This window comes from Macaca mulatta, chromosome 11, assembly GCF_049350105.2.
Source record: "Macaca mulatta isolate MMU2019108-1 chromosome 11, T2T-MMU8v2.0, whole genome shotgun sequence".
Classification (NCBI taxonomy): domain Eukaryota; kingdom Metazoa; phylum Chordata; class Mammalia; order Primates; family Cercopithecidae; genus Macaca; species Macaca mulatta.
In genome coordinates this window covers 24,177,929-24,462,518 of record NC_133416.1, presented here as the reverse complement: position 1 = coordinate 24,462,518, position 284,590 = coordinate 24,177,929, and the positions used below count along the sequence as shown (strand labels likewise).

Sequence of the window (284,590 nt, the reverse complement as noted above, 5' to 3'; positions counted from 1 at the left end):
GGTCTAGGATATAAATATAGCTTGGAAGTCATCAGCATATAGGTACTATTCGCAGCCATAGGACTAGATGAGAGTGAGAGGTGGTGGTAGACAGAAAAGAGAAGAAATTAGATGAGATCAGCTAAGATTGAAAAGTTAACAGAAGAGAAAACAAGTCCGAAGACTGCGCCCTGGGGCTTTCCAACACTTAGAGGTTAAGGAAATGAGAAGACACGGCAAAAGAGACTGAGACAGAATGCAAAACAGAAGCCGATAGGGTACCCTGAAACCTATGGGAATAAAAGTGTTGGAAAGAGGGAAAAGTGATCAATGATCTCAAATGCTGTGATTGTCACTGTGAAAGTCATCAATACCAAAATGAAGTTGCTTATGTTTAACTCTAAGACAATAGAGCCAGGAGGCCATGAGGGAGGGGAGCTCTATGCTTCCACCAAAAAAAATATCACAGGAAATGTTTTCAAAGTGCAGCTTGCTATATGAGTCATACAATGAGAGCTAGCAGCCACACAAGGACACAAGGCTAGCCACGCAAGGACAGCTAGCTGCTTGCACAAGAACACTTGCCTGTCTCCACTAAATAAACGGATGTCAATTTCTGCCATAAGACTCTGTAACCAATGTTTTCGGTTTCAGAACAACTTGTATGTATCTTTCTCTCTCTCTCTCTCTCTCTCTCTCTCTCTCTCTCTCTCTCTCTCGGAGACAGAGTCTTGCTCTGTCACCCAGGCTGGAGTGCAGTGGCACGATCTCGGCTCACTGCAACTTCTGCCTCACAAGTTCAAGCAATTCTCCTGCCTCAGCCTCTCAAATAGCTGGGACTACAGGTGCCCACCATCGCACCTGGCTAATTTTTGTATTTTTAGTAGAGACGGGGTTTCACCATGTTGGCCAGGCTGGTCTCGAACTCCTGACATCATGATCTGCCCGCCTTGGCCTCCCAAAGTACTGGGAGTACAGGTCTGAGTCACTGTGCCTGGCCTTCTTTCTCTTTTCTGTCTTTAGAACCTTACCCTTACCACAACCTTGGATGTGCCTCTGATCCACCATAAATTGCATATCCTGACTTGTAATTCTCTCCTAATCCCAAATAAGCTCTCTCTTTTGGCACCTGTTTAATCCTTCAACGACTATCCCTTTTTCTCTTTTTTCTTTACACCAAAAAACTCTTTAGTTGTCTATAATCATGATCTCCGCATTCTCTCCTCGCATTCCCTCCTCTCATTCCTTCCTTAATCCACTCTAATCATGTTTTTTTGCCACCGCAAAACCAGTGGACTTACTTTTCTTAAGATCAACAGTGAGTCCACATTCCTAAACACAACAACATGTGACAATTCTCTCTCTTACATGATGTCAACCTAAAAAGGAACAGTATATTGTCATGTGTTGTTGTATTTAGGAATGTGGACTCATTACTGATCTTAAGTAAGTCCACTGGTTTTGTGGTGGCCAAAAACCTGATTAGAATGGATTAAGGAGGGAATAAGAGGAGGGAATGAGAAGAGAGAATGTGCAGATTATGAGTATAGACAACTAAAGAGTTTTGTTTAAAAGAGGGAAGGGATAGTAGTTGAAGGATTAAATGGGTGTCAAAAGAGTTGTTTTTTTTTTAAGAGGTGGGAAATAATACTATCTTTGTGTGTTGATAAAAGTAATCCAGTAGAGAGAGGAAAATTAATGATAACAGAGAAGAGAGGGAAGAACTGCCTAAGCAATTTCCTTAATTAGACCATAGGGAAAGTGATCTAATCCTAGGTGGAAGGACTGGCTTTGGCTAGTAACAGAAAAGAGGAACTTCTAGGGCATGAAGCTATGGAACCAAGCCCTCAAACTGATTTAAGACCACCAAAACCAGAAAAGGTTCTGCCTAGCAGTCCTGGAAAAAGAATGCTTCCAGAACAATACCCTGCAATATGAGGAATGAAAAATGCTCACTACTTTGATAATGTTGATGGAGAATGGTCATTTTCTAGAGATACCTAAACATATTCAGTTTACCTCTATGGAGAACTTATATGGCATTCAGACTATTCAGTGTTTACATGCATTATCTCATTTTATCCCTGCAACAACTCTTAACCACTTAATATCATCCCCAATTACAGTTAAAAAACAGAGCCTCATTTCGAGATGTTTAACTCCTATTCAAATCCCCACAGCTGGCAAGTGGTCAAGATAACACTTTTTTTTTTTTGAGACAGAATTTCTCTCTTGTTGCCCAGGCTGAAGGCTGAAGTGCAATGACGTGGTCTCTGCTCACGGCAACCTCCACCTCCTGGGTTCAAGCGATTCTCCTGCCTCAGTCTCCCAAGTAGTTGGCATTACAGGCACTTGCCATCATACTTGGTTAAGTTTTGTATTTTTAGTAGAGATAGGGTTTCATTTGAACATAGTCTTAAGCTCTAGAAGCAGTATTATAAGCCCTTATGCTATGAAAACCGCTTGAATGATTTAGTAAAGTTGAATTTGATGGGGAGAGAAAAAATAGAGGCATGTAGCTTCTACCCAGACTCAGAACAGATATGATCTACTGAGAGATATCCTTATAGCATGTTCTCTTCTTTTAGATAGATGGGGCCCTTGGGCAAGATAGTAGATGAGATTTTAGGAGTGAGGCCAAGAATAGATTGGTACTGATAATATCAAATGTCCTCCCAGGTTACTTCCTAAAAGGGAGCTGATGGAGAATTCCACTGTTCACCACACACTCGCTATAGAGGCATTAAGGCTGGAGTAGGGTAGGAAGGAATTGTTCCAGTTGGAACCACCAAGGATGTAAAGACAAAAGTGTAACCCCTCATCGAAGGGTGAAGAGGGTGGGTCACTTACCAGATCTTTGACCCCAGATGTCTTGAGCAGAAGACAGCTACTATCTCCAAGTCACACAGAAACATATCAACAGGGGCCAGCCCCACTGCTGAAGGAGCCCATGTTGGGGAAAAGGAGGCTCTAGACAAAGGTGAGTTATCTGTAGGGAATGTCACAAAGTTGCCCCAAGTCCCTGCCCCCTTGTGCTGCTGCTTCTCACCGTGGGAATGGGACTGGATAGCATTGCTCCTTCCAACAAGTAGGAATCCGTGACCCTGGGAAGAAACCAGAAATACTAGATTGTCCTAGTTAACACATTGTCCATTTCTCCAACTGCCACGATGTGACGTGTGCATGCATTGCGCTCAATGGCCTGTGTGTTCAGATCTTTTCTTGACCACATATGAGTGGACTGACCTTGGGAAAATTACTTATCCTCTATGAGTCTAAATTTTCTCATCTGTCTCATAGATATGATAATAATAATGACCACATCATAAGGTTGTTTTGAAGACTAAGTGACAATGCATAAAAAGGATTTAGCACAGTGAATAGCATATAATAAGAGTCCAACAAATGGAATTATTAAAATATTTGTATGTCAACAAAGTTTAGTTTATAAGCAGATGCAAAATAATATATTTCATAAGAAGATAACTGAAGTGCTTTATTTTCTTAAAGCATAATACCGAGAGAGGCTCTGCATAAAAGAGGTGGAGGGCATGGCCTGGATGAGCTAGAATTAGGGCATTTTAAGATGTTTGCTGTGTTCCTGCTGTGCTTTGCTGTAAACACCTTCTGTGCCTTCCTGTTTCACTAGAGTCAGCTATCCAAATAACCTCTGTCTGGATTAAGTTCAGGGTTAAGGAAGTGCAGTCCTCAGGGCTATGTCCAGCATGTGGGAGAGCATGCTAAAGGGGCATAGAAAGCACAGGATACCAGATGTGAGTGAGATTATGAATACTGCAAAAGCAAGAAGTCAGAACTACTGATGAGCAGAAGGGCAAGCCTCCCAAGTGCTCTGAGAAACACAGAGAGATAATGGCTATCCAATTATATGTAATGCAAGAGTTGGAGGAAATTTTCTTTAAATCTTGTAGTAAAATTGTACTTCAGTTGTAACCACACCAGGCTCAAGGACTCTGATGACTTACACACAACTGATACTTAGGTTACAATTATTACTAGTTTGATTCCAAACTTAATAATGTTGGCAAATGATTGCCAAAAATGATGATGGGTCTTGAATTACTCAATTATCTTTGTTTTCATGAAGGCTGAAGGACAGTGCGGTAGGCTGAATATTGGCTCCCCAAAAGTCTCCAAACTTGAATCCCTAGAACCTGCAACTGTGTTACCTTACATGGTAAAAGGGGCTTTGCAGAGGCATTTAAGTTAGGGATCTTGAGATGACAAGAGGACCCTGGGTTATCCAGGTGGGGACAATGTACTCAGTGTAATCACAAAGGCCCTTAAAGAGGGAGGCAGTAGGGTCAGAATCAGAGACCTTGTAAAAATGGAAGCAGGGGTCATGGAGGAGAGAAGATGCTGGCTTTGAAGACAGAGAAAGCGGCCATGAGCCAAAGGATGCAGGTAGCCTCTAAAACCTGGAAAAGGGAAGGAAATAACTCCCCCCGGAACCTCCAGAAGGAACTCAGGACTGTGGATGCCTTGATTTGAGCCCAGGGGACTGGTTTGAGCTTATTGCACATCGTTATGGTTTGCCAGAGCAATAACCTGAGACTGACAGTCAGCGGGTACTATTTTTGCTTGTTTGTTTTACAGGGTTAGATTAATGCACACGCTCCTTTTTTTCACTTTTACTTACAAGTGTTTGGTCACTTGCACGTTGACCAGGACCTTCTTATCTATGAAGTCATATCATTCTATGTTACCTAGTAGGCTTAAAATGTAGGAGGGAAAAACACTGAAATTAATCTTGTTTCAAAGATTTAATTTCTTTCTCCTTTTCAGAAGGATGGAAGGATATAATACAAAAGAATTTAACTGTTCATATATTCATCCTTCTCTTCATCGAACAAACATTTATTGAAGGCCTATTCTGAGTAGAACACATTCAGTAAGTATTGTGATAGGTTATATAAATTTTTTTGAAAACCCACAGCTCTAACTGTAAAGAACCTTAAGATTTCATGGAAGAAAACAGATATGTAAATTATTAAATATGACATATGGGAAATAAAATATATAATATAAGCTGTCTTCAATCTTCATGCATTCAACTGTCAGACATTCTTTATTTTTATACTTGATACATTGCCACTTCCTTTCACTAACATTTATAATATTATTACACTAGGAAAATGTGTTTGAGCTTCCAAACAACTGACAAAAAATAAAATCTTGTAACACAGCCATTATAAATTCAGCAGTCATATCCCTAGACATAAGAGAAATGACAAGTATACATAAAATTGATCTGAAATCATTAGAAAGTCCAGGAAATGGGAAAAATAGAGAATTTTACTTTGTTCTCTAAATGACCAAAAATGAAATGGAAACAAGTAAAAATATTGTAGTAGAATAATATTTTGAAATACTAATAATATTTGAAAAATACTAATGTATTCTCCCGATTACCTGGTTGTCCTTTTCACTGTTTGGGCAGCAGGTTTTGTTTTGTTTCCTGAGTTAAGGTGATGAGATTTGAGACAACAGTCTTGTTTATTACATTCTATTATCACTGGTCTATGAGACCTAATTCTATTTTTCCCTCTAATTTTATTTTTTTCCCTTTCATTCTTACTCCCTACTAACTTTCTCTTCCTGTTCACAGACGTTTACCCTGTTATGGTTCATATATGTCTTTGGTTATGCATGTATATGTGGATGTAGCTTTGGTTTGTGTACTTTAAAAGTACTATGTACTAAAAGAAAACTCCTTCTTTCTTCACTTAAGTGTGTCCAGAATATATACCAGCCTACTGGTATAAGGAGGGGAGCAAAAATATCAGATAACCTTGAAGATGCCAAAAGCAGAAGAGACCAATGCCCTGTTCCTAAGCAGAGACTGGGGAAATGGTAAGACTTCAGAGTTAGGGTTGATTGCTTCCCTGAAAAGATTCATATCCACTTTTATTTCAGGAAATTTTTTTAGTACACAGTTGACCCCTGAACAACATTGGGGTTAGGAGTGCTAACCCCTTGTGCAGTCAAAAATCTGCGTATAACTTTTGGCTTCCCAAAAACTTAACTACTTAACAGCCTACTGTTGGCTGGAAGACTTACTGATAACGTAAACCATCTATTAATACTTATTTTGTATGTTCCATGTGTTTATAGTGTATTCTTACAATAAAGTAAGCTAGAGAAAAGACAATGTTGTTAAGAAAATGGTAAGAGAAAAATGTATTTACCTTTTATTAAGGGAAAGTGGATCATTGTAAAGGTCTTTATCCTCGTCGTCTTCACATTGAGTAGACGGAGGAAGAGGAGAAAGAAGAGCAGTTGATCTTCTGTTTCAGGGATGGCAGAGGTGGAAGAAAGGTTGCATATAAGTGGACTTCGCAGTTCAAACATGTGTTGTTCAGGGGTCATCTGTCACTTCAAATGCATCTTCTGTCCTATTATTGAAGTTTTATTTAACATGGGAATTTTGGTGATGTGTGTTATCTGTCTTTGCCTTTTGTCAATTTCTATTACTTTTTCTTTGATCATTTGTAACTCTTCATTTTCATTTAATTTTGTGGGCTCACTTTATTTTTATCTTTGTTGCCACTTGCGGTACTTTCACAAGTACCTGTTTCCCCCTGTGTCTCTTCCACCTCATATTGGTTCAGTAATGATTCTATGTATTCCCCTCATTTCTGATTTTTCCCAGCTTTTATTTCATCTCATTCTATTTTCTCACTAAATCTTTGCTGAGTTGGTGAATCTTTGCTGCTGCTGCTGCTGCTGCTTCTTTTTTTTTTTTCACAGAGGCAATTGCTACATTAAGATTTTCTCATTTATATCAAACATCCGGTGAGAATTTTTATTTACTCCTTTGCAAAATTATTCCGCTGAGTGTCCCTAATTTGTCAGTTGATTTTCCTGTTTCTTTTTCTCCTCTCACACCATCTTATTTTCTTTCTCCTTCTAGTATCTTTATGTGGGTTCTGAACAGACTTCCTCCTTATTATTTATCACTGAAACAAGTACATCACTCCAGATATCTACAGGAATTAGGGGCCATGAGGGAGGACCAAGGTCTTGTGTCAGAATAGCTGGATAGGCAAGCTAAGTTTTGTTTGCTTCTTTAGCAAGGCAAAGTCTCTCCTCTACTGCCACAGAGAAGGCCTGCTTCAACCAAAACGGCCCCTGTGTGTGGTTCCTCATGTGGCCTAGCCTGCGCCATTTGAAAACAAACCAACTTCTTATATTTAGTGCATGCTTCTTCTTCCTACCATTGTGGACCAGGAACATAGATTTTTGCCCTTTAGGGTGTCACCCTATTTCATGAAATGTCCTTTTGTTCTGGCTCCTTCCAAGGTAAACAGCAGCAGCATGTTATTTTCCTCTGCTTCCTTTGTAAGAATTCACTGCTTTCACCTATATTATGGTAAAGTTTTAACTGACTTCTCATCTTGCCAAAAATAGCTTTACTCTTTTATTCCTCTTTTTCCTCATTGCTTTCGGATGAGTTCTAGGAAAAGTCGGAAATGGCAACTCTACACTACTATTTTGAAACAAATATCTCCTTCTCGAATTTGGACATTTCTTGCACTTGCTTTTCTTCCCCCTCTTCTTTCACTTTATACTCTTCTTTGTGGTTTCATCTTTGCTCACAGTTTCATCTAAATGAAATAACTATTGAATCACCATCTTTTTCTTGCTTTTCTCCTATTGGTTAGTCTCTTTTTGGCCTATTGTCAGTTTCACAGGGATATTCCCAAGAGACTTCCATTATTGTCATTCTCTATATCAATGGCATCACAGGTTCTCCTAGCTAACCTGGCTGAAACGACTGGAATCCTATTTGATGCCATGTTTCTGTTCATTCTGTTTTCAAAATATCTCTTGTCTCATTGTCTCCTTTTTATTTCTGCTAATAAGACCCTAGTCTGGACCCCACATCTGAACACCACCTAATATTCTTGGTTGTCTTATCTAATTAGCCTGCTTATTGTACCACAGTTAACTTCCTTAAATATATCTGATCTGGCTGGCGTGGTGGCTCACGCCTGTGATCCCAGCACTTTGGGAGGCCAAGACAGGCAGATCACACGGTCAAGAGCTTAAGACCAGCCTGGCCAATGTAGTGAAACCCCATCTCTACCAAAAATACAAAAAATTAGCTGGGCATGGTGGCAGGTGCCTGTAATCCCAGCTACTTGGGAGGCTGAGGCAGGAGAATCACTTGAACCTGGGAGGTGGAGGTTGCGGTAAGCCGAGATCGTGCCATTGCAATCCAGCCCAGATGACAGAAAAAATATATATATCTATCTAAAATCTATCTATCTATCTATCTATCTATCTATCTATCTATCTATCTATCTGATCATGTTACTCTTTCCTGTGAAATCTTTGTGGTTCTCCAACACAGAATAATCTCTTTAACCTTCCATAAACTGACATCCAAAGTCTCTACTAACATAAAATTATTGGTTGTTTTCTACTCTTCATTCATCGATTGCTATAACTTTTTTTATTTTTCATTCTTTTCCTGAGAGGACTATTTATTTATCCCCATTTGCTGATGTCATGATTAACTTCCAAGGATCTTCTTTTTAAAAACAATTACTTTTATTTTTTTGATAAATTATAATTGCATATAAATATGGGCTACACAAGGATGTTTTGACATGTGTATACAATATAGAATGATTGAATCGAGCTAATTCAAAGTTCTGCTTAAAGAGGACATTTCAAAATATCCATTTGCAAGTCACTCCTTTCCTTACACTCTCCTTCCTTCCTTCCTTCCTTGCCTCCTTCCTTCCTTCCTTCCTTCCTTCCTTCCTTCCTTCCTTCCTTCCTTCCTCTCTCTCTCTTTCTCTTTTTTTTTTTTTTTTTTTTGTGACAGGGTCTCACTCTGTTGCCCAGGCTGAAGTGCAGTGGTGTGATCTTGGCTCAGTGCAACCTTTGCATCTCAGGCTCAAGCGATTCTGTCACCTCAGCCTCTGGAGTTACTGGGACTACAGGCGTGCACCACCACGCCTGGCTAATTTTTGGTAGTTTTAGTAGAGATGGGGGTCTCACCATGTTGCTCAGGCTGGTCTCAAACTTCTGAGTTCAAGTGATCTGCCTGCCTCAGCCTCTCAAAAGGCTGGGATTATAGGTGTGAGCCACTGCACCTGGCCTTCTTCTTTTTTCCTTTTCTCAACTTATGTGTTATACCCAACAATGCATGCCATGTATGTGTCTGCCTTCCTCATTACTTTTGGATTTCCTGAAGCACAGGAGCCATGCCTTTTTCAGCTTATATTAACCATACTACATAACACAGGTTCTTGCAGAGTGGATACGATTCTTTGACTTGAATTTAAATAAGTTGTGCTAATATATTTCTAGTGTATCCTACTGATTGTATTTGACTTTGAATATGTATATATATTTTTTGAATATATATCCAAATATATATTCAAAATATTCAAGTATTTTATATATATAGTGTGAATATATATCTCAAATCATATAAAATTGTTTCATATATATATATAACTGGCCAATTTTATATATACATATAAAACCAAATAATTTTTTTATTGCTATTTTATAGTAGCTCTAATAAAATGAAATAAATATAAAGTATTTTTTAGAGCCGCTATAATAAAATGTAATAAATCAAGAAAACAGAAATTTATTTTTTATAGTTCTGGAGGCTGGAGATTCGAGATCAAGGAGTCAGTGGATTGGTGTCCGGTGAGGACCATCTGGTTCATAGAAGAAGTCTTGCTGCACCCTCATATGGTGGAAGGGACTGGCTATAAGTGCACTAATCCCATTAGTGAAGACAGAAGCCTCACAACCTAATCATCTCTGAAAGGCTCCACCTTCTAATACCATCACCTTGGTGATTAGAATTCCAATATATAGATTTAAAAGATATCTTTAAAGAAATGTATTCTGAACCAAATATGGCCACCGAGTGGCTTGTGATATAGCCCTCAGGAGATCCTGAGAACATGTGCCCACGATGGTCAGGCTACAGCTTGGTTGTATACAATTTAGGGAAACATAAGACATCAATCAATACATGTAAGATGTACATTGGTTTGATCTGAAAAGGTGGGACAACTCGAAGTGGGAGTTTCCAGGTGGATTCACAGGGCAATTGGTTGAGAGAGTTTATCTAAAGACCTGGAATCAATAGTATTGAGTGTCTACATTAAGATAAGGACTTGTAGAGACCAAGAGGTTTTTTATGCAAATGAAGACTCCAGGTAGCAGGCTTCAGAGAGAATAGATTGTGTCTCTTATCAGAATTAAAAGGGAGCCAGACTCTTAGTTAATTTTCTTCTGGATCAGGGAAAAAGACCTCAAAAATGAATGGGATTCTCTTCAGACTGTAGATTTTCCCCGCAAGAGACAGCTTGGCAGGAATTCAATATATGGATTTTGAGGGGACATAAACATTTAATTAAGCCGTAGCAATATTTAATTTATAGTAATTGTGGTATTTGAAAGCAACAAATCTGTATGTATTGTTTTATTTTTTATTTTTTGAGACAGGGTCTCACTCTGTCACCCAGGCTGGAGTGCAATAGCATGATCTCAGCTCACTGCAGCTTCAACCTCCCGGGTTAGGGTAATCCTCCCACCTCAGTCTCCTGAGTGGCTGGGACTACAGGCACGCACCACCACACCCTGCTAATTTTTTTGTATTTTTGAAACAGAAGAGTTCCTCCATTCTCCTCTCAGGGCATGTGACAGGGGTGTGGCTCACCTGCTTGGTTGCTCCAAATCTCAGACCCGTAGAGGGTAAGGAGAGCATGCAGACAGGAAGGTGCAGAGGCCAGGGCAAGCAATTTTTGGGCTTTGGCCCCATGGCAGTGTCTAGGGGTGGGTGTGTGCAATTCCCAAAGCCCAAGTGGGCATGGGCATGGCTTTTTCAGATTTCCTGCCTGCAGACAGCCTGTGTGTTAATCAGCTCAATGGACCTTCTGCCTTATCACAAGGACAGAGGGCCGGTGTGACAGACTTCTGTATCCTGAGCTCTTGCCCAGTGTCCCAAAAGAATTGAATCACACATGGGCTTGAAGGATAAGTGCAAGGCTTTGTTGAGTAGTGGAGGTGGCTCTCAATGAGAAGGATGGGAAGCCAGAAGCAGGGATCCAGTGGGAAGGTGGTCTTTCCTTGGAGTCGGGCTGCCCAGTGGCCAAACTCTTCTCTGAACGCCCCCGGCGAACTCCCCTCAGCATCCAGATGTCCCTCCTCTTCTCTCTTTCTTGTCATGTCATTCTGCCATGTCTGGTCTGCTGGCCTGCTGGTATCCACATTCAGCTGCTTGCATGTGTGCCCACTAAGGTCCTGGGTTTATATGGGCACAGGTTGGGCCAGAATGGTCTTGGAAAATGCAACATTTAGGCATGAGAACAGGAGTGCCTGTTCTCACTTAGGTCTGTGATCACAGGCCCAATGGTGGACCGCTTGCCAGAGACCCCACCCTCTTAACCCAGCACTTCCCTGACCCCCTTCTTGTATCATTTTTTTGTAGAGATGGGGTTTCACCATGTTATCCAGGCTGGTCTTGAACTCTTGGAGTCAAATAATCTGCCTGCCTTGGCCTCCAAGTATTGGAATTACAGGCGTGAGCCACCATGCCTGGCTTTAATCTGTATTTATTTAAATATTTTTATAATTTTGATTTTACTAATAAAATATTTTTAAGTATTTCATTGAATTTCATTTCATAATATGTAATAACATAACCAAGTAACTTAGCTTCATTTTAAAATGCTTTTTTTCTTCTCTCTGGCCTTGACATGTACTTTGAAGCCCTTTATTTCCCTCCCTTCGCTGGGTACTTTTTGCACTGGGCTAGTTTATCTAATTATGTACTTGCTTAGAAATTACAGGGGCTAATCTTGAAATAAACCCAGCATGGAGATCCGGCTGTGGAATCCTCCCCATCTAGAGATTACCTCAGGCTGGTTCATCTACAACACAGCCATTGTCAAGATGATACAAGTCTGTACCAGACTGACAATAACTCAAGATAGCCATTGGAACAAGACATGCAGACCCTGTCCCCTATGCTGCTACTCTTGTATGTTTATCACACCAAGTTTCCCTTCTTTTTTTTTTTTGAGACGGAGTCTCGCTCTGTCGCCCAGGCTGGAGCGCAGTGGCACCATCTCGGCTCACTGTAAGCTCCGCCTCCCGGGTTCACGCCATTCTCCTGCCTCAGCCTCCCGAGTAGCTGGGATTACAGGCGCCCGCCACCTCTCCCAGCTAGCTTTTTGTATTTTTTAGTAGAGACGGGGTTTCACCGTGTTAGCCAGGATGGTCTCGATTTCCTGACCTCGTGATCCGCCCTCCTCGGCCTCCCAAAGTGCTGGGATTATAGGCTTGAGCCACCGCGCCCGGCCCAAGTTTCCCTTCTTAATTCCTTTACCCAGACCTAAATTTGATGTATATGTTAATTTGCTTTATTGCAGTAATCATTTCACAGTGTATACATATATCAAAGCATAATTTTGTACACTTTGAATATATATGATTTTCATTTGTTAATTACACCTTGATAAAACTAGTTAAAAAAAGAGAACTTAAAACACAGTCAAATGTCATATTTTAGCTTCATCACCTCAATACCAGTTCAATACTTCGTCCTGGTTCTTAACTTACCCAGCTTTGATAACTTGGCCAAGTCTCTTTCTCTTTTTGAAAAAAAATTCGATAGCTTTAGGGGTACAGTGGTTTTTGGATACATGGATGAATTATATAGTGGTAAAGTATGTGATTTTAGTGCACTAGTTACCTGAGTAGTGTACCTCGATATATGCTTTTTTTCCCACTCACCCACTTCCTCTTCTCCCCTTTTCTGAGTCTCCAGTGTCCATTATACCACTCTGTATGCCTCTGTGTTCCCACTTATAAGTGAGAACATAATGCGATTTGGTTTTTCATTCCTGAGTTACTTCAGTTAGAATAATGGCCTCCAGCTCCATCCAAGTTGCTGCAAACGACCTATTTCATTCTTTTCATGGCTGACTAGTATTCCATGGTGTATATATACCACATTTTATTTATCCACTCACTGGCTGATGGGCACTTAGCTTGGTTCCACATCTTTGCTATTGTGGATTGTGCTGTGGTGAATATGTGCATAGGTGTCTTTTTGATGTAATGACTTCTTTTCCCTTTCCTTTGATGCTGCTGGATCAAATGGTAGATCTGTTTTTAATTCTTTGAGAAATCTCCATACTGTTTTTCGTTACAGAGTTTGTACTAATCTACATTCCTACCAGCAGTGTATGTGTTCCTTGTTGTTGTTGTTGTCTCCACATCCATGCCAACATCTATTGTTTTTTGACTTTTTAATAATAGCCATTCTGGCTGGAGTAAGGTGGCATCTCATTGTGCTTTTAAGTTGCATTTCCCTGATAATTAGTGATGCTGAACTTTTTAAATATGTTTCTTGGCCATTTGTATATCTCCTTTTGAGAAAGATCTATTCATATCATTTGCCTGCTTTTTGATGGGATATTTTTTTCTTGCTAATTTGTTCGAGTTCCTTGTAGATTCTAAATATTAGTTCTTTGTCAGATGTACAGTTTGCAAATATTTTCTCCCATTCTCTGGGTTGTCTGTATACTTCGATGATTATTTCTTTTGCTGTGCAGAAGCATTTTCATTTAATCAGATCACATTTATTTATTTTTATTACATTTACCTTTGGGGTCTTAGTCATAAATTCTTGCTCTAGGCCAATGTCCAGAAGAGTTTTTTTTATTTTCTTCTAGAATTTTTATGGCATCAGGTCTTAGATTTAAATCTTTTATCAATCTTGAGTTAACGTTTGTATATGGTGATAGATAGGAATCTAGTTTCATTCTTCCACGTGTGGCTATCCAGTTTTCCCAACACCATTTATTGAATAGGGTGTCCTTTCCCCAATTTACGTTTCTGTATGCTTTGTCAAAGATCTGTTGGTTATAAGTTCTTGGCTCTCTTTCTGCATTGTCTTTTTCTGTTCCATTGGTCTGTGTATTTACATTTATACCAGTAGCATGTTGATTTGGGTTACTATAGCCTTAGAGTATAATTTGTAGTTGGGTAATGTGATGCCTCCAGGTTTGTTCTTTTTGCTTAGGATTGTTTTGGCTATTTGGGCTCTCTTTTTGGGTTCCATATGGACTTTTGGATTTTTTTTTTTCTAATTCCATGAAAAATGATTTCGGTAGTTTGATAGGAATTGCTTTGAATCCATAGGTTGCTTTGGTCAGCATGGTCATTTTTGCAATATTGATCCTTCTAATCCATGAGCATGGTATGTATTTCCATTTGTTTGTGTCATCTGTGATTTCTTTTGGCAGTGTTTTGTAGTTCTGCTTGTAAAGATCTTTTACCTCCTTGGCTTAGTATATTCCTAGGGATTCTGCTTTATTTTATTTTTGCAGTTATTGTAAAAGGAGCTGAGTTTTTTATTTGATTCTCAGCTTGGTCATTATTGATGTATTACAGTGCTACTAATTTGTGTACATTGATTTTGTAATTTGGGACTTGACTGAATCCCTTTATCAAATCTAGGAGTCTTTTGGAAGAGTCTTTAGGATTTTGTAGGTATATGATCATATCATCAGCAAACATAGATAATTTGACTTCTTCTTTTCCAGTTTAGATTCCATTTATTTCTTTCTCTTGCCTGATTCCCTGGCTAAGACTTCCAGTAATATGTTGAAAATAAGTGGTAAAAGTGGGCATCCTTGTCTTGTTCCAGTTTTTAGGGGGAATGTTTTCAACCTTTCCCTACTCAGTATGATGTTGGCTGTGGGTCTGTCATACATGGCTTTTACTATTTTGAGTTATTTCCTCTTATTGCTAGTTTGTTGAGGTTTTTTAATCATAGAAGGATGCTAGATTTTATTGAATATTTTTTCTACATCTATTGAGATGATTATATGGTTTTTGTTTTTACTTCTGTTTATGTGATGAATCATATTTATTGAGCTGAATATGTTGAACTCTCCCTGCATTCCTGGAATGAAATCCACTTGATCATGTTGTATTATCTTTTTGATGTGCTGTTGGATTCAGCTTGCTAGTATTTTATTGAAGATTTTTTTCATCCATGTTCATCGGGGATATTAGTGTGTTCTGTAGCTTTCTTTCTTTCTTCTTCTTCTTTTTTTTTTTTTTTTTGTTATGTCCTTTCCTGGCTTTGGTATCAGAGTAAAACTTCATAGAATGAGTTAGAGAGGATTCTCTTTTTCTCAGTCTTTTGGAATAGTTTCAGTAAGACCAGTACCAATTTTTCTTCAATGTCTGGTAGAGTTTGGCTGTGAATCTTAACTCAAAGTTCACAGCCCAAAGTCTTATCTTAGACAAGGCAAGTCCCTTCCACCTATGAGCCTGTAAAATCAAAAGCAAGTTAGTTACTTCCTAGGTACAATGGAGGTACAGGTATTGCATAAATATGGCTGTTTCAAATGGGAGAAATTGGCCAAAACAAAGGGATGACAGGCCCCATGTAAGTCTGGAATCCAGCAGGGCAGTCAAATCTTAATGCTCCAAAATGATCTCCTTTGACTCCATGTCTTGCATTCAGGTTACACTGATGCAAAAGATGGGTCATGGTCTTGGGCAGCTCCTCCTGTGGCTTTGCAGAATGCAACCTCCCTCCTGGCTGCTTTCATGGGCTGGCGTTGAGTGTCTGCTGCTTTTCCAGGTGTACGGTGCAAGCTGTTGGAGGATCTACCATACTGGGATCTGGAGGACAGTGGCCCTCTTTTCACAGCTCTATTACACAGTGCCCCAGTGGGGACTCTGTGTGGAGGTGCCCACCCCACATTTCTCTTCTGCCCTGCCCTATCAGAGGTTCTCCACAAGCGCCCCGCCCCACAGCAAACTTCTGCCTGGACATCCAGGCATTTCCATACATCCTCTGAAATCTAGGCAGAGCTTCCTAAACCCCAATTCTTGACTTCTGTGCACTTACAGGCTCAACACCACACGGAAGCTGCCAAGGTTTGGGGTTTGCACCCTCTGAAGCCATGGCCCAAGCTGTACCTTAATCTCTTTTAGCCATGGCTAGAATGGCTAGGACCCAGGGCACTAAGTCTCTAGGCTGCACACAGCAAGAGGGCCAACAAAACCATTTCTTTCCTTCTAGGCCTCCAGGCCTGTGATGGGAGGGGCAGCTGCAAAGATCTGTGACATGCCCTGGAGACATTTTCCCCACTTTCTTGGTGATTAACACTTGGTTCCTCATTACTTGCGCAGATTTCTGTAGCTGCAACATTAAGTGCAGAATCTGCTTAATGAGCCCATATCAATAACTTGATCTGGTCCAACTTCATGTTGTATTCAGGCCTTTAGTGGATTGGATGATACTTCCCTACATTGCTAAGGGTGATGTTTACTCAGTTTGCTGATTCAGATTATCCCAGAAGTATCCTCACAGACACACAGATAATATTTTACCAGCTGTTTGAGCACCCCTTGGCCACACCATGTTGACAAATAAAATAACAATCATGCTACTATTTTGCCTTAATTTACTACCTACATGCTTAACTACTGTTTTCAGTTATTTGTAATAATCTTTTAATGAAGATTAAAAATCCTAACAAAAACTATTGCTTGAGTAGATGTTTGTCTCCACTATAGAGGTGAATCAAGGGAGTACCTATAGGAAGCACTTGTTCTGGTGTCATATTTTATATGTCTGGTACCTTAGTTACCATGATTCTAATTCTAAATCTCTTTTGAACATTTTGGGTTCTAGCACTAAGCATCTTTATGGTCATTCTAATAGCCTGGACTGTTTCTCTGACTACCTACATTGTAACGTGCCACTTTCTTTTGGGTTTTTAGTACATTTAATTCATAGGCATTTTATTTTCAGAAAATGTGGAAAGAAGCCTTCGCCAGAGATGACTACAAAATGTCATTTTTGCATTATGCTCAATTCCTGAATGATATGACAGATTTTGTAATACTGTTCACTTTGCTAAGTAAACAAAATTGTGTAAATACTACTTTTACCTTTGTTGCCTCCTTTTGATTTGATCTTTCAATCACAAATACTCTTTTGTAGGCCTCACACAGTGCTGGGGGGTTATATCCTATGAGGTTTCAAATGAACAAATAATTTTTATCATAACTTTTACTTTCATATAAAAGGTTATGAATCGAAGATGAAAGATAGCTCAATAACCTGGAAAATGATTTTATTTTTTTTAAATGAGATCAGTTTGGAAGTGCTGAAGAAGTAACCTTTCAAATTTAAAGTGATCCCCTAGGAAATGCAATAGAATAGCATGTAGACTGAAACATTTCACTAAATAAAATACAAATATATACTTTTATAAATATATGTGACCATGTGTATATATATATATGTGTGTGTGAGTGTATACAGGTTTGAAATGAGCACATTTACATTGCAAACTGTGTGATGACAATAGGTGGTAAACAAGTAAGTTTGATTTGAGTAACGTGCTTACAGACAGATGAATTATACTTTTTCAAGATTTAATCAAATCAAGATTTATTAAGCTCATGTCATGTAGAAGACACTAGCATGAATAAGAGACAGTTTCTGTCCCTAGGGAATTATTGAAGGGCATTATACAAACAGATTTAACAGAAGATAAGTGGAGAAACATAAGTACCAAAAAGTGAATAGTAGAGTTTGGCTGTTTAAAGGGAGAAACAAATTACATTGATTTCGGAGAAATTACAGCAAGTTTGGAGGATCAGAAAAGACTTCAAGGATTATATGTCCTTTTGAAATGAGCCCTACAAAGGTATGGGAATTTTAACAGATATTGATGGGATGGGACAGGAAAATTTATGCTATTAGATACTACAGGTGTTTTTATTTCTCTCTCATCACTACCTTTTTCTCTCTCTGGCCCTCTTCCTCCAAAGCCTCTTTTTCTTGGCCTACTAAGTGAATTTGAGGACACAAGTGAATTTGAGAGTTCATTTTTATTTTTAACACAATAGAGTATTACTATGGGCCGAAGAATAATGGGTAAAAATAAAATGAAAACCTACTGAGATCCTATGCATATATACTTTTTGACTTTGTTTTCTCCTTGCCATTTCTATTCCTATGATTCACACTTCATTTCATGGCACCAAAGTTTGCTCACCACTGCACACCCACAGCCTACAAGTGGCAGGAATTCAATAAATATTTGCTAAATGACTAAACAAATGCAAGTATAGAGGCGAGGAGGGAACAGAGGAAAGCCTAAAGGCTTTTTGTTTGTTCGTTTTGAGACAAGAGTCTCTCTCTATTGCCCAGGCTGGAGTGCTGTAGCATGATTTCGGCTTACTGTCACCTCCGTCTCCCGGGTTCAAGTGATTTTCCTGCCTCAGCTTCTGGAGTAGCTGGGATTACAGATATGCACCACCATGCCTAGCTAATTTTTCTATTTTCAGTAGAGACGGGGTTTCACTATGTTGGCCAGACTGGTTTTGAACTTCTGACCTCGAGCGATCTGTTTGCCTCAGCCTCCCAAAGTGCTAGGAGCCACCGCGCTCAGCTGCAAAAGATATTTGCACTTACAATTCCTTCATTTTATTTTAATAACCTCACATCTTTAACGTTTACCAGTTTTTCTGTAAACTTATTGTAGAATAATTAGAATGTTGACAGGTAAAATGACACTTAACTTTGTTGTAGATGCAGAGCACTTAAAGCCCAGAAAAAATAAAAGAGCCAAACAATGATCTTGCATTATGAAAACACAAGATTTGTATCCTAGTAGAGTTTTAAAATTAAAGTCATCTTATCAAACAAAATATCTTTGTGTAATTTTAAAGGGAATTTTAAAAAGGGAGCATAAGGTGAGAAAATGTTGAATATAAAATTTTGTTAAAGCTTGTGAATATCTGAAATTAAGTGATAATATTTGAATTCACATCAGGTTATTGTCTATCAAAGATGTGACAAGTCTGTGCAACATACAGACATTAGTTAATAGAAATTTAGTCCTTACTCTCCTCAATGTGCCAAAGTCCACAGGCCCCCACAGAACTCTCCCTATTCAACAGTTTCCTGTTAAAAATGGCTGTTGGTGTTTCATACCCTAACTTCATGGAACATATTTATTCCTTACTGCAACTTTTTTCGCTGGTTTATATATTTTCTATTTACATTGCTAAAACCCAATACAGATTTTAATTTCTTTCACAGTATTTAATTGAATTGCTTCTCCTATTTAATTGTGCTTTATAATTATGTAGTTGAATCTACTAAGCAAGGTATATTTAAGGAAACTTTGTTTCCATTTTTTTTCTCTGCTGGAGTTTCTTCCTCCTTTTATAGGATACTACTTAACACACATGTAACTATATATACTTATTTATTTATATAACTATATATAGATAATTGACCCTTGCACAACGTGGGGGTTAGGAATGCAGGTTCCCCATGCAGTCAGAAATCCATGCATAATTTTTGTCTCCTTCAAAACTTAACTACTAATAGTCTACTGTTGACCAGAAGCCTTACCAAGAACATAGATGGTTGATTAACACATATTTTGTATATTCTATATATTCTCTCTCTCTCTCTCTCTCTCTGTGTGTGTGTGTGTGTGTGTGTGTGTGTGTGTATATATATATATATATATATACTTTTTTTTTTTTTTTTTTTGAGACGGAGTCTCCCTCTGTAGCCCAGGTTGGAGTGCAGTGGCGCGATCTTGGCTCACTGCAAGCTCCGCCTCCCGGGTTCCCGCCATTCTCCTGCCTCAGCCTCCCGAGTAGCTGGGACTACAGGCGCCCGCCACCTCGCCCGGCTAATTTTTTGTATTTTTAGTAGAGACGGGGTTTCACCGTGTTAGCCAGGATGGTCTCGATATTCAGACCTCGTGATCCGCCCTCCTCGGCCTCCCAAAGTACTGGGATTACAGGCATGAGTCACCGCGCCCGGCCTATATATTGTATTCTTATAAAAAAGTATCAAGAGAAAACGAAATGTGAAAGAAAATCATAAGGAAGAGAAAATACATTTACTGTTTATTAAGTGAAAGTGGATCAGCATAAAGGTCTTCATCCTCATTGTCTTCATGTTGAGTAGACTGAGGAAGAACAGGAAGAGAAAGGGCTGGTTTTGCTGTCTCAGAAATGGCAGAGGAGGAGAAAATCTGTGCATTAAGCGGACTCCCACCGTTCAAACACATGCTGCTCAAAGGTCAGTGTATATTATAATATTTTCCTCTTTTTCTTAAATAAATGATAGATTATGGCCAATGTTTTCTACCTTACATTTTTAAGCTTAATGATAGACCCTACAGGTAACTCTATAGTATTATAGTAGATATAAATATTTAACAGAATGATTAGGGGAAAAGCCTAAAGTAACACCACAAATAAAATTGCAATCATTTGTAGACTTTTGGAATATATATCAATGGTCAACAAATGTTACCACATACTACGAAAGAGCTGCTTACTAAAAACTATCGTAATTGGTAATCAAAAAGTAATGTTTTAAGCATTTACATCTTAACATAATTTGGTGTGTGTGTGTGTGTGTGTGTATGCTTTAGTGGGCTTTCGTATATTTTATAAAACTGGTAGGAGTTGCAGGTTGATAAGTAGTGTTTGTTAACTTTTTCCTCATTGAGATAATGTGATATGTTCTCTAAGTTAGTGTTATCACACAGAATGTCTGATTTCCAAAAAGAGATTACTGATAATAAGAGTATTATGTGTTTTATTTCTTTATCTTAATTCACCTGTATGGATGATTGATGTTATGATTTTACTACCAGACAGTAGGTGGCACTATAAGTATGCATTTATTAGAGACCAAATTAATTTATAATAAACTCCAACATGTAATTTGTATTTGATACTTGAAGTTGTTGCACTTAACGTTGTTCGAAAAATGGACCATTGTCTCATGTCTAGAAATACATTTCTGATATATTTAGAATGTATATCCAAAATTCCTTTGAAATACTATCATCTATAGCTATTAAGGGTGTGTGCGTGTCTGTATGTGAGAGAGAGAATAGAAAAATATTATGTTACTGATACTGCAATACCAAATTATTGTTTAATTTAGTATAGTGAATAATTTTAATGAGTCAATCATTTCAGTGTTACATTATCCAAAATAAAGACTGAGTATATTCCTTAGGCACTGACACATGAGCTACCTTTCCCCCAGTTTTTAAATACTGATTTTTAAAAAGGAAATCAGGCCAGGCATGGTAGCACATGACCATAATCTCTGCAGTTTGGGAGGCCAAGGCAGGAGGATAGCTTGAGGTCAGAAGTCCGAGACCAGCCTGGGAAACATAATAGGATCCACTCTCTACCAAAAAAAAATAAATAAATAGATAATTAGCCAGGTGTGGTGACATGTGTCTGTAGTCCCAGCTACTCAGGAGGTGGAAGTGGGAGGATCACTTAAGCCTCGGAGCTCAATTGCTAGCCATGATGATGCCACTTATTCCAGCCTGGGTGACAGGGTGAGACGGTCTTTTTAAAAAAAAAAAAAGTAGACTTAATGTCAAAATTAGAATTTTGTTGGTCTTCTTAGATTTTTTTTTTTACTTTGAATTTTTAATGTGCTTTTAAAAAATGTTACCACTGACCTCCATGCTGCTAAATCCAATTTTCAATTCTCAGGCCTTATGATGTTTGAAATATCAACAGTATTTCACACACAGCAGATTACTCTTTTTTTTCTTTTTTTTTTTGAGACAGTCTCTCTTTATTTTCCAGACTGGAATGCAGTGGCGTGATCTCGGCTCACTGCAACCTCCGCCCCCAGGCTCAAGTGATCCTTCCACCTCTTCCTCTCTAGTAGCTGGGAGTACAGGTGGCTGCCACCACACTTCACTAATTTTTTGTGTTTTTAGTAAAGACAGGGTTTCACCATGTTGGCCAGGCTGGTCTTGAACTTCTGACCTCAAGTGATCCACCTGCCTCGGCCTCCCAAAGTGCTGGGATTACAGGTGTGAGCCATTGCTCCCAGCCCTACTCTTTTCTCCTGAAAACATCTTTTTTTCCTCCCTAAGCTTTTAGGACACCACACCTTTCTAGTATTCATTCTGTATCACTGACTGGTCCTTCTCTGTTTTCTTTGCTTTTTCAACTTGCCCTGAATCTTCTAATGTTGAATGCCCTAGAGATCGGTTCTTGGTCAATTTTTTTCTTACCCACACTCATTACCTCACTGATATCATCCAGATTTATAGTTTTAAATATAAGTAAAATTTTCATATTTTAAGTGGAGTTCAAAAGCTTCGGTTGTATGAAAGGAGCTATTACAGTATTTTAAGGGGAACCTGATTGCAAATCAAGTTACATTTAAGTTCCACAAAGTCATGAGATGTGTTATGGTAATCTCTGTGTACCACCATTCCTATGGTGAAAATTCCCACATGTATATCTCTAGCCTAGACCTCCTCTCTGAATTCCAGACATAATTCAACTACCTACTTGGCAATTCTACTTGGATATCTAATTAAAATCTCAAATTAAATGTGCCCAATTTTTTTTCCCACCACCAAACCTCCTCCACCTCAGTCTTACTCAGCTCAGGTAATGTTAACTACATATATTTTCCATTGCTCAGGCCAAAACCATTGAAAGCAGTCTTGACTCTTTTATTTTCAATCTGCCAGGAAGTCCTGTTGGCTGTACCTTCAACATATACGCAGAATCTGACCACTTCTCACTACCTCCACTGTTACCACCATCCAATCAATTATCACGTTTCACTTGAGTTATTGCATTAGCCTTCCAATTAACCTCTCAACCTCCATCCTGACTGCCTTACAATCCACTTTCAACACAGCAGCCAGAGTTCCTCTCAAAATGGAAGTCAGTTTATTTCACCCTTGTTCAAAATTCTGTAGTGACTCCTCTTTTCATGCAGAATAAAAATCAAAGTCCTTAAAATATACTTTAAGGTCTAACATAACATAGCCTTATTACCTCTTTAAGCTCATCTCTTACTACTCCCCTTCTCTCACTCCATTTCATCCACTTCAACCATACTGGCCTCTCTTACTATTCCTCAAACACAGCAGGTGCACTCCTATCTCAGGGTCTTTGTACAAGGTGTCTCCTTTACCTGAAAAGCTTCCCTTTTATTCTTTTTTATTTGTTTATTTTTTAATAGAGTCTCACTTTGTTGCCTAGGCTGGAGTGCAGTGGTGCAATCTCAGGCACTGCAACCTCTGTCTCCCGGGTTCAAGTGATCTTCCTGCCTCAGCCTCCCTAGTAGCTGGGATTACAGGCACGTGCCACCACGCCTGGCTAATTTTTGTATTTTTACAGAGACGGCATTTTACCACGTTGGCCAGGCTAATCTTGAACTCCTGACCTCAGGTGATCTGCCCACCTCCGCATCTGAAAGTGCTGGGATTACAGGCATGAGCCACCGTGCCTGGCCATACTTTTATTCTTTCTGTGGCTTGCTCTCTCTCTCCTCCTTGTTCTCTTCTCCTCTCACATTGAGGGGTATAGTGAAGTTACTATTTACAGTTTCAAACTTTATCGCTGGCCCCAGCATCACATCTTTCTTACCCTACTCTCTATTTTCTCCAAATAATATGTCATCTTTGGTATAATGTATATATTGTTTTTATATAGTATATAAAAATATAAACATATTTTAGAAATAATATACATTTATAGCTAATATAAATACATTTATAACTAATATAGAAATTATATAATGGTTTATTATATTTATTATTTTCTACACTAAAATATAAGCTTCATATGAACAGAATTTGTCTTTTTGAATCACTCCTCTATTAGTGATTAGAACAATGCCTAATTTTAGGTAGTTAATAAATATTGTAGGCAATCAATAAATATTAAATATGAATAAATGAATGAATGAATGGTGGGAAGATAGTACACCACAAACTTTTCAGTATTCAGGGTCTCTAAAGATTGCTTAGCTTGTTAACTTAGAAATGATCACTCAGATTTTTAAGGATGATTCACTGATATAGTAGGTTTTTTTCCTTTAAAGCTGATTGAACCAATGGTAGATTCAACTAGAATGAAATTTCAAAGTATTATACAGCTGGCCTAGTTAAAAATATAATTCACACAATTTAAGGTATAATAAGAAGGTATCTAAGATTTGAGAAATATTTAATATATTGAATATCTAGATTGCCCAGTAAGAAAGGAAATTGACATTGATCGGGCTATTAACATACATATGGCACTACAAGTCTTTCACATACATATTATCATTTACTCCTTGCAACTCTGGGATGTAGGTATTGCCCTAATTTTGCTGACTTGGAGGTTTTGGCTTGGGAACATATAATTACTTGACCACCATCACATACTACTTGGGAGCACAGTTGGGGTTCAAATCCAGTTTTGATTCCTAAGCTCATGGTCATTAATGACATGATTCTGCCTCACTATTCTTTAAGAGGAAATATATTTAAATCTTTAACAGAATGTATTTGTTGTGCCAAGACCAAGTACAGGTAAATAAAAAATCAGATAGACAAATCAGTGATTTGCTAACGTTTATGGTCCAGAGATACCTCAACTTCTAGACCCACTTCCAATTTCAACCTTGGTCCAGGGTCAATTTTATTTTATTTTATTTTGATTTAGATAAGAAATAGATTAAAAAGAAACCCTCATGTTAGGTCCCTTCATACTCTATATCTGGATAACTGAAGGTAGTGTTTTTCAAGTCCTATTGTACATTCAACTCTTTGGTTCCATCATAAATGACAAAACAAGGTAATCTATATAATAAAATCCACCTGATGGGTACATACTCAATTTGATTATTCTGATCACTCTGGCAGCCAAGCTAGATTTTGAGTTGATCCCCAAAAAATAACCCTGTCTATCTCCTCTCCTAAACTTGGATGGAAAAAAAAATAGAACAAAATTCTTCTGTCTGAAGTAGATTCTGCTTCCGGTCCCAGCCTCCAGATGATAATGACTCAAAGGGCAAAACATAAGCAAAGTGCATGCAAGGGTCATCTGTTGTTTTGAAATGAAATGAAATCGCCTAACTCACACATCGGCTTCCCACCCCTGCTTTCTGGAGACAGCTAATGATCAAACAGAGCCCAGATTCTCCCCATACCCGTTTTGTGGCACTACCGCCAGGGAAAGTGCTCCCTTGGCACTTAAGCTACAACTCAGACTCCCAGAAAGTTCTTTCCTCTCTCATGCCCCGGTGTTAGTCGAGTGACTTTTGAGGCTTGAGGATGTTCTGCATGACTTTTATTTTGAGATCACATGTCTTGACACAGCTGGTGAGTGTTAATGACCAGGCCCACAGCGCTCAGGTCTGCACGTCCACTCTCCCCATTTCCCAACAAGGGAAACATCCTGGGTTGTGGTTCTCACAACACAAAGGAGACACTAAAGCCTTAGAATAATCCTCAGTGGGAGAGGAGCTATTTTTCAATTTGGCTCAGGACCAAGTGCCAAAAAAACGTAAAACCATTGATTACATATTACTCCTTTTGGCCAAAGAGCAGAAATTATACAAACATGCAGGAACAATTTACTATATTTCTTTCCCACATTCTTTCTTTTCCCCAGATATATTGTTTAAATGTGAACAGTTCTGCAAAAGATCCCATGGGAATAACACTTCCCACATGAACGGCTTCCTTGCTTATGAGAGTCAATTCAGTTCTCTCGTGGCCTGAAGGGCCAATTTAAGGTTATGTAAAGTAGCTGAGTAGCTGAGATAATATAACACAAGAAGTCCTCCTATGCCATTCTGTGGGGGAAAGGAAGAGGGAGAATCGTAAACCTCCAACATCTATGAGTTAATAAAAGACCATTCTCTGTAACTTTGGGCTTAGTGTTACCTTCACACTGTTCTTGCTCATGCCAACACAAAGCCCTGGTGATACAGCAGAAAAGACAAGGAGGACTGAGATATGATGTGGTGCAGCTCAGATCAACAACCACGTATCATGATCAATATGCTAGGAATTAAGCTCAAGGTTCAAAGGCGAGTTACATTCAATCTTTGCCATGAGCATCTAGCAGAAAGAAAGGGCTATAATTTGAACCTGGTACCTCACAAACCAAAAGCAAGAATCACACTTACAAGTGGATATTATCAATCGCTTTACAATTTCTTTCAACATAGTGATACTACTCTTGTTGGCCACCACCAATCACAGGGATAAAATGAATTAGCAGTTTCAGCCGGGTATTAATGAAGCATCCAAAGCAATTGAAACAGAGTAGCAGTTTACCCAACAGCAGGAAATCATTTTGTTATGTAGTTCTGTTATACTCCTATGAAACTCAAATTATGTTCCCTGCCAAACAGAACAAAATGTGGAGTATGGATAAAGTTGGAAGGGTTCAGGGAGCTTTTCTGTTTCTTTGTTAAATGTTGTTTTAGTTGTTATATTATCAAAGTCCAGTAGGGCTCCCCAGCCCTTGTATTTCTAAGACTGAGGAAGATCTGATTCTTATGCTATGAGGAATTACTTTATTTCACATAAAACCTTGATTAGCTGTCTTTTGAGCAGACTTCAAGCTATAGCAAAGCCTATTGAACGATTTATTGAATGTTACTATATGCCAGGTTCTAAATTAAATGCTTTCTATAGCCCATCTCTTTTACTCTTTGTAACAATTCTGAGAAAGTTAATATTGTTTCTGTTGTTCTGGGGGAAGAAATTGCTAGAGGTTACCTAACTGGCTGAAGATTACTCATCAATAAACCTGTGATGGAGTGGTGGAGCCAGAATTCAGAGCAAAAGTGTCATAAATTTTGAGACAGGGTCTCTCTCTGTTGCCCAGGCTGGAGGGCAGTGGTGTGATCTCAGCTCACTGCAACTTTGGCCCCTCGGGTTCAGGTGATTCTCCTGCTTCAGCCTCCTGAGTAGCTGAGATTAGAGGCATGAACTCCTGACCTCAAGCAATCCACCCACCTTGGCCTCCCAAAGTGCTGTGATTACAGGCGTGAGCCACTGTGCCTGAACAAATTTTGCAAAGCTTTAATTCTACTTGAAAGAACAAGATTTTGACAATGTCACTTCAAATATTTTTCTCAAACAAATGATTTGGGGAAAAAGGCTGGATAGTTAAGAACAATCTCTGTGTGTGTGTGGTTTTTTTAATCTTTCTTTTCCTGGAAATTAACCAATACATTCTCGTTGACATGATTTCTGTCAAGATATTTAAAAGTATCACAAATATAGAACATGTATGCTCAGCGGAACAGACAGGGAAAAGAGAGATACTTAAGTAGTGCTGTTTGAATGGAAAATAAGAAACTAGGCATTCATATAGAGTTAGGTTATATGATTCAATTAGCCTCAAAGCACAAAACATGCCTTTTCTCTTGTTATGCCTTAATAACCTTCTTTATTCTTTTTCTAGTTCATAATTTGCTTTTGCCTTGTAAAGAAATTATTTTTGTAGAAATGCAGGTAAGAATTATTTGTGCAGTAATAATATTCTACAGAACAAAATTTATAACACACATGTACACATATATACACACACACACATATATATCATTTGAAAAGCATATAATATCAAACAAATCAGCTTTGTACATGACCTGAATTATCACCATTTTTTCTTTTTTTTGTTTTGTTTTGTGGGTGGGTGTTTTTTTTTTTTTTTTTTTTTTTGAGACAAGGTCTTGCCCTGTCACCCAGGCTAGAGTGCAGTGATGTGATCATAGCTCACTGAAACACCCACCTTCTGGGCTCACGTGATCTTCCCACCTCAGCCTCCCGAGGAGCTGGGATTACAGACATGCCACCATGCTTGACTAATTTTTGTGTTTTTTGTAGAGATGGGGTTTTACCATGTTACCCAGGCTGGTCTTGAACTTTTGGGCTCAAGCAATCTACCGACTTCAGCCTCCCAAAGTGCTGGGATTACAGGTGTGAGCCACCACACCCAGCTTTTTGTTCTGTTTTTAACACCTGCTAATATTGGAATGGGAATGGCTGCAAGCAAGCTCAGTCTCAAAGTTTGTTTTGGGAGGCCTATTTAGTTGTGCATCACTTGGTTTATCATCTCATTTCATAGCTTTTGTAACATTAAAAAACATAAAAACTAAACTTCATTTTGAGGTTCCATAGCTATGAACACCTGTATCATTTCAAGGTATAGGGAAAGTATATGTTTATTTTATTTCATTTTATTTTATTTTGAGACAGGGTCTCACTTCTGTCACCCAGGCTGGAGTGCAGTGGTGTGATCACAGCTCACTGCAACCTTATGCTCCTGGGCTTAAGTGATCCTACCACCTCAACCTCCCTAGTAGCTGGGATTATGGACATTCAACAAAATGCCCGGCTAATTTTTGTATTTTTTATAGAGATGGGGTTTCACCACGTTGCCTAGGCTGGCCTCGAACTCCTGGGCTCAAGCGATCTACCCGCCTTGGCCTTCTGAAGTGCTAGAATTATAGGCATAAGCCACAGAGCTCAACCTGTTTATTGTCATTTTAATGACAATGGTATCATTGACCTTGTAATGTAGTTAGGTGTTTTATCTCTAAGGAGACGCTCCTGTGATATTTAAATTGAGATTAGAAGAAAAGTCCTCAACAAAATACTAGCAAATCAAATTCAGCGGCACAATGAAAAAGATAATACAACATGATCAAGTGGGATTTATTCCAGGAATGCTAGGATGTACCACATATGTAAATAAATAAACATGATATATCACATTCAGAGAATAAAGGACAAAAACTATATGATCATCTCAATAGACACATAAAAGACATTTGATAAAATTCAACAACCCTTCATAAAACCTCTCAACAAACTCATAATAGAAGAAACGTACCTCAACAGAGTAAAGGCCATCTATGACCAACCCACAGCTAAAGCTAAAATCATATCAAATGGAGAAAAGCTGAAAGTCTTTCCGCCAAGAACTGGCACAAGACAAGGATGCCCACTTTCACTACTACTATTCAACACAATACTGGAAGTTTTAGCCAGAGCAATCAGGTAAGACAAAACAAAAGACATCTGTATTGGTCTGTTTTCATACTTCTGATAAAGATATACCCGAGATTCGGGTGGGGACACAACCAAACCATGTCAACATCCAAACTGGAAGAGGAACTAAAATTGTCCCTCTGTGTAGATGGCATGATCTTATATTTAGGAAAACCAAAAGACTACTCCAAAAAACTCTTAGAACTGATTAAAAAATTCTGCAAAGGTACACAATACAAAATCAACAGACACAAATCAGTAATATTTCTTCACACCAATGATGAACTATCTGAAAAAGAAATCAGGAAGACAATTCCATTTACAATAGCAAAAAATGTAAAATACCTATGAATAAATTTAACCAAGAAGGTGAAAGACCTTTACAAAAACAAAAAACAAAAAACACCAAAAAACAAAACCACAAAATGCTGATGAAATAAACTGAAGAAGACACACACACACACACACACACACACACACACACCCCACACACAAAACATGAAAAGAAGGCTGGGCATGGTGGTTCATGCCTGTAATCTCAGCACTTTGGGAGGCCGAGTCAGGCAGATCACTTGAGGTCAGGAATTCAAGACTAGCCTGGCCAATGTGATGAAACCCTGTCTCTACTGAAATTACAAAAATTAACTGGGCGTGCTGGCATGTGCCTACAATCCCAGCTACTCAGGAGGCTGAGGCAGGAGAATCACTTGAAGCTGGGAGGCAGAGGTTGCTGTGACCCAAGATTGTACCACTGTGCCGCTGCACTCCAGCCTGGGAAACAAAGCGAGACTCTGTCTCAAAAAAAAAAAAAAAAAAAAAAAAAAGGAAAGACATCCCATGCTCGTAGATTAGAATAATTAATATTATTAAAATGACTATACTACCCAAAGCAATCTACAGATTCAATGCAATCTCTATCAAAATATCAACGCCATTTCTCACAGAAATAGTAAATATCCAAAATTTGTATCAAACCATAAAAGAGCTTGAATAGCCAAAGTAATTCTGAGCAAAAAGAATAAAGCTAGAGGCATCATACTACCAGAATTCAAAATATATTACAGGGCTATGATAACCAAAACATCATGGTATTGATATTAAAATACACACATAGGCCAGGCATGGTGGCTCACACCTGTAATCCCAGCACTTTGAGAGGCCGAGGTGGGCAGATCACGAGGTCAGGAGATCGAGACCATCCTGGCAACATGGCGAAATCCTGTCTCTACTAAAAATAGAAAAAAATTAGCTGGGTATGATGGTGTGTGCCTGTAATCACAGCTACTCTGGAGGCTGAGGCACGAGAATCACTTGAACCCAGGAGGCGAAGGTTGCAGTGAGCCAAGATCGTGCCACTGCACTCCTGCCTGGCCACAGAGTGAGACTCCATCTCAAAAAAAATAGACACATAGACCAATGGAATATAATAGAAAACCCAGACATAAATCCACGTATTTTAACAACCAACTAATTTCTGACAAAGGCACCAAGAATATACACTGTGGAGAAGACATCGTCTTCAATAAATGGTGCTGGAAAAACTAAATATCTATATGCAGAACAATGAAACTAGATCTCTCTCTCACCATATACAAAAATCAACTCAAAATGGATTAAAGGTTTAAATGTAAGACCAGAAACTATAAAAGAAAGTTATACTAGAAGAAAACATAAAGGAAATACTTCAGAACATTGGTCTAGACAAAAATTTTATGGCTGAGATCTCAAAAACACAGGCATCAGAAACAAAAAGCGACAGATGAGACTATACTAATTTTAAAAGGTTTTACACAGCAAAGGAAACAGTCAACAGAATGATGAGACAATCTGTAGAATGGGAGAAAATACTTGTAAACTATTCATCTGACAATGGACTAATGTTCAGAATATACAAGGAACTCAAACATCATAATGGTCAGAAAACAAATAACCCTTTTAAAACTGGGCAAAGGATAGCCTTGGACAACTAGTGAGACCTCGTCTTTGCAAACAAAAAATAAAAAGATTAACCTGGTGTGGCGGTACATGCCTGCAGTCCCTGCTACCTGGGAGACTGAGGTGGCTGGATTGCTTGATCCTGGGAGATGGAGGCTGAAGTGAGCCCTGGTTGTGCCACTGCACTCCAGCCTGGGGGACAAAATGAGATCCTGTCTTGAAAAAAGAAAAGTGGGCAAAGAAAATAAATGCACATTTCTCAAAAGAAGACATGCAAATGGCCCACAGACATATGAAAAAAATGCTCAGCATCACTAATCATCAGGGAAATGCAAATCAAAACCACAATGAGATGTCATTTTACCCCATTTAGAACGGCTATTAAAGAGATAAAAAAAAAAACAGATGTTGGCAAGGATGCAGAGAAAAGGGAACTCTTATACACTGTTGTTGGGAATGTAAATTAACACAACTAGTATGGAAAATGGTGTGGAAATTTCTGAAGAAACTAAAACTAGAACTACCATATGATCCCACAATCCCACTACTGGATATTTATACAAAGGAAAGGATATCAATGTATCAAAGGGATACCTGCATCCTTATGTTTATTGCAGCACTATTTACAATAGCAAAGATACAGAATCAATCCAAGTATCCACCAATATATGAATGAATAAGGAAAATGTGGTGTGTATGCACAATGGAATATTATTCAACTATAAGAACAATAAACTATGTCATTTGCAAAAATATGGATGGAACTGCAGGTCATTATGTTAAGTAAAATAAACTAGGGACTGAAAGACAAATGCAAAAAGTTGATTTCATGAGGTAGAGGATAGAAAGATAGATACCGGAGGCAGGGAGGATGTGAGGGTGGGAGGGGCAAATTAAAAAAAAAGTTAAATATACATTATGTTATTGTTAACTATAGTTCCCCTACTCTACTGTTGGACATTAGAACTTATTCCTTCTATCCAGCTGTATGTTAATGGGTACAAATATGAAGTTGGATAGAAGGAATAGGTTCTAATGTCCAACAGTAGAGTAGGGGAACTATAGTTAACAATAACATAATGTATATTTAAAAATAACTAAAAGAGAAGATTTAAAGTGTTCCCAACACATAGAAAGGATAAATACTCAACACCATGGATACCCTAAATACTGTGACTTGATCATTACACACTTTATGCATGTAACAAAATATCAACTGTACCCCATAAATATGTACAAATATTATATATCAATAAAAAAGACATTAAAAAAATTAGGTGAGAAGATTCTTTGCTTTGGTAGTGCAGCAGCCACAGGCTATGACCCCAGTCATATGGCCATGTAAAAGGAACTTGTTGACAGTGGGGGAAATAAACCCAACACACAGAAAGATGAAAAGATGTGTGTGTGTGTGTGTGTGTGTGTGTGTGTGTGTGTGTGTGTGTAAGAGAGGGAGTATTAATATGCCCTTAATTCTTGGTTCTATTCCCTAAGGGATCTGAGGCTGCTCTGATGCCTATAACAAAATACCATAAACTGGATAGCTTATAAAAAGCAGAAATTTATTTCTCAAAGTTCTGGAAGCTGGGAAGTCCACCATCAAGGTGCCGGCAGATTTGACATGGTGAGAGCCTGCTTTCTGATTCATTAATGGTGCCTTCTTGCTGTGTCCTTACATGGCAAAAGGGGTGATGAAGCTCTCTGAGGCCTCTTTTATAAGGACAGTAGTCTAGTCCTGTTCATGAGGGCTCTGCCCTTATGATCTAATCATCTCCCAAAGGTACCATGTTCTAATACCACCACTTTGGGAGTTAGGATTTCAATGTATGAGTTTTGAGGGACATAAACATTAGTCTAGTGTAGAGTCCTTTTACATACAGGGATCTTTTCATCTCAAAGGCTGAAGGACAGTCTGAAACCCACATTCTCTAACCAAGAAGAAAAGACTACACACAGGATATTGCCCCTATCCTACGAAATAGTTTTCAGGTGCATCTTAAATGGCTGAGGAGAGGCCATGATCATAGTGTTAACTAAGAGGTAAATGCTATATATTCTAGTTTGTCCAGAAAGTCTTGGATTATACCAGCTGTCCTAATCTCCTCTCTGGCTTAGCATTTGTCGCAGTTTTTATTTTCCAATTAAGCATTGTTATTAATAGTTACAATAAAATAATCCAGCATGGATCTGATAGAGCACCACTTTTCATTTCTTTTTTTTCTTTCTTTTGAGACGGAGTCTCGCTCTGTCGCCCAGGCTGGAGTGCAGTGGCCAGATCTCAGCTCACTGTAAGCTCTGCCTCCCGGGTTCCCGCCATTCTCCTGCCTCAGCCTCCCAAGTAGCTGGGACTACAGGCGCCCGCCACCTCGCCCGGCTAGTTTTTTTGTATTTTTTAGTAGAGATGGGGTTTCACCGTGTTCGCCAGGATGGTCTCGATCTCCTGACCTCGTGATCTGCCCGTCTTGGCCTCCCAAAGTTCTGGGATTACAGGCGTGAGCCACCGCGCCCGGCCAACCACTTTTCATTTCTATTTTCTGCACTAGTCCTAGGTAGTGTGTGAGAAGTATAAGCAGTGAAGATTCTACTTCACATGCGATTAAGTGTGAAAGACAGCAAGCAACACGCTATCTCTCTTTTGAAACCCTTCCCACATGCAGTGTAACTAACACTTCTCTTTAAATGGTAGTATACAGAATGTCTAAAAGTGCATATAAAGACAAAAAATCCTGCAAGTCTTCAGTGGCGGTAGAGAAGTGTTCACACTCACTGCCCTTGTCACCACTAAAGGACCCACCAGTCTATGCCACAGTCTACAAGAGGCAGGAAGCTGCCACACCATCAGTTGCTAGGGTTAGGGTGAATTGTAGGAAATCATAGCTTAGGTCTATATGAAATAGGTGCAGGAAATTGTAATTGGGCAGTCTTCACTTCCGTCATATATAATGCACTGTTTCTTATAGTTTTTTTTTTTTTTTGGTCATTTATTGAATGGTAGAAATTTGCAACTATTTATATATTATTGTTTGGTAGTGTTTTTATATTTTGTCATAATATTTAGGCAATAGTGAACTCCAAAAGACAAAAGTGCCTATCTTTTGAAAAATTAAATACTTAATTTCTAATTATTAAGGAAGTTCACAAAGAACATGTAATTTTGAAAAAAATGTGAGTTGACATTTACCATACTGACTACCTGAAACCCGAAAGACACAATCTATGAAAGGAGAATCAGCATCTACCTCAAAATTGAGTCATTACTTTAAGAGTAATGTGCCTGAAAGCAACCATTTTATAAATTCAGCTGTAATATGTGTATTTCATATCATTTATGCAGATGAAATAACTTCTCGTTTTATCATGTTTTGGCTTGCAAGTTTTGCTGTGCATATTTGAAAAGGGAAAAGATAGTAGGTGCTAAAATATACATACATATATTTTTAAGCGAATAATTTGTTGACAAATAAGAACGAAGTAGAATGGAACATTGCATATGAGATAATTACAGGTATCTTTGGAGAAACTAAACCTTAAATACCTTCTATATATGAAAGGTTTAATAAATAAATAGATACTGAAAATGCAAAGCTAATTCCGTATATTTCCTTCTATCAATCCTATCCTCTTATTGACTTGAATTTTTTTTAAATACTGAAAGATCTTCAGAATTTTTAAAAGAGATTATACAAGCTTTTTAGTATGCCAATAATTTTCTAATTTAATTTTATGGGTTGAATTCTTTATATATATAGATATTTTTCCTGGCATTAAGCAAGAAATCTAGATAGAATTTATCTTTTAAAGAAGTGAAGGATTGTACAAAGGCTTACTTTTTAATCCTAGTTTCAAAATGTCTATGTCTCTGTGTATGCATACACTCAGGTACCACCTAACAATTTTTCACTCAATGATGGACCACATATAAGATGATGATCCCATAAGAGTATAATGGAGCTGAGCATTTTCTATCACCTTGTGATTGTAGCTGTCCTAACATTGCAGTACAATGCATTACTCACATGTTTGTGGTAGTGCTGGTATAAACAAATCTACTGTGCTGTTAATAGTATAAAAGTATAGTACATATAATTATGTATAATACATAATACTTGATAATGATCATAAACAACTATGTTACTGGTTTATATAAATACTGTACTTTTTATCATTATTTTAGAGTGTACTCTTTCTACTTGTTAAAAAGGAAAGTTAGCTGTAGACAGTCTCAAGGAGGCTCTTCAGGAGGTATTCCAGAAGAAGGCACTGTTATCACAGAAGGTGACAGCTCCGCGCGTGTTATTGACTCTGAAGACCTTCCAGTTGGATAAAATGTGGAAGTGCAAAACAGTGATATTGATGATCCTGACCCTGTGTAGGCCTAGACTAATGTGCATTTTTGTGTCTCAGTTTTTAACAAAAAAGTTTTAAAAGTAAAAAAAGAAACAAAAGTATTTTTAATAAAAAAAGCTTATAGAAAGAGGATATAAAGGAAGAAAATATTTTTGTACAGCTGTACAATGTGTTTGTGTTTTAAGTGTTATTGCAAAAGAATTTTAAAAGGTAAAAAATTTAAAACTTTATAAAATAAAAATTTAGAGTAAGCTGAGGTTAATTTATTATTGAAGAAAGAGGTTTTTTAAAAATTTAGTGTAGTCTAAGTGTACAGTGTTTATGATGTCTACAGCGGTGTACAGTAATGTCCTCGGCCTTCACATGCATTCAGCACTCACAGACTCACCCAAAGTAACTTCCAGTCCTCCAAAGTCCATTCATGGTAAGTGCTCTCTACAGGTGTAACATTTTTACCTTTTATATCATGTTTCTATGATATAAAAGATCACAGATGATTGTACCTTTTCTATGTTTAAATATGTTTAGATACACAAAACTTAATATTGCCTACAATATTTGATAGAACAACATGCTGTATGGGTTAGTAACCTAGGAGCAATACACTATACCACATAACCTAGGCTTGTAGTAGGCTGTATCATTTATGTTTGTGTAAGTGCCCTTGATAATGTTCACACAATGGTGAAATTGCCTAATGAAGCATTTCTCAGAATGTATCCCTCTTGTTATGTGATGCATGGCTCTCTCTCTCTCTCTCTCTCTCTGTGTGTGTGTGTGTGTGTGTGTGTGTATGTTTAAAATCAGACTTTTAAATTATGAATCACATTCGAATTCTTTGGAAATCCAAATGAAGCAAGCTAATTTTAAAAATAAACAAATATGTCCGGAAATTTTTTCATGAATTTAACCAAAAGAAATGGCTAAGGCTGATAATTACATGTAGTTTGTTCATTGCCTAAACTCAAATAATAATTACTCATATTTTAATTTTTCCTTGCTTATATAGTGTGGATTTGACTGAAGTGTTCCAAAGTACGTTGCTGAAGAAGAGCAGGACAAACATCTAGCATACAAACTTGCTCTTATTTTTCCTCTTTTATGTAAGAATCAGTGATTAACAAGACATGGACTTAGTCATCTCAATTTGTCATCTTATTCAAGAAGATAATCAGTCCAGACAGATTATCAATGGGTCCTGGTTCTTTCTACATCCCCTAGTTAAATCGCCCCACAAAGTTCAGATTTCTTGCATGCTATGTGTTAAGCAGGAACATTTGCAAGTTAAGATAGCATAGTGATGTAGTGGCCTAAAATCTCCCCAGTACCTGATGAAAATAGGCAATAATGATAACCACGTTAAATAAAGCTAAGAATTCACCAGAAGAAACCAATTAAGGAATAGAGAATGACATCAGGACACACATTTCAAATTCTTTATTTTTTAATAACAGAAACCGAAGTTGCTGATGCGGCAACATTTTTTTCCCCAGCACCCTCATGCAAGAGCAGTACTGAGGACACAAGAGGAACTGGTAAGATCCTAAGAAGTATCACCAGCATCTTTCACTTTGAAGAGAAGCTGGCTAATGCAGTCAGAAGGCAAGAGGACAGTGCAGGGAAAGAATCCATGAATACGTCAAGCTAAAGCAAGAATAGAAGCCCCTGCATCCCATCTGAAGTTCATAGTAGAGACCCCACGTAATTGAGCAGAGATGGAGCAAATGAGTTGTAGTTCACAGCAGTCACACACTGATTGGAAATAAGGGCCTCTGATATAGCATAATTGACATCTCAGAAGACAAAACAGAATCTAGGTCCTGAGCAGGTATTTCATTCAGCCCCATCTGGGTTCTCCCCCTTCTTTCTTCCACATCTTCAGACTAGAGCAAGTGCAGAGACCACCTGGTACTTCAGTTGTGATACAAGGAGGTGGGGTGGGGGTGAGCGGGGAGAAATAGTGTGGGATAACTGGGAGGAATAATTTTACTATTTCTCCCCAGAAAAATTTCAAAACTAATCATGTAGGAGAAACCTTCGAGATTGGTTTACAAATCTGTTTCACATGAACTAATAACCAAAAAAAGAACTGTGACATTAGTCCTCTAGTGTGTCAATACAGCATGGAGATATTTTCCTAACCCCAAAGAGTGTTAACACTCTTTCCCACAGTCACTTTGACTTTCCTAACATCTCATTCTAATCAAATTATCATTAACATCTGTTTTAAGCAATAAAACATTCCCACGGTAGCAAAAAGTATAATGAGTTTTTCATATGGAGAATGTAATGGAAAAAATGAATTGAGGAAAACAATCTGACAATTTGAAAATTCTTGCATTTAGACAACAACAACAAAAAATACTTCTATCAATGAACATAAACCCTATTTTGTAAAGTGGAATGTAAAAGGAAGAACCAACCAGTAGCAACACTTCAGTTATTTTGAGACAAGTCTCAATTAATGCTTCTGTCTTATTGCCCTTTCCAGAAACTTTCTCAAAATGGGGGGTGCTTTTTAGACTTAGTCTTTATTGTCATTAGTGGGTTTTTATTGCCAGAAGTCATGTGGTAAGATAAAAAAAATTACTTAGTAGAGGATAAACGTAGGTGTCAAAAACTATTGGACAATAACCAGTATCTCCCTCCTGTCTTTTGTCTTTGCTGTTATAGCCACTCAAGGGCTAACACTGTGTGTACCTCCCATCACCACTTGTGTAAAATTTTACCCATTCCCATCACCACAAGAAGAACTGAAAGAGGACAATAACCAAAAGACTGTCAGTATGTTCTTTTTAGATCAGGTGTTTGATGACTTTCTACAGATAAGAGCTCTCCTCAGGCCAACTCAAACATATGTTACTTTTGGCTCCGTTAGAAACCATCCTGTAATCTTGTACCCAAAATAATTATGCCCCCAAAAAAGACAAACGAAGAACTGGTTTGGCAAAAGCCTTTTAAAAAGCAAAAGCATTCTCTTTAAATGCTCTGAGATGTTCACTAACACCATAGAAACATTTTTTGTGGAATCAAGATTTAAAAATTAAAATGTCAGAGGTGGAAAAATATCTCAAAGATATCTTGCATATCTCTAGTCTACTGATGTGAAATATAATTTCTCTTAGTTACATTCTTTAATTTATTTGCTTAGCTGATGTTTATAAATCTATTAATTTCTGTTAAGCACTGGGTATGGAGCTCTGAACAAAATATATGGTCTCTGACCTCAAGGAGCTTCAAATCTACTGACAGAGAATAAAACATTGTTATGCAACTAACTCTGTAATCTGAATTTTGTAATATTCAGTTATTCCAGTTGCATAGAATTTACTATTTTTATAGGTAGCCATACCATTTATACAGTTCTATGAGAACTAACACTTCTAAGTCTATTTTCACCTCATGTACTATAGGCCATCACTTTTCCTGTGCTTCTGGGAACCGTCTTAACATCATGTTTACACCATCTCCTTAGGCCTTTGCCAGAATTTGAAAGCATGTATCTCAGGAGAAGCTCTCTCTTATTCAAATTTATGTTCCACCCCTCTTGATCTAGCACTCCCAGAATCCAGTGCCATGTGAATTTTCCCAGCTTCTGCCAGTACATGTTGGCTAGGTCCTACAGCTTCTTTGGGGTAGACTCCCTTTTCTTCCTTATTGGGATGTTCCAGCATGTTCTAGCTGGGCCATTATTGTCCCAGTGGCAAGGAGGGGAAGTTGGGGAGATCCTGGTTGTAGCTTCTACTGTGCTGCAGGAGATGACCTGTCTGCATTATCTTCAAGTAAAGGGGGGAGTTCTGACTTTTAATAGAAAGGAGCAGACCACTTCTGAGACTCTCAAAGAAGGGGCATCTGGGGATTCAAGGATTTTGGATGTCACGATTCCGTGAGTCAGGATCCCATTCTTTCCTATACAAGGCCTGATCGTTGGCTCAGCAGGCATAGCAGCAGAACTTGAAGTTCCACTAGTCTTATTATGTGCTGGGCTTGGTCTTCAGCTTTTATTGCCCACTAACTGTAGAAGATCAAAATATCTTTTGCATGGTACAAAGGAGGCACCCTGGCTAACAAACTTAACTTTTAATTGCCAATTAATCAGCCTCATCATTTAATTTTTTCCTAAAATGCCCATAGAATATAGCATCCAATTTTTCTGTCCTTATAGCTATTACTTACCCGGTATTTTTCAAATGCCACAAACATCACACATGCTAGTGTACTTTCTTTCACCAAAATATCACTGCAGTTCACCATTGATGAGTTTTAGCAGTAGCATGGAGACTTTATGCCAGGGACTATCTGTATCACTTCTCAGCCTTCTGGCTAAGATCAAGTGCAGGAACCATCTGTGTTTCAACTATTACCAGTGCCGAAATCCTCATTACCAGCTGAGTGGTGGGTAATTCAACTTCAAAAGTCCATTTTAATGTCTGCTTTCTTGACTCCACTTCTGGTACTATTAGTACTGGTACTAATCAGCTTTGATTATCTCATTCGATTTTTTAAAATTATTTACTCTGTAGAGAGAGACTTGATTTAAGAGCCAGACTGTCTAAAGAGAAAGGGCATTCCTAAACTCTAGTACTATTGAATGGTTAGTTCCCTATGAAGCAGACTCAGAGACTGCAGAGCAGGAAGTTCATTTGGAAATGCTCTTGAAATCAATATGTACGGAATTGAAAAGCAAGACAGGACACAAGATTGGCCAGAGGAATAAATTGGGCTGCAACATAGTCTCAACAGGGGCCTCATCTGACTCCTTGGGGGGTTCTGAAACTGAGACGGATAGCCCTTTAGAGTTGTCTCAACTTAGGGCAAAGGGGCAGACATTTATGTCCCTGAATCAATCAGTGAATATAGACCACGCTTGGAAGAAATCATGACCATCGGGGAGCTGGGACTCTTCAGCAGAGGCGCTCACCAAAGAGAAGTGATAGCTGGGCTATCTGCTGGGAATCCTTCCGGCAGTTAGGAAAATAAAATTTTTATTCATGAAGGGTACATTGGTGGTACTGTGTCCACTACTGACAGCATGAGGAAACTTCTTGAAATATCCCATTTCATCCAGGAATGTGGGTATCTTAATCATTTGAGCTGCTGTAACAAAATACTGTAAACTAGGTAACTTATAAAAACCAGAAATGTATTTCTCACAGTTCGGGAGATTGGGAATTCCAAGATCAAGTTACAGGTAGATTCAGTGTCTGGTGGGGGTCTGCTTTCTGGTTTATGGATGGCACCTTCTTGCCGAGTTCTTACATGGTAGAAGGGTTGAGTAGCTCTCTGTGTTCTATTTTATAAGGGCACTACTCCCATTCATGAGGGCTCCATCCTTATATCCTAATCACTCCAAAAGGCCCTACCTTCTCACACCATCACATTGTGGGGTTAGGATTACAGACATTCAGACCATAGCAGTGGGCAAGGCATGTGGGGTGGCTGGGGCTATCTCCAGTACTCTCTGCTTACACATGCTTTAATATCATTCTCCTTTGCAGTAAATGCCTCATGATGGTAAAAGGGTAAAAAGGGTATCTATTTCTATGAAATGATCTCCTGTTGGAGCACCAAAGAGGATCTGCTTTGGCTCCCTTATTGACATATTGACATACTTACTTTTCTTTTTTTTCTATCTCAGGAACACTTTAAAACATTTCAATCTTGAGAAAAGGAGTAGGAGCCATTGAGTCTAACATCTTCCTCCCCTCCACCCCGCCTGCATCTCACCTTCCTTTCAAGTTGATAGCATTACTTATGCCACGATCTCTGAGCACTCTTCACTCTGAGTTGCAGAATAGCTCCACTGTCAAAGTCCACAAGATTTGCCCTGTAATTTGTAAATGGCATTTTGGAGTTTAGGAATGCTCTTTCTCTTTAGACAGTCTGGCTCTTAAATCAAGTCTCTCTCTACAGAGTAAATAATTTTTAAAAATCTAATGAGATAATCAAAGCTGATTAGGAAGTTCATGGTTCCCTGATGCCCTAAAACCCATTGTTTTAAAGAATGAAGAATCACAAAGAATCACAGTGTAAATGAAATGAGCGTACTTGTGCTTAAAGTTTTCCAAATATTATACCTGATATAACAGTAGTTTTCCTAACTGTAGATATATTGGTATAATAGACTTAAAATTTTTAAATTATTTGCACCCACCCCCCATCTTTGCATTTACTGTTATCCTCCAAGTGCTAAAAACAGCTTTCTATATGCACCACCCTCAAGGGTTGAGTAGATAGGACAGTGTACAGCAAATAAGCTAATTAAAATTCTAAATGAGACTTGTAAATCTATAGCAGAAACAAATAATCTTGAAAACATAGCTTTCATTTGTGAGAGCAAGGCTCTATTGAGAGAAAAAAGGTAAGTGAATTCTGACATGACTGAGCCATTATGACTCGAAGAAGATTATTGTATATACAACATGACACCAAAGAATAAGTTATATTATGCACGGGAAAAGAAAGAGATATGAGTTTGACCAAATGAAAGAAGAAAATAGAGGTGATGTATTGAGAGGTTACAACAAGCTGGTTTCTAAGAAACATCTTTTCCTACCCACTCCTGGAATGAGATAATTGAAATCCCAGATATATTTGAAAGTATTAAAGAGCAAATGTTAACCATTTTCTGGACTCTGGAAAGTGGCCTAGGAGACCCCAAACTTCACAGAGAAGTTCCATGTCAAACACTGTGCCTTACAGGTAGATCAACAGTGATTGAGTGAGTTGACTAGACTGAGGGGCCTGAGGGTGGACTTACGGAGTCATAGTCAGCTTGAGAGACAGACATTATCAATTCTATCCATTACTCCTTTCTTCTTTCTTCACAGGCATTGAAAGAAACATTTTCCCCTACTCTTGCAATTAAGTGGACCATAAGATATGGTCAATAAATTTGATCAATAAATTGATCAATTTGATCAATAAAATGAGATTGGAAGTATCTTAGTCAGTTTGGCTACTATAATAGAATACTGTATATTGGTGGCTTGAACAACAAGCATTTATTTCACACAGTTCTCAGGCTGGAAGGTCCAAGATCAAGGTGCAAGCATATTTGGTGTCTGGTGAGGGCCTTCTTTCTGGTTTGCAGATGGCCATCATTTTGCTGTATCCTCACATGGCAGAGGCAGAGAGGAAGTTGGCTCTGGTCTCTTCTTATAAAGACACCAATCCCATCATGAGGACCCCACCCTCATGACCTCATCTAGATTTAATTAGCCTCCATAGTCCTCACTTCGAAATATTATCACTTTAGCGGGGAGGGTTCCAACATATGAATGTTGGGGGACACAAACATTCAATCCCTGGCAGGAAGTGATGCTGTATCAATTAGGGAGCTGACAGCAAAAAACCCAAGGTGATTCTCCAGTCTCTCTTCCCCTACCATAGTGACAGAGAAGACCACATGGTCTAGATAAAATGGCTACAAGTTGGTTGGTAGAATCTTCCTCAGCGTGGCCTCTGAGTGGCTGTGTAGTCACTCAGAGATCCCACTATAGCAGAGCACATGCTGAGGAAGGTTCTACAAACCAACTGAGTGACTATGCAGAGTGACTAGGCCTCTGAGTGACTATACAGAGGCCTCCAGAAACCTCGACAGACATGCAGTGTGAGTTAGAAATAAACTTTTGTGTGTTCAATCACTGAGATTTGGGGATAGTTTCCCCTCCCCTCCCCTCCCCTCCCCTCCCCTCCCCTTCCCTTCTCCATTCCTTTCCCTTCCCTTCCCTTCCCTTCTCTTCTCCCTGCAGTATAACCTCTCCTATCCTAACCATGGGCAAGGATAGGATCTCCAGCCTTACAAACGGCAGAAGATTGGAGGCCCTAAAGAGACCTGAGGTTGGAATAAGTAGGATTTGGAGTGTATGAACTTCATGACCAAGGACCACAGAGAAAGCATAGACTCAGCAATAATACCGGCCTCATGATGGCAATAAAAAGTCTAGCTGTGATCAGCAACACCATAGCTAAGGCAGAGACCCTCTTCTGATTGCAGCATAATATGTAAGTTCTCTGGAAATTTAAGTTTACTTTAAGAAAAGGGAGGAAAAGTAAAGATACAAAGGAAAATCTTGAGTGATTGAATTTAAGTTCTAAGTTGATTGCTTTAAAATCAGAAATGATGGTATGCTGTGTCATCGTCATGTTCTGCTACAGAGACTGTTGTTTGCCCCTATATCTTTTTCTCTCCTATGCCTTGATCTTATTCAGCACCGTCAATGGAATGGAAGTGGAAGTGTGTAACTTCTGAGAAATTTTCATAAAAGACAGCTGGAGGGTGCCCTTTGGCCTCTCTGCTACTTCCTCCTTCCTGCTGCTTAAGATGCAGATGCAATGCATTTGTAAGCACTATGGATGGGAGAGCTCAGAGATCTCTGTGGGTCCCTGTGACTCCAGGAAGCTACTGTATCAGGCCTCAGCTGCATTCTCTAGTCTTCATTAAACTTGAGAGCATAAACCTGTGCATTTAAGCTTCTATAGTAGGGTCTCTGTTCTATGAAGCTGAACCAAATCCTAACTGATACCCTTTCCTTCTCTTAGTTTTACGGCAAGCAATTTCAAGAATCAGAGGCCACAGGAAAGTAGCAGCAGAATTCTAGATAGAAACCACATTCTGAAGAAGGATCTGAAAGATAACAGTGGGAAAGATTATTTGTCCTGTGCATTAGAAAAGGCAAATATTCTAAGACAAACATTCACTGTAGTTTATTACTATATTCTTATAAATAGGAAAAGTATCCCTTCCAAACCAGTTGCTTGCATCCTGAGAAATGTAAAGCTCCTTATGCCAGCATAAAATGGTGCATTCATAAACCAAAATTATCCAGCATCAACTAATATGATAGTTGGACTTGCAATTCAGGAAACACATTTGATGAAGTGTTAACTGTCTAAACAACAGTGAGGCACAGAGAAGTATGGGATTCCTAAACGTGCTTCAGCAGTATTTTTGAAATTTTGCATTATTTAACACTGGAAATAATCTTATCTAATTCTTCTATATAGATTACTAGCCTGGTAGGTAGGAATCTTTATTACACTAGAATCTTGTCTTATCTTTTTACGTACTCTTGTGGTTAAAGTGATAATAAAACTTCCTAACTCTAAACGAATTGCTCATGCAATTGGTTTAATGCAATTGGTTTAATGCAAGTTAACAGCTTCTGGGAGACTGTGACTTTCCCTCAAAGGAGTCTTTGTGAAATTTACAAGAAAGTTAAGAATCAGCTACTTGCTTCCATAATTTAGAGAGACATTGAGAGTCTCTTTAAACCTTATTTAAACATGCAGTGAATAATCAGAATAGAAATGACCAGAGGCATTTTGTTTCCTCCATCATGTAAGAGACTGAAATGCGTCTTTCCATCTTTTTTTTCTTCGCCCCCAGTTCACACACATTTATGTGATGGGTCAAAATATTTTAACATATGTGCAAATACGTGTGTGTGTTCTTAACCTTTTTTTTTTTTTTAAACTTTTACTGACCTCCAAGATTTTCTAACTCTGTCTACCAATCTGCCAAGTCTTCTTTCCTTCACCCTCTGTGAATAGTTCTGCTTTCTGCCACCTGGGTTCTTCTGAGATTTGCAGAATAAGGAAAAAAGTGATAGGCACAGGACAAATCATATGAAAGACTGTGGAATGGAGGAAAGAAAGATGGAAAACAAGAGGGGGCCATGTATAAAATTCACAGTGTTTGTGAAATAAAAGTAAAGACATAGAGTTATTCTGAAATTACTTTTTGGTAGCTGGATAGTGTAACTATGAGCAATCAGCCTTAGAGTTTAATAAGGTCATAGACATAAACCCTCATAACTCTTTCGAGAGTTCCCTCTAAATAAAAGCCATACTTCTCAACTATTGATAACCCATGGATTAACACAAAAATTTTATGACCACCCACTTTCAGGGATTCTGACATGGCTCTTGAGGGCATAGTTGAAAGTCACTGGGGAATCTATGTCTTCTCACCAGCCAAGGCAATTTTGTCAAATTTACTTTCTGTAGATTGTATTATAAAAATCAACAGAATGCCTCTTAGATGTATATAGGTATCTTATAACATATTGAATAGTATATGACCTGTCATGCAAAATGTGGATGCCTTCCTGCCCCTGTTACTTTAAATGGAGAATCCTGCTCCAAATCTGAAGTGAGTATTGTAGAGAGGATCCGAGCCAACAACCTGGAAGTCAGAGTAAAGTGAGTAAAGTATGCTCAGCTGTAAAATGGAGCTGCTTGGATTTGGGAGCATTAAGCAGGAGAGGTGAAAAGTAAAGACAATACTGGAAGTAAATGGCTGACCACTGAGAGAAGAGTTCAAGAGAACTCCAGGTAGGTCTCATTGAGTAAAGGAAGTTTTGCCAGCAGCTATCCCCAACACCAAAGGACTGTGGGATTCACAGAAGTTTAGTAGCTCTAGCTTGTGGTATGCAGAAGAATTCCTTAAAAGTTTGTGTGCATAACTTCCAAATGTCAGAATTCCTACTAAGTTAGAAACTGCTAAGTGGCTTCTTTCTACGTATATTTGAATCACATACCTTATTCTTAAGACATTCTGAAGAATTAATTATTTCATTTTTATTTTTCTTTTGAGATGGAGTCTCACTCTGTCACCCAGGCCGGAGAACAGTGGCACGATCTCAGCTCACTGCAACCTTCGCCTCCCAGGTTCAAGCAGTTCTCCTGCCTCAGCCTCCTGAGTAGCTGGTATTACAGGTGCATGCCACCATGCGCAGCTAAGTTTTGTATTTTTAGTTGAGACGGGGTTTCACCATGTTGGTCAGGCTGGTTTTGAGCTCCTGACCTTGTGATCCGCCTGCCTCAGCCTCCCAAAGTGCTGGGATTACACATGTGAGCTATCGTGACCAGCATTATTTCGTTTTTCAAAGCTAACTAAATAATGCTGTTCTATGATAAGATCTTTCTAAAACTTTAGGTGTCGCTATAAAAGGCACATCTTGAATTTAAAAATTTAAGATAGAGATAGAGTCTTAATTTTTTTTCCATCCTATGTATTCTTTCAGCAGTTTGGTTCAAAGCACATTTGTTAGGAGTCAATGCTGCACTTGCTGCTGGAGATATGAATAGTACCCTAGCCCTGGCATGTAGAAATACTTTTAATGTATAAATTATATATATTTATATTTCCCCCCCCCCACAGTTAACTGTTCTGTTAGTTAAATTAGGAAAATTTTTACATCATCTCACGAATATTCAGTCTCTCAACTCAGCACTAGAGGGAGCAACACTGCAGAAGAAAAGCTACGAAAATGTGAGTTTCTCCATTATTATAGCAATATTGAAAATCACAAAATTTCAGAAAAAATAAATGGCTGAAAGGTGGTGGAATGTCTAACAGTGTGTGGAGGTGAGTGGCTAACCCGTCAGTAAAGCACCTTCTAAGTGAAGTTAGGGAAAGTTGGAGATACAGCTTTGGAGAACTGAAGTCTTTCTGAGGGATTTTTTTCCAAGAATAGGGCTTGAAATCTACATTAAACAGTATCTGGGAGACTAGGAGATATCACTCTCAAAGATTTTACTGCCAATATTTATTGACAAGTGTCACCAATCAGCAAGGATAAGACAAGAATAAGTGGGTAGAAACATTTTTGGTCACAAGCAATACAATTTTGACCTGCTCAATGACCAGACCCTTGAAAACACAGTACTTTTAGAATGAATAACTATATAATGCAGAGGACATGCTTGTTATTTTCCGATAAGAACTTTTTGAAAATTTCAAAAAATTTTGAATGGAAGACAAAGAAGTACGCAAAAATTTCAGTACTGAGGACAGAATGATAACTACCATGTACTAAGTGCCTGTCCTTGGCTTTAAATATATTGTTATGTACACTTCACTATGACCCTAATGAGGTAGGTAGTTCCATATTTCTCTTATCAGAAAACAGGCTTAATATAAACCAAGTGTTATAGTAATAATTACTGGATCATCACACTGTAGTATATTTGTGTAATATATAATACTTACCGAAAATGAGTAACATTAGCATTCATATTGGTAGTCAGGAATATGATTAGGATTTATACAAAACACGGCTAAATTTATTCTTTGATATAATATAAAGACCTAAGCATGTGTACTATCTAAGAAAAATTTTTAGCTTTTGGCTTTTGACATTTAGTAGAAATATTAATCATTCAGAAGTAAACTATATATCTTATTACCAAAATAAAAGGCTTAGGTCATATTGTTCTTGAATTTTAAAAGTGATGGTTTAAATATTAACATATTTCAGCTAATACATAGAAGTGCTTATTATCAGAAGTCACTTAAACCCTATAAAGTCCCTGTAATTCCTTGTACCGATTCAAGTGGTGTCGATATCACTTACTTTGCAAGCTTTTATGTCATGAGTGTGTTGATGTGGACAATGGGATGTGATGTACCAGCTTAGATTCTTTCCAACTCCCTGGTGTTACTGCTTTTGTGTAAGACTTGCTAAACTAATAGCTGAGAACAAAATGCACTGGGAGTTCACCTTTTAATATGAACAATGTCTGCTGTTCCCCACTCCTGTAGTATGAAATATCCACCACTGAGTTCATAAAATGGTGGATTCTCACAGCACCCTGAAGGGTAAAAATTGTTAGTTTCTTTTTTTTTTTTGAGACGGAGTCTTGCGATCACTTTCTTGAGAACACGATTTCTAAAGCATTTAACTTCTCCCCCCACCCCTAGATTGAAGGAGGCACTAGATTTATATATTCTAAAATATAGGGGGTTCTAAAAATTGGAGAACGCCACTGACTTTTCATCTGGAGATACGTGAAGGCAGAAACCCCACTGCCGAAGAGATCCTCTGAGGCCAGAAGCCAGCAGAGTATGAGAGTATCACAGTGTTCCTATGAAGATGAGAGCTGAGGGCCACTGTATCCCAGTTCCCAGAGCTCATGGAGGCTAGTTCTCAAGATTCCACATGAGAGAGCCAAGAGTTGAACAGAGGGACAGGAGCCACTCAGATTTCTCAGGAGAATGTACACAAAGGAAGGTGTGTTCACCACTGATGAGGGGTCAGGGGGAGATGAACGTTGGCTAGGAAAATTCCATATGTCACCTACATGGAGACCCCACATCCCTAGAGACAACTGACAGACTGAATCTCATGGAGAACACGGACTCCCATCCCTTTGAAAGCACCTAAGACTTTTGTCTTTCACCAGGACCTTCCATTCCAGGGGTCAGACCAGGGATGGCATCAGCAGCAGAAGCTTGTGAGGAGGAACAGGATTGGAGGTAGGCAGAGAAAATCAGTGAGGCGGAGAAGGACAGCATGGGAAGATGACCCAAATCTGCAGAGTACATGTTCCCATAAGGTTAGGTGACAAAACTCAGTGGGTGGGATGGAATTCATCAGGAAGGATGGAAGCAGTGAGGAACAAGGTTTAAGAGCACAGGCTGCAGAGCTGAACTACCACATTTTGAATCCTGGTTACTGCATGTCCTAGCTATGGGACTTAGAGCAACTCATTGTCCCTGCACCGAGTTTTTGAGAGAATTAAATGGGTTAGAACAGTGTCTTGACTATAAGAGCCACTCAATCCATGTGAGATCTGATGTCGATGGTGATGATGGCACAAGTGGGTTCACTGAAAGTAAACTTGACACCAGTTATGGGAAAATACATTCTAAATTTGTACATAACTAAGTTCCAGTGCTTGATCTACACATATTTCAGTGTTCCAATAAAGCATCATGTAAAGTTGATTATTAATGACATTTCCTTGATCAGCTCTATAGTGTTTGCAATTATATATTTTATGTTAACTAAAACTGAGCTCATAAAAATAATTACAACCAAAGAGTTGTTGCTTTCAAACCAAATAGAAACATTCTTTACTTTTAAAATTAAATCCCTAAAGGAGATTTAAATTTCCCAACTTGTATTGAAACTAATAGCCCTCACGAGCACTGTTATTCGTAAGATGAAATGTCCACTCTTTTTGCATAGCAATCAGACTGTTTGCATCTGGTCCCTGCCTGCATCTAGCCTCTCATTCTAATGCCACAATATCCGTTCTCTTGATTTACCCAGGATCTTTGTTCTGCTTGGTGACACACACACACACACACACACACACACACACACACACACACACATGCCTTTGCTTCAGGCAAATGTTTTCTTGAAATATAATTGAGGAGACACCTTCCACGAATCCCCTATTCATGCATTCATTCTTTCACCTAATAGCTCTTGAAAACATAATTGTTTTAGGTATCATTCCATGCCCTCAGAGTAAAGTGACAAACAAGATAGACAAGGTCTCTTCTCTCAAAGATGTGGCACACTAGTGTGAAAAAACATAATAAATAGGAAAACAGGAAAATAAGTAACATTGACATTCATATTGGTGATCAGGGAAGACCTTACTGAGTGAAAAAAGTTGCCAGCTACTAGAACATACATTCCATAATTACAGGTATTTTGTTTATTCTGTTCACTGCTGTATCCCTACTGTCAGGAAACGTCACTGATTTTTAGTAAACACTGTTTTGATGCAAATGTGAATGCAACAAAGAGGTTTGGGATGAATACAAAAACAGAGCAGAGTGCTCCAGGCAGAGAAAAGAACAAGTACAAAGGTCTTATGTAGGTGGAAGGAGGTTGGCATGTCTGAGGGAAAGAAAGAGAAGAGGAGGATAGAGGAAGAGTAGAAGAAAGTGGGTTTAGACAGGGAGGTGGGACTTGGCATGAAGGACTCTAGGAAGCCACTGCACACAGGAGGAAACTTGCACATACTTTCCTCATAAGTTATCATGTTGTGCTATAATTTCTTGATCTATCCTATTGAGTGTGGTTTTTTTTCACTTTGTTATTATTATTTGCTCTTATTTTTTTTTGTAAGCTGCTTTCGTTGGGTTTACGTTTTTTTCACTCCTGATTTTGATGCTTAGATAACCCATTTTTAATATTTCCTCATCTCTAATATATGAACATATACTATAAAATTTGTCTAAGGATTGCTTTAACTTTATTCTGTGTTTTGATGTGTGTGTTTTTGTAAAACATAAAGTATGTTTTCATCATAATTAAGATTTCTTCTTTGAAGTCGGGCACGGTGACTCACACCTGTAATCTCAGCACTTTGAGAGGTCAAGGTTGGAGGATCACTTGAGTCCAAGAGTTTGAGACCAGCCTGAGCAACATAGAAACACCATGTCTCTACAAAACAACCGAAAAATTAGTCAGGTGTGGTGGTACGCCTGTAGTCCTAGCTACCTGGGAGACTGAAGCAGGAGGATCACTTAAGCCTAGGAGTTCAAAGTGGCAGTGAAATATGATCACACCACTGCACTCCAGGCTGGGTGACAGAGTGAGATCCAGACTCTAGGAAAAAAAAAAAAAGATTTCTTTGACAATTAGAGTTTTAAAAGTGTATTTTTAAATCTCCAAGTATATGGACTCTTAATTATCTTGTTTTAATTTTTAATTTTGTTATGGTAAGAAAATGTGGTTCTGCAAGATATATAAATTCTGTGGCATTTGTTAAGATTTGCTTTGTAGCCTGATATGAAGTCAATTTTCATACAGTCATGCATTACTTAATAATGGAGATACGTTCTGAGGAATTCATCCTCTGGCGATTTTCTAATTGTGTGAACATCATAGAGTGTCCTTCCACAAACCTAGGTAGTATAGCCTCCTACACGCCTGAGCTATACAGTATAGTCTATTGTTCCTCGGCTACAAATCTGTGCAGCATATTATTATACTGAATACTATAGGTAATTGTAACACAATGGTAAGTACTAATGTACGTAAACATATCTAAAATAGAAAAAGTACAGTAAAAATACAGTATAAAAGATAAAAAATGATAGACCTGTATAGGGCACTCACCATGCAGGGAGCTTGCAGGACTGGAGTTGCTGTGGATGAGTCAGTGAGTGAGTGATGAGTGAATGTGAAAGCCTAGGACATTATTGTATACTACTATAGACTTTAGCCTAGGACATTATTGTATACTACTATAGACTTTAGCCTAGGACATTATTGTATACTACTATAGATTTTAGCCTAGGACATTATTGTATACTACTATGGACTTTATAAACACTGTACATTTAGGCTGCACTACATTTATTTTTAAAATTGTTTCTTCAATAGTAAATTAATCTTAGCTGACTTTTTTACTTCATAAACTTTTCAATCTTTTTTTTAACTTTTTGACTCTTGCAATAATACTTAAAACACATTGTATAGCTATACAAAACTATTTTTTTATATCTTTAAAAGCTTTTCCTATTTTAAAATTTTTTATTTTTACTTTTAAAATTTTTTGCTACAAACTAAGACAAAAACACACACATTAGCCTAGGCCTATACAGCGTCAGGAGCATCAGTATCGCTGTCTTTCACCTCCACATTGCACTCCACTGGAAGACCCACTGAAAGGTCTTTAGGAGCAATAACATGCATGTCATCTTCTATGATAACAATGCCTGCTTCTGGAATAAGGAAGTTCTGAAGGAATTGCCTAAGGATATTTTATAGTTAGCTTTTTTTCTTTTAATAAGAAGAAGTACACTTTGAAGTAACTATAAAAAGTATAGTAAATATATAAACCAGCAATAGTCATTTATTATCACTATTAACTATTATGTACTGTACATAATTGCATGTGCTGTACTTTCATAGGACTGGCAGTGCAGTAGGTTTACACCAGTATCACCACAAACAGGTGAGTAATGCCCTGTGTTATGATGTTACAATGGCCACAATGTCACAAGGTGTCACTAGGTGATAGTAATTTTTCAGCTGTATTATAGTCTTATGAAACCACCTTCAAATATGCAATCTGTCATTGACCAAAATGTTGTTAGGTGGAGTATGCCTGTATATAATCTTTGTGTCCTTCCAATAATGTTTCTTTATGTGCAATATAGAAATCGAGAATGTGAACTGTTATTCAAATCACCTCTTGACTCATTTTTTATCTGTTCTATCAATTACTGAAGGAAGTGTTCTAGAGTTTACAATCAAGATTGTAGACTTGTCACTTTCTCCTGGTAATTATGCTAGTTTTTGCTTTTCATATTATTGTAATTTATATATTGTCAGGTGCATCTACAGATTTAGAATTAACATATTTTTCTAACGAATTGCTCCTTTTATCATGGTGTGACAACACTGTTTACAAATAACAATGCTTCCTCCCATCCAATTGTCTATTTTGTCGCTGCCACTATCACCTGATTAGCTGGCCAACACATATCATTCTGTTTTTCTACTTCCTGTATTTTGTGTTCTTTCTTCTCTCTTCCTATTGGATAAATGATGTTTTTTTCAAAATATCCTTTTATTTTAATTGTATGATGAGAATGTCACAGACGTCCAAACCAGAGTGACTCCATCTTGAATAAAGGTTGGAGAAAGCAAGACCTGCTGGGTTACATTCCCAGAAAGTTAGGCAGTCTTGAACACAAGATGCTTCTGGTTGAGGAAACGAGTTAATGGAAAAAGGCATTCTCAGTTTAAAATAAGTTTTGCTCAGCCGGGTGCGGCAGCTCACACCTGTAATCCCAGCACTTCGGGAGGCCGAGGCCAGTACATGACTAGGTCAGGAGATCAAGACCATCCTGGCTAACACGGTGAAACCCCGTCACTACTAAAAATACAAAAAATTAGCCAGGCATGGTTGTGTGCACCTGTAGTCCCAGCTACTCGGGAGACTGAGGCAGGAGAATGGCATGAACCCAGGAGGTTCATGCCTTTCAGTGAGCCGAGATCACACCACTGCACTCTAGCCTGGGCGGCAGAGCGAGACTCCATCTCAAAATAATAATAATAATAAGTTTTGCTCTAAAGATAATAGTAAACTCATAAATTCTTTCTAAAGATAATAGTAAACTCATAAATTCTTTCTGAAATTAATAATTACAAAAGAGAAAAAACAATACTAATAGTCTCTCACAAGCTAATTACAAGCCTGTATAATAAAGTACACAGTTCTTATCTTTAATATCTAATGTAAGCAAGCACTACATTTGAGGTAGGGGTATTCCTCTTGCTTTCTGAGGACACTCTACTCTGTATTGGAGTAATTTCTGATAAGCTGTTTTAACTTTATTGTACACTGTGACTCACCCTGATTTCTTTCCTGCATAAAATCCAAGAACTTGCTCTTGGGATCTAGGACAAGGTCTCCTTTCCAGTAGTAAGAATACCTTAAGTCGTTATGCTTCAAGTAGATAAATCTGTAATGTTCATACATTATGTGCAGTGAATAAAGATAAGTGGTATCTTTACTCTCCTCTCAGACAATATCTAATTGGTAGAATGCATTAACTCTGATCTCTGCATTCTCCTCACATGTCCTTGCTTCTAAAATTCAACTTGCTTTTAAGCACCAATGTTCCCAAATAAACCATTTTTGTTATGGGGATTGGTATTTTTTTTAGAGTTGACGCTAATTTAGTTGAGCCCACATATTACCCATTGTTGGTTTCTTCTACCTTGTTTCTTGCCTCTCACATCTTCCTTCTGAGGTCAATTTCTTTCTTCCATGAAAATGTATTATATTATGAAATCTCACAGTTATCATCTAAAAATGTCTTTATTTTATCCTCCTTCCTGAATAATATTTTAGTTAATTTACTTTATGTTGACAGTTATTTTTGCCTTCGAAGACATTATCTTGCCATCTTCTGGTCTCTGCTATTACTACTGATAATATATTCCTGGTAGTTTAATTCTTGTTTCTTTACAGGTTATCTGTCTTTTCTCTCTGGTTGCTTTCAAGATGTTTTCTCTACTTTTGTGTTGTACAATCTTTCTTTCATGTGGATTTAATTTTTATTTACTCTACTTAGGAATTGTATGTTTGCTTGTATTTCATAATTTCTATAAACTCCTTATACATATTGCCTCAGAGAGTCCCTTTCCATTTCTTTCTTCTCTCTTCTTAGGAACCACTGTTAGATCTGTGTCAAACCTTATGATTATATCCCTGTATATATAAAACTCTCTGTCAAAGTTTCCATTTTTGGTTCTCTCCATCTGTATCCTGGATAATTTATGTATTTTGTCAAGTTATTTTTCTAGTACATGAAGTTCTTGGTTGCATTAATACATCTTATTGTTTCTGCAGACTGTCTTAGATGAATTTTTTTCCCTTGTACACATTGCAATTATTTTCTTGAGTTTATCTTTAGAGGTGCTTGTTTATTTTCCTGTGGGAATCCCACAGCAATGTGTTGGGTCCTGGTCCTTCAAAGCAGACATGTGAGATGAGGATTCAGAGATAGTTTTTATTAGGGAGGTTCTCTCTCTCTCTCTCTTTTTTTTTTTTTTATTATACTTCAAGTTCTAGGGTACATGTGCACAACGTGCAGGTTTGTTACATAAGTATACATGTGCCATGTTGGTGTTAACTCATCATTTACATTAGGTATAACTCGTCGTTTACATTAGGTATATCTCTTAATGCTATCCCTCCCCCCTCCCTCCACCCCACGACAGGCCCTGGTGTGTGATGTTCCCCTTCCTGTGTCCAAGTGATCTCATTGTTCAGTTCCCACCTATGAGTGAGAACATGCAGTGTTTTGTTTTTGTCCTTGCGATAGTTTGCTGAGAATGATGGTTTCCAGCTTCATCCATGACCCTACAAAGGACATGAACTCATCCTTTTTTATGGCTGCATAGTATTCCATGGTGTATAAGTGCTATGTTTTCTTAATCCAGTCTATCATTGATGGACATTTGGGTTAGTTCCAAGTCTTTGCTATTGTGAATAATGCCACAATAAACATATGTGTGCATGTGTCTTTGTAGTAGGATGATTTATATTCCTTTGGCTATATATCCAGTAATGGAATTGCTGGGTCAAATGGTATTTCTAGTTCTAGATCCTTGAGGAATGGCCACACGGTCTTCCACAATGCTTGAACTAGTTTACAGTCTCACCAACAATGTAAAAGCGTTCCTATTTCTTCACATCCTCTCCAGCACCTGTTGTTTCCTGACTTTTTAATGATCGCCATTCTAATTGGTGTGAGATAGTATCGCATTGTGGTTTTGATTTGCATTTCTCTGATGGCCAGTGATGATGAGCATTTTTTCATGTGTCTGCTGGCTGTCAGATGAGTAGATTGCAAAAAAATTCTCCCATTCTGTAGGATGCCTGTTCACTCTGATGGTAGTTTATTTTGCTGTGCAGAAACTCCTTAGTTTAATTAGATTGGTGTTTTAGACATGAAGTCCTTGCCCATGCCTATATCCTGAATGGTAATGCCTAGGTTTCCTTCTAGGGTTTTTATGGTTTTAGGTCTAACATTTAAGTCTCTAATCCATCTTGAATTAATTTTTGTATAAGGTGTAAGGAAGGGATCCAGTTTCAGCTTTCTACATATGGCTAGCCAGTTTTCCCAGAACCATTTATTAAATAGGGAATCCTTTGCCCATTGCTTGTTTTGTCAGGTTTGTCAAAGATCAGATGGTTGTAGATGTGTGGTATTATTTCTGAGGGCTCTGTTCTGTTCCATTGGTCTATATCTCTGTTTTGGTACCAGTACCATGCTGTTTTGGTTACTGTAGCCTTGTAGTATAGTTTGAAGTCAGGTAGTGTGATGCCTCCAGCTTTGTTCTTTGGGCTTAGGATTGTCTTGGCAATGTGGGCTCTTCTTTGGTTCCATATGAACTCTAAAGTAGCTTTTTCCCATTCTGTGAAGAAAGTCATTGGTAGCTTGATGGAGATGGCATTGAATCTACAAATTGCCTTGGGCAGTGTGGCCATTTTCATGATATTGATTCTTCCTATCCATGAGCATGGAATGTTCTTCCATTTGTTTGTGTCTTCTTTTATTTCGTTGAGCAGTGGTTTGTAGTTCTCCTTGAAGAGGTCCTTCACATCCCTGTAAGTTGGATTCCTAGGTATTTTATTCTCTTTGTAGCAATTGTGAATGGGAGTTGCCTCATGATTTGGCTCTCTGTTTGTCTGTTATTGGTGTATAAGAATGCTTGTGATTTTTGCACATTGATTTCATATCCTGAGACTTTGCTGAAGTTGCTTATCAGCTTAAGGAGATTTTGGGCTGAGATGATGGGGTTTTCTAAATATGCAATCATGTCATCTCCAGAGAGGGACAATTTGACTTCCTCTTTTCCTAATTGAATACCCCTTATTTCTTTGTCCTGCCTGATTGCCCTGGCCAGAACTTCCAACACTGTGTTGAATAGGAGTGGTGAAAGAGGGCATCCTTGTCTTGTGCTGGTTTTCAAAGGGAATGCTTCCAGTTTTTTGCCCATTCAATGATATTGGCTGTGGGTTTGTCATAAATAACTCTTATTATTTTGAGATACATCCCATTAATACCTAATTTGTTGAGAGTTTTTAGCATGAAGGGCTGTTGAATTTTGTCAAAGGCCTTTTCTGCATCTATTGAGATAAACATGTGGTTTTTGTCTTTGGTTCTGTTTATATGCTGGATTACGTTTATTGATTTGTGTATGTTGAACCAGCCTTGCATCCCAGGGATGAAGCCCACTTGATCATGTGGATACATATGCTTTTTGATGTGCTGCTGGATTCAATTTACCAGTATTTTATTGAGGATTTTTTCATCGATGTTCAACAGGGATATTGGTCTAAAATTCTCTTTTTTTGTTGTGTCTCAGCCAGGCTTTGGTACCAGGATGATGCTGGCCTCATAAAATTAGTTAGGGAGGATTCCCTCTTTTTCTATTGATTGGAATAGTTTCAGAAGGAATGGTACCAGCTCCTCCTTGTACCTCTAGTAGAATTCGTCTGTCAATCCATCTGGTCCTGGACTTTTTTTGGTTGGTAGGCTATTAATTATTGCCTCAATTTCAGAGCCTGCTGTTGGTCTATTCAGGGATTCAACTTCTTCCTGGTTTAGTCTTGGGAGAATGTATGTGCCCAGGAATTTATCCATTCCTTCTAGGTTTTCTAGTTTATTTGAATAGAGGTGTTAATAGTATTCTCTGATAGTAATTTGTATTTCTGTGGAATCAGTGGTGATATCCCCTTTATCATTTTTTATTGCATCTATTTGATTCTTCTGTCTTTCTTCTTTGTTAGTCTTGCTAGTGGTCTATCAATTTTGTTGATCTTTTCAAAAAACCAGCTCCTGGATTCATTGATTTTTTGAAGGGATTTTGTGTCTCCACCTCCTTCAGTTCTGCTCTGATCTTTGTCATTTCTTGCCTTCTGCTAGCTTTTGAATGCGTTTGCTCTTGCTTCTCTATTTCTTTTAATTGTGATGTTAGGGTGTCAATTTTAGATATTTCCTCCTTTCTCTTGTGAGCATTTAGTGCTATAAATTTCCCTCTACACACTGCTTTAAGTGTGTCCCAGAGATTCTGGTATGCTGTGTCTTTGTTCTCATTGCTTTCAAAGAACATGTTTATTTCTGCCTTCATTTTGTTTTGTACCCAGTAGTCATTCAGGAGCAGGTTGTTCAGTTTCCATGTAGTTGAGCAGTTTTGAGTGAGTTTCTTAATCTTGAGTTCTAGTTTGATCGCACTGTGGTCTGAGAGACAGTTTGTTGTGATTTCTTTTCTTTTACATTTGCTGAGGAGTGCTTTACTTCCAACTATGTGGTCAATTTTGGAATAAGTGCATTGTGGTACTGAGAAGAATGTATATTCTGTTGATTTGGGGTGGAGAGTTCTGTAGATGTCTATTAGGTTCACTTGGGGCAGAGCTGAGTTCACGTCCTGGATATCCTTGTTAACTTTCTGTCTCATTGATCTGTCTAATGTTGACAGTGGGGTGTGAAAGTCTCCCATTATTATTGTGTGGGAGTCTAAGTCTCTTTTTAGGTCTCTAAGGACTTGCTTTATGAATCTGGGTGCTCCTGTATTGGGTGCATATATATTTAGGATAGTTAGTTCTTCCTTTTGAATTGCTCCCTTTACCACTATGTAATGGTCTTCTTTGTCTCTTTTGATCATTGTAGGTTTAAAGTCTATTTTATCAGAGACTAGGACTGCAACCTCTCCCTTTTTTTGTTTTCCATTTGCTTGGTAGATCTTCCTCCATCCCTTTATTTTGAGCCTATGTGTGTCTCTGCATGTGAGATGGGTCTCCTGAATACAGCACACTAATGGGTCTTGACTCTTTATCCAATTTGCCAGTCTGTGTCTTTTAATTGAAGCATTTAGCCCATTTACATTTAAAGTTAATATTGTTATGTGTGAATTTGATCCTGTCATTATGATGTTAGCTGGTTATTTTGCTCATTAGTCGATGCAGTGTCTTCCTAGCATCGATGGTCTTTACAATTTAGCATGTTTTTGCAATGGCTGGTACTGACTGTTCCTTTCCATGTTTAGTGCTTCCTTCAGGAGCTCTTGTAGGGCAGGCCTGGTGGTGAAACAATCTCTCAGCATTTGCTTGTCTGTAAAGGATTTTGTTTCTCTTAAGGAGGTTCTCTAGAGGAAATTGGCAAGAGAGTGGGGGAAGACTGAAGAGAGAAGTAGAGGAAGCCAAGCAAGGATATGAGCTCAGACAAAATCCCACAGAAAGTGATCTCAGGCTTAACCTGCTGGGGACTCTGGTAAGTCATGCCTTAGAGTTATGAAAACAGAGGCAAGGGAGCTGCTGAAAAACTTAGGGTGGGGGATGTGTCATGGAGGGCAGTCATCTGCAAAAGGAGACTCAGTAGATGCTGGCTGTTGGATGGTAAAGCACACCATAAAGGGAGTCCCCTGGCCCCCGCAAAAATAGTAAAAATGGGCCCAGGGGATCTGGTTGAAGCATTGGACATTGACATTATCCACGACAATGACTCCCAAGGGCAATTTTGCATTCACTTCTGCCAGGCACTGAAGAACGTAACTGGCTGAGGATCAACATTGATGTTTGTTTCTCAGCTTGGGGATTCTCGGATACCATGTGGGTTTCTATTCTTAACCTGTGAAAAGTGCGGGCCAAAGAAGCTGATTTCTTATTTACGATTTGTTTTCACCAAAGTAGAAGCCAAGGCAAGCTTGAAGGTTAGGTCCCTGGGCTGCTATGCCATTTTTTTCCTTCCTAGTTTCTCTTTATATTGAGGATAAAGCTCTTCTGGGAAAGGTCATTAAGCAAAGTTTCAGTTCTAAACCCTAATCCCCTGTCCTATGCAAGGGTTAGAATCCAACCCAGGTATTAGCTAATTTAATTATCTCTCCTCCTCCCTCTGTATCACCCCCTAAGGCTATCATAGTATAAACTCTATACTTAGAACCCTTTGATCCTGATATCTAGCTATTTCTTTTTCTTTTGAGCGAGCTCAGCTATGCATCGACCTCTTCTGTACATCCAGATTTTCTAGGAGTTCATAGTGTGAACGATTTTTCACATAAACTTTTCTTCTACATTGTGGAAATCCAGAGTCCTAATACACTTTTGCCTATTCACTTCATTATGAGAATATAAGCACCTTGAAGGTAGGTACTATGTGTTTTGCTCTCCATAACTTGGACCATGTAAATTGTAAACCTTTGATAAAGATTTGTCAAACAAATGACTGAGTGTCTAAGAAAATATCTTCCTTGAAGAAACAAACATTATTTTGTTAATAGTCCATATGTGAGACAACAAAAATTTAAATATATACACGTGAAAGAATAGTGCCAGGTACATATTTATAATAGTGGCATAATTTCTTGTACAGAATAAGAGCATTATTAAATCATTATTATTTCTCAGTCACTAGTTAAAAAATGAATTGAAAGTAAAAGTGTCTTGATACTTTACACATTTATTGCTATATGTGTTCACTTTCTCATAAACTCCTTAGTCATCAATGTTATTTTAAACAATCTCATGGAGTGCTTGTATTTTTCAGAACCTACATTGTTGTAGTAATAGCCCCATTTCAGAAATCTTGGTCTAAAACCTGAAATACCTTTTATTCCTTTTCTCTGATATCTCACGTTCCAATGAGACAAGAGATTCTGATGTAGAAAGGATGAAAAAAAAGATCTCATTGTTTTGATGTTAATGGCAGGTAGATACTTTTTGGTTACAGAGTGTATCACTGACTATAGCAAAATCAATGGAGCTTTAATGACATCAACTGTCATTTTCCAAATCATGTTCTCTACACTTATTGTCATTACTTTGGTCCATGAAAATGAAGCAACAGTCTCATAGCTGTGAGATGTCTCTACCTCGAGTAGATCTCTATTCCAGCATCCAATCTGCAGGTCGCAGTCAACTTAATCTATCTAAAAAACAGTTTTAATTATGTATTTTTCCTGTTTAGAAATCTTCAATTTTTTTTCGTATTTCCTCATGAAATAATGAATTCTTTAATCTGTCAACCAAAATTTTCCTTGATTGCAATCTAACCTATTTCTTTTCTATCTTTTTTTCTTTTTTTCTCTTCAGGTCCTCCCTGAGCTCTGGTAAAACTGAATCTATTACTATTTTGATTCTACTACAGATTATTTACCTTTGCTTATGTTAGTTTTTTTTGTCTTGAATGCTCTTAACCAAATGTTTCAGTTATGCTCAGTTTTGTAGTGGTGGGAGCTGAATAAATATGTGTGGTATCAATAGTTTCTTGAATTAAGTGCAAACCCTGAACTGCATATGATCCCTAGCTCAATTTGCCTAGCATTTAAATAATGAAATCATTGAAGCTCCTATGATTTTGCTATATTCAGTGATAGTCACTTTAACCAAAGAGTGTGAAATGTCTTTAACTCCAAAAAAAGAGCTCCTTTTTTTTATGCTTTCTACATTAGAAAAAGCTCGGGAAACTACGAATTATGACTGTACGCATTTGCACACTATTGTCCTTACAAACTTTGGACTATATCTGTGAAAGGGCTCTTCTTACTGTTATTTTGGTTTTCTGCTTACTTAGTCCTTCAACTTTGGATCTTTTATCTTGTCTCTCTTTCAAATGAGTTTGTGTGTGTGTGTGTGTGTGTGTTCAAATTCAAACTGGAAGTAAGATTCTTATCCTTCTAGTCTTGGTTTGGACCCTAGCAGTCTTGAGTGAACCGTAATGGCCCCGATTGTTGAGATCAGTGATGGGGGAACGCTGGAAAGAGAGGGTGTAGAGAACACTGTGAGATTAAAGAGTTCTGAGAATGGAAGTGGAGAAAAGTTGATATCCTCAAGAAAGATAAACCGGAAGAACATATCACCACTATAGCCAGAGGATGTGGTGGACATATTTGTATGCTCTATGGCCTACAAATGTATTTTATTTCGATAGCATGAGAGGAATTGGCAAGGGAAGTCTCTCTTTTATACTCTTTTTTCCTGGGAAATAATATACGATTTCTAGAATAACTGAACAACTGAAACTCAGCTTTCCTTGGTTTTCATTTTATTCCAAAGAAATTGGAAATTACTGTTTGCAGAATGAATGACAGAAAAGAAGAATAATGTCTTGAATTCTGATTTTTTTTTTTCTGTACTGCTATCTTAAAAGTACTGACACAATTTTGCCTCTTCTAATGGTAAGTGAAAACTAACATTGTCCTACCTGGTAACAGCCCATACAAAGCCATGTGAGAAGAAATTAGGCTTCCTGCAAGAAAAACTTAACAAATCATTCAAATGCAAACTGCAGGACCAATACTGACCTCTTCAAACTATAGTTCCAAAATGCAAAGCATGATTTTGACTTTCTTAAACATAACTTGCTGGACTGAAAATATTCTAGTGTTGCATGTTGATTCTGCCCAGTTGGGAAACCGACTTATAGCAAGAATGGCCATGTGGGGCCCAATGTCCTGCCAGGAAGTGTTCTTCAATGCTTTATAAAGATAGGAAAAGGATTTGTTGACAATAACTATTTACACTGTCAGTGATAATTGTAGGCAGTGTCTTATAGAGATAGTTATGATTATGCTATATAAAAAGTATTAGCTATTCAGTTAATTTCTGATATTAATTTCCCATTCCTTAGAAATCAGAGAAAACTCTTAGGCAAATGTAGCAGGTATCTCAGCTTGCCCTTATGTGAAGCCATGACCGTGCTAGGATATAAGAAAATCTGCATAAATCTAAAATACCAGAAGTCCAATACAAAGAGTCTGTTTTTCTACTAAGAAAGAACTCATTCTATAAAAAAAGGAGAAAGCGGAAATACAGAAACTTGGAGAAGTCCAATACATTATTGTCACTGGATGATCAATTAGACCAGCCATTCTCAATCTGAGAGCAAGAAAGCTGCAACAAAAAAGTAAGTAAAATCTCAAAACGCTGTTGTTCTATAACCTTCATTAGACATTGAGTCCTCTTAGAAGTGATGATATTGACACAGGGACAGAGTGTTAGCAGTGTTGATGAGTTGCGTTATTGATATGGGTAATGATAAAATGCTGGTTTCAGTGCCTTCTATTCTCTGGATATAAAACATCAGAACCCCTGAATAGAAGTCAGAATCCTCAGTCTTGGGCTATGTAGCAGTCTCAGTGTCTGGGAAGTGAAACTGCCAATGGTTTGGCATAGCTACCACTCTTAACTTAGAAGCAATTAGGCACATTATCCAGTGGTCTAGATTAGGAGATAGGAAAACTGGTAGATTCCCCAATAGTAGTCAACAGCATGTTATTAGAACTCTTGTGAGACACCCACTGGATATTCATAAATTTATTTGGGAAGAACTTCTGGGGGTTATATTGTTTGAGGAGTAAGTAGGATTACAGATCTTTTTTCTTAAATAGTTGTTTTTATAACTTTGTTCTTAAATTTGAAGTACTGTGCCTCAGGGAATGAGGGTTACATATTTAGAATCGGAAGAATGATTTCTCTTTTTTCTTTTCTTGAGTCATCCAAGCTCTGTGTGTCTGTGGCAGACGCTAAGATGTACTGCTCAGATCTCCCTTCAAGAGGGCTTTCTACCCGGCTGTGACTAATACAGTAGCTGACAGTCTCCCACAATTGGCTCTCTTAGGATCTGCCTTAGCTATTAAATAGAGGTCAAGTTCTTTGCAGTATGCCCCTGCAGCCAACAACTGAGCAAAGTAGTGTTACAAGGTGGTATGAACAAGGGCTTAACTTTGGACACACCACTCTGGAGCTCCCTGCTGGGTTGGCAGAAACCTCGTCATGTTCGTGTCATGGTTTGAAAGACCCTTCACTTTCTTTTTAAGATATTACTCCTCCAATAAACTGTTTGCACTCTTAACTCATGTTGGCATTTGCTTCCTAGAGAGTCTAACAACGAAGACGACTGAAAAAACATGTAATGGAATGTGAACATAAAAGTCTTTCTTGAGACCTTAAGACAGTAGGGCTTGGAGATACCAGACACCTACTAGGCAGCCCTTTCCCTACTTCTGGGTGGGTGGGAGACTTTGGAGCAGTCACACATACAGTGGAACAGCAAAAAGGATGGCTCTGTCACCCAGGCTGGAGTGCAGTGACACGTTCTCAGCTCGCCGCAACCTCTGTTTCCTGGGTTTCAGTGATTCTCCTGCCTCAGCCTCCTGAGTAGCTGGGAATACAGGCACCCACCACCACGCCCGGCTAATTTTTGTATTTTTAGTAGAGACGTGGTTTCACCATGTTGGCCAGGCTGGTCTTGAACTTCTGATCCACCAGCCTCAGCCTCCCAGAGTGTTGAGATTACAGGCGTGAGCCACTGTGCCCCGCCAATTCTCTGTGGTTCTAGGCTCTGTCTTTTGGGGTATTGATTCTGCACTCTATGACAAATACAAAAAAAAGAAAAAAAAGGAAAGAAAGAAATGCATAAGGACCCATTTCAAATGCTGGTACCACTTTGAGCATGGTCTTTCCCTTTACTTCAACTCAGAATTAAAACTTTTGATTTTAAGAATTATCTAACTGGTTTTAGCCACATTATTTTTGCAAGTCCAAAAATAAAATGCATTTAAATGAGTTCAAATGCATTAAACTTATTTAAATGCATTAAATATGTATTAAACTAAGAAGCCTTATTAGTTTAAAACAGCCTTAGTTTAAGAAGCCTTATTAGTTTAAACTAAGAAGCCATATTAGTTTAATATATATTTAAAGAAGCCTTATTAGTTTAATACATATTTAAAGTTAATCATTCTGCAGTGTTCTGAGAGAATCTTAAGAGTCTGGTTATAGACCACTAGTAGAAAATATAGACTGTTTTCAGATAACTTCTACAGTGAAAACTACTTCTGAGTCTGGAATATAAATCAAAAGTCTTAATTCTGAGTTGAAGTAAAGGGAAAGACCATGCTGAAAGTAGTATCAGCCTTGAAGTGGGTCCTTATGCATTTCATCACCTGCAATCAGCAATACTTAACACTGGAAGGGAGTTGCAAAACAATAAAAAGAGACTAACACAGCTGGAAAAAAGTTTTGTATATTTTCCCATCCTTTGATTAGGTTTTGTTGTGATTGTTTTTGTTTCTTAATGAGGACAGGCATCAGATCCTCACCTTTGTAATTAATATGTCAATTTTCAGACATGGGTTTTGTCCGTTGTACTATTTACTGTTTTCCTAAATGGAGTAAGAGAGATCTTACTCCACTTAACTTCTTCTTTGTCTTTTAAAATAATGACTTGAAATATTTTCCCTGGTGTTTTTCCAGGGAAACAAAAAATTGAGGGAGAGATGAAAAGAGAAAAAAAAAATTGTGGAAAATGTTTTAAGTGAACTTAATGGTTTTTGTTTTTTTTTTTAAAGCTTTTTACTTTCCGTGCCAAGTTTAAGCCCATGACATCTTGACTAGAGACTAAGTATAAGAAAACTTCAAACAAATGGAACCTGGTTAAAATATGGTCACGTATACCTATATGATGTTTTGAGAAGGGATCTTTTCAGTGCAACAAGTAGGTATGATAAATAGGCACACAATAATACTAATGTCTTACAATTTGATGGTGTTTTACAGTTTGCCGAGGGTTTCCACTTTAACTTATTTTAATCTTTTGTAAAAGTACCCAAAAGGCTGAACTGTTGCTTTCAGGGTTTTCAGAGGCTCCAGAAAATGAAGAAGACTGAAAAAAACATGTAATGGAATGTGAAAACAAAAGTCTTTCTTGAGACCTTAAGACAGTAGAGCTCAGGGATACCAGACACTTACCTGGCAGACCCTCTCCTCACTTCTGGGTGGGTGGAAGACTTCAGAGCAGTCACATACACAGTGGAACAAGCACAAAGGACGGGAGTGAAGTTACAGCACTTCCCAAACTTCACCTCCTGATCTAGCCTCTCGCCCTTTACATTTATCAGGCATGATGCAATATTGTCCGCTTTGTCTCAAACCGCAGGAGACATGTGTTAAGCTCACAAACTGATCCCCTTAAGTCCTCTCTCTCACAACATGAGGTTAGGAGGAAACTTCCCTGACTCTTCCTTTTTGGGACAGCTCTATTTAAAGACTGTTCTTCAAAAGTCCCATTCAAAAATCATCTTCTGCATGCTAATCCTTGATTCTTTCTTTGCCCTTGTGGGCAAGGACATTTTAAGAATTATCTAACCGGTTTTAGCCACATTATTTTTGCAAGTCCTGCAGGGTATTCTACCTCAGTTTGATATATGGTATCTGTCAGTCTCAGCCAAAACTTCTATTTTGATAGCTTATTTCAAATAAATGTTTGAAAACCTAGTGGCACCCATGCACTGCTTACACAGAGAAGTAAATGCCATAAGATCTGGTTCTTTATCAAAATCGATGGTCCCCACTTCAAAATTCATCCTTGATATTAAATACATGGCTTCACATCTCAGAAGATCATCACCCAACATTTTTGAGCATCGACTTTGTATAAGCCAATATAAAATTCTACATTCACTTCTGATCTTCTAGATGCTAAACCCAGACAAAACAAAAATATTTAAAATAATTTCAAATGTTTGAAAAAAATTGAAAAGTCACATGTAACAGTCATTTAAAAATGGGATAAAATTTATAGCAACACGTGAGGTCTTTTAATACTTTTTTAAAGACAAAGGCCTTTAGCTGTTCCTTTGTCTTTTGGGCATACAGCTAGATTTTATTTTTCCAGCCCCATTTGAAGATATGTATGACTGTGTACCTAGTTCTAACCAACAGAATATGTGTCCCTTCTGAGACAAGGTATTTAGGGAGACTGTGCCTTTTTCACACTCTCTTTTCCCAATTATTCTCTGAATGCCTTACTACCATGCCCCAGACATTCTGATTTAATTCATATGGGTGTAATCTTGATATGAAAAAACTTAAAACCTCTCAAGTAATTGTAATTGCAAAGCTTGCGAATGACTGTCTTAGGGGATACCAGAGCCACCAGCTGGGGGAGTCACATGGAGGAAAGCCACATCAAGTAACATGGAGGAAACCCAGCTGTTCATCAGGAACATAAACCTTGGTCTACAATATAAAGAAGACTTTTGAGGTCTCTGAGAGAGTATTGTACTGATTAATATACTTAATAAATCAGCAAAAGGCTCAAGAGGAAAATCATAATGCTAAAGATTACAGGTAGGTAAATGATATGCAGTTGCTTGTATTGCTTTTGCTTCTGAAAACCTTTATATTAACATATAATATGAGAAATAAAGACATTTCTACCATTTAATTAGTAAGTCTATTCGCAGTAATGTGTCAACAAATAATTCAACACAAAGAAGTAGATGAATATAAGATATCTCTATATAATCTTATGCAAAATAGGGGGAAAAACTAAACAATTTAAATGGTCACCTGTTGGCTGTCTTCCTATTGATCTTAGAATAAAATCCAAGATCTTTATTAAGGCCCTCACTGTTCTGTCTCATATCACCTCACTTTTCCTTGCACTAACTATATTTCAACTACAGGCCTTCTATTGGTGCCTCAAAGGTACCTCCTTCCTCTGCGGGGTCTTTGCATATGTTCTTTTGGTTTAGAACATGAGTATCTTCCCAAAACCTTCTTAGCCTTCACCTGGCTTACTCCTTCTCATCTTCCAAGTTGCAGCTTCAATGTCATTTCTATAGGGAAACTTCACTGACTAGACCTAGTCTTGCAATAATACAATCTCATCCCATTCTGTACTTTCCTTTTTTAGTACTTACCATGATTTTAATTTTAAAAGTCTTTGGTATTATTTATTTAATAGTTTTCTCCCTTGTTAGACTTAAGGCTCTAGAAAGAAAAGAGGTATGTATAAGTTGCTTCATGCTATTTTCTTCTACCACATATGAGTCACATGGTGGGCACTCAGTAAATATTTGTGAAAAGAATACATTAACCCAAGTCTTCAGACTCTTTGTTTCAAGAAACAAATGATTTCTGAGGTTTGTGGCTGATAGAACCAAGAATATAAACCTGTTGATTTTCACTACTTTATTTTCATCAAGATCGAATGAACTATACTTTCTGTGGCTTAAGACCGATGTCTGTTTCCCCAAATGAATCATTACAGAAGGAAATGCACTGTTTAAATGGTTTACGTTTGCAATAGAATAAAAAATTGTTATTACGTGACCAAACTACTGTAATCTCTAGTGCTTATCTAAGCGTATTAAATGCCCTCAGGATCTGGTTCCCAGATTGGTCTCTGTGATCTGCTATTCCAGGAACAACATCATGTTTTTCTTTTGTTTTTCTGACTTTAACCTTATGTCCTTTTATAGCATTTCCTAAGGAAGTTCATCTGTATTCACATCCTCAATAGAAATTTTGAATATTAAGTATTAAAGGCATGTATATGAGTTGGTACTTCCAAAATTATAACATACATAATAATAGAGATATACATCTTAATTATGCTTTTTGTTTTGTACAAGTGAGTATCTTTGATTCCCACAAACTGTCATCTTTGGGGTAAACTGCTCTCTAGTTTCTATTGCCTGACTCATGTTAATTACAGCATGATTTAGAACAAAGTTCGTTGCTTCAAAAACAATTTGTCTGTCTCAGAATCCTGTTGGGCTCACATCTGCAAGTGTCCTCGCTGATATCTCTCCAGAAACACAGCTCATTACTCTTAACCTGGATAGTTCTCTTCACTTGAATCTCTGCTCTCTTTCTAAAGAGTTATGGAAGGAACACTACCAAGTTTTCCATGAAAGTTGCTATGGGGCAGTGGGAGCTGAGGTGTAGGCTTGCTTGATTTGAGCCTGCTGGCTTTTTCTCCTTTGTCCTCTGGGTAATCTATGCTTTGCACTTGGGAGAAGAGAAGGAAGGAGTAGCAGCCACTAAGACTGCTGCCTCTAGGCTGTCTTTATTTGGTGAGGATTCTGCTGCTGTAACTGGAGCCTATGCTAAGTGGGGGAAACACTGCAAAAGCCATATCAAATGTGGTGCTACTACAGCAGTTACAGGAAGAAAGGGTTTTAGCACTAGTTTAATACCTAGTATGTGTGGCAGACACTGCTAGATCCAGAGTTAGGTGACACAGACAATGAGATATCTAGGAAGAGTGTTGAAACAGGATGGAATTCTTCAGAAAGGAAAAGTAGAAAAGGATTACTTAGGCAGTTGGATGAGACAAAGTAAGGACATTGAAGTGGTTAGAGCGGGGCTGTGCCGGGGCTGTAAGTGGTAGAGTTTGGTTAGAATATAAGGAATCAGTGAAGATGGGCAAGCTTTGTGAAGACTAATGACAGAGTGACAACATCAGTGAGTCATGGGAGGTTTCTGCGTGTGGTAAAGCTGTCATTGGAGATGTATTCTGGGAAGATTAACATGATATGTATGTGTAAAATGCTTCGGGTGGGAGAGGTCAATTAGAAGATTGATGCAATAATTAATGATTGATATAATAACTAATAACTAATGATACACTAACAAATGATACAATAACATTACTAATACAGTAACTAATCTAAAGGAGAAAAGAGACAGAAAGGAAAAGAAGACATGGAGCCAGTCATTGCTGAGTGTATCATAAATGATTGAATATTTGTATAAGAAGGGAAGGGGACAGAGGAAGAGACAGTGAGTGATGAATTCAAGACTAACTCCAAGCAAGGCTTTAAGTCGGAGGTACCAGTGCAATACATAGGAAAGTTGGAGGTGGAGTTAGTTTAGGAGCAGAGAAAGAGAAGAAATGCACTATGAGTAGTTTAAATTTCTATTATGCGTCCAAGGCGCTCTAATATTATGAATTTTATTTAAGAAAAAAGTTTAGATTTTACTGAAGTCCTAATGATATGTAGAAATTTTTCTTGACCAATATCAATATTCTAGGTTTTTCCTACTGCCCTTCAAAATAATGTCTAACCCTCACTGTATTTGTGAAGCAGACATATTCTAATTATCTGTCTATTTATCTTCACTCCATAATGTTCTCTATGCTCCTTGCTCCTGGAAGGCAGCAGGAAAAATTCTGACCATATCTCCAGTGCCAAGAGGAATGTAATTATTTCTCTTCTCATTAGTTTCTTCACCACTGTCACAAGGATTATTTAAAAACTTAGCTTATAGAGTAGAAGTGAGGTTGGATAAGATGGTTTGCCTACCTAGTGCTAGGCCCATGGTAATTGCTCAAATTACCTGTCATTATTGTTACTTTTCATGAATAAAGTAGTAACTCCTTGTGACTTCCAAGTAAAATCATAAAGATAGGATGGTTTTTTACTCTTCTTTTCTGGCTCCTTCTCCAGCCAAGTTATCCATATAATTGTGTCATTTCCCAGCTCTGTCAATTTTTCCCTAAGCGATGAGGATGATTGCTTCCGCTTTCTTCTTCACAGAGTCTGGACAAAGAAAGAGCTGAAACAATCTGCTGAAGGAGGAGAGGCACTGACTACTTGTGTGATAGAAAGTTTGATTTTGACTGTTTAAATGGCGATGTCACCAGTGCACAGCTCACTCAGTAAGGAAACAAAGATCAAGTGTAAATTATATTTTCCTTGGTCCAAGAACTGTGTTTGGCATAATGATTCTCCACTATTGCCTGTATTTAAAAGTATTTCTGGGAGTTATTGTGGTAAAGAATCAGTTACGAGACCATTATACCACCATGTTTCTAAACTGTGATATGTGCCTTTGATATTTGATGCAACAGAGTAATCATGAAGTATACTCCTGGTGCACTGATTTTACTTGAAAATATAAGAAGATATACCTCTTTCCATTAAAGTCAACTTGGATGTATAATTTAGTAATTAAATAAATATTTATTGCATTCAGGCAGAATGTCAGATGTTACAAAATTCTGGTTTAGAAAATGAACATGGCTCTTTATTGGTGGTAGTGGTGGGGTTATAGGATAAAGGGCAAAATTTGTATCTACTTTTAAGTTGAAACAGGATGATAAGAAACATTGATCTTGAGATGGGTTTCTTTGGATTAAACCATCAGGTTCATGAAGATATACATTTGTTCTCAAATATTGAGGGTAGCTCTATGGAGCAGCTTTGGAGAAACATATGTAAAGCTGGAGAAGCATGAGAGAAATATGCTTTGAAGTTTTGTTGAGCAGATATAGCGTTTTTGAGGTTCCTACTCTGCCTGTGAGCTGCCCTGGCTGTTAGAGGTTGGCTGTCTTTAACAAATAGGTAGTATCTTCACTGAAACTAGTGATTAGCTCCTGGCCCAAAGAATACTCTTTGCCTGTGACCTTTGAACACTGGCAGAGCATGAATAACTTTCTCCCTCTTTTTTTCTTCACATCTGGTAATCTCTCTTTTTTTTTTTCCTTTTTACTTGACATGTAATGATTATAGGTATTTCTGGGATACTGAATGATACTTTGATACATGTATATAAGGTATAATGATCAAATTGGGGGTAATTAGCATATCTATCACCTCAAATGTTTATCATTTCTTGGTATAGGGAACTTTCAAAATCTATCTTATTGAAAATATAAAAGAAAATTAACTATGTCAAACGACATTCATTCTACAGTGCTATCAAACACTAGAACTTATTCCTCCTTTATAGCTGTAACTTTGTATCTTCTAACCAATCTTTCCTTATTTCTCCCCCAAACTACCCTTCCCAACCTCTGGTAACCATAATTCTTCCTCCATTTCTATAATTGTAACTTGTTTTTAGCTCTTACATATGAGTGAGAACAGTATTTATCTTTCTATGCCTGACTTGTTTCATTTCACGTAAGGTCCTCCAGGTCCAACCATGTTGCTGCAAATGAACATATTCATTCTTTTTATGGCCGAATAGTATTCCATTTTCTTCCTGAACCAAATGTTCTTTATTTATTCATCTGTTGATGGGCATTCAGGTTGCTTCCATATCATGGCTATTGTGAATAGTATTATAACAATAAACATGGGAGTGCAGATATCTCTTCAATATACTAATTTTCTTTCTTTTGCTTAAATACCCAGTAGTGGGATTGCTAAGCCATAACTAAACTAGTGCTAGTTTTAGTTTTTTTGCAAAACTTCCATAATTTTTTTATTATTATACTTTAAGTTCTAGGGTACATGTGCACAATGTGCAGGTTTGTTACATAGGTATACATGTACCATGTTGCTTTGCTGCACCCATCAACACGTCATTTTCATTAAGTATTTCTCCCAACGCTATCCCTCCCTGAGACCCCCACCCCCTAACAGGTGCCAGTGTATGATATTCTCCTCCCTGTGTCCATGTGTTCTCATTGTTCAACTCCCACTTGTGAGTGAGAACATGCAATGTTTAATTTTCTGTCCTTGTGATAGTTTGGTAAGAATGATGGTTTCCAGCTTCAACCATGTCCCTGCAAAGGACATGAACTCATCCTTTTTTATGGCTGCATAGTATTCCATGGTGTATATGTGCCACATTTTCTTTAACCAGTCTATTATTGATGGACATTTGGGTTGGATCCAAATCTTTGCTATTGTGAATAGTGGTACAACAAACATATGTGTGCATGTGTCTTTATAGCAGCGTGATTTATAATCCTTTGGGTATATACCCAGTAATGGGATTGTTGGGTCAAATGGTATTTCTAGTTATACATCCTTGAGGAATCACCACACTGTCTTCCACAATGGTTGAACTAATTTACACTCCCACCAACAGTGTAAAAGTGTTCCTATTTCTGCACATCCTCTCCAGCATCTGTTGTTTCCTGACTTTTTAATGATCATCATTCTAACTGGTGTGAGATGGTATCTCATTGTGGTTTTGATTTGCATTTCTCTGATGATCAGTGATGATGAGCATTTTTTCATATGTCTATTGGCCACATAAATGTCTTATTTTGAGAAGTATCTGTTCATATCATAGTTGTTTGTTTTTTTCTCATAAATTTGTTTAAGTTCTTTATAGATTCTGGCTATTAGTCCTTTGTCAGTTGGATAGATTGCAAAATTTTTCTCCCATTCTGTAGGTTGCCTGCTCACTCTGATGATAGTTTCTTTTGCTGTGCAGAAGCTCTTTAGTTTAATTAGGTACCATTTGTCGATTTTGGCTTTTGTCACCATTGCTTTTGGTGTTTTAGTCATGAAGTCTTTGCTCACGCCTGTGTCCTAAATGGCATTGCCTAGGTTTTCTTCTATGGTTTTTAAGGTTTTAGGTCTTGCATTTAAGTCTTTCATCAATCTTGAGTTAATTTTTGTGTAAGGTGTAAGGAAGGGATCCAGTTTCAGCTTTCTACAAATGGCTAGCCCATTTTCCCAGCAGCACCATTTATTAAATAGGGAATCCTTTCTGCATTGCTTGTTTTTGTCAGGTTTGTCAAAGATCAGATGGTTGTAGATGTGTGGTGTTATTTCTGAGGCCTCTGTTCTGTTTCATTGGTCTACATATCTGTTTTGGTACCAGTGCCACGCTGTTTTCATTACTGTAGCCTTGTAGTACAGTCTGAAGTCAGGTAGTCTGATAACTACAGCTTTGTTCTTTTGCTTGGGGTTGTCTTGGCAATGCAGGCTCTTTTTTCATTCCACATGAAATTTAAAGTAGTTTTTTCCAATTATGTGAAGAAAGTCAGTGGTAGCTTGAAGGGGACAGCATTGATTCTATAAATTACTTTAGGCAGTATGGCCATTTCCTCGATATTGATTCTTGGTGAAAGAGAGCATCCTTGTCTTGTGCCGGTTTTCAAAGGGAATACTTCTAGTTTTTGCCCATTCAGTATGATATTGGCTGTGGGTTTGTCATAAATAGCTTTTATTATTTGGAGATACATTCTATCATGACCTCATATCCATGAGCATGGAATGTTCATCCATTTGTTTGTGTCCTTTTATTTCGTTGAGCATTGGTTCGTAGTTCTCCTCGAAGAGGTCCTTCACATCCCTTGTAAGTTGGATTCCTAGGCATTTTATTCTCTTTGTAGTAATTGTGAATGAGAGTTTACCCATGATTTGGCTGTCTGTCTGATCTTGGTGTATAGGAATCCTTGTGATTTTTGCACATTGATTTTGTATCCTGAGACTTTGCTGAAGTTGCTTATCAGCTTAAGGAGATTTTGGGCTGAGATGATGGGGTTTTCTATACAATCATGTCACCTGCAAAAAGGGACAGTTTTGACTTCCTCTTTTCCTAATTGAATACCCCTTATTTCTTTGTCCTGCCTGATTGCCCTGGCCAGAACTTCCAACACTATGTTGAATAGGAGCGGTGAAAGAGGGCATCCTTGTCTTGTGCTGGTTTTCAAAGGGAATGCTTCCAGTTTTTGACCATTCAGTATGATATTGGCTTTTGTCTCCTTTACAAAACTTCTTGAACCACTACTGTACTGTACGTTCATTAGAAGTTCTTGCACCAAATGCGTTGTTAATGTTGTGAGTTGTCTCTGCTGCTTTACAGCCCATTTTGAACTCGAATAAGAAAATTGCTCAAATTTGCTTTTTGCCAAACATCATTTCCATAGTCTAAACATAAAATAAACAGTAAGTAATAAATCATGAGAAAAAAAGATGTATAACATAACCACATTTATTTATGAATGTATTCCAATATCAGATGGCAAATTCCAACAATGCAAAAACTGCAATTACTTTTGTACCAACCTAATAGATAGAGAGAGGGAAAAAACACTAGGACAAAGATGCTGGGCAGATAGTATTTACCAAAATGCCTATAGGACATCCATTTAGAGAAGTCAACCTTGAGAGAAGAAAAACTAAGGGAAATATTATTTGTTGAATATCTTTTGTATGGCAAACATTTTATGTGGTACAGAGTTCAATAAGTCATCTCAACAATCCTCTTAGGCGAAACAACATTATCATACCCATTTTCAGCTGGAGAAATTGAGTCTTTGAGAGCAGGGAGTGACAAAATTTTCAGGAAAGTCTATATTTTTTACCATATATATTAGCTAAAGCCATGAGGGTGAATAAGTTCTCTTCTAGCAAGTATATAAGGTGGTTTTCTTTTAAAAGAGAGGCACAGTGGCTCACACCTGTAATCCCAAAACTTTGGGGGACCGAGGTGGGTGGATCATTTGAGGTCAGGAGTTCGAGATCAGCCTGGCCAACATGGTGAAACTGCGTCTCTACTAAAAATACAAAAGTTAGCTAGGTGTGGTGGCATGCACCTGTAATCGCAGCTATTTGGGAGGTTGAGGCAGGAGAATTGCTTGAGCCTGGGAGGCAGAGATTGCAGTGAGCTGAGATCATGCCTCTGCACTCCAGTCTGAGTGACAGAGTGAGACCCTGTCTCAAAAAAAAGAAAAAAAGAGTGTAGAATGGAACCAACATTTAGGAATAAGTACTGAAAGATGAGTTATTGAAAGAAATTGAAAAGAGGCAAACTATGACAAGAGAAGAAAAATTGATGTGTTCAAACTAAAGGAAGCAAAGCTTTTAAAAAGGAAGAGTTAACCAAGAGTATCAAAGTGATAGAGAGAAGCCAGGCCAAAAGAGGCTGCAGCATTTGGCAATTAAGGAACTATTTAGTACAGTTATGCTTCCATAATAATCTAGTTCCCTGTCCTGCTGTGACTGTGACAATTTAGGCACTCACCATCTCTCACCTGGACTACTGTACATGCTTTCTGTTTTGTATCCTTGTCTCAATTCTTATCTCCACCAATTCATCTTCCACATTGAATGAAAAGTTATCTTTTAAAAGCAGGGAACTGATCATAGCAGCTCACACTTGCTTAGAAAACCTGAGAAGAAATTCCACATTGTTTAGCTTGAAATATATGCCCATCACAATCTTCTAGCAATCTTTCTATTAATAGCTCACTCTAGCAATCTTTCTATTAATAGCTCACTCTATCTTTGTGTATGCCACATTAAACTACTCAAAGTTCTCTAAGCATGCAAGATTCTTTCAGCTTCTGTGCTTTGGCACATGCTCTTCTTCCTGCTAGAGAGACTTGTTGAGCCTCCTTCCCCAACACTGGCTGGTGATGAAAAGATTCTATATCTTGATTATGGTGGTAGTTACATGACAGTATACATTTGCCAAAACTTAAAAAACTGCTACCCTAAAAATATTATATTTTATTGCATACAAATTTTACCTAAATAAACCTTAGCTAAATAAATGTTTTAAAATGATATATGGATAATCTCCAAATACATGGCAATTAAAACAAACATTTCTAAATAACCAATAAGCCAAAGAAAAAATTTCAAATAAAAGTGGTAAATATAAAGTCAATGAAACAAAAAGTATTTTTAAAGCTAAATAAAATGGTTAAATCTTTAGCTAAACTGATCAATAAAAAACATTGAAACTATAACTTAGCAATATTAGGAATGAAAGAAGGGATATCAATAAAAATTCTGTATACATCAAAAGGATACTAAAGAAATAGTATGAATAACTTTATGCCATGGCATTCAATAAATTAGAATAAATGTACAAATTCCTTAAAAGTCACAGGTTATCTAAACTGACAGAAGAAGAAATAGAAAATCTGACTACCGTCATGTCTAGTAAAGAAGTTAATAGGCATTTTACAAGGAAAATTTCAGGTTCACATGATCTCAACTTTTAATTCTACCAAAAATTTAAGGAAGAAATAATAATTAAACAAAATTATTTCAGAAAACAGATGAGGAGGGAATACCTCCAGATTTATTTTATGAGACTAGCAGAATCCTAATATCAAAATTGAATGAAGGCATTGCTGATAAAACAAACAAAAAACAACCCCTAAACCACAAAAAAGAAAGAAAAGAAAAGGAAAGGAAAGGAATGGAAAAATGATCTTAATGAAGATAGATGAAGAAATTATAAATAAGATATAAGTAAATTGAATTCAGGAATATATAGATGGTATCATGACCAGGGAAAACTTATCCCTGGAATTCAAGGTTGGTTTAATACTCAACAATCAAACAATTCATTTTGGCCTATTAGAATAAAGGAGAAAGAGCTTATGATCATCACAATATATGCAGAAAATTTTTTGATAAAATTTTGATAAAATTCAACAACAATTCATAATAAACTCAGCAAACTATGAATAACAGGAAATGTCCCTGATATGACAAAAGTAATCTATAAAAATCCTAACCATAATATCATATTTAATAGTGAAAGACTGAATCCTTTTACCTCTCATACTGAGAGCAAGTCAATGATGTCCACTCTCATTATTCGTATTCAACATCATACTGGAGGTGATACTTAGTGTAATAAGACAAGAAACAAATACTAATGGAAAAGAAGTAAAGCTGTCTTTATTTGTAGATGATACCATCCTGAACACAGAAAATCTTAAGGAATCTACAACAGTACTAGAATTTATAAGTTAAGTTAGCAATGTGGCAGTATACAAAGATATTTCCTTACTAATAATGAACAATTAGAAAATTATATTTAAAAATACCAATTACAGTACCATCAAAATCACAAAATATTTTGAGATAGATTTAGTGACTATGGTATATATGGGATATATACACTGAACACAGTTCAAAACATAGCTGAGAGATAAAGAAAGACCTAGCTATATAGAGTGACATGTTGTATTCATGGATTGGAAGACTCATGTTTGTTAAGATGTAAATCTCCCTAAATTGATCTACAGATTTAACACAATCATAATCAAAATATTAGTGGAATTTTGTAGAAACTGACAAGCCAATTAATTTCAAAATTTATATGGAAATGAAAGGTGCATTGAATAACTCAAGTAATCTTGAAAATGAAGAATAAATTTGGAGAACTTATTCTACATTATTTCAAAATTTACTAAAAATCTACAGTATAAAGCAGAATGGTATAGGCAAAAGAATAGCCATGGATAAATGGTATAGAACAGAAAGTTCAAGAGGAGATTTACATGTATGGTCAAGTTATTTTCAACAAAGATGCCAAGGTAATTCAGTGAGGGAACAGATTGCTTTTTTAAAAATGAATTTTGTCCACACATAAAAAAATGAGAAAATGAGCCTCAATGCCTACCTTGTACCTTACACAGAAGTAAACCAAAACTAGAACACAGAACCAACACAAAAGCTGTGACCATATAGTTCCTAAAAACAAATTTAGGAGAATATATTTATGATTTTAGGTTAGACAAAAATTTCTTAGGCAGGAAAGTCAATGCGTTAAGCTATTAAATAAACTAATAAACATTGCTAATTTGAATTGATCAAAATTAAAATATTCCTTAAAAACACCATTAAGGAAATGAAAGAGCAAGCCACCAATGGACAACAAGTGTTCTCAATACATATAGCTGACAAATAACATATGCATAATACATTTTTTAAAAAGCAATAGAAAGAATGAATAAGACCTAGTATTTGATAGCACAATGGGATGACTTTGGTCAGTAATAGTTTAATTGTGTATTTACAAGTGACTAAGAGTATAGTTGTTTTGTTTGTAACACAAAGGATCAATGCTTAAGGGGATGGATTTTCCATGATGTGATTATTATGCATTGTATGCTCATATAAAAACATCTCATGTACCCCATAAAGATATAAACCTACTATGTACTCACAAATACTAAAAATTAAAATTAAATATATAGATATATTTTAAAAGTTACAATTCAATAATAAAATGATAACCCAGTTTAAACAAGATGAGCAAAAGTGTGAACAGATGCTTTACAGAAGAAGTACATTAGTTTTCTATTGCTATGTAACATACTGCCACAAACTTAAGTGACTTCAACAATGCCCGTTTATTGTCTCATAGTCCTCTTGGTCCAGGTGGGCTTGATGGCGTGTTTTGCTTAGAGTCTCTCCAGCAAAAATCAAGGTGTTGACCAGGCTGGGATCTTATTAGGAGGGTCCAATTTTTATTTGGAGAATTCACTTTTAGGTTCATTCAGGTTGTTGGAAGAATTTCACTTATCATGGCTGTAAGGAATGAAGTCCTCATTTCGTTGCTACTTGTTGACTGGGGACTATGTGCAGGTCTTGAGGCCACCCTTAGATCCTTGACCCATGGCCCTCTTCATCTAAGGAACAGAGAACCTCCCTCACATCAAATACTTCTAATTCTTCAGCTCTGTCTGAATTTCTCTTCTACCACCAGCCTGAGAAAACTCTGATTTTAAAAGGGTTTATGTGATTAAATTAGGCCTGGATAATCTGCCTACTTTTTTCTTTTTTCAGCTTTATCAAAGTATAACTGACAAATAAAATTTTATATATTTAAACTGTACAACATGGTGATTCAATATACATTGCAAAATGATTATCACAATTAATGCATGGATCACTTCACATAATTGCTTTTTTAAAATGTGAGAACACTTAAAGTCTATACTTTCAGCAAATTTCAAGTATACAGTGCAGTATTATTAGCTCTAGTTATATTGTACATTAGATACTCAGAATATTAGATACTCAGAACATACTCATCTTATAACTGCACGTTTGTACCATCTGGCCAACTTCTCCCCACCTCCCCTACTCCCTAGCCCTTGGCAACCACCATTCTACTTCCACTTTCTATGAGTTTGAACTTTTCTTGTTCTTTTTAGATTCCACACAAAAGTTTCTTTCTCTGACTGGATTATTTTACTTAGCATCATGCCATCCAGATCTACCATGTTGTTGTCATGAATGGCAACATTTTCTTCTTTTTTTATGTCTGAATAATATTTCATTCTATATGTATATGAAATGTATGTACATACATATATAATGTATATAATATATGTTTATGTTTTATTTATCCATTTATTTATCAATAGACAGATTGTTTCCATAGCTTGATCACTGTGAATAATATCATAAAGAACATGGGAGTACAGATATGTTCTCCTTGAGTGTTCCCTTTTCCCTACATCCTTATCAATACTGATCTTATCATTTTGATAATAGCCACTCTAACGGATGTGAGGTGATATTTCATGGAGGTTTTCATTTGCATTTTCTGATGATTAGTAATGTTCACCACATTTTCATGTAGCTATTGGCCATGTGTATGCCTTCTTTGGCAAAATGTCTATTCTAGTCCTTGGATTGTGTGGGTTTTTTTAATGATATTGAGCTGTATGAGTTCCTTATATACTTTAAATATTAACCCCTTATCATATATATGGTTTGCAAATATTTTCTCCTATTCTGTAGTTTGCCTTTTCATTTTGTTGTTTCCTTTTTTCTGTGCAGAATCTTTTTAGTTTCATGTGGTCCCATTTGTTTATTTTTGGTTTAGTTGCCTGTGCTTTTGATGCTAAATCTAAGGAACCATCGCCGAGATCAATGTCAAGAAGATTTTCCCTTATAGTTTCTTTGAAGATTTTTATAGGTTCAGATATGACATTTAGTTATAAATTTGTGTTTATTTTTATGTATGATGTATGATAGGAGTCCAATGTCATTCTTTTTGTTTGTGAATATCCAGTTTCTCAATACCATTTGTTGAAATGACTATTCTTTCCTCATTATATGATACTGACACCTTTGTTGAAGATCAGTTGACTATATATGTGTGGGTTTGTTTCTGGGTTCTCTCTTCTGTTTCACTGGTCTTTGTGTCTGTCTTTATGCCAGTGCCTTACTGTTTTGATTACTGTAGCTTTGCAATATATTTTGAAATCAAGACTTGTGATGTCTCCAGCTTTGTTCTTGTTTCTCAATATTGCATTGGCTATTTAGGGTCTTATTGTGATTCCCCATGAATTTTAGGATTTTTTTCCATTTCTGTGAAAAAATGCCATTGGAATTTTAATCAGGATTACATTGAATCTGTAGTTTGCTTTGGGTAGTATGTACATTTTAACAGTATTTATTCCTCCAATCCATGAACACAGGATGACTTTTTGTTTATATGTATCTTCAATTCTTCTTGCTTTTAAAAATTGATATATAATAATTGTCATATTTTTGGGGTACATGTGACATTTTGATACATGCACACAATATGTAGTATTCAAATGTGATTAGGATAATCTATCACCTAAAATATTTGCCATTTCTCTGTGTTGGGAATATTTAAAATCTCATCTTTTAATTATTTTGAAATACACAATAAATTATAGTTAATTATAGTCACTCTACTGTGCTATTGAACACTAGAACTCATTCTATCTAACTGTATTTTTGTGGTCATTAACCAACCTCTCTTAATTCTCCCCTGGCAACTCCCACCTGCTTCCCAGCCTCTGGCTACCATTATTTTATTTTCTGTCTACATGAGATCAACTTTTTTAGTTTCCATATATGAATGAGAACATACTATATTTCTCTTTCTGTGCCTGGCTTATTGTAGCTAACATATTAATCTCCATTTCCATCTATGTTGCTGCAAATGTATGTTTTCAGTTTCTTTCATCAATGTCTTACAGTTTTCATTTCAAATCTTTTGGTTCTTAGTTAAATTTATTCCTGAGTATTTTATTGTTTTTTTATGTTACCGAAATTGGGTTGCTTTCATCATTCCTCTTTTAGGTTGTTGTTAGGGCATTGGCCACGACTGATTTTTGTATGTTGATTTTATATCCTGCAACTTTATGAACTTGTTTATTTGTTTTAACAGTTTTTTTGGTGCAACTTTTAGAGTTTTCCACATAAAAGTTCATGTCATCTGTAAATTATACTGCTTCATTTCCAATTTGAATGTTTTTAAATTTTCTTTTTCTTGCCTAATTATTCTGGCTAAGACTTTTAGTAGTATGCTGAATAGAGTGATGAGAGTGGTCACCCTTGTCTTCTTCCTGACTTTAAAGGAAGTGCTTTCCAGCTTTTCATGATGAATACGATGTTAGCCATGGACTGGCCACATATGACATTTATTATGTTGAGGGATATTCCTTTTAAATATCAAATTTATTGAGAATTTTTATTACAAAATATGTTGAATATTTTGAAAACATTTTGTATCTATTGAAATGATCATATGATTTTTGCCCTTCATTCTGTTAATATGGTTTATCACATTTATTGATTTGCATATGTTGAATCATCCCTGGGATAAATCACACTTGATCATGGTGTATGATCCTTTTAATGTGCTGTTGGATTTGGTTTGCTACTATTTTGTTGAGAATTTTACATCTATGTTCAGCAGGAATATTGGCTGGTATTTTTTACTTGTAGTTGTCTTGTCTGGCTTTAGTATCACGGAAATTCTAGCCTCATAGAATAAGTTTGGAAGTGTTCCATTCTCTTCAATTTTTTGGAAGCATTTGAGAATAATTAGTATTAATTTTTCTTTAAATGTTTGGCAGAATTCCTTTGTGAAGCCATCTGGTACTGACTTTCCGTTGTTGGGAGATTTTTGATTACTGATTCAATCTCCTGACTAATTTTAGGCCTCCTCAGATTTTCTATTTCTTCATGATTCAATTTTGGTAGGTTTTGTGTTTCTAGGAATTTATCCTTCTTTTGGGGGTTATCTAATTTATTGACATGTAATTTTTCATAGTAATCTGTTATGATCCTTTGTATTTCTTTCACATCAGTTATAATGTCTTCTCTTTCATTTTTGAGTCTTCTCTCTTTTTTCTTAGTATAGCTAAGGATTTTACATTTTGTTTATCTTTTCAAAAAATCAGCTCTTCATTTTATTGGTCTTTTGTTTTTCTTGTCTCTATTTTATGTATTTCAACTCTGAGCATTGTTATTTTCTCCCTTCTGCTAATTGTGGGCTTAGTTTTTCCTTTTTCTAGTTCATTGAGGTGTAACATTAGGGCTTTTTTATTTGAGATCTTTCACTTTTCTTAATGTAGGTATTTATTGTTATCAAATTCCCCCTGTACTGGTTTTGCTGCATCCCATAAGTTTTGGGAGGCTGTGTTTTCATTTCCACAGGTCTCAAGATTTAAAAGTATTTCTCTTTGGATTTCTTCTTTCATACATCAATTGTTCAGGAGTATGTTCTTTAGTTTCCACATATTTGTGACTTTTTCAAGATTCCTCCTGTTATTCATTTCTAATTTTATACCATGGTGGTTGGAAAAGATAGTTGGTATCATTTCAATCTTCTTAAACGTATAAAGCATGTTTTGTGACCTAACATATAATCCATCCTAGGGAATATTCTGTGTGCACTTGAGAAGAATTTGTATTCTATTATTGTTGGATGGAGTGTTCTGTACATGCGTGTTAGATCCGTTTGGACTAATATGTCAATTCCAGTGTTTATTGATTTTCTGTCTGAATTATCTATCTATTGCTGAAAGTGGGGTGTTAAAATTCCTTATGGTTGTTACATTGCTGTTTATTTCTTCTTTTAGTTGGGTTAATATGTGCTTAATATACTTACATACTCTAATATTGGAAACCTATGTATTTACAGTTGTTATATGACCCCCTTATTGTAACATAATTATATTTTTTCTCTTGTTTCATTTTTGAGGTAAAGTCTATTTTGTGCAATTAAAGTATAACTACCCATCCCTGCCCTATTTTAGTTTTCATTTACGTGCAATATATTTTTTATCCCTTCGTTTTCAGCCTGTATGTGTCCTGAAAACTGAAGTATTTCACAGGCAGCAAATAGTTGGGCCCTTTAAAACATCTGTTTAGCCATTGATTGAAGTGTGTATCAAAGAATTTAATCAATTTACATGTAAACTAATTATTGCTATATGAAAACTTACTATTGTCAACTCATTGCTTTCTGTTTTATAGTTTTTTTTTTTTATTTTTCTTGATGTTGTTCTTTGAGATTTGATAGTTTTCTGTAGTGGTATGCTCTTTTTTTTCCTCTTTATCTTTTGTGAGTCTACTATAGGTTTTTGCTTGGTAGTTACCATGAGGCTTACATAAAACATCTTGTAGTTATAACAGTCTATTTTAAGCTGACAACAGCCTAAGTGCAATTGCTTAGAAAAACCTCTACCTTTTTACTCTCACAACAATTTGTGTTTTGATATCATAATATATTTTATATTGTATACTCAGTAAATTTTTAACATTTAATTATTTTTAAATGTTTTTGTCTTTTAACCTTTATACTAGAGTTAAGTGATTTACACACCACCATTAGAGTATTAGAGTATTCTAAATTCCATTATATGCTTTCCTTTACTAGTGAGTTTTATATATTCATATATTTTCATGTTACTAATTAGTCTCTCTTCATTTCAGCTTGAAGAATTTCCTTTAGCATTTATTTTAAAGCATGTCTGGTGATGATGAACTCCCTTAGCTTTACTTTGTCTGGAAAGTCTTTCTCTCTCCTTCATTTTGAAGATCAACTTTTCTAGGTAAAGTATTTTTGGTTGCCAGTTTTGTAAATTTCAGCACTTTGAATATATTATTCTGCTCTCTCCTGGCCTGCGAGGTTTCCAGTGAGAAATCTGTTGATAGCATTATGGAAGTTTCCTTGTATGAGATAAGCTTTCCTTTTTTCTCTTGGAGTTTTCAAAATTCTTACTATTTGATTTTTTTGCAGTATTACTATAACATGTCTTGGTGAAGTTCTCTTTAGCTTTAATCTGTGTGGGGAGTTTCAGGTTTATTTCAGGATGTTCATGCCTCCTTCCAGATTTTGGAAGTTTTCAGTCATTATATCGTTAAATAAGCTTCTGGTCCATTTTTCTCTTTTCTCCTTCAAATTGTATAATGCAAATATTGTTTAATGCAAATATTATTTTGCTTGATGGTGTCCAATCATTCACATAGACTTTCTTCACTTTTCATTTTTTTCTATTTCTTTCTCTGACTGGATAATTTCATATTTTTTCAATTATGTAAAACTAATGTAATCTTTTAAAAGGAGAATGTATTCATAAATTGCTCATATAATAAGAAAGACTATTAAAAATAGGTCCAGTAGATAACATACAATGATTTCCAATGTGAATAAAGTTGAGGTTAATAAAGAAAAGAAAGTGTAAGGACATGCCAAAGAGCTTTTGTTCAAGGATTGAGATTCTGCAATGTTTATTCTTTTTTTATTATTATTTCCATAGATTATTAGGGAACAGGTGGTGCTTGGTTACAATAGTAAGCTCTTTAGTGGTGATTTGTGAGATTTTGGCATACCCATCACTGGAGCATGATACACTGCAACCAGTTTGTAATCTTTTATCCTTCACACCCTTCCCACTCTTTCCCCCTGAGTTCTCAAAGTCCACTATGTCATTCTTATGCCTTTAGATCCTCATGGCTTAGTTCCCACTTATGAGTGAGAACATATGATGTGTGGTTTTTCATTCCTGAGCTACATCACTTAGAATGACTAGATAATTTCAAATTATTTGTCTTACAGTTCACAGATTTTTGGTCTACATGGTTAAGCCTGCTGTTGATGCTCTCTATTGCATTTTTCATTTTATTCATTGCATTCTTTAGCTCCAGAAGTTCTTTTTTATGATTTCTCTCTGTTGAGCTGCTGGCTTGTATGTTTTCCCTATTTCAGAGTTATCTATGTTCTCTTTGAACTCACTGAGCTTCCTTAAGACATTTATTTTAAATTCTTTGCCCAGCAATTTATAGATCTCTATTTCTTTTAGGTCAGTTCCTGGAAAATTGTGTTCCTCTGATGGTATGTTTCCTTGACTTTGCATGTATCTTACAGTTTTGCATTAATATCTGAGCAATTGATGGAGTAGTTATTCCTTCTAGATTTTATAGACTAGCTTCACTGGGAAAAGACATTCACTTGCAGGTTGGTGTGAGGGCACTGACTGGATGGAGTGTGGAAATTACAGCTTTGGTGAAGGCCCAGTATTATAATCTCCACATGGCTTCATCAGCTAAGGTTAACATTGGCAAAGACTGCAGGATTCTTTAATGGTCAAGGCAATGCATGTCTGCAGTGGTGATGAAAGCAGTTGGGATCTTTGGTGGCTGCTAGGAACCTCTTGATCTCTTTTTCTCCCACACGGGATGTCATGGTTGAGGGAATCCCTTTTTGAGCCAAGCCCAGCACATGGTCACCCTCACAGTGGCAGTGACAATGGTGCCTGATGCACAAGTGGGCATCTGTGGAGTAGTCACAGAGATAGGGTCTGGAGAGCAGGCACTGTGGACAGACAGCAGCTCCAGGGTCCAGGGCTCTGGCTAGCCCATATTGACAGGAGTTCCAGTGTTTGAGATGCAGGAGCCTGCCAAGTGACCATATAGCCAGGGTCTAGAGTGTGAACACATGCAGATGGACAGTGGCTCTGTGTCCAGGGCACTGGCTATACTTCAACAGCAGTGACTCTACTGCCTGAGAGACAAGTATGTATGCAACAGCCATAGAGCTAGGTATGGAGTGTGGGCATGTGCAGAGTGTTCACAGAATTGGGGTCCGAGGTGCATGTGTATGCACAGAAATTGTGGCTCTGGGTTCCAGAGCAGGAATGGGGTTGGGCGTAGGGATGGCAGCCATGGTCTCTGGTCAACACAAAAGCACATCCTTTTAGACAGTGTGCAGCAACGTTTCCCTCTCCTGGAGATCTATGGTGGGATGGCTATTGGTTAACTCAGTGGCAAAAGCTGCTGATGTCCTCTGTAGAGTAGGCCAATGGGGTCAGTGCCAACAGACACTACAGGGTTTTCTGCTGTGGGAGTTGTTGAGGTCCTCAGTGACTAAGACTACCAAGGTCCTTTAGAGGGTAGGCCACTGTGGATCATGATGGGACCCAATATATGACTGATACAGACACCTCATCCCTGTTTGTTTAATCTTTGTTTATAGCCATCTGTAGACATTGCTAAGCCAATCTCCCAAGTGATTTTTTTTTTTTGATCCACTGTGTTTTTCCTTACTGGATTTTTGAGCCCTCCTAGGTCTATTTTTGTTTGTGGATAGCTGTCTACTTGTTGTGTTTTGTGGAAACATAAAGGCTGGCATCTCCTACTTTGTTGTCTTGCTGATGTCACCCCTAATATGCCTATTTTAAAGTCAACCAGTTACTAACCCTAATTACTTCTGCAAAATCCCTTTTGTGCTTAATGTAATGATGGGAGTAACACCAGGATCAAATGTTGTGGGAGTCACCTTACAGTTACACCTACCATGAAAAATATGTAAATGACCAAGAACACCATGAAAACATGTGTTCAAAGTCATTCATTATAAGGTAGATGCAAATTAAAACCACAATCAAGAACCAGTCCACATGCAATATAAGGGCTAAAATTTAGAAAAACAAGATAATACTAAATATTGGCAAGATTTTGAAGCAACTGGAACTGCCATACTTTTCTGGAGGGAATGTAAAATATTTCAATCACTTTGAAGAACATTTTGGTAATTTCTGTAAAGTTAAATGTGTAATTACCATATGACTCAGCAAATCCACTGCTTAATATTTACCCAAGGGGGGGAAAAAACTTATATTTACAAAACTGTTCACCGAAACTTCATTCATCACTGCCAAAAACTGGAAATAACCCAAACGTATACATATAGGTTAATGAATAAACAAACTGCATATTCATACAGTGAAATTCTTCTCAGCAATAAAAGGAATAAACTATTGATATATACAACAACGTGGATGAATGTCAAAAATATTATGCTTACCTAAAGAAGCCAGACACAAGGGAGTATGTACTGTATGACTCCTTTTATATGACATTTGTGGACTAATCTCTAGTGATAGACTTCAGATCACTTGTTACCCTAAGTGAGAGATAGATAGACTGATTAGTTAAAGGCACAAGAGAACTCCCTCAGGAGACAGAAATACTTATATCTTTTTGGGATCATGGTTATTTCAAAAGACTTTGGATTTTATATGTATCATGGATACTGTTTATTTTATGAAAATTATACTTACAATGTTGATTTGAAAATATATTGTATATATTTCTGAAAGAAACAATGATTTATCTTCTTGTATTATTTAACACTTCTGGAATTTAGTTTATGAAAAGTAGAGATAAAATCCAAACAGTAGAGATAAAATCCAAAAGTAGAGATAAAATCCAAGCTGTAAGTATTTGAAAAAGGGAAGGAAAAGTACCACTATTTGCAGATGAAATCATATTTCTGGAAAGTCAAGGTAGCAGGGTGAAATAGCTCTAGGATTACTGAGAAGGCTTAATAAAGTGTCTGGATATAAGATAAATATACATTTTTTTGGACAAAATAAATAGTACATCCTTAATAGCAGTACAAAATATTAAAACAAAATTTGAAATTTGTATGATCAATCTTTATAAAATATGCACAGACCTGTATAAATTTAATACTGAGATAAAAGGAAGACAAATAAATGGGAAACTACATTTCTGGGTGAATAGACAAAGCATTAAAAATATGTTCTTTATAAATTACTTCCAGATTTAATGAAATTCCAATAAAATCCCCAAAAGAGAGGAGTTTTGAAAATTTAGAAAAGAGTGAAAAGGGGACTGGCACTATCAGGGTTAAAATATAATTTAATCTCTAATAATCAAATTGGTCTAATCATAGTAATATAATAAAAAATTGAAACACAGATCAATTGAACAGAACAGGTAGCCCAGAAACAGATCTTATTATGAACTAATTATGTGTATATGACAAAGGTGGTATTACACCAAAATGCAGAAGACAAAGATTATTCAGTAAATGGTGCTGTTGTAACAAATAAAGTATTAATGCAGATTTTCATCACCTGGTGTATGTGAAAATAAATTCCAAAATCAAATTTTTACTAAAGCCTTTAAACAAACATAAATGAAGGGAAATATTTATTAACTAAAGCATTGTAATACATTGCAATGGCAACAAGCAGCAAATTTGCTACATAAAATTTCCCTTAGAAGAAAGTTCAATGAAGTGCAATAAACCCTACAGATCTGACTCATCACTAGCTTCTATGTCTAGCACATAGTACGTGCTCTAATAAATCTTTGCAGAACACATGAAAACTTTTTTCTTACTTTTTTGAAATGCAGCAGCACTATCATTTTTAAAAAATATGACAAATTGGGAGAAATGTGTCATATATGAAGCAGGACTAGTACCCTCTTATTAAACATTTGATTAGTATCCTATTATTAAACATTTACACAAATGATAAACTTCATTAAGACCCATGAGATACACAAGTATGTGAACAAACTGCCCCAAAAGAGAGGATACAAAGATTTATCAACATTGGGGAAACGTTGAACGTGAATAACAGAATTGAATATTACCTGTCAAGTTAAATTTTTTTTTTTAAACGGAGTCTCGCTGTCTCCCAGGAGTGCAGTGGCGCCATCTCAGCTCACTGCAAGCTCCGCCTCCCGGGTTCACGCCATTCTCCTGCCTCAGCCTCCCAAGTAGCTGGAGCGACAGCGCCCACCACCACACCTGGCTAATTTTTTGTATTTTTAGTTTCACCGTGTTAGCCAGGATGGTCTCGATCTCCTGACCTCGTGATCCGCCTGCCTCGGCCTCCCAAAGTGCTGGGATTACAGGCGTGAGCCACTGCGTCCGGCCAAAATATTTTTTTTTAAATAAAAAATAGCAATATTCAACACTGGTTTGAGTGTAAGTGTAATTGATCATCTCATACAATTTGTGGAACTTAATACGAACTTTATACAACGGTGATTTTGCATTCTGTATTGACAGCCTTAAAAATATCTACCACTTTTGGTCCTGTAATTATTTTTCAGATAATTTATCTTAAAAAATTACTTGTTAGAAAGAAAAAGAGTTTGTGAAAAAAGGTCATCATATGATCACAGATATTAGTAAAATTGGGCAAATACATGTCAAACAATGGGAAAATGAATTTATGGTATAGCCTTTCAATGGAATATTATATAGCCATTTAAATTATTTTAAAAATTATTCTATATTTATTTAAATTATTTACCTTTATTGTCCCATTAAACAGAAGAGGAAGCTGATACACAGGGGATTTATGCGATTTATTCAGTCACTGAACTAACTAGCAGGATGTGATATCAAGCAGGCTGCCTTCCTAGTCCACACTCTTAATCAATGCACCATACCGCCTGTGTTTGTTAAAACATTACAAAAATGTTTTCAGTAGTTTTATGGGTGTATGTGCACAGGTGTATCTGTGGGGGGCTCCTTGATTTCCTCTGTACACTTTCACATCTTCCAGAGTTTCTACAATAAGCGTGATTTTTAAACATCATTGTAAATGACCTTAATGAATTGTAATAGTCTTTTTAAATCCCCAGGTAAACTTCATTTTGTGTAGTCACACTCAGAGTTTTCATCTTGGGATTATCGGCACCCCCTATTTCCAGTTGTCTCTCCGCGGACGCCCTGGGGAGCCTGTGGCTCCGCGTCCAGCTTGCTCACCCGGTCTCCCTGGGCTCCGTCCATAGTACCAGGATCCTCACTGTTGAAGTGCGCGCTCTAATTTCCCTGCGCCGCTGCAGACAGCTCCCGGGTACAGTTGTCAAGCGTTCAAAGGCCACAGGAACGGAGTCTTCGGACCCTCCCAGGTTTCGGCCCCATGTGGCCTCTCAGATCCCTAGCGGCCGAGGGTTCAAGTCCCAGCCGCTGGCTCAGGCCAGGCACTCACCCGGAAACGCAGCGACTTCCCAAGAGTGGGGCGCCCGCGGAGAAATCCCCTGAGATTGGCAGGGCTGGAGTCGGCCTGCGCCCACTACGTCGCAGAGGCCAGGAGGCCACCGGTGTTTAGAGTTCAGATCTGGGAACCAGCGCCAGCAGCCCGCAGTCCTGCAGCGGCGCCCCTTGAGGACGGCACCCGGAGCCTCGGGGGCAGCAGTCCGCCCGGCTGACTATCCGTTATTAGAATAGGACAGTTCCTGAAAACAACGCTTATCTCAAGCTGACTCAAAACTGGCTCTTGAGAAAATCCAGTGTTAATTAAAGAGAGTTGTCGGGGACAAAATTCACGGCTTGTGTTTTGCGGGGGAGTGGTTGTGGGGTGATCGTAATATAAACACGTTATCTCGAGAGTTAATTACGTCTCTGGTTGGAAACAGGAGAAGAGGGTGACTGTTTGTGCAGTCCATGGGAACCAGCGTCTCACTTTCGGGGACTGTGGGCGAGGGTCGCCATTCGATAGCGCGGCGGCTGGTCCACCAGAGAAACCAAGTTTTCTACGTCGCCGGGGAAAAGTGGAAAATTAGACTTGAACCAGCCTTGCTCCTGTGAGACATTCGTGTATTCATAGCCCAGCAGTGGGTGCCTCTATCTAGAATGAGCCCTTCATTTCCCGGAACCGTTCAGGGGGAAGCAGCGAAACCCCCAAATCCGCTTCCTTACGTGGCTAATAAAAGTGTGCTTACACAGCATGGAAAAACAAAACAAAACAAAACCAAAAAAAAAAAAAAAAAAAAAAAACGAAACAAAGAAACAAGAATACCTTGAGCGTTATGACGTTTGAAAGCCCGACTCCGGAGAATCATGGAATCATATTCCAACTTTCAGTGTCTAATGAAGTTTAGGGGACGCCTATTACTTGGGTTTGTAAAATCGCGGCGTAGCGCGCGCCCCAAGTCAAAGCTGAGCAGAGCAGGGATGGGGAGGGTCTCCGGCCCCAGGCGCTGCGCGCGGGGCTTCTGCCCAGTTTCCTGCCTCACAGTCGCGGTGTCCGCCCCGGCCCAGAGCAGTTTGTGCAATTTGGAAACTCGATAGGAGGCAGCAGCTGGTCTCCCACCACCCTAAAAATAATCCGCTCCGGCGCACTGCGTGCTTCGCCTAGGGGAGGAAAACTGTCATCGGAGTAAGTGAATCCGTGTCTTTTACATGAATGCCATTTAAACATTTTTAGGAATAACTGTAAGCTGTCGATTTTGAGCTAACATTTCTGCTACCCAAAAACGCCCTCGCACTCTCGCACTCTCTCGGCACTTAGCTTTCGCGATCGCTATTTCTAGAATTAAGGGAAGAGGCCCGGCTGGAGAAGTGCAGGAGTGGGGATCAGGTTTCCAGTTTTACTTCAAAACTGCGGGCTCCTACTCAAATCAACTGGAAACAGTGAAAGGAGTTATTATTAGGAGTTATTATTGCCGCCTTTCTTGTATACAATTCTTGTCTTGTTCAAGAATTAGTTTTCTGTCTGCTTAATTTTTGTTGCTCTTTGCTTTTTTTAGGAGTTCTGCGTCCGGGTTTGAAATTTACATCTTAAGACAGTGTAGGAAGTCGGTGTTTTGAAGGTAGTTCAAGTGTACCGGCAGGGATTTGAAGCAGCGTGAAGCTATTGCCCGAGGTATTTATTTTTTACTTTATTTGTTCAGTTTGGGATTTTTTTTTTTTTTTTAAATCCCATTGCAGTATCTGTCTAAGGAATACCTACTGAGTAATTTCAACATTTCTTTTGGTGTGGGATGGGACTTCACAGCCACTGAAGAGTAATTGGGTGGGTTCAGATCAGACACTAAATCAGAAGTCAGTGGTGATTTTTGCAGTGATTTTCCTACTTGGATCTGTCATAGTTATAGCCATGGTAGCTAGCTAACTAGCTATACATTCTCTAATTCTTATTTCATGAACTAGGGACTGAATAGCTTCAAAGAAGTGATTACAGCATTGGTTTTTGCAAGCGATGTCTATCCTGAAAATGCTCTAGATGATGATAAAGCCCTAAGTTCTTTAAAATGCCCTGTTTCTCTTTTATAACATAATTTGGTTAATCTCTAAACGATTAAAGAATGAATCCTTTTATATGTAAGAATGAAAACTTTTATTTAAGTTTAGCATGTTTTCTCTAGGTGTTTCCAGCATTTTAAGCTCTCTGCAATTGCTATTCAACCAGAACTAATGCTTTCAGCTAGGTGAACAGGAAGGACGGCAAGTTTTCACTTGCTTTACTTGTAGTCTATTTCCAAAGGATAGGGCTGGCCAAAATAAATGGTGTATCTTATATGCCTCAACACTTAAATGTGTTTTTAGAATTAAATCAGACAACTACTGTTCCTCTCTTACAGAGGAACCAACAGACTGGATAGGTCAGGTATTACATTCACCAACTAAATCCAAAATGTATATGTCCCAGATGTGTGGAATTTCATATAATGAATTTCAAGGAATAAGAACACTGAGGGTGCGATTCTTGCCATGAAATTGTAAGTTAGATAATTAAGAGTATTTCCATTTTATGTTTTCTGCTCCACAGACATACATTAGAAGCAAAATTTCACTTCGATCTTTGTTTTTAAAGTTTATTCAGTCAAGTTCTCCAACTCTATCAACTCTCATAAGCAACTGAACACATTTCGATGGCTTATGCTTCTGGAAAGGAAAACATTATATCTCCCCATCTGCCCTCCCTTCTCCCTCCTTGATGCTTGGGCCTCCATCAGTGCTCAGCTGAATCTAAACAACTCCAGAAGGGGTGGAGCTGAAGGATGTCAGGTGATGGAGTTTAGCCATCAAGAACAGCGATTTATACGCTTCCCCAAACATTCCCAATTGAACCTGGTGTCTGGGAGGAAAACATTAAATGACAATTGGAAATTTCAGGATTAGAAACGTGGATTGAATAAAATGCCTTTGATAAACATAATAATTATCAATTTATCAGCAATAAGTTTACTGCCTCCCTCTTTTTGTCCATGTTGGGTTGTAATGGAGGATGGCTGTTAGAATGTGCCATACGGACTCTGGATGTTGGATAAGGAGACTACGGGTTAAAGGGAAAGGATAAAGGAGCAGTCAAATGAAAAGGTGAAAGGAGACCTGCGGCAAGGTAATGGACAGGTTCAGAGCTGGCCGGAAATGTGAAGTTAGAGTTTATGGCAGACAGAAAAATCATTCTAAACCGTTTACTTTACCAACTTCAAGTTTACACCTTTGTATGATTATATCATTGCCTATTTTCCTATCTTTTAGATCATATACCCCTACAATATACCCACAGCTACTGAGACTACTATAATCTGATTTATATATTCTAAAACTACAGGCACTGTTTCTGACATGCACCATTGGATTCCTAGTAACTAGCGCGTGGTTAGCATCAGTAAGTGTTTTTACAGTTAATTAGTTAATGGCATACAGTTCCAGATATCTAGTGTATGTCTGAAAATGTTCTTAAATTTTTCAGGTGATTGTACTTTTCTGAGATTTTCTTTCCAGTTACACACAACATTTATCCAAAGGCGATTTAATTGGTAGATTTCAGGATTGATTAAACATCAGGCAAGCAATGCTTATAGCTAATGAAGGGTATGATTTGCAAAGCTGCAGGTTATACTTTAGCATCGACCTCAATGATACTAGTTTATAAATGTGGCCAACTGGAATATTACAATTTTGGATAATGTTATAAAAGTTGCTAAAGTAAACATTATTTTCTAGTTTGTGCAAGGAAAGTTTATATATGTCTTTCAACTAAGAGTAGGCTTTAAGTTTCCTTTTTATCATTTCTACTAAATAAAGGAAGTAGTCTAAAAAATTTCATTACTAGCTATTAGTTTTTAGTTTTGTTTTTGTCTGTCTTTGCCAGAAATATACCTAACATACACCTATAAATTCATAACTTCCATTTTGCTGTTGTTTAAAAACTTCAAGTCCCTTTTATTCTTTTATCCAGATTAAAACCTTAATAGCTTGTAAGAATTTACCAAGTGTATAACTTAACCTTAAGGTTTTAAAAATACAACTTTTTTTAAAAAAAAGATGGAGGACAGACTCAACTAGGGAGCATATCAGTTATTTATTATAAAAAGAGCTTATCAGGAACAACATGTGAGAGGCATTCTGTATAAGTATTTAAGATTGTAAATACACAGACTCTTTAGCTGAGGTATTCATATAATGCTTTATAAAACCTTTGCTTGAAATTTGATTTCTCTAATAATTTACCTACCATTGACAACCTTTTCTGTATAACACTCTGTTTTTCCTAGGAAAAGTATTGTTTGTGACCATTGCTAAATCAATTATCAATGAAAGGAAAGAAAGAAAAGGTACTATGCTAGTTAAGAAAATTTTTGGCCGGGCGCGGTGGCTCAAGCCTGTAATCCCAGCACTTTGGGAGGCCGAGACGGGCGGATCACAAGGTCAGGAGATCGAGACCATCCTCGCTAACACGGTGAAACCCCGTCTCTACTAAAAAATGCAAAAAAACTAGCCGGGCGGGTTGGAGGGCGCCTGTAGTCCCAGCTACTCGGGAGGCTGAGGTAGGAGAATGGCGTAAACCTGGGAGGCGGAGCTTGCAGTGAGCTGAGATCCGGCCACTGCACCCCAGCCTGGGCCACAGAGCAAGACTCCGTCTCAAAAAAAAAAAAAAAAAAAAAAAAAAAAAAAAAGAAAATTTTTGCCAACTTTTAGTAATGCAACTCAGAATACAGTGCGACATAAATATAGAAAGGAAACGAGGTCTAGTGAGGTTAAAATCTTAAATTGCTTCTTGGCTTAAAGAATAGATACGATACTTTCTTTAAAAAGCAGGTTGGAGGTTGTGTAATACAGTGGAAAGAAATAGTTTATAAGTCAGACATTTGGGTGTGGGCTTGGCTGCTCTACTGGTTGGCAAGTTACTGAACTTATCTGGACCTTAGTATCCTCCACTGTAAAAGATGAATAACACCACTAGTGTTACAAGGTTGTTCTGAGGATTTAAGATATGCAAAGTGCCCAGAATTTAAATAAGTAGTAGGTATTATAAAATAAGTTTTCAGAATGTTAAAGCTTTTCCTGGAATCTCACAGCAGTATTTTGATGGAGCAGACCTTTGCTCATCTCCCATCTGTTTTGGCACAGCAATAATAGAGAACCATTTAACATGTAAGTGAGAGCATGTCACTCCTTTGCCCCAAAATCCCCAGTGGCCCACTTCACTAAGAGTAGAAGCCACAATCCTGACAATGACTTACAAAGCACGGTGTGACCTTGTCCTCTGTTTCTGCTCTAAACTCATCTACTTCTACTTATGGAGTACCAATTTCCAATTAAAAGATATTCTACGTTTCAAACTTGAGTAGAGTGTATTTCATGTGAGAATATTCTAACTATAGAATCTGAGTAGTTTCATTGACTTGTCATTTGAGTTAGGTTTAATTCATCTTGAGCATTTGATTTTTAGTATTCTTCAGGGAAAGACCGATTACTCTTAGCCATTACTGCAGGCACACTGTTCTCTGTATATTAGTATTTCCCACAACTAGTGAAATGTTTCAGGAAACTCTGTCACAGTTTACTGAACAACTTTAGTTGTTTATTAGTACATTTTCAGTGAGTATGGGAAAATATTTGAAATTATATCATTTTGACTTTTTAGTCATTGGTTCAATTTTTTTCCTTCTTTTTCTTCATATAGACCATTTTTGTTCTTTGAAAGCATTTTAGTCAGACACTCATTTGAGGTATTACTATAGGTGGATATTAATTATAAACATTTTCCACATGAAAGCATATTTCTCTGGAAGTAAAATCTATAGAAAAGAAGATCTCATAGGACGTATAAGGCCTTTATAAGAAACCTTCAAGTTGCTTTGGCACAGTTTCTTATTTCCTCAGCTATCAAAATAAAAGGGATTGATTGTATGATATGGCCTCCTATTCAAGGCTATAATTTTATGAACATGAGTTTACTAATAAGCGGATTTTTCTTTCTCATTTCTCTCCCTTTTAGAGTAAACCATATAAGAAGAAATGAGCCTTTCATTTTGTGGTAACAACATTTCTTCATATAATATTAATGATGGTGTATTACAAAATTCCTGCTTTGTGGATGCCCTCAACCTGGTCCCACATGTCTTTCTGTTGTTTATCACTTTTCCAATATTGTTTATTGGTAAGTAATCTAATGTCCTATGTTATACCACGTGATGTTTATATATCTCACTAATGGCTGAGATTTGGGATAATGTTGACTTAATTTCTCTAACATGGAAGCTGATGGCTGTGAGAAATGAACAAGCAAGTATTTTGTGTTTTTCAAACATAAATTTTTGACAGGTGATCTTCCATAGGTGAAATTGAGGTCACATGCTTGCTTAGGAATGGCCTTCAGGTAGCAGCAGCAGTTTTTTAAAAAGAAGGAGAGAGAAATATATGAGATAGATCTACAGCATTTGTTGAGCACTTACTTTGGGTTAGGTCAAGGGAATGGAAAATGAATAAAAGAGTACTTGCCTTCAGGGAATAGTCCAGTGGGGCAGATGTGTTAAAGTCATGAGAAATGACTATGCCACATTGTAAGTCTGTTTACAAGTACAGGAACAAATTAACCTGCTGAAACAACTCACTCTTTGGAGGTGATGGGGAAGATAGTGAGTGACACGTTTGGGGAATTGGAAGATGCCAAGCATGCAAGTTACAGTGGCAGTGATGAGGTTGTGTTTTATGTAGAAAGAGGACATTCACAAAGTATTTGGAAAGAAGTTAATAATACAGTTTTGTCTTATTTTACAGTTTACATATGTACAAAATCTGATAATTAAGGGCAATTATGAATAATTTGTATAACTTACCCAAACAGACCCTTTAACTTTTTAAAAATTATGAAGTATTTTGATACATAAAATGATGGAGATTAATAGAATAAAAATCCTTTGAGCCTACCAATGCTCACCTAAAGAATATAGAAGTAAGAATGAAAGGGCCTGTCTCTGCACACCATTTTCTGGTCTTGTTACTCTTTCCATATCCTATGTTCCTATCTTTTCACAGAGGCAACCACTATTTTGAGTTAATTGTGCTTAATTTTTTCATGCATGATATTTTAAGTGAAAAAGTTTTCAGATGCATTTTCTTAAGAAAACTAGCAAATTTTAATGATCTGCTTTAAGGGAATGTTTGAAAATCATTCATATGCTTTTATTTATTCATTTAACAAATATCAATGGAGAGGATACTACGTGCTTGGCATTATTCTAAGAGGGATTAAATAACTCATCATATGATATATACACAGGACAACATAACTCTTGGTACATAGTTACATTAAACAAATGTACAGATGCTAAATATATTGAGACCAGAGTGGCCATATGTAGAAACATCAGTTGTTGTTTATGTAGTATTATTTGTAGGTCATGAAGAATGCCCTTTGTCCAAAAGTAGAAAAATGGATTTTTTAACTGTAATTCCACAATTAATAATTCCCCAATTATTGACATCTGGTTAACTTTTTGAGAGCAAGAACAGTGACATTCCATTGTGTATCCCTAGCATCCAGCACAGGGGCTGGCACCAGTGTATTTGAATAGAATAGAATTGGAGGGGACATTGTTAAAGGGAAATAGAAAAAATTCAGACTTTTTATTTATGACATTGGCTACTTGAATTAGTGAGGGATCACAAATCAATCTTAAAAAACTATCAGGTACTAGGAAAATCATAAGGTTGCAAAAAAAAGACATAGAACTTGCCTATGGGAGTTTACAGCATAAGTTCTAGTAGAATATATTAAATATAACTAACCTTCCATTGATGAATAAATTGAAAACAACTAAGACATGAATATTCATTTCAAATCAAAGGGGCATCTGTTGCCTCTACAGAAATTCTTTCCTGCAATATTTCAAGCACAAACCCCCATTCATTCTTGAAGTAGGTGGGGCTTTTTTTCTATAGTCAAAAAATGAGAAAAAAGGGGACAAAAGGAGACAAAAGTGGGGCCCCCTAGTACACCACATATGAACTAGTATTACTCTACATAGTAACTAAACTATAGAGTAGTTTAGGGAGGAAACCATCAGAATTTTACTAACATATAATCTTGAATTGTTTTCTTCAGTAGCAAGCTAAGGGTGGACCTATAATGGTTTTGAGCCTGCTTAAAAGCTCACCATCAAGAACTTTAGCTTTCTTTGAGAAAAGTATCAGTACCGATTGTTGAATAACAGTGCCTGCCTAGTCATACATAACAATTTTTCTCATATGATGTGCATATGATTAAGAGTTGACTCAACTAATGAGTCCCATATTTTGTAACCAAATATGTCTTTCCTTGATTTGTCCTCTTGTAGATTTCATGTCTTCAAAGATTTTCTACAGTAAATTTCATGTATTATCATCAAGTTATTTCCTTTTGAATTAATCAGAAAGCTGTCAGGAAGAGCTTCCGATCAGCATGAGGTAGAACCATGTTGTCATCCAGAGTTGGTATTATTCCTGAGTAATGCCACAAATGTTGATGTGTTAGCCTCGGTAGTCTTGTAAAGGTTAATTGTAAATTTTATTAACAACAAAAATAGACTAGGATTTCCTTTGCTACTCTAGAAAGTATTAAGGTTTCAGGACCTCCCCTTAAAGCTTACCATAATTTAAATTATTTTTATTACAGTGGAGCCTTTGGTTTATGTCTTTTTTTTTTTTTTTTTTTTTTTTTTTTTTTTTTTTTTTTTTTTACTTTTCTCTTTTTTCCAGGGTGGGGGAGCCAAAGCTCAAAAGTACAAATTCACCACAACACATGGCTTCATTTTCCGGGACATAACCTGAGATGGATTCTTACATTCGCTCTCCTGTTTGTGCATGTCTGTGAAATAGCAGAAGGCATTGTTTCAGACTCGTAAGTGATCTAACTTTAATAATACCACTGCAATATACCAGCGGGTATATTGATTACACAAGTTCACGTCTTTGTAACTTGTGCTCATACATATGCTTTATACTTTTTGCTCTCTGATCCCTGTAGCTCTTGCAGGAAGTTCTTATGTCTTTTTGAACTTTTTAATGTTAAAAACAGGTATAAATGGAAAGATTGTCTGCATTTACACATAGGTCTAATAGCTATATACTTATGTTAATATATTAATTATTTCTCAGATGTTTCCATTTATTTTTTAAAGAAGCAAAAATAGATGAGTCAGGATGAATGAGTCTGAGAATCAGTGAGGATAGAGCCATAAATTGATGCAAAGCGCAAACTGTTTTAAAATCAAGATTTGTAATAAAATCCACTTTTTAAACTTTTAAGTTCAGGGGTACAAGTGCATGTTTATTATACAGGTAAACTTGCATCACAGAGGTTTGTTGTACAGATTATTTCATCACCCAGGTATTAATCCTAGTACCCATTAGTTCTTTTTCCTGATCCTCTCCGTCCTCCCACCCTCCACTCTCTGAAAAGCCCCAGTGTGTGTTGTTTCCCTGTGTCCATATGTTCTCATCGTTTAGCTCCCACTTATAAGTGAGAACATGTGGTATTTGGTTTTCTGTTCAAGTGTTAGTTTGCTAAGAATAATGGCCTCCAGCTCCATCCATGTCCCTGCAAAGGATATGATGTTGTCGATTTTTTCTGGCTGCATAGTATTCCATAGTGTATACGTACCACATTTTCTTTATCCAGTCTATCACTGATGGACTTTTAGGTTGATTCCATGCCTTTACTATTGTGAATAGTGCTGCAATGAACATGTGCATGCATGTATGTGTCTTTATAATAGAATGATTTATATTTCCATTACCCAATAATGGGATTGCTGGGTCAAATGGTATTTCTGTTTTTTGGTCTTTGAGGGATCACCACACTGTCTTCTACAATGGCTAACCTAATTTACATTCCAACAAACAGTGTATAAGAATTCCATTTTCTCCACAACCTCACCAACATCGGTTATTTTTTGACTTCTTAATTGTAGCCATTTGACTGGTGTGAGATGGTATCTCATTGTGGTTTTTATTTGCATTTCTCTAATGATCAAGGATGTTGAGCTTTGTTTTCATATGATTGTTGGCCACGCATGCGTCTTCTTTTGAAAAGTGTCTGTTCATGTCCTTTGCCCACTTTTTTATGTTGTTGTTTGTTTTTTTCTTGTAAATTTGTTTATTTCCTTATAGATGCTGGATATTACATCTTTGTTGGATGCATAGTTTGCAAAAAATTTCTCCCATTTGTCTTTTTACTCTGTTGATAGTTTCTTTTGCTGTGCAGGAGCTCTTTAGTTTAATTAGATCCCATTTGTCAATTTTTGCTTTTGTTGCAATTGTTTTTGGCATTTTTGTCATGGAATCTTTGCTCATACCTATGTCCTGAATGGTATTGCCTAGGTTGTCTTCCAGGGTTTTATAGTTTTGAAAATCCATATTTTTAAAGGAATTTTGTTATTTTTATAAAATAAGATGTTTGTATTAGGCAGTTAAAATATAATGAATTATATTTATAAACTTGAACATAATCTGGTGAAAATATTTTTCTTATATAGTAACAAAATAAACTCAAGTATAGGAAATTTTTGATTATGAAATTATGCTAAATGGTGTGCCTTTCATTGAGGAATTAATATTAGAAGGCCTTTAAATTTTTTGATAGGAAAGTCTAAAATTTATTTTCTTCTTATCGAACTGGAACCTCTCTGACATCTGTTTACGCTTTCTGTTGCAATTAACAAGGAATGAAACTCCTAAGCTTTTGTCATGGAACCAACTATTTTGTAATGTTTTATGAGGGTTTTTTGCAGATATGTGCAGGTCTTAATTTCTGATAAAAAGAAAAATTAGAGACTCTAATAGATGCATTTAGAAGCTTATTGGATATTATCTTATTGGTAACTGTTTAAAATTCTGGTATATTTATACTAGCATAGCCAATTCTAGGCTTAATTTTTTAATTTCTTTAGCATTTAGGTTACTGTATCTGTTTATATGTGTGTGTATAAAGTAGAAGATAGATCATCCAATTTTTTTGAAACTTGACATCATGTGGACAAGGAAAACTCCTCTGGTTGATTCAGTCAGGTCCTCAGAAAACACAGACTGAACGAATAATAATAATGATATATCCTAATGATAGAAACTTGTTTGTAATGGTCATGATAAAAGAGATCCTAAAAACAGGTAAAAATATACCTTTGATTCTGTATTATGCTCTTCTACTATTTAGGTATAGACTTATCCTTACCCTTTATATCCAGGCCTTTTGAAATGTCATCTTCTAGTTACATCTAAATCCAAACATTTAGTTTTGCTTTTTCTCTTGCCCCATCTTATTCAGGAAACTGCTTCTGTAAGAATCCTCGTGGTTATTAATGACAACTAATGGAGACTCTTTTGTCTTTATCGTAATTATTACTTAGGACACTGCTGATCATTCCATCTTTCTTTTTTTAAGTAAAACCCTTATGAATTATTTACTTAATATATGACAAATGCTCATTACAATTAGAAAAACAATGCAAAAGGCTTTCCTAATAGAATATTTGATTTTGTTTTTTAGTAATACAAACATTTAAAGCTAGTAATTTTTCTTTTGGAACATCCTTTATTCTGCATGGGCTTTTGTTCTCCTTTATATTTCTACCTTTGATTGCAGTTTAGATACTCTCCTAGGTTTAGGAATCCTTTTCAGATTGCTCTTTTGCTTAATTTGATTGGTTTATTATTAAAGCATGTAGTTTGTAAAATGATTACTCTCTGCAGTTTATTAACATTTTTATTATAGTCAAATACTTGATTATTTTATAAATACTTAGCGAGTATTAGAAAGTAATATATACACTTTGTAGGAGACACAATTTTATTGCGCTTACTGATTGTATTACCGAAGTTCTGTATGTTGCTTGGTTTTGTACTATTTAATCTGTCAAATTCTAAAAGCAGTGTTTTAAAATCTTCATTACTGTGTTTTTATTAGGTTTTTATTTTTATCGTTTTCTCTCTTTTGAAGTGATTTATTTGACCTTCGCAATATAATACTTAAAAAATTTATTTCCAACATTCTGACTAAAGATTTTCTGCTGTAATGGGACATATGCGCTCCTACCAAGCCATCGAGGTCTGCAACTCATACTCTGAAAAGAACATAGCTGAAGGGAAAAAAATAGCATTGGAGTACCATTCAAAACCTGTGCAGCTTTGTAAACAGAAACTAACAAAATAACAGCAGTCTTATAAAAATACTAGCATGGTTAAAAGACATGTTAAATCCCTAATAAAGGTGTGCCACAATAAGTACAAAACTTTATTGTAGCTGCTGTTATCTTTATTAATTCTTTGTTATTGTTTCCCTTAATAATGGTTTGTCATTCTTTTTCTAAAATCTTAAGTTGACTTTTTAATTTATTTATTATAATTATTTCTTATTGAACCTGTTTAAGGTTATAAACTTTCTTATGAGTATGGTTGTGACCACATTTTACAGGATTGGATAGGGAGTGTTCTCACTTTAAAATTTCCTAAATAATATTAGTAAGTGAATTTTGGTTTCCTTCCTCCCTCTTCTCTTCTCTTCTCTTCTTTTTCTTTTCTTCTTTTCTTTTCTTTCTTCCTTCCTTCCTTCCTTCCCTCCATCCTTCCTTCCTTCCTTTCTCCCTCCCCTCACCTCCCCTCCCTTCTCCTCTCCTCTCCTTTCCTCTTTTTTTGAGACAGAGTCTTGCTCTGTTGCCCAGGCTGGAGTGCAGCCGTGTGATCTTGGTTCACTGCCAAGTCTGCCTCCCGTCCAAGCAATCCTCCTGCCTCAGCCCCCCGAGTAGCTGGGGTCACAGGCATGCGGCACCACACACGGCTCATTTTTGTATGTTTAATAGAGATAGAGTTTTACCATGTTGCCCAGGTTGGTCTCAAACTCCTGGCCTCAAGTGATCGCCCGCCTCAGCCTTGCTAAGTGTGGGGATTACAGGCGTAAACCACCACGTTCAGCTGGATTCTTTCTTTGATTCAATAGTCAGAGAATATTAGAAGCATTTCCTAATTTCTGTGCTGATAAAATAGTTATCTTTTTTTTCCTCTGATGATTTTGATCTATTTACGGGAGATGGTAGGTGGTTTTTAAGTGCTACCCTACTACTCTCACATTTTTATTACCATGTCTATATTAATGATTCCAAATTATATCACTGACCATGTTCCAAATCTCTACAGACACTTACAATTCCATTTTCCTCCTTATTAGACACCTTCACAATCCATAAGTGTCTAGTGAAACTTGTTAGTTCCTCTTTCCAATCTGCTCATCCTCTTAAAATCTTATTTGGTCACACAGCCATCCACACGGACACCCTAGGAATTATCTTCTACTTCTCTACTGCCATCACCCTCATACCCTAATGCTGGTAAACTCCTGCCTATTTTAACAATCAATCATTTTCCAAATGTATTATTTCCTCCGTGTTACTGCTGCCAAAGCTGAAGTCAAACCTTTATCATCTGTCACACGACTTTATACCCATAGCTTCCTAACTGTTTTTCTTTCTTCCATTTCACTCCCTCCACTACAAACTCATGTATTACCAACCAACTTTCTTATCCACATGATTGCTAGAGTTATCCATTTAAAAAATCTGATTATACCACTTACCATTCAAGTGTTTCAGTTTTCCGTGGGTTGAGATGCCAGCCTCTTACCATGGCATACAAAGCCTTCCATGATGCATTCTATCTTAAACGTTCCGTTTCAAGAATATTGAAATACTTGGAATTTTGAACATGTTGAATTGTTTCATGCTTCTGTGTACTTGCCCATTCTGTTCCTTTTTTGAAATGACCCTTTTCCTGACCAGTGGATTCTTTTTCCTATTTCAGTTCCCATTGTCAACCATGCCTCTCCTGGAATGACCTTCTCAGTGTTCTCCTTTCCCCCAGAGAAAGTGGTATAGTCACTTTCTTCTCTATACCATCTATGTACTAATATCTTCAAGTAATTTGAGGAAAAGCAAAATGTTTCACTCTGTGGCATTATTAATGCCAGTGGAGTTGAGGGCTGTCCACTATACTCATCTGGTCTGGAACCGCCGGTTCGCCTGGTGATCTCTGTTGCCTTCAGAGTGAAGTCTATTCTCCTTGCAGTCATGCTGAATTGCTTGCAATACCCTTGAACACACTGGCCCCTCTGCCTAGAACTGTCTTCCTCTCTTCTTCCTCTGAGTAGCCATTCCTCATTCTGAAAGTGTCAGTTTGGAAGTCACTTCCTTCTCAAAGCTTTCTCTGTCCCAGATGTGCAATCTGTGTTTTCACACTGTCCCTTCAGCTGTGTTGTAATTTCCTATTTGCTATTGGTATCCTCAATATACTAGATTTTTTCTTTGACTACAGATGTTACATTTTGTTTTCTTCATTGTTGCATCCAAGAACCTAATACAGTATCTGGACCAGCAATCACAGATGCATTGACTGAATTAATGAGAATGGAGAAATCACTGAAGACTATTAAGTTGGGAGTGCTGTCAAAGGAACAAACACACTTTTCACCCACATTAGAGCTCGGATTGAGTTAACTGTTTTCACTTGCTTTAGTTGTTAAATTATTTCAGCAGCTCTGCCCTACAGTATAGGAGTAGCTATACATTTGCTTTTGTTGTAAGCATTTTAAGGTATAGTTTGGTTGTTTACTTGACCCTTCATGTTAAGATAAATCCTTTCCGCAGAACTATGTCTTTCAATATATTCTTCCCTTATGTATTATCTTGGAAACTACTATTGCATTCTGTATTTTAAACATCTTATTGCCAAGAGAGAGTTCTTATGAAAAAATTGGGAAAAAATGGGAAGTTATTTGGAACCATCAGCTTTAGGCATTGACTTTGTACTGTTCTTTGTAGGCGACGGGAATCAAGGCACCTCCACCTCTTTATGCCGGCCGTGATGGGATTCGTTGCCACTACAACATCAATAGTGTATTATCATAATATCGAAACATCAAATTTTCCTAAATTACTTTTAGGTAAGTATGATCACTTTTGTTGTTTCTCGTTAAAGAGCTATTGTTTTTTTTCCCCCAAAGGTTGTTTTTCTTTTTCCTCAGAGTAAATACTATCAGAGCGTGTGGGGAGTAGAAAGTATGGGAAAACCACAGTGATTAATTCTCCTGTAGCTGCCCAGTAAATGTGGGGTTGAAGATAAGCTGAGTTGCTCTAGGCTGTGAAAATTCCATACCCCCAGGTCATTTCTTCTGCAATAAACACTCTCTGTGGTGTGTCTGTATGTAGCGGGGGAGGAAAGTGGAGGGAATGTGCTGGCCTTCTGGCTTGCAGAAGTTGTATTTTAAGAATCAGAGCTCTTGTGAGGAGCTGCTGCACCATGCTGCCCTGTGAACAAGTCATCTCCTCTAGTTCCGGGTGTTTCTGCCTCTGGCTTGGAGTCCAAGGATATTTTCCCAATGTCCTTTCGCTGATGCTGTGGGAATGCCACATTTTCCTAAAATTACTATGTAGCAGACTATGTGTCATAGCATAATGAAGAGTATGCTGTCCTGAGGAGCAGCTGCCTTTAAATCATAGCCTTTCACACCTGCATTGTGACTACAATTGTTTTATTTGCCTCTCTTGCCTCCTTGTTCTGTGGAAATCAAAGGCTATCTAAAATATTCCTAATTTTATTTTTGCCTTGGGTCAAAATTATGTAACTCACCTATATTAGTTATGTTCAATACTCTGACCCGTCACTGTATTCCTTGGAGTATACTTTCTTTCTTAAAGAGATAAAGGTATGGAACAAGGATCATAGATGGGCTATGAACCTCCTGAAATTGTAGTTTGAATCATGTGTCTGTGTGAATGATGCTTACTGTTTCTCATTTTATTTGGTTGTTGTATAATGAAAATGATGTTGACTAATGATATAGAAATTAGGAGAAGAAATAATGAAAACACATACACAGTATTTTATTCATTCATCCTGAGTACACTAAAATTGAAAATGGATGCATGAAAAATGCTGATTGTTCTATGTTGTGTCACATTATATGATTGTTAAAGGCAATCTAATAAAAAAGGTACAGAGGGTTACATGTTAATTTAAAAGGCTGCCAAATTTTGAATTATCTTAATAGAAAGGTCTTTTGTACAAAATGGGAGGCAGACACTATTGCAGAAGTCTGAAAATGCCAAACAAAAAGAAAAAAAGAAATTTCCAACAGGGAGCTGCAAAAAATATATAAAACTGAGAATTTAATAAGCTAAATATACATTTTTGAAAAGTTGATGGTAATAAAAAATGTTATAACTAGAAAGGAATTTAGGTATTAATAATGTTTTGAAGGAAATGCAATCGGAAGAGGCCTATTATTGTTATGTAGGTGCAAGACAGCACAATTTGATCATATTGCTGGAAGGACATGGGGATAAAGTATAATATTTCTTGTTATTTTAACAGAGAAAAATTTGAACCTAGGAAAGTTTCTGATTTTAAGACCACGAAGCTAGTAATTTTGTCTCAACATTTCATTATGAAAATCACCAAATGTACAGAAAGTTGAAAGAATCATGTGAATTCCCACTTACCCAACATATGAATTCTTCAAATTACATTTGTTCTCTTTGTTTTATCACATATCTACATCTTTTCGTCCTTCTATTCATACCTCTCTCCATCTTAGTTTTGATGCATTTTAAGGTAAGTTGTAGACATCAGTATACATTACCACTTAATGCTTCATTCATATCTTTTTGTGAGACAAAATTCATATACATGAAACACAGCGATCTTAATTTGCTAAATGCATGTACCTATATAACCCTACCATGACATAACTATCATCCATGCAAATTTTCTTATACTCAATTTCACCTTTACAGAGGCAATATCTGTTCTGATTTTTACTCCCACCATGGATTAGGTTTGCCTGTTCTAAAACTTCATGTAAATTGAATGACACAGTATAGATTTTTAAGTAAGGCTTCTTTTTCTAAGCATGATTTTTTGATGCTCATCAGTGATGTAGCATAGATCAATATTTTGTTCTTATAATTGCTGTATTTCATTGTATAACTATATCATCATAGTTTTTCAATCACTTGTTAATAGACATCTGTACTATTTCCAGGTTTTAGCCATCATGAGAATAAAAGCTGCTATCAACATTCTTAACAAGTATTTTGTGGCTATATGCATTTGTTTCTCTTAGGTAAATACCTAAGAATGAAATCTCTGGGTCATAGGATAAGTGGGTAAATGTTCATATTTTAAGAAACTGACATCTTTTCCCAAAATGGTTGTATTGTTTTTTTATACTCACTAACAAGGTGTAGGAGTTCCAGTTCCACATGTTCATCATTTGGTGATCTTGGTCTTTCTAATTTAGTCATGCTAGTGGGTGTTTACTGGTAACACATTGTGGTTTTAATTTGCATTTATCTGATGGCTAATTATGTTGAACACTTTTTGATGAGTTTATTGGCCATTTTTTATCTTTGGGATGTGGCTATTCATATCTTTTGCCCATGTTTCATTGGGTTGCACTTTTATTATTGAGTTGTAGGAATATTTTGCACATACTATATATTAGTATGTCATCAGTTACATGTTTTGAGAATGTTTTCCTTCTAGTCTGTGGCATACATATTCATTTATTTAATAGGGTCTTTTAATGAGCAGAAGATTTTTAACTTTGATACAGTATAATTTATCATTTCTTCTAGTCCTTAGCTACTGCTTTCTGTGTCTTAAGACATCTTTGTCTTGCCTCTAAATATGTTTTCCTCCTATTCTCCTGTTTGCTTTTAGATGTTTTATAGTTTCCATTTTTATTTTTAGGACTATGATTCATTTTAAATTAATTGTGTATATGGTTTAAGGTAGGTGTCAAAGGTCTTTTGTTTTTCCAAGTGATTATCAATGTGTTCCAGCACCATTTGTGGATAGACTTTCCGTTTCTCACAAGATTGCATTGGCACTTCTGTAAAAGAAAATTAAATCAAATGACTGTTCAATCTATTTTGGCTCTTTTTACTGTTTCTTTGATGTATTCATAGATTTTTATGCCACTAACATTTTCTCTTGCTTTGGAGTTCTTGAAGTCATAAATTATAAGTCACACAGCATTTTCTTTGCTTTTCTCCAAAGTTTGCTTTGGCTATTCTAGTTCTTTTGGGTTTCTATATACAGTTTAGAATCAGGTTTACAATTTCTCCAAAAAAAAAAAAAGCATGATGGGACCATTATGGGGATTGCATCGAATTTATAAAACAATTCGGGAGATAATTGGCATCTTCACACTATTGGGTTTCACAATGCATTCTTCATTTATTTAGGTCTTTTGTTTCCCTTTGCAATGTTTTGTAGTTTTCAGTGTAGAGGTCTTTCATGTTTTGTTAACTTTATTTCAAGTATTTTTCTTTGTTTTCCTTCTTTTATTGCATGTGAAATTTATTTCATATTTCATTTTTCAATTGTTTCTTCCATTATGTGAAATGCAATTAAATATTGAGTAAAACAACTCTATAGGATGCAAATAACTCTATAGGAAAAAACTAATAATCCAATAAAAAAGGGGCAAAAGATCTGAATAGACATTTGTCAAAAGAAGACATACAGATGGCATTGTTAAAATGCCCTTACTACTCAAAGCAATTTACAGATTTAATGCAATCCCTGTCAAAATACCAACATTTTTCACAGAAATAGAAAAAACAATTCTAAAATTTATAGACAGCCACAAAAGACCTAGAATAGTCAAAGCTATCCTAAGCAAATAGTACAAAAATGGAGGAATCACATTAACTGATTTCATACTGCAGAGAAGTAGTAATCAAAATGGCATCGTACTGGCATAAAAACAGATATAGAGGAATGGAACAGAATATAGAATCCAGAGATAAATCCATACATCTATCGTGAAGTTATTTTTTAAAAAGCGCTAAGAACATACACTGGAGAAAGGACAGTCGCTTCAGTAAATGGTTCTGGGAAAACTGGATATCTATATGCAGAAGAACAAAACTAGACCCTTGTCTCTCACCACGTACAAAAACAAAATCAAAATAGATTAAAGACTTAAATCTAAAACCTCAAACTCTGAAACTACTACAAGAAAATATTAGGAAACTCTCCAGGACATTGGACTGGGCAAAGATTTCTTGAGCAATACCCCTCAAGCACAGTCAACCAGAGCAATAATGAACAAATGGGATCACATCAAGTTAAAAAGCTTCTGCACAGCAAAGGGAAAAGTCAACAAAGTGAAGAGACAATCTGCAGAATGGGAGAAAATATTTGCAAACTGCCTGTCTGACAAGGGATTAAAGAACAGAATATATAAGGAGCTCAAACAACTCTATAGGAACAAAAACTAACAATCCAATAAAAAATGGGCAAAATATCCAGATATTTGTCAAAAGAAGACATACAAATGGCAAACAGGTATATGAAAAGGTACTCAATATCACTGACAATTGGAGAAATGTATATCAAAACTACAATGAAATATCATCTCACTCCAGTTAAAATGGCTTGTATACAAAAGTCAGGCAATAAGTAATGCTGGCAAGAATGAGGAGAAAAGGAAACCCTGGTACACTATTGGTGAAAACGTAAATTAGTACAACCACCATGAAGAACAGTTTGGAGTTTCCTTAAAAAACAAAAAGTTGAGCCACCATACAATTCAGCAACCCCACTCCTAGGTACATACCCAAAAGAAAGGAAATCAGTATACTGAATAGATATCTGCACTCCCATGTTTATTGCAACACTGTTCACAATAGCTAAGATTTTGAAGCAACCTAAGTGTCCATAAACAGACGGATGGATAAAGAAACTGTGATACATATACCACAATGGAGTACTATTTAGCCATAAAATAAGAATAAGATCCTGTCATTTGTAACCACATGGATGGAACTTGAGGTCATTGTTTAAGTGAAATAAGACAGGCACAGAAAGACAGACGTCTCATATTTTCACTTATTTGTGGGAGCAAAAAAATCAAAATAATTGAACTCATGGGGACTGAGAGTAGGAAGATGGATACCAGAGACTGGGAAGGGTAGTGGGGTGCTGGGAGAGGCAAATGGGGATGTTTAATGGAGACAAAAATTAGGAAGAATGAATAAGACCTAGTATTTGATAGCACAACCAGGTGACTACAGTCAATAAAAATTTGGTTGTACATTTAAAAAAGAACTAAAAGGGTACAATTGGATTATTTTTAACAGAAAAGATAAATGCTTGAGATGATCAATGCCATATTTACTCTGATGGGATTATTACTCATTGCATACCTGTATCAAAACATTTCATGTAACCCATAAATATATACCTACAGATAAAAAATAAAATAAGATAAAATGATTTTCTATATTGACTTTGTGTCTTGCGGTGTTAAAAATTCACTTATTACTTTTAGTTATTGCTTTGTACATTCCCTAAAATTTTCTATATAAACAAACATGCCATCTGCAAATAGAGATACCTATTTTTTTCCAACCTTCTTTATGCCTTCTTTTTTCTTTTTTCTTTTTTTTCTTGTCATATTGCTGTAGCTAAGATGTCCAGTAAAATGCCAAATAGACATAAGACTGAAATCCTGTCTGGTTCCTGATTTTAGGGGAAAATGGTCGGTCTTTCATAGTTAATTGTAATGTTAGTTATAGGTTTTTCATAGTGAACCTTTATTTGCCTAGTACGTTTTCTTTTATTTAAAGCTTACTCAGGGTGTGATTAAAGTCTTGAATGGGTGTTGAATTTTATTAAAGTTTTGTTCCTATATCCATTAGGAAAATTGTATTTCTGTTAGTGTGCTAAATTGTACTGATCTATTTTTCAAATAAAGTAACAATGCATTTCTGAGAAGAACCACATGTAGTCATAATATATTATGCCAACTTGGTATCACTATATTTTATTTTTTAAGGCTTTTTACATCTATGCAATGAAGAATATTCATCTGTTATTTTCTTGTAATTCCTTTTTTCAGGCTTATACATGCTGCATTAAACTGCCTTCATAAAATGAGTTGGAAAGTGTTCTCTATTTTTCTGAAAGACTTTTTATAAGGTTAATTTTATCTCTTTCTTAAATGTTGAATAGAAATCACTAGTGAAGTCGTCTGGACCTGGAATTTGGACTAAGGGAGGATTTAAAATTATAAATTTATTTCTCTATTAGACAGAGTGTTGTATCTAATACTTTTTTATATCTAGTAAAATTTCAAGTCTAAATTTTATTGTAATTTAGTAAATATGTTGTCTAATTTCCTTAGTGACTATATGGACTTTTCAGAGTATCTACTTCTTTTTATGTTAGTTTTCATAAGGTACATTTTAAAGTAATTTTCCATTTCATGTAAGTTTTTGGATCATTGTCATAATGTTATTCATGATATTTCCTGATTCTCCTTTTAAAGTATGTAGGGTATGTAGGGATAGTGCCTCTTTCATTCCTAGTATTGGTTTTTGTGTTCTTCTTTTCTTGAACTGTCTAGCTAGGGACTTATCAATTGTATTAGTCTTTTCAAAGAATGACAATATTGAGTTTGTTCATTTTATCAATTGTTCATTTTTCTATTTTATTGCTTTCTATTCATCTCTATTGTTTTCATCTTTTTTTGGTCCTTTTTTTCTTTCCTGAGCTTCTAAGGTCGACATGCAGTTTCAAACCTTATATTGTAAAATGAATATGTAAAGCTATAAATTTTCCTCTGAGTCTTATTTTAGTTGTACTTCTTGAATTTTAAATATGTAGTATTTTTATTATAATGTATTTTAATATTATATGACTTCTTTAGTGATTTCTTCTTTAATATGTGCATTATTAGTAATGTGTTGTTTAATTTCCAAATATTTAGAAACTTTTAGATATCTTACTGTGTGAAAAGATCAAAGGTTACTTCGTTATCTCTGTGCCTGATGTTCCTGCCATTTATGACTCTGTTGCCTTGAGTGTGAGTAGGACCTGTGCCTGGGTTCTAGCCAATAGCGTATGGCATGGAGGAAGGTCTCAAATCAGTAGAGTCTTTACTGAGCCAGCAGACCCAGTCAATACCTAGAACCTGGTGAGAACCTGGGGCAGAGAACCCAGCCTCGTGAGAGCCTGGAATAGAGAACTCAATTGACCCTGACTCAAAGTCCTGAATCCTAGAAACTGTGAGATAATAAATGTGTGCAGTTTTAAGCTGCTCAGTTTGTTATAATTTGTTAAGTAGCAATAAAAAATCAATAGTCTGACTGTTCTTGATTTTTTAAATTTAATTTTATTGTGGTCAGAAAATATACTCTATATGATTTCTGTTATTTCAAGTTCATTTCTCTTTGTTTTCTGACTAAACATATAACTTATACCAGTACCATATTCAGTTAATAAGTAGGTACAATCTGAAGATGTTAGAAGTATTTTTAGAGTACCAAATCTCAAACAGTTTTATAAATATCAAATAGTATGAGGTGTTTGATAGTGTTCTAATACATCTTCTAAATCTTCGTTGGTCATATGCCTATTTTTAAATGTGTCTTTCTAAAATCTGGACCCTTTTATTATTATTAAAAGTCTCTTTTATTTCCGATAATAATTGTCTTGAAGTCGGCTTTGTTTTATATTAATATAGCCACTCCAAGTTTCTTATGCTTAATTGCTTTTATTGTATATCTTTCCCATCTACTTATTTTTAATCTACTCTTTTTAATACTTAAGGTGAATCTCTTTAGATAGCACATAATTTGGTCTTTTTTTTTTAATGAATCTATTCTGAATCTACATTTAAGCTAAAAGAAGATATACATCGAGTTCATATGCCAATGTTCAGTATTTTTCACTAATGAAGTGATCAATCAACTTTTCTCGTTCTGATAAATGTTGTCCAAGCTGGATTGTCTTACGTGTGTCTTAGATTTCTTCTTTCTTAGACCGTATTTGTTTGTACTGACATTTATTCAAAGTGCAAAGTAGATTGTATCCTTGCCAAAATATTTCTAGGAAAGTCTCTGCTTCTATCTCATATTGGCTGCAAAATGTTGGTTGTAGTTCTGTGGCAGTGTAATCCTCACTTTTCTGGTCCGAGTACTTGACTTCTCAGTTTGCTCTATAGGATCATTGTTCTTTGTGCTATGCGAATGGGCGTGGTGTTTTAAACCATTTGACTAAGAAAAGTCACTTACTACTTGAATAAGAATCTGTAAGGCATAAACTCGATTACATAGATACATGAATTCCATAATTCCAGGGTAATACCATGAAACATATCTTTGGGTTTGCAACACACCTATGAAGTCGGTTACACAGATACCAACTTGTGAATTATTCATATAATTAAGGCTCTTTGAAAACAAGACCAGAAGATAAAGCTGCTTTTTAAAATTTATAGACTTACATGTACATTTTGAAGAGTCTAGTTTATCCTATTATATGTCTCTTTACATCCTCCCATCTATCGTGTATGGTCAGGGTGGAAGCACTCAACATTTTGAAGTTATTACTCCTTCAATTCAAAACTCCAGAAGTACACTAACTCATATATGTTGTTTTCTTACCAAGTAAAACCATGTGGAAATATTGTACATAAAATTGCCTTTGTTACTAAAAGGCGTCATAATTACATTCAAATGCTAGTGAAGTTTAAGGAAAGATTGTATCTTTCTCTTTTTGTCTTTTTCTTTTCAGCCCTATTCCTGTATTGGGTAATGGCTTTTATTACCAAAACAATAAAACTGGTTAAGTACTGTCAGTCTGGTTTGGACATATCAAACCTGCGTTTCTGCATCACAGGCATGATGGTCATCTTGAATGGGCTCTTGATGGCTGTGGAGATCAACGTCATTCGAGTCAGGGTATGTAGCTAATGGCTTTTGTTTAGTTATTTGGATTCAAGACCCCAATATAAAAGATTACAGTTAGCCAGAAATCATTAGTATTTACAAGGATGAATGCACGTATTTGATTTATATAATATAAAAATAAAGTTGAACTAATCACTAAATTCAGGCCATCAGTGTTTCAGAAATCTCAGTGTGACCCTAGAAACGATTTATTCATTCACAAATCTTGATTGATCAAATGCCTGCTATGTGTCAGATATTATGCTCAGTTTATATTACAGAAGAAATTGTTTTGAGGAGAAAGTTCAATCATCCATGATTGGTCTCAAAGCACCCCTGGGTTAAGCAAAATATTGCATTCTCAGAAATTTAAAACTGAAAAGAAAATAGTGTAATCCAGTTTGCTCATTTCACTGATGAAGAAGCATGTAGAGATAGCTTTGATTATATATCCAAAGTAATATGGTCAAGACCCATACCTGGTTTGTAATTGCAAATCGATTGTACTTTCCACCACTTAATACTGTCAGTTACGTTGTGTGAGATACTAGAGATAGATTTTCCAGTATTCATTTTTTATCAGAGAACTTTGAACTTGATCGGTGAGTAGAAAGATAGATGCTGCAATGAATGTGGAGAGTAATCAGTTAACATCAGGAAAACATAGATCAAGAGACTCAATAAGGGTGTTAACACATTTTAAAATCTAAACAATGTAAAAACCTTCATTTGGCTGACCGTGTCATAGGATATCATGAAACACTGACTCTTAGTAAAAACTATCTTTTAAAAGGTTAACTGATCTTTCAGAATTGACCCCAAGAGGATTACATGCAAAATTCTGGCATTAACTAGTTAATCTAGTCACAACAGAAGGAAATATCTCAAAGAATATTTCAGAAAAGGATGGAAGGAGGCCTTAAAATATAAATTTTGGTCAAATGAAAATGTAAAAAAGGTTGAAATTTTACTTTTAATGTGTGGAAAATCATTGGACTAATTGTTATACTGTGGAATTTTTCTTGCCACAGAGATACGTATTCTTCATGAATCCTCAGAAAGTAAAGCCTCCTGAAGACCTCCAGGATCTGGGAGTGAGATTTCTTCAACCATTTGTGAATTTGCTGTCAAAAGCAACATACTGGTGGATGAACACACTTATTATAACTGCTCATAAAAAGCCTATTGATCTGAAGGCAATTGGAAAATTGCCAATAGCAATGAGAGCAGTAACAAATTATGTTTGCCTGAAAGATGCATATGAAGAACAAAAGGTAATTTAGCATCTGTCTTCTATGTGCTTAATTACAGAGAATGGTCCTATTGGCATGAACCCAGGAGGCAGAGCTTGCAGTGAGCCGAGATTGGGCTACTGCAGTCCAGCCTGGGCGACAGAGCAAGACTCCATCTCAAAAAATATATATATACACACACACAGACACACACACACATACATGTATACACATATATACATACATATATACACATACATACATATATACACACACACATATATATACACACATATATATACACACACATATATATATAAAGACACAAAGTTTAGGCCAGGCGCAATGGCTCACGCCAGTAATCCCAACACTTTAGGAGGCCGAGGTGGGTGGATCACCTGAGGTCAGGAGTTCGAGACAAGCCTGACCAACATGGAGAAACCCCATCTCTACTAAAAATACAAACATTAGCCGGGCATGGTGGCGCATGCCTGTAATTCTAGCTACTTGGGAGGCTGAGGCAGGAGAATTGCTTGAACCCGGGAGGTGGAAGTTGTGGCAAGCCGAGATCGCACCATTGCACTCCAGCCTGGGCAACAAGAGTGAAACTCTGCCTAAAAAAATAAATAAATAAAATAAAAAATAAAAAATAAGTTGACACAAAGCTTAAATCATATCTATGGTAAAGGCAAAGCAGATTTCCTTCATCTGTTTTCCTCTGTACTTTTGAATCATGTTAATTGGGGCTGGAAGACTGGAAGAACCAATGAAGTATACTTTTATTACTTGCTCAATTAATACATGAGGAAGGGTAGAGTGAGTACTATCTTTTCTCTGGGACATGTCACCAAGTGGAAAGTAAGAATTAAGTTCAATGATCATGTATAACTAATCCATTACCATATAATATTAATAACTCATGAAATTTTTGTTATTGTCTTTTCACAAGCATAAGTTTGTTATATAAAGAGGTAAAATAGATACCAACTAAGAATCAATTTTAAGAAATTTAAAGCCTTATATTAATTACTGACTAAAATTTAGCTTCCATAGTTCGAAATGGGAGACTAAATTAAATAAAAGGACATTGTTTGCCTCTTCCATGTATCATCCTATATGACTGCCAAAATTGGCTTCCTCTGGCACTTTTCCTAAGTATTCATTGTTGTTTTAAAAAATTTAAAGATGAGAGTCTTTGGGTATTTTCATTTTGTCTTTTATCATTCAAAATAGTCATGCATGCTACCCACAGTGATAGGTGTGTTTTCTATTGCAATCATCTGCAAATATCATTGCCATTTAAAATATTAGGATTCTCAACCACACTGGAAGGAAATAGAGTATGGTAAAACAGCACACGAGTTTTTGGCTGTTCTCAATCAAGATCAACAAAGCATTTATGGTAAATGATGAAAATAATCTCCGTTTTGTGTCAGAAATATGTGTTATGAAATTAAATGGCAGGAAAAGGTTACAACAAATGAATCTGAGTCATTTCTCTGGTTTCACCTCTGGGAAAAGTATTGCATAAAATTTTTAAAACTGCTAAAGTAAAGATGTTTGCAGTCTTTCCTAAGCATAGCTTAATTTTTCTGAGTTCTCTTTACAAGAGAGATTAGCTTGAACTTGGTGTGTTAATGTCTACATAAACTTTGGAAAACAAATCATTTATTTTAACAGGGGGTTACACTGGGAACATAATTGAACTCTACTCCAGTGAGTTCAATTCCTTGTCACAGTGAAAAAACTTTATCTACCTCCTCCCTAAGTTTTATGATGATTGCTCAGGTCTTAAAATTGTATTTACAACAAACAACTGTAGCTATGTGAAGCCGAGTTGACTCAAGTATAAATGCTGTTCTTCATTTTGCATTTCTTTGAGGAATACCTAGGAAACACAAGTCTACCATAATTTTTTAAAGTATTGACTACCATTCAGGGAGATAAGAAATACCATGGAGAAGAAACAACTTGAAGTTGGGATAATCTGTTTTGTTTAGTTTGCAATCATTGGATAGGCAAACCTGTGGTGATCTAGTAACTCCAGAAATCTTGACCAGTCTGCCTGTAACCTTGATCTTTGTGCTTTACTCTTTTGCTTGCTATGTAATGTTATTTGGCAATTTTCATGACAAATATACATTTACCAAATCAAAGAAAAGTGAAAATGAATTAGGCTTTAAGGATCCTGTGATAACTAGAATAATACAGTCTTAGAAAAACTGTCTTGTTTACTTCTTATTCTCTCTATTTTATTAAAATGCATTCAGTAGCTACTATTTGCATAGAAGGCAAGGATACAGAATTATGCATGCTGTGCTGAAAGGCACACATTAACATCAATTTTTAAACCCTTAAAATATTTTTTGAAGTATAAGAAGGAATTTCCATACTTGAGATTAGTTACTGCTCTAAGCAGTTTTATTTTGTTACATCTGTTTTGGTTTTTTTTTTTTCCCCCAGAAAAAAGTTGCAGATCATCCAAATCGGACTCCATCTATATGGCTTGCAATGTACAGAGCTTTTGGGCGACCAATTCTACTTAGTAGCACGTTCCGCTATCTGGCTGACTTACTGGGTTTTGCTGGACCTCTTTGTATTTCTGGAATAGTTCAGCGTGTGAATGAAACCCAGAATAGGACAAACAACACAACTGGAGTAAGTTCCTGGTGCTTTTCAAAGGAAACATATTATTGGTGGATTTCATTGTAATTGTCACTTTTTATTAATGCAGTTTTATGAGTTGTTCAAAAAGGCTTTTTTTTTTTTCAGAGAATTGAATGCTTTTTAAAGGAAAGAAAACACTAATTTTCCTTTCAGAAAAAAATCATGTGTTTATGTATTTATTCATTGAATGAATCTGCCCAACAAAATTATTTCTCAGATTCAGAGCCTGTAAACATTTAATAAGCACTCACTGTGTGCCAGAAACTTTGTGTAGAAATTGCGCATTGATTGTTTTATTTAATCTTTATAGCAATCCTTTAAAGAATTTTTTTACATGAGAGGTGGCTGAGTCACTTCTTTAGAGGCCTATGACCAATAACACTAGAAATGTGGTTTGTAATATTGTACATTTCTCTTTTCTTATATAATAAAAACCACCACCCTGTTTCACAATGATCAGGGCAAGTCACATTGTGATATTTTATTAGATATTATGTTATTATATTGGGGCTAATAGTATAAAATACTATGTGTTTACTATCATAAATATATAATTTTTATTTTCTATTTTTAATAAAGACTGCATTGTGAACTTCCTACTTTCTTTCTAAGATAAGTATTGATTTTCGTAGTTCCACAAATAGAAACTATCACCAGATGAATCCATTTTCCTTTTCTATTCTCTCAATGTGATTTCCTGCCGTCTTTCCATCACCTATTAAAATGTTATGCAATATGAGAACTGACATTAAATGTTGCCTCTTCAGTGAGGCCTTTTCTGATCGTCCTAGTTGGAATTTGACCCCCGTTGACAGTCCCTTAACACACTCTTTACTTTATGTTGGCACTTACTGAAGCCCATTACTTAGAGATATGCTTATCTACCTAGGTTGTAAGCTTATGAAACAATTACGGTGAGCCATTCATATTTGTGTTCACAATGCTTAGCCCAGATCCTTGCATACATTAGTGTTCAATTATAATTGAAATGAACCAGATATTTTCACCACTGAATACACTTTGGTGATGTTTTGTCTCTACTAGCCTAATTACATACAGATATCTAAATTCCACAGAGTTTATCCATTACCCTTCTCCCTTACACATATCAGTCAGATGTTTTGCTGAGAAGGAATAGGACTTGTACATTTGTATATATTCCCACGAAAAAAGAGGAAGGGACCAGAAGTAAAATTCTACTAGGTCTAAATCATAGAAAATAAAGAGTGTCCAAACTGATATAATGTACTTAGTCAAATGTTATCTTTCCTTCTTTTCTAACAAACAAGTTACCATATGCTATTGTTACAAACAAAAATCAATTCTGGATATCCTTAGGCTGAATTCAGTCATATTCCTACTAAAACAAAATTTTGTAAGTCATGTTTTGTTACTGGTAGTGTTGCACGGGTGATATAGACAAATTACCTATTTTACAATTTGCTATTTATTTTATTAGTATAAATTAAGATATCTGAAAATCAGAAAAAGGCAACTGAGTAGAATTATTTTAAACTAATAAGGCTACCAAAATTGTATATTTGTTCCATTGGTCTTGCTGACCAGCTATCAATTTTGTAGCTTCTACTTCCAAATTAGAGTGTAAACTAACTTGCCTTTTTATTTACTGCTTACCATTTTACTAAAGTTGGATATACCTTTGCAGGAAATGCATTCTAATTTTTTTAAATACATTTTACCTTTTTTTTCTTCAATTAGGCATTTCCGTCACTCATTAATCAGGGATTTTATGGATTTGTATTGTATTTCACTGGTTTGCATTGTATTTCACTGCTGTATTATAGACACATTGAATTTTTATATTTAAATACTATGCATCTTGTAGTAAATGCAAACTGTACACCTGGTCTATGAAAAGACGAGTTTTAATTTGTCACATTTTTTCTTTGGGGACAAGATTTCAGAAACGCTCTCATCAAAGGAATTTCTTGAAAACGCTTATGTTCTAGCAGTTCTTCTCTTCTTGGCTCTTATTCTGCAAAGGACATTTTTGCAGGCTTCCTACTATGTAACCATAGAGACTGGCATTAACCTCCGTGGAGCTCTGCTGGTATGTAAAGGCTGTGAATGATACTTGTTTCCTAAGAATGCTATATACCATTCAGTGATAAGAATAATAGCTTCAGTTTTGTTTCTTCATTCCATTTTCACTTTGGTATTACAACAACGTTTCTATGATCTACTTAATGACAGAAACAGAGCTAATTAATAAATCTGTTGAATTAAAAATAACTTTAAAATAATGTGAAGAAAAATATTTTGAAATCTTGCATTTACTTACCTTTTTCTGTTTGTTCTAGAGCTTATGCTTAAAGTTTAATGCATATTTTTACTATATCACTAGAAAAAAATAAGTCTGTATTTTGTTGAAATAAGTATACTGAAATAGAAATAACTGTAGTGGTTGATTTAAGAAGATGACCTTATAGAATTTTTCTTTTCTTTTTTTTTCAAAAAAAATTAAATGTTTATTTATTTTCAATGAAAATAATCATAGTGTCAATTTTAAATGTAGAACTTTATGTACTCTTTTTTTTTTTTTTTTTTTTTTTTGGTAGGCCATGATTTATAACAAAATCCTTAGGCTCTCTACGTCTAACTTATCCATGGGGGAGATGACTCTGGGACAGATCAACAACTTAGTTGCCATTGAAACTAATCAACTCATGTGGTTTTTGTTCCTGTGTCCCAATCTATGGGCTATGCCTGTTCAGGTAGGTAGATCAATATAAGTATGATTTTTGTTTGCAGAGGAAATAAAACAAAAAGAACAGTAACGTATTTAGCTCATAAAAGGTGTCTAGTTATTTAATGTGCAAATATTACACTCTTTTATAGAAAAGGAAGCTGAGACTCAGAAATGGTATAGCATAGGTTAAGAAAGAGAAATTTGAAATTATACTGCTTGGGTTCAAATATCTGCCCTGCCCCTCATTTACACAAGGGCTTAACTCCTCAAAGCCCTAGTTTTCTTAACTGTAAATGAGAATAATAATAGTATCTTTCTCATAACGTTGTGGTAATTGTCAAGGTTAAATAGATTAATAGGTCTATAACATCTAGCGTAGTGCCCAGCATTTCCTGGGCATCCAGTAATTGTTAGTTGTGAGTATTATCGCCTCGATTCATGTAAGTCACAGAGCCATGGTTTGACCCCTTTTATTTTGGCAAGCTCTCTTATAGTATTTCTAAACGAGAGCAATTGCTTTAATCAATCCCATAGTTTCAATAGTTAGCATATTGCAAAATGTCAAACTGTATAAAATGGTAGGAACAGTGACAAACTGGAGTGCTATTTAGCTATTTCCTATGTAAAATAACATTTTAGTTAAAGACACGTTTTCTTCTTCCCCTAATTGGCTAAAAATGGCAAAAGAAATATACTCAGTTTTTAGGCCGGGTGCAGCGGCTCACGCCTGTAATCCCAGCACTTTGGGAGGCCGAGGTGGAAGGATCACCTAAGGTTGGGAGTTCGAGACCAGCCTGAGCAACATGGAGAAACCCCGTCTCTACTAAAAATACAAAAAATTAGCTGGACGTGGTGGCGCATGCCTGTAATCCCAGCTACTCGGGAGGCTGAGGCAGGAGAATCGCTTGAACCTGGGAGGCGGGGGTTGCAGTGAGCCGAAATCGCGCCATTGCACTCTAGCCTGGGTGACAAAGTGAGAATCCATCTCAAAAAAAAGAAAAGAAAAGAAATATACTCAGTTTTTTCCTCTGTATAAGCTGGACATTTTTAATTATCTCAAGTGTTGCATTCTGTAGATGAAGCTCAAGTACTAGATCTTATTTGATACAATCTGTCATCTAAGTCCCTGTGTCTCACATTTATTAAAGTGCATAAAGTAATAAAGAAGATGCTAGTTTTTAACTTATTGTTTGCCTTTTCATTTTTTAATAGAAAACCAAGGCAAATAAAAGTGTGTAGTATGCACAGTGCTTGTCACAAAGTAGGATTTAAGATGTACTTCGTCTCATTTTATCAAAATGTACTTATATAAAGGTGGATTAGGTAGCTGCCTACGTAGTATAATTTCAAGTGCACCAAAAATCTCTGAACGACTGCATCATGGGTGACCTTAAGGAATTTTTTGTTTTTATTGGATTTCCCAAACTACCTAATTAGCTAGGCAGTAAACATGTCATTGCCCCCAGAAAGCTGCTATTAAGCTATTACCATTACCATATAGGCATAAATTATATACTTGAACTGCATGGATACAGTTCATTAATTGATGTTTTGGGCCGTGATAAATCAGAGAGAGAGAGGATAGGAAAGCAGGGGTAAATTCTGAGTTTTAAAGGGAAAAGAAGACAATAGCAAACCAGAGAAGATAGGTCTGAATGGTTTTGCCCTTGGTTTGGGGAAAGAGAAGTATATTAAGACAGGGCACCAACTTTAGCTTTTTAATAGTTTTAGTTACCCCCAGTCTTCTTGTCAGTAAGTGACGTCTGGAGTCATAAGGAGGTGAGGAGCTCAGCTCATTCTCTTTTAGTTCACGGACAATCATCCTCTACTCACATGATGCTGCCCGCTATTTTTCATCCTCTCAGCCTTGAAAAGCTAGTACAATTCCAAGAGAATATAGAATGTCAAATTTATGGTGGGTGACAGCATTTTCAAGAAAAAATTTATGCCCTTTTAAAAATTTGAAGACTACTTTAGAAGCTCAAAAGCGTCATGGGACCACTTTGCAACTTCATGCAATAAATTGGTTTGACATCAGTTGTACAGATTATCGTACTAAAAATGCATTCCTAGCACTTAGCCTTCCCCAAATAAATCAGAGTAAAACCCAACTGTCACAGTTGGGTTGACTTGATGGTTAATTCTGTCCCTCTGGAGAACCTTAATACTGTTGACTTCCAAATAAACTTAATATAATAATTAAGAAATACTACATTTACACTAAAAATTATTTCCTTTCATGCAATGGCTCCCACACCCCCATTCATTTTCCCTTTTCCATGTGTTTTTCTCTCTAGATCATAATGGGCGTGATTCTGCTCTATAATTTACTTGGATCAAGTGCATTGGTTGGTGCAGCTGTCATTGTGCTCCTTGCGCCAATTCAGTACTTTATTGCTACAAAGTTGGCAGAGGCTCAGAAAAGTACACTTGTAAGTAACATCTTTTGGAAATTTAAATACAAAAATCGAGAAATGCTGTTTTAATTTTATAATGTAGGAAATTAATACTTGCCACTCAAGATAATTTGGAAACAATTATATTTCACTTCAGTTCTTCGGCAGCAAATGTGTATTTTCCATGTTGCAAAAACAATTCTTAAAAGTGGATTGGAAATTCAAAACTTGATCGTAGACCCGAAATACTAGAATTACAGTTCCTGATGTTTTAAAGTACCATGAGGTGATAAGGCTTTCAGTCTTCTTAGATCACTTGTCTAAAGAATCCTCTTAAGCGTACTTTGAGGCTACTGAATGTCAGTTATTGACATGCAGGAAATGGATCAAGGCACAAGGGAAGCGTCAAGTTTGCTGCTTCTGAAATTATTCTTCCCTAGGGTAGACTCAAACCATGTGAAGATCTATGGGGTCACACTGACATGTTTCAGTGGCAGCTGCTCTTGCTGAATATGTTTCTGGTCAACTTGGCAAGCAAGAAAAAGCCCAGTTACTGACCATTTCTGGCTTCAATTTTCCATGAAATCATTTTATTTGAGCATGAATTTGCTGTTTATAGGGAAATATTTGCAAATAATAAAATTGTTGACAGCATGTTTACAAATAAAGTTTGATTAAATATGAGCCAGGCTGTCTGTAAATCAGGCATAAAATGTAGAGATGTTGCCACTGACGGGATTGTTTCTCAAGTTCGTGTTTCTACTGTGACAAGCGAGTTGCATGTCACGCAAGCGGTTTTTATCACTTGTTTTTCTGCTACTTTAGGTAGGTCACTCATTATTTCCGTCTGAGCCATCTATCCTTTTTACTCCAGCACACAAATACAGAAAGGTGTGGAAGAGCAGCTTAAGAGAGACGTGATGAGTCCTAAACATCTGTCTTTCGTTTAGCTATTCATACCATAATCATTTACTCATTGAACAATCATTTGATAGGCATTTAAGACCCTGTAAAGACAAAACATTGAACAAAAACCAGGCTGTTTGCTACTTTTGCTTTCTCTTATCTGTCTTTTGACCACTCTACTGCCCCCTTTGATAGTTAATTAGTCACATTGCACTTTGTTAGTAATTCTAGTATAACGTGGTGATAAAGGAAGCTGAAAACAGCTGGCTAAATTGAAGCTTTTGTATCTGCTACAAATCTCTCTACAATTATTGCAAGTTATAAATGAATCTAAATTAGGCCTTAACCAAGAGCTTACAAAGAAGTATGTGGAAATCTCTTGATAGCTAAGATAATAGGCTTAGTGTCAATAACTGAATTATGAAGATGAAATATGAATGCACATAACACTGTACCTTCATATTTTCAAATAAGAAGCCCACTAACTTTTCTTAAATTTATTATTTTTCTTCCTGTAAGTATGAGTGATAGAGTTGACTGGAGAAGAAAATAAGTTAGATGTTAGGAGTCATTATAAATCTCCTTATTAGTTATTTAAATTTATGTCTATATTATCTGCAGACATGATTCAAGGAAATCATGTGAAACTTTAGAAAATTGTTTTTAGCTTTTACGTAAACCACAGCAACAGAGACATACATGTTTTTAGGTGGAAAGAAATGTTGAGGCCATCTCACTAAGCTCTTTATGTCACGAAGCACAAAGAGCTTAACTGCTTCTCCTGGGAATTTCACAACCTAATTAGTGAGTGACGTGACCAGTCAGAAATCAAGATCTCCTCAATCCCCGTCCATTACATGGTCCTGCCTTTCTGATTCACTTGGATGCAACTAGTATTATTTTTCTTCCTTTGTTTTATAGGATTATTCCACTGAGAGACTGAAGAAAACAAATGAAATATTGAAAGGCATCAAACTTCTAAAATTGTATGCCTGGGAACACATTTTCTGCAAAAGCGTGGAGGAAACAAGAATGAAAGAACTGTCTAGTCTCAAAACCTTTGCACTTTATACATCACTCTCCAGTAAGTTGCTGTTGCTGTAAGAACAGGCGACTTTAAGGGCAACCAGAATAACCAACAGTCTGTTCAGTTTAGATTGTGATCAGTGAAACATTCTAGTTCTTCAACGACACCTATTTATTTTCTAAATGTGTGCTGTCCAATAGCCGCCAGCCACACGAGGCTATCTGTTTACATTTAAATTAAAGACCGAAGTATGCCCAGGTTTAGAGTCAAGTAGACCTGAATTTGATTCCTCATAACTAGTGTGCCCTTGACTATGTTACTCTACAAACTGAAATCCTTGGTTTTCTTCATCAGTAAAATGAAGATGGTGATGATAATGGTAACTGTGATTAAAACCCTTGTATCAGTTCAGTTAGGATAAATAGTTGGTTTTCAGCAAAAATGTGTTTACTGAAATTGAATTGACTACATTATGATTGATCTTCTTGTCCCCAAACACTCTTTAACTCTTTTTGCATTTGTCTCAGAGTACTCACAGGTAGCGCTTGTGGCTGCAGCTTTTATGCCGAGAAAACTTTGCCACAAAACATCTTGCTTTTATTATGATTTTGCATCACTCTAGGATATCGACTCTGGAAACAAAAGACATCATTCTATTTGTAGCATTCTGTTTTTAGTAGTTGTGTTTCCGTTTACAAAATATAGTAACTCTCTCAATCGCTAAAAATGTCAAATCCTAGAAAACATAGCATTCTTACGCATGATGTTAACATCTTTCTCGAACAGCGTTGGCCGAAGATTCATTTGATGAATCCGATTTTTTCCTAAATAGATGATTCAGATGATTGTGACAGTTCTCTTGTTAGTTCTGTTTAGAAATACCTCCAAGAACAGTTTTTACATTTTATTTTCACGTTAAAAATCAATCAGATTTGCTTCAGCCTCAAAGAGTGTGTTTATGTAAAACTAAATGAGTACTGGCAGTGAGCTACGCCTTTTATTTTCTAAACGGGAAAAGGGTTAAAAATATTTGCAGCTTTTTAGCTTGTCTCCTTGGGAGCTTATAACTTGATATTTTCTTGAAGATTGTCAAGAAAATACAGCCATTTTTGAAAACTGAGGAGAAAAAAATATATCATTTTCAGGTGAAGGAAGCCCAACTTCATTCACAGAAAACCCTTTGTTCCAATATATTTTCAAGAATTTCAAAATACAGAGTTATTTCATCTTCAACTCTAACTTGTAAAAGCAACTGTTTCAAAAATATTACTTTTTTTCCTCAAAGTATGACTCTGAGTATTCTTATGAATAACAGGGTTTATGTTAGTATAATTTACACAAACTTAGGAAAACTACTCCCACTGATATTTGGTTTGATTTATGTGTCAGTTTTGCTCATCTCTGTTGCTCCCAAGACCGTTAGCAAATTAAAATTTGAGAAGTTTATATATTGTTTCCTCTTGAATTATAAACTCCTTTAGAGTTTAAAGATTATAAACATTTCTTTTGTGAAATAGATTTAGAGAAAATATTTGGCTTATATAACTCTTTTATTCTAATCCTAACGCTTGATGCATTAGACGTAAAGTTGGGAGGAGTTTTATCTTCCAGCAATGCACCACTAACACGGTGTCAAGATGCTAGAAGACAGGATGATCAAGATTCACTCACTTATATTGTACTACTCTAAGTTGGTGACCCCTTCGATATACATCCTTCTCTTCAGAGGACTGCAATTCTCATAAGAAGGATGGATGCAGCCAGAAATAATGACAGCAACAACAACAAAGATATATTGAGAGTATACCTAGCCAACTATTGCCATAAGTGGTTTTTCATATACCATCTCATTTAATTATTACAACAGCCCAGGGGTTTTGATTCTATTATTTATTTATTTTTATATATTTTTTGAGACAGGGCCTCACTCTATCACCCAGGCCGGAGTGCAGCAGTGCAAACTTAGCTCACTGCAGCCTTTAATTGCTGGGCTCAAGTGCCTCAGCCTCGCAAAGTGCTGGGACTACAGGCATGAGTCACCATGCCTGGACTAGATTTTATTATTAACTGCACTTTAGAAATTAAAAGATTGATGTATACAGAACTTAGGTAGCTTGAACTTCTTTGAAATCATCCAGCTGCTAAAGGGCTGAGGTGAGATGAGAATCCAGCGTGTGTGTCTCTAGAGATGAGAGTTGTGTTGGTATTTGAGTCAAATCCAAGAGGAGAGAAGGTAGAGGAGGCCATCCTAGGGGAGAGCAATAAGAAGTAATGAGGGGTAAACTACATTATCCTGTGTTCTTGATAGGCAGCTGGGATTCTTGAGTCAATGGGGCAAAATTCCAGTTTGACCACTTCAAGTTTTATTATTTTGTTCAGTACAGTCTTTTTGGTGGTGAGTTGAACAGAGCTGGCTATAAATCTTAGCTCTGACACTTTGTAGTAGTATGGCCTTGAGGAAATTACTTATATCCTCCTTGCCTCAGTTTCTTAATCTGTAACATGAGCTAGTAATAATATCTACCCTGTAGGATTGTAAAGATTGAAGAAAATAATGAATACTACAAACATTTATTGAGCGCACACTCCATCTCAGGCACTATGTCAAGTGCTTCATATGCATCTGCTACAAAGCAGGTTAAAAGAAAAGAATACACTTAGAAAATAGGGTTACAATACAGCAAAAAAAAAACTATCATCAGAGTGAACAAACTACACAATGGGAGGACATTTTTGCAATCTATCCATCTGACAAACGTCTAATATCCAGAATCTACAAGAAACTTAAACAAATTTATGAGAAAAAAAACCCTATTAAAAAGTGGGCAAAGGACATGAACAGACACTTCTCAAAGAAACACTTCTCAAAGGAACACTTCTCAAAGGAAGACATTTATGTGGCCAACAAACATGAAAAAAACTCAACATCACTCATCATTAGAGAAATGCAAATCAAAACCACAACGAGATACCGTCTCACGCCAGTCAGAATGGCAATTATTAAAAAGTCAAGAAACAACAGATGCCGGTGAGGTTTTGGAGAAATAGGAACGCTTTTACACTGTTCATGGGAATGTAAATTAGTTCAACCATTGTGGAAGACCAGTGTGGTGATTACTCAAAGACCTAGAACCAGAAATACCATTTGACCCAACAGTCTCATTACTGAGTATATACCCAAAGGAATGTAAATCATTCTATTTTAAATATATATGCTGCGTACATTTATTGCAGCTCTATTCACAATAGCAAAGACATGGAATCAACCCAAATGTCCATCAGTGATAGCCTGGATAAAGGAAATGTGGTACATGTACACCATGGAATACTATGCAGCCATAAAAAGGAATGGGATCATGTCCTTTTCAGGAATATGGATGGAGCTGGAAGCCATTATCCTAACCCAGGAACAGAAAACCAAACACCACATGTTCTCACTTATAAGTGGGAGTTGAATAATGAGAACACACGGACACAGGGAGGAGAACACCACACACTGGGGCCTATGAGGAGGGCAGTGAGGAGTAAAGTAGCTAATGCATGCTGGGCTTAATAGGTGTAGCAAACCACCACGGCACATGTTTATCTATGTAACAAGCCTGCATATCCTGCACATGTATCCCAGAACTTAAAATAAAATAAAATAAGGTGACAATAGTCAGAGAAAGAAGGTTGAGACAGAAATGTGGCTCCTCATCTGTGTTATTACAAAACTCAGATCAGTGTTTGGATTCGTGGTACTGTTGAGTCTGTGTTTGACAACTAAGTCATATCTGGACTGGCAAAAGCACAGTCTGATTCTGTTCTATGTACAGTGGTAAGGATAATTCCTGAGAGCAGAAGATTTTAAAAACCCGAGTCCTCTACTGTTAAGATAATTAGATTCTAGCTTCTCACTCTGCTGTTGCCTGGCTCTGTTATCAACAATTCAGTTCATCTTTGGTTTCTCGGTTCCTAAAATTCTATAGTTTATGACTGTACGACTATAGATCATCAACTTCGATTTTTATTTTTACTGTTACTTCCAAACACTAGTATTTCAGGCTAAAATGTGAGTTTTTCTTATTTCAACTAGGCATATCATGCTGATCCAATGATAGTTAAATATATTCCAGGAGAGGTATTTAGACATGCAGAGAGTCCAGGCTATGGAGTTATTTTATTAACAGAAAGGGTCATAAATGAATATTAATATCACTGCTGGAAAGGGAACTTGAAGTGATACCAAATTCTTGTTTTTAATCTGTGTAATAACCTGATTTCACATATTTAAATTAGTTTAGTGGACTAAACAAAAGATAGACTGTAACCCCTCTCTAGAATACGCATTTGTTAAGTTCTAATAATTTTTATCATTAAAGGATGATTTTATATGAATTCTAACATTTCATAAGAAAAAAATTCAATAAAGAAAAAAAGATACTGGTTAAGACTAATGTATGGGAGCTCATAAAACTGCAGACAAGTAGGTACTAACTGTGAAATGTTTGTGGACTCCAGACACAATGACATTTAATACTCTGTTCTTCCTGTCTTCAAAGAAAGTTAAAGCAATAATAGATGATTAAAGTTACTGAAAATGTTTTCACAGTTCAATGAAAAATAATGCATTTTATTTCTTTCCACAGTCTTCATGAATGCAGCAATTCCCATAGCAGCTGTTCTTGCTGTAAGACACTTTTTCTTGCTTTTAGAAATGAAACCAAGTCAGTGTTTATAAATGATTTATGAGCAAGAATGTGTGGGTAGTAATGTATATTACCTCACCTCTGTGACTTCCTTCTATTACCATCTCCATTGCAAGAGTTCTAATCCAGAGTTTCTCAATAAAGACACTATGGACATTTTGATCCAAATAAATTTTGTTCTAGGGGCTGCCCTCTGTGTTAGGACGTTTAGCAGCATCCCTGGCTTCTAGCTACCAGGTGCCAGTAGCAACCTCAGTTACAACAATCAAAACATTGCCAAATGTACACTGGTACATTTGCAAACATTGCAAAATGAACAGTGGTTGGGAATTAACTGTTCTAATCTCAATGATCTAGTTCCCAGACATTCTTACAACAGGATGGAGCTACATCAGCAACCAGAAAATCTTATAATTGCATTATATTTCATACTAAAGTGACAAACTCGGCAACTGGTATTATTTGTAGAAATGTAATTAGCTGGGCATGATGGCGCATGCCTGTAGTCCCAGTTAATTGAGAGGCTGAGGTGGGAGGATCACCTGAGCCTGGGGAGGTCGAGGCTGCAGTGAGCCATGATCACGCTACTGCACTCCAGCCTGGGCAATGAAGTGATACCCTGTCTCAAAAAAAAAAATGTAAATAAGTATTCTTTGGGTATTAATGCTGACAGTTTTAGTAAAGATCCACAGTGAGGACCCCAAAACAAGAGAACATTATTTTTTCTCCTGGAATATTTAGTATTGCTTGGAAAGGGCTTTACTGGTTGTCAAAAACTCTGGGTTCTCCACCCCTTTATTCCTCCTACTTAGTAACTGACAGAGTCAATTATGTAATCTGTAAGTAGAATTTTTTTCTAACTTTCTCATAAGTTTGCCACCATAATTGCAGGTAAACCTTTCAGGACTCACCAAAAGCAAGTACTGTTTTAATTAGGGAGTTTTGGATGAAGTCATTGTTATCATAGTTACAATGGACATACTGGCGTAGCAGAATATGTTAGGTTTTTCAGATAAGACTGAATGTACGCATGTGTGAAACTTTTTCCAGCTTTCTCTAAAGAACTCCTTTCTTTGCACAGACTTTTGTGACCCACGCGTATGCCAGTGGAAACAATCTGAAACCTGCAGAGGCCTTTGCTTCACTGTCCCTCTTCCACATCCTGGTCACACCACTGTTCCTGCTCTCCACAGTGGTCAGATTTGCAGTCAAAGCCATCATAAGGTATGCACTGAAGTGTTTGACATTTTTTGCTTATTGATAATAGAAATGATGTGTGCTGTGTGTGCTAATGGGAGTATTTGAAAAAATATTTAAAAAGAACATTAAAATCACTACCACGAGATAACCATTGTTAAAAATTATGGTATGCTACTTTTCAGTCTTTTATTTATTTCATGTAAAAATAATTATTTCAAAACAAAAATTTTAAATTTATCTAGTGTTTGTCTCCTGATTAAACTTTTCTTAAATTATTCTCCCCTCATTTAAGTTTTATAATATGCCATGTTTACTGACTATGTAATATTCTATGTCGGAAATATTCTAATTTATTTAATGATTACCTTTTTATTGAACATTTAGAATGGTTCTGTTTTCTCCCGAAGTTCACACATCTCTGTTTATCTTTAAACTTTTCTCTGATGATTTTCTCAAGTTGGATTTCTAGAAGTGAGGATACTAGTTTTAATAATATGCACATTTTTGAGGTCCTTGATGAATGTGTTGCTTTCCACTGAAGTGGTGGTAAGTCAAGGAGGGCACATATTTTTAAGATTTTTAAAAATGAATACAGCCATAATGTTTTCCACTAAAGCTGTGCCAGTTTATATTGGCAACAATAGTGACAGAGAATGTTCACATCATCACATTTACTATTTTAATTTTAGTTTAATCTGGAAAAAGATCCAGGCTTAAAGTCTCTGAAATACAAAGTCTTTGTATTTCAAAATACAAAACCATTTTGTATTTTGCTCATTTAAATATGCTTCTATAGTGTTTCCAACCAGTGCAGATTTTTGTCTCTTTATAATTTCTCATAATGCACAGCTATAAAAATAGATGTGATATGATAAGACAATTTTTCCACCATTTTTACTTATATAAATGTGTTACCAAACTAGATGATACACTGCCTATACCATAGTCTATATGTCTTATGCTCCCATAAATAAGGCTGTCTTAAAAAGGAATTTTTCATTTTAGATATATGCTCTTTATAAACCTATAAAACCTCAGAATGCTTTGTAAACAGTCATTATCATATTTATATCTGGCTTTTGAAAGAAATGCCAAGATGTTGCAATATTGAAGAAAAATTGGAAAATTGAGCCTTTAAATATATGAAGTATCATGTTGCAATTGACGGAAACATAGAACATCATTTGTGAGACTTTTAAAATGAGACAATTTTGCTAGAATCTATATATTACTGAGAAAACTAGACTTTATTATTCAAAATACCAGAATCTTCAGCTTTAAGCCAATAGTTTGCACTGGCTTAACAATGGCTTAACGCCAAATAAAATTAAAATGCATATAAATCATCTTATAAACCAAATTCTTACAGAATATGATAGTGTAATATAGTTTCAATGTCAACCTCTGAGACATATCATTAACAACCAGTTCTAGAGCTGTTAGTGTCTAGAGCTCAAGCCTTCTGGCCACATCTGCCCTCATTTTCTTATTGTTCTGCCTTCTGAAACAGTTGTCCAGATCCCTGACTACTTTTTGTAGCCCCACTTCCAAATTAGGCAGTGCTCTGGAAGAGAAGCTACTTCAAACAATAAAATTGATAAATGGCCAGAGTCTGCTATTTTGGTCCTTATTTTCATTTTCTCCACTCAACAACTGTCCCTTTCATGAGTGCACTTTTATTTGGAATTTGACTTTATACTACAAGTGGAGGTAGAAAGCGGTTGATAACTTGCAATAGATAACACCCCTGAAATCAGGAGGTTACCAAACATTAAAAGGACTTTGAGTTGATTAAAAAACAGAACAATCTAGGGGTGTCCCTCCAATGCGTGGTATATAATTCTGTGGTAGTAAATCCTAGTACAGTGGAGAATGGGTATCCCTGTATATTTCTGCATAGCACTCTCCCTTCTGCACATCTCATGGAAAAGACATTTGCCAGTTTGATAAAGACCAGTCTTTTTTCAGGGCTCAGTTCCAGATTTCCCAAGCCACAGGCCAAACAAAATCTGCTTATAAAAGCCTGATTCTCTCAAATGGGTTTCAGTGGTTGAATTGCAGGTCCTACAGAGATGGCTGGTCCACAGAGAACATTAATCCTTTTTCCCACTGTGTGCTAGTTCTGGGAACCCAAATAAGTGCTCTCCCAGTGTTGACTGGACTTAGAGCATTTTCTTCTGTGCCTGGGAACCCGTGACCAACCTTCAGTGCCAGTTGGCCCACAGTGAGTTGAGCAGCCTGTTTATAATCGGAGACTTTGGTCAGCTGATTTTGAAATCTCCTCTTCAGGAACTGTGGAAATTCGAAGTCCCTCACTGCTCTCTTAAATACATTTAGAAACTTGGTGGGTTAGAATGGGATAAAGCACACTCTCAAACTTGCGTTATATATGCATGTAAGAGACTTGTAAACTTCTCTACTGGAGGAAAATTCCATACCATGTTCAAGTCTCGGTTCCAAAATAATTCTATGCTTTCTTTGGAAAAGGTTTGGGTTATTAGCCAAAGTTGTCTTCATGGCATTCAATGACTGAGACCTGTATATATCTCATAAAATGGAAGAATGAGGCAGGTGTGATTCAGATTGTCTCCTCACGCCTCGCGGTACCCCACACCATTTGATTTTTCTGGACATTTTATGATGAAGTGTTCTTGTTTACTTTCAAAAAACAGAATAATGAAAAGTAACTATTATCTAAAATAATAAAATGCTCAAAGAAGAGAGATTTCTTTTTTAGGAGACTTGCCTCACTTCTCCACTTTGCTTTATTTGTAAGGAAATAATCCATGTGTTTTGCTCTTTTGAAAACAATATGTTATGTCCTTTATAAATAATTTGAGCTTAGGTTTCTCTACACTGTGTTTGATGCACAATTCAATACCTATGTCTGAAGAGGTTATTTGCCAAGAGAAAAACAAATCCGTCACTTTATTGGGAAATAACCTTGTGTCTTTGCTCTCATGTACCTCCCAAAGGAATGTACGCATGACTTGTCCACTGTATTACCTTCAGTCAAGTAAATTGCTATTAATATTTATCATAAAGCATATACTTTGGCCTGGTCTCTGTATTTCAGTTTACAAAATTTTATAATTCCTACAAAAAAAAAAAACCCATGTGACTGCTGGCAACGAAGTCCGTTTTCCCAATTAATATAGCACTTGTCCAGGGTACTTAAGCTGTGTCTACCCACCCAAAGTGTAAGACCTTAAATATTTTTGTGAATGGCCTAAACAAATGAGAAAATAGTAAAATACTGATTTAGAAAGGTGGCAGAGGCAGGGTAGCAAATTGATTGGTACAAAATATACCTACTTTCAAATCCTAGCACTACCAGGAAATACTCATTGTTTGACCTTAAACATGAATTAGTGTTTCTGTAGCTCAGCTTCCTCAATTGTCAAATGAGCACGATAATGTTACCTGCTTATGGTGGTTGAGAAAATTAAATGAGATAATACATAAAAAGTACCCACCATGTTGCCTAAATATTTTAGGTATGTTACAAATCTCCATTTTACCATCTTACCACCATTTTGCTCATCTCTACCCCCTGCCTCAGAGCATCTTCTGTGGATGTGCATTCATTTATTGATACAGGTACATTGCTAGGCATTAAGAATTCCAAAGATAAAGACAGGCTGAAATCTGCAGGGAGTCCATAGCCTAGTTAGAGAGACGAGGAAGGGAAACTAATTACCGTATCATGGGTTATGGCGTTATAAAGCTATACACAGAATGCTATGGCCATAATGGGCATCCTTGAAGCTTTTTGAGAGAGAAGGGAAACTATGTGGTCAGTAAACATTTAAAGGAGGTGGTGGCTCTTTCATAGAATCCTTAAAAATAGGTAAGACTTGGAAAGCTGGAGAAAAAAATGTAAAACGTGTTTTAACAGAGGGAGCAGTATATTCAAGGGGAAAAGGTGGGTAAGTAGGTGAGAAACCTTGGTATCTTCAGGAGATTGAAAGTAGTTCAGTGTCATTGGAGGAAGGGTTCTGATGTGGGAATTATCAGGGCATGAAGCTGGAGAGTAAACTCCTGAGCAGCTTTTAGATGATGCTAAAGATGCTGAAAGGCAACCGGATGCCATTTGTGACTTTAAGAAGCAGGTCGTTACGTGCACAGATTTGCATTTTAAAAATATAAACCTGGAAGCATGGTGGAAATTACTTCGCACTTGGTCAGGATTTGTGCATTTTCCACAATTGTTTTACCTCTGTGATTTCTGAAGGGACCTCATAGGAATAGAAAATGCTTTTTTATTACCCATTTATTATTTCATTAGGCATTTCTTGAGGAATGACCATGCTATATTTTAGGTATTGGGATAGATTCCAAAGATGAAAATCTTTACTGTTAAAGAGTTCACAGTCTAGAGGGAGAGATAGACATAGAACAAACAACAACAATGACAAAATGGCAGCGCCAGAGATCCTCAGCCAGAGAGTCTAGAATGACTGGGGACATGGGAAAGGAAGGGAAGTAAGTAATACTAACAGATGGGTTAGTATTGGCATCCATTGGTGGTCCTTGTCATTGATGTTTCAAAGTGGGATGTTATGAAGAAAGAGTGTCGTCCCCATTCCCAATCAAGGTCAGGGATCATGGCTTCCAATGCTCAGGAAGAGTGGGGCTCATTTATCCCATAAAAGCTTTGAGGCTACATTGGAAAGATTAGTGATTTGTATCTATACTAGAAATGGGAATGGAGAATTGAACCAACCGACCTTACTTAATGTCTGAATCATTGGTTTATCTCTTCTTTGATTTATTCAACAAACATTCCTTGAACAACATGTGCCAGGCATTGCTAGATTTGGAGTTATAAAGGCAAATGAGCCTGGCTGCTCAACTTTCTTTTTTTGTGCGGAGAAATAGTGTGAGACTGTTTAAAGGTATTCCTTTGATTGACAGAGCTGCACTTCTTAAAATCAAGTCTTTTCAAAATGTAAGAACAGAATGACAATTACAATCTATAAAAGTGAAGATGAAATAACTGCCATTTAAGAGGAATAAAATAATGTTTCATAAGCCATTTATAACACCGTTTTTCAAGTCTATGTGGTCAGACTTTGCTGTCAAAGACTCAAAGAAAGTGTACAAACTGAAGCTCTTCCTAAACAATTACCTCTTTTAGTTCCCTGCAAGTGCAATTTGACAGCTAATAGATTGCCTCAATGGATTTTCATCTTCCTTCATGTTTCTCTGGCATGCAAAGCCAAAACGATTAAAGATCATGGGCAGCAGACTAAATTAAATTTACTTTTTTCTCATTTTGTTATTGTGTCACAAAAAGCAAGTTCTGAAGACTTGTCTGGTGGAACTTGACTATAAGTTCAAATAAAATTTTTAAAAAAGAAACCGTTTATTTCATACATACATTTTCTAGTTTCCTATCAAAGGCAATACCTCCCCTGTAGTTGCTGCTGCACGTACCAAGCAAGTTTTTCCACTTGCTGCATCCTAGCTTGCCAAAAGGAACACTTCTTTTCCTTTGCAACTTCACTGAATTTCCTTTTGTATGTTATTTTATTTCTAGGATGACGTTTACAAACCACATTATCGTTTCTTTGTTTTGCTTATTTATTTTTGATCCTGATCCTGTGACACTGGTTTGAGAAAGTTAGAATGGGTAGAGTAGATGAGCCAAGGGATCTTGTGTCCAGCCTAAGGAGGTTACAGTAAAGAATGTTTGCAAACCAGTCTTCTAGAGCAGGGCCTCTCTAGAGGTGCTTGTGAAGCGCCTCTGGGTGTTGGTCAAATGCATAATGTGATTCTTATTTGGAGGCAGGGCTGAGATTTTCTGTTTTTAATAAGCTCCCAGTTGATGCTGATGCTGCTGGTTCTTGGCTGAAACTTTTGAGCAGCAAGACTCTAGAGGCCCCTCTCCTTGCCAGCTTCAGAAAATGTGAATAATACATAGTGCTTAAGCAAGATACACAGTGGCCAAGGATTCCAGATCTGCATAGTACATGGTTTTAGGCAGGTTACTTAGCTTCTCTATACATCACGTCCCCATCATTTGTAAAATTAGAATACTAACAGGAATTTCCTCCTTGGTGTTATTTTTAACCACCGTGTTCCAAGTTCCTAAACAACTTCACTGTTTTTGACAAGGAATATAATTGCAAAAAAAATGCACAGAAGGTTCTGTTGAAATTAGGGTGACAAGTGGTCCTGACTTTTCTGACATTTTTCTGGTTTTAGCACTGAAAGTCCCATGTCCTGGAAACCCCACTGTCCTCGGCAATTTAGGATGTTTGGTCGATGTAGGTGAATTCCCAGTTGGTCTTGAAAAATGACTCTCGCAGGCATCCTACTCACCATAAAAATGTGTGTTAAAGTTATTATTTAAGTAGCATTTTTTGAGTGGTGGTTTTATTGTTAAATCTTACTCTGTGTTTGTTGCTTTTTTGCAGTGTTCAAAAGCTGAATGAGTTTCTCTTGAGTGATGAGATTGGTGATGACAGTTGGCGAACTGGTGAAGGTTCGCTTCCTTTTGAGTCCTGTAAGAAGCACACTGGAGTTGTAAGTGCCTTATTTTTGTTATGGAAGTTATGAATAGAGGACAGTCTCAGCAGAATGGACAGATTAATATGAGTGAGATTATAAGCTTTATTTTTTAACCCATGTGAAGAAAAATTGCCACTTGCTTCTGTACAACCTCACAAGTCTAAAATCAATAGACAAATGTATAAGGCTTGTCTTTATAAATCCAGGAAAAAATTATCCTAAGAGACAATACATGTTTAATTCAAAAGGCAATTGAGAGTTTGGTTACTCCAAATTTATATTAAAATAACATAAAATAAGTTTACGACTCATGCACCATTTTCTTATAATACCGTTTAGCTATACTACCCTTTATAGTTTAAAACATATTTTCTGATGCATTTTATCTTTTTATCCACTTAGTATATTACATTGTCTCTTTTTATTTTCCAGTTGAATTACATTACATTGTCTCTTTTTTTTATTTTCCAGCTCTTTTTATTTTGCATGTCATGAGGCTTAAATAAAGTCGTAAGATTACTAAGTGGTAGAGCTAGAATTAAAACTTGAATCTTGTAAGTTGTAGTCCAGTTCATTTATCCATGATGCAAATATTTACTTAGTGTCTACATAAAATCTATAAACATAGTCAGTATTATTTTGTCATGCATTACATGTAATATGAATAAGCTTTTTAAAATATATGCCTGTGTTTTTAGATTTTTTTGGCTGTGCTTTGTGCCAAGACTTAGGGTTGTAGCAATGAACAAGACATGTGAGATCCTTCCTGTCACAGAATTCGCTTTCTTGAGGCAGGAATTGATAAGCAAATTAAAACAATAACATAGTTTCACTGTGTGAAGAAAATAAAAGAGGACATTAAAGAGTGAATTGGGTACTTGAAACAGGGTGGTCATTTCCAAGAAGGCCCTTCTGGAGATCCAGCATTTGAGCCAAGACTTGAATAAAAAAATAGGTACCTTTCCTGAAAAGTTATAGAAAAAGAGTATTCCACTCAGGAGAACTAGCAGATGCAAAGGTGTTGAGGTAGGAATTAATTTGGTGTATTCAAGGAACAGAGGGGTACTGTGGTTGGAGCCTGGTAAAGAAGAGAAAGATGAGATGATGTGAGAACAATGATTGAGGGCCCCTGTAAGCCACGGAAAGCGTTTAGATTTTATTGACATGCAATAGGAAATTACTGGAAGGTTTCAAAGTAGGGAGTAATATAATTTCATTTATATTTTTGATATAATTTCATTTATATGTTGTTTTCTGTGTAGAGGGAAGTCAATGGAGGACAAAGAGTAAAACACATAGATCAGTAAAGAAGTAATTATAATAATATAGGCAGGAGAGGATGACAGAATTACAGCTTTTGGTCCAGTTGCAGTGGATATTGTGAAAAAAGGAGATCAAATTCAGTGTACACTTTAGAGGTTGAGCTGATAAAGACTTGCCGATAGATTGGATGGGGGCGATGAGGCAGAAAGAGGACTCAAGGAAGAATCCTAGGTTACTGGCTTGACTTCTGGGTAGATGATATAGCTGTTGAGATAGAATAAAGAGGTACATTTTGCACGTGCAAATTTTGAGATACTTCTTAACCCAAGAAGAGACATAAGCTTTGGAGATATAAATTTAAGAGTCACTAGCCATTAGATAATACTTAAATCAATGACTGGATTATAAAATTTTCTTGAAGGAAGTGTCTAAAAAAATCTGAAGAAATTCTTAAAAATTAATATATTTCACAAAGTAGAAAAGCATTATTCCACAGTGAGTCATAAGTTAATATTAGTTATAATTGTTACTATTAGAAAAAATATGAATATATTTACCATTTAGGTGAACCAACACAAATGTATATGCAATCTCCTGACTGGAACTGATTGGAATTTGGAAAGCTTTTGCCAGGAAATTAATCTATATTTTTTACATCATGTTTAAAACTGCTAAAAATAGTTAAGGCAATCATGTAGCTATATTTAGACTTATTTCCTTCTGCTGTTCTGGAGGGTTTTTGTTTGTTTGTTTGTCTGTTTTTGTTTTTTAACTTTCTGGTAAGTTGTTTTACTGGACAGGTATGATTTTGTCCGAGAAGAGACCACCACCATGCTTATATATGCTGGGGGAACAATGCCTCAAAGTGTTTATTTGTTATTGTGTGGACATGGATACAAAGACAAAAATATTAAAGGATGTCTAAACTTTTAGGCAATAGGGGGTCAAATATTTGATTAGAACTAGTCTCGTCACTCTTTGGATGGTCCTAGACTACCAAGGAACTTGTCTTTCAGAGATATGGGGATGAGCAGAATGAGATTACCTCAAGAAATGGGATATAGGAGGTCAAGTTCATGGAGTTAGGGAAATCTGAAGAATTTTTTTGTATGAGATGTGGCATAGAAGAAAAATTGAACTGAGAAAAGGTTTTGGAAAGAAAAAAAGAATCCCCTTCAAATGCATCCAACATCTTCAGGGTTATTGAAACCAGACTGAACTTCTTGATGTCTTTCAGGGTCATTCATCACTGCTGAGGGGCCAAACCACAAATGACAAACTTTTTAAAATGGAGTGAAAAAAGTTGTGTGTTTGAAAATAACACTAGTGGAAACTCCTTCTTGAGAGCGCTTAAGATACTATGTATTCTGTAAAAACTTAGAGTTAAGTGGTTTTGGCTGTAGAACCTCCATGGAGAATTAGTGACAGTCTAGGGCCAAAGTCTCTTCATATTACATCTGTGGAACTTCGACTCAAATCTCTGTCAACACATCTACTCTTCCCACCCTCTTCTTAGTTTTGTGAAGGGCATGAAGTCATTTCTTTTGGACCTGTGGGGGCAATAATGTTACAGAATTAAAGACTCTAGAAGACAGTACATTTTATATGTAGGTGTAGACCTGTTTTGCATGGAAAATATACTTAGCCTAAAGGATAGTGGCTTTCTACAACCTCTCATGCAGTGTACTTCCAGGAGTATTTGTGAGGGCTGTGAGAAGGAAAAATAAAACTAAAATAAAGTTAATGAACATACTCTCCTCCTCTCTCTCTTTGTGTTAAGTCAAAATATATTAGTATTTTCTGTGTGACAGAACCCCTGCTAGTGTCTTACTTTCTAATCTTTTCAGTGGCTTTTTAATTTGTGTATTTATTGGCATGTAGCCTAGCAATGTACTATTTGATAGTTTGGGTGTTCTCTTGATACACCAGTTGATGGAAACTGGAAGAGCATTATCTTGTTTGGATTAAATTACTGATTATTTGAGGACATTCCTAATTCCCATGGTAGAACCCAGTGGATTTTTCAAAAAGCTAAACCTGCAGTTCCAGGCCAAAAAATAACCCCCCAAAACCAATAACATTCACAATTCTAGAATCCTTTGCTTTTCTAGGTAACTTAACAGTTTAAAGTGTATTATTACTTAACCTTCATAGTCTCTATAAGGTATTTGTGTAGGAAGACAATTATGGCTGAGTGCATTGGTTCATACCTATAGTCCCAGCACTCTAGGAAACTGAGATGGGCGGATTGCTGGTATCCAGGTGTTTGACACCAACCTGGGCAACATAGGGAGTACCTGTCTGCACAAATAGTAAATAAGTTAGCCAGGCATGGTGGCAAATGCACCTGTAGTCTCAGCTTCTCAGGAGGCTGAGGTGGGAGGATCACTTGAGCCTGGGAGGTCAAGGCTGCAGTGAGATGTGTTCATGCCACTGCACTCCAGCCTGGGTGACAGAGTGCGACTCAGTTGCAAAAAAAAAAAAAAAAAAGGTTAATTATTTATGTTGAAATACTGACTCAATATGTTTCTGGAAGAAATTTTGAGTTTTAAAATTTTTCCAAATTAGAGATTTATGAGCTAAATATTGCACCTTCTCGTTAGCCATTTATCTCTGTGTGAAACTGAACTAAAAAATTAGAGAATAACAGATTTCTAGGTATGACTTACAATCACCTTAAATATATGGAGACTGTCACACCTCAGCTGGCATCCTCTTTATAATGGATATTTTAGTCCGTTGACTGGGAATAGGGCTATAACATTGGAGATAGACTAGATCATTCTATAAGACTTACGGATCTCCTGATGAAACACTGTAATATCTTTGGACAAAAATTCTAGATCTTTATGCTTTTGTCAATCCATAGCAGATGCTGGGTGCTGTGCAGCTCAATCTGATTTATGTGAGTGTATCAGATTAAAACTCCTCATGATTCAGAGAATAATCAATAATGTACTGGTGGAACATTTACAAGCCTGATAGCTGTATTAGTCTATTCTTACGCTGCTAATAAAGACATACCTGAGACTGGGTAATTTATAAAGGAAAGAGGTTTAATGGACTCACAGTTCTACATGACTGGGGAGGCCTCACAATCACGGTGGAAGGCAAAGAAGAAGCAAAGGCACATCTTATATGGTGGCAGACATGAGAGCGTGTGCAGGGGAACTCCCCTATTTAAAACCATCAGATCTCCTGAGACTTATTCACTATCACGAGAACAACACGGGAAAAGGCCCCCCCATCCATGATTCAATTACCTCCCACTGGGTCCCTCCCACGACAGCCAAACCATATGATAGTCTAACAAATGGATTCTAGTTTGACCTGAGTTAATCTGATCACCTTTTAACACCACACAGTTGTTTTTATTGCCTGGGCATAATCCATACATATCACTGGAGAAAGATTATCCAAAAAGCTTATCTATGCCACTGGAGAAAGATAATCCATCCATATCACTGGAGAAAGATTATGGGACTCTGTACTTTAACTTCCATCATTTGCAAGTATCCTATTTTCATATTTTCTTAAGAGGCATGTGAATGAGGTTTAACTATAACTTAAGAATTTTTCTTTTTTTTTTTTTATGAAGGAGTCATTGAAATAATTAAAATATGACATCCACTTGTTTCTTTTTCTTGGAACTTAGTTAGCAATGTGAGTAAATGTTCGGTAAAACCTCATTTTTTTAATAAAGCTCCAACTTGTGTTCTTTTCCTTTTGGAATGCAGCAGCCAAAAACTATAAACAGGAAACAGCCTGGAAGATATCACCTGGACAGCTATGAGCAATCAACACGGCGTCTACGTCCCACAGAAACAGAGGACATCGCAATAAAGGTTATTTTTATTTCCTGGATTCTTACATGAATAGATACATTTATGTTACTACTTTATGGCGAAGTTCTGTGAAAGTGTCCTAAATTGTGCCTTTAAATTCTTTTTACAGTTGTCATTAACCCTAACAACATTTTAAAAAATATCTGAGTTTTAGTTGTCAGTTCTTCCTCACCTCCCAGCCACAATTTTTGCTCCAGCAGCACATTTCAATAACCAGAGAATGTGCCTTTCCTCTGAATCTGCTTTAGAAGCTAGTGTTGCATGTATGTTTTTCTGGTATTCCTATGTTTATCAACCAAATAAATTGATTCATGGAGAATACCAACATTATAAATTCGTATTTTAGGAATATAAATTAGATAGTCATTGTTTTCAATCAGGGGAGACTCAGACTAGTGTATGCATTCACCAGTTTCCCGGTACTGCCCTTGATCTCATTTCAAACTTGGCTATTTGGACTCTCCCCAGGCATTGCGCTTAAGTTAAGGCAGAACAGGCAACCTAGAGTTGGGGATAAGAGGGAGTGGTCAGTGTTGTGCAGGAACTGGAATAGCTGCCAGCAGCAGTCAAGGGCCTCCATCCATGGGAGCTGCCAGAGTCCTGGAAACTTAGCAAACTGGCTGCATTGGCTATTGGAGGATATCCAATTCCTCTGCACAGCCTAGGCCAGTCAGAGAGACAGAGAGGCTCAGTATGGGGTGTGTAGTAGAGCCAAGAGCTATGTTTAGGTCTCTCTCTCCTTGACACCTGACACAATACCTTCCCACAATAGCCACTTCATAATCGGAACAAACCTGTGATTGAATGGAACAAGCTAGTGCTAGCCCTCCCTTTTCCACTAACTTGATGTTTGGGCACATTACTATGCCTCACTGAGCCATGGTTTGCCCATCTTGAGGTGGACATGCCATTTTAGTGTGGTTTTTTGGGGGTTAAAATGATATGTCACATAGGAATTTTAAAGAGGGTTCTAGTGATTCTTGACTTTGGTTATGCGTTAGAATCACCTACAAAGATTTAAAAAAATATGTGTGTGTGTGTGTGTGTGTGTGTGTGTGTGTGTGTGTGTGTGTGTGTGTGTGGTGTTCCTAGGCAATTATCATGGTCAGGCAGAGTGTGAACTAGGGGCTATGAAAAGATAAGGAATGAGAGATTGGAAAGGGTCCTCTATGCTGTTGTTTCCCCACAATGCCCAGATAACAACTAATGTATTGGTGAATAAAAAGCAGGGCCAGTTTTTAATTGACATTTTCTGTTCACTAGAGTAGGAATCTAAAAATATGTCTTTTCCATGTGTTTCATTAATTTTCATTTTGAAAGAAAAAAGAGAGACTATTATGATTTTTTTTTCCAAAATTGACCATTCACGCATTAGAAAAATAGCTGCTTATCAATGGCTCTGACTTTGCTGTGCTTCTGAATGGCCTCCGCAGTTTCAGGCTCACTTTCAAGCTCAAATTAATTTTTTTATTTATGGCGAAAGCTCACAAATTGGTAATGATGTATTTATTTTTTGAAATATTTTTATTGTGAAATACTATATACTTCAGAGAAGTACGTATTTATATCAGCAGCTCCCTCAGAAAATGCAGCAACACATGTATCTGCTGTCTTCTTACATATTTCCTGAGATATAATTGCCACCCCGACTCTTACAGTCATCATTTCCTTGATTATTCTTGCTATGCACGCATCCCTAAAAACATATTTTTAGTTTCTTAAAAGTTTAAATATGTGTGTATGGGTGTGTGTTGCTTCTTTTGCTCAACATTGTGTATGTGTAATTCATCCATACTGCTGTAACCACAATTCATTCACTCTCATTGCTGTTCTATTGTATAAATTGTTCTATTGTATAAATATACCAGAAGTTAATTATCTGTTCTACTTTTGATGGGCTGTTGGGTGTTTTTCAGTTTGGGGGTATTGTGAACAGTTGCTGAGTTATACGGTATGTGCATCCTCAGCCTTCCTAGATAATGGCAAACTGCTTTCCAAAGTGATGGTGCCAATTTACACTTTCACCAGAAGTGACTGAGAGTTCCAATTGTTCTACATCTTCACTAAAAAAATGCTTTTCTTTCTTTTTTTTTTTGCCAAGTGTTATGTGCTGGGAGAGATGCAACTGTATCTTGCTGTGGTTTTTATTTGCATTTTTCTGATTACAAATAAGGTCAGACAACTTGCGATAAAGTTATATTTATGAAAATGGCCATCGGGGTTTGGGTTTGGATTTCTCTTTTGTGAATTACGAGGTTGTTTGTCCTTCTTCTCTTTAAAAATTCTTGGCCAGGCCTCGTGGCTCATGCCTGTGATTTCAGCACTTTGGGAGACCGAGGTGGGTGGATCGCGAGGTCAGGAGATCGAGACCATCCTGGCTGACATGGTGAAACCTGTCTGTACTAACAATGCAATAAATTAGCCGGGCGTGGTGGCAGACACCTGTAGTCCCAGCTACTCGGGAGGCCGAGGCAGGGAGGCAGGGAAATGGCGTGAACCCGGGAGGCAGAGCTTGCAGTGAACCAAGATCGCACCACTGCACTCCAGCCTGGAGGACAGAGCGAGACTCCGTCTCAAAAAAAAAAAAAAAAAAAAAAAAAAAAAAAAAAAAAATTCTTGGTACTACTTTGACAGTCAAATATGTTGCAAAATTCTTCTCCCACTCTATGTGGCTTGGCTTTCTGCTCTATGATATCTTTCACTGAGCAGAAGTTCTTAATTTTGATATAGTCTAGTATACAACTTTTCCTTTATGGTTAATGCTTTGGTGTTCGGTCTTATTTAAGAAAACTTTTCCTACCCAGAGGCCATGATGACGTTCTATATTAGCTCCTAAAAGCTTTGAAGCTACACTTTTTACCTTTAGTCCTTTAATACACATAAAATCAAATTTTGTGTTTAGTATGAAGTAGGGATGTGATTTAGTAGGTAAATCAGTGATGAATAATTTATTAGTAAATCATAAATGTAGCAGTAGTACATTTAGTCATTTTCCCAAATATAGTAGTAAATCAGTAAGGTCTGATTTAATGTTTTCAAGTGTGATATCTAGTTGCCTAGCCCCATATATTGATCACTGTCCCCACTGATCTTCAGTGTGATGTCAGTTACACATCAAGGATCTATATGTGTGCGAATCAGTTGATAGCCTTTACTGATTTTTCTCAGATTTATTTGTCTGTTCAATATCCTGCTGTAATGATTACTATAGCTTTCTGATGAACATTGATACCTTTTAGAACAAGTCTTTATAACTATATTTTTGGTTTTTTTGTTTTTTGTTTTTTGTCCTTCTTAGCTATACTTGGCCCCTTGGGGGAAGGAGGCTTAGGTGGTCTGGGGCTCACACCTTTGAATTTGTATTTTTTCCTTATAGTTTGACTTGGCATTTCCTAACTGCTTCTTTTGGTGAGATTTTTTACAAACCAAATTTTGTTCATCGTTGTTACTTATTTTCAGAAGGAGAAAATGGACAATGGTCTATCTGTGCCCTGCCTTTACATTTAAAAAAACATTCTTTTCATTGAGGTGAAATTCACTTAGCAGACAACCATTTCAAAGTGAACAGTCCAGTGGCATTTAGTACATTCACAATGTTGTGCAACATTTACCTAGTTCCAAAACTGTTTCATCACCCCAAGAGGAAATCTCAAACCCATTAAGCAATTGCTTCCCATTTCCCACTCCCCTTGCCCTGGGCAGCAACCAATGGATTTGCGTATTCTGGATATTTCATATAAATGGAATCATATACTAGGTGACATTTTGTGTCTATCTGGCTCCTGCTTTTAAATTTTAATTCATTCTTTCCCTGTATCCTTGATACTCCTTCCTATCAAAGTCACCTCATCCGCAATATACATACCCCTACCCCCATCATTATAGAACCAGCTCTAATGTGCTTGATGTGCTTAGGCATGCTCATATATTTGTAAAATATGTAGCGTTGTCATAAGTGTCTATGTGCTCTCAATTTATTTAAGTGTTTTCTTGATGTTTTGCTTCTGCTAAGTGCACCATTGTGTCCTGTAGACTGTGTCGCTGCGTTTTTACTTATCCCCTAGTGATGTACACTGAGCTTGCCTCCATCTTTCCTCTATCAGAAACCCTGCTATGATGTTCATCATTGTACTATCCTTACAAGATGCTTTGCAAAGACCGATTTATATATTAGCTGATTCTCCAAGTTCAGACATCTAGTTGGGGAAGTCGGGATTTTAACCCTGCTGGTGGGGAATTTAGTGCATTTTGTAAAAGGTGGGAGGGAACGAAATTGTAAATGGTAGCAAGAGAAATTAACTTTAGCCTTCCTGCTCTTCTATCTTTCTTGTGTGGATGTTGTTCCTTCTTTTAGTTCAATGTAGCACCAAATCAGAAGGTGACATTTCATTCTTCTAGTTCTTTCCTGCTACTTTCAGACCATGACCTTCCCCTGTCACACTCATAAAGCTATGGTGTTTTCTGCCTACTCTCACATCTATTATCAAGGACCTCGTAATCACTCTTCCACCTTCACTGTAGATGTGAGTATGTTTCCTAGTCCACCATTCTATCTTTGTATGTGCCACACATGGTTAGGATTTAAACTTCCAAGGGCACAGTCTATCCAGTATCCCGGCCTGAAAATCCCCTAATCTACTGTCATTCCTTTGCACCTCACCTGGATAACTGTGTCACCTTCTCCATAGCACTCAGCAGCCTGGTTTTACATGTGTAGAAGGCATGAGGTTGGATTGCTGCAGAAAGGTACTAAAGGAATTTTCGCATTCTTCATAACAGCACAAATTGAAAGACCCTCCTTTCACTTTCGTTCTCTTTAATTTTTCATTTACACCACTAAATAGCCATAACCCTAAATCAGAATTTCACCATTGTGTGTTCTACCTTGTGTTGAGTCTTTTAGCACTTACACATTTTTATCTTAATGAGAAATTGTTCATTGATATCACAGGTATAATTTACTGCCACACTCATATAATCTGTATTCACACTTGGTCACCACCTGGAACTGCATCCCCTCTATCTTGCTCTATTAGACTAGTCAGTCACTGACAACAAAATCCTGGTACCCAAGTTTTCTCAGGCCTTTAATTTCATGGTCATTGTTTTTTTTAACACCATTGAAACCTTCAATATCTTGAGCCCCTTCTTTTTCTCCCAGTCCTTTAGTACCTTTCTGCAGGAATCCAACCTCGTGCCTTCTACACGTCTATAACCAGGCTGCTGAGTGCTATGGAGAAGGTGACACAGTGATACAGGCCAGCATGGTCACAGATTTATTATCTCCAATCTCAGCTGACTCCCCTCCCCCAGTAGCTATCTGCCATCCTTTCACATGTCTCTTAGCAGCATTATTTTCCAAACCTACAGTAGCTATGCAATTGTCACTACTCTATTGCCACCTCCTTCTCTCCCCTTTTGCCTCCTCTTTCTCCAGATCACCTTAGCTCCCAATTTGCTGAGAACATCAAGGGTGTCATGTAGGGCCCCTCTCAGTTTCATGCTGGCCCTTGTCCACAAGCATCTATTTTTGTGCCTCTTTTAGCCTCCTCACCTACTCTAGGGGAGAAAATGGAATCTTCAGCCTCTAAGGCTGTTTAATTTCTTTGCATGCCCTTTGTCATTTAACCATAATGACAGCCCCAGCCAGCTCTGCCCCAGCTAGCTCTATTCATCATTTCCTCTGACATATTTTATAGTTTTTTGATCTTTGGCCTATTCTCACTATAGTTCTTTACCTACAAATGCTTTCAATGACATTCAGTATATTTTACAAAACTAGTTAAAAGGCCTCTTTTTCCAAAAAGTTTTTTGACTCATCCCAGATGTAAATGATTTTCTTTATGAGCTACTATTGTACTTAGTGTCTGTGTGTCCCCTCTATTTGGTACTTAGCCCATAATGTAGTGTCTTGTACTCACTTCTTTCCATGGTTTACTTACTCAACTGATTGCAAGCTTCAAGAGAGTAGGGAGGATGCATTATGCCTTCTTTGTGATCTATGCCAACCTAACCCTGTGCCTCACACAGAATGAGGATGATCAGCCATATTTACAAAGCAATCAGCAATTCTAATCCAGCCCTTCCGTGAGACCCTCCTTCCATGACTAATTTCATGCTTAGCTATGTTATGGCTATTACTGAATGTTGTGCCATGTGTATTATAAGCTAGAGAAAACCTGCATGGACAAACATAATCTAGCCTTTTCAAGCAGAGTTTTTCACTCTCTAAGTTGTTCATTTTATGAAGAGTTTTTAGGGTTATATGTAGTTATAATTGAGATATCACAAATCCGTTCTGCAAAATTCCTAAACAATAGTGTGCTTAGAAATTTCATTTATGGTTTTGAAATAAGATATTAGTTTATGAGCAAAGTGTATCTTTAATTTCTCCTGATTTTTAGGAGCCCTTCCTCCCGTCATCTATGTCTACTTCATCCTTCTAATTCTTGGGTTCCGTTATTGTTTTATTTCCTATTTTTATAACTGGTAAAAGTATTAAGTCCACTTGAAGCTTGTTAAAACAAATAGATTCTGCGGGATGAATAGAAGGTATTGTGATTTTTGCTGATTGCTGGCATTTATAACACAAGCAATATTGCCTCACTTCTTTTATTATTCTTTACTCTTTTTTTTAACTTCAGTGAATAGTTGGCCTACACAGTTCAGGAAACTCATTAATTACAGTTTTCCTCCTCAGTTAATGAAGTCATTTTGCTGGAATAATCTGTGGTTATTTCTCTTCTTTATTTTAATCACTAGGATTTGGGGAATTGTCTGGCAGTAAGAAAATAATTAATGTAGGGATTTCATTGGAAAGTGTTTGGGACAATTGTCTTTTAAGAATGTCCATATGTAAACAATCCGGTAATCCCAAATTTTCAGAGATTTTTAGCATTCTTCATAATATCGCAAATTGAAAGACCCTCCTTTCACTTTCATTCTCTTTAATTTTTCATTTACACCACTAAAAAACCATAACTCTAAATCAGAATTTCACCATTGTGTGCTCTACCTTGGGTTGAGTCTTTTAGCACTTACAAATTTTTATTTTAATTAGAATTATTCATTGATACCACACATATAATTTAATTTCTATATTTTTATTTGTAGGTCACAAATGGATACTTTTCATGGGGCAGTGGTTTAGCCACATTATCCAATATAGACATTCGAATTCCAACAGGTAAGAGTCATTTGTTATGCATATTTGTAATTGTTCATGACCATAACCATAGTTTTCCAAGATAATTGAGCCTAACAAAGAGAGACTTTAAAGACATAAATATTATTTATGGTTACCTATTTGCACCATTCTGCTTGTGAGCCACTGTGTCACTGTGGGAATGGCTGGAAATGATAAGACCTGCCTTTCACCATGGGTCTATACCTTTGGACAATTATTTACTGTTCATTTGCTGATTTGGGCAATTTAAACAGTGGGGTGGTTGATTTCACTTTTTGTTTGAGAAACACTTTAAAGAAAGAGTATATGAGAAACTTATTTTCTATTTCTGAGAAATACTGAGGAAGTTTTCAAGATACTTAAAACTTACATATCCAATAATTATATTTAATATTTTTAAAAAGTTTTATTGAAGTTTAATTGATCCACAAAAATTGCATATATTTAATGCTTACATTTTGATGAGTTTGGGCATATGTATATACGTGTGAAAAACATCACCACAATAAAGGTGTTCAATATGCAATCGCTACCAAAAATTTCCTTATGTTCTTCTTTTCTTCTAGTGTTTATTTTCTTCTGTTTTTACTTTATTTTTTGTGGGAAGAACACTTAACATGAGATTTATCCTCTTAACACATTTTAAAGTACACAGGGCTATGTTGTTAATTGTACATACTCTATTAACCAGCAGATTTCTAGAACTTATTCATCCCACATAACTAAAATCCAAAAATAACTATTGAACAACAATTTCCCATTTTCCCTTTCCCCCATCTCCTGGAACCCACAATTCTATTTTCTGCTTCTGTGAAAAGAAGTGTCTAAACTTTTGACTAAATTAATTAAAATACCTAAAATAGTCAAAATTTTAGATACCTCATATAAGTGGAATCATAGAGTATTTCTCCTTCTATGGCTTGCTTATTTCATTTAGCATAATGTCCTCTAGGTTCATCCATGTTGTTGTGAATGGCAGGATTTCCTTCTTTTTATAAGACTGAATAATATCCCATTGCATGTATATACCACATTTTCTTTATTCATTCATCTGTCAATGGACATTTGGGTTGTTTCAATATCTTGGCTATTGTGAATGATGCTACAATGAAGATGGGGGAGCAGATATTTCTTTGAGACCCTAATTCTGATTCTCTTGCATAATACCCAGAAGCGGGATTGCTGGATCATATGACAATTCTATTTTTAGTTTTTCGAGGAACCTCCATGCTGTTTTCCATTGTTGGCTGCACAATTCTACATTGCCAGCAACAGTGTGTAAGGGTTCCAGTTTCTCCACATCCTCACTAACACTTGTTATCTTTCTTTTTTGTTGTTGTTACAGCCATTCTAACAGGTGTGAGGTGATATCTCATTATGGTTGTGATTTGCATTTCCCTGATGATTAGTGTTGTTGAATGCTATTTAATATATACCTGGTGGCCATTTGTGTGTCTTACTTGGAGAAATATCTCTATTCAGGTTCTTTGTCCATTTTTTAATTCAATTGTTTTGTTTCTGTTTCCGTTTTTTGTTTTTTTTTTTTTTTACTATTTTATATTTTGGATATTAATCTCTTATCAGACAGATAGTTTGCAAATATATTCTCTCATTCCATAAGTCTCCTTTTCATTCTGTTGTTTCCTTTGCTGTGCAGAAGCTCTTTAGTTTGATATGCTTCTACTTATCTATTTTTGGTTTTATTGCCTGTGCTTTGGTGTGAAATCCAAGAAATCACTGCCAAGTTCAATGCCAAGAAGCATTTCCTCTATTTTTTCTTTAAGGATTTTTATAGTTTCAGGTCTGACATTTAAGTTTTTAATTCATTTTGAGTTTATTTTTGTGTATGGTGTAGTATAGGCCAATTTTATTCTTTTGTATGTAGATATCCAGTTTGTTGAAACCACTTGCTGAAGACCAGTTGATTGCATATGTATGGGTTTATTTATGGTCTCTCTCTTCTGTTCCATTGATATATGCATGTGTCTTTATGCAAGTACCATACTGTTTTGAATACTGTAGGTTTGTAATATATTTTGCAAGCAAAAAGTGTGATACTTCCAGCTTTGTTCTGCTTTCTTAAGATAGCTTTGGCTATTTGGGGTCTACTGTTTCCATATGAATTTTGGAATTGATTTTTCTATTTCTGTAAAAAATGCCATTGGGATTTTGATAAGGATTACATTGAATCTGTAGATTGCTTTGGGTAGTATGGACATTTTAACAATATTAATTCTTCTAGTCACTAAGCCCAGATGTCTTTTCATTTTTTTGTTTGTGTTAATTTCACCAATGTCATAGTTTTCAGTGTATATGTTTTTCACCTCCCTGGTTAATTTTATTTCCAAGTACTTATATGCTAACAACAAATGATCTCAAATTAAGAAAACAATACTATCCACGATGGCATCAAAAGGAATAAAATATTTAGGAATAAACCCAGTACTTTTTCCTTAAAATGTCTCTGTAATTGAATAGAAATTTTTTTGACCTGGCCTGATGTTCATTAGAAATAGATTTTTCTATTATAAATGCAAAGACATAGATTTTTCTATTATACATGCAAAGACACTCTCTTCTTCAAAGAGAAATTGGAGAAGAGAGTGCCTTAATAAATTCACCCAAATCATTTTTATCTCAATTATTTATTTTAGTCAAAACTGTCCTTTATATTCTGAATGAATTGAATATTAAAGTTAAAACTAATCTTGATGATCTAGGCAATTATTTCATTGCTCTCTTTACTGATATCAGCCATTCTCTTAGTTTTTAAAATGATAAATCATTATATATATATTTTTTTCCTTTTCCAAAAAGATGTGTCAGAGAAAGGAGCTGTTTAGAATACCTTATTGCTGGAGATCAAAACTGGGCCATTGATTGTAAAACATTAGCTTTTTCTAAATGTGTTTTGATTTTATTTCACTAAGAATCCATCTCATTCTGTAGTTATCCTTTGTTTTGCTTTCTTAGGTCAGTTAACCATGATTGTGGGCCAAGTAGGATGTGGGAAGTCCTCTCTTCTCCTTGCCATCCTTGGTGAGATGCAGACGTTGGAAGGAAAAGTTCACTGGAGCAAGTATGTATATTTTAAGTTGGCTTCCATTGCTATGTCATACATCTGATAATCTTCCAAGGAAAGAACTTAGACAAATACATTTAAATGTTCTAACTCTGAAGACCACTCAGAAATAAGCACAGCTTTTAAAAAATTGGTGGAAACCTTCAAAGTCATAAATAAAAAGTTACAAAACAATTTATTACAAAAGTTGTTTATAATAATATAAACTACTATATCGCTGAGACAAAAGTAAGGATGGGATTGTAAAGATAGATTTTTAATTTAAGTGGGTAATGCTTAAAGAAATAACTTAAAAGTTTACTCAATAATAAAATAAGTTATGGAAAATTTACATTATTTATAAAGCTTAAATAGAAACAGTGCTTTAAAGGTTCAATGTTCAGAGAAGAAATATCAAATGATCTTTTCCAAAATCTGTATAAGAAATGAAAATCAACTATTTATCCTTATACTTAAACTAGATACTAGAAGTATATAGTTGGAGATATGAATAGATTTGATTAGTATATTATGCAATTCTAATGACATGGAAAATAGAGTGCATCTTCCAGACATTTGAATGATCGCTTCCAAAATGATGTTTCTTCTAGATATTTGAATGGTGGTCAAAGCACATTGTGGTAATAAAGTGATTCAGAAAAATGTTACATAATTGGTTAACAAAGAGTAAGTTATGCTTATTTAGTTTGGCCTACTTAGTAGACTCCTCATAAGTAGTTTATGAATAAATTGGCTACAGCTGATCTAAGAAATTAGGCTACAGACCAGTGGTTCTCAAACAGGTGTGATTTTTGCCCCCAGGGACATTTGGCAATATCTGGAGACATTTTTGGTTTTACACTGAAGCATTGGGTTGCTACTGGTCTGGTGGATAGAGGGCAGGGATGCTGCTAAACATCCTACAGTGCACAAGACAGCCCCCATACCAAGGGATTCTCTTGTCCCAAATATCAATTGTGTTGAGGTTGGGAAACCCACAGATGTTCTTTCATATCATTTTGTACCTACTATCATGAATTCCGCTGTGGCTGAGTTTGCTGTTTACATACACAGACATCTCTCAAGAATGAGAAGACTATGGGCCTTTTAAGAGTATATCATATTTTAAACTCCAATTAAGAAAAAAATTCTAGGTTGTGAAATTCAGGCTGAAATTAGCAGAAGTGTAAATCCTGTTTTCAATGTCATTGGCAAAAGAAGAAGACTGAATTGTCGAGTGTACATTTTATCCCTGTTGAGCAAATCTAGCAGATAGTAACCTTGCAACTGTTTAGTGCACCTCCAGCAGAGAGCTCAGTAAAACATTGCTACTTCAGTTTGCTTCATGGTAGTAGACAAGGTTTCCCCTGCCACTATCCTCAGGCAGTAGACGGTGTCAGTCACTAACCTCAGGCACTAGATGATGTTCCCCTAGCCACTTGGATGAAGCCACTTCCATCTTGGATGAAGAAGCAGATCCCACTGGATTTAATTATATTGTGTGGCTTGTACAGTTATAATTAAGTTATTTGGGTTTTGTTTTTATCCTGATTTACCACCATTAAAACAGAGAGAAAGAATGACAGTGACAGAAAAGGCTTGAGATTTTATTTTCATACTACCAGGAAGATCTCCTAATCTGGCCTGTTCCAAGTGTAATTTAACTTTCCAGGCCCCAGCTCCACTTGAGCTAAATTGACCCCCAATATTGTCATTCATAATTATCATTGTGTTAATGAATAAAGAAATGATGTGAGGATGCAGAAAATATTCTTTATAACCTACTTATTTATTTTCTTGCTTTCCTAAGCATGTATATGATTTATATCATGTCTTATTTCATAAAGTTTTGTATTGTTTTATTTAAAACAACATAGTATAGTAGAGTTTGAAAGATAAAGGTAAATAAAAATTTTAAAATATTATTTAAATAATCATCTGAAGTTGTAATAGACAGAAATGCATGTACTGAAGTCCTGTATAATTATAACATATGGGCCACAAATTTCTCTCTGAACTTCATGAAAGCTAAGCAAAGAAGGAAACGTGAGGAAAAAAACAGCATACATTTACTCAGTAGAGACTGATTTTTCTCTTTTTGGAGAGAACTGTGAAAGAAATCTGCCAGCTGTGGTTTATGCCTGTAATCCCAGCACTTTGGGATGCTGAGGGAGGAGTATCACTTGAAAACAGCAGTTCGAGACCAGCCAGGACAATGTAGTGAGACCCTATCTGTACAAAAAAAAAAATTTAAATAAGCAGGTCATGGTGATGCATGCCTGTAGTCTTAGTTACTTGACAGACTGAGGTAGGAATATCTCTTGAGTCCAGGAGTTTGAGTCTGTAGTGAGCTGTGAATGTGCCACCATACTCCAGCCTGGGCAACAGAGTGAGACCATTTCTCTTAAAAAAAAAAAAAATTAAGAGAAATCTTCCACATACCTTATAATAAGTCAATAAAAGGTTAATTCCTAATGTCCTCAATAGTCCTAAAATTTATTTGAAAGCAAATTCCATGTGCCAATTATTACAAATACAATTCAGAATATAATATTAGATTACAGATTATATAGTAAATGTTATTTGAAGATTTAGAGGGCATGCAAGCGGTGGTGAAGAATATGGTATGGGTAGGATCAGAACAACAGAGTCTAAGTATGCAGATCTTCAACATCTAGTTTGATGCAGGAATGAAATTAACTACATTTGAAGAAATGCATAAATTGTACATCAGTTGGAGCATCTTCTATGTTTAGTATGGAATATAGATACTTTGTTTCTTAGTCTTTTTTTTTTTTCATTCAACATTTACTGAGTACGTCCTTCATGCCAAACACTGATTTAGGTATCAAGGATATAGAAGTGAACAAGACAAGTCTCTATCTCATGTGGTTACAGTCTAGAACGTGGCCTGTGTATAAGTAATCAACAACAACAAAAAAGACATAATATTAGATTTTGATAAATGCTGTGACGATGATAAAACAAGGCAATATAGTAAAAAGTACTATACCTGTGAGGTGTGATTGAGGATCTAAAAAGGGTCTAGAATGGCTAGTAAGTACTTACAGATGCAGGTGCAAGCTGAGGCCACCTGGAAAAGGAAGAAAGCGTTCTGGATATGCTATGGAGTCAAGATTTTGTTCTAAGTTCAGTGGGAAAATATTGTAGAAGTTTAAGTAGAGGAGTGATTTACATTTTGCGAAGATATGACGTACAATTTGAAAAGATGATTCTGACTCGTGGTGTGGAGAATGAATTACAGAGGCAAGAGGGGAAGTGAGGGAAACCATTAAGAGTTCGTTTCACTAATTCAGATGAGAGATGAAGGTAGTTTGATGTACCATGGTAGCTGTGGAATGGACCAAAGTGAATAGATTCAGCATATACCTTGGAGTCAGAACCAGCGGGATGAAAGTGTAAGAAGGAAATTAAGATAATTCAGAGTATCTATAAAATTCCTGTAACTTAAAATTATCTTTTTATGGGCATTTGCCTTACTAGACAACAATGCCATCTTTTCATGGCAGAAAGGACTAAAGTTTTCTTCAAGAATGTTTAAGCTGGTTCAACACACAAAGAAATGAAAATGTAAACTTCTAAAAGTTTGAATAAGTTAATGCAAATTTCATTTTTCTTTAATTAAAAGAATTACTTAATTTTCTTTCATGATATTCTTAATATCTGATAAAACATATTTTAGGATCAGGAATATTCAGAGGCTACTGACATTCTTTTAAAGAGTTATTTGTAATTACTCTTTTCATTCCAGAAATAAAAGCTGTATGCCCAGTCCAATAAAGAAAGGTACATAACTATTAATTAAAGCAAAGCTAATTTAGAAATTATTGATATTCATAAGCTGCTGATGTGTAAATGGTTAAAAGTTCTTTACTTCAACAAACTGAATTTTTTTTAAAGCTCAAAACAAAGCAAAATAATAAACTAAATTTTTATATGGTAAGACACCAAATACCTTGCTATCATTCTTTCACCATTACATGTGTCTCTGATTGCATAAATTTTATTTATTTATTTATTTTATTTATTTATTTTTTTGAGACAGAGTGTCGCTCTTTCGCCCAGGCTCACTGCAAGCTCCGCCCCCTGGGTTGACGCCATTCTCCTGCCTCAGCCTCCTGAGTAGCTGGGACTACAGGCGCCCGCCACCACGCCCGGCTAATTTTTTTGTACTTTTAGTAGAGATGGGGTTTCACTGTGTTAGCCAGGATGGTGTCCATCTACTGACCTGCTGATCCGCCCGCCTCAGCCTCCCAAAGTGCTGGGATTACAGGCGTAAGCCACCAACCCGGCCGTAAATTTTATTTTTGAATATATCCTCATAGACAGGTATGAACAAAATCCAATAAAGTACTCTGACCTATTGCAGCAGGAAATATTTACTTTGGGCAGGAGAAAAGGCATTGCTGTTCATCCAGCACACACCTGTGTGGGGAGAACGTGGTACACAAACATCCCGATAGTTGTTTTCTTGGGAACTGCTTCCTTTGACTTAGTCTGACATATTGTAGACCCAGAAGGGAAAAGATGAGAGAGAGAAGAGAGGAATGAAAAAAATTCTCCAAAATTGTCAGAATGACAATGTGTACGTCAATCTTGCATCCAGGTGTGCTTCATATTTGTTGAAAAATAAATGTTCTGCCTGACTGAAGTCCTTTCCTGGTTGTCATGATAAACAATTTCTACTGATATCTTAGGAGCTAGAACTAAAATGCCTTATCTGATGAATACTTTCAGTGAGAGAATTGAGAATGCTTTTTAATTGTGGCGGTACTTATGTGAGAAACAGCTGTCATTTATCTTTGTTTTCCTTTTTTTTTTTTCTTTTCCCTCTCAGCCATGCCATCAACCATCCTACCCTTCAGGCCCCTTCTGTCCTGACATTCTGTCTCCCACCATCTTACTGTAATCAGCTTTGTAACAGTGCTTCAATTATTTTCAGACAAATGGAGGAGATATTCCTTTTCATGTGACTTTGCCTGGCATGAAGGAATAATATATTAAGTCAGCTTTCCTGGGTCAGATGTAATATATCATGTTTGTGCCAACATCTAGTTTCCCTTCTTCCAAATTCATTCCTGATTTAAATTTGCAAAAGTCACTCTCCCATTCCATAATATTGTTAACCATAATACTTGGAAGTTGCTAATACGCTGTATCCTCTTTAACTCTTACTCTGGAAGGAAAATACACACAAATTCTACATGGAGAGGTTTTCAGAAGTGAAACTTTATTCTATTTTCTAGAAGGGGATTTTCTATCTGACCTCTTTGCATTCTCCTGTTGTCTTGAGTGCTGCTGAGTACCACATTGAATGGTGGAGGATGAGTCTAGACAGAGCTAAATCTACTTCTTTATTTTGGAAGAGAAAATATATAATCTCCCACAATTGAATTTGGTTAAACATATTGATATGTGAGAGGGCTGGAACAGGTAGTCTCTGGAAGTTAAGGATTATAACATTATTCATACAAATGTTAGTGAAATAATGGGTTAATTTGCTCTTGGAAGATGATTACCTACAAATGAGTCTATATTTACCTCTTTTTTTTTCTCTGAAAATAATAAATGTATAGTATATGTAACTTTTAAAGGAAAATATAAATAAATCCTTCAAGGAGAGGTTTTCAGAAGTAAAGATCCCCTATGTGCTGTTTTGCTTTTTTCAGGACCTTACTGCATTCATTAACCCTTTTCTCTTATAAATGTCTTTATTTATTGCTCTTCACACTCCATTATCCCCCATCCATTTTTTAAATAATGGTCTTGCTTATCTCTCAATCAACTGGAACATTTCTCTTTTTAATGACCTAGTCCACCCACACTTAACCTCCGTTCTTCTCTTTTACTCTGCGCATTGCAATCTGGACGAAAGGCTCTCGTACATGAGTGCCTAAGTGCTAAATCCCAGTAATTTGTCCTCAGTCCTACTTCTCCATAGATTTTGAAACTCTTCACCCACTGACGACTCCTTGAAATCAACTTGGCTTCTTGGTTTCTGTAACACTTGCATTTATTAATTTGTTAAAAAAATATTTGTTGCACACCATTTATATGCAAGTCATTGTATTAATTGTTGGGGGAGAAATAAGTGAACAAGAGAAGCCAGGCCCCTATTTTCATGAAGCTTACTGTTTAGCAGGGGAAACCAAGGGGAAGTAAGAAAATAATTTTATAGTTATTTGATTAATCTTTTGTAAATACTAGGAAGAAGTACAGTGTTTTATAAGAACGAATATAGGTGACTTGACTGAGTCAAATCTGTGAGGCAAAGAATTTCTTTTATGATCTCCAGTCTTGCTCCCTCTAGTTCATTTGTTACATTCTGTGATCAGAGTGATATTTCTAAACTGAACCTGTATCTCTCTCTTGTTTAAATCTTTTCAGTGGTTTTCTTTTCCTTTTAGGAAAAGTTCAAGCTCTATAAAATGGTTTATGAGCCCCTTCATTATCTGGCTGTGCTTACTTTTTTAAGTTCATTGCCATTTACACCTACATTTCAGCCATGCTGAATATAAATCACTTCTTTGTGTAATCAGGACACCTCATGGCCTTCTAATACGAATTTTCTCTGGTCTGAAGTACTCTTGGATTTTTTTTTTTTTTTTCATCTAGCACACTCTTAATTTTCCCTCTCACGTCAACTCTATTGTTTGATTTGCTGGTTCTCTGTTTCTTTGTTTTTCATTGGTTCTTGATCAGTGCCCTAATACCATCTTTTACCCCACCTGTCTTAGCCCTTATTCCCTTATTATGCTTCCACAAAAATGAAAGTGGCGTGAAAGAAGGAATGGATCTTTCTTGTTCGCTGTATCTTTAGCATGTGTGGCACTAATAAGCGATCAATGCATATTTTTTAACTGATATTAATAAAGTCCAAATTTAATCAACCTTTACTGAATAGATTGATGAATTCTAAATCCATATCTCTACCTTGGGCTGACATTCTCAAATGTCCAACAGGTATTTACACATGTCTAATGGGCATTTCCACTTGAGTGGCTAGAATACAAATAAACACATTCATTTCTGCCACACACTCACTCTTCCTCTCCTCTTCCCTCTCTTCCTCAAATTAGTTAAAACTATTGAGGTCACCTATTGGATTTATACCACAGAAAATGAAGTCCAAATTTCTTGGTATCTAAAACACATTGTGTGGAAAATATTATTCAGAAAAATGATCATTTCCTTATTTTTTACCAGTAACTTAAATCAGGGAATAATTATTATCGGGAGCAAATTTTTATTCCAAGATTGCTTTTTTTGCCTCTATCAGCCATCCCAAGATGTCATTAGCAGTGTGCAGTAGTGAAAATGATCCTTAGTAACTCTTAACCAAATATCATTAGGTAGCATAATTAGTAAATTTTCTCCACAAAAACATACAACATTTTGCAAAGTCAAATAGAATCAATTTTTGGAGTTTCTGTAGGCTTTAATTATGTATATGGTTATTGAATTCAGGTCTTTCAGAATGACAGAATTCTAATGACCCTAAATTATAAAAAAATTAGAACAATAAAAAAAATAGGTCTTCAGATGTCTTTCCTCATAATACAGGCATAACAAATTGTGACTAGTCAAAGCCCACTTTTTACATAAATCGTATCAATAATTGATTACACTTAGATGTAGTTTGGTTTCTGGTGCATGTCTGTTTTTCTTACAAGCTCCTGAGGGGCCAGTGTATTTTGTGTATCTTTCATGTTTAGCACCCAAAAAGTACTTCTGCTGCTGCCTTAGGGTAGCTAATTTGGAATTTAAATTTATTCAATTCAAATTATAAAGGTTGGAAGGCCTTGGAAATACAGAATCCTTATGAAACTGGGAAACTGTATTCTAGAAGGATTCCCCAAGTTTACAGCTGTTTGGAGCATGGTTGGCACAGAACCCAGTCATTGTATGAACCAATTTTTATGAACGAGAACAGTGCTATCTATGTTTTAGAAACTTATTAAGCAATTATTTCCTAGCTGATGGAGATGTAAAGAAGAATACTACTTATCTGGTTTGTCTTTGAAATTAATATCAGAAACCATTTGGGAAATGTAGCTCTTTAATATGTCCAGTGTTTATTGTATCTCTTACCTGATGTGTACCTTGGTTCTGTATTTCTGCTTCATAATTAATGAACATTGTTTGCCATACTTGCAGTGTAAATGAATCTGAGCCTTCTTTTGAAGCAACCAGAAGGTATTATTTCTATTTTAACCTGAGTTTAGTAAGAATAACTTCCTTCCTCAGACTTTAATCTCTTTAATCTAATTTTGTTTATTCTGATGATGTATAGTTATTTATTAAAGTGTGCTAGCATATTTCCAGCAGCAGTGGTTCACAACCTTGGCAAACTGCTAAAAGAATTAATTTACCAAACAAAGTGGCTCCTTGTGTCAACTGTTTTCCTCTCACTGAGTCACACGTGTCCCAACTTTGGCTGAAACTCAAACTGTCCTCAGTAAACTGGGTTTCGGATTTCATAAAATAAAAATGTAAGAATGAATACACATACTGATTTTGAGTTAAACAGTGATGGGACCAACCTGTAAGGTGGAGACGAAGAGCCAAGTGCTTTATCTACTTAAAAGGAAAAACAAAGACAAAAACCTTAAATACCCCAGTGGGGTGGGGAGGGAAGGCAGACATGTCAGAGGTTGGGAACCGTTGTTTTACTGTACATATGATTATCTCAGAAACTGCTAGCATACTATATATTATCATGTCTCCTGCACTCCTAAGATGTAATGTTTTAGAAAGATCATTGAACATTTCTAACTACTCTCTTTTTTAACCCTTCTCTCTTTTAACCCTATTTCCTTCATTAGTACTTTACAGATCATGAACTAACTGTGGAAATCTGACTTTTAAACTGACCTGCCCTCTACCCCACCCCAATCCCATCATCCTCTTCAGCTCACATGTATTTTCCTAACTTTTGGAAATTAAAGTCTGATGTATAGCCATCTGTTAGAATTTACAAGTCAAAAGGGGGTAGGGAGTTATTTTAAAAATATAAACTATTTCAATGTATTTTGAAATATGCAGTTTTTACGTGCACGATTTCAATATTGAAAGTTTCAGGGACTTCTTAAGATATTTTTTGTTTTGAAATATTTACCTATTACCATAAAATATGTTAATGTGATTAAACCACAAAGCCATACAATAATTATAGTATCAATTAACATATTTTTTAAAGTTTGCATGTAGAATTTATAGTTAGTAAAGTGCTATTAGTATAAAGTAAAATATCGGTGGTTATTGGAGTGAGCGAATTGTTATTAACCTTTTAATTATTTTTTAAAAATTGTAGTCATTTTAGAAAAGGAAAATTCAATTAGTTGTTTAGATTATAAAACACTTCTTCAGTGTACAAAACCAAATTTTATACATGTGACATTTTGATTAAATCCTAATCCCTTTAATTTAGGTGGCATATTTAATCATTTCTTAATAAAGTTGGTAGTCTTTAAATTTTTCTCTTTTAGAAGTTTTCCATTTCTGTGTCTGAGATAGTTTATTAATTTTATTTCCCTTTTTTATAGTAAAATACATACATGCACAGTACCCTTGCATAATCCTGGTGTTTTATTTTTCTTTTTCATTTTTCAGTAGGAACAGGTATTCTGTGGCGTATGCAGCTCAAAAGCCTTGGCTATTAAATGCTACAGTAGAAGAAAATATTACTTTTGGAAGTCCTTTTAACAAACAGAGGTAATTTTGAGCATATAAAATTTAGAACCAAAATGGCAACTGTTTCCGACTTGTGTGTTTGGGAATGAACAATGGTTTCTGGAACTTTTACATCTGGTACTTTCTTTCCTGCTGGCCTCATTTTCATCCTCATCACCAAGGTCTTTTGAATCAATTATTTGAAGAGAAGCCTCATTGGAAGTTCCAGGCCATCTTGAACCCTTATTGAGAACAATTTGTACACCAAGACTAAACAGCAATTGAAGTGTGTATGTGTGTGGGGTGGGGAGGGTGAGAGTGAGGGGGTGTTGCTTAGGTTGTTGGTGAGAAGATAGAGAAGGAAAAATTCAAGTAAATTTCACAAAGGAAGTTTAGAAGGAAGAAGAAGAATGTAGGATCTGAGGGGTCTGACGACTTTAGGAAAGAAGAAGAATGTAGGATCTGAGGGGTCTGATGACTGGGAGCAGCCAGAATAGGCCATCTTTTATATACCACTGTCACATAAGAAGGCATGACCCTTTCCCTGAGCCACTCTTACAAGAGTGGGTCTTAGGACCATAGATGGGTCTTGAAAATTAAGGAGAATAAGGTAAGTGGAAAGGCAAGAGGAAGCGGGGAGGGAGGAGAAAAGTAGACCATATGAAAGACAAAACCTAAATTATTCGGGATTCTTTAGGACCCCGGAGCAAACCAGACAGAAAGATTAAGGAGGCTGAGATCAGATAGTGGGGGGCCTAAAAGCCAACCGGCTATAATGATGCGCATTCTATATATACAGATTCACAAATGTGCATATATACATATATATGGAGACATTCAGGAGTTAATTGGAGTAAGTATCCAGGCATGCAGTGCGTGTTGCCTGCACTTGGGAATGATGGTAGAAGTGTAAAAGAAGGGACGGTTGAGAAAAAAAAAATTGAAGAACATCAATGGACAGATATCAACAGAAAGAAGGAAGAATCAAGAATTACTTGATTATTTTAAGACAAACTAATTAGGAAAATAAAGTCAGTGTCATTTCCCCCAGCATCTTCAATCCCCACACTTCCTTGTACTTCCAGTTCATTTAATTTCCAGTCCCAGCCTTATATGAACTTGAAGACTGTCAGTCCTCATTATCTCCCTTGCCACTTCCCTTCAGCATGCATGACAGTGTGCAAAGGCACCCACTCACCACCTCTGCTTTAGCCATAATGAGCCTTCCACGGTCCCTTACATTCACCATGAACTTTTTTACTTTCTCAAGTTCCTTACGCTTCCTTACTCATTTTCTTCCTGAAAACTTACTACTCAACTTTCTGAACATAGCTTAAGCTTTGCCTCCTCTGAAACTTCTCAGAATGATCAGTCATTTCTTCCTCTGTATTCTAGGAGTGCTTTGTACCCACTTCCACTGTAACATCTAACAAGGTGAATTTTCATCGTATGTTTTTGTATCAGTCTTCTGCTCCATGAACTAGCTTTTTAAGAGTGGAACCTAGCCGGGCATGGTGGTTCACACCTGTAATGCTAGCACTTTGGGAGGCTGAGGCAGGCTGATTGCCTGAGCTCAGATGTTTGAAACCATGCTGGGCAACATGGTGAAACCCTGTCTCTACTAAAATACAAAAAAATTAGCTGGGCATGGTGGCGCGTGCCTGTAATCCCAGCTACCCAGGAGGCTGAGGCAGGAGAATCACTTGAGCCCAGGTGGTGGAGGTTGCAGTGAGCCAAGATCGTGCCACTGCACTCCAGCCTGGGCGACAGAGTAAGACTCTGTCTTAAAAAAAAAAAAATAGTGGGAAGTGGTATTTATTTATCTTTGTATCCAGAAATGTAGAGCAGAGGCTGGCATATAATAAGTGATTCAGCAAATGTTTTGTTTCAGCTTCCAAGGTATTGAACTTGGCACTTAGTTTATGGGCAATGTATCCATAGAGATCTAAAAATTCAAAATCATTTCTCCTAAAGGTACAAAGCTGTCACGGATGCCTGTTCTCTTCAGCCAGATATTGACTTATTACCATTTGGAGATCAAACTGAAATTGGAGAGAGGGTGAGCTATAAACAATTTCATTAAGCAATAAACAAAAATCTAGAAAAGTCTTCTGGTTGTCTTTAATCATTAATAGAGAATCATGAAATTTGAGAGCTTAGGAGCTGTATGTTGTCCAGAGTGACAAGTTCCAGGAAACCAAAGACAGGAGTCATTTGATGCCACTCTTTCTTACGTATTAATATTTATTGAGTAATCACTGTATACTTAACATGGTACTTACTAGTCACTTAAGAGTTCTCAAGAAAAAGTGAAGCATAGTTCCTGGCTTTGACCAAATGCATTTTTGCTTACGTGGAGCTTGCTGTAATGGGTTTGAAAACTAAGACTACTTTTGATAACTTCTCCCAATCTTGTTAAACATCTGTTTATTCATATTAAAGTGCTCTTTTCTCTTTGTGTAACCATGTTTTGCATTGATGTCATATTATTCAGACAAACTGAGAACTATTTATACCTATAATCTTTAGAACAACAATGTCTACAATGTTTTAATCGTTGTCAGTCCTGGGCACAAACTTTATATGCATTATCTACTTTCACAACAAATTTGTGTTATAGGTGTTATCATTATCTGCATATGAAGTTGCAAAAATCAAGGCTGAGAGAGGTTAAGGAACTTACACAGTTGCCAAGGTAGTAGTGTAGCCAGGATTAGTCTGGCTCTGTGGCCTTTGTTCTTAATGACTGTTCTTTTTTGCTACATACCACAGTGTGTATTAGAATGAACTTAAGTTCTGGGAGCCTCAGTTTACACATGTGTAAAATTAAAACAATACCTACATCTTGGAATTGCTATGAAGAATAAGAGAAATTTAAAAATGTAAAGCCATTTACACAAGTCTGGCACATACTAAGAGGTCAATTAATACTAATTTTTTTTTTAAAAATGTGTAAGTGGTGCTTTATTATGAAAGCATAGTCTTGAGGCTAGTATTGTTTCACATAACTCATAATATCAAATTTGGGTTGTATGTTAAGTAAACTACAGACACAACTCAGGAAACAAGAAAAAATCTTGGAATTGCTTGCATTTCCTAGAAAGTGTTTTGGTTACTAATGCTTCTGTACAGCAGAGATCTCTATTAGAGTGAAAGGAGGATTAACCACATCAGCCTGAAGCCATCTTGATTAATTTGAGAATTGTTGGCCAGTAGACAGTTTTCATGTTTTCTTACCAATATTACTACAATTTAATTAACAAGTTACTATCAATTTAAGATTTTTTAAAAGACATTTATATTTTAAGGTCATATTATCAAGGGATCATTTACTAATATAAAAAAATGGGTATTTGGGGGTGTCTCTTCTTTAGGGCATCAACCTGAGTGGGGGACAGAGGCAGAGAATCTGTGTGGCACGCGCGCTGTATCAAAACACCAACATTGTCTTTTTGGTAAGAATATGGCCTTCCCTTTTATTTCTATTTCATTCTTCCATCTGGACAAACGAATCTTTAAAAAGATAAGACAAGGCTAGGCACGGTGGCTCACGCCTGTAATCCCAGCACTTTGGGAGGCTGAGGCGGGCGGATCACGAGGTCAGGAGGTCGAGACCATCCTGGCTGACACGGTGAAACCCCGTCTCTACTAAAAATACAAACAATTAGCCGAGTGTGGTGGTGGGCGCCTGTAGTCCCAGCTACTTGGGAGATTGAGGCAGGAGAATGGCGTGAACACAGGAAGCAGAGCTTTCAGTGAGCCGAGATCATGCCACTGCACTCCAGCCTGGGCAATAGAGTGAGACTCCCTCTCAAAATGGTTTAATTTGTGAAATCATAAAGTATATAGAGGAAATAAATCCTTGCAGTACAGATCAGTAGATCAGTAGAAGAGCAACATATCTTGAGAGTTGGGAGGATCCAGATTGGTGTCCACAAGACTGAGATGCCCTAGTGGTTGTTTATCTGCGTTTCTTAACCAGGTGAGGATTTGGATAGTATTGGATGAACGAGGCAGGATCATAAGTCCTCTTATTTATATTTGATGGCAAAGAAAAAAAAGCCAGAAAATATACTCTTGGTAGGCATAGGGCTAAGTAAGCCTAGTACCCCATTCCAGTGCTGTGCAACTTGGGCTGTGGATAAGCTCTATCTGTGATACTCCCTACAACTGTAGAAATCTTGGTTCTGCTCTAGACCTGTGGCATAATCTGTAAAGGTAGAATCTAAAATTTATGTCTTTAAAAACTCCATGAATTATTTTCATGATATCCATCTTGGACTAATAATTTATTTCTACCTGTGGATCTAGAAATACAATTTGATGGTTATGTTGATTACAATTTTGCTCTATTTTGGTCTCTCCAGTAGGAGGGACCTAAAATAGCTTACAAGTAGACAACGGGGAGATGCTGGCAGAGTATGTAAATGCATCCCTGCCTTCTCCTTCTGCACAATTATTAACCACTTATAAATCCGGTTCCCAGAACATGTTTAGAGTCTTCACTCCATCTAATCTCTAGAGCCTCTTCAAAAAGTAAGTTGGTTTTGGAGTTTTCCGCTGAATTTGGATCTGTTATTGGGGATGGTAGAAGAATTTGGACATACTAAGTCATCTCCCTAAGAATACCTGTCTCCAAAGTTATTCCCCCAAAAAACCTCAAAACACCATGAAAGTCATTGCAGGATCTAACAATAGCCTATGTAATCGTACTTTTTTGGTTTTCTTTTTTTTTTTGGAGACGGACTCTTCCTCTGTCGCCCAGGCTGGACTGCAGTGGCACCATCTCAGCTCACTGCAACCTCCACCTTGCAAGTTCAAGTAATTCTCCCACCTTAGCCTCCTGAGTAGCTGGGATTACAGGTGCATGTCACCACACTTGGCTATTTTTTTTTAATTTTTAGTAGAGACGGGGTTTCACCATGTTGGTCAGGCTGGTCTCGAACTCCTGACCCCAAGTGATCTGCCCGCCTCGGCCTCCCAAAGTGCTGGTATTGCAGGTGTGAGCCACCACACCCAGCCGTAAATACTTTTTACAATAATCGATGGATCCACAACTAGAAATGACTTCTTGAACCTTGGGATCAATTACTGACTGAGCCTGAGGGACTGCCTTGGAAATCTGAAAGGGACTGAGGTCCCCTGGGTGTAGCTTTCTTCCTCAGTTCATTTTACTGCCTGCTGCGATTCAATGACTCCAACTTACTTCAATTCTAGAATCATGGAAATCAGAGAAGTTGTAGGGCTAAATGATTGTCAATTCCTACCCTTTCATTGCAGGATGACTTTTAGCATCAACTCTAACAGCTTCTTGATGACTCTCCCTGAAGATACATTGCTTACCTTTAAGGCAGCTTTTCCTGGTTGGACAATATATAAATTTTCTGTTACTGCTATAAAATATGGCCATAATTGGTGACTTAATCCCTTCTGAGGAAGGGAACAGTCAATATCCTTGCTTTTCCCAGCATTTACAAGCTGCCTACATTCTTTGTCTCACGCCTGCCTTCCTCCACCTTTGAAGCCAGTAACATGATGTCTCTCTGACTATTTTTACATAGTCACGTCTTCCTCTCTTCACAGCGGGGAGAGCTTTCTGCTTTTAAGGATGCATATAGTTAGTTTAAGCCTGTCTGGATAATCTCCTCATCTCAAGGTCTTTAGTCTTAATTACATCTGCAAAATCCTGCTGGACATATAAGGTAACACAGCCACAGGTTCTGGGGATTAGGACCTGGGCATCTTTGGGGTCCATTATTCTTCCTACTACAGACAGCTCTCATTATTGGAAAGTTATTATGGTATTGAGATCTGCTTCTGAGTACTGTCTGTTCAGCCTGCACTCTACTTCTGCAGCAAAATATATATATTTTATATATTATATATTTTTAAAATATATAAAATATATATAAATATATATATATATTATATATATTTTATATATAATATATTTATATATAATATATTATATATATATATATATATATAAATTTATATATATTATAAATATATATATATAAATATATATATTTATATATATATAAATATATATAAATATATATATTTTAACATTCTAATATTAGTGTCATAACTTGTCTAAATTTACATTTCTCTAGGCCAAGCAAGCATAGTATTTTCAATTCTTCCACAAATAACATATTTTTGTTTTGTTTTGTTTGGTGTTTTTTTGTTTTTTTTTTTTTTTGAGGCGGAGTCTGGCTCTCTTAATCCCTGATGTGTAGTGTTTATAAGTGTCCCTTTGAAAAAATCTGTGCTACATGCACACTGATCAGCTCAGATAGCCTTAAAACCATTGGATCTTATGATCTTGGTCTTATTACTCCATTGCAACCTACTGAAAAACATTTTAGCGGCAATGGAATGCTGTTGATGTGTTTTAAAAATTTCTCAAAAATAATAATATCTCACACTTCTATTGTTTAAAAATTCACAAGGTACAGTATTATCCCATTTGATTCCCATCACAGTGCTGAGAGAGGGTAGATGGTATCCTCAAGCTAAATGCGGAAACTTATCCAAGGACTGATGGCTAGTGAATTACAGAGTTTGGGCTAGAAATGCATGTCTTTTGAGTATTGGCTTTCTAATCAGCAAAGATCCTCTGGTATTTTCTGAAATTATTGCTGTATTTTCCTTTTCTCTCCTTTTTTTTTTTTACCCTTTCTTCTTTACTCGCTCACTCCCTGTTATCCTTTCTTTATTCCTCCCTCCCTTTCTTCTTTCCTCCTTTCTATCTATTAATATTCAGTGAATATCCCCAATGCCATCTGTTGTGCTGGGTAAAGAAAATAGAATTGAGAAAAAGGCATTACTTATATCTTTAAGAATTTTACTTGTACATGTCACTTGAATAGTTTCACATTTTGCTGTAAATAAACTTTTATCATGTTAGCCTTGACGCAGTATACAAGTTAGATGAAAATGTCTTAATTATGTATCAAAAATATTATTTTTGGAAACTTCATTGTGCAAGTGTGCTGTATCAATGAATATATTAAATTATTTCGAAAAATACATCTGTACAAAGAATATACTATTTAAGCACATTTATTGAATATAAAAGAGAATGTATTAATGAAAACTGTACATATGTATATTAGAATAAATAATATAAGTTTGAGAACAAAGAATTGACCATTCATTGAATTGGCCATTTGGCAAATTATCTTGCTTTCTTTAAAGGAAGTATTTCCCCATAATCTTATTTTATACATTGAATCTGGAGACGTGATTCTCAAGCCATTAAGCCTCAACTTTTATTAAGTTGTATAAAAGGTTGTATTTGACAGAAAACACTATGAATCCCCACCATGTGGGGCATGACATATAAATGATATGGCATATAAATGATAGTTCTGTGACCTAGGCATGATTCTAAGTACTTTATACATATTAGCTCACTTAATTCTCATAATAACTCTCTTAGGTTTGACGTTATTGTTGTTATTACTATTATTATTGTTACTACTGCTATTCACAGATGAACATACTGAGGCTTTGGGGGATAACTTATCCAACATCACACAGATAGTAACAGTGAAGCAGGGATAGAAAGTCAGGTGGCCGGATTCCAGAGCTTGTGTTCTCAGTCACCACACTCTTCCTTATTAAGAGATGCTTGGAAGATGCTAAGCTCTCACTGTGATACATTGCAGGGGTAAGCACAATATTAATCCACCATGGCTTTATTTATAAGAAAATAATAATAAAACAACACTTTTGAAATGATTTACAGACTTTTACTACATTATTTTGTTGCATCTTTGCAGTAATCCAAGGTGCTTTCTGTCAGGCCTCTTTATTATCCCCATTTTACAAAAGAAGTGACTGAGTTTGAAACATTGGCCAGCCTCCAAGAGCGGTCATAACTACAATGTGGACCTTTTAATTTAGAGATAATATACTTTCAATTATGCCCTACTAACTTCTAATATGTAAAATCAGAATTTAGGCTGGGTGCGGTGGCTCATGCCTGTAATCCTAGCACTTTGGGAGGCTGAGGCAGGCAGATCAGTTGAGATCAGGAGTTCGAAACCAGCCTGGCCAACATGATGAAACCCCATCTCTACTAAAAATACAAAAAAATTAGCCAGGCATGGTGGCATGTTCCTGTAATCCCAGTAAGTTGGGAAACTGAGGCAGTTTCCCTCAGTTTCCCAACTTACTGGGAAGCATTGCTTGAACCCAGGAGGCAGAGGTTGCAGTGAGCCAAGATAATGCCATTGCACTCCAACCTGGGTGACAGAGCGAGACTCCATCTCAAAATAAATAAATAAATAAATAAATAAATAAATAAATCAGAATTTTGTGGACAGTCAAATTGCGTTATTACAAAAATTTATTTTTAATTCATGTCTTATTTTTACTGTGAAAAATTCCCAGGAAGAATCATTTGGGATAGTTTGGTCTACATCACAGATTATTCTTGGAGTTTTAATGGAATCAGAAGCAGAAAGTTATTTCAAAGGCAATCAGATTCCTCCTGTGAAAATCATCTGCTTTCCTAAAACCAATAATTTGCTGATATCAAGATTTGCTAAATCTTGATAATTATATCCTTGCTGCATTGTTGGTGATGGAAATGGAGACACTTTTGTCAGTGTAATCTTGATATTTTTCCATTGCTGTGGAGGTATCACTTTCTATTGGTACTTTGACTTTCATTTTTAAGTAATTGCAAAGTTACATTATAACACCTATGTTTAAAAATTGTTATGTATTAGTGGTAGAATTTTCTATCAGTTATCAAAATCTAATAATTTTTAAATTCAAGTAAGAATATTTTTTTCTTGTTATTAAAAGGAGCTAAATGACAAATAAGGAGCTAGTGTCTGTGATGATTTTGAAAAGCAACTCACTGGGCAGTTGAAAGCCAGTTCCTATACAAAGTACTTATTGTAACATTTCAGAAATAATTGATGTGCATTAAGATGATCCAGAGGGTCTGAATGATTTGAAATATTTCCCATGTCATCCAAAGAAATTTCAGGTCAATCAAGATAATTGTGTTTTTTCTATAAAAGTCATTTGACGAGTTGATGGGTGCTGACGAGTTGATGGGTGCAGCACACCAACATGGCACAAGTATACATATGTAACAAACCTGCACGTTATGCACATGTACCCTAGAACTTAAAGTATAATAATAATAATAATTAATAAATAGAAAAAAAAGTCATTTGAGGACACTGATTATATCACCCATTTATTCACAATTACAATATCCAGCAGACTGATTTTTTTAAGGCTCTTATAATTCTTAATCACCCTTTAACTATCAAAATGCTTTGTTAATATTTCTTTTGTATAAGGCTTCTCCTAAATGCTTTAATAAGGCCACATTGCTTATAGTTTCTAGCTATACAGACAAATTGATGGAAAGTTGAAAAATTACTGAGCTAATCATATGACAACCTATCATGATTGTACATAAATTTATTCTAACTTCCAAACTTCAGTTTCTATCTAAATAGAAATTACTTTTTTTTCGTTATTCAGATTATTAAGCAATGCAATCTATCTGTAGAGAGACTGTGATTGTGCTCAACTGAAAATTTTGCAGAATTGTAATTTCTAAATATCTCAACATGTAGCCTGTGGGTAGTAGCATGAGAAACCAGCTACTTCTTTCTTGGGCCCATAAGACAAAGTAGAAGCTTGTTTGCATATTACATATTGGAGAAGCAACAAAGAAAGAAGGGTAATGAAGAAGACATTTATGAACTTTTTTCCCACTGTTCTGATAACACTTCCCAGTTCTTTACCTGAAACCTCCACCATTCTTTACTGCTTTGTCCCTTCAGTGCTCCCTCAGTTTCCTTCATTCCCTGCCATCCCTGGTCCTTCTAAGGGGTGATTATATTTCTGTTGCAGCCTCCTCCCTTCAGGTCACTTTGCTTTCTAATTCATAGTTTTGAGGATACATTCCAGTTTTCTTCAGTGGTTTCTAGCTGTCCTCTTTTAAAGATCCAAAAAGGTGAAACATGTAGTTTGATGCTCTATATAACATTTTAGGAATGAACTATATATGAAAATAATTTATAGTGATATCATCAACAAAAAAAGAAAATTAATGTAATTTCTTAAATTATTTTCTAAATATCTTAATCACTTGGTGGATGAAAACATTCTCCCTAGAACAATTGTCGTCAGGTAAGTGTTAGGCATGCTATTCTTATATATAATAATAATAATAGCTAACAATGTCAATTATATACCCAGTACCATACTAAGCATTTCATGTATATTACCTCATTTAATTCTGAAAATATCTCCATTAAGTAAGTCCTGTTGTGATCCAGTTAACATTTTCTTTTTTCTTTCTTTTGAGACAGAGTCTCGTTCTGTCGCCAGGCTGGAGTGCAGTGGCGCAATCTCGGCTCACTGTAACCTCTTCCTCCTGGGTTCAGTGGATTCTCCGGTCTCAACTTCCCAAGTAGCTGGGATTACAAGCCCACGCCACCATGCCTGGCTAATTTTTGTGTTTTTAGTAGAGACAGGGCTTCACCATGTTGGCCAGGCTGTTCTCAAACTCCGGACCTCAGGTGATCTGCCTACCTTGGCCTTCCAAAGTGCTGGGATTAGAGGCATGAGCCACTGTGCCCAGCCCAATTAACATTTTCTATACCTATTTTTATTATCTAGAATTCAAGTACTATTATCTTTTCATTCTTTGTTTTGCCCTATTATTATAGATTGCTGAGTAATACAGTTTTTAACTTGCAGATTCAATAAGAATTCAAAACATTTTGAATAGTGTTATTTACTTTTAAAATAATTATACAAAGTCTGTTTTGCTTTTCACCTGTAGGCACTTCTAACTTTATTTCATTGTTTGTTTGTTTTTCTCCTGCCTCTTTTTTATTTTATTTTAATTTTTATTTTAGGTTGAGAGGTACATGTGCAGGTTTGTTATACAAATTGTGTGTCATGGGGGTTTGGTGTACAGATTATTTTGTCACCCAGGTAATAAGCATGGTACCTGACAGGTAGTTTTTCGTTATCTTTTTTTAAATAAATAAGATCCGGGGGATGATTTGCCCTTAGTTATTTGTATTACTACTTTCGAGAGGAATTGAGTTATGTAAAAAGTATAGAAAACGTCCATCTTTCCTTCATTTTACTGGTTGCAGGATGATCCATTCTCAGCCCTGGACATTCACTTGAGTGATCACCTAATGCAGGAGGGAATTTTGAAATTCCTGCAAGATGACAAAAGGACACTCGTTCTTGTGACTCATAAATTGCAGTATCTGACGCACGCTGACTGGGTAAGAGTTTAGAAGAGAATTTTGCTCATTTTTATATTATAGTCCTATAAATGAATAGAGAGAGTAAAAAAATGCTTTCTGAAATAAAGGTAGTTCATTTTGCCAATCAAGGCTTTTTGTCACATTTCTGGGAATATCCGCTTTCCTTAGATCATAGCCATGAAAGATGGAAGTGTCCTAAGAGAAGGAACTTTGAAGGACATTCAAACCAAAGATGTTGAGCTTTATGAACACTGGAAAACACTTATGAATCGGCAAGATCAAGAATTGGAAAAGGTAAGTGCTCATAGTTCAGAAGAGTTCAGAGTCCAATTCAGAAGAGTTAGAAATTTACTAAGCATGACTAAGAATGCTGTTTTTAAAATTACCATTTAATGCTTGGTAATATAATGGTCTTTATCTGAAATCCAAAGCAATTGTATCTTTACATAGTATTGATGAACAGGCTACTTTGAACCTATGAAATTCTAATGCTATCTTTGGATGAGGCGCTGTCAGGTTTTGAGAGAGTTTGAATTTCAACTATAGTGCAATTATATGTGTGTTTAAAACTTAGACAAACTACTTACTGAAGCATGGCATTTCCTTATTTTTGCTTCTTTTTATCTCATTTTTCTCATCTGTAAAATTAGAACTATTTTCACTAACCACTTACAAATAGAGGGTCATGGGAAAGTCAAAAGCCAAGGTGATCTGGAAGGAAGAGCTCTGAGTAGTGGGCAAAGTTGTAAGGCATGTCTGGGATAAGGCTTCTGGGGTGAAAGAAGGTAATCAGAAGGAAATAAAAATAAAATTTTACATTTGTATGTTTTTTTTTAAAGTCCAGAAGCCCTTTTTACATGATCTGTTTTAATTCTCACCAACTCCTGACAAATAAGCAAAGAAAATATTATCTTACTTAGACAGATGAGAAAGCTGAGGCTCAGAGAAGTTAAGTAACTTGCCTAAAGTTGTACAGCGTATATAATAAGTGGTACCAATGGGATTTAAACATAAGTGTGTATCTGATGTAATTGCACCATAATGTTATGGATGATGTAAGTATAACATGGAATGAGGTGATCACAGAGTTGGATACCAGATTGAGTACAACAAAAGAGGAAACACTTTTGATCAACAAGTGAAATTGTAAATTAAATTTGCAAATTTTTGAAATGTTTTGCTCTTGATTTGGGAGTACAAAGTGTCCAGCACTTGGTATTCTTAGCCAGGAATGAGCATTTACAAAATGAAATATTTGTACCAGTGAATTTCTTTAAAATATTAGGAAATTTAAACATACTATTTTAGAAAAGAAAATAAAAGATCTGTCTCCATAGAGTGAGGAAGATACAAAGTCAGATAAATCCTAGAATTTCTCTACCTTCTTTGGATTTGCTAAAGCTCTCAAAAGCAAACCACACAAAGAAGAAAAGATATATGCAAAAATATAAAGGCAGAACAGGACAAATCACAGAATCATTGAAATGAGGATGTTTGGGGGGGGAAAAAAAAGCAATAAACCAACAAAAACCTCCAAAACATTATGAGGTACAGTCGACAAGTGCCCGCTTAGCAATTGTGCTGTGGGAAGCTTAATTCTAAACGTACCGGGGATAACTCCAAATGACATTTTTTTCAGCGATCTAAATGCCAGGGACAAAAGAAGATGACGTAAACTTAAGGAGTGGGACAATTTATGGTTTACTTTGGAAAGAAGAGCTGGAAAATAAAGAGAGCTGTTGGCTCAATATTATAGTAATACTGTTAAGCAAGCCAGGAAGAAAGTCCATTAAGTTGTATTTAGAAATGAAGTGATCACTTGAGATAGCATAGCTGTATAATTAAAGACACATTACAGGGTTATGTATGAACTGAAGGAGGTATGGAGCAAGTTAGGGTATGGACAGGGTAAATCCAGTTACGAGGTAGAATGGCAGCCCGTAGAAGCCGGAATGAATCACGCACCTGCCCAGAATCCTTATCTCAGGATGGAGGGAGATTACTGCTACATAGCAAAAGGCAGGCACCTGAATTCATCTGCAGCCAGAGAGAATCACACTGTGAACAAGACCACTACAATACCTTGGGGAAGTTTTTGTACAAACAGCTTTCTGTTTAGTTGTTATAGGACAGGACAGGGTGTTTTCTATCAACCTGGGCCAATTTTGCCTCCTAGAGGACATTTGGCAATATTTGGAGACATTTTTGGTTGTCACAACTTGGGGGAGTGGGGGGGAAGGGGGCGGGGATGCTATTAGCATCTAGTGTGCTCAACATTCTGCAATGCTCAGGGCAGACCCCTCAACAATGAGTTGTCCAGCTCAAGCAAGTGGAGAAGGAAGGTGAAACCGAAGGATGCACAAAATTTCCTAGTGCAGTGCTTGAAAAAGAGCTGTCAGTTTAAGAATTAAGGGGTAAACGGGAAAGAATATGACTAAAAGATAATAATGAAAACTACAAAGGAGAGGAAGTTAACACTTTTAGCTGATTTAAATATTAGCTTAAATGACATGAACCATTATCTTCTTAATGCTGTTAAGCAGAATAAACTGGTATTATTTAACACTCCTTTAACACTCCTCACTTTCCTCTCTACTGTCCTCACCTGGCCTGGCCCAGTGAATATTTACTGGATAGATGAAACTAAATTTTTATTTACTTAGTCCAAGTATCAACACTATTTAAAACATTTAACCTGGCTGGGCACGGTGGCTCACACCTGTAATCCCAGCACTTCGGGAAGCCGAGGCGGGCGGATCACGAGGTCAGGAAATCAAGACCATCCTGGCTAACAGGGTGAAACCCCGTCTCTACTAAAAATACAAAAAATTAGCCGGGCCTGGTGGCGGATGCCTGTAGTCCCAGCTACTTGGGATGGCGGGTGCCTGTAGTCCCAGCTACTCGGGAGGCTGAGGCAGGAGAATGGCGTTAAGTAAACCCAGGAGGCGGAGCTTGCAGTGAGCCTAGATTGCGCCACTGCACTCTAGCCTGGGCGACAGAGCGCGACTCCGTTTCAAAAAAGAAAACAAAAACAAAAACAAACAAACAAAACAAAAAACAAACCAAAACAACAAAAAAAAATTTAACCTGTAATGAGCTTAATATGAACATTTACTCTTAGGAAAAAATGCTTTAAAGTTTGTTTGGGCTTTTCGTTTGTTTATTTGTTTTTTTAATGTCTCCAAGATCTTAAACCTTTTGGTCACAGCATGGGGAATCGAACTGGAATCAAATCTACTTTTCAATATGAAGGTTTATTTTGTTTCATTATATGATATGCACAAGTCAGGGATCCTCTTTAATTTTGTGTTTAATTTAGCTTCATTTATAAATGTTGGTCTTCGTGTCATTATGCAAAATTTAAAACTGGGGTCAAACTGTCTCTTTAAAAATGGGATTCTGGAGACATTTTTGTTTTCACTCTTTTAACCAAAAATCTGAAGTAGTAGAACCCTCTAGAATAGCAAGTTGCCTAAATCAGACATGTTGTATGAGGCCAAAAAAAAATCAACCAAGGTCATTACCTAGCAACTGATCACAAAAGATTTGTTGGTTTATTGATGTAACAGCAAAACTGCGTAGATTTTTTTTTCTTTGTGTTGGCATATACAGGAAGCTCCCAATTTACCATAGATTCCAAAAGTTTATGGGTTAGTTGTTTGGAATTCAGAATGCATTTCCCCACAGAAAAGGGGAAATGGTTGGTTTTCCAGAATAGCCGGTGGAACCTGATTTAACCCACAATGTAACTGAACTGGTACTACTACCGCAGTCCTGAGGTCGGGGGAGCTGGTGTGTTGGAAGCCAGGGCATGGAGAAAATGAAATGATTCTCCCCTTCTTAACTACGGGATAAAGTTCACAGCAATTCTTTAAAATCTGCAAAGTTTGTTTTTGGCACATTTCCCTTCTCTTTCTGCATATTTTCTCCTCCTAGGCCTTTCTCTTACACTGCTAGGCACCTAGAATCCTCATTGCCTGTATTCTTCAAAGTTCTCTACCTTCTTTCAGATCCTATTGAATTCCTTCTTTTGTGCAGCTCCCTTAGTAAGATGCTAAAGAAGCTCATTCTGATTTAATAATTCACAACAGTGGATGGCTGACAGCAGTTTAACCAACTTGGAACCATGTACTCTTTTGAAGGAAGATATGTATTAACATGAATGAATCCTTAGTTAGAAAAATTACAAGGATAGTCCGAAGGTGATGTAAAAATAAGTAGCAGTGGTAGAACTATGTTTTAGGGCTCAGGGAGATACCACCCTGCTTCTGGAGTCAGTTGCATCTCATTCTTGCTTTTCCTGGCCTCGTGTGCTGCCCCACAGCCTTGGGCACTGCAGCACTTCCTGCAAGTCTAAGGCTCTGCCCCCACAGCTGCTTCTGTGACAGGAGTTGTGGATCTCCAGAGTGAGCACAGAACCCCTGAGACTGGTAAAGGTAACTAACCATTTACACATGTGAGTCATTCATTGATGAGTCACAACCTACTGGTGTTAGCTCCTTGCATGATAGTATAATGTTTACTGTAGGATATGGAAGCTGACCAAACTACTTTAGAGAGGAAAACTCTTCGAAGGGCCATGTATTCAAGAGAAGCCAAAGCCCAAATGGAGGACGAAGATGAAGGTAGATCTTTTTACTTTTATCTGGAACATTCTAACGGGGTAACAGTATGTGAGCATTTTTTAATGTGTGAGTGTCTCCATGAGGAATAATAAGCCCGTTTGCAAGGGAAAAAGTTAAATCAAATAATACCGAAAATGGAAACAATAGGAGTCAAGGAAAGGTGGATGTAATCCATCAACAGTCATCTTGAGGGGCTCCACAGAATGTGTCTTACTACAGTTGTTATGTCTGAGAAAGATTTGAAAGGAAATGGCAGTGGATTGTAAATAGATCTAGATGTTTGTTCAGAAAAATTGAAATTGTCTAGTATGATGACCAAATCTACTTAAGAAAATTTCAATCCTTCAGAAATAAGTAATAAAGGGGAAATATGGCATTTTGAAGTAGCTATATTTGATTCATTCAGTTCATCTTTGTGAGGTTTTCATGACAATATAGCCATGAAGGATAACAAAATTAGAACGCCATTTGTTATGTTTCAGTTTTCTGGATCTGATAAGGTACATTGGGGAAAAAAGATTGACTGGAAATGTGAGGAATGAGATGAAATAATTACACTGCTTTGACATTCATTGCCAAGAACGTTGTGAGATAAACCACCTTTTAAGTCAATAGAGTAAATGCATTATGCCCCATTTCCTTTTGTAATTTTTGCTTATGCCTACATTTCTACCAACCAATTAAAAAAACGGAGAAAATGTTCATTTCAAGCCAAATAGCACCAAAATGTGCTACTTTTGTATTTCTGTGTTTCAACAAATATTCATTGAGTGAATGAATTAATGAATGAAGGCTAAATTTTACTTTCAATTTCTATGATTAAAAATGTTCTTAAAGAATTTTTGGTGCTGTAAACAGATATCAGCTTCTAGAATTCTAAACAAATTATTTCTAATGTGCTACAAGAGTGGAGTTGTACCCAATTACTCTGTTCAGTGTTTCAGTGGGGATGCTAACTGTGCCCTTGGCTTGCTGTGTTAATGCACACCCTCAGGTATAAAATAAGGTAAGAGTGCTTTGCTTATAGGGTAAAGGAAGTAATGTGTGTGGAAGAGCCAATTACGGTACATCTTACTTATTAGTTTCTTGCTCTAGGTCCTATCAGAATGCTCAAGCCAACAGTAGGGGAAGAAAAGAAGTAGAGGGTACTTTCTTTCTCTTAAGAGACTTGGAGTTGCACATATTGTTTCTGCTTGATTACTATTGACTCGGTCATTGGTTGGAAAGATTAAATACTAGGAATGTGAGGAAATGCTGTCTTTAGCTGGGCAGCCATGGGTAACTTTAAATTTCAATCAATATAGAAGCAAAGAATGGGTATTGGGGAGACAGGAAGCAAAGTGTAAGTGTCCACCTCTTTGATCATGCAAATTTCTAGTCTGTTCTTCTCACACAAAGGACACACCCTGCCAAAGGGGAGACCATCTGAGACATAGTCATTTACTGCATCCAGCTCAAATATCAGGATCTTTGGTGATGCTCAGTCTCCTCATCATAAACATATTTGGATCACTGTGGTCTAATAACCTAAAAAGTAAAGACAAGTGCTTCCTCCCCACAACGTGACATGTATATGGTATAGCAGTGAAGTACATACAGGATAACTTTAATGAATAAAGTTCCTTTGGAAAAGCAAAGGATGGGAAGCACAGTCACTGGACCATAGAAATCATTAAATTTTGATTGTCAGGAAATGCAAAACCTGCTTTAGCAGTGGAGTCATCCTTAAGGAAACCCATCTTGGAGTTTCTAGATGGTTTAAACATCTGAGAGGAATTCCCAGCCCATTATCCTTTGTGTTCCCTGGCTTTGCCCACTGGAAGGTTCCTCCTTGGGGCCATAGAGAGCATGGAGTGTGCCCTCTTGTGCTATGCACAGATTTCAGAGCCTATTCCCTCCTGGTGCAGCTTTATAAATTCAGAAATTTGCAGGTCAAAATATTGTAGATGTTTGTAAGCCAGGTATGTGGTTTTTGTTGGCAACACAATTCCTTCAATAACTTAGTAAGTTTCTTCCAATTTGATGTGCAGTATATCAGCAAATAGTCTCATCCAGACATAGATTTTATGTTTATTACTCATTCATTCATTCATTTTTCACCTATTTTCAGAAAGAAATGAGGTTTGCCCTGCTAAAAGCATTTAAAACTTCAATACTAATGCTTACATTTTTATAAATGTATAATGCCTACATTTTTATAAATGTATGGAAAAGTTCCTTTTCCAGAGGAACTTTATTCATTAAAGTTATCCTGTCTGTACTTCACTACTATACTATATACGTATCAGGTTATGGGGAGGAAGGGCTTGTCTTTACTTTTTAGGTTATTAGTCCACAGGGATCCAAATATGTTTATGCATGAATGTTGATATACTATTTGTGGAGCAATAAAAATTATATCCATCTGGTGCCCATCTGAAGCTTACACAAAAGTTTTTGTATGTAGAGGAAGAAGAGGAGGAAGATGAGGATGATAACATGTCCACCGTAATGAGGCTCAGGACTAAAATGCCATGGAAAACCTGCTGGCGCTACCTGACATCTGGAGGATTCTTCCTGCTCATCCTGATGATTTTCTCTAAGCTTTTGAAGCATTCAGTCATTGTAGCTATAGACTATTGGCTGGCCACATGGACATCGGAGTACAGTATAAACAATACTGGAAAAGCTGATCAGGTACAATTAGTTCGGTTTTGTTTTTAAATCATCAAGGAAATATTGAGATTAACAGTGATACCTTCTTATCGAGTTAGATGCTTATATCCCAAATGCCATAGGACTTCTGTGATAATTTAATAAGTTAATACTTACAACAGGACCTGAAATAGAACAAACTATCAAACATGTTAAAATAGAAGGTATTATTAATACTTTTAAAGTTTATCATACGAAATATTTAAATATAACGCTTAGACTTATATTCAAGGGAGTTATATGCCTATATTTTTATGTATTTTATACATATATACGCACATATATAGGACCTTTTTGTATTTGTTCTTATGGTATTTGATGTTAACTACCTACATCAGTGCATTAGCCGGTCATTTTGAGACTAGGAATGAGAAAAGTGAGCTCTACAACATAGAAAGCCAAGAATATGCCCCAAACCTGAAAACAAACTCTTTCTCTTCATCTGCTTTTAAGCAAGCCCTGAAAGAGAGTGAAAGGAGCAGGTGGAGGGACACTACCCTGGGCCTCAAAAAATTGCATTCCTTCAACGGTCTAAATGCATGCAAAATGATGAAGTCAACAATCTTGTCTGATATTGACATTTGGTTTTCTAGTAAGAAAGAACTCCAGGCCGGGCACAGTGGCTCGTGCCTGCAATCCCAGCACTTTGGGAGGCGAAGGTGGGCAGATCACCTGAGGCTGGGAATTCGAGACCAGCCTGACCAACATGGAGAAACCCCGTCTCTACTGAAAATATAAAATTAGCCGGGTATAGTGGCGCATGCCTGTAATCCCAGCTACCAGGGCAGCTGTGGCAGGAGAATCGCTTGAACCCGGGAGGTGGAAGTTGCAGTGAGCCGAGATCATGCCATTGCACTCTAGCCTGGGCAACAAGAGCGAAACTCCATAAAAAGAGAAAAAGAAAGAAAGAAGGAAGGAAAGAAAGAAAGAAAGAAGGAAGGAAGGAAGGAAGGAAGGAAGGAAGGAAGGAAGGAAGGAAGGAAAGAAAGAAAGAAAGAAAGAAAGAAAGAAAGAAAGAAAGAAAGAAAGAAAGAAAGAAAGAAAGAAAGAAAGAAAGAAAGAAAGAAAGAAAGAAAGAGAGAAAGAAAGAAAGAAAGAAAGAAAGAAAGAAAAGAAAGAAAGAGAAAGAAAGAAAGAGAAAGAAAGAAAGAGAAAGAAAGAGAAAGAGAAAGGAAGGAAGGAAAGAAGGAAGGAAGGAAGGGAAAGAAAAGAAAGAACTCCATTGATAATGTCCTATGTGCTTTTTGTGTTGGTTGCTTTTTAGACCTACTATGTGGCTGGCTTTAGCATACTTTGTGGAGCAGGCATTTTCCTTTGCCTTGTTACATCCCTCACTGTAGAATGGATGGGTCTCACAGCTGCCAAAAATCTTCACCACAACCTTCTCAATAAGATAATCCTTGGACCAATAAGGTAAAACAGTGGTTATTTCTCACTCCCACACCTTAAATAATAAAAACATGCATTTTTCAATTTAAGCGAAAAGTGAAAGTTTGAAGAATTTCTTTAGTCCTTGAGCAAATGAATAGGGAGCTTCTCATTTTCATGACCCTAAGATGCCCATTAGCAATGCCCAGGTTCCAAATAGTTTAGTATTATCATATACTTCCATCTGTTTATTGCCTAGGTTTTTTGATACCACACCCCTGGGACTGATTCTCAATCGCTTTTCAGCTGATACTAATATCATTGATCAGGTGAGTAACTGGGTTACTTGCAAGTTCAAAAATTCGTTTCGCAATGTAAGGTAAATAGCATTTTAAGATAAAACATAATCCCTATTAACAATAGAGGATTGCCAAAATTTAAATAAAGGCCTACTTGTATTAATATCAATATTGTACATGCAAATGATATCTAGAATGAAATATTAAAGAAAAATCTTAACTCAGACTAATTTGTACATGTAGAAGAAGGTACTTGGAGAACTATCATGAAGTAAAGAGAAATAGTAAAGAATGATTGAACGTTAAAAATTTAGATTATAAAAAAATTGTTTTGGTTAGTGTCGTATCAGCATTCACAGTATAAAGTTCTTAAAAGTTTAGTATCCATGCAGAATTTCTCTCAGAAGTGAAGGATGGGATGCCAAACTGTTTTAAAGTCCTTTTCTTTTATTAGATTGGTTCTTGAAGCTTCAGATGATGTGATACTTTAGGAAAAATTCCAAGAATGCCCAGTTTAGCCTAAGATCCTTAGGAATCTAAAAGTTTGTTTGAAATAAAAGACATCAAACTCTGAAATTATATCACTCTAAAAGTGGAACCCTTTGGATGACTGAGAAAGGAATTCATCAAATCCGGCCCTTGCCTTTTCTGACTTTCCAGAGTAGCATTAGGAACACTGAAATGGCCCTCAATTTAGAAAGAGGGTTGATGCATGCAGCTGACTGCAGAGTATGTTGAGAAGTTTTGATGTTTTCATGGCATTGGTATTAGGTCAGACTGCACCTAAAACCTTTCCAAGGAATACATGTTGGAAAAGAAGAAATGAAACACTGATTATTTAGAAGATGAAATGATTGTTACTTAGAGAATTCAGAATAATTAGTAAAATAAGTTGCCAATTAGAAAAGTCAGCAGAGTATCTACATAAGATATATCATATGAAAAGCAGCAACTTCCTCTACACCAATTTAAGAAAATAGTGAAAAACAAACAGAACAGAGTCCTCAGAAATAATACCACACGTCTACAGCCATCTGATCTTTGATAAACCTGAGAAAAACAAGAAATGGGGAAAGGATTCCCTATTTAATAAATGGTGCTGGGAAAATTGGCTAGCCATAAGTAGAAAGCTGAAACTGGATCCTTTCCTTACTCCTTATACGAAAATTAATTCAAGATGGATTGGAGACTTAAATGTTAGACCTAATACCATAAAAACCCTAGAAGAAAACCTAGGTGATACCATTCAGGACATAGGCATGGGCAAGGACTTCATGTCTAAAACACCAAAAGCAACGGCAACAAAAGCCAAAATTGACAAAATTGGATCTAATTAAACTAAAGAGCTTCTGCACAGCAAAAGAAACTACCATCAGAGTGGACAGGCAACCTACAGAATGGGAGAAAATTTTTGCAATCTACTCATCAGACAAAGGGCTAATATCCAGAACCTACAAAGAACTCAAACAAATTTACAAGAAAAAAACAAACAACCCCATCCAAAAGTGGGCAAAGGATATGAACAGACATTTCTCAAAAGAAGACATTCATACAGCCAACAGACACATGAAAAAATGCTCATCATCACTGGCCATCAGAGAAATGCAAATCAAAACCACAATGAGATACCATCTCACACCAGTTAGAATGGCGATCATTAAAAAGTCAGGAAACAACAGGTGCTGGAGAGGATGTGGAGAAAAAGGAACACTTTTACACTGTTGGTGGGATTGTAAACTAGTTCAACCATTATGGAAAACAGTATGGCGATTCCTCAAGGATCTAGAACTAGAAGTACCATATGACCCAGCCATCCCATTACTGGGAATATACCCAAAGGATTATAAATCATGCTGCTATAAAGACACATGCACACGTATGTTTATTGTGGCATTATTCACAATAACAAAGACTTGGAATCAACCCAAATGTCCATCAGTGACAGATTGGATTAAGAAAATGTGGCACATATACACCATGGAATACTATGCAGCCATCAAAAAGGATGAGTTTGTGTCCTTTGTAGGGACATGGATGCAGCTGGAAACCATCATTCTCAGCAAACTATCACAAGAACAGAAAACCAAACACCGCATGTTCTCACTCATAGGTGGGAACTGAACAATGAGATCACTTGGACTCAGGAAGGGGAACATCACACACCGGGGCCTATCACGGGGAGGGTGGGGAAGGGATTGCATTGGGAGTTATACCTGATGTAAATGACGAGTTGATGGGTGCTGACGAGTTGATGGGTGCAGCACACCAACAGGGCACAAGTATACATATGTAACAAACCTGCATGTTATGCACATGTACCCTAGAACTTAAAAGTATAATAATAATAATAATAATAATAAATAAAATAGTGAAAAACAAACTCCATTCATAACAACAAAACCTATAAAAACAGAAATAAACTTAATGTGAAGAAAATGTGTTCGACAGTCCCAGAAGTCATAACAATCCTGTATAGAAAAAGAATTTCCCTATTAGATATTTTAAAAATACTATAAAATTCAAGCACTCTGTTAATTGCAGAAGATGAGTAGGTCAAAAGAACAGCATGGAGAATTCAAAAACTCCATCGTATGTAGAAATTTAACAGTATAAATGTGGCATCTTAATAAGGAAAGGATTAATTTTTCAACAAAGGATATTTGGATAGTTAGCTATCCAAAAAATACAAAACAAATGCATATAGCATAGAGGTGGCCATATTAAAACATAAAGCTATAAAGTAATGTAGGAGAATAGTTTTAGAATCTCGGGGTGGGAAAGGACTTTCTGAGTAAGACAAAGAACTCAGAAACAATAAGGAAAATAGGTTACCTTTGAGCCCACAAGTCAACAGAAATAACTATAAAAAAACTTTAAATTGTGATTGAGCCAAAAGCACCAAAGAGAAATTTAAATACAATAGATAACTGGGAAGAAAAATGTGTAAATATTTTTAAATAAACATAATATATACAGAGCATCTAAAAATCAATAAGGAAAAATTAATCCACTCAAAAAAGCCCAAAGGATACGAGGAAGCAATTACAGAAAATTAATTTAAATGTATTACAGTAGAAGAATAGCTAAATAAGCTAATACTATGCAACCATTAAAAAGAAATAAATTTATATACACTGCCATGGGAAGATTTACAGTCTGTCTTGCTCAGTAAACAAACACATGAATGAATAATATTTATAGTACAGTGTCATTTACATAAAACACCCAAGATAAATAGGGAGATAGACCACGAATCAATGACATGTTGATAGATAGATAGACAGGCATAATAAACTATGGAAATTGAGTGAAGAATTGCTTAGGATGAACATGCTTATACACTACTTTTGTAGCTAACTGTATAACTCGGTGTCAATATAAAAACAGATATTTTGTTACATTGTAGCCAATATTTCATTGCAGTAATCATATTTTCCTTTTAAACTACCCTAATAGCACATCCCTCCAACCTTAGAATCTCTAACTCGCTCGACACTGCTCTGCCTGTCCGCCATTGGGATGATTTCTTATGCTACTCCTGTGTTCCTGGTTGCTCTCCTGCCCCTTGGTGTCGCCTTTTATTTTATCCAGAAATACTTTCGGGTTGCCTCTAAGTAAGTAAAACAGCATCCCATTCATTCTCAAAAGCTTGTCTACGGTCAGCCTTCTCTATTCATGGGTTCTGCCAACAACAGATCAAACATATTTGGAAAGAAAACATTCCATGAAGTTCCAAAAATCAAAACTTGAATTTGTCACGTGCCGAGTACTACATTGAATACACACTGATGAAGCGATGTGTGATGTGTTGCCACTGAATTAAATAGAATGAGTAACATAGAGATGATTTAAAGTATATGGGATGATGTATGTAGGTTATATGCAAATGTCACCCATTTTATATAAGAGACTTGAGCGTCTGCAGATTTTGGTATCCATGGGAGGTCCTGGAATTATTTCCCCATGGGGACGATTGTATTCGATTTACTGTGATCTACATTTGCTGTAGTGTTTTTCAAGATAAGATGTGGAATTTAGAAATGCAACCTATTTGTAACATGATGAAATCTATCCTGACATTATGATTCATTTAGGTATCAATTAATATTATAATTATACCTATAATTGGTTGTCTGGGCCTTACCTAGCCCTGGACATATATTAACATGTGGATTGACCTATTGAGTTTTGAGTCCTAAGACTGCCAAATTTTTCATTCTATGGTCCTTTTTCTGAACATGACATTGATAGAAAACAAAAAATCAAACCTAGGCCAGGTGTGGTGGCCCATGCTGTAATCCCAGCACTTTGGGAGGCCAAGGCAGGCGGATCATGAGGTCAGGAGTTCGAGACCAGCCTGACCAACATGGTGAAACCCTATCTCTACTAAAAATACAAAAATTAGCCGGGCGTGGTGGCACCTGCCTGTAATCCCAGCTATTCAGAAGGCTGAAGAAGTAGAATCGCTTGAGCCCGGTTGGCAGAGCTTGCAGTGAGCCGAGATCATGATACTGCACTCTAGCCTGGACAACAGAGTGAGACTCTGTCTCAAAAAAAAAAAGAAAAAAAAACACAAACATAATCCCAAAGAGTAAGTGATTTAATATTATTATACTCTACAAATGGGAAAAAATTATTTGCTTAGAATTTGTCATTTACTGAGATGTTGAATAAATGAAATATAATACCAGCTGTTTCAAAATTTCCAGTTTAACTTTGAAACCCTGCTATAAATAGTAACGTTTGTTATTTCAACAAATACTAAGCACTCATTGTGTCGCAAATAGCTGTGTTAAGCCATGTGACAGGTGAAGAGCAATATGACAAGGACCTGTTCTCAAGAAATGTATAGTCTCTTAGGAAGCTAAAACATATACAAAGTAATCCTAATATGTGGATTAAGTGCTAAAATAAGAAGGCAGGTATTGAGTTTATTCAGGAAATTGAAAATGTTAATATGACTTGAGTGCAGGGAAGGTGAAATAAAATAGGTGGAGATAAGAAGAAAAGAAGAATTGTAGTTGGAACCTCTGAATGTAACTTTTCATAATTTGAAGAAATAGTTGTTTCTCCCTCTTAGCTATGAATTAGGGTCCTTGAAATGTCAGGGATCCATATTTAGTCTGTTTTTTCATCCCTAGACTCATTCTCTTTGCTTGAAGCAAATTCTGACCACAACAGAGAAGCTAGTAATCAAATTCACATTTCATTTCTTCTGATACTATTGCTGGTCTACATGCTGGTGGGCCAAAGAAGTTCAGAGTTATTTCATTACTGCTGACGGTTTCCAAATCTGTCCTTGCCTTCTCAACACTGATATCAGTCATGTCTTTCTTTAATTACATACTCATTTGGTCCTATTATTGCCCTTTAGCAATACAAATGGAGTGCAAAGTTTAGGAAAATATTCCTAGTCCATTACAAATTTGAATTGTGAATTCTGTTCATCATCAGTGAGAATAATTTGTTAGAGACTAAAATATGGAGAGGACAGTTAAAGAATAAATATTGACAATGGATTTTACACTATTCTTGTTTGAAATTATCAGAAAGTTAGCAAATATAACCATATGATATTAAACCTCACAGACAAGGATCCTTCTAGATGTTGAGGTTCTTTAGAACTCATCCATGTTGAAAAGTTCAGGCAGCTTAACATGACATTTTTGAATACACTAAAGAGAACTTAAGTGGGGAACTAGCTACAGGAAATGCTCTGAAAAAATGAATATCTAAAATCATGGGTCGAATGCATGCTTAGCTTTGTAAGTAACTGTTTCCTTCTTGCAAGAATACAAGATCAAGCTGTGCCCTCACCTCTTTGGTTTTATCAAACAGAGTTTTATAAACAAAGCTTCCTCCTTCCACAGTATTTTTCCTTCACTCCAAACCTCAATGTAGTGACCACCTGTTGCTTGTGTCAGATTTACAAATAGCCATTTGGTTTTATGTTTAAAAATAACAGACTATTCACATTCCTTCATATTCCTTCTCCCACTTCCTTCTATCTTTCTCTCCCCCAATCCCCATGTGAAAATTCTGAATGAGGGAATCCATTTTAGAAACTCCACTTCGAAAAGACTTGCATTTGTTTTGGGAACCAGACTACATTGGCAGCCAGGAATGGCCTAAGTAAGATTATGGAACCATGTTCATCCATTCAGTTGACCCTCACAGGTGAATGCCAACACCACTTCTCTAATATTCTCAACCCCAAAAACCTAGAGAAGGGCAGGAAAAAAGGTCTGAAAAGTAAAAAATGGAATGCATTGAAACATGTGGTATAACTGTTAGCCTATCTTCTGTAAATTCTAGCTCATATGGTTTAAAGAAAACTTGTCATGAATATATCTCTATCAAAAGGGTCAGATTCAGGCATTTCCATTCATTCAGTGTATGTCTGTGTTTTATGTACCTGTGGTTCCTTAGAGAAACTGTGAATGGAAGTTCCATGAAGGCAAGGATTCAAACTCACTGTGCGCAAAACTAAACTCATTATCTTTTCTCTCCAAATGTCTTCTTTCTGTGCCCTTGACCACCACTCTGGGAAACAGCACTGCCATTTTTCAAGTCTGCTAAACTACAAATAGCCAAGCTATATGTGACTCTTGTTTACCCTGTGAAAACTAATCAATCATTACAGCAAATAGGGCTTCTTCTGACTGTCTCACATTCCCCTACTTCTTATTTTAAACTTGACCAGCATCATACTAACGCTGAACTTTTTAAAAAATACTCTTGTATGGACTATATTAACTGATCCTCCTCATTCACCCATTCTCTTTCATCCTGTACATTGTCTCCCAAGTTATGTTGATTAAAGGATTAAAGGACAGTTCCAATTACCTTCTTTCTTTTTTTTGAGACAGCGCCATGCTTTGTCACCCAGGCTGGTGTGCAGTGGAGTGATCTTGGCTCACTTCAACCTCTGCCTCCTGGGTTCAAGTGATTCTCCTGCCTCAGCCTCCTGAGTAATGGGATTACCGGTGTGCACCACCATGCCTGGCTAATTTTTTGGTAGAGACAGGTTGTGCCATGTTGGCCAGGCTGGTCTCAAACTCCTGGCCTCAAGTGATCCACCTGCCTCAGCCTCTCTAAGTGCTGGGATTACAGGTGTGAGCCACCGCGCCTGGCCAGATTACCTTATTTCTAGTCTTCAGTGATTTTTTTCAGCCCATTAAGGATATTTCTACCATCCAGTGTCACCCTTACAAGACTGTATCCTTTACATAGCCTCTTCCCACTACAACAGCCCTAAAGGACTCTGGGCACCAGAGAGATTGAACTTGCAAGATTCTTCAGACACCAGTGCTTGTTCTTGTTATTTTTCTTCTTGTCTATTCTGTTGAAGCCCTCATCAAGCTTAAGGTCTGGTGTAAATTCTACCCGCTTAAGGAAAATCCCACTGGTGTCCTAGGTATGAATTAAGTACTCATTCCACTAAGTCCTGTAGCAGTTTACTTTGGCTGTTACGCAGAGCTGATAGTTTTGTACAACACATTATGTTCAGTCTCTACCTGTATTCATTCTATACCCATCTTTCTCTTCCTCTTTAGATTGTAAGCTGTTGAAGTTTTTGTCAATTGAGGGCTAGGGGAAAATAATTTCAATGATGAAAACAAATACAGTGACAAAATAACCTTCTCTTAAATAATAAACATGGCAGTTTTTGAGTCTGGATGCACGTGAAGTTTATTTTTGCCCCTGTCTCTACTAGGGACCTCCAGGAACTTGATGATAGTACCCAGCTCCCCCTGCTCTGTCACTTCTCAGAAACAGCAGAAGGACTCACCACCATTCGGGCCTTTAGGTGAGTAAACACATTTTTATATTAGCTGACTAGGCAATTACATCATCAACAAATATTTTTCTACAAGTAACTGATCATTGCTTTCATTTTGTTTGATCTCCCCATTGTGTGCCTGACAGTATACTAAACCAGGAATAAGAAAAATGTGATGTCAATGATCAGAGTTAGAGTTTACTTCTCCAGAATGCTAACTATAATAAAAGATGAAGCAACAGATTGGAAAAATACTAGCTGTGTGACTAGGATGAGGCATCTGAATTCCCTAACCTTGGTTTCCTCATCTATTAAATGGAGAAAGTCAGTTTCACTTCTTATGGTCATTGGACTAATTGATATTAGCCCTGCAAAGCATTAACCACATTGACTATTGAAGAAGCATCCAATAAACAAGTTAAAATAAATGTATAAATAATAATAGTAATAATAATTCTCACAAAAGGAATACTATTACACCAAAGTTGTTTTAGAATTTAATCCTTTTTATTCAAGGTTTGTAAACAGAGTAATAACCTAAACTTTTGATCAAGAGTGTTTACTTTCAAAAAATTACCTATCCCAATTTTCCTGTTCAAGTCAGATTAGCAAGGAGGTGGTATGACTGAATATTTCATTTAATCTAGAAAATTGATATTTTAGTGTTATATCTTTCTGAAATCCTAATTGCAAGTATATGTAAATTTTAACCAGAGATTCTTCTAACCTAAGAAATTTATTTTTAAATATAGAATTGGGTCACAGAGTAGAATATAAAGAGACAACTATCCACAACATTATGTTCCACAGCATATGTACCTAATCTATGTAGGTGGCATCATGAAGCATTCACTCTTTCTGCACTGGTATGTTTTTTCATCATAATGTGCAATCCCTTTTATTGGAGATGTCAAAATTATTTATTGGCATTGAATGTAGATAATAACATGAAGTTTATATTCTAATAACCAGCAATGATCAGTGGTATTAATAAGTACACTATACTAAAGATTACTTTTTGCACCAAATAAGTCCTTTCAATTCAATTTATTTGAGAAATATCTGAGTACTGAACATATGCCAGGTACTATTCTTGCTGTCAACATACAAAGACTAAAAAGACACGGCCTTTCATTGCCAACCAGCAAAAAGTGGCACTGTTGCCCTCCTTCCCCACATCCTCTCAACATACACCTGCCATGTTATCCTTTTTATTTCCTTTGTGATATTTATCTGAGTATTTTAAATCATCTTTTTAATTTGTTTACAAGTTATCTGTCCTTTCCAAGTGGAATGTAAGCCCTATCAGATCCTCCCCGCTTTTTCTTTCTTTCTTTTTTATTTTTTTTGTTTGTTTTTTGTTTGTTTGTTTTGCTGTTGTAGCATCATTAGCTGGGAAAAGTGCCTGGGGCTAAGTAAGTGCTCAATAAATATATATTGACTAATATAGTAGCTAGCATGGACTGTGTTAAGGAGCTCACAGCCTAGTAGGAGAGACAGTTTAAGAAAAAAATAGCAACACAGCATTATACATAGTCTAATATCACAAGAAACAACTCTGTCAGAGAGTAGGGTAGCACTCTGTCTAGAAGGAATGGAGAGATAATTATTGAACCACAAATCTTTGAATGATGAATAATTGACCTGGCAGATATAGGAGATAGAATATTCAAAGACGATGTAACAGATGTGTGAAAACATAAAGATTTCTATTTTATACGGAAATCAAAAGAGTCCAGTGTTGTTGGAACATAGATTAAGTACAGATAAGGTGGCTATGAGGATAAGGCTTGAAACCATAGTAGAGGCCAGTACATAAAGGGCTTTGATAAGTACCTTTAAATAACTTAGACTGGATTCTTTCAATGTGAGGTAGTCACTGAAGAATCTTGAACAGGAAAGTGGTATGATCAGAGTTGTGTTCATCACAATAACTCTGGGATACTATTATGAACTGGGGATGGTTAATGCCCAGGCAAAGAGACTCCAGGAGGCTGTTGCAATGGTCCACATGAGAGATTACAAAGGCAGGCTAAGGAACTAAGGACTGGGAGAGAAAGCACAGATTTAAGGAATATTTAGGAAGTGGGACCAATGAGATTTAGGGGTAAATTGAATGTGAAGAATAAGGTTGAGGGAGAAGTTGAAGATGATTCCTTCTAAGTTTCTGATTCCAATGAGTAGGTAGTTTTCCAGGTTAGGAAATTGAAGATGATGTGGAGGATTGGAGAAGGAGTTCATGAGTCTGGTTATGAACAGGTGTAGGTAGCAATGAGATATCCAGCTGGATATTTTTTATGGTCATTTTGGTATACAGGTCTGGTGTCTAAGATATATCTAAAGGCAGAAGATAACAGGTTTGAGTATCATTCTTTTATGGATAATAGTTAAAGTTTTGACCATGGATTTGATTGCCGAGGGAGAGGGTGTAGATTAAGAAAAGAGGAGCTTGCACAAAAATTTCAGACTACCAGCACTTAAAGAACAAGTAGATAAAAAAGATCCTGTGGAAAATAGGATCTGCCAATTGCTGCCTCATTAAACAAAGCTGGTCCTCTTAGGTTAAGAGGAAGATAGGTTATGTTACTTGTATCTCCCAATATCCTTTTATATGTGGCTAACCAGTGCTTATCTCACTGCTGAAATATCAGTCCATGATTGTCATCTACTGTGGGAAGCCTTCTCTGCATGTTAGAATGTAGAGTTCGTGTCCTTCTTAGGTCTCTATGTTAAGTTGCATCCTAAACTTAGCATGCTGCACCATAATCAACTGTTTGTGTATTTGCATTCCTCTACAAGACTGGGAGCTACTTAAGAGCTGGTAATGTGTCCTTTGCCTTAATCTTTAGAATATTAACAGAGTCAGTCACATAGTAGGTGTCCAAATGTTCTGTGAATAAATTAAAGGACACTTCGTTGCTCAACCTACTACTTTCTGCTAATATCTCCATGACTCTTTACTTCAACATCTGTGTGCTTCCAGCCCTCCTAATTTGGACAGACTGTTTGAATTCTGTTCCCAGTCAGCTTCCTCAGTAAAGGGGAAGGGTTGATGTTGCCCCTTGTCGTGGTCTCAGTCCTTCAAATAAATATCCTGTTGAGCTCCTTCTGCTCCTGGCCAACCCCAACACAGGCCAGCCTGAGGCCATCAAATCCAAACCAGTGCCTTCTTTACGGAAAGAGGATTCACATCTTGGCAACCTTGATGTTGTGACTACTGTTTTAGCAAGTTGGTCCCTGATAGATCAACTATCCTATAAGTGAGAAGTTAATGGTGGGAAAGATCAATTCACTGGGCCCTCTCTTCATGTGCGCACTGTGTGTTTGTGTGTGTGTGTGTGTATAAAATGTTACATATGCTATATGTATATTGTCATATATATACATCATTTTCAGCTCCTCTTTTATTTCTCTGGATGTATCTATATCCAGATAGGAGAGGCCAGTACCCAAGCACTTTGCCTCCCTAGAGGCCATTAAAAGCTCTTAAGTGGTCAGCTGAAATTTTTGATAGCCCTTTATCCAAATGACACCTTCTCGTAAGCAAACCTTTACCTGTAGCAGCTCTACCTAGGTCAAGGACAGGTCTGGAAAGCCTAAGGGACTGCTCTACCTATGTTTGATGCATATTACCCTAGGTAACACCACTGTAATGCACCTTAATTCAGCCTTGTCTGCTTCCTTCCAATACCTCAATGACATATAAGTACAATGACAAATGTTAATACTTAGTAGGGTAGAGCCCATCTTCCTACTAAGGGGGAGAAATTCAGACCAGTTGAGAAAATAAGCCATCTAAGTAGTAGGCAAAAAATCAGGATAGTGGTGTCATTGGAGTTAATCACGTGAGCATTTTAAAAAGAAATTGAATGGTCAATAATAATAACAACATAAAAGAAGAATAAAAAGAATTAAAAGTGTCCATTTGATATGGCAGCCATGAAGGTATTGGGAACCTTAGTAAGAAAAGTAAAGATAAAGTGGAGAGGATTGAAGGCAAAATTCAGAGGGTTAAAAAATTAATTGGAAATCAGAACATGGACATGGCAAGGAAAAACTACTCTTTCAAAGAGTTTTACTGAGGTTGGAAGGAGTTTAGGAGAGCTCACTAAAAGAAGGAGCTTTTTTACTATTGTCTTTTCATTTTTAAGAGAGTAATGAACTAGACATTTTCAAAGACTGAAGGGAAGAAGTGAAGATATAGGCAGGATGGGGCAGTTAATGGAGAAGATTATTACAACAGATTAGCAGGAACATGTTAAGTGTCCAAGTGTGAAGACCAGTTCAGCTTGAAGAGTATTTGGTATATAGCTCCTTTACGAATGTAAGAAAAGGATCTGAATAGATTCAGGAAAACTGACAGGTAAAAAACAGGAAGTTGATGAGTTCAACATCTAACAGCCTCTGTTTTCTCTTTGAAGGATAGGGGAGGTCATCTTCTGAGAGGGATGGGGACGAGAACAAGGCAGAGCATCGTGAAGGGAATGAGGAAGATTTAGAATGAAAGAGGAAAATGACCAAGCGTCAAGATTCAGATTTTTCATTTACCTTCTTCCCTAGACACATGAGCATAATTTAGCATTACTGTCCTTAATTTTACATTAGGAAAACTTCCAGGTAACTGTAAGTAGAACAAAATATTATGTTAAATTTCAATGTTTGAATTATAGTTGGAAGAAACAGAAGACAACTCAACTTCTATCTGGAGGTACCTGCCTAATACTAATCCAGGTTTAGATCTTCCAGAGTTCATTTTTTAAGGTTTTATTTTATTTCAATAGGTTTTTGGGGAACAGGTAATTTTTTGTTACATGGGTAAGTTCTTTAGTGATAATTTCTGAGATTTTGGTACACCCGTTACCCAAACAGTGTACATTGTATCCAATGTGTAGTCTTTTATCCCTCACCCCTCTGCCATCCTTCACCCCAAGTCCTCAAAGCCCATCATAACATTCTTATGCCTTTGCATCCTCATAGCTTAGCTGCCACTTATAAGTGAGAACATAGGATATTTGGTTTTCCATTCCTGAGCTACTCCTCTTAGAGTAATGGTCTCCAACTCCATCCAGGTTGCTGAGAATGCCATTATTTCATTCCTTGTTATGGCTGAGTAATATTCCATGATGTATATATACCACATTTTCTTTATCCACTCACTGGGTAATGGGCATTTAGGCTGGTTCCATATTTTTGCAGTTGCAAATTCTGCTGCTATAAACATGTGTGTGCAACTGTCTTTTTCATATAATGACTTCTTTTCCTCTGGGTAGATACCAAGTAGTGGGATTGCTGGATCAAATAGCAATTCTACTTTCAGTTTTTTAGGGAATCTCCATACTGTCTTCCATGGTGGTTGCACTGGTTTACGTGTCACTAGCAGTGTAAGCATGTTCCCTTTTCACCACATCAATATCTATTTTTTTTTTTAACTGTGGCCATTCTTGCAGGGGTAAGACGGTGTCTCATTGTGGTTTTACTTTGCGTTCCCCTCATGATTAGGGACGTAAAGCATTTTTATTATCATAAATATCAGCATTTTTAAACCCAAAGAAGTCTTGAAAATGTGGGGATGGCCCTGCTGCCATGGATAAAATTCTAGAATCCTTACATTTGGTACTTGTGGTCAGGAATCGAACGTGTCTTTTTCCATCCATCTGTTCCTTTCTTTCAAACTATCTGGAGTCCCCAGAGTCTTGAGCTCTTTGGAAAGTTAGTATTTACTGATGAGGCTGCTTTTCCTCCCCTGCATTGAGGGTTCGTGGTGTACTCACATGAAGCAATGAACTCCCTCAAGTAGTTTACCACGAAAGCATCACAGTTAAATTAGACTGAGATTTTAGTGACCTTTCCTATTTTTTTCTTGTCTGACAGAATAAAGGTCTAAGAATGTTCAGAAGATGAGCTGGATATGGATGAAAAGATACAGGCTGAGTGTGTCAAAGTTTCCATTAGGAAAACAGAAGGTTTCTTGCCAAATAGAAACACACAGAAAGAATGTTCACTGCATTTTCACCCCTCCCCTCTCACTGCTGCCTCAGACTATTGCCAACTGCATTTACAAACTCTTTAAGAGTGGATCTGAAACAATATCCCAAAACTAGAGGAAGAGTCAAAAGTGTTCCAGATAAAGCACTTTGTCAGAATCAAGGGTTTGAGATTCATCTCAAATGTCTTCCACTGGCTTTGGTCCACCTGGCCTCAACTCCAATCTCTCCATCACACAGTCCTCTAGGGAGAAGAACCTGTCTCAAGCCCCGGAACATGTGGCGCTTTCTCATTTCTGTGCCTTTGCTCATATTGTTCCTGCCACTTAGAATGCCTTGTTCACCAAAAACATTCCGCTTATCCCTTTAAAACCTCACTCAGACTATCTTCCTTGTCTTTTGTGACACGTTGCTTAACGCTTCCTCTCTCTCCACCCTTCACTCCATTTCCTACTGTGCTGATCCTCTGATTGGTGCAAATCATGCCCTTCCTTTATGTTCATGTAGCATTTTGTGCATAAGCTCCTTATAGCTAAATAGTGTGTTGCACCATTTTTACTTGTTAATGCTGTGTTTCCTCCCTTCACTAGACAGTTGACCCTTCAAGGGAGTAGGTCATGTTTTGTTCTTATGTCCTCAGTGTCTAGCATAATGTCTTGCTTAGAGTGGATGATTGCTAAATGCTCCTGAATGAATGGATGAAAATCTACCAAACGTGTACCTAGCAAGTACAAAAAAGAATGAGCCAAGATGGGTGGATCACCTGAGGTCAGGAGTTCGAGACCATCCTGGCCAACATGGTGAAACCCTGTCTCTACTAAAAATACAAAAATTACCTGGGTATGGTGGCACGTGCCTGTGGTCCCAGCTACTCAGGAGGCTGAAGCAGGAAAATCGCTTGAACCTGGGAGGCGGAGGTTGCAGTGAGCTGAGATCTCGCCACTGCACTCCACCCTGGGTGACAGAGACTGTCTCAAAATAATAATAATAATAATAAGGGGAAAAAAATAAGCCTTAAGTGTGTGTATAGAGAGAGAGGATAGATAGATAGATAGATAGATAGATAGATAGATAGATAGATAGATAGATAATCTTTATGGTTCATGTTCATTGTCTCAGTAAATCCTATAACCCTTTGAACGCCCCCCTCACCATTTAGTTATTCTCTATATTCATCGCTAAAAGGGTCAGCTGGAGGGTAAGGTTGGACTGCTTAGTCCCACAGCAGAGTAGCCATTCAGGCCAGGTCCTCCTGTGCATGGCAGCATGGCATTTGGGTCACGGATACTCAACTCAAAGTGAGGTAATTATGTGGCTGTGATTGCTGAGTTCTCTGATTATTGTAAATTAGAGCTTACTGTCCGACTGAATTATCTGTCTTTTTTGACATATTGGAATGATCAGATTGACTGGATAGATATCAAGCGTCTGCTTTATATTGGCCTGTATGGATTACTTCAGTGGGCCAAATGGACACCCCACCCAGGATTTCTTCATTCTTTGACATGTGATGATTTGTTATAAATTTTTACAATTTTACTTAAAAATTGGGGAGGTGAGTGGGGGAAGTCTTTTATCAAGAAGGAATCACTGCCATTCTGTCAAATGAAGTTTGGTTATTTCTTGCAAACATAACCCATAGATGGGAGGTCTCTATAAGACAAGCCGTGACTGCAGAGAGTGAATAAATCACATTTTGATTTGGTATTTTCCCCAGCTTCAAACCAGTTATTTTTATTATATTATCCAACCTTCCAATGTTTCTGTTATTCAGGGAAAATAATTGAGAAATAAAAAGAAACTACTGTTGTGATTTAGAGAAGATTTTTTTCTACCATGTAGCATGAATTTCTTTGAGATGTTGGCTCAGATGTTTAAATGGATAGGGCTTTTAGTAACCGTTTCATTTATAAAATAGGTTACACAGAACTTGGTGTGATTTTATTGAGCACCAAGAATTAACTTAATTTGTTGAAGATCAATATTCAAACAATATATATCATAGAACCCTGAAAGTACACAGACCAAATTCCTTTTATGCAATGACCATCCTTACAAATACTTTAGAATTTGGGGGTGTAGAACATTTGCCATCATCTCTAGTGTCTCCCATCCTCTACTTGTTGCGGTTTTTTTTTCTTTGGTTCGTAGAAATATTAGGAAAAAAGATAATTTTAAAAGTATATTTTTGCCAATTGCAAATGTATAGTATTCTGTCTTCCCTGGTTCTGATCCAGCACCTCCCACCCACTCTAACTGTGTTGTTTGGAAAAGTAAAATAAATGCCACAAAATGTTGGTAGAGTTGCATTTCTACACAATTTATCTTGGTTTTTGTAAGGCCCTTTTAATGTAGTAGGCTATGCCTTCTTCTCATGGCTACATTAATTATGTGAAAATTTATGAACTGATCTTTAATACAATGTTGTTGTTAGAAGGACTCTTTTTCCTAGTAAGGGTATAAGAAAGGAAATAAACACTTGACCACACCATCTCTACTAAGAATGCAAAGAGCAGTAGCAGCTGGTCTTTATTTTAAAGTAGAAATCTATTTACTGATCATTCCATGCCATCAGTTTGTCACTATGTTGAGTAAATAGTGTAGTAGTAAGTGTGACTGTTTTTATGACCTCTCCTGTTGTGTGGCTAACACTGTATTTTTGTTTTCTGCAGGCATGAAACCAGATTTAAACAACGTATGCTGGAACTGACGGATACAAACAACATTGCCTACTTATTCCTCTCAGCTGCCAACAGATGGCTGGAGGTCAGGACGGTACGTTCATTTCATGATTTCGAAATGGAAACCAAATAGAGAAGACGCCTGCTGCAAAGAGGCAGACAGTTGTAAAAATTAGCCTTCCACTGAGATTCAGCACTAGCTTCACATTTTCTGAACTTTAAAATAGCTCAGGTTTGTTTATGTTACAGATGAAGTTTGTCATAATGTTTTAGCTAATGACAAGACAAATAGCTCAAAAAGCAAAATTTCATTTTGTGTTCATTAGTCTCTAGATCACATAAGTTAATGGAATGGCAAATATTTGTATAACTTCATTTTTTTTTTCCAAAAGAGTACATTTGGCAAGTGAACAGATGTACTCATTTCCTTTACCGAGTTGGTCCTGCCTGGAAGGATGGCAACTTTCTACGTTTTAAGCCAGTGGAGGGTCATGTTAGTACAAAATGTAGAAAACTACAGTTAATCATTTGTTGCCTTCTGTCTTGAATAATGTAGAAGAACAAGCACAAGCTTTGGCATCACACAGACTTGGTCTAGCAAGTTAATTTTAGTCCCAGTTCCTCATCTATAAAGTAAGAATGTGTACCTTGTATGGGCATTGGATTAAAAGTAACATAAATCCCCTACTACACTAATTGGCAAATGCATTCAAGAAATGTCTTTTGAATGCATGCATGAATGAATAATGACTGGTACCTGCCCTGGTAGGGGGTTCATAAGCCAGTGAGCTGCAGTATCAAGTAGGAGAGATGAGAAAGACATTCCAGAAGGCAAGGAATATAGTTTGTAGTCCGTACAGTCCGGAACATGGATAAGCTACTTTGGTGGTAATGGTGAGTTGAGTGTAATTTTTTTTAATAGGTATTTGCCAGTTTTGAAAAGAAAAAGCATGTTTATCTGTACTATAGGGAGAATCTTATTTCCACTAATTGCGTTTCAGTAATATATAGGTTTTCTTTCAAAACACAACAGAAAATAGAAGGAAGATGGTAAAGGGAATTTAATAGGGTAGAAATGAAGGAGCCCAAGTTAAAATCTGAGTAGTTGATTGATGGATACAGATTAACCTAGAATCTTAGACATCCTTGTGAGCTTTTGTTATCATGATTTCTCACTGGTTTATAGAGATTATCTACAACTATATTAGTCATTATGTAGAAATTATTCAACAGCACCACATAGTTATTTTTCACAAAGTTTTGATAGAAGTATTGTTTGCTGATAAATTCCCTCAAGGTAGCTGTGACCGTTGGAAGAAGGCGGGGCAGAGTTTCTTGGGAATTACATATAGATAAATAAAGGCAAGTGAAGTGTTACTTAGGATTTATCACAAAACCAAAACATTATTCCCAAACCCTATCCAAACCATAATTCCATAATTCCTTGTTTTAATTCCTTGTTTTGATATGTGAGTGTCTGTGTGTGTAATTTCTGTTGTTCTATACGGGAAAAAAATCATATATGAAAAATATAATTACTGATGAAATAGCTTACTGAAAGAATATCCTGAAATCATAAGGGAGAAATGTTAGCAGTTAGCTTTGTATCTGGTTTTCCTGAACTTGAAGATCAAGTATGTCTTTTAGGGGCAAGCATATTTGCCTTGGACTTGAGGTGAGAGTCTGACCGACTCCTGTTTCTACTCTTTAGCACTTCCTGCTGTCAGGTTAATGGATAAGTGTTGAACAAGAATCTTCAAGCAAACCATATGCTCTGTTCTCATAGCCAGAAGACAAGATATTAGAGCCTTAACACTGCCAAGAAAGGGAAGGTCAGGAAAAATTAGAAAAGAACAGCAGCCAAACTCAGAATGGTTTTGTTTAGTTTGATTCATAACCCAATACTTTAACCCCCACGTGAAAAAGCAGTTGAACCTGCCTAAATATAATAGAATCTATATCTTGAATTCCACCTGCAAAAACCAAAATACTGACACTTGAAGCAGGAAGGGCAGAACAGGCCATTCATTTGGTTACTTTGTAATACGTTTGTTACTCTTTGCTTTATGTGTATTCGAATCCTTCCAAGATTTGCAATCTAGTCTTATTACTAGAACTCTCCCTTAAAAATTAATACAAAAGAATAAGGAGTATTTTATTTTCATTTCTGGTGGGCAAAGATATATTTTGGCAAGAAACATTTGTTGATTTATTGCAAAGTTCCAGGCATATCTGCTGACAGAAGTCAAGGTTCAAGGTCCTTTGGGTATGATTTGCCTCCATCCATTGTATTTATATGTCAGTAACTTTATGTGGATAAACACTTGTACACACGCACACATCCACACTCCTCTAGACAATCTCAGAGATCCACTGTGAGACTAGTCAGATTCACTGTCGCTCTGCTCTTCTGAGTGAACTGAGAGTTTTCATTGGAACCAGGTGTATTTAAATGTAAATACTATAATCCAAGAACATATGCCACAGTAGGAGTGTTAAATAAGGTAGATGACTTCTCCTGGGAAATAACCTTTTCTCTCAACTGTGCACATATAAATGACCTCATTACTACTGTGTTTCTGTGGGCATATCCACATCACTGGAGACAGAATTTTAGTTTGGAATAACTGGATCTTGTGTGAGAAAAATGAAGTTGAGATATAGGACCTCGGAGACTAGGGTGTGAACTGTTCTCTACACCCCACAGCTGGATATATTCTGCCTCATAAGTCACTTTTTAAAAAAAGTAATAAAAATTTCTATTTGGCCCAGTACATCTGCATTGATCTTATCTGTGGTATGGACACAACCCCCTCTTTGTCATATTACTCAGTAAGTTCACATAAATATCTGCTTCTAGCAAACATTCTTAGAGTTCCCAGAGCAGGAACGCAACCAAAATGGTACAAAGAAGGTCACTTCATTGGGCATAAATTAGAAGAGGCAAGCAGGATTTCTTCACACAGATTTCACCAACTCTAATTCATGGACTCAGAGCCATAATGGAAACGGGAGAAAACATGATATCATTGCTTTCTGTGGCTATGTTTCCCCTCCCTTCCTCTTCATGCCCAGTTTTAACTTTCCAAAGCCATGTCACTGCTGTTGACAGAAAACCTCAAGAAAGAAGAGAGAGAAACCAGAGTAGAAACACCTTTTGTTGAATTCGGGAAGTTCCCTGAACCTCATCCAATTTTTGCTTATATATATATGTATTTTTTAATTATACTTTAAGTTCTGGGATACATACGCAGAACCTGTGCATTTGTTACATAGGTATACACATGCCGTGGTGGTTTGCTGCACTCATCAACCTGTGATCCACATTAGGCATTTCTCCTAATGCTATCACTCCCCTAGCCCCCAACACCCTGACAGACCCCAGTGTATGATGTTCCCCTCCCTGTGTCCATGTGTTCTCATTGTCCAACTCTCACTTATGAGTGAGAACATGTAGTGTTTGGTTTTCTGTTCCTGTGTTAGTTTGCTGAGAATGATGGTTTCCAGCTTCATCCATGTCCCTACAAAGGACACGAACTCATCCTTTTTTATGGTTGCATAGTATTCCATAGTGTATATGTGCCATATTTTCTTTATCCAGTATATCATTGATGGGCATTTGGATTGGTTCCAAGTCTCTGCTATTGTGAACAGTGCTGCAATAAACATATGTGTGCATGTATCTTTATAGTAGAATGATTTATAATCCTTTGGATATATACCCAGTAATGGGATTGCTGGGTCAAATGGTATTTCTGGTTCCAGATCCTTGAGGAATGGCCACACTGTCTTCCACAATGGTTGAACTAATTTACCCTCTCACCAACAGTGTAAAAGCGTTCCTATTTCTCCACATCCTCTCCAGCATCTGTTGTTTCCTGACTTTTTAACGATCGCCATTATAACTGGCATAAGATGGTATCTCATTGTGGTTTTGATTTGCATTTCTGTAATGACCAGTGATGATGAGCTTTTTTTTTTTTTTTGAGACGGAGTCTCGCTCTGTCGCCCAGGCTGGAGTGCAGTGGCCAGATCTCAGCTCACTGCAAGCTCCGCCTCCCGAGTTCCCGCCATTCTCCTGCCTCAGCCTCCCGAGTAGCTGGGACCACAGGCGCCACCACCTCGCCCGGCTAATTTTTTGTGTTTTTTTTTAGTAGAGACGGGGTTTCGCCGTGTTAGCCAGGATGGCCTCGATCTCCTGACCTTGTGATCCGCCCGTCTCGGCCTCCCAAAGTGCTGGGATTACAGGCTTGAGCCACCGCGCCCGGCCGATGAGCTTTTTTTCATATGTTGAGATAGAGACACGAAAAACCCTTCAAAAAAATCAATGAATCCAGGAGCTGGTTTTTTGAAAAGATCAACAAAATAGATAGACTGCTAACCAGACTAATAAAGAAGAAAAAAGAGAAGAATCAAATAGATACAATAAAAAATGATAAAGGGGATATCACCACTAATCCCACATAAATACAAACTACCATCAGAAAATGCAATAAACACCTCTACGCAAATAAACTAGAAAATCTAGAAGAAATGAATAGATTTCTGGACACATACACCCTCCCAAGACTAAACCAGGAAGAAGTCAAATCCCTGGATAGACCAATAAAAAGTTCTGAAATTGAGGCAATAATTAATAGCCTACCAACCAAAAAAAGCCCAGGACCATACAGATTCACAGTCGAATTCTACTGGACCTACAAAGAGGAGCTTGTATCATTCCTTCTGAAACTATTGCAAACAACAGAAAAAGAGGGACTCCCCCCTAACTCATGTTATGAGGCCAGCATCATCCTGATACCAAAACCTGGTAGAGACACGACAAAAATGGAAAAGTCCAGGCCAATATCCCTGATGAACATCGTTGCAAAAATCCTCCATAAAACACTGGCAAACCGAATCCAGCAGCACATCAAAAAGCTTATCCACCACGATCAAGTCGGCTTCATCTCTGGGATGCAAGGCTGGTTCAACATATGCAAATCAATAAACATAATCCATCACGTCAACAGAACCAATGACTAAAACCACATGATTGTCTCAATAGATGCAGAAAAGGCCTTCGATAAAATTCAACACCCCTTCATGCTAAAAACTTCAATAAACTAGATATTGATGGAATGTATCTAAAAATAATTGTTTATGTTTTTTTTAATACTATAGAGCTTTCTTTTCTTTTCCCAGTCATGTTAAGTAAGAGTTAAGACAATCATGATTTATCCTCTTTGCGTACACAGTTTTCCCTACGGAAGATCTAGCCTTGCCCACCATATTCATTTCATATTCATTTTGAATTGGGAAAAAAAATAAAGACCATAACACAATCAAATCATAAAAGGACAAGAGACTAAAAGAATAAAATAATTTGGCTGGTAGATAATTTGGCTGGTAGAAAGCGGCTAGACTGTGGCTGGCCACCAGACTTGCTTTGGCAGCAGAGGGGACTGTTTTTCCTCTGGGTGCCAAGTGAAGCCGGCCGTGGTTGAGTGCAATGTGTCACTACAGCCTAACCTCTGAATGCTGCTTGCGTCCTTTCGTTCAGCACGGTGTTTTCTCTTCATCCCTTTGCACTAAACAATTCCAGTTCTTTGGCATTGGTGTTTTCAGTTGCAAAAATGGAGTAACTTTATCTAAAGGCTGTCTTTCCAAGGCTTTGTCTTGCTGTGTGGTGAAACGATAAAAGAAAATTCACATCAAGAAGCCAAAAATAAAGACTTTAGCGTCAACAGGCTAAAGTCAAAATGGTCTTTAGGGTGAACTTGCACAAGAGTCTATTTTGTGAGATAACACTGCTTTTCTGTGTGTTCACAATTCAACGACAGACAGGGATACAGTGATCTCGTAATATGGAGGTCCTAATATATTCTTGCAGATACCCAGTGGTACCATAATGTGCTCCTGAGTGCTATATGAAGGAGAGGGATCACATACTTTTCAGTTGCTATTAACTATTTACAAGGCTGCTTTATAGAGAATTACAATTTTCATTATAATTCCAAATATAGATAGATGTCTTTGAATCACTAGAAATCTGAAAAGAGGCCTCTCTTTTGACATGGGAATCTTCTGGTGGGGAGTATTGAATTCACAAAATTGATGGAAGTTATAATTTACTATTCTACAGATAAAAGCCCTCTTTTGAAAGTAGATAAATCATCTATGTTGTAACTTCTGTTTCCTAAGTTCAGTCTCCCGTTTCATTGTATCATTTGGATGGAAGGTGGTTTTCACTGAGTAGATTGCTTAGGATGTGTAAGGCTACAGCAGTAGAATAAATGCTATTAGTGATCCCTAAGTATTTGCTGTCCTCTGTGAAAGTTATGCAAACCATCTGCTTCTCCTTTCTTAGTTTATTGCCTCTAAGCTGTTTTGCTACTCACATATTTGCAGAGGAATGGAAAGATGTAACCATAGGGTCACTTTATGGTTCATTAAACTTGTTATGTTTAACAGTAAAGGAAGTGAAAATCAGAGACCTAACAAAAGCATTTTTTTTATTTTTATGGTTTTTTTTTTTTTTTTTTTTTTGAGATGGAGTCTCGCTCTGTTGCCCAGGCTAGAGTGCAGTGGCACGATCTCAGCTCACTGCAACCTCTGCCTCCCGGGTTCAAGCAATTCTTCTGCCTCAGCCTCCTGAGTAGCTGGGACTACAGGTGCCCGCCACCACACCCAGCTAGTTTTTTGTGTTTTTAGGAGAGACGGGGTTTCACTGTGTTAGCCAGGATGGTCTGAATCTCCTAATCTTGTGATCTGCCCGCCTCAGCCTCCCAAAGTGCTGGGATTACAGGAATGAGCCACCGTGCCTGGCCACAAAAGCTTTTATGTTAGTTATTAATTTCACATTCCTATACTACTGTAATATTTGAAGAGAAGTGATTGAAATTTAGTGATTTTGCTGTATATTTTTTGAAAGGTATAGTACAAAAAGGGGCTTCATCCCTTATGCAAATCAAGATAAAATTCTGATCAGAAGTCTCTAAAATATTTCCAGTACTTTAGAAAAAAAAAACAAAAAAACAGTTTTTAGCAGTGGTAATAATCCAGCAGTGAGCTGGAAAGTATCTAGTTAGTATGATGAAAAGACAGAATGGCTTTTTCTTTAAAAAGAAAGTTTAAAAATATTTTTATAATAAAATAACTTTGTTACAGGTACTAAACTATAGACATATTGGCTTTCAAACTATAATATCTATTTGAATTTAGTAGATTCTAGATTTTGAAAATCAGTTCCTCTTCTCAAAATTTTTGCTGTAAAATGTACCTGTAAAACTATCTTTCTTTTGCTGAAGAGTCAAAAATATTTCTAAAACATTTTAATATATGAATGTGAGCATATTTGTATTGCTGGCCTAATAACTAATAATATCCAGCGATCGTATTGAAAATTATACAAGTAGTTTTGAAACATTAACCACGTGAAAGGGGCCCAGAAAATATATACTGACTACAACTTATTGATGAGTCTTCTCCTTTTTCTCCCATCATCTGTTTTCACTTCTTTTGCTGGCCCTTTTGCCAGAATAACACTACCTATCTGTTACCAGAATTATCATGTTAATTCAACAGAAAATAGTTTAAATTATCTTCTAATCAAATCTACCATGTCATTCTTTACAGTGGGTGAATTCAGGAGCCCAATTTAGAATACAAAGATTTTCATAGTAAACTAAACTTAATAGAGAGAAATTGACTGCATAATGTTTTACCTTTCCTTTATTATATTTATATTCATATTACTCCCACTTTTTAATTTCCATTTATTTAGACCCACTGATTTTTGATATTTCAGTCAGCTATGACCTTGTCATATTCTAGTCCAAATCTGTTCTTTATAAAAAACACAGCAACAGCATTTTGTGAGGTTTTTTTTCCCACAATTAAAATAGTAAAAAATATATATATAATAATTTGGAACTGAATGATGAAATTCATGAGTTAGGTAAAAGTACTTTTGGCTTTAGAAAAGGAAATAACTCATAACACTTAAACATAGCGAAGTTTTTTTAAGAGACTCACATTACAGTTCTAAATGGACATGGAAGTTAAAAGATTATAAAACTCGGTGTTGGACTTCCCACTTTATAAAAAATACACCCTTGTAGTATCTTTACATGTTCAGCTCTTAAAACCTGGAAATGAGATTGGTAGAGACTTAAATGATTCATACAAATCCTAAAAGCAAATTTGGGAGAAGTCCTAAGTTGGAAAATACTCAGCTCATAGAAAAACTCAGTGAATGTTTTATGAAGGGGTGAATTTATCTAGTCATTTACTGCACAAAGAAGTACTGAAGTTTCACAATCAATGTATTTAGCATTATTCTTATTGCTGGAGATAATAATGGTAAAAATTCAAAGACCCTGTCCTCATGGAACGTAGATTCTAATGAGAATAGATAGAAAATAACCATGTAAACAAATAAGCAAATAAGATCGTTTCATACACTTCAGAGTGCTTTGAGGAAAATAAAACAGGGTGATGGGATAGAGAAGAGCCACAGGGCTGGAGGTAGGAACCAAGAAAAGGAAGACTTTTCCAAGGAGGTGATATCTGAGCTGACCCTCAAATGATAGGAAGGAGCCAGGTATCAAGGACCTATTGACAAGCATTTCAGGCAGTCATTGGGAGAAACAAAGTTGATGTATTCCCAAGAATAGGGGAAAGGCTAGTGTGGTCAGAGTATAGTGAAGGAGCAGGATAGTAATCTCAGATGAGGTCAGAGTAGACAGGGTACAAAATCCAGACTATATCATACAAGGCTTTGTAATCCATCTGAGTTTGAATGTATTATAACAGGAAGGCACTGTTAATTCTAAACAGGGGAGTTATATGATCCAACTTACATTTTTAAAAGAATGTATGAATGAATGAATGAAGTCAGCTGGCAGGAGGTAGAGAATAGAAATTAATAAAAGAAGTACCTTGCCTCAAACTCTTAACATATATACCACTCACAGAAATTTCTCAGAAGACAGATGACATATTTTTTTTAATGTCAAGCCAGACATACCTTGCTGGAAGGATTTTCTGGTATTAATTTACTTTCTGTAACTTATTACAGAAACTCTGTGAGACTTTTAGAAAAAAAAATATGGAAATAACAATGTATAACACAAATTTGAAAGTATTAACTTTACCCAAAATGGCTGAAAGGAAAAAATTCATATTGCTGTAAATATTTTAGAAGTATTTGGGAGCACTTTGGCATGTATAAACTGCAGAAGAGCAGCCCAGACTGGTTATTCTCTACATCTGTGTAGTTAATTCAAATAAAGAGGAAAAGAGAAAGAACTGTCGAGTAGGGGTGTGGCAAGTTGTTAACAAAAGGATACACCAGAAGAGGCAATCAAAGAAGTATTTACTACTTCTGTGGAATTTATTGCCTCAAAGGATTAACTCTATGTGATTTTTTTCCTTTAATCTTTGTAAAGATCATGAGCATCAATATGGAATTAAATTTTAGTGCCTGCTTTAACCTTTGAGGTTTTTATGATGCATACAAATTTTTAAGTTTACTTTAAACATTTGAAAATTATCCAAAGGAAAAAAAAAAAAAGACAGTCTGGTACATGAAGATGGGGAAATCTAACTAGTATTTAACATTTTTATTCCTTTAAAAATCCTTGTGAATTAAATATCATTTATATTTTCCAAGGAAGAAACAGTCTCAGAGGGTTTTAAATTGCTTGTCTAAGCTCATTAACTAGTAACTGTCAAGGTCGGTGTCTGAACCCAGATTTTTGATTCCACGGCTGGGATCACTGGTTGTTCCAACAGTTTGATCTTTGGAGCTGTTTTTAAAAGAGACAGGAATGTAAACATGTGAGCTCATTTGAGAAACATCTCCATTCTTTGACTTCAGCATGTTCAACATTCCATTACTGTCATTAATGTGTTATCATCTAATTGTGAGATTGTTGTTGAGGGACCACAGACAAATCTATCTAGAGAAGGAGTTTTATCAGTGGAATGAGACTTGAGATAATTCTAGAAAGTGACCATGTCTGAAATTCTATCTGCTTTGGGGATGTGTGATACATCAACATGAGAAGTTTTTAGAATTTCTTTTTTGAATGATGAGACAGAACAATACCTAGGAATGTCGGGAAATGGGATAAAAAGAAAGCGTTAGGAAATGGACAGAAGTCCCTATCTTTTATTTGAATCTATGGCTGTTATTAAAGAATTGTTTTAATTTTGGAAAAGAGTTTATAATTGAATCATATACTATTTAAATACAATAAGACATGTCCATACTTGTATTGTCTGAGCAAACATAGCCCTTATTCCTATTTACATGAAATCTGTAGGTTTAGTGTCCCAGACTCTGAGCCCAGATAGTTGACAAAAAGTTCGAATACTAGGTTGGAGCCAAAGTAATTGTGGGTTTTGCCATTACTTTTGCATCAACCTAATACAAATCCCAACAAGTTAACCAGAGACAAATTTCTGCAGGGGCCTCACTACATAACACAAAGGAACTAATCACAATCGTGACATAAGCACACATAAAATCTGAGCTAGAACATCAGGCCCAAAAGTAATTGCTTGTCTGGCAACATAATGCAGTAGAAAGTCGGAAACAAAAAGAAGGAAACCCTACATCTGATCCTCATTGTGCCACCAATTGTAGCTTAACTTCTGGCAAGATGTTTAACTTCTCTGAACCCATATCATATATATATACACACACACACACACACACACATATATATATCTCATATATATATATGCTAAACATCCTGTGTATATATATGTGTGTGTGTGTATATATATAGTGAGAGCATGCAATCACTCTCCACTCCAGCCCTAATATTGCAAGCTATTATTCTTCTACATCTTAGGTATTCTTCCTCTGAAACTTAACAGGACACATATGGAATGATGTATATTCTCTTAGTGATCACCTCTGTAAATTGATTGAAATATTTGGTTTAAGAACTTGGGAGTGACCTTTTAACATTTTCTCTTGCTTTTTCAAAGGATTATCTGGGAGCCTGCATTGTCCTCACTGCATCTATAGCATCCATTAGTGGGTCTTCGAATTCTGGATTGGTAGGCTTGGGTCTTCTGTATGCACTTACGGTAGGTATGGATAAAAATATCACAGGAACAGAAAACCAAACACCGCATGTTCTCACTCATAAATGGGAGTTGAATATTGAGAACACATGGACACAGAGAGGGGAATGACACATACCAGGGCCTGTTGGGGGGTTGGGGGTGAGGGGAGGGAACTTAGAGGGTGGATCAATAGATGCAGCAAACCACCATGGCACACGTATACCTGTGTGACAAACTTGCACGTTCTGCACATGTATCCCTTTTTTTAAAGAATAAATAAAGGGGAAAACATCTCATTTTGTGCAGTGTTGGAGGGTCTACTATAGTTATTATCAACTCTTATTCATGGATGTTAGAGGAAAGGTTTAAATTCATAAGAAGATTACATCTTGCAAATAATAGTAGATTGGGGCCCAAACCCAGGTTTATAGGACAGTTTGGATTCATTTCTAGCATTGTGAACCAATTTTTAAGAACTTCTCAGATCTTGTGGTCAGACTACTCTCCAGGCTGTTTGGGATCCCTGTCCTGAGTTGTACACAACCCAGTTGGGGATGCTACAATGAATGTGAATATACATGAGATAAATGCAAACAGAAGTGTATACCACTATCCACCATGCAGGGAAATCAGGACAGTTCACAAAATAGTGACGCTTATGGACCCTTGAAGGGAGCAGACACCTTCTTTGCTGATATATCACATGACATTCTCCTTGGTCTCTAATATTCTGTAGCACTTATGAGTTGTATCACACATGTACACTAATGGTCCAAGTTATCTCGTTCCAAAATTTCCGGTGATTAACCACAACTTCTTACTTTAATTTATTTAAAAATTTTTTTTAATCACCTGACACAGATAACCAATTATTTGAATTGGGTTGTGAGGAACTTGGCTGACCTGGAGGTCCAGATGGGTGCAGTGAAGAAAGTGAACAGTTTCCTGACTATGGAGTCAGAGAACTATGAAGGCACAATGGGTATTGCTCTAAATATTGTTTGTTTCACTTAAATATTTATTTTAATCAAATATTAGTGTGTGTTGGGCATATTGTTGTTTCTGCTTTTGCTTTCCACTTCAGTATCCAGAAAACTGTCTCTCATCTTGGCTTTGCTTGATTATGTACAACTGAAAAGATGTGACTATTTATACCTGAAAAGTCTTGGATGAAACCAAAGTCCAAACAGATATTTATTTAATGATATTTAAAGAGACTTATAAAAATATTTGGCCTTTATTACATTAATTGCTGACCTAAACTATAAACTATTATATTCTCTTTCTCAAGATGTTATTAACTTAGTGTCAAGAAATTTGGATCTTAAAATACGGACTGAGATTCCCAACTTTGCTAGAATAAAACTGTCAGGAAATTCAATACTGAGGACAGAATAATCTTCATTAAATGCAAATCTCCAAGCTTAGAAGGCATTCCTTTACCTAAGTTTTTCAACAGCCATCTAGCTCTTCAAGGACAAAATCCAGAAAACTTAGCTAAGATCATGAACCCCTTCGTTAGCCAACCCTTGTCCATCTGTCTTGTCTCATTTCTTGTCATCCACCTGCACCACTTTTACTCTGGCCACACTAACATGCTAGGCTTTCTTTTCCTCTTTATTCTCCTATGTACATATATTTAAAATAAATTTCCCAGCTCCCATCCTCTAAGATTCATCTCAGGCACTGGTTCCTCTTGGAGCCCTCCTGGACCTCCGAGGTTAGCACGTAGGTTTGCCTTCATCATGGGGCCTCCATGTAGTACTGTAGGTGCTGACCTACTGGACACTTCCCCAAGGACAAAGCAAGCACCTCAAGCTGTGTCTTTCATCTCCATATTCCCAGCACCTTGCACAGCACCTCTCACATTTAAAGCACGTAAGTGTTTAATGACCAACTGACTGAACAAATAAATCAATTCAGAAAAGAACTATCTGTCCAGTTTGAATAGAATTGAGTGACGAAATGCTAAGGAGAGGTGATGATGGTTAAGGCTCCAAAAACAAACACGAAAAAACTGTCTTAAAAGTGCTTAATCAAATGGTGTTTATTTGAATGTGATTTAAATTTAAAAAAAATCCTGCCACATAGTTTGGTTCAGTATTACTTTAAATTTAGAAAAAAAAAACTGTATGTATAATGTATTTAAGTATGCATACGTTTCTTTCTACATCAATCTCTATCTGCCTATTATCTATCTGTCTATTTCCCCACCCCATCCTCCAGATCCTTCTCAAGTTCCAGAACATTGGCCACAAGAAGGGGAGATTAAGATACATGATCTGTGTGTCAGATATGAAAATAATCTGAAACCTGTTCTTAAGCACGTCAAAGCTTACATCAAACCTGGACAAAAGGTATGAAATCATTGCATTTTATTTGTTCTCTACGTAAAACCTCTGATGGAGTCTGCTTTTTTACTGCCTAAACTCTTCATACTTCCCAGCCAAGTAAGTATATTCTCACTGGCCTCACATAATATTCCCTACTTGGTGTAGGTCAAATTATCTGCATAAAAGAAAAAAGGGAGAGATAGGATCAGACTACAATACATGTTCTCCAAGTCATATTGTAATTCACTAGTCTCCCATGAAGATCAGAAAAGTCAACAATAGGCATGTTTTTAAAAATTTCTATCTTCTGGCTCCTGGCCAAAATAGCCATCCCCTTGGGAACCTTTGCATTCATAATAACTCTAGTCCCCAAATTACTTCTTTTAGTTATCATAAAAAGAACAAGTGGGCAGAAGAAAATGGAATCATTCTGCTTTTTGTTATAAAACTATCACTTCTAAGATAATATGGAATCATTATTTGTTAGTCCAACAATATATTAAATGTAAAAAAAAAAAAAGCCACAAAGAAAAAGCAAGGCAATCACATAGAAATAAAAATAATTAGAATGAAATCATTGAAGATTTGGTGAAGACTGTTTTTATATTTTTATTTTTTATTTTTTGAGACAGGGTCTTGCTCTTTCACCCAGGGTGGAGCACAGTGGCATGATCACAGCTCGCTGCAGCCTCGACCTCCTGGTCTCCAGCTATCCTCCCACTTGAGCCTTCCAAGTAGCTGGGTCTACAGGCACACACTACCACACCCAGCTAATTTGTGTATTTTCTTGTAGAGATGGGTTTTCACAATGTTGCCCAGGCTAGTCTTGAACTCCTGGCCTCAAGTGACCTACACACCTCAGCCTCCCAAAGTGTTGGGTTTACAGGTGTGAGCTATTGTGCCCAGCCTGTTTTTATCTTGATGATAATTTATAATGTAGACCTAAGAAAAAAATGATTACTATAATGTAATTATTTAAACATAATTACAGTTTTATCATAATATCTTAAGTTAAAAAATAAAAGAAGCTAATCTTCTGTCCTTTGTCTGAGTCCTCTTCTCTTTGAGTGACAGCTGTTTTCATAGGTGGGCATATGTGGTCGCACTGGCAGTGGGAAATCATCGTTATCTCTGGCTTTCTTCAGAATGGTTGATATATTTGATGGTGAGTTGCTAACTAAATTTTTTAAGTGGCCATGTGGTGCTTTCCTTTAAAAAAATCAATTTACCTAATCCTGCAGAAATAAAAAGCAAATATTTATAAGGACTTTGTGCTCTACACATGGTTCAAGGCAGATATCCCAAATAAACAGCTCAAAAGTAAATAAAGGACATAGAATTGGGGAAATAAAATGATGAGCCTTAAACTCATGTCTATACGTTATTGCTAAAGCATTTTAATAAACTTGGTAAAATGAAAACAAGACCACCCACTTTGAATAGCAGTAGGTGGAGGTAGAATTTCAAGAGAAAGAAAGAGGGAGGACAACTGTCTTGCTTCCTTTAGATTAAACATATGTCTCTTTCCAACAAAGGAAAAAAGCACAAGGAGATAAGTAGTCTGCATTTTAAATTTTGGTACGTAACTCTTACCATCATCTGCTTAATAACATGGCTTAATGACACTGAACATTTTGTGAGGAGGCAACCTCTGCTGCAAAGTGATAAAGCTCATGATAACAACATACACAAAACATGCACATTCATCCACCAAATTATTAATAATATGATACACAGGAGCATAGAAATAACTTAATCTTTTTTTAAAAAAAAAAAAAAGTCCCATTATTTAGTCTATCAAGTGACCTATAAATAGGCCAGCACATAAAGTATCTTGAATGAAAGAGGATCCAGCAATGAATTTGACCAAACTTAGTGTACTTGACAGTACAAGGAGTGCTTACTATTATTATCTGTAATGATTATGATTATTATAGTACTTTGCATGTTTATTGTACTTGACAGTTTGTATTATTGAATTTAATCTACACAACGGCTCTGTGAGAAAAAGAGGTCAGTTTATGAACAACAACATGGAACTATAGTAAATGTAATTTCTGTGGGGTTTAGATTCACGAGGTGAGCAGCTTATTTTTTCCATGGCTAGTAATAATGCACAGACACTTTAAGGACTTTCAGTGGGATTAAAGTTCTAAGGCAATTAAGTGATCAAAAATCAATTGACATTTTTCATTAAAACACTGTGTTTATGATCAATCATGTTAGGTTAGCCTGATCCTCGTGAGTCCAGACACATGATTTCAGGTCCCATGTGAACTATCAATGATTTATTCTCTTTTTAATAGCAGTAGGCTATTAGGATTTTAATACGTAATTTGTTATTTCTGATCTATTATTCCTGAAAGACATAGGTTAAGCTAATCTTGCCTACTCTAAATCTATCTGGTAAAAGGACTGCAGCTGCCATTCTGAGCCTGGCATCTTATCTCACAAGGCAATATGGTCTCTGCACAAAAGTGGTATGATTAACTGCATATATCATGGTGGAGAAACAACATCAACACTGCATAAATCTCTATAAGTCCATATGCAGTATGGAGAAATTTATTAAAACTTGATATTCATATCACAGAATGTACTTCTCTATTTGTAATGCATTGTACAAATACAGGAGTGAATGACAAAGATCCTGGTTTTTAAAGAGCCTATATTCTAGTTGGGGAACAGACAATAAAAAGATAAGTAAAGGTATATAGAATATCAGATTCTGATAAATCCCATGGAGAGAAATAAAGTGGGAAGGAGGATAAAGGGAATACTAGAAGGGAAAGGACTCAGGAAGGGATAAAAGTACTTTTTGGTTGGCATGATCACACAAACAGAATAAAAACTCTGAATTCCTTTAGGAGAAATATGTAAGAAAGACAAACCATCACCAAATGTGTATATTATGTAGAGACACATGATTTTTTTTATTATACTTTAAGTTCTGGGGTACATGTGCAGAACGTGTGGGTTTGTTACATAGGTATACATGTGCCATGGTTGTTTGCTGTGCCCATCAACCCATCATCTACATTAGATATTTCTCCTAATGTTATCCCTCCCCTAACCCCCCACCCCCCAACAGGCTCGGTGTGTGATGTTCCCCTCCCTGTGTCCATGTGTTCTCATGTTCAACTCCCACTTATGAGTGAGAACATGTGATGTTTCGTTTTCTGTTCCTGTGTTAGTTTGCTGAGGATGATGGTTTCCAGCTTCATCCATGTCCTTGCAAAGGACCTGAACTCATCCTTTTTGATGGTTGCATAGTATTCCATGGTGTATATGTGCCATATTTTATTTATCCAGTCTGTCATTGATGGACATTTGGGTTGGTTCTAAGTCTTTGCTATTGTGAATAGTGCTGCGATAAATATATGCGTGCATGTGTCTTTATAGTAGAATGATTTATAATCCTTTGGGTATATATCTAATAATGGGGTTGCTGAGTCAAATGGTATTTCTAGTTCTAGATACTTGAGGAATGACCACATGCTTAAATGGAAAAGTTGGTCTCCTGAATTTCAACCCTGAACTAGGAAATAACTTTTAATTTGTAAACAAATATTATTTTACTTGTGATTTTACTATGTATCTGTAACTTCTGTTTCTCCTTAACAGGAAAAATTGTCATTGATGGGATAGACATTTCCAAATTACCACTGCACACACTACGTTCTAGACTTTCAATCATTCTGCAGGATCCAATACTATTCAGTGGTTCCATTAGGTAGGTAACATATTTAGCAAACATCTGTGTGCCTCGAGATTTAGCCTTTGACTCATAGAAAGGTTTTACTCAGAGTCATTTTTCAGGTCTGAGTGAACCGATATCAAGACAATAAAATCAAATATGCCACCCAACAATTTGGATTGGAAAAGCCTCGAGTTGCTAAATTAACCTATAAAATTATGTTTCCAGGAGATCTTCATCCCTTTCAGTTTGATTCTATGAAAGCCACTTTTTCCTCTATACTTAAGAACGGTGATGCTTGGCAGACTTTTTTAAGGTGTTCTATCTTACAGATATCCAGTCTAACTTGTGTGTCTGGCCTGACCTCAGCAGATATTCTGACTTTGGTTATTCCCTTTACCTACCCCTCCACCCTTACAATTTTACTTCAGCCAAAATTGCTATGAATAAAGCTGCTACAGTCTTCATGCCTGGTTCAGGGTTTCCCACCAAAAAAAAAAAAAAAAAAAAGCGGGGGTGGATATCGATCATCTGCTAGCTGCTTTAAATATATTATTTGATTAAATTCTCCAACCATTACTCTAGGATACGTATTTATTATCCCCATTTTACAGATGGGGGTTTTGAAACTCAAAGAAGCTATAACTTAAACCAAGTTCCTACACCTAGTAAGTGGAAGAACTACTATTCCAACTGCAGTTTGTCTGATTCCAAAGTCCATGTTGGCATCTGTATTAGTCTGTTTTCACACTGCTGTAAAGAATGACCTGAGACTGGTAATTTATAAAGGAAAGAGGTTTAATTGACTCATAGTTCTTCATGGCTGGGGAGGCCTCAGGAAACTTACAATCATGGCGGAAGGCAAAGGGGAAGCTAAGGCACATCTTCTCATGGCGCCAGGAAAGAGGGAGAGTGAAGGGGGAACTGCCACACTTTAAAACCATCAGATCTCATAAGAATCCACTTACTATCATGATAACAGGATGGGGTAAAATGCCCCTATGATGTAATAACCTCCCACAAGGTCCCTCCCTGGACATGTGAGATTTGGAGCAAACTGATATCAGCATCGTCCCCCAGATCACATCTCTCATTTGATCATATTTTGTTCTATCTTGCTCCTAACCTCCATCTACTTAATTACAAAGAAGTGTTTGCCACTTCCTTTTACTAATTACTCTTTATTTTAAAGGAAAAATGTATGTAAGATTGCCTGATATTTAGTTATAAAACTACTTTAAAACTTCTGGATGTGTCAAGTAATTTAGCAATACCATAGTGAGTTTATATCTCCAAATATATTTATTATGAATACTACTTGATATGGTTTGGCTGTGTCCCCACCAAAACTTCATCTTGAATTGTAGTTCCCATAATCCTCAAGTGTCATGGGAGGGACCCAGTAGGAGGTAATTGAATCATGGGGGCAGTTATGCTGTTCTCATAATAGTGAGTGAGTTCTTGTGAGATCTGAATTTTTTTTTTTTTTTTTTTTTTTTGGTGAGACGGAGTTTCACTCTTGTTGCCCAGGCTGGAGTGAAATGGCATGATCTCAGCTCACAGCAACCTCCGCTTCCTCAGCTCAAGTGATTCTCCTGCCTCAGCCTCCCAAGTAGCTGGGATTACAGGCATGCAACACCATGCCTGGCTAATTTTGTATTTTTTTAGTAGAGACAGGGTTTCTCCATGTTGGTCAGGCTGGTCTCAAACTCCTGACCTCAGGTGATCCGCCCGCCTCGGCCTCCCAAAGTGCTGGGATTACAGGCATGAGCCACCACGCCCAGCGATCTGATGGTTTTATAAGGGACTTTTCGGCTTTGCTTAGCACTTCTCTCTCCTGCCGCCATGTGAAGAAGGACATGTTTGCTTCCCCTTCCACCATGACTGTAAGTTTCCTGAGACCTCCCTAGCCCTGCAGAACTGTGAATCAATTAAACCTCTTTTCTTTATAAATTACCCAGTCTCGAGTATGTCCTTATAGCAGCATGAGAATGGACAAGTACACTACTATTGTTGGTGATGCAGCACAGCTTATCTAAAATAGTGTCATATGTTCCCATAGAGATGTATGTATGTAGCATCAGTCCTGCAGGAATATTTTGCTAGATACTATTTGGGTTATGCTAAGCATAGTTTGGAGCCAATGGATCTAGGTAACAAACTTGGTAATATGATATAATGTACATAAAGTTTTATAATGATATCATCAAGACAATTTTTTATACTATTAAGATTATGCATTCATTCATCAAGCATGAATTCAGTGCTTGCACTGCTCTGAGCACTGTTCTAGATGCTGAATATACAGCAGTGACCAAAATAAATGGAACTTACATTGTAAGGAAAGAAAAGCAATAAGCAAATATACATATAAGTTTCTCTATTTTGAGTTATTGACTAATTAACTAATTTTTCTCTCAGATTTAATTTAGATCCAGAGTGCAAATGCACAGATGACAGACTCTGGGAAGCCTTAGAAATTGCTCAGCTGAAGAATATGGTCAAATCTCTACCAGGAGGTCTAGGTATGTTTTCTAAATAGTATATTTATTTTTTATATATGCCATTAATCCTACATATGTCTATCAACATTTTATGCTATAATCACATAACTTTAGTGTTAAATCCCCTTATATTTAAAATAACACCCTAAAAGTCATTAGAATATTTCAAAATCTAATGTTTTTGCATGGGGTACAAGAGGGTGAACCCAATAACAAATTCTGTTCTATGTGACTACTCCAAAATATTACAATTAATACATTTACCTCTGCCATCTTTTCACAATTGGTGGGTACAGGTCATTGTAATGGATGTTTCCCTGTAGTTATTCTTTCTCAGTTGACCTGTCTGATCACCTACCATCAGGAAATGAATGGGAGGATTGCAGGAGCTGTTAGGTTTAAGTTTGGCACCATTTAGGGAAAGGCAATTTTGCCACATTAGTAGCCATTTTCTCTGCTGCCAGGAGGGAAAATTCCTTTTATTTATATAACATAATTTTCTTTGGTTTTTTTATTTAAAACATTTTATTAATTTATTATTTTTCAGCTTTATCCATTTACTGAAAAAGGAATCTTTTTTCTTAGCTAAAAAATAGCTAAGCATTTTTTTAAGTCTTTCAAAACAGTAATCCTTTTGCTCAATTATAGACTAAGAGGAGATATTTTTCAGAACATAAAAATCTTTAAAGGAATAGTAATGTTATATCAATGACACAATTTTATCACATGAACAAACATTTATACCTTCAAATGTCTTTCAAAGTGGATTTATTAATTGATATCTTGGTCAAAATTTTGAAAGAAAATATGAGATATATAAATTTGATTAGGTCTGATTTCAAAAATTTTTATTTTATTTTAAACTAAGTTACTTTGTAGTGTTGGGTATGTTTTATTTTTTTATTTTTTATTTTTTATTTTTATACTTTAAGTTCTAGGGTACATGTGCACAACATGCAGGTTTGTTACATATGTATACATGTGCCATGTTGGTGTGCTGCACCCATTAACTCATCATTTACATTAGGTAAATCTCCTAATGCTCTCTCTCCCCACTATCCCCTCCCCACAATAGGACTCAGTGTGTGATGTTCCCCTTCCTGTGTCCAAGTGATCTCATTGTTCAATTCCCACCTATAAGTGAGAACATGCGGTATTTTGTTTTCTGTTCTTGCAATAGTTTGCTGAGAATGATGGTTTCCAGCTGCATCCATGTCCCTACAAAGGACACGAAGTCATCCTTTTTTATGGCTGCATAGTATTCCATGGTGTGTATGTGCCACATTTTCTTAATCCAGTCTGTCACTGATAGACATTTGGGTGGATTCCAAGTCTTTGCTATTGTGAATAGTGCTGCAATAAACATATGTGTGCATGTGTCTTTATAGCAGCATGACTTATAATCCTTTGGGTATGTCCCCAGTAATGAGATAGCTGGGTCAAATGGTATTTCTAGTTCTAGATCCTTGAAGAATTGCCACACTGTTTTCCACAATGGTTGAACTAGTATACAGTCCCACCAACAGTGAAAAGTGTTCCTATTTCTCCACATCCTCTCCATCACCTGTTGTTTCCTGATATTTTAATGATTACCATTCTAACTGGTGTGAGATGGTATCTCATTGTGGTTTTGATTGGCATTTCTCTGATGGCAAGTGATGATGAGCATTTTTTCATGTGTCTGTTGGCTGTATGAATGTCTTCTTTTGAGAAGTGTCTGTTCATATCCTTTGCCCACTTTTTGATGGGGTTCTTTGTGTTTTAAGACATTGTTTTGTATTGTCTTGAGGTAGTATCAGTTTTAAACACTTGTGTAAAGAACACAACATGTACTCAATCACTGACAAAAATTCAGTCCTAGAGGTTGTACAATGTCTGACAAATAAATGATGACAGAATGAAAGAACAATGTGATTACTGAAACCACAGAGTTCATACTGTCTTTAACTCATTAAAAGGAACATGTATAATTTTTGACTTCTGCTTCTTTAATATCTTCTAAGAAAGCACTAGAAAAGATAATAGTTGATTGATTGATACTCTAAATTTAATATATAACATATAGTTGCCAAATTGTGTTATTTGACATCTAGTTTTTTAAAAATCAACCTACAAAATAAAATTATGTTTATCCATTAGTTTATTTGAAAAGGAGGGCCAACTCAAAACATTACATTTTATTATTTTAATTAAGTTTCAAGGAGAAAGTGTGCCACAACCAAAAAGTAAGACAGCATGTCTTTAAGGAATGTTTTATTGACTTGCCAGGGTCAGGTTGTGAAAGTAATTCCAGAACTCTGGATGAACTTTCCATAATGATTTTTTCTTTTTTTGAGACAAGTTCTCGCTATGTTACCCAGACTTGAGTGCAGTGGCCATTAACAGGCATGATCATCGCATATTACATCCTCTAATCCCAGGGGTCAAATATCCTCCTGAGTAGCTGGAATTATAGGTGCCCCACTATGCCTGGCTCCCATAATAGTTTTTTTGATGTCTCCTGTGGAAAACCCAGCAAGTCTACTTGAGAAATTAATACATGCTTATAAAACTTTCTCTCTTGGCATTTAGAGATCCCCTCTCTCACCACTAATATTTGGAAAGACAGACAATTGCATCTTTCTAGTCCTCTTCATTAACATGAGAGCTGCATGCACCTGTTTAGAATTGTGGGCATAGTGTTTTGGGGTTATGGTACAGCACAGGCAACAGGGGATTGTATTTACATTATGTAACTGATGAATATTGTGCTCATCATCTTAGTAAAGATGACCAATTGCTTAATGAAGATTTGGTTCAGGCCAGCTTTAATGGAAACATTCCTTATCTCCAGCATCCTCTTATATGTAAGTTAGAATTTGGAGAATAAATACCTATTTTCCAATCATGACAAATTATAAGACTTTGATACCATTAGAATATCATCAATAGAAATTTTCCCCAGGCCATTAGGAAAAGGTGTTTGAATTCTAATAAAAAAGACATTTGGAAACAGAATTTATCTTAAACTCACAATAGTACAGTTTGTGAAATGTAGATGGAAACCAAAAAAAAAGAAAAGGATAATGAGGACATATCATTCATTTATCCATACAACAGTGTGTTATTCAGCTCCTGTGTAAGATGTCATAGTACTAGGGACATACTGACAAACAACAAGCCCAGTCCTTATTCACTTGGTACTTACAGTTCAGAAAGATGGTATAATTAAAAGAGAAGTGGAATTAGAGTTGAGAATATTCTGTATCTTATCAAGTGAGCTAAATGTGACTTTGGGCAAGCCATTTCATCTCTCTGGACCTTAGGTAATTATGTTAAGTAATCCCCTTAGAGAACGGTGTTAAACAATTAAGTAATTTCCAAGGTCTTTCTGTCGTCAGAATGTTTTATATCCTACTATCAGAGGTAATTCACTACCTATTGTCATAAATGAGATGATTTAGGAACATCTTCATTTTCTCAAGCGGAGTTCCTCTTTGTGTTCCAGTCTGAAGTCCTTGTACCAGCACTAAGTGATATCCATCATGCTGTCATACAACGTAATGTGTTTTTCATGATTTTGCCCAAGGAAAATGTTAGTAGCATTTCTTTAGTGAAATCCTTGCTTCTTTCTCTGATTTAGATGCGGTTGTCACTGAAGGTGGGGAGAATTTTAGTGTTGGACAGAGACAGCTATTTTGCCTTGCCAGGGCCTTTGTCCGCAAAAGCAGCATTCTTATTATGGATGAGGCAACAGCTTCCATTGACATGGCCACAGTGAGTGCATTATCTAAGCTTTTAAAATTGACGAATTAGAGAAATGTGCATGAAAATTACAATTTATTATTTCCTGAATGGGTTCTGAATCCTCAGTACTATTGTTTTGAGAATCTGCTCAATCATCTCCTTGATGAACTGATGATAGCACATTGAGAATTACAATAAATAGGACCTGACATATGGTTTAAAGGCATTCCTATTACCAATAAACATAAAATAAAGTTGCCACAACTTTTTGAAAATTTTTCAGAATAGTAAATTTCCAGGGCTTAGTTGATGAGAGGTACTGTACTATATTCAAGTACTATGCCATAAAAGTTCTGAAATGCAGTGTGAAAATCTCTGTTTAATAGAATCTATTGATAACCAACACCACTCATTATTTCCTAAAGCAATTTGAAGAAGAATGATTCACTGGGATTAATAATGGTTAGAATTAACAATGGCCTTCTCTATGTGTTTATGGTAGAAAGCCATAAATTTTGCCTTTTGAAATATATTTTTTGAAATTGTCAAATGTATCCAAGAAAGATCTGTCCAGAAGGCTGTGATTGAGTAGGTAAAATGTTACATTAAATCACAAACTGCATATGAGCTAGCAATTAATGTTCTTTTGAAAGTTAACTTGATATTAAAATTTGACGTCAGAAAAGACACATGAGGGTTATCATAAGGGTAATACTGCCTCAACAGAAAAGAGAGAGAGTGTGAATTCAATGATTGAAAGAATTCCTTCACTCTAAAAATTGAACCAAGATTTCCTCTAGGACAGAGATGGAATCTGTACCCAGAACAGTCTTTAAAATATAATTATAACAGTGCTTTGTGGTGGGTATAAAAAGAGTTTCTTCCTAGAATGTTCATTTATGTGTCAAAGTCCAAATTTGTGACATCAATTTTAGTTTTTCTTTTCTGACTCAAAGCTTAACATCATTACAGAATTTTGCTGGTTTCGAATACATACTTTCTGTGGTATAACTCAAGTGAGCATTTTGATACCCATTTAATTTTATTTTCTTCTTTGTGTTTCCTGGACATAAATCTATTACCCACTTCCGGCTGATCAGTGACTGACTTTCATTTGTGTTTTGAAGACACGTACAGAATCCAGCATGAACCTGCTGCTGGGGACTGCCCGTTTTTATGACTTCCACAGAAAAATGAGGGATTGAGAATGCTCACAAGTGATTCAGTGGAATATTGTCCTTGGGGTAAAATATTATGATGACAAAGTCATCCAGAGAAAATTTACACTTTATTTATTTTTATTTTTATTTTTTTTGCAGGAGAATATTTTGCAAAAAGTAGTAATGACAGCTTTTGCAGACCGGACTGTGGTGACAATAGCTGTAAGTATGAGAAGACAGAGTTGGTACACCTCTTTGGTTTTGGTTCTAACATGTTATCATCTTTACGTTTTAGCAAAATATACTTGTGTCGAATTATGTATTTCTCTGCTAATGTTTCTGTATCTGTGCAAAAAAAAAAGAAAAAGAAGATGTTTTGAAAGCATTGTTCTTTCCCAAACTGTCTGCTCTACCTAACTGACTTCCTTAAGCGACAATGATAGGACATTCTAAATCTAAGGATTCCAGCAGGTCATGGCCTCTGCTTGTTTACCAGATAAAATGGTAGTTCATATAGAATAATTCTCTTTTCTATAATCTGATAGTCTGATGAGCAGTTTCAGAAAGCAAATTCCTAAATTGGATTGCTTATTCTGCTACTATCTATACCTAATTTCTATGTTTCCATTCATTAATCTATTAAAAAATAGACATATCTCACAATAGGGGCAGGTAATTTTTTCTATTTTAGATAGCACCAATTAAATAGAAGAAGTGCTTAAATATTTGTAATTCACATTATAGCTGACTTACAATAGTCCACAGTTTTCTGTCTTTTCCTCTTTGCAAGTGGATTCTTGCTCATACTTAGTCTTACTGCTTAATAAAAACTATTTTTTTTTAATGAGTCACTTGGACATTTATTCTTCTGCTGATTCTCTTCTCTTCTATTTTTCTCTCCAGCACCGTGTCTCTTCTATTTTGGATGCAGGCCTTGTTTTAGTCTTTTCTGAGGGTATTTTAGTGGAGTGTGATACTGCTCCAAATTTACTGGCCCACAAGAATGGCCTCTTTTCCACTTTGGTGATGACCAACAAGTAGACCATCGTGATCTATTGCGCCAAGTCTGTCATTCTCCGGTAGTTATCTTAGCAGTATCCCCTCAGTAAGGCATGGCTAATGCTGTGAATAAAGGGGAGGGCTGGGATGAGGGAACTAACTGCAGGGTGTTATTACAAAATCAGCTCAACCAAGTGCTTTCGTCATGCTCAGTACCGAATGGAGCTCATGCATGTGTTTTCAAATATATACATGCAAAAGAGAGTATTTATGAAGCCTATGAACTGAATTTACCTCTTATTCTAAGGACCAATTTCACTAGTCCTTAGGGATGTTTTATAAGCATCCATAAAAATGCCATACACATTTCTTACCTGCCCTGGAGGATGCATTGTTTCATTTAAATAGTTACTTGAGTTTCATTCGTGAGTAATGGGAGTGGTGTATGGAGTGCTTGCTATGCTTCTACTTCCTTGGATGATGCATGGGAGAAACAGAACCCTTTGGAGTGCAGCTTTTGTCAAGATGGCAGGAAATGATGTTGCATCAGGGCCTATTTCCTGCAAACTGCCTAAGTAAAGAAAAATCTACTTTCTCGAATTTTTCCAGTGAATTTTGTGGTTCCTCTTTCCTGGAGGAGAGTCACTCAATTAACTCATTGATATTAAGGTGTGAATGATTTAAGGGGTAGAATTGGTTAACTTTAAAAATAATTATTCAGTATTTTCAAGAATTTCCTTACTGGAAAAAGGTAGGGAGATATTTTGGAAGAGAAATAACTTCCTGCTGCCCCAAAACGGGTGGAGAGAGGGAGAGAAAACAGACCATTGCCTATTCAAAAGATGAATTTTTCCTACTCTGCATGAAGCATGGCATTGTTGGATGGTTCTGTTTAGTCTATATCTGGAAGATTACTTGAGCAAAATTTGTATTTTTAACAAAATGCTAGGTTTCCTAATTAGGTTACCTCTTACCTAATTTCTCCTACATTCACTGAATACTTTTCTATAGACTTATATTTCTTTCACTCATTCTTCATTTCAAAACCACTCATGTGAAGGTGGCCACTAGGATACCTAGAATTCCCTGCTCTCACCCGCCCCTAATACACATGAAGCTATCAAGGAAGAATCACTGTAAGATTTTGTAGAGGACCAACTCCTCATAACAGGCCCACAAAAGGGAGAGCACCATCATGCTTGTGGTAGACTCCTTGTAGAATTAACTTAAACTCTTAAAATCAACAGTTTTTCCTTCCCTGCCTAAGAGCTTATTACTTTGGTAGCTGCCACTAAAATTGTGGAATGCCTTAAAAAGATAATTTTCTCCAGCTTCTAAAAGGAAGCACTCACACACCAAAATAGTCCGTGGTATTTATTTCTGAAAGTGATTACACCATTAATTTATCTGGAACATTTTGAAAATTTTATCAATACGATTAGAATTGACATCACACTTTGTCAAGGAACAATTATTTGAATTAATGGAATAAAAACCAACTATATTTATTTCTGTTGGTCAAGATTTTTCAATGTTTTTATTTTTATTTTCTTCCAGTAAATATTATTTTAGAATATCAATGCAATGTTTATAATATTATATTTATGGGTTTAGAGGACAAATTCTTTTTTTAGACATCTATGATATGGCTATTGAACAGCTAATATTTTTCTGGAGGGAAAACGCACAGCAGATATTATTGGATAGCTTGTTAAGTTTCTTTTTCTAAACGCATGGGTGTGCAAATGGCTCTGGTCCTTTCTCAAAGATAAATAAATGTTAGCCTTCAAAATCTTGTTAATTCCTCAGTGTATTAGGTTGGTGCAAAAGTAATCGTGGTCTTTGACATTAAAAGTAATGGCAAAGACCACGATTACTTTTGCACCAACCTAACACATCATTTGTTACCAATATTCAGCAAATGATAGGCTTGTCATGGGTGTTGAAAACTGGCACATGTTCTAAGCTGGCATCATTATCACATTCTGTATATGTTTTCTTTTCCTTCAAGTCATGAGCCACAGCTATAACTGCTGGCTTTTCTGAAAGCATAAACACTGAGCGCACCCCACCTAGATGGCCCAGGGCAGAATGTACGCTCTCAACTCTGGGGATGGTTTTAGGTAGGACTTTGGATTGTTCAGAGAAGCACTTTGGAAGACTGTGTATCAGCTAAACAGATGGCATTTCTAGGTTTAGAACTCTGGACAGGGACTCCCATCAGCACACTAATATTTTGACCTGCATAGTTCAGGTTCAGTATGGTAGTCCCTGGCCACATGTGGCTATTAGTTGAAATGTAGATAGTTCGAACTGAGAAGTGTCATAAGTGTAAAATATATACTGGATTTCAAAGACTTAATACTAATAGAAGCATGTAAAAGTTCTCATGAATCATTTTTATGTTGGTTACATATTGAAATGACAACATCTGAATAGATTGGGTTAAAATGTATTAAAGTTGCTTTCATTTGTTTATTTCTACTTTGAAAATGTAGCTCCTAGAAAATTTAAAATTACCTGTGGCTCCCATTATATTTCTATTGAACAATACTGATCTTAGCAAGAGTAAAAGCCCAGCACACAGATTTTTCCTTTCTAATTTATAAACATAAAAAATAATAGTAGTTGACATTTATTATTTGTTTGTATACGTCAGACAAAGTGCTGAATTTTTTTACATGAATTATCTCATTTGAACCTTATCACCCTTCTCTGAGGCAGGTACTATTACCATAATTTTACAGATGTGAAACTGGAACTATACAATGTTAAGTATATTGCTCAAGATTGCACAACTAACAGGTGGTAAAGCCAAAATACACGAGGCCCATTTATCTTCAGAGCCTGTTCTCTTAACCATAACACTGACATGGCAGGTGAATGCTCCTCTAAGGTATCAGAGAGCCTTATGAAACAGTTAGATGACAGGATGGAAATATCTCACATTTTGAAATTGGTAAACCTAATTTTCACACTGGTTCTGCTACTTATTATCTATGTGATCTCCTGGTTTTGCTTTATCTCTGTGAATGGTCTCCCCTATAAAGTGGAGAGAGATAACACCCACAGCTGAGGAATGTTCTAATGATTCACAAGAATGTGTGTGGAGCACTTAATATATGGCATATGCTCAGAAAGTGGTTGCTTTTGTCGTTGTTAGTTACTAATTAATCCGAAGGGCATCATGTGGAGAGAAGGAGTGGGTCAGTGGTAGTGATCTCCAAAGACTGAGACTGCATGTCTAAAGGCCTGGATAATCCATTCTATTACTGCATGCCAGAATGGACTTCCCCAAATTGTCATCCCGGAACTGAACCACTTTCCAGGGTTCTTCAAATTGTGTTATAGCCCAAAGAATTAGTGACTCTACACAAGAGATAATTATTGTTGACATTATAACCCAACGGGTTTACAATGACTTCTCTTAATTTAATTACTTGATAAACATTTTTATCCTACTTAAACTGAAGGTTTCATGAAATGATGATGCTGATATATTAGCTACACTCAAGTTAGTACAGCCCATAGAAAACCCAGCCATGTTGGCCATTGCTTAAAAGTATGTAAATAAATGATAATTTAAATAAGGACAAAAGGGGAGGTGTCTGTGATCCCTACATCTCGTCACTCACCAAGATAAACAAATGTCCCAGAATAATTCGTGAAATATACATATTCCATTGTTTTGGCTTGTGCCCTGAAATGTATAACAAATACGTGTATTCTTTCCACTCACAGCATCGAGTACACACTATTCTCACGGCAGACCTGGTTATTGTGATGAAGCGAGGAAATATTTTAGAATATGACACTCCAGAAAGCCTCTTGGCTCGGGAAGATGGAGTATTTGCTTCTTTTGTTCGAGCAGACATGTGAAGGAGTGTCTTAAAACAATACGTGTATTTAAAATAATGCAGTCATAACCTAATTAACGTTAATGGATCATCGGCTTGACCTCTGTAAAGTGGCATCTTAAACTTTTACAGATTTTTGCACAAGAAGTTGACATTTATTTTTCCTGTTTTTTAAAACAGTTTTTCAAGGTATTATTGCATAATATGTTCATTATTGATGTTTTTATAGTGATCAAGCCACTCTACCTTTAAGAATAACTAGGTTGTATTAAAACATGTAAGCTACTTTAAGTGGTAAATCAATAGCTAAAGTTTTCTCATAACTTTAAGTCTGGTAAATATCTCTCAGGCATGGAAGTTTCAATGAGTAATCAGTATTACTATACTCTTGTTTGTAAGAATATATTTTCCTTATTGTTTGAGTCTCTAGGGGTTATTGGAAGAGAATAAAAAAGGACATGTTTTCTAATGAACTCTCAAACTCAATATCTACTTTATGAGAATTTATTATGCATATTGCTTGTAAGCAAGTTATTGTATTCGTTAACATTAATAATACCTATTTTTCTTAGGAGCCTTTTTTTTCCCTCTTGTTTCTTGTCACCAAGAAGTTATCACATTTATACTTATTCTATAAAGCCAAAGCCTTAGCCAGAAAGATCATGAAGAGTTTGGATATTTTAAAAACCATACTCAAATTTTCATTTTTTCCTGTCCTGTAAAGAGAGAATTCTTAAGAAATCAGTCATAATGTGCCTTTTCCAGACTGAAGTTCAAAGAGTGATTAGGTTCAATCTTTCCGTGGCAGGCCAGCCAAACTTTCTATAGTTTAATGATTAGCTCTGGTTATGATCTTGAGCCCTAACATGCCACATTACTCAAGATTTACACAGACAAGTGACTTCATTTGGCACTGCTAATAATGGCAGGTGAACATTTCTCTCAGGTGTCAGATATTTCATATGAAACAGTCCAATGGCAGGCTGGAAATATCTTAGACTTTGAAGTTATATATATAACAAGTATCTATTTCTAGCTGGAAAAGTTTACCTCTTCTAGACACCCAATGGTGTCACACATGATCATTTGCTCCTGCTCTAATTTTAATGTACATATAAAAAATACCAAAAATGTTATTATAATTTTAATGAGCATGTAAACAGTGTATCAAAAAATGATGGAATATTAGTATTAGGTTTGCTTAAATGAAAATTAATAAATTCAGAAATACTGAAAGTTACCTTCATTGTCATGTGAGCAACCAGTTTCTAACATTCTGTGCTCGTCCAGTGTCAATATCATTGATTTCATTTTCATATGAAGATCTGAATGCATTGTAAGATTGTGAAGAGTTATAAAATTGATGAATTAAGAGAAATTATGCTGCTTTCCTATAGTTATTATGTTCTGTTTATTGTATGGTGTATTCGCTCTTGGAAAATCTGTAATAGTTGTGTATCCAGAATATGTGTCCTCACCTGAATATTGAATCTTTATATTTACAAAAAATGAGTTCCACAAGGATGGACAAAAATGGTCCATGATATTTAGCTTAAATTGTAACCTTTTGTTGTGTTCAGAAAACTTCATTGGAAGAAAATAACCTTGTTTTCCTAAAGCTAAACAGAATAGAATTGGTACTTATTAATTACGTCTTGAAAATACATTCTAAAAATTCAACCACTCTCCTAAAATGTTTGGCATTTAAATATTTTGTAGGGCTGAATATGCATATTGCTTGTTAGCAAGTTATCATTCATTCTCATAGAGAAATGGTTTTTTACCCATGGAAGTAATCTTTTAATGATATTTTCTAAGTATATTGCTGTACAAGCAACATCAGTAGAAGCCTATCTAGTTACACTAAACTAAAGATCACATTTACCATTCTTACAGCCAAGTGGTTGCTGGTCCCCTCGTAACTTTTAGTTACTTAAGTCGCGTAAATGTCTAATTGTTTACAAAACTAAATTGACTAAATAAGGTCAAGGATAATGTTTTTCATTGATTAACCACTTATTATACATATTATCTATTGAATATAAAAAGATTCATCTTGAAATAATATTTGACTACATAGGTACATACCTGTAAAAGATGACCACCTTAACTAAATCAGATTTTACATTTATAAATTTTATATTTAATTAGTCAAATCAATTTTTAAATCATAATTCCTTAATACATATAAGAAGCAAATAAATGCATAAAGCATTATATTAAAATACCAGGGTTACTTATGTCATTGACAGGGAAAAGACTTTGTATAAACAATTGTGCACCATCTATTTTTGTACTCTTACTCATGATCCATTTAAAAGTCTACTCAGTTCTAGATTAGATACCAGAAGACCCTCTAAGTAACTGATACCTGAGATTTGGGACCATGTCTTGTTTGCCATTGTGCCCTTGGAATTTAATACAAGTGCCTAACCCACAGTAGGGCTGATTGATTCACTGATTAGTTTTACTGTCATGTGCCTATAACTATAGGTTATTCTCTTTCCTTTTCTGTGTTGTGTTTATTCTATTTATTCTCTACAATATATAAAATGTATTTGTTCTCTACAATAAATGTGTTTATTCTCTACAATATATAAAAACATATTGGACTACTATTATAATAAATTACTCTTCTATTTGCTTAAAGAGAGTGATTATTTTTTCACTTAACGTTCCACTGAGCAGCAACCAGGACTGGTCAATAGATGGAAATCAATGCCAATTTAGAGACAATACCTAGCCCTGCTTTGATAATCCTGTTTCACATTTGCCAGGGTCGTGCACTTTCTTACTTTTGTATATAGGCTCCAGAGAAGTTTCCATTAAGTGAAACAGCTATATTAATTTTTTAAATATATCTTTATTTAAATAATCAGATGTCTGGACTTCATCCCAAGGTTTATTGATCAATTTTTATGGTTGTCTTCCAATATATCTTTTATCATTTATTTTGTAACACATTCTTTGAAGGTCTGTGATTTATAGTGCTATGATAATTCCCTTATTGGCTCATTATTCAAAGTTAGATGCAGTCTTCTAATCTTAGCCATTTGGCATAAGAATCAATAGCCAAGGGGATGTATCCTATACCTTATGTTTAATTTGTTCTTTAGTAACTACATATGATGCATATCACATTATCTCAAGTATTAACAAGATTCACCTGGACCAAATTCTCCAGTGAAAGAGCTTGTATCGATACTTCTAGTAAGTGCTGCCAAATGATATTCATAATTAACCAAGTTTGGGAATCACTGAGCTACATCAATCATTACACTAGTTTCCCTTTGTTGTGCTGAACATAGAACCATAAAATACTAAAGGTGATTTTCACATGCTTCCTTTCCCTGCTGATATTAGCTTATCCTGAATTGCTAAAACAAGCCTCTTGGTGTCACTGAATCAATTGCCTTAGTTCATCATAAAGGAAACATTGTTTAACGAACTGTATCTTAGCTAAGAAGTTATCAACAGGGACTCAAAACCTTATTTTCTTTAGTTTTGTTGTATAATCAGCAACAAAGGATCTGAAGATAAAACTTTTTTCTCAAAGATGCAAAGTGTTTCAAACATTAATTGTATGTGCATGTGACCAATTTGAGATTTCACTATTGATGTTTCACAATACGGAAGGAAGGTAAATTATCTGTGATGATTATTCTCCTTCCCATCTTATGTTTTTTCTCAAGTGTCATCATTGCTGGTATATGAAGGTTGACATATTCATTCTACATATCTCATGAATGGGATTTAAGTTATTCCTTTTTCTATGGACAGTAGCAAATTGCCCTTAGCCAGTCACACTATGGTCACCAGTGCCCTACTTCTAAAATGACAAAGATAAAGGGAGCCATATCTGGCTAAATAAGTTAATTACCTCAAAAAGGAATGGACTGTAAGACTCAGTGCCACCAACCATCACAGACCATCACCAATTACACACTCCATATTCATGACAAAGAGTTTCATTTTCAGGCCATTATTTTTGCTAATCTGCCCACTGTGTAAAACAAGTAGCTTGGTGACTGGCAAGATGGCCAAATAGAAACAGCTCCGGTCTGCATTTCTCAGCGAGATCAGTGCAGAAGGGGGATGATTTCTGCATTTCCAACTGAAGTTCCCAGCTCATCTCATTGAGACTAGTTAGACAGTGGGTGCAGCCCACAGAGGGCGGGCCAAAGAAGCGTGGGGCGTCACCTCACCAGGGAAGCTCAAGGGGTGGGGGAACTCCCTCCCCAGCCAAGGGAAGCCACTAGGGACCATGCCGTGAGGGATAGTGCACTCAGGCCCATATACTACGCTTTTTCCATGGTCTTTGCAACCCTCAGACCAGGAGATTCTCTCAGGTGCCTACACCACCAGGGCCCTGGGTTTCAAGCACAAAACTGGGTGGCCGTTTGGGCAGACACCAAGCTAGCTACAGGAGTTTTTTCTTATACCCTATTGGTGCCCGGAATGCCAATGAGACAGAACTGTTCATTTCCCTGGAAAGAGGGCTGAAGCCAGGGAGCCAAGTCATCTACTCAGCGGATCCCACCCCCATACAGCCCAGCAAGCTAAGATCCACTGGCTTGAAATTCTTGCTGCCAGCACAGCAGTCTGAAGTTGACCTGGGACACTCCAGCTTGGTGGGAGGAGGGGCGTCCACCATTATTGAGGCTTGAGGAAGTGGTTTTCCCCTCACAGTATAAACAAAGCTGCTGGGAAGTTCAAACTGGGCAGAGCCCACTGCATTTCAGCAAAGCCTCTGTAGCCAGACTGCCTCTCTAGATGCCTCCTCTTTCATCTCTGAAAGAACGGTAGCAGCTCCAGTCAGGGGCTTATAGATAAAACTCCCATCTCCCTCGGACAGAGCACCTGGGGGAAGGGGCAGCTGTCTCACAGCTTCAGCAGACTTAAACATTCCCGCCTGCTGGCTCTGAAGAGAGCAGCGGATCTCCCAGCACAGTGCTCAAGTTCTGCTAAGGGACAGACTGCCTCCTCAAATGGGTCCCTGACCCCCTATGCCTCCTGAATAGGAGACACCTCTCAGCAGGTGTCTACAGACACCTCATACAGGAAAGCTGCAGCTGGCATCTGGTGGTGCCCCTCTGGGATGAAGCTTCCAGAGAAAGGAACAGGCAGCAATCTTTGCTATTCTGGAGCCTCCTCCTCTGGCGATACCCAGGCAAACAGGGTCTGGAGTGGATCTCCACCAAACTTCAGCAGACCTGCAGCTGAGGGGCCTCACTGTTAGAAGGAAAACCAACAAACAGAAAGGAAAAGCATCAACATCAACAAAAAGGACGTCCACACAGAAACCCCATCTGAAGGTCACCAACATCAAATACCAAAGGTAGATAAATCCATGCAGATGAGGAAAAGACAGCACAAAAAGGCTGAAAATTCCAAAATCCAGAATGTCTCTTTTCCTGCAAAGGATCACAACTCCTCGCCTGCAAGGAAACAAAACTGGACAGAGAATGAGTTTAACGAATTGACAGAAGTAGGCTTCAGAAGGTGGGTAATAACAAACTCCTCCAAGCTAAAGGAGCATGCTCCAACAAAATGCAAGGAAGTTAAGAACCTTGAAAAAAGGTTAGATGAATGGCTAACTAGCATAACCAGTTTAGAGAACATAAATGACCTGATGGAGCTGAAAAACACACACAAGAACTTCGTGAAGCACACACAAGTATCAATAGCTGAATTAATCAAGCAGAAGAAAGGATATCAGAGATTGAAGATCAACTTAATGAAATAAAGCATGAATACAAGATTAGAGAAAAAAGAATGAAAAGGAATGAGCAAAGCCTCCAAGAAATATGGGACTATGTGAAAACACCAAACCTACATTTGATTAGTGTACCTGAAAGTGACGGGGAGAATGGAACCAAGTTAGAAAACACTCTTCAAGATATTATCCAGGAGAATATGCCCCTAGAAAGCCAGGCCAACATTTAAATTCAGGAAACACAGAGAACACCACAAAGATACTCCTCGAGAAGAGCAACCCCAAGACACATAATTGTCAGATTCACCAAGGTTGAAATGAAGGAAAAAATGTCAAGGGCAGCCAGAGAGAAAGGTCGGGTTACCCACAAAGGGAAGCCCATCAGATAAACAGCGGATCTCTCTGCAGAAATGCTACAAGCCAGAAGACAGTGGGGGTCAATATTCAACACTCTTAAAGAAAAACAACCCAGAATTTCATATCCAGCCAAACTAAGCCTCATAAGAAAATGAGAAATAAAATCCTTTACGGACAAGCAAATGCTGAGAGATTTTGTCACCACCAGGCCTGCCTTACAAGAGCTCCTGAAGGAAGCACTAAATATGGAAAGGAAAAGCTGGTACCAGCCTCTTCAAAAACATACCAAATTGTAAAGACCATTGACACTATGAAGAAATTGCATCAACTAACAGCCAAAATAACGAGCTAGCATCAGAATGACAGGATCAAATCACACATAACAATATTAACCGCAATGTAAACAGGCAAAATGCCCGAATTAAAAGACACAGACAGATTGGCAATTTGGAAGAAGAGTCAAGACCCATCAGTGTGCTGTATTCAGGAGACCCATTTCATGTGCAAAGACACATATTGGCTCAAAATAAATGGATGAAAGAATGTTTACTAAGCAAATTGAAAGGAAAAAAAGCAGGGGTTGCAATCTTCATCTCTGATAAAACAGACTTTAAACCAAAAAAGATTAAAAAAAAAAAAAGAAACAAAGGGCATTACATAATGATAAAGGGATCAATGCAACAAGAAGAGCTAACTATCTTAAATATATATATACGCACCCAATACAGGAGCACCCAGATTCACAAAGTAAGTTCTTAGAGACCTACAAAGCAAGTTAGACTACCATACAATAATAGTAGGAGAATTTAACACCCCATTGTCAATATTAGATCAACGAGACAGAAAATTAACAAGAATATTCAGGACTTGAAATCAGCTCTGGACCAAGCAGACCTAGTAGACATCTACAGAACTCTCCACCCCAAACCAACAGAATATACATTCTTCTCAGTACCACATCAAACTCATTCTAAATTGATCACATAATTAGAAGTAAAACACTACTCAGCAAATGCAGAAGAATGGAAATCGTAATAAACAGTCTCCCAGACCACAGCGCAATCAAATTACAACTCAAGATTAGGAAACTTACTCAAAACCACACAACTACATGGAAACTAAACAACCTGCTCCTGAATGACTACTAGGTAAATAATGAAATTAAGGTAGAAATAAATAAGTTCTTTGAAACCAATGAGAACAATGACACAACGTACCAGAATCTCTGGGACTCAGCTAAAGCAGTGTTTAGAGGGAAATTGATAGCACTAAATGCCCAAAGCAGAAAGCAGGAAAGATCTAAAATTGACACCCTAACATCACGATTAAAACAACTAGAGAAGCAAGAGCAAAAATATTCAAAAGCTAGCAGAAGGCAAGAAATAACTAAGATCAGAGCAGAACTGAAGGAGATAGAAACATGAAAAACCCTTCAAAAAATATCAATGAATCCAGGAGCTGGTTTTTTGAAAATATTAACAAAACAGATAGACCACACCATAACCAGACTAACGAAGAAAGGAGAGAAGAATCAAATAGACACAATAAAATATGATAAAAGGGATATCATCACTGACCCCACAGAAATACAAACTACCATCGGAGAATATTATAAACACTTCTATGCAAATAAACTGGAAAATCTAGAAGAAATTGATAAATTCCTGGACACATACACCCTCCCAAGACTAAACCAGGAAGAAGTTGAATCCCTATATAGACCAATAACACACTCTAAAATTGAGGCAGTAATTAATAGCCTACCAACCGAAAAAAACCCAGGACCAGACAGATTCAAAGCTGAATTCTACCAGAGATGTAAACAGGAGCTGGTACCATTCCTTCTGAAAGTATTCCAAACAACAGAAAAAGAGGGACTCCTCTCTAACTCATTTTATGAGACCAGCATCATTCTGATATTAAAAGCTGGCAGAGACACAAAAAAAGAAAATTCCAGGCCAATATCCCTGATGAACATCAATGTGAAAATCCTCTATAAAATCTGGCAAACCAAATACAGCAGCACATCAAAAACTTACCCATCATGATCAAGTCGGCTTCATCCCTGGGATGCAAGGCTGGTTCAGCATACGCAAATCAATAAACGTAATCCATCACATAAACAGAACCAATGACAAAAACCACATGATTATCTCAATAGATGCAGAAAAGGCCTTTGATAAAATTCAACACCCCTTCATGCTAAAAACTCTGAATAAACTATGTATTGATGGAATCTATTTCAGAATAATAAGACCGATTTATGACAAACCCACAGCCAATATCAAGCTGAATGGGCAAAAACTGGAAGCATTCCCTTTGAAAACTTGCACAAGACAAGGATTCCCTCTCTCACCACTCCTATTAAACACAGTATTGGAAATTCTGGCCAGGGTAATCAGGCAAGAGAAAGAAATGAATGGTATTAAAATAGGAAGAGAGAAATTAAAATTGCTTCTGCTTGCAGATGACCTGATTGTATATTTAGAAAACCCCATCGTCTCAGCCCAAAATCTTCTTAAGCTGATAAGCAACTTCAGCAAAGTCTCAGGATACAAATCAATGTGCAAAAATCACAAGCATTCCCATACACCAATAATAGACAAACAGAGAGCCAAATCATGAGGCAACTACCATTCACAATTGCTACAAAGAGAATAAAATACCTAGGAATCCAACTTACAAGGGATGTGAAGGACCTCTTCAAGGAGAACTACAAACCATGCTCAACAAATTAAGAGAGGACACAAACAAATGCAAAAACATTCCATGCTCATGGATAGGAAGAATCAGCATCGTGAAAATGGCCATACTGCCCAAGGTTATTTATAGATTCAGTGCCATCCCCATCAAGCTACCATTGGCTTTCTTCATAGAATTAGAGAAAACTACTTTAAATTTCATATGGAACCAAAAAAAATCAAACAAACAAACAAAAAAAAGCCCATACAGCCAAGACAATCCTAAGCAAAAAGAACAAAGCTGGAGGCATCATACTACCTGTCTTCACACTATTCTACAAGGCTACAGTAACCAAAACAGCACGGTACTGGTACCAAAACAGATATATAGACCAATGGAACAGAACAGAGGCCTCAGAAATAATACCACACATCTACAACCATCTGAGACAAACCTGACAAAAACAAGAAATGGGGAAAGGATTCCCTGTTTAATAAATGGTGTTGAGAAAACTGGCTAGCCATAGGCAGAAAACTGAAACTGGATCCCTTCCTTACACCTTATAGAAAAATTAACTCAAGATGGACTAAAGACTTAAACTTAAGACCTAAAACCATAAAAATGCTAGAAGAAAACCTAGGCAACACCATTCAGGTCATAGGCATGAGCAAAGACTTCATGACTAAAACACCAAAAGCAATGGCAACAAAAGCCAAAATAGACAAATGGGATCTAATTAAACTAAAAGCTTCTGCACAGCAAAAGAAACTACAATCAGAGTGAACAGGCAACCTACAGAATGACAGAAAAATTTTGCAATCTATCCATCTGACAAAGGGCTAATTTTCAGAATCTACAAGGAACTTAAATAAATTTACAAGAAAAAAACAAACAACTCCATCAAAAAGTGGGCAAAGGATATGAACAGACACTTCTCAAAAGAAGACATTTATGTGGCCAACAAACATATGAAAAAAAAAACTCATCATCACTAGTCATTAGAGAAATGCAACTCAAAGCCACAATGCGATACCATCTCACACCAGTTAGAATGGTGATCTTTAAAAAGTCAGGAAACAACAGATGCTGGAGAGGAGGTGGAGAAATAGGAATGCTTTTACACTGTTGATGGGAGTGCAAATTAGTTCAACCATTGTGGACTGATTCCTCAAGGATCTAGATCCAGAAACACCATTTGACCCAGCAAGCCCATTAATGGGTATATACCCAAAAGATTATAAATCATTCTACTATAAAGACACATGCACCCGTATGTTTATTGCAGCACTGTTCACAACAGCAAGACTTGGAACCAACCCAAATGCCCATCAATGATAGACAGGTTAAAGAAAATATGGCACATATACACCATGGAATAGTATGCAGCCATCAAAAAGGATGAGTTCATGTCTTTTGCAGGGACATGGGTGAAATTGGAAACCATCATTCTCAGCAAACTAACAGAGGAACAGAAAATCAAACACTGCATGTTCTCACTCATAAGTGGGAGTTGGACAATAAGAACATATGGCCACAGGAAGGGGAACATCACACACCAGGGCCTGTTAGGGGGTGGGGGTTAGGGGACCAATAGCATTAGGAGAAATACCTAATGTAGATGACGGGTTGATGGGTGCAGCAAACCACCATGGCACCCAAACCTACATAAAAAACCTGCACGTTCTGTCATGTATCCCAGAATTTAAAGTTAAAGAAAAGAATTAAAGGTCATCAGTGTACAATGAAGAAAAAAGATGGTGGAGAAATAGTTGCCACCTCTTAATGGCAGAACATTAAGCACAGGCGGAAATCGAAGGAATTGATGGCAGCCATGTTGCAGGCAAGCTACCACAACTACTGCGGACTCGGAGATTTGAGGGAAGTAGCAAGAAACATTATTTTCTAACTACCTAAAAGGTACAAAGGACCACTGAGGGTTCACTTTTTGCTCATTCCTCAATGCTTCTTTTCAGATCCTCTCTACTGCAAATGTAAGATTTCAAGACCAAAGTAATTGAGTAGCTTAATGCCGTAAAAAGTTGCATTTATTCAAAATGTAAACATAATTCAGCTTTTGGTGGGATTTTTTATTTTTTGTTGTTTGATTATTCACTTTTTACCTACCAAATTGCAAAACTTAAAATTCATGTTCAAAATTGAAGAGTGCACTATAAAGGAGACATTGTCATATTTTATAGTTGGAAATGTAAATCAACAATACTGCAGTGTGACAGTGAGTGTAAATGACATCAACTAGGCCAGGCATGGTGGCTCATATCTGCAGTCGTAGCACTTTGGGAGGCTGAGGTGGGAGGATTGCTTCAGACCAGGAGTTCAAGACCAACCTAAGCAAAAAGGCAAGACCTTGTCTCTACAAAAATAAAAAATTGTAATTAAAAAATTAGCTGGGCTGGGTGGTGCACACCTGTAGTTCCAGCTATTAAGGCAGCTAAGGCAGAAGGATCCTTCGAGCCCAGGAGTTAGAGACTGCAGCCATAATGGCGCCTGGACTCCAGAACAAGACTCTATCTCTAAAAAAAAATAAATAAAAAGAAAGCTATCAACTAAAAAAAAAAAAAAAAAAATGTGGCCAGGCTCAGTGGCTCATGCCTGTAATCCCAGCACTTTGGGAGGCCGAGGCGGGCGGATCATGAGGTCAGGAGATTGAGACCATCCTGGCTAATACGGTGAAACCCCGTCTCTACTAAATATACAAAAATTAGCCGGGCGTGGTGGTGGGCGCCTGTAGTCCCAGCTACTTGGAAGGCTGAGGCAGGAGAATGGTGTAAGTAAACCCGGGAGGCGGAGTTTGCAGTGAACCTAGATTGTGCCACTGCGCTCCAGCCTGGGCGACAGAGCAAGACTCCATCTCAAAAAAACAAAAAACAAAAAAACAACATTTAACCTATAATGAGCTTAATATGAGCATTTACTCTTAGGAAAAATTGTTTTAAAGTTTGTTTGGGTTTTTTGTTTGTTTATTTGTTTTTTTAAGTCTCCAAGGTCTTAAACCTTTTGGTCACATCATGGGGAATCGAAGTGGAATCAAATCTACTTTTCAATATGAAGGTTTATTTTATTTCATTATATGATATGCACAAGACAGGGATCCTCTTTAATTTTGTGTTTAATTTAGCTTCATTATAAATGTTGGTCTTCATATCGTTATGCAAAATTTAAAACCAGAGTCAAACTGTCTCTGTAAAAATGGGATTCAGGAGACATTTTTGTTTTCACTCTTTTAACCAAGAATCTGAAGTAGTGGAACCCTCTAGAATAGCAAGTTGCCTAAATCAGACATGTTGTATGAGGCCAAAAAAATCAACCAAGGTCATTAAAAACAAAAAACAAAAACAAACAAAAAGAAACCATAACACAAAAATTAGCCGGGTGTGGTGGCGGGCACCTGTAGTCCCAGCTACTTGGGAGGCTGAGGCAGGAGAATGGCGTGAACCCGGGAGGCAGAGCTTGCAGTGAGCCGTGATCACGCTACTGCATTCCAGCCTGGGCGACAGAGCAAGACTCCATCAAAAAAAGAAAAAAGAAAAAAAAAAGTAACTTGTTCGTAAATATCAACAGTGCAACTTTGGTGCAGTAGCTTAATGCTATTTAATTCCCATCTTTCCCTAAGAGAATGATTAAAGTATGTACTGTTTATACAACATTATCATTTATAATTAAGTGAAAGGCCATTGACCTTTAATATTATCAGAGCCAAGTGGATTTAGGCCAGCTCTTTGATATCTAGGCCAGCTCCTTGACTCACAGTAGTTTGGGCTTTTTGTTTCAACACTCATGAAGTAAAAAGTAATTTTAAAAATTCTTAAACTTTTTCAGACAGCCAAAATGTTCATCAGTTATTTGAACTTGGATGTAAACAGAATTTCCAGCTATTTGAATCGATTAAAGTGTCTGTTAACTCTATTTTATAGGTTACAACCCAAATCTATCCTCCAACGCCTCAGGACATGTGTGTGCACTGCATGCATACACATATACACACACATTTTAGCTTAACTTGCTGCCTTAAATAAGGTTATAGTTGCTATGAAACTTTGTATCACTAATGCATAGATAAATACAGGTAGTTAGAATAGATGGCATAAAGAGAAATATTCTGACAGTAAATCTGTAAGTGTATTTTTCAGATCTAAATCACCTTAGAAAGAAATTTCACTTCTAAATAGATCATAAAATGTGTTTCCAGTGATATGAGATTCAGCCGTTCTTTTTATTTTATTTATATATTTTGAGACAGAGTCTTGCTCTGTTGCCCAGGCTGGAGTGCAATGGCATGATCTCAGCTCATTGCAACCTCCACCTCCCAGGTACAAACAATTCTCCTGTCTCAGCCTCCCAAGTAGCTGGGACTGCAGGCATGTGGCACCATAGCCAGCTAATTTTTGTATTTTTAGTAGAGATGGGTTTTCGCCATGTTGGCCAGGTTCGAACTCCTGACCTCAGGTAATCCACCTACCTAGGGTGTAATCCCTCCCAAAGTGCTGGGATTACAGGCGTGAGCAACTGCACCCAGCCAACCTTTCTTTTTAAACTACTGTTTAAGATAACACTGGCAACATATTGCTGGGTTACAGTCAGGAGGCTCTTTTTAGTTCAATGAAGGGATGATAATGATTGTCATGAAAGGCGTTGAACTGGGCATCTATGAAAGGTGGTTGTCTCCCTGCTAGGGGATGCTGTGTGAAAACAAACTTTGGCTATTTCATCTTGATTGATAATTTGTTGAATATCTGCTGTGTTCATCTTTGAGTAACAAAATATAATTCGGTGAGATTATTTGTCAGTGTAGTGCATAGCTATGTAGTATATTTTAAATAGTATAAAATCTTAAGAAATAAGTATCTTTATTACACTTGATTTACAGAGGAGAAACTGAGGCTAGGATTTAAATGATTTATCCCCAAATCACTGATTTAAATTCTGACCACCTGACTCTAGAAACTATGCTTTTAAACAGCACGGGGTAGGTGTGGAGAGGAGGTTGGTACTGAAATGTTACATCTGCACTGGAATCTAGGAAAAGCAGAATTACCAGATCTCAGGGAAAGTGAGGACTGGGACCTGTCTAGGGACAGTCAACTCCCTCAATTCATCTCCCTGTCTCTACTTTCTCACTTTTCTTCTGCCCCATTCTTATTCCTGCCTATTTCTTTCTCACTTGTATGGACCATTCCTATCCCGAAGACTAATCTTCTGGCTTCTCAGTCCACAACTATCTCCATTTCTCAGATTGTCTATTTCAAAGTATCAAGCAAGGAATCTACCTTGTGCAGTTCATCTTTTAATCTTATACATGACAAGACAACTGTGCATTACATCACTTTGGGTCAGGAGTCTACCTCTGACCTGAAGCTGTGGTCGGGTAGTATATGCCAGTTGGGAGTAATGAGGAGAAACTAGCACAGTCTAGAAAGTGATGTGAAAGCAAGAAGGCAAACACAAATCACAACCGGTAGTTCCAAAAAAAGACTAATGAGACTGGGCTGGCTACTGATTATTTTCCTTTGGGGGAAAAAAAAAAAAAGATTGAGAGAAGAAAAATCTTATCACATAAGCACTAAAATGAGCTGTTGTCTAAAATCCTTGGCCTTTCCTCTCCTGCTCTCTCAACATATCTTTGTTCCAGAGAAAGGGAAAGTCTAAAGAAAGCTGTACTTTTAAAACAAGAAAACAAAAAAAAATCTCTTGCCATAAGTAATAACCTCCAAATATTGACTTTTTAGGCCCAAGTTTCATTTCTCTATAGGAATTACTGCATAACACATAGCTTACGAGACATTTTCTCACAACTTCCCACTCAAAACAAGCAGTAACACCCTCCCACCACCACCACAGAATTGCACTATCCCTAACACATATGATCATTACAAGCACATTTTGGACAGAAGCAGCCATTTTTCCCAGTGACCTATGACTTGTAGACACTTACATGGGCCAAGCACTTGGCCCAGGCAGCACAATTCCTATGTCCTTGGCAAACAAGAAGGAGAAGATGGCAAAAGGCAGTGACTTGAGGTGACAAGTTTTCACTTGAAAATAGGAGCTTCTCTTCTTTATTCCAGCTCGACTGAACTTCCAGCATATATTCGATGTAACAAAACATTATATTGGAAACACAAGGCATCCAGGCCTTTGGCCAAAAATGTAGGGGAAAAAAATAGAAAGCCTAATATTTCATGGGAAATTCTTGGCTTAAATAATATTTTAATAAAGCTTAGCTACATATGCCAATAAAGCACGGAGATGACATACTGATTTATGATTTAAATATCATTATAATCTCTGTAATGTCTAGTATCATCTTATATCAAACAATATGAAAGAGGAAAAATCGCTGGGGAAAAGAAGAGCAACATGAAATCAATTCAGATACCCATAGAATGTTTATTGCATATACCATCTAATTAAAAATTTGCTGTAAGGGTAATAATAACTAACATACATTGAGCAGATATGATATCAGCCTTACAAGTATAATCTCTTTTGATCTTGAACAAATTTCCCTGAGGTAGATATTATTATTTCCATTTAATAATTGAGATTCATAGAAGCTAACTTGCACAAGGTTTAGCGGAACTCAGAGGCAAATTCAACCAATCCGACTTCAAAGCCACACTCTTAGTCATGTGCTATACTAAAGATTAATTTAGTGAAATCAATTATTTGTTTTGGGAATAAATGATTGATACTGTATGTGTGATGGTTGAGATATTGAGTGTCAAGTTGATTGGATTGAAGGATGCAAAGTATTATTCCTGGGTGTGTCTGTGAGGGTGTTGCTGAAGGAAATTAACATCTGAGTCAGTGGACTGGGAAAGGCAGACCCACCCTTAATCTGGGTGGGCACCATCTAATCAGTTGCTAGCACGGCCAGAATATAAAGCAGGCAGAAAATGTGAAAAGGCTGGACTGGATTAGCCTCCCAGCCTACATCTTTCTCCTGTGCTGGATGTTTCCTGCCCTCGAACATTGGACTCCAGTTTCTTCAGCTTTGGGACTTGGACTGGCTCCTTGCTCCTCAGCTTGCAGATGGCCTATTGTGGAACCTCACCTTGTGATTGTGTGAGTCAATACACCTTAACAAATTCCCCTTTATATATACATCTATCCTATTAGCTCTATTCTCTAAAGAACCCTGACTAATACAGTATGTGACACATAATAAAGAATAATTATGTGAATCTATGTAGAATACTACTGAAAAGAGAACTGGATCAGGAGACCTGACTTCTAGTCTTGATTCTATCAACTGAATATATGGCCTTGGATTTATCATTTAAAGTCTGGGTCCCCATTTCCTCATTTGCAAAAGGAAAACCAAAACACATGACAATAATTAGCCTGCTGGCCTCACTGAGGTTTTTTTTGTTAATCTCAAATAAAATGATGGGAAAATAACTTTATAAGTTGAAAAGCACATTCCAATATGAAATGTTAGTATTGAGAGCCCACTACATTGACCAAATCTTAATGAGCACTACATGAGATTTTTAAAATCACAGAATAAGTGTTTTATGTCCTCTAAAAACAAATTGTTTTTACCAAAGGTGAGATCATATATTCAAGAAGAGAAATTAAATAAAAACAGCTCCAGAATATTGATACCCTTGAGGTTCTGGAAAGGGAAAATGCAAAATCAGTCTGCTAGGGTACAATCTAGATCCCTTAGGGAGGAAAAAAAAACAATAAAATTAACTCACATTCGAAATTAAAACCACATGAGAAAACAAATACCAAGATTGGAATCTAGACACAACCAATAGGAATATCAGCACAATAACTAGAAATCATTATAAAACAATCTATAAGAAGTTTTAAAGTATGTATGTTTGCCAGTAAGCATGTGAAAATGTGTTCAACATCATTCATCATTGGGAATGCAAATTTAAAAAACTATCCCCTGAAATGGTTAAAATGACAAGGACTGACCATACCAAGTGGGATGAGGTTGGAACTCTCACATAACCGCAGAAGGAAGTGTGCACGGCGTAACCAGGAGTGGAATACTGGCAGTTTCTACTAAGGCTAAGTAGGTACCTATACCAGGACCCAACAATTCCATAATAGAGTATGTATCCAGGTGAAATGAATGCTTATGCCCACGATAGATCTTGTATAGAAATGTTCCATAGCAACTTTACAATAGTCAAATTTATAATAGTCAAACAAACATAGATAACCCATATGCCTGTCAATAGGAGAATGGATAAATAAATGGTGTTATATTCACAAGATGAAATACTATTACTGGAATATAAAACAACCAGGCCAAATTTCACACTCTGTTGAGTGAAAGAGGCAGGTACTAAAGAGTACCTACTGTGTGATTCCATGTATACAATGCTCAACTACAAGCAAAACAAACTGCTGATGAAATGCCATAAAAAGGTGAGCTCTGCTAGGGAGCAACTACAGTCTGAAAAGGGCAGAAGGAAATCTTCTAGGGTGATAGATATGCTTTATATCTTGATAAAAACCATGGAAGAACAACCAGAAGATATGGAGGATAAAATGAAAAGGTCTGAACTAGAGATCTCAGAGGAGAGAAAGAGAAAATGAGGAGGGTTCAAAGAGCCAAAAACTATTCCCAAAAGAAGACATTTATGCGGCCAATAAACATATGAAGAAAAGCTCATCATCACTGGTCATTAGAGAAATGAAAATCAAAACAACAATAATGCCAGCTAGAATGGCGATCATTATAAAGTTAGGAAACAACAGATGCTAGAGAGGATATGGAGAAATAGGAACGCTTTTACACTGTTGGTGGGAGTGTAAATTAGTTCAACAATTGTGGAAGACAGTGTGGAGATTCCTCAAGGATCTAGATCCAGAAATACCACTTGACCCAGCAATCCCATTACTGGGTATATACCCAAGGGATAAAAAATCATTCTCCTATAAAGACACATGCACACATATGTTTATTGCAGCACTGTTCACAATAGCAAAGACTTGGAACCAACCTAAATGCCCATCATGATAGACTGGATAAAGAAAATGTGGCACATATACACCATGGAATACTATGCAGCCATAAAAAAGGATGAGTTCATGTCCTTTGCAGGGAGGGACATGAATGAAGCTGGAAACCATCATTCTCAGCAAACTAACACAGGAACAGAAAACCAAATACCGCATGTTCTCACTCAAAAGTGGGAGTTGGATAATAGAACACATGGACACAGGGAGGGAAACATCACACACCGGGGCCTGTCGAGGGGTCGGGGGTTACAGGAGGGATAGCATTAGGAGAAATACCTAATGTAGATGACGGGTTGATGGGTGCAGCAAACCACCATGGCACATGTATACCTATGTAACAAACCTGCACGTTCTGCACGTGTATCCCAGAACTTAAAGTATAATAATAATGAGAAGAAGAAGAACAAAGAAATTCAGACTCAGACTCAGATGATTTCAAAATTATTCCAAGCTTTCAAGAAGCAGCTAATCCCTGCTCTATATAAACTATTTCAACCAATAGAGAAAGAATACACACTAATTCTTTTTACAAAGACTCATAACATTTACCCAAAATCAGACAGAGATGACACAGAAAAAAATAATACAGACCAATCTCATTCACAAATATTTATGCTAAAGTCCTAAGTAAATTGTTTAACAAACAAAATCCAGCATTATATTAAAATAACAGTTGACAGTGACCAATTGGAGTTTAATCTCAGGAATGTAAAAATAGTTTCAGTGACTTAATTTACCAAATTAACTGGTCAAAGAAGAAAAATAGATAAACTTGGTAGATACTAAAAAGACATTTTGTGTAATTCTTTATCCATCACTGATTTAAAAAACAGAAAAGTAGTAAAAGCATACCACCTTAAAGTGATAAATATATAAATTATATATTCCGGAAGTGTTTTATTAAAATCACTAAGAAGAGAAAGCATGCTTGTTATCACCACAATTTTTGTTTATCAATAATCTAACAATACTAACAAATTCAGGCCAAGAAAAAATAAAATAATAAATAATGAATTACATCCTAATTATTAAGGATGCTGTATCAAAGTTATAATTATTTTTAAAAATATTGTTTTAGAGCCAGGCGCAGTGGCTCACGCCTGTAATCCCAGCACGTTGGGAGGACAAGTCAGGCGGATCAGCCTGGCCAACATGGCAAAACCCTGTCTCTACTAAAAAAAATACAGAAATTAGCCGGGCTTGGTGGCAGGCGCCTGTAATTCCAGCTACTCGGGAGGCTGAGGCAGGAGAATTGCTTGAACCTGGGAGGCAGAGGTTGCAGTGAGCCAAGATCATGCCACTGCACTCCAGCCTGGGAGACAGAGCAAGACTCTATCTCAGAAAATATATATATATCTACATAGTTTTAGGTGTCCTGGGCCTGTGCTAAATCCTTTACATACTCAATTCATTTAATCTATACAACTCTGAGAGGTAGATGTGAGTCCATTTTGCAGAAGTGGAGATTGAGGCTCAGAGTCATTAAGTAGGTTATTCAAAGTCATCAACCAAGTAAATGACAGAACTGGCACGTGATCTCATCTTTCTGACTGTAAACCGCTGTGAACGTAAACAAGTTATGCTATAGCTCATGCATCTCCCATAATTTCTCAATTTTTTGAAGAAAGATTGACTTTCAAATCCATAATAAATTTTGAGAGATTATTTTATCATCCCATCAATTCTTACAAAAAATGAGGTAATTTGACATTTTAAATTAGAAACAACTCTCAAATATGTAATTCCAGTGTGAACCTGTTTACAAAAAATGACCTGGTGAAAGCTTTTCTGGCACAGAACATTTTTACCTTAAAAAAATTTTTTTTTAAATCATTTAACAGCAGAAAAAATATCCTGGCTTCATTGGGCCAAACAAGTCTAAATATCACTTTAAAACTTTCAACCTCTATAATCCTTTCTATAGCTGACAGTTTTGAAAGGTGGCAATAAGGAGCTGCTCTACAGAGAGTTCTGGAAAACGTCAGGTTTCTCTTTCCAAGCATTGCGTGAGTCACTCATTTTGCAAAACATAATGACGTGAAAGCATAGCAATGGATCAGGTCATCCTTGGGAACTGCTTTTTTCCCTAAGAGTTTCAGAAATCCTGTGAAGAGTTCCTATGGCAGGGCAGATCCCAGGCTCATGTGAACTTGCCTTTCTTTGGCACGAGAACGTGAAAGCATAATTTCAGGCCCTGCAAAAATCAACAGTGACAGCCACTATTTCTCATCTTCTCTTGGGAGAGGCCCTACTAGCTTTATTTATAACTAGCATTTTGTAGACTACCAGTAGAACAGAATCAGCACGGGTACTCTTTCTTTGATGGAAGGAACTACTTTTCTCTTGGAAACACTATTACAGTAAAACATATGTGTTGATTTCTGAATCCTTATTTTATTACCAGTATCTTGGTTGGCCCCTTTTTAGTCCCCAGTGTCTTAATTAAATTCAAGAGTTGAGGAGATGGTAGTACAAGTATTGGTTAGTTATAATAGCACTCTGAGGGTTGGTAAGATCTCGAAAATATTCAGGTCTAGACAATGAAAAAAGAAATCTGTGGGCTATAACTTTTCCTTCCTACCCCCACAGCCTGCTCTGAGACCTTGACCATCACCAAACTAAAATCAGCCCTAAGATATTACTAACAGTTGATATTTATTAAGTACTTATCACAGGCCTGTAGCTATCCTAAACATCTTATATTATCTCATCTTGCCCTAAAAATAATTCTATGAGGTTCTAATACCTGGCTGGGCAAGAGAATCTCCAGGATAACTTTTAAATGTGCTTTATTTTATCAGAAGTGTGTATACCTTTTCATTAAAGATATTGTAATTTCTGGGCCAAAGATTCTATGTCTTATTCTATCCTTCCTCAACAGAAGTCTGGAGGGGCATGAAATCATATTACCAGGCATTTCTTGTGTAGCTGGACCATGATTGGACAATCATCTCTTTGAGATATTGTCTAGTAAGAAAAGCGTAGGATTTGGAATCAGATGTTCTGAGTTTGTCATAGCTTTCTATCTACTTGGTAAGTGACTTTGGAAAGTCATTTGGCTAAATTCTAATCAACTCATGTGCAAAACGAGGAAAATAACCCAATTCTCATGCAACTGTCTCAAGGATTAGGGTCAGTGATTTTCATAACCTAGTACCTGGCAGACTCTCAATCCTTATTCATTGGGTAAATGGAGAAAACAGTGAAGGGACTTCCCACTTTTCCCAGCTCTTCCTCTGCCTTTCCTCTTACCCATCTGCTATGTTGATTTCCGTATTGTTCTTTAAGCACATCAAACTATTTCCTGCCTCAAATCTTTCACACTTGCTCTGGGCTGCCTAAAGCACTCTTTCCCCAGTTGATCATACAGTTGATTCTTTATTCAAATATTGTTTTAAACAGGTCTTTTTTGAACTCTATCTAAAACTGTCATCTCTGGCCCTCGTTACTTTTGATCCTTATCTTGATTTATTTTCTTTATACGTTTTACCACTATTAATAATTATGTAATGTATTACTTGTTTGCTAACAGCTTTCTCCCCAAGAATGCCTTGGAGCAGGGATGCTGTTTTGCTCAGTTAGATGCAAATCAAAGGGTAGTTATAGTTTTGAGTGCCTCCTTTACTGACCTTTCTGATTCACACCTGTGAGCTTGCTAAAGTTTGAGGAGCTGAGCTTGCAAAGAAGAAATGGGGTGACCTTCTTTAAAACAGTGATGCTTTCCTGCACATAAATAGATATATATCTCAAAAAGAAATGTTTTCTGAATTCACTGGAACAAATAACTGAGAAGAGTTATATTGTCATTCCCATTCCATGATAACTCCAAAAAAGTAAGTTTATAACATGCTGTTTTGATTACTAGTTTATGTAACAATTTTATTAAGTTGATTCCAAAGCAATATGTTCCAAAGTGGTTTATATGAGGACACTAATAAAGCAGCATACTAAGCAAATAGACCAACCATTATTTGGTCAGCTAACATGACTCGTTTCCATTGCCATCTTGAAGACCCTCCAATTTTTTAAGTCTAATATGGCTCAGGAAATCCAAGAGTTTGAAGTCTACAAGTCATGTCAAATGCAAAGTCAACAACTGCAAGAATTTCACCCTTGTTCTCAAGGGTAGTTTCAGAAACTTTGCTGATTTGCATTTAGTAATCAAAGCAGTAGACAATTAGGAAAAGCATCAACCTAATATTTTCTCTACTTGTCTGAAGGCACTTGACAAGCTTTGTTTCTTAAGAGAATGAGAATGTCAGAAACCCAAAGAAAATGCTCATAGGATCTAAAAGGAACCTGACAGATGCTGACTTACAAGTGAAGCAATATCTTTTAATTGCTTTTTAATTGCATAAATTTCTGCAACATGAGTAAATTCTAACAGGATTCCTGCATATTCAAGAAAATTATAATAGTAAATAAAATTAGCTGTGTTCTAGCCTTCTTACTGCTCTCCTCTGGTAGTGTGCAAATTAGTCTTCACTCCTGAAAGAACAATTAAGAAAATTATTGAACAGTTAAGAAAATATACATAACTTTTAGTGGACAACAGCATATAGTGATTGAATAGGCAGATGAATAAAATAAGCCCTAAGTAGTAAATGTGCTCTTGAAAATTAACTGATTTTTTTTTTTGCCAATTTCTCACCAGAGGCAAATTTAAATGTTCACTGTTTGGACCATAATATGAGGGAGAGCTAGAGGTCAGTCAATAATAAATATTTATTAAGCAGCTACTATGTGTCCAGAAAGACTTTTGGGGGATAGAGATATATGTCCATTAAGCTTAAAATCAAATTGTAAAGAGAAACTTAGCTAGCAAATGCCAGACAAGTTTAAGCATTGCTGACTTAGAGCAGTTAGGGAAGTTGCTAATGAAGGGAGAAATGGATACTTTTGCAGGAGTGTTCAATCTTTTGGCTTCCCTGAGCCACACTGGAAGAAGATGAATTGTCCTGTGTCACACGTAATGTACAATAGCACTAATGATAGCTGATAAGCTAAAAATCACAACAAAAAAGCTCATAATTTTAAGAAAGTTTTTGAATTTGTGTTGGACAGCACTCAAAGCTCTCTTGGGTTGCATGCACCTCACGGGCCACACGTTGGACAAGCTTGATTTAAAGGTAGAGCAATATAGTAAAGAGAAAGGTGAGAGGAAGAAAATTTTTGCAGACAGCTATAGAAATAGACTTGAAAGTGAATTCCAAAACTTCACATTTCCTATGTGGGTTCTGAGAAATAGTTGCAAAACCATGAAGGGTAGAGAGAGATGAGAGAGAAAATGCAAGAGAGAAATGCCATGTTTTGAACACTATTCCTACTTCTTTTCATTTGACAAGTATTTACTGAGTACCTACTCTTGGGATCTCGGAACAATTTGAGACCGTGGGTGTGTGGTGATAATCAACAACGTGCTCTCATGCAGCTTCCACTTAGTGCAGAAAAACTAGTTGAAGGACAAAGACACACACTGTTTAAGGAAACAATGTAGAAAGGGAATACCAAGAAAAATATTTATCTGTAATATTCTTACAGTACACATTCTTTACCATTTAAAAATGACTACTATTTGTTCTTAGGCCTACTATTGTCAAACATTTACTTATTAATTCCTTAAAAATTGGTCTTTATTATGTGCCCTGATTTTGAATTAATCAGGTTAAATTACTAATAAAAATATGACATTCTGTTATCAAAGCAAGTCGAACTATTTAAAATTGCGTATTTGGAAGAATATATCTCACTGAAAAAAAAATGAGTCTGAAATACGTATTATACCAAAAGAACAGAATTTTCAGAGAATTCAGATATGGCTTTATTTTTGCAAATCTTCTCATAAATTCTCCAGAGCAGTGCAGCTCTTCTCATTCCAATTTTCCTGCTATTTTTCTGTTACTATGATAAATATCACAGTCACCTCTGACTTTTCCCTTTTCCAATATTGACTCTGTATAACATTCCTTTTGTATCTATTTGCATATTGCCCACTGATATTACCTATTAGCCCAAGACCTCATTCCTTCTCTAATTAATGTCATAGTTTCCAGCACCCTCTTCTGCCAGTTACAGAATTTTGGAGCCCAGAGGGATTATACTTAAGAAATGCAACCCTTAAAGCCATTATATTCTCTGCTTCTGGATCAGTCCTCTTAAAACAGGCTCTTATTGTGTAGTTTTCTGATCAAAATCTTTCCATGGCTTACCACTACCTGCTGAGGAATCCTCAGATTCTTTTGTCGAGCATTTAAGGCTGTCTATGCATTTTCAAGGCCCCAATTTGCTTCTTCCACTTTGTATTTTTCATTCATTGATTCAAAAATATTTTTTGAGCCCATTTGTAATGTAAATGGCGCTAGGGTCTTGCTACAAAGATGAGCAAGTCATAGCCTTGCCCTCTAGCAGTCCCCAGTTTAAGGGAGTGGGTACAGGAGTGGTGGGAGTGGGAATGACAAGTACATGAAAATCTCATTGAGAGTAGTGGTAACAGCACCTGCCCAGGGAGCACTGAACTCAAGTGTCCAATCCTGCTGTGTAGCCAGCTTGGCTTCATCAATGCTGACGTGGGCTGTCTTTTCTCTGCTTTTCTGTATACCCTAAATATATCTAGACTTTCAAAGCCTAGATCAGATGCCAGATAATCGATGGATTTTTCCTTAGTCTCCTACTCTTAAATATCTCTCATTTGAATTCCCATGGCATTTTTTAATTTCCTTTCCTATTCTTTTTTTTTTTTTTTTTTTTTTTTGAGACGGAGTCTCTCTCTGTCGCCCAGGCTGGAGTGCAGTGGCCGGATCTCAGCTCACTGCAAGCTCCGCCTCCCGGGTTCCCGCCATTCTCCTGCCTCAGCCTCCCGAGTAGCTGGGACTACAGGCGCCCGCCACCTCGCCCCGCTAGTTTTTTGTATTTTTTAGTAGAGACGGGGTTTCACCCTGTTAGCCAGGATGGTCTCGATCTCCTGACCTCGTGATCCGCCCGTCTCGGCCTCCCAAAGTGCTGGGATTACAGGCTTGAGCCACCGGGCCTGGCCTTTCCTTTCCTATTCTAATCACATCCCTGCTTATATTAGAGTATATCTCTCTTGCTAAAACTGTCTGCCTCTTAAAAGCAACAACTATGACATATATTTACATATCTCTAGACACATAAACCTAACAAAAGTTTACAAAGGTGTGCAATAAATGTTCCCCGGGCTAAAATAATGAATAATAATGTGTACAAAGTCAAAAATAAAATAGAACAATGGCGGGAATTGACTGATTCTTCATACAGTTGTAAAACTATTATACTACATAAATTACTGCAAAAATTAATGACCGTAGAGAGGAGGACTACCACTAACAAACTAGGATCCTGGGCTTACAGGGGTTAAGGAGATCTAACCACAAGGGGAAAAAAATATTCTTAATTTGTCTTCATTAAAGACTAATTTTAGGTCTTTGGGTAATTAAATGAATACATTGTTTATGCTACATACACTTTCGGCCCGAGTCTTGGAAAATACGTGAAACTTCCAAGAATTAAAGTTTCCATTAACGCAAGTGCCAAAATCAGGAGGCTTGACCTGTGGGAAAAAGCACATTTGTCTTCGCTGGCTCCTTTTCAAAAAGCTATAGATGGTTATTGTATAACCTTTTTTTGTACGCAAATGCTCTGTTTTATCATGCAGACCATCTAGACAGAGGAAGAAGCTGCAACATTTCAGAAAGCAACCAATTACTGAAGACCGAATGACCAGGCCTTATCAGCGCTGAAGTGTTAACGGCGGTCCCTGTTTGGGGCAAAATTTCTTCATCGGGAACCACTGCCAGTGGTTTCTTTTTTCTTTTTTTTTTTTTAAGGGGTAGGGCGGGGGGCGGGGGGGGCGCAGTCGCTGTTTTGAGGAGTGTGTGTGTGTGTGTGTGTGTGTGTGTGTGTGTGTGTGTGTGTAATTCCCTGAAGAGTGGCTTTGGCTGGTGAAGAAATAGTTTACTACAGTGGGTTTCAGAACATCTTCCACCTGCATCTCTCCTAGCAGGTGGAAATTTAATGTAAATAATTGCGTGTGCCCACAGCTTGAACGCCTTGGAAGAATATTTTCTGACTTCTCTGCTTTGATTCAGTCAGAAGTAGCCCAGTTATCATGAAGAAGCCCAGTTATCTACCTAGGTTACAAAATAAAATTAAAATTAAATCTCCTTGCGTCAGTGAACTTGGACTCAGAAAGTTCTCTCCCCTGAGCAGAGAGCCTTTTAAAGACTTGTGTGTCACGCTGGCAGCAGGGGGTCGCGGCTACTGGAAAGGAGCTGGCTCTGCAGGTCCCGCCCTCCCCCGGGTCGTCCCTCCCTCTGGCCTGCTCCCTACCTCCCGGGGACTCGCGCTCGCCCCCTCCCCGCCCGCCCCCTACTCCGCGACAGCGGCGGCTTCCGAGGTCTGGCGTGCGTCAAAGCCCTAACTGGGAGGCTGATTTGTGGAGCATCCCCCCCGGCCCCCCCAGTCCCTCCTCCTCCCACTGAAGTGGCCAAAGGAGTTGAGCTGAGCAGGGGGAGGGGAAGATCGACACCCATCCCCCTTCCTCTAGCCCTCCCTGCGTTTAGATTCAGTTGCACCTTTTATTATTTTAACTCTTCTCCATAGGACACGCAGCCCCCAATCTGTCCCTCCGGCCTGGGCGGCCCCTGGTCCCGCGCGCCAGGATGGGAGAGCGAGGGACCTGCCCGCGGCCCGCCGGCGTGTGCAAGGAGGTCCAGCCGCCGCGCCCGCTGCCCGGAGTCTGTAAGTTTCAAAGCTGCTCCGGGGGAGGGGAGGGGGAGGCTGTCTGCGTTCCCATAAATGATTTAAAATGCAAAACACCGGAGAGGCTTGCAGTGTTGGATGGACTTTTCGGGGTGCACTCCCTACTGCAACCCGCAGGCTGTTGTCTGGGGTTTTTTTTTCTCCCCCCGCACCTTGTATATTTGATTCCTTCGTTGTTTAAAAAAAAAAAAAAGTTTTCAATTTTTCAATTTATAATATTATGATTTCCATAGGAACCTTTTTAACTGTTTTTTTAGATGCAACTCATTCTTTCGCATTTAAAATAATTCTTATAATTTATAAATTCTATAGCACATCACTTATAATTTTGTCAGATTACACGTTATTTATACTGCGCAAGGAGTCACGGCCTTTGCTTACTTCTAAAAATAACGGAGGAAGAATTTCCCCTCTTTACTTTTAATATTGCTACATCATCTAAGTACTTTAATAAGTAAGTAGATCGTGCACCCAACTGGTCTTAATCTTCTTGATTGACGCCACGTGCTGTAGCCTTGCACTAATTTACAGACGCGGTTCATCGCAGAGAATTATCTTTGAGCCTGCTGTTTACCGGAAGGCTCTTGGTTTTGTTTAGCTAAGGCTATGCCCATATGTGTTCAGAATGATAAGAAGAATTGGAACAGTTCTTTTTATTAAAACCAAGTAATTTTTCTGAGATCCCAGAACTCAAGCACAAGCTAGATTCATGTTTGGGTTAGTGAAAAATCACAGTTTTGGTTTTGCATGTCACCTCGCGCATGTACAAACCTGTCCTTGAATACAAGGACCAAGAGGTGAGCATAGGGTGGGTTTTTAAGTTTTTAATGAATGTTTCCCTCGTGCAGGAGGACGGGTGTCCAGGGACGGAGAGGCAGGTGAGAGGCAGGTGGCTAAGCTGGCTATGGTGACAGGACGATGTTGGCCAGAAAGAGTATCATCCCGGAGGAGTATGTGCTGGCGCGCATCGCCGCGGAGAACCTGCGCAAGCCGCGCATCCGAGACCGCCTCCCCAAAGCCCGCTTCATCGCCAAGAGCGGGGCCTGCAACCTGGCGCACAAGAACATCCGTGAGCAAGGACGCTTTCTGCAGGACATCTTCACCACCTTGGTGGACCTGAAATGGCGCCACACGCTGGTCATCTTTACCATGTCCTTCCTCTGCAGCTGGCTGCTCTTCGCTATCATGTGGTGGCTGGTGGCCTTTGCCCATGGGGATATCTATGCTTACATGGAGAAAAGTGGAATGGAGAAAAGTAGTTTGGAGTCCACTGTGTGTGTGACTAATGTCAGGTAAGAATGTAGTGGGATGAGGCAGGGGTTGAAAACAGTAGAGAAAAAAATGTCAAAATGCCTTTTCTCTTATCATTCTGTTATTTAATTGAAAGTGAAATAAAGGGTTTGTTTTAGAATCTCCAGAAACAAAAAAGCACAATAAAGAACAAAACCTAACACAGTAAATATTTTTTTAAATGCAACTTTATGGATGAAGAGTCTCTGAAAATCTGAGCTTCAGTCCTTTGGACTAGCCTTGAAAATGTTGTACCAGTTATCAAAAAAAAAAAAAAAAATTGTAATTCAGAGGATAACACAGAGTGCTTTACTCCAAAAGCACGCACATTTAGTTCAGTATGAAAAAGCTGCTGTCCGTACTTTCAGTGTCCACAGGTAAATATCTCTGATCAATAAAAAAAATATTGTGCTAGTGGACATTTTTCTATGACTCTTCTAACCCATGACACTTTCAGAAATAATAAGAAAAAAAAATAGGGAGGCCCTAGGGGGAGAGTGTCCTAGATTAAAAATCTACTAAAAAATGAAATAAATATCATCCCTTCTTTATCGAGATTATCATAACATAGCTAAGTGCTTGCATAAGATTCAGAAATTAAAAGTTGTGCTAAGATTCAGAACTAGAAATTGCTAATTTTTTAATGAAAATTAGTCCAAAATTTTATGGAAGGGGTTATATAAAAGCAATTTAATTTTGTACTCTTCCTTTCAAAGTTTAAATAGAATAGGGACAAGACAGTTCTTAGATACCTAACTTTGGCTTCTTTCTCATATCATAAGTATCTCAAAGGCAGGTAAATTGAATTTGATTTCAGTGATTCTCCTCTCTTACTTTCACATGGTTTAAGAACATTTAGTTGAGGTGATTTGTTTCTTAATTTTTTTTTGTTGTTGGGAGGTGGAAAGAGATAAATTATATCAATTACCAAGATGTTCACTGTGAATCAAAACAGTAGTAATAATACTAGAAAATTTTTCAAAACATTTTTAAAAGAACATTTTAAATTCACATAGTTCACAAAGCAAGGAAACTTGAAAAAGCATTACGATACCAGGAAACTGTAAAGGATGGGACCTCCAGTGACTCTGAATCTTATGAAGCTAGCATATCACTGCAGAAAGTGGACCCCAGACTGAACTTGTCCACCTTTCCATTTGCTAAGTAACTACAATGCCAGCCTTTCAAGGAGGAAGGCAGCATTAGTGTGCGGAGATCACACACCACAGATTTCAGATCAATTTTTGAGGAGCAAAAACTATTGAATTGATGTATTGCTTTTAATATTGATTAGATATTCTTTTCTTTTTTCAAACTTGTCACGAACTGTTGTCTCAAAGAAAATGCAGTTGGAAAACATAGGAGATCATCAGTATACCAAGACATAAAGAAAACACAATACTTAAAATATCCATTAAAACATTCAATAGAAATTCTAAGATCAAATATCATTATCTATAATATATCTCTTTAAGAAACTTACTGGCACTGATAATTGGTGAATCATTTTCATATCAAAATAAATTTTTAATCTAAATTATGATAGATACTGATAAAAAAAGAGATTAAAAAAAAATAACAGCAAACCTTAAAAATATTCATTCTCTCCCAAAGAGAATTTAAAAGGTGACTAATAATAATTCTAATTCTTTGCATTTTTCTCTTTGTAAATTCAATGTCCAATCATATCACTAAAATTGGAAACAACATTTTTCATTGAATATTCACCAGTATTTCCAAATAATGTTTGACCATTCTTCTTTTAGAGTGACTCATTTTCTCCTTCATGTATTTTCTCCTTCAAGGCATCTCTTTGACTCCTTCATTTAATATGAGTCAAAAAATAGACCAATATATTTCCTCTTTCTCAATGTTATCCAGCCTACCTCTCTCTGTAACAGAACAAAGGAACAGCTAAACACTTTTATCTCTTGAGATTGTTTAGCATAGCAAGTGTCAGTAAAAAGCTGGATCTTCTACCATATGTAATATTTAGAATTCCTAAACAATATATAAAATATCCACATGAACAGTCTCTTAAACCATTAAAACAAATCATTTGGGATATTGATCATTAGACTGCTCTCTGAAGTATGGATACATTATCAGAAATCAGTGTTTTATCCATACCCCTTCTCTGGGGTCCATTTTTATTCTTCGCCATGTTTTGGGGCTATACCAGATATCTTTTTGTGGGTAGCTGGTGCAATAGGCAATTACTGTAGTTTTCCATGAATCATTTTAGCACCAAAAGAAATAGGCAACTTTCGCACTCCACTTAAAAACTAATCAAAAGAATAATCCACGTATTCTTGCTTATCCCTCATGGTTTTCTACCAAAGTGCACTGTATATACCAAGTATTCAAATGTTTTTAAACATTTTTCTCACCTGCTGTCTGTAGCATTAATAAATAGGTAATACTTTGAGAGATTGCTAATGTGTGGCTTGTCTTCTATAAAGTTAGAGAAGTTGGAAATTGGGGTTGGGGGCAAAGATAAGACTAATCTCTTTTCCATGAAGAAGCCACAGCAGTACTAGTTGTGAAATTAAGTGTTATAAATTGATAGTAAAATGTGGTGCTTCTCATATGGGGTAAATGAGAATCACCCAAGAACTTTTCAAAAGCATCTTACCCAGATCCAACCTCAGCCTATCAAATCAATGTTTATTCACTAAGATAGGGAGTAGATGTTCTATTTGAAAAAGCTTCCCAAGAAAATCCTACAACTTCTTGGTTTCTTCCCTTTGCTTCTTTCACAGGAATAGGCCAAAGCGAGAAAATTCAAGTTAGTACAATATTAATTGCAGATACACCTTAGAGATATTGCAGTTTTGGTTCCAGATCATTGCAATAAAGCAAATATCACAATAAAGCCAGTTACACAGACTTTTTGTTTCCCGGTGCATATAAAACATTTACATTATATTGTAATCTAATAAGTATATAATACCATTATGGCTGAAAAATGTACATATCTCAATTCAAAAAATATTTTAATGCTAAAAAATGCTAATAATCATCTGAGCCTTCTGCAAGATGTGGTCTTTTTGCTGGTGGTGGGACTAGCCTCGATATTGATGGCTGCTGATTAATCCAAGTAGTGGTTGCTGAAGGTTGGGGTGGCTGTGGCAACTTCTTAAAATATGACAATGAAGTTTGCTGCATCAATTGACTTTTCTTTTCACAAAAGATTTATCTGTAATGTGTGATGCTGTTTGATAGCATTTTACCCACAGTAGAACTTCTTTCAAAACTGGAGTCAATCCTCTCAAAACCTGCCACTGCTTTATCAACTAAGTTTATGTAATCTTCTAAATTCTTTTTTGTCATTTCAACAGTGTTCACAGCATCTTCACCAAGAGTAGATTCCATCTCAAGAAACCACTTTCGTTGCTTGTCCAGAAGAAGCAATGCCTCATTCATCTAAGTTTTATCATGAGATTGCAGCAATTCAGTCACATCTTCAGGATCCCCTTCTAATTTTAGTTCTCTTGCTATTTCTACCACGTGCTCCCTCCACTGAAGTATCAAACCCCTCAAACTCATTCATGAGAATTGCAATCAACTTCTTCCCAACTTCTGTTAATGTTAATATTCTGACCTCCTGCCATGAATCACAAATGTTCTTAATGGCGTCTAGAATGATGAATCCTTTCCAGATGGTTTTCAATTTACTTTACCCAGCTCCATCAGAGGAATCACTATCTATGTCAGCAATAGCCTTATGAAATGTAAATTTCTTAATAGGCCTTGAAAGTCGAAATTACTCCTTGACTCATGGCTGTAGAATGGATGTTGTGTTAACAGGCATAAAAACAACAATCATCTCCTTCTACATCTCCATCAGAGCACTTGAGTGACTAGGTGCATTGTCAATGGGCAGTAATATTTTGAAGGAATCTTTTTTTCTGAGTGGTAGGTTTCAGCAGTGGGCTTCAAATATTTAATAAATCATGCTGCAAACAGATATGCTGTCCTCTAACCTTTATACTGCTACTTATAGAGTGCAGGCAGAGTCACTTTATATGCTTTAGGGCTTCCGGATTTTCAGAGTGGTCAATGACCATTGGCTTCAACTTGATGTTACCAGCTGCATTCGTTCCTAACAAGAGTTAGCCTGAACTTTGAAGCTTTGAAGCCAGGCATTGACTTCTGTCTAGCTATGAAAGTTGTGGGTAACATCTTCTTCCAATAGAAGGCTGTTTCATTTTCAACACTGAAAATCTGCTGTTTAGTGCAGCCACCTTTACTAATTTTCTTAGCTAGATCTTTTGGATAACTTGCCGCAGCTCCTCCATTAGCACTTGGTGCTTCACCTTGCACTTTTCTGCTTTGAAGGTGGCTTCTTTTCTTAAGCCTCCCGAACCAATCTCTTCTAGCTTTAAACTTTACTGTTGCAGCTTCCTCACTTCTCATCCTTCATAGAATTGAAGAGAATTAGGGCCATGCTCTAGTTTAGGCTTTGGCTTAGGGAATGCTGTGCCCGATTTGGTCTTTTGTCCAGACCACTCGGACTTTCTGCATCTCAGCAATGCAGCTACTTCGCTGTCTTATCATTTGTGTCTTCACTGGAGTAGCACTTTGAATTTTTTGCAAAACTTTTTCTTTCCATTGTTCACAACTTGGCTGTTTGGCACAACAGGCCTAACCTTTGGCCTAGTGTGGCTTTTGACTTGCTTTCCTCACCAGCTTAATCATTTTTGCTTTTGATTTAAAGTGAGAGGCAGCAAATATTTCCTTTACTTGAATGCTTGGTGTTCTTTGTAAGGCTATTAACTGACCTCATTTTGATAGTGCTGTGTCTCAGGAAATAGGAAATCCCGAGGAAAGGGGGAGAAACAAGGGAGCAGCTGGTCATTGGAGGAGTCAGAACACACACATTTATCGATTGTTTGCCGTCTTATATGGGCATGGCTCATGGTGCCCCAAACTAGGGGTTCCCAGTCCTTGGGCTGCAGAGCAGTGCTGGCCTGTGGCCTGTTAGAAACCAAGCCACATAGCAGGAGGTGAGCAGCGGGGGAGCAAACATTACCTCCTGAGCTCTGCCACCTGTCACATCAGCGGGGGCATCAGATCCTCATAGGAGTGTGAACCCTATTGTGAACTGCACAGGTCAGGGATCTAGGCTGCGGGTTCCTTGTAAGAATCTAATTCCTGATGATCTGAGGTAGAATAGTTTCATCTCGAAACCATTTTCCCCACACACACACCCCAGTATTGTCTTCTACAAAACCAGTCCCTTTGCCAAAAAGGCTGGGGACAGCTGCCCTAAACGATGACAATCGTGACATCAAATATCACTAATCACACATCATGGTAACTGATGTAATAATAATGAAAAAGTTTGAAATCTTGTGAGAATTACCAAAATGTGACACAGAGACACAAAGTGAGCACGTGCTTTCGAAAAAATTGTGCTAACAGACTTGCTGTACGAAGGTTGCCACAGACCTTCGATTTATAAAAATGCAGTAACTGCAAAGTACATTACAGCAGAGTAGAATAAAATAAGGCATATCTGTATGAGATCTTGACATAGTCATTTACTAGTTTCTGCCTCTAGTTCTCCCTTTCGTCATTTCAGTATTCTCCAGAGCACCTAGAGTAGCGCTCCCCAACCTTTTTGGAGCCAGGGACTGGTTTTGTGGAAGGCAATTTTTCCACTGATGGGGTTGGGGGATGGGGATGGTGTGGGGATAAAACTGTCCCACCTCAGATCATCAGGCATTAGATTCTCATCAGGAGGGGGTAACCTAGATCTCCCACATGCACAGTTCACAATAGGGTTCGCTATCCTATGAGAATACAGTACCTCCACTGACCTGGCTGGAGGCAGAGCTCTGGTGGTAATGCTGACTTACCCACTACTCACCTCCTGCTGTGTGTGGCCCGGTTCCTGACAAGCCATGGACCACTACTGGTCCCTGGCCTGGGGGGTTTGGGGACCCCTGACTTAAAAGAACAAACTTAGATCATCAATAAGACTTTTCTTTCCAAATGGAAAACCATTCCCTTCTATTGAAAATACTAGTTGTTTGGAATAATGTGTTTTATACCAGTTTTTTTAGCACTGTGCTATTTCTATATGAGATACAAAATAAGTATTAGCTAATGATATGATTTTAAAGATTATAAATAATAATTTTACTCAGTACTCAGTACCTTCCATATGACTCAAGTCTCCTAAACATAGATATGCAATAAATAATAAACATCTACCTGCTAGAAAGTTTTACAGAGTAAACTGTGCCTTTGTGAAAGTGAAGTATGTCGCAATGTAAAATATGCCTTTATATAAAAATATATTAATCTTTTACACAGTTAGGCCCATCACTACGTGACCTGTGAAACATTAATAGAATGTTAATTAGGCCTTAGCTTAAAGGAGCTTAATGAATTAATAGAATGTTAATCTCCAGAAGTCTGGAGGTAGATGCATGCGAGAGAGAGAGAGACTGTTCTAAACACAGTTTAGAATTTTGCATTTTACAAGGTTAAGTTGGCTAGTCTGTCTGCAAGCATTTAATAGTCTCTAGTGGAAGAAAATGAAAAGTTCAGCCTGGCATATTATTTCATTATTCAAAATGTGACCTGATGGTGTTCTTTTCTGATATCCTTCCTCACAGGTCTTTCACTTCTGCTTTTCTCTTCTCCATTGAAGTTCAAGTTACCATTGGGTTTGGAGGGAGGATGATGACAGAGGAGTGCCCTTTGGCCATCACGGTTTTGATTCTCCAGAATATTGTGGGTTTGATCATCAATGCGGTCATGTTAGGCTGCATTTTCATGAAAACAGCTCAGGCTCACAGAAGGGCAGAAACGTTGATTTTCAGCCGCCACGCTGTGATTGCCGTCCGAAATGGCAAGCTGTGCTTCATGTTCCGAGTGGGTGACCTGAGGAAAAGCATGATCATTAGTGCCTCCGTGCGCATCCAGGTGGTGAAGAAAACAACGACACCTGAAGGGGAGGTGGTCCCTATTCACCAACTAGACATTCCTGTTGATAACCCAATTGAGAGCAATAACATTTTTCTGGTGGCCCCTTTGATCATCTGCCACGTGATTGACAAGCGCAGCCCCCTGTATGACATCTCAGCAACTGACCTGGCCAACCAAGACTTGGAGGTCATAGTTATTCTGGAAGGAGTGGTTGAAACTACTGGCATCACCACACAAGCACGAACCTCCTACATCGCTGAGGAGATCCAATGGGGCCACCGCTTTGTGTCCATTGTGACCGAGGAAGAAGGAGTGTACTCTGTGGATTACTCCAAATTTGGCAACACTGTTAAAGTAGCTGCTCCACGGTGCAGTGCCCGAGAGCTGGATGAGAAACCTTCCATCCTCATTCAGACCCTCCAAAAGAGTGAACTGTCTCATCAAAATTCTCTGAGGAAGCGCAACTCCATGAGAAGAAACAATTCCATGAGGAGGAACAATTCTATCCGAAGGAACAACTCTTCCCTCATGGTACCAAAGGTGCAATTTATGACTCCAGAAGGGAACCAAAACACATCGGAATCATGACAGCAAGATAACCCCCCAAGACAGTCTTTTATCAAGTTTCCATGGTTTATGCCAGGCACTGTCAGACTGAACCAGAGCTGGAACACAATAATGTGTCTTTCCACATTTTATTACACTAAATGATATTCATATTCAAGCAACAGCACTTTCTGTAGTAATAAAAAGTAACACACAAAGTGGAGGATTCATGGCTTATGCTTGTTTCATATGTGTAGAATTCTCAGTGATATGCTTAAGTTATGTGTAGGGGTGGGTATGCTCTCATTTCTCTCAATTTGAAACACAAGAATTACTAATAGTAACAGGCCTTGAGCACAAAATTTGGTCAAGAAATGAAATCTGTTTGAAATGCTTAGTTGGTGAAACCACAGATCTCTCTGTTACTAATGATCACTCTGGAAATGCGAATAGGAGGAGAAAAAACAAAATCATATTAATGCCTTTTGTATATCAACCTTCTCCTGTCTCCATGATACTGCATTTGGTAGGAAGCCTGAGGCAAAAACTGCTTAAGTGGATCTGTTTGTAAGTGGATTCGGTTCATTCACTTGGTCTGTCGGTGACTCCTGAAGGTCTCCTGGTCCATCTCATTGCAGCCTGTTGGGCAGAGCTGGACAAGGTGTCTTTGGAGGAAAACTAAGTCTTGTCTCATTTAGGACTGGGTTCCCAACAGTGACAATCACTTCCTTCAGCTTCTTACTTCTTCTTCTAGAATCCCCACAGGGAAATACTGTATTGAATATTTTATTAAAACATTTTCTTTGTACTCACTGTAGTTTTGTGATTCCTGTTTCACAAAATCATCCCAAGTTAAAACTCAAGAAAAGATGTTTTTAGAGCCATATAACAGAGATGTCAAAGTGATAATACTCACTCTCAGATTCCTCTCTCTCAAATCTGTTTGCTCCAAAACTAGCTTTTTTTGCTTTGTTTTGATTTTATTTCAGGTTTTAAAATGTCCTCTTGATTTTTCAATCTGAGCCTGACATACCATAAAAATGCTATAAGCTTTTTTTTTTTTAATCTTCAATCTCCCATCTTAAAACTATACTTCCTTCCCAGTAATATCTGAATTTAGCTTGGTATTTATAGATGTAGCATTATCTCATTTGCTAAAGTGAGATTTTCAATCAACGCTTCATTTAAGCATCTTTAGTGCCTGCTTCTTCAGGGAAGGGATGAGAGAGGAGAGAGAAGTACTAGGTTAACAAGCTATATATGGTCTTATTCTTACATTTTATATAGCTAAACATCAGAAAGCTGAACTATTGTGAAATCTTTCACACAGATCTGGGGGTTTGTATTTATGAACATTGAAATAGGCAGGTAATTAGGAAATGTTCTGTCTTAAGACACATGATTCCCACCAGGTGAATGGAAATTGTTTATCAGGTCATTGAGTTAATCATTCCTGAAAGGGTTGTAACTGTTCCTCTGAACTCCAGACTCACAGATCAAACAGGCACCCGAGGCTCCACTTGGATACTGAACAAGCGTTTCAAACTTACTACGTCTAAAACCAAATGCTTCATTCTCACTCACAAAACCTGTCCTCCTCCCAGTCTTTCTTCCAATCACTTGGGCATCAAGTCATGACCTGGAAGTCGTTCTTGCTGCCTCTTTCATACCCTACATGCCATCCATTAGCAATTACCTCTTGGCTCTCCCTTCAAAATATATCCAGAATATGACCAATTCTCTCTACTCCACCACTTCCTTCATAGTCCAAGCAAGGATACTTGTTACCCAGTATATATGCATGCAACTGTAACAATTGTTTGAATATTAAAACATTTCTGTCTAGGTTGCTAAAGACTATCTTAATAAAACTTAACCCAACAGCAACTACGGAGGTGGATATCAGACCTCAAAGCAATTCTGGAACAGATGCAGGTTCCCACCTTCCCACCCCAGGGCAGCTGAGCAGACTCAGAGGCAGCTGCCACACCATCCAGCAATAAGAACATGGATAGCGGCTTCCTGCTGCTCTGTAGCAGCCCAACGTTTGTAGAGGTGACACAGGCTGTGCAGCAGGTGATGTCAGGACATAGTGAAGCTGAGATGTCCAGGGTCTAGAGAATTCCCTGGCACCAGGGGCAAAGCTAGCTATGGAGTACAGGCAGTTCCCCCAGCCACCGTCCAGCTGCAACTAAATGCTGAGTGTCAAGGACCTAATGACTGTCAATATAATGGGCATGTCAACGAAAGGTTATGAGGGGCTCCCTATGTCAAGTTGTAGCTCAGACAGGGACATCATTTAGCTAGAGACAGCCACACCAAACCAAAGGTTCCATCAACAATTTCTAAAAATCTGAAAATGTTTTAGAGAGTATTAAAATGATTTTGTGACCTATTTTGCTAAAACATATTTCACTGGGTAAGCAATTTTGACAACTATATAGTTTTAGAAGATAAGACTGACTCTGTACATATATATGTGTACATGTATCATTTTGCCTTATATATTGTTTCAATATTATTTATATTCAGTATTTTGGTTCTCTGCTTCTACCCTTTCTTCCACCTCCACAATTCATACAGCAGGAACAATATTTTTTTAAATCACAAGTCAAACTACATGACACCTCTTCTTAAAGCCCTCTTCTGCCTTTTTCGTTTTCTTTTTTCTTTTCTTTTTTGGAGACAAAGTCTCACTGTGTCGCCCAGGCTGGAGTGCAGTAGCACGATCTCAGCTCACTGCAACCTCTGCTTCCCAGGTTCAACAGATTCTCGTGCCTCAGCCTCCTGAGTAGCTGGGATTACAGGCGTGTGCCACCACACCTGGCTAATTTTTTGTATTTTTAGTAGAGCCAGGGTCTTACCATGTTGCCCAGGCTGGTCTCAAACTCCTGAGCTCAGACAGTCTGCCCACCTCGGCCTCCCAAAGTGCTAGGATTACAGGTGTGAACCACCATGCCCAGCCCTTTTTATTTTTCTTAAAATGCAAACCAAAATCCTTACCAAGGCCGACAAGCCACTACATCTCGTTGTTAGCGCTCTTCCCCTCAGTGACTCCCACACTTTTCCACACTGGCCTTTCTGCTCTTTGAGAAAGAGACATACGGCTCCTGCATCATGAATTTGCTTCTACCTGGAGAGTTTTCCCTCAGAAAGCCTCATGAGTCTCCCCTGTCATGATTTAGTCTCTGCTCTAGTGTCACCTCGTGAGGAAATATAGTATAATAGTTATACAAACAGACCCAGAAGCCAGACTCCCTAGGTTTCAATTTCAATGCTAACATTTAGCATCTGTAAGGCCTTGACAAAATTAGCTTCTTTGTGCCTCAGTTTCTCCATATATAAAATCAGAATGAGTGTAGTATCTACCTCACAAATTTGTTGTGAGGATTAAGTGAGTTAACATATACAAAGGGCTTAAAAGAGTATAATTCATTGGCCCAGGACAAACACTTGAAATAAAGGATTTCCTTTATTTCAAAAAAGGCAAAAGGCAATAAAGAAAAAAAAAGGATTACCTTCAAACTAATTGGCTTCTTAGTAAATGACTGATTCAATGCATTACTCTTCTTCTCTAGGACAGAGATAAAAGAACTCTGCAACATGAATCTGATCTCTTGAAACCTCTGCAGCAGAGGCCCTTATATCTGCCCACTCCCAGTTGCTTTTCCTGATCCTTTGATACCTTTAACAGACACTTGCCTGTCCTCAAACATTGTCATGTGTAAAATACTACAACGTGTAAAAAGGAAACATTTTGCATACAGAGATTTCTGCTTGCACTTGTCTATCATATATTTATTCATTTAGTAATATATATTGAATGTCTGCCGGGTCTGACATTTATCATCTGGCAAAAATAACTAGGTGTGTCTATTTTCTTTAAGGAGGAGCAGAAATTGATAGCCCGGGTATATGCTGATTCTATAGTAAGTAATCAGAGATGGAAAGTATCAGGTAAGAAAAACTGGAATACATGCCAGAATTGGAAAAGAGACACTTTCATCTCAAAATCAAAATCCAAACATACTGCTAGTTACTGAGCAGGTATGGGAAGACAATGGAAGACCTAGAACTGTTGCACATACAGCTTTGCTGAGAGCTGGATGAGAAAATAGAACATTGTCCTTAGAACTATCATTTTTCCCTGCTTTATCCCCATACCACAGTTTTATTCGACAATTCCTTATTGTTTGCATCTTACCTCAAGACTCTCTCTAAGAAAATCATTGTTGCCCTTGCCCAAATATCCCTGGCCAAAATGTTCTGACATGTAAGTGTGTCTGAGAACTGACAGTTTCCCAGCAGCTTAAGGAAATGACCTTAGTTCCCAAAGAAACCCGCAGAAAAGTTAGTCATTTCATGAACATAGGGCAGCATTTTCTCCCCTCCAATATTTGGATTTCATTTTGTTGTAGTTGTTGTTGTTTAGCCACTTGGCATTCATGGAGCTAGAAGTTTCCCCTTTGATAATAAATCAATTGTAGATAAAGAAGAATGAATGAAAAGACATCTACATCTCCTGGGACTCCCACTCCCAACTTTTGTTATTTTCAGCATGGAAGGTAGAGGCAGAACTGTAGTTAGTGTCTCCAAGGACCAGTGCATTAAAGTAACCATAACAAATCCTACAGGCTGTTTAAGAGGAAACCCAAGGGCCATGCTCTTCCCATGATCTTTATGCACAATTCTCATCAATGGTGATGGGAATTTCCCCACAGACCTAGAAAGGATGTGACTCTCAATTACACCCCTTGATAATCGCACAGATTCAAGTTTAAGTTCATGAAAATCTTAATCAGTCTTTAACTTCAGATCAAAATATTATGTTGGAGCCCACTTTCATTTTAGGTTATTTACATCTTCATGAATACTCTTTTCAAGAGGTGTTCCAGTTCTCATGAAGATTTTCTTGGCTGTACCATATGGCACTCCTTCCTCCACTCCAATACTCCCGGGGTAGTTGGAATGAAACTGTTGCCTTACACTGAGTTTATCTTAATTATTTGAAGGAACAAAAATATTAAATCTGGATTTCCACATACTATTGGATTGCTTCAGTGAGTATGGAAAAGTGGAGGCTGAAACAGTTGTCTGTAAAACTGAAGTTAAGATATATAGTACTTCAAAGGGCTTCACTTATTTGCCATTGATTGTTGAAGAAAGTTCACATTCTTTACACATGATAGTTAAGACTCTTTGTGGTTTGATTCCAACATACCTTTCCTGCCTGATTTTCTAACCCTACCGAGAATACCTTATGAAGCTTCAAGTTTATTGAATGCTTCACTCACATTCTGCAAACTGCTGAGATTGAAATTCTGTGCTTTCTCTACCACAAACTATTGTTTTTACTAAACCTTCTGAAATTCTCCACCTAAATCACTCAGTTTTTTATCCTCACACATTTACCTCTATTTATTGGTTATTTCATAATAACTGGTATTATATAGCTTTTGAATATCCTAGACATCTCTCTCCTCTAGATTGTAAGTCCTTTCCCCAAATTACTTATCACGGTGCTTGCCTAAAATAGATGGTGATAGCAGCCTGACAGAATCCATTCTTCATTTTCCTACATAGAAACAGAGTTTAAGCTGGGCATATGAATATCCAGCGAGAGATTATACATTCCCAGTAGCTATGTCAATTACTTATGGTCATGTGCCAAATCTGGGGCTCAATGTCCTGTGAACAGAAGCTAGTCGACCACTTTCAATTCTTGATTTTAAAAACTCTGAGTTTGTGTTTCTTGACCTTTTGCACCTCCCGTGGACTGAGCACATGTGTGATGGAAATCTAGCTTTGACCAGGTTGATGAAGATAAAACCTGTGGAGTAAATAAGATGGAAATAACCTGGCACAGCAAATCACTTTGTGCAACAGTGCTGTGCAAGTCTGGGCTTCCTAATTTTAGCCAGTTACACAGATGAAAATAAACATTAACTTTATTTTGGTAGGGTTTTTTGGCTTTTTTTTTTTTTTGACTGCTTGTTTGCATGTTTTCTTACGATACTATAGTTTGTCCTCTATTCTGATTAATAAAAATGCTAAATTATCAAATGCAAAAGTAACCCACAGAATGGCAGAAGATATTTTCAATTTTATATTCTACAAAAATTCATCTCTAGAATGCATAAAAAACTCTTAGAAATCAGTAAGATAAACATGGGCACCCAAATAGAAATAATTGACAAACAACATGAAAAAAGTACATCACAAAAAAGAGAACCCAAAAAGCCAACACACATATCCAAAGACACTTGATTTCACTAGTAATCTAAATGCAAATGAAAAGCACAATGTAATGCCATTACACACCACCAGAACAGTTAAACTGAAAAAGATAAAGGCAAGTGTTGAAAAGGATGAGGAGCAACTGGAACTTAAACATACTACAAGTGGGAGAATATATTGTCATAATCACTCTGAAAAACTGTTTGGCAGGGTCTTGTAAAACAAAATGCAACAAATGCTATGACTTAGCAGTCCCACTTTAGGTATATACTCCAAAGACATACATAAAAAAAATTTATGGTATCACTGTTACTATAGGTCCAAACTGGGAGCAACCCAAATATCCATTTACAATAAAATGGACATGTAAGTACCAATATGTTTTTACAATGGACTACCACAGAACGAAAAGAATGAATAATTTATAATGACTCACAATAACATCCATATATCTCACAGACACAGGACTGAGCAAATCAAAGCATATCTTTATGGTTCCATTTATATAAAATTAAAAACAGCCAACATGACTCTTTGGTGTTTGTAAGTCAGGACGTCATTTATCATCAGAGGCAAAGGGATAGGAGCTGGAAGACAGCATGAGGAAGCTTCTGGGTCTCTGTGAATGTTCTGTTTTTTGAACTGTGTGCTAATTATATAGGTGCCTTCACCTGGGGAAAATCATTGAGCTGTACATTATAATTTGCGCACTTTTTTGTGTGCACAGTTCCTTTTAATAAAATTCAAAATAATGTAATCATCAAAATACTTTAAAGAAAAGAAAAAAGTGAAAAGTAAAACATGAATCTCTGGCCAGGCTCAGTGACTCACCCCTGTAATTCTAGCACTTTGGAAGGCCAAGGTGGGCAAATTGCTTGAGCCCCGGAGTTTGAGACCAGCCTGGGAAACTTGGAGAAACCCTGCCTCTACTAAAAATACAAAAATGAGCCAGACATGGTGGCTTGCACCCGTAGTCCCAGGCTACTTGGGATGGTTAGGTGGGAGGATTGCTTGAACTCAGGAGGCTGAGGTTGCAATGAGCCAAGATCGTGACAGTGCACTCCATCCTGGGAGACACAGCAAGACCCTGTCTCCAAACAACAATAATAACAAAAAGAATCACTTAAAACTAATCAACATTGATGAAAATCTACTTTCTTGTGTGGTAAATACACTGAAATTTTTTAGATTAATTGACTATCTAAAGACCCTATAAAATTTGTACATCATTTTAAAATACATTTATCTCCGTAAGTGTCATGGTCTGTTAGATGTATAGCTCATGCCGGAGTGTGAATATGACCATTCATTTAACAATTATTTATTTAGTAACTGCTCTGTACCAGGCATTGTGATAAAGCCTGGGGATACAAATTATAAACCAAGTCACCACAAGGTGCCTATAGCCTAACAAAGACATTTACCAAAAATGCCTGCAAAGGCATATTACAAGATAGTGGTTACATGCAGGAACTCTGGAGTCAGGCAGCCCTGGCTTCTCTGCCACTTACAGTAGTGGGACCCTGAACAAGTTCCCCTGAGCCTCAATTGACTTAATATGTTGAGTCAATTCGTACTATATTACTTAGTTTATATTAATATATACACTATATGGTATGTAATTTATTATATATAATATTCATATACTTATCATACTATATGTATTTATATATAGTTGTTTTGAAGTATTGATGAGAATTTGTGTTCAGTACAGTGTCTGGAATACAGTAAGTGCTCAATAAATCTTAACTATTATGACTACTATTGTTATTATTATTTTCGCAGCAGCAGCAGGAGTAGTATGGTGTTGCTCCCAAGGTAGTGTCAATTAAAGGGCAGGAAATAAAGAGACTCTCTAACAGAGAGGGCAATAAGGAACCAATGAAGAGGAAAGAACCAGTGAATTTATTCTAGATGGTCCTAAAATAACCATCGTGACTACATGGGAAAACAATAAGGGATGGGCCCCATCTTCTACCAAAAATGTTAACTCCTACCCAGCCTTCAGCTCGTAAGGTACCACTTCCTCAGATCATGTGTCTAATCTCACAAACAACATGAATATCTTAGAACTCAGTATTTTAAGCCAGGAAAAGAGATAACAAGAGGGACTATCAAATCCTTTTCTCTGGTTCTCTGATATTCCTCTGCTTTATAGCAGAGGCTACAAAGGTACACTCAGAGGTTAAGCAATTTAGAACCAGTGAATCGTTAGAAAACAGTGAGCCTGAGAAGGACTTTTAACCCAAAATGGTAATAGCTTACCATTAGCTCCCTTCAGTTGATCCCCTTATCTTTGAAATAACCAAGAAAAAAATTTTAAATCACACTTAATCTACAGCAGCCTGGGTAAACAAGAAAGACTTATCAGTGGGAAAGAAATTTTTAGAAATTCCTGGAAAAGATAAAGAGGCTAGAATGGACTTGCTGGGAAAACCAATCACAGCTGAGATCTATTACCCAGTTTCACTCAAAAGAAAGTATAGAGCTGCTAAACAAGGGGTTTTGCAACAAAAGTCAGGAACTATCCAAAGTTCAGAGGTGGTAGCCAGTGGCTGGGAACAGAAGCCAGAGCAGACAGCAATTTAGGGACATTGCAGAGCTGTAGGAGATCTGTACTGGTCTGCAGACAGACAATAATTGGCACTGTAAGTAACTGGGGAACTAGTGCTTGAGACTTCTAGGAATACCAATGGTACTTTGGGCCCTCAGATAACTTGGGCTACCACAAGTGATAGAAAAAGAATAGGGTTGCCGTTGAGCATTTGAATTAAAGTTTTATTCGACGCCCTTTGAAGTTTCTTAACATTTGGTTGCAATTTACATTTATAATTATATTGTACAAATATACTTTTTTGACAGATCACAATGTTGGCACTCTCCAAAGGGCCTAGTTTGACATGCACCATAAATCTCTTTCAAAAAATCACCCAGAAACATAATTCAACTTACAATATTTCCATTTTAGGTAGCACTACTCGTAAGCAGAAAGGATTTCTAGCATGACTTTTGTCTTTGTAGCTGAATAGTATTACCCTGGATTTGGGAGAGAAAGTGAACTCATTTCAAGAACGGAACTAGGTTTTTCAGAACATTGCAGTAGTTGTAGAAATGTGTGTTGTAATGGAGGCAAGCTACAGAGAAACATATAGAAAGCTTAATCTGGAATGCTGGAATGGTGAATATGGTAAATACAACTAAGAAACAAGGGGGAACTTATCAAATTTAAGTGAAAATTTTGATATTTGAATAAAAGATTTCCTGTGTGGTTACTCAAAATAAAATTATTCTGCCCCAGAATTCCTTTTGCAAATTACCCTTTAAACCAATTGTGTTTTATTGAGGAAAAATGTGATTCTTTTCTCTTTTTAGCCTTCTGTTATAGAAAATTTCAAACATATACAAAAGTGGAGAGATTAGTATAATGAACTGCACATAATAATCACCTCCTCAATAATGACCACGTTAGGGCCAATCCTTTTTCAATTTATCAGCTGTTGACTCAACTACACTGTTCTTCTCATAGTAATGGAAGTGATAATGGAAGTTTAAAAATAACAAAGCAGAACCTGGCAAGGGCCTTATCAGGTGTTGTGCAAACAAAAGACTATGTGAACATTTTTAATGTGGAATAGCTTTTAAAGATTAAAACCAAAGAATGGAAAGACTTTGAGATGGGTCTTGAATGATGGATGCTATTTCAATAGGCAGAGATGGGCAAGAAGGGTAACCAAAGCATAAGATTACAAGTTCCATGAGGCCAGGAATGTTTTCTATCTTGCTTACTATTGTGTTTCCAATATTTAACAGCGCCAATCCTTGCTTGATAAATATATGAATTGATGAATCAATGCCATTTATTCTGCTTCAGTTACCTGGCCCTTGCCGGGTTCTGCTTTGTTATTTTTAACCTTCCATTATCACTTAAACTATAATTTTCTCTAGCAATGGGTTTTTTTACACTCATCTTTATATTTCATTACTGTGACAAGAAAAGTATAGTTGAGTCAACAGCTGAAAAATTGAATTAAAAGTCAAGAAATATCACAAGAATTAATGCTAAGATTTTACAAATGAATTCACAGTTCTGTTAGATTTAGGGTTTAAAGGATGTCTTTATGGAGCTAATCATTGATATAAGAATTTATTTTGTGATAGTCAATGGTACCAATCAGTAGTTGTAAAAGGCAGATAAATGACATAATTCTAAGACAAAAATCAATGACAAAGATTTTTTTCTTTTTGTTTTTTGAGGAAAATAAATGGTTCCATTTATATGGGCATCTAATAGGTCTAAGGGAACCATACTATGAATTTGACTTGAATTTTAAAAGTAGATGTAAATAAACAGGCATAACTACTCTACCTAAAATTTACAAAATGCCAAAACCATATTTAACTTTAATTTGCTAGAATCCCTATAGTGCACATTTCAAGAGGTGTCTCTCTTTTGTTGTTGACATGATTCAACTTAATTATGTGATTTTCCACCCCCTGTTTTATGTATTTGTTTTATTTTTACCTTTGCCTTTAACTGGATTTATAGACTAGTTTTCACCTCCACATACATAGGAAATGCTTGGAGAAAAATCAATGTGTTTTGTGTATATAATCCACCAAATTTAAACTCTTCAATTAACAAGTCACATATGAGTGCAGCCAAAAAGAAGTTTAAGGCTCTGAAATCAGGATTTTGAATCATCTTAAAATATAATTTGAAACTGAACACAATGTCTTAGCATTCTTTGCCACTTAATACTACTGATCACTCTCATCCTTTGGGAAGTTCTTATCTTTTAGGGCTTCAGTGATCACTTTGCAGGGTGTTCTCCTGCCCTTTCTGACTCTCTCACAGGCCATCTATTTCTGTGGTTTCATTGGAGTTGTCTATCTAGATGCCGCTCCACACACGTATGTTTATTCCTCTACACTACAGTAGCTAGTCTACAAACATTCTGCTGGAGAGCATGCTTAACACAGCAAAAACCAAATTTTGTGTATTTTCTAGGAGTCACCTCCTCATCTGTAATCTTTTGATGGTGAGACCCAGTGTTGAACTATAATTGCTTGTTCTTATCCCCTAAATTGTCCCTGGCCTTAATAAATCAGTCTCCAAATATCACAGATTTCCTCTAGCACAATGTCCCGTGCATCTGTCTCTTTTTACACTGTCTCTACTCTAGTCTAGGCCCTCATTTCTTGCTGCCTGGGCTATTGCAATGAACTCTGATCTGATCCTCAACCCTTTTTTCCCACTCATTCAACATACTAGCAATGAAATTTTCACAAAAGTGAAACTACGGTCATATTTTTTCTTCAAAAAACTCCAAGGTGTTCTCTTTCCTTCTTAAATTCAGATTCCTCACTTTGACACTCACTAATCTGCCTTCTGAATCCATCAGTCTCCCTCCTCTTGTCATTTATTTCCTTGATACAGACTAAATCTTACCTTTTTCTGTTCTCTAGAAAGACCTTTTCTTTTCTACTTTGCCATGATTCAAAATCCTGATTTGACTCGGGTATAAATAATTCAAGAGACGTTTTAGACAGGCTTCATCAGAGTCTATGTACAGGTACGGACAAACTGCTGTCAAACATTTGAGAATTTCCATGTTAAATCAATTGGTTGTGTTGGAGGACAAAGGCATCTCAGATGCTGAAGCATTTTGTCACAGCTCAGAGTCTAAAGCCTCTTCCCAAAGCATCTTCCAGTTTTCAGAGCCTTAAACTTCTTTTTGCCTGCACTCATATGTGACTTGTTAATTGAAGAGTTTAAATTTGGTGGATTATATACATAAAACACATTGATTTTTCTCCAAGTAATTCCTATGTACATGCTATGTCAAATTTCTTCTCCAGGTTGGGTAGAAAATCTCTGGACTTCCAAAAACTTTGTCTACTTAAAAATTCCAATAATATATCAGATGGAAAACTTTTACTCCCCTATCACTGGAAAGGCTGTAGCCCAAAGGATTTGAAGTGAATGGGTGGGGTAAGAGTGGTCTGCTCTTTTTATCCTTCTCCACTTCTCTCACCTTGGAGGAACAGCCTATTGCTAGAACATCTCTCCCTCTTCCTTTTTCACACCCTGGGTGTTAGGGAGAGAAGAAGGAATAAAAGAGCTGATAGAAAATATATTACGTAACTGGTACCCAATATGTTTCCATTGCTTCTAGTGGCCTCTGCCAATGTCATGCTCTCTACCCACAAGATGTGTATGTATTTTTCTTGGGATGACTTAGCATCATTATTACATTACTAAGCACCCTGTCAGTGAGGGGCCTCCTACTCTCCATTTATTTTTTGTCAGTGGCCATGCCTTCACTGTCTCTGTACTAGTTATCTATTGCTATATAACAAATTACTACAATGCAATGGTTTAAAACAGGAAACATCTATTATCTTGCAGTTTCTGAGGTTCAGAAATTTAGGCATGGTGCAACTGGATCCTCTGATGCAGGCTCTCTTTTCAGGCTCAAACAAGGTGTCAGTCAGGGTCTCTCATGAGTCTTAAGCACGTCTCATCTAAACACTTGACTAGGAAAGGATTTGCTTCTAAGCTCATGTGGTTGTGTGCAAAATTCAGGTTCTTGGCATCTGTTGGACTGAGGACCACGGTAACTAGCTGATTGTTGGCCACCTGCAATTCCTTGTTGCAAAAGTCTCCCAACAGGGATGCTTGCTTCATCAAAGCATGCAAGCCAAGAAAGCAATGGAGAGAGTTTGCTAGCAAGATGCAAATTATGATCTCGATAATGAAATACTGGAGGTGACAGTCCATCATCTTTACTATATTCTGTTGGATAGAAGAGAGTAACAGGTAGTGAATACAGGGAAGCTGAGGTCACTGGAGGCCATCTTAGACCCCAACCTGCAATAATCTCCTTTGGGTAAGCCTGGACCCCTCCCATCTTCCTACCTTATTGTCTATCTTCCTTCACTTCATTCTTCATGTGGAGCTTCAAAAGAATTGAAGTTCTCTTCTGCATCTTGCAATGGCCACAAAGAACCTCTCTGGGGTGAGGGGTCCTTCCCACTTTCCCAGAGGCACTATACCACTGTTTCTTCTTTCTGTCATCACAATCAATTCCAGCAATCCTCACACCTTCTCCAAATGACAAGCTGACACTAGAGCTTATATGCAAGTACTCCTTGCAGATTCTAGGGAACACAAGTAAAGCCTTGTCAAGAAGTGGCCCATCCCCTTCATCTGAGAGGACCTGTAAGTTCTACAAGTTAGGAAACATCCTTCAGAGCATGTGATGGCAGTCTTCATATTTTACAGGCACCCCTAAGCTTCATGAACGAGTCTGTTAAACTGGTCTCATAGAGAGTAGGAGGAAGAATCACAGAACTTGCCACCAATCTGATGCTACTTGACTTTACCCACTATCCTTCATCTCATAGTCTTCTTGTACAAGCACAGAAAGTGCAGGAACGTTTGAGGGCTGTGACTAGTGGTCAGAGGCAGGTTTTGTCATCTATTGTAAATCCTAGGGGGATCAGGGTAAAGAGGATATCAGTTTTCTCTTGCTTAATAAAACCTAGTGGTATGGAATACTCTTTGACCCCAGGAGTTGAGCCCTATTTGCCAATTCTGAGAAAAGTCTCCCTAAGCATCCTTTTATATGTGCAAGTCTAAGAAGAATCCTAAGTGTTAGGCTACCAGAGCCTCCTCTACACCATTAACCTGTAATCCTGGATCCTTGTAGCCAATCTAAATACTGGTCCCATAGTCTCACTTTTTCTACATCCTGCCATATCTTATATTTAGTTGACATTTTTTAAAAAGTGGTCACTTTGTCCATTGTCCTAGTGATATTTAGGCTTTGCATTTTTAGTTATTGCCTTTCTATCCTGTGTCTTTTCATTCTCCCAAAGCAAGACAATCTCATTCACTCCAAAGCTTTAATTATTCAATGACTGTGAAATCTGAGCCTCAAGCCCCAATCACATCTTCATTTGTGCATCCCTATATTTAAATGCCCATTAGTAGAGCTCGCATAGAAGAGCTGAGGCTTCTCAGAAATGATGAGTCATTTCTCATCTTGCAGAGAAGAATAAAAAACTATAGATTCTTTGAATGTTACGATTAAAAGGAAACTCTGAGATTGTCAACCCTCTTCATTTATCAGATTAGGATCCTAAAGGAAAAGCTGTTTAGGAGAAGGCCAAATTAGTTTGCTTTACTCACAGTACACTGCTTTTTCTACTATATAATATAGTTGCTTGGGAAAAAAATTAAAATCATACCATATTTACCAAAATTGCCTATATTACAGGTATTATACAATTAAAATCACATAACGTATATATATGGTGTGATTTTAACTGAGAGTTGCTACATTTAAAAAAAACAAAACTTGCTTGGAAGTCTGTCCTAAGCTTACGTATTATAAATGAATTGTGCTTCTTTGTTTGATGAGAGTTGAAATCAGACCTCTTAAACAATGCTTACAGAAAGTACTGCTTCTCTTGTTACAATGGGTAGTGACCCATGTTGGGGGTGAGAGTACAAGTGAGTCTACCAGAATGTGAGAAAAGGAGCTTTTCTATTGCATCTACCAAAAAGGAAACTCCATTTTAGTTAGAAAGAAGCTTGCGTTAATTCAACATTTGGATGAGGTCCAAAGTCAGTTGCAGTAAATCTTGATAACTACTGCTTGTTTCAAGCTAGAGCCAAGCAGTTTGTTTACTTTAAACGCTTGCTCGATGGGTTACTCCCCTGGGAAAATGACCTTGTTTTCATCTCAGGCCCAAGGGAAACTTCTTATGCTGTGGAATCTTATTCCAGAATGTGTCTGGAATGAAGAAAGTTGCAGCCTATACTCAGCTAGCATCATCATCTCATTCATTTCATCAACAAAGCTTCTGACTTTCTAAAATAAAAGTAGGAGTACTTGGAAATTGTAACGCTTCCTCTCATCCTCCAACACCCTCATCCCCACCATCCAAAATCACAGCTGAGAATTGCTCAGTGCTACCTAGGTTACTTAGTTCTCCTTTATTTTTGGTGCCCCAGAGGTGATAGAAGTAACAACCCCCATACAGTCAGAGGAAACCCAGATGATTCTATGGATGCTGTGTGAGTATAAAGCAACTTGACAAGTAGGCCCACTGCAAATAACATGGGCATCTGGAAGGAGCAGAAAGCAGGTTTGGGTTGACATGTTAATGTGGAGCCTGTGGTCACTCTGCAATAATGCCCCTTCCTTCTTTATCTCCCGCCCCAACACACAAACAGTTGGGAACGCATTTGCAATGCAGATATTGGTTAGGTACCAGGTCTCTCCTGTACAAACTTCTAATTAGGAAATATTCCTCGAGGTGATAGTATCTCTTGATATCTCAATCATTAACTTGCCAACTTGATGTTTGCTTTTCTTTTTTTTATTATTATACTTTAAGTTCTAGGGTACATGTGCACAACGTGCAGGTTTGTTGCATAGGGTATACATGTGCCATGTTGGTTTGCTGAACCCATCAACTCGTCATTTACATTAGGTATATGTCCTAATGCTATCCCTCCCCTCCTACCCTCACCCCCTGACAGGCCCCAGTGTGTGATGTTCCCCACCCTGTGTCCAAGTGTTATCATTGTTCAATTCCCACCTACGAGCGAGAACATGTGGTATTTGGCTTTCTGTCCTTGTGGTAGTTTGCTGAGAATGATGGTTTCCAGCTTCATCCATGTCCCTGCAAAGGACATGACTCATCCTTTTTCATGGCTGCATAGTATTCTATGGTGTATATGTGCCACAGTTTTTTAATCCAGTCTATCATTGATGGACATTTGGGTTGGTTCCAAGTCTTTGCTATTGTGAATAGTGCCACAATAAACATACATGTGCATGTGTCTTTATAGTAGCACGATTTATAATCCTTTGGATATATACCCAGTAATGGGATCACTGGGTCAAATGGTTTTTCTAATTCTAGATCCCTCAGGAATCGCCACACTGTCTTCCACAATGGTTGCATTAATTTACACTCCCACCAACAGTGTAAAAACATTCCTATTTCTCCACATTCCCTCCAGCATCTGTTGTTTCCTGACTTTTTAATGATTGCTATTCCAACTGGCATGAGATGGTATCTCATTGTGGTTTTGATTTGCATTTCTCTGATGAACAGTGATGATGAGCATTTTTTCATGTGTCTGTTGGCTGCATAAATCTCTTCTTTTGAGAAGTGTTTGTTCATATCCTTTGCCCACTTTTCCAGGAGGTTGTTTGTTTTTTCCCTGTAAATTTGTTTAAGTTCTTTGTAGATTCTGGAAGTTAGTCCTTTCTCAGATGGCTAGATGGCAAAATATTTCTCCCATTCTGTAGGGTGCCTATTCACTCTGATGGTAGTTTATTTGCCATGCAGAAGCTCTTTAGTTTAATTAGATCCCATTTGTCTATTTTGGCTTTTGCTGCCATTGCTTTTGGTGTTTTAGTCATGAAGTCCTTCCCATGCCTATGTCCTGAATGGTATTGCCTAGATTTTCCTCTAGGATTTTGATGGTTTTACGTCTAACATTTAAGTCATTAATCCATCTTGAATTAATTTTTGTATAAGGTGCAAGGAAGTGATCCAGTTTCAGCTTTCCACATATGGTTAACCAGTTTTTCCAGCACCATTTACTAAATAGGGAATCCTTTCCCCCATTTCTCGTTTTTGTCAGGTTTGTCAAATATCGGATGGTTGTAGATGTGTGGTCTATTTCTGAGTCCTCTGTTCTGTTCCATTGGTCTATATATCTGTTTTGGTACCAGTACCATGCTGTTTTGGTTACTGTAGCCTTGCAGTATACTTTGAAGTAAGGTAGTGTGATGCCTCCAGCTTTGTTCTTTTTGCTTAGGATTGTCTTGGCTATGCGGGCTCTTTTTTGGTTCTATATGAACTTTAAAGTAGTTTTTTACAGTTCTGTGAAGAAAGTCATTGGTAGCTTCATGGGCATGGCATTGAATCTGTAAATTACCTTGGGCAGTATGGCCATTTTTATGATATTGATTCTTCTATCCATGAGCATGGAATGTTCTTCCATTTGTTTGTGTTCTCTTTTCTTTCACTGAGCAGTGGTTTGCAGTTCTCCTTGAAGAGGTCCTTCACATCCCTTGTAAGTTCGATTCCTAGGTATTTTATTCTCTTTGTAGCAATTGTGAATGGGAGTTGCCTCATGATTTGGCTCTCTGTTGTCTGTTATTGGTGTTTAGGAATGCTTGTGATTTTTGCATGTTGATTTTGTATCTTGAGACTTTGCTGAAGTTGCTTATCAGTTTAAGGAGATTTTGGGCTGAGACGATGGGGTTTTCTAAATATACAATTATGTCATCTGCAAACAGGGACAATTTGACTTCCTCTTTTCCTAATCGAATACCCTTTATTTCTTTCTCTTGCCTGATTGCCCTGACCAGAACTTCCAACACTATGTTGAATAGGAGTGGTGAGAGAGGGCATCCTTATCTTGTGCCGGTTATCAAAGGGACTGCTTCCAGTTTTTGCCCATTCAGTATGATATTAGCTGTGGGCTTGTCACAAGTAGCTCTTATTATTTTGAGATACGTTCCATCAATACCTAGTTTATTGAGAGTTTTTACCATGAAGGGCCGTTGAATTTTGTCAAAGGCATTTTCTGCATCTATTGAGATAATCATGTGGTTTTTCTCATTGGTTCTGTTTATGTGATGGATTACGTTTATTGATTTGCATATGTTGAACCAGCCTTGCATCCCAGGGATGAAACCCACTTAATCATGATGGGCAAACTTTTTGATGTGCTGCTGGATTCAGCTTGCCAGTATTTTATTGAGTATTTTTGCATCGTTGTTCATCAGGGATTTTGGTCTAAAATTCTCTTTTTTGTTGTTGTTGTGTCTTTGCCAGGCTTTGGTGTCAGGATGATGCTGGCCTCATATAAATGAGTTAGGGAGGATTCTTTCTTTTTCTATTGATTGGAATAGTTTCAGAAGGAATAGTACTAGCTCCAATTTGTACTTCTTGTAGAACTTGGCTGTGAATCCATCTCGTCCTGGGGTATTTTTGGTTGGTAGGCTATTAATTATTGCCTCAATTTCAGAGCCTATTATTGGTCTATCAGAGTTTCAACTTCTTCCTGGTTTAGTCTTGGGAGGGTGTATGTGTCTAGGAACTTATCCATTTCTTCTAGATTTTCTAGTTTATTTGCGTAGAGGTGTTTATAGTATTCTCTGATGGTAGTTTGTATTTCTGTGGGATGGGTGGTGATATCCCCTTTATCACTTTTTACTGCATCTATTTGATTCTTCTCTCTTTTCTTCTTTATTAGTCTTTCTAGCCGTCTATCAATTTTGTTGATCTTTTCAAAAAACCAGCTTCTGGATTCATTGATTTTTTTGAAGGGATTTTTGTGTCTCTATCTCCTTTGGTTTTCCTCTGATCTTAGTTATTTCTTGCCTTCTGCTAGCTTTGGAATTTGTTTGCTCTTGCTTCTCTAGTTCTTTTAATTGTGATGTTAAGGTGTCAATTTTAGATCTTTCCTGCTTTCTCTTGTGGGCATTCAGTGCTATAAATTTCCCTCTACACACTGCTTTAAATGTGTCCCAGAGATTCTGGTACGTTGTGTCTTTGTTCTCATTGGTTTCAAAGAACATCTTTATTTCTGCCTTCATTTCGTATCTACCCAGTAGTCATTCAGGAGTAGGTTGTTCAGTTTCCATGTAGTTGTGCAGTTTTGAGTGAGCTGCCTAATCCTGAGTTCCAATTTGATTGCACTGTGGTCTGAGAGACAGTTTGTTGTGATTTCTGTTCTTTTACATTTGCTGAGGAGTTCTTTACTTCCAATTATGTGGTCAATTTTAGAATAAGCGCGATGTGGTGGTGAGAAAAAATTATATTCTGTTGATTTGGGGTGGAGAGTTCTGTAGATATCTATTAGGTCTGTTTGGTGCAGACCTGAGTTCAAGTCCTGGATATCCTTGTTAACCCTGTCTCATTGATCTGCCTAATATTGGCAGTGGGCTGTTAAGGTCTCCCATTATTATTGTGGGGGAGTCTAAGTCTCTTTGTAGGTCTCTAAGGACTTGCTTTATGAATCTGGGTGCTCCTGTATTGGGTGCATATATATTTAGTATAGCTAGCTCTTCTTGTTGAATTGATCCCTTTACCATTGTCTCTTTTGATCTTTGTTGGTTTAAAGTCTGTTTTATCAGAGACTAGGATTGCAACCAGTGCTTTTTTATTTTTATTTTTTATTTTTTTTGCTTTCCACTTGCTTGGTAGATCTTCCTCCATCCCTTTGAGTCCATGTGTGTCTCTGCACATGAGATAGGTCTCCTGAATATAGCACACTGATGGGTCTTGACTCTTTATCCAATTTGCCAGTCTGTGTCTTTTAATTAGGGCATTTAGCCCCTTTACATTTAAGGTTAATATTGTTATGTGTGAATTTAATCCTGTCATTATGATGTTAGCTGGCTCTTCCTTTCCATGTTTAGTGCTTTCTTCAGGAGCTTTTATAAGGCAAGCCTTGTGGTGACAAAATCTCTCAGCATTTGCTTGTCTGTAAAGGATTTTATTTCTCCTTCACTTATGAAGCTTAGTTTGACTGAATATGAAATTCTAGGTTGAAAATTCTTTTCTTTAAGAATGTTGAATATTGGCCCCCACTCTCTTCTGGCTTGTAGGGTTTCTGCCAAGAGATCCGCTGTTAGTCTGATGGGCTTCTCTTTGTGGGTATCCTGACCTTTCTCTCTGGCTGCTGTTAATATTTTATGCTTCATTTCAACCTTGGCGAATCTGACAATTATGTGTCTTGGGGTTGCTCTTCTCGAATATACCTTTGTGGTGTTCTCTTGTGTCCAAAATATGTCCACAGTTTCTTCTGGTGGGTTCGTGGTCTCGCTGACTTCAGGAGTGAAGCTGCAGACCTTCACAATGAGTGTTACAGCTCTTAAAGGCAGCACATCTGGAGTTGTTCATTCCTCCCAGTGGGTTCGTGGTTTCTCTGGCTTCAGGAGTGAAGCTGCAGACCTTCGTGGTGAGCATTATAGCTCATAAAGGCAGTGTGGACCCAAAGAGTGAGCAGCAGCAAGATTTATTGTAAAGAGTGAAAGAACAAAGCTTCCACAGTGTGGAAGGGACCTGACCAGATTGCCACTGCTGGCTCAGGCAGCCTGCTTTTATTCCCTTATCTGACTCTACTCATATCCTGCTGATTGGTCCATTTTACAGAGAACTGATTGGTCCATTTCGACAGAGTGCTGATTGGTGCATTTACAATCCCTGAGCTAGACACAAAGTGCTGATTGGTGCATTTACAATCCCTGAGCTAGACACAGAGTGCTGATTGGTGTGCTTACAATCCTTTAGCTAGACACAGAATGCTAGACAGAAAAGTTCTCCAAGTCCTCACTAGATTAGCTAGATACAGAGTACTGATTAGTGTATTTACAAACCTTGAGCTAGACACAGAGCACTGACTGGTGTATTTACAAACCTTGAGCTAGACAGAGAGTGCTGATTGGTGTATTTACAATCCCTTAGCTAGACATAAAGGTTCTCCAAATCCCCACTAGGTTAGCTAGATACAGAGTACTGATTGGTGTATTTACAAACCTTGAGCTAGACACAGGGTGCTGATTGGTGTATTTACAATCTCTTAGCTAGACATAAAGGTTCTCCAAGTCCCTAGTAGACCCAGGAGCCCAGCTGGCTTCACCTAGTGCATCCCACACTGGGGCTGCAGGTGGAGCTGCCTGCCAGTCCCGTGCCATGCACCTGCACTCCTCAGCCCTTGGGCAGTTGATGGGCCTGGGCGCCGTGGAGCGGGGGCACTTGTCGGGGAGGCTCAGCCCCGCAGGAGCCCACTGCGGGGGAGTTCGGGCATGGGGGACCCAGGGCACCCTCTGCAGCTGCTGGCCTGGGTGCTAAGCCCCTCACTGCCTGGGCCCAGTGGCACTGGCCAGTCACTCCAAGTGCGGGGCTGGCTGAGCCCACACCCACCCGGAACTTGCGCTGGCCCGCCAGCACCGCACCCAGCCCCGGTTC

At 37.0% G+C, this 284,590-nt stretch overlaps 2 protein-coding genes across 7 annotated transcripts; both read left to right on the top strand.

Annotated features, from left to right (window-relative positions):
• The first annotated feature begins 90,698 nt into the window (after positions 1-90,698).
• Positions 90,699-230,673, top strand: ABCC9 (ATP binding cassette subfamily C member 9). Of its 4 annotated transcripts, XM_015151254.3 has the most exons (41): positions 90,699-90,960; positions 91,331-91,446; positions 95,815-95,976; positions 98,556-98,697; positions 104,663-104,784; positions 113,433-113,599; positions 114,619-114,861; positions 117,283-117,477; positions 119,405-119,557; positions 120,066-120,221; positions 122,494-122,628; positions 124,420-124,582; positions 129,154-129,194; positions 130,295-130,437; positions 136,836-136,944; positions 141,930-142,037; positions 149,151-149,223; positions 152,197-152,302; positions 160,463-160,501; positions 161,918-162,019; positions 163,952-164,036; positions 165,352-165,432; positions 173,131-173,268; positions 173,419-173,544; positions 177,779-177,875; positions 180,322-180,551; positions 181,834-181,982; positions 182,197-182,266; positions 185,693-185,850; positions 189,954-190,046; positions 198,676-198,778; positions 209,668-209,769; positions 210,610-210,730; positions 211,975-212,105; positions 213,168-213,246; positions 215,706-215,814; positions 218,200-218,303; positions 221,905-222,038; positions 223,328-223,390; positions 224,072-224,247; positions 227,909-230,673. In XM_015151254.3, exons 3-40 carry the CDS (start codon positions 95,835-95,837, stop codon positions 224,207-224,209), a joined length of 4,650 nt encoding a protein of 1,549 aa, XP_015006740.2. In that variant the 5' UTR covers positions 90,699-90,960; positions 91,331-91,446; positions 95,815-95,834; the 3' UTR covers positions 224,210-224,247; positions 227,909-230,673. The 4 variants fall into 4 exon arrangements, with proteins under 4 accessions (XP_015006740.2, XP_077809823.1, XP_001098888.2 ...); XM_077953697.1 differs by lacking the exon at positions 160,463-160,501; XM_001098888.5 differs by lacking the exon at positions 224,072-224,247.
• A 23,290-nt stretch (positions 230,674-253,963) lies between these two features.
• Positions 253,964-264,149, top strand: KCNJ8 (potassium inwardly rectifying channel subfamily J member 8). 3 transcript variants are annotated; one of them, XM_077952639.1, is made up of 4 exons: positions 253,964-254,085; positions 254,405-254,542; positions 255,412-255,855; positions 262,483-264,149. In XM_077952639.1, exons 3-4 carry the CDS (start codon positions 255,482-255,484, stop codon positions 263,381-263,383), a joined length of 1,275 nt encoding a protein of 424 aa, XP_077808765.1. In that variant the 5' UTR covers positions 253,964-254,085; positions 254,405-254,542; positions 255,412-255,481; the 3' UTR covers positions 263,384-264,149.
• The last annotated feature ends 20,441 nt before the right edge of the window (positions 264,150-284,590 follow it).

Coding starts and splice junctions, on each gene's coding strand:
- ABCC9 (XM_001098888.5), top strand. CDS start 95,835: ATGAGCCTTTCATTTTGTGGTAACAACATTTCTTCATATAATATTAAT. Junction 181,983..182,196: donor ATAATCCTTGGACCAATAAG/GTAAAACAGTGG, acceptor TTTATTGCCTAG/GTTTTTTGATACCACACCCC. Junction 190,047..198,675: donor ACCACCATTCGGGCCTTTAG/GTGAGTAAACAC, acceptor TGTTTTCTGCAG/GCATGAAACCAGATTTAAAC.
- KCNJ8 (XM_077952639.1), top strand. CDS start 255,482: ATGTTGGCCAGAAAGAGTATCATCCCGGAGGAGTATGTGCTGGCGCGC. Junction 255,856..262,482: donor GTGTGTGTGACTAATGTCAG/GTAAGAATGTAG, acceptor CCTTCCTCACAG/GTCTTTCACTTCTGCTTTTC.